A 277,757-nucleotide genomic window follows, 5' to 3' on the forward strand; every position below is an offset into this window, starting at 1 on the left:
ATTTCATGACACCCAGGGAAAAGTGATAGTGCTCTAATACAGTTCCTAAACTCTTGCAAAAAAAACTTTATGATTAATGCCAATATTAAATTAAAATGTTGAAACTTGCCAGTGAAAATTTTGCTTTTTTATTCCAGTACTTGCAGTTTTTACAAGATAAAAAAAAATATTATTCACATCCAGGCAGTGCATGCACCAGTGGGAAATCCTAGAGGGACTGGCTTAAGCAAGGTATGTTCGGGAATGGGCTCTATGCACAACGCCACCACTTCCTGAACTTAAGGCAGCTCGTTTGTTTCTTGTCTTTTTCTACTGGATGAACTGAGTAATCCAGGTATGCTTGACCTCAGAAATCATGACCAGACACAACTGGATAATTCAGTTGATCCAGTAATGAAATATTGTGGTGTGCAGTGTGCTTGCGTTCTGAGAAGGCTGCAAGTACACAGCTCAATCCCCACAGCCTCCACTCTGGGTTCCTGAGCAAAAACCCTTAAACCCACACTGCTCCCCGAGCGCCACACAATGGCAGCCCACTGCCCCCCAATAGGATGCGTCAAAATGCAGAAGGGATAAATGGATTTACATAAAAACAGACTCTTGTTTTCTGCAGATATATTGGAATGCTGCTGGTTGCATCAGAGATAAACAAGAGCTACAGGGAGTTTGTGAAGCGCTCTGTGGCATGGTTTGGAAACAATCACCTGATCCTGAGAAGAAACAAGAAGAAGTCAAATCCTTCTGTACTACTATAGAGTAGTATAAAAAATACCTTGGTGTTTATCTGGGCAACAACCTGGACTGAAGATACATTGTAAAGTCATCTATAAAAAGGGACTGAGCAGACTGCACTCCTTAAAGCAGCTAAGGTCCTTTAGTGTTAACTGCATGATTCTACATATATTCTTTATGTCTGATGTGGAGAGTGTGATCTATTCTGCTACCGTCTGCTTGGGTAACAACATAAGAGCAAATGACATAAAGAATCTCAACAACCTGATACAGAAGGTCAGCTCTGTTCTCTAAACTTATAGAGCCTCTGGAGATTATTTCCCAAAAAATAATTTATCCTAAAATGAAGAGCATTATGAACATCAATGAGCATACTGGTCAATAAAGTTTTTTTGAATTGAATTGAACAGTGTTCATTTTATTCTCTTGTTAAACTAATAGCATTTTTTTTTATTATTATACTGCATTATCCTTAACATTCAAATGTTAAAGTTTTTTGGGGATTTTTGGGGATTTTCTTCTCCTAATTACCTGTGTTGTTAGCTGAATTTGCAAAAAGGTTAGTTTATTTTCTACTATTTGTCATGACTCAACCATGTTTAGATAACAAAGATCCTTACGTATCTATATTTCTCTCAGTTTGGTTTTAAAATGCAAGGGCTAATTAGGAATTGCTTCATTATTTGTTAATAAAGCTGAGGACTGACTCAGGGGAACATTTCATAGGAAGTTAATTATACAGTCTGCTCTTCTGTATATTATTGCTGTAAAGCTCTTGTGCTTCACAATAATGTTCTGTTTGCTTTGACGCTCTCATCATATACATAGACTGAGCTACATTTTTTAATACGTTGTTTGTTTCTGTTGAATTTAGTTCCTGTGATTTAAGGCACAAGGTAGATATGCCTAATGCCTAACTTTCAAAACAAGAGTTTAATCATACTATGGCTAACATTGTGTAAACTGCCTAGACAAATATATCAGATGAGCTGAGGACTCATTTTTCAGCTTAGAAAATGTTACTCTAACATTTTATTTTTACAATCTGAACAAAAAGAATTAATCTTACTACAAGAGGAAATAGAATGCGAGTACATTTTCACCTTTCATCACTGAGCTGTGCTTTAAAGGTCTTTATTTTATGCAGTTCTGAGGTAAATGATGCTTGAACAGCAGGGAGATTGCTCACTGTTAACCATATGGTTTTGTGCAAAAGGTCAGAGTGTTTGTGAGGGTTAATACCAACCGCCAAGACAGAGACAAGAGGGACCCATGCATATTAATGACAGCATGCATTCCCATGTGCAATGATGATCTGATAAGATAATTTTTCTTCTTAGGACTACTGTGCATGTTCTGGGTTTTTCAGTTCCTTCACAAACAATGAGAAATAGCTTTGTCAAATCCAATAGTTTTACAGACATTATGACACTAAGACAAACCATTTTAAAATTTCTTATTCTTATTTTCAACTTTACAAAAGATTTCATTAAAATGTGCAATTTTCTTTGCTTTTAAAAAATATATATTCTTATATTGAGAGTGAGCAGCTTCAGCTTTTTCTTCAACCACCTTTATAAATGAACGCTTTAACAATAAAATCAGAACACAACTAAAAAAGCCTAAAGCTTTCCTGAGCAGTAGTTCTCCCGGAAAATGTGCGAAACGTAACCAAACCAACCAATGTTTTATGCAAGAATTAGCAAACAGTTATCCTTTCTATGACATAAAAGGCTCTGTGCCAACATGCAGTGAAATGATAAAATATTGAAATGTCTGTGAAACATAAATGTGAGCACTTGCTACATCTGTCTCTTGCTAATTGAGTTGCTACCAAGAATGTTAGTACTCTGGAGAATAATTTGTCAGTGCAAAACATCGAATGGACCAATTTATTGGTTGCTGCGGGCTGTGGAGTTCCAACAGTCTTTGATCAACCTTTTTTGGGTCAGAATCTCTCGAAATGCAGCGAGGAAAATTACACGGCAGAGAAAATGTTTCATGTTTTTTAAACAGACAAGGGAAAGTATTTTTATGGTTCCACTGTGTGGCTATAATTGCAAATGAATTCTTTATACGTTTTTGAAGCCAGTGACTTCTATGCATGGTATTTATTGTTTTGTGTCTACGGTAGCTTAAACATTTGTTGTAAAACAGAGCCGAAAAGAATCATTATAAGTTTTCTTATTTTCATCTCAGTCTGAATGTCAAACTCACTGACTATAGACCCGTCTGACACATTTGAAAACCTGCTTCAAAGGGTTGCTGTTGGGTGAGGGGTTGATCAATCTTTGATTTGAAAAGTTTCTTGACATCTTGACATTGCTTATTGTTTGATACCATAGCCAAGTGTCAAACTTCTGCTTTGCCTCAACAAAAAGTGTATTCCTTTTTGTTTATAAGTATAGAAAGTGAGCTTGTTTAAACCTCTGAGAATTTAGCTATATGACAAATAATTCCAATTATATCAGGAGTGATTAGTCTTCATCTATGCTTCTTAAACCACTGCATAACTCAATTTAACAGTATTAGTACCCTGAGCAGACTATTTAATATTGCATTGTCTGTCTATAAAATGTGAAGATTTAAATACATTTTTTTCCAGCTTTGCCTTGTCAGATACCTGATACAGCAGTATAAATCACATTATCTCCATGTAATCCAAACTGCCAAATTTCAAATAATTCTTCAGCAGTGCAATTTAAATTCAGCACATAGGTTACATTTGTCATAATCTATATGACTTTGGCTAAAAAGATCAATCATAACTAATCATTTTTGGATCTGTCTCTTTTTTGGGCTTATTTTGTACTTTCGTCATTCCCTGAATATATACATATATATTTGTCATATGTCAGGGTTTAAACTGTGTTCAGTTTTTTTGGTCTTTGGAGCTTTTGAATGGATTATCTCATTGCACACATGTTTTTTTTTTTGTTTACTTAGTTACTGTTTTTTCTTTTCCATTATATGCTCTTGTTTTTGGTTGCTCTGCAACTGCACATCTGTGTAATAGTTGCTGCTTCTTCCATGTCTTTGGTTTTTTTGGGTAGTTTTCAACATTCATCAGTTAGATCCCTCAGTCTGATCCTCCTAATGCCTTTGTCCCAAAACCACAAAACATGATAGAATTACACTAATGTATGTAATTTTGGTAAATGTTACTTAATATGTAGATGTTCTATCCTAATCAATAAAGATTCACTAACTTCCTCCTAATTTTGGCTAACATAGCAGCAGATTTGAACATTGTTTCTGAGTTTTCTAATTAGGAATTTTACTCTGAGAACCTAATAAGGCTAGACCCTTACAGTAGCATACTTTTTTCTCACAAAGCACCACAATGTCAATAATATGCTATCCATGCTAATTCATGGGCTGCACAGTGTAACAGTGGGTAGCATTGATACCTCGCAGCAAGAAGGTTCTGGGTTTGATTCCTGGCTCGGGGTCTTTCTGCATGGAGTTTGCATGTTCTCCCTGTGCATGTGTGGGTTCTCTCCAGGTACTCCATCTTCCTCCCACAGTAAAAAAAAACATGACTGTTAGGTTATTTGGCTTCTCTTCTCCTTAAGTGCGTGCGTGAATGGTTGTGCTGTTGTTCTCTGTGTTGCCCTGTAATAGACTGGCAACCTGTCCATGGTGTACCCCCGCCTCTAGACAACTGGAGATAGGCACCAGCACCCCTCGCGACCCCAGCAAGGATAAACGTGATGGATGGATGGATGGATGGATGGATGGATGGATGGATGGATGGATGCATGGATGGATACTAATTCACAAGCATCATTTGCGATGGTGGTGGCAAACCACAAATAAATGTAGAAAACACTTCTCCCTCATAAATAATGAGATTCATATTTTACTTTAAAACTTTAAGTAACAACCCAGCACACCAAGTTAGGCACAGCGATGTATGTATGTTTCACATTCAAGGTTGTTACCACTGAAACCAGACCACCAGACAGACCATTATCTTTTCTAAGAATAATTGAATAGTTAAAGTCAAATTAGCCTAGGATCCTCCATATTATTGTAACATTTATATAAAGGGTAGTGTGTTATTTTGCACTCAGGAGTGCAGATGGATGGACTCCTTTTCTGCTAAGCAGTTTTACCACTGAATAAGGCCAACAGTCTATATGCTGATCTCCATCTTATCTCATTCATTATACATATGAATGGTTCCCTAGTTACTTGGATGGAAATTCCAGTTATCCGGGTGGAGAAAGGAGATTTAAAGCAGTACAGTTTGAAAAATGCTGAATTAGTTTAATTAATGAGGAAATAGAATGTGTGGAGGTAAATTCTCCCGTGTTAGTTAAAAATGCTGTTTCAACACAATGCCATTACTAGACAGTGTGTACCCATTTGATTATTTTCAATTCGGAGACGCAGCAGTGTGTTTTTTTTTTCTTTGACTCCAGATTTCCAATAAACCCTAGATCCCTTATGTCAACAACAATGAGACTCGGCTTGCAAAGCAAATACTTGAGTAACAACAATAACAGACATCTGCTAAAGCCCTTCTGGGATAACTAACATTAACAAAAATAAGTCAGAAGCATAACCTTACTCATAGACTACAAGATGTTTGCTTGGATTGAGACCACACTTTCAACAGCAAGGTCATACATTTCACTGTTACTGAAAACATTTCATTGAGTCCCCTAAAGATAAGAAATCGAGTCTTCCAGCTCTTCAGATCATTAGCTCACACATCTAGCATCTCAGAGGACCTTTAATTTGAGTAAGAAAAGTCTGTTCCTTCGCTGTGAGGTTAAAGAGTGGGTGACAAGTGAAGAAAATCACAGCGGAATCCATTAATTAGGTAGACCTAAAAGCATATTTATCAAAGGCTAAGCCGTACGGGAATTATCGAAGAAAGGATCCAAAGAAGACAAGACAGGTTAATAGAATAAAAGGCCTTGAATGGAGCGTGTGCTTATACATAAAATATCAACCTGATCTCACATGTAAATGAAATATCAGGATATGGGGATTAAAAAATTACTGCAAGCTGAAACTTGTGACCTTTATGCGGTTTGACAGTTACAGCATCTTCTGACCACTCTGATTAAAATGTCAAAGCCTCTGACTTCATTCATCTATAATTCCACACAAAACGGCCCAATATTTGCTCAGTGAGAACAGACTGATTACACCCAACATGAATATGCTGATATCAAAGATAAATATTTAATAAACTCTTACGATCAGAAAAACAGCAGTCCACAGAGGAAACAAACAGCCCGGTGACTGGCGGAATCATCTAAATGGTGTCAATCACACAAAATCACTGCTTTGGTTCCCGGGCAGTGATAACTTATGGTCCCTTGGTGGTGATTGAGACAGACAGGGCTGATTGAGAGAGCTTATCTTTGTAAGAGGAGGGGAAGCCATGGAATTGTTAACAGGATGCGATGGCTTGCGTCCGCCAAGTTGAACGGGGAAATAAAGCTGCTGGGGAGCAGCTGCCTCGCCATCAGTCTCAGAGGTAATGATCTCTGTCTGGCTCAGGAGTAAGTAATAGTCTGCCCACCGGCTACGTGACACGTCGAGTTCAAAGCAAAGTTGAACTAGGACAAATGAGCACTGGTCAGAACAATGCTAAACTTGCAATAGATTGAATAAACAGATTCACAAGAATTGTATTTATTTTCCTTTTATTATTATTTCAGATTTAAATAAGAAATAAAAAAAAGTGTTTATTTTTCCCGTTCTCTCTAAACAATTATCCAGCAACTTACTAAAAAGAGTTGAAATGTTTATCAAGTATTTAAATTGAATTGACCTACATTAATGTATTTTTGGATAGTTTAACAAAACAATGTATAAACTAAATAAATGTAGGTGTATCAACTTAATTCAATTACTTGTTGCAATTTATGTAAGCATTTAATCTCTTTTCTGCAGAGAGAAGTAAAAAGATTTCAATACAGTTCTACCTGCTGTAGTTTTAAAAGGCACACAAATGTGGACTAGATTATGGTTTTTAAATTAGTTTTTAAATCTAATTAAACCTTAAAGAGAAGGAATAAAATGATTTTACTTTGTTCATTAGTCTGTTTTATACAAGAAAAAAAAATACCTGGAGAAAGAGATTATGCTATTTATATATATTTATTTCAATGTTTGTTTTATTCTATATTATTCCCAACAAAACACCTAATGAAAAGTCAGAATGTTGTTGTTTGCTATTCTGGATTTTTTTTCCTATATTTATTAGGAGATATTTAGAGGAATTAGTCAAAAAGATCTAGCCCCACTCAATTATCTTTACCAAGATAATTAATCAATTCACAATGCACATCCAGGTCTCAGAGGCATCTTCGAGATAATTGTTCTCATTGACTTGAATAATTATTTGTTTGCCTATTTAATTATTTTCACATTTGGAAAACAAATGAACCTGTGCTGGTAAATGGTACAGATGTTTTTTCCTTGTTTTGATTCAAGTAGCTGAAAGTGCAAAAAAATAAATACATTTTTAAACACTAATGTTAGGATAATCCCTGTTTTTGCAACATGTCTCCTGAGAAATTAATCAGTCTTTTTGTGTCATCATGTTTTCTCTTCAAAACCCCAATCTAACCTCCATGTGGAAAAAGGTCAATAAAACATGATTCCTTTGTCGCCTTGTGGCATATACTCAAAGTACACTGGATCAAAGCATAAATATTACTTCCGTAGAAGGTTAGCTCTGGGTTACAGACACAGTGTCCTCGTTTTTTCTTTGACTGGCACAGTGAAAACAATCTGAAAACATTCTTTGGAGTTCTCAGATCACAGTGCTCGAGCGAGACCTCCCGGCTACTGTCGTGAGCAGCACAAATTAGAAGAGCCAATTTAATGGCACTTTCAACTATTTATAATGCTGCTTTAAATGTTTTGCTCATTTGTTTCCATTAAATATTTCATCTTCCCTTAAATATTCATTTAACTTCCCCCTTAAATTTTTTACCAGTCTCTCTGCAGTTGCTATCTTCATGCCCCCCTTTTAGGCTTTGCAATCATAAATAATGATTCCTCTACACCCAAAAAAAGATTGTATGAAACATGCAGAAAAATCCTTTTTGTCTTTTCTCATTAGTGACAAACTTTGGGTAGCCTAAACACTTCCCGTAATCCCATTTATTAAAACTGTCTAATGCTTTTTTTTTGTAATTTGCAAATATGATAGCCTATGTTTTCTACCTAACACCTATCCCTCCTTTCACGCTAAAATGACATATCTGCTAATTAAGTGCACCTCTTGGGTTAGTTTTAAAATTAAGGATCAGTGTTTATGGTAAAAAGGGTTCTTCTGCATTTGTAACAATAGTTGCTTGTTGGCTCTTTGCCATATAACTGAGAACAGGTTTAAAATGAAAAAAAGCAACAGAACAAAACAATGTTTTTATGCCTTTCTTCTACCACACTTCCATTGCCTTCTGTTTGACAGCGACCATGTGGTTGGATATACTAATAGTTTTAACTTGGCTGAAATAGCTTCCCTAAAGAGGCATTTTTTTTATTTTTTTTTTGGTGGTGGTTTAGCCCATTACAAGATGATGCATTACAGACAGAATGTAAACGAGAGGCGCAAACTAATATCCTGGATTATCTTTCTGTGATTAGGCTTAATGATACAGCAGTGTAAATATCAGAGTGTTAATTTGAAATTATGCTGAATGATCCACAGCAAACATTGCAGCCAACAATTAGCATTTATCTGTAATATAAAATGAGTTTTCTTCCCTCTCTTTAAAATTAAAAATATAATTATATTAAATATTTTTTTTAAATGTTCCTCACGTCGCCAAACTCTACTGGATTTTGAAATGTATCTATTTATTCATGTATTATTATTATTATTATTATTATTATTATTATTATTATTATTATTATTATTATTATTATTATTAGTATTATTATTATTATTATTAGTAGTAGTATTATTATTATTATTATTATTACTTTTTTTTGTATATACCTAGTGTATGACGGTATCCATGCTATGAGTGCAAGCGGTTTTTAGAATCACGGGTATATATAGAAAAAATATATAGAAAAAAATATATATTTAGTATAACTGCATGATGAAAGGAGACGACAGAAAACCCATTATAAAAGCGATAAAATTAAAAACTGAAACCGTTTCTAATGCAACCTTAGAACTAACGATAACTTTCAGTTATGTTTTATTTTTCTTTACGCCGAATCAGTTAAGCAAGCTTTTGTCTCCACCTAGTGGCAAAAGATGAAACTGCAAGAGGTAAATCCGCACCACTAAGAACAGATCCGTGTGAAGTGAAAACATCTTTGTTTAAAATGAACATGAATAAATTTTAATCACACTAATCAGATATCAAATATAAATTAATTTAATCTTAGTATGCTTTCTTAATAACAGTATAGTATATTTTTCTTTTTTTCTCACTAACTTAAAAGTTTATTGTTTTTATATGTATGTATTTTTTGTATTACTCTATTCTGTGCTTTCACTCTCTATTTAAACTCACTGTTTGATTCAAATCGTATTTTTTACTATATTGTGCCACTCAAACTAATACTAATATCAGTAATTTCCCACTGGAATGAGTAAATACTGTTAATTGTCTACAATGTTGAATCCTTATTTTATTTTATTATTGTCCTATGTGGTTTTGTCCTTGTCCTTATCGTATTCTATTCTTATACCTTATTTGTACTTACAATCTTGTTTTTCTGTCTTCTGGAAATGGTTGCACTGCAAGAAAAGAATTTCCCACAAGGGATTAATAAAGTAATTCTAAATCTGCATTGTAACATTTACAGACTGCTGCACCCTAAGTGCACCAGGGCGCGTTATCACAGATCCTTCTTCAAAGTAGCTGTATGACTTTATGACCACCACTGTTCCCCAGAAGCATAGAACATTTTTATAAGGGTGGCCAGGCAATAACCAATGTACGTTGAGGGGTGAACGAAAGTGGATAGGCGCCAGAACCTTAATGTTAAGCTACATCGTTCCACCAGGAAAATTAATGAGCATATCATCCATGTTTTCTAAATTAATACCTACTATCCTTTCCTACAGCCTTTGCTAACAAATAGACGCATATATAGTGGATACAAGTCTTTCAGGTTTAAGTTCTGGAGTAAACGTAATTTCCATTGTCATTACTTATTTTTATAAATAATCATTCCGCAAAAAAAAAAAAGAAATTTACTAGTAAAAATATCTACATAAATTGATTATTTAATACTTTTTTATTAAAATAGTTATTTATCTTTGATTTCACTGAAGACTAGATGAATTGCAGAGACACATAATTTTCTCTTTACCCTATATAAAACAAAATCTAGTTCTGAAATGAGCATGAATTATGTACTTATCTTTAATTTCAGTATATTTATGTGCATAATTAACCAAAGTGTCTTTGTTGTCAAGTAAATGTTAATATGTGAAAAATTAAAATGGTTTGAATATTCCACTTGAGAGTATTACTGTTGCCACTGTCTGTATTAGAGGGAAAAAGTGGTAGGATTGGCCATCAGGGTGGCCAATGATTGGCTAAGGGTGGCCATGGCCATCCCTTGTCCCGCATCTAGCTCCGCCCCTGCTGTTCCCAACAACCTCAATAAGTTGCTACATTTATGCTGATTTTGCACAGTTTCTAATGTTATTCTAATACATTTTTCTAAGGTCCACATTTCTGTGATAATTTTCTCTATAATCTTTTTGCTGCTGTAAACACCAGAATTTCCCCATTGTGGGACAATAAAGGGATTTTCCATTCTATTCTATTCAGTTCCTTTCTATTCTATTCTATTCCATTCCATTCCATTCCATTCCATTCCATTCCATTCCATTCTATTCTATTCTATTCTATTCTATTCTATTCTATTCTACTTTATCCCGTTCCATTCCATTCTATTCTTTTCCACACCATTCCATTCTATTCTATTCCATTCTATTCCTTCTGTTCCATTCCATTCTATTCTTTTCCATTCAATTCAGTTCCGTTCCATTCCATTCTATTCTATTGTATTCTATTCTATTCCATTCTATTCTATTCCATTCCATTCTATTATATTCTATTCTATTCCATTCCATTCCATTCTATTCCATTCAATTCTATTCTATTGTATTCCATTCTACTTCATTCCGTTCCATTCCATTCTATTCTATTCCATTCCATTATATTATATTATATTCCATTCTATTCTATTCCATTCTTTTCCATTCCATTCCAGTCTATTCTGTTGTATTCCATTCTATTCTATTACATTCCATTCCATTCAATTCAATTCTATTCTATTGTATTCCATTCTACTTCATTCCGTTCCATTCCATTCTATTCTATTCCATTCCATTCCATTCCATTATATTATATTATATTCCATTCTATTCTATTCCATTCTTTTCTATTCTATTCCATTATATTCAATTCCATTATTTTCTTTTCTACTCCATTCCATTCTATTCTATTGTATTCCATTCTACTTCATTCCGTTCCATTCCATTCTATTATTTTCCATTCCATTCGATTCCATTCCGTTTCATTCTATTCTATTCTATTATATTGTATTCCATTCTACTTGATTCCATTCCATTCTATTTTTTTATTCTATTCTATTCTATTCTCTACATAACTACACAAACAGCACACATTGGACACTGAAAACCTAAGTTTCAAAACAATCACTAACAGATGAGAAAAATCCGCGTCCATTAGAAGTTATACTTAATGAGTTTTTCATTATAATAAGCAACAAACTGTGGTTGAGCGCCACTCATTGGATAAATATGCTTGCCCACGGGCAAGGCATTCATTGAACCGTCCATGGTTGAAACCATTCGCACGTTAAGGTGTCTGAAACTTTGTTAAGCTTAAAATGCCGCTATTCGCTCATGTTCTCTAAGCGAGATGACGTGTCTTATATACAGCAGAGAGCTGGGCAGATAAAGTAGACATCCGGTGAAAAACATTTAGTCATTAGCATTTTAGGTACATTAGCCGCGGCTAACCCTGTTAGCTTCAAGTAGCCGAGGCTAAAAGTTTGTAAACGTCCGCAGGAGAGGCAGAGCTTTGTGACTTGGAGGAAGGAAGGAAGGGAAGTTCATTAGCAGGAACACTGCTGCTTATGCAAAGCTAGCAGACTCTGGGACCGCTAGCTTCTTTACGCGTTCAAAGGTGATTAAAAAAACAAAGTTTAAGGAGGGGAATTTAGCACCGTTAAGGTTATTCTGTGTAGTGAGTAATAAGTACGTTTTAGCAACATATTGTTTGGCTACTTTGCGGCTTCCTGGAGCTAGTCCGTTAGCAACACACTTCTGAACAAGTTGAGTTTTGCCTCTTGGTTTTATTTGGGAACATTTTATTAAATTAATTCCGCCCAGACCGCTTCAGCATCAAGGCGAGCGGGGAAGAGGAGTCATGGCATCGGACGTGATAGAGAGTGAGGCGGCGTTGAAGGGTGGAAGTGATCCGAACAATAGCTCAGCCGAGTCAGTCACACCCAGCAGGACTCACTGGGATTTGGGAGACAGGCAGACATCTAGTCCCTCATCTTCCGGGGTGTCTGGAGAGGAAGGCGAAGAAGAGGAGGATTTGCAGGTCAGACTGGTCTCCGAAGTGGAAAATGACGAGAAGTCGCTTCAAGAAAGTTTGAGCAAATCTAGAAATACAATGCAGGGAAAAGTGCAGAAAGATCCCGGAGGAGGAAGCTCTACCCCGGGTAGCCTTCCCAAGACACACTCCCCACCTGGAACAGCTGGAAGGTGAGTATTTATCAGGCATTTATTTAGGCCATTCAGGTGTGTGGGTGTACAATTACCTAGAACATATAAACAACTATTTAGTGCAATTATTATCCTCTTTCTAAACGCTTTAGAACAAATTGAAGTTTTTTTTTTTTTATCCTTTTAACCCTTTATAAGTTACCTTTTTTAATCACTTGCATACCCCTCACAAATGGAGTCCCCCCTTCCCTCAGTAAAGTCTAGAAGCACAAGATCTATATCCAGCCATTCAGCTATTATATTGCTACATGGCTGTACATCTTATTTAGGCATCTGACCAATTAGATGAGCGATACATTACCTAATGTAAATTAAGTGGGGGAAAAAAGTTAAGTAAGGAAAAAAGGTAAAAACCTAATTGAAAAGTTAAAAAGTTAACAAGCCTAGTTCAATTCAGCTTATTTCTATAGCGCCAATTCACAGCACATGTCATCTCAAGGCACTTTACAGTTCACTAGATCATATTGTCAAATTGATTCAAAGTTTTCTATCTAAGGAAAACCAGTTGATTGCATCGACTCATTGACTCAAATGCAATCCCTCACACTAAGCGTGCTTGTAGCGACAGTGGAGAGGAAAAACTCCCTTTTAACAGGAAGAAATCTCCAGCAGATCCAGGCTCAGTGTGAGCGGCCATCCACTGAGGCTGACTGGGGTTCAAGTAGACAGCAACTGTACAAAAAGCAACTGTAAAAGGTGCAGGAAACACACATCCAGGCAGCAGAGCTCCAAGCCAGCTCCCATGTCAGAGGATGAAGAGAGCACATCCAGCCAGTCACAGTCAGAGAAACAGGACTACACTGGAAAACAGGCCCATCTCCAATATCTATATAAACGAAGGTGTTGATGGCAGCAGCTATTGTTAACAATTGTATTTAGCTTTGTAAACTAAAAAAAATTGTAAGTGCCAGTATCAGCATTAATGTCTATGAGGTTATGTTTTACCAAAAAAAATGTTTCTTTAACTCTGTGTTTTTCATGAATTTCTCATAGAAGCACTTTTGTTTTTATATATATTCAGGCAAGTTGGCATTTCTTGTTATTATATTGACATTCATTTTGCCATCAAAATATCTATATTTTTTATGTTACAAAGGTAATAAGGTCTTGTCCTGGATTCCAATAACACTATTGGCTTGAAATTTAGATTTTCAAAGTATTTCACTGAGTGCCCTATAAAGGGTTAAGATTCCTTATTGTCAGATGCCTTGAAATAAACCCTCTGAAGGTACAGATCCTTATAAATCATATCATCCATTTGTCTCAGCATGATCTTCTCTTTATTGAAGCTTTAAGAAATGTTTCACAAATATAGGTAAGAATTAGAAAGAAAAATTCTTTGTATTTTATTGAAATGAAAAGTGATTACATTCACTCTTAGAATCTCCTACGTTGATTTTTTTAAAGCATAAAAGTCATACGTAAAAAAAAATCATTAGATGTGTTAAAATCAAGTTGAATTTGATTTTTAAAAACATTTGAGTGTTTCTCATATATTTTACAGCAAAAAACAAAGGTTCTGACTTAAGAGTGAAGTCAACTGTATGCGGTTCTGTTTGTTAGGTTAGACAGCAGGTCTTTAAGTCTAAGAGCTGATAAAGCTTTAGAGTCATCTACACAATTACATTTTTCTTTCTAGGTTCAGGTGCTGCTGCTGTCATTATCCATTGCAGCAATCACTGGTATTATAAGTTGCCTCAGTGCTGTAAGAACATTTTATAAACTCAAACATTTCTTTGAGTACTTTTCCCACAATAAAAACCTTGTTGCCTTTTTTATATGATCCTTTTGAAGTGTGTTTTTAAAAACAATGGATGTTTCATTTTTGTTTAGTGTTGTCCTTTAATAAAACAGTTTTCATAGACACATTATTTTCAATGTAATTGATCATAGCTGTAATTGATCATAGGAATTTCATATTTAAATGGATGAAATAGACGAGGAACCAGTTAGATCTGTAACTTTTTGTTTGTTGTGAAAGGAGTCCTGTAGGTCAGTTCCAGATGAATCAACAGCAGATGCTATCAGATTCAGACAGGCTTATGTTGGTGTTTATTAGGCGTGTAAGGATACGCCCGTCTGATTAGTTTATGATGCCTGATCTTGGTTTCTAGTGAATAGACCAATTTTAGCTGAATTTCCATAGTAGTGAGGAATTTTGTTTTTCAAACATGCTATGAAAATAAACTCGAAAAGGGAATGTTATAAGGAAAAAAGTATAAATTTATTTTTTTTGTTTTTGTATTTTCAAAAAAGTAAACCGTTCTTACATCTGTCATAAATTCATACTAAATTTCTGCATTTTTCCATAAGATGGAGCTTTTTGGAAAATAATAAAACTTAAAAATAAAAACTTAAAATTGTTCACAAACAAATAGGGCTGAAACAATTAATCGTAATTAATCGATTATGGAAATAATCATCAACTAATTTAGCAATTGATTAAAATAATTACCTGGAGTATAGGGACTCTAAAATGTGTCTTTAGCTGACAGAGCAACACAGTTAGAGCAGTAATTATATCAAAATTGTAAAAGAAAATATATAAATATGTTGCATTTACGATTAAAAAAAAAAAACTTTTTAATATGTCAATATGCTCTATGCAGAACTCCTCAAGTGGAATCATTTTAGTTTCACCTGGTTTAATTTAGTAAAAATCTTCCTAAAGTAACCTTTGGCTATCGGATTAATAATCGATTAATAAAAAAAAGTTAGTTGCAGCCCTACAAAAAAAAATCAATGATAGTGTTTTTCAGCAAAGCGTAAAAAAGATCAGCTTGTTACACCTCACCTTTTCAGGTTAGCTTCATCATGACTGGTGGTTTATGCAGCTTCACATACTGTAAACTCGGCGTTATGATTTGTGTTTTTTTTGTAGTTTTTCCTTTCTGTCAGCTTCGTAATTCAGAAATATGTGGCCTGCTTTGACTTCTTTTTTTTTTTTTTTTTTCGCAGAATGTAATCTTTTGTTTTCAGCTCTCTTTTTTGAAAGATTAAACCAATGCATGAGCAGACGCCTTAGCAGGCGTGTTGTGAATTGCTGGATAAAATGTGTGGAATTTCTATATAAACATAAATACAGTGCCTTAGTGTGCTAAAGGAAACCCTGTGAAGCAGTAATACAGACGCCATATTTTGCATTAGCAAGGTTTGAGGCTTATAAATTAAGCTCTTAGCAGAAGCTGGTAAGCTTTCAAAAAGCAAGACCTGATTAGGAGACCAATTACAAGCTGTAACTTATGACTAAATATGCAAACATGGGACTAAAAGTGTATTGTATGATGATTAGCCTCACAAAGCATCTGTCGGCTCATTTACGGGGATTACGGTGCTTTCTCGTGTGAATGTCTTTATGTTTACTGCTTCCGTTACACTCCACATACTGCTTTGTGTCAATACATAAACAAAGCTTGGAGAGCTTCCTGATCATCAACTCAATCCTTTAATTAAGTCGCTTCTACACACCAGTCATTCTCAGTGTATAAATGTTACAGTTTTATGCTTTTTATTTACGATAAGGAATCAGTTCAACATATCAAATCCTTTTAATAGGAATGTTTCAAAAGCCGACCTTTAAACTTTCCTTTGAGGCCATCAGCAGAGACTGCTGTTGGTGGGCCTAAAGGAAGCTGTAATTTACCTTAGACTTTAGTAAAGGACAAATTAGTCCCGGTTTCCTTGAAGCGATTCCCCATCATTGAACTTTGCTGTAATCCTTACAGTTGCCCCAGTGTCTTTTAAAGAACAGGCTGCTTGTGTCTGACGCAGTAACCCTGAAACGAACGTAGCTGTGGTGTTTTGGCGGATCAGTTCAACTTTAAGACTTCCTGCCTAAGCCCTTTAGGACTCTATGCATCATCTTTGAAAAATAACCAATTACGTGTTTAGATTGTACAGATAATCTGTGTCGAACCAGTCTTGATCTTAGTCCATTTTATTCTACAAAAGCCACCTTATTTTTCAGCAATTCTATACTTTTAACTATGAAATGTTTGATTCTTGTTTGCTTTACAAACAGCTTCGAGCGGCAAGAGTCGGTTGCCACCACAGAAGCCCGTTTAAGATTGGAAGGAGTTGAACTGAAGGAAGAATGGCAAGATGAAGACTTTCCACGGTACTCACAGCCTCACATGCTTTAAAATTTGAAGATTAGGTTTTCTGGGAAAACCATGATGTGCTGAAGTCTAGATGCTGTTCATGTTTATTAGGCCCCTCCCAGAGGAAGAGGAGCTTGATGAGTTTTTTGCTGGAACCTGTGAAGAGACAGAGCCTGGTAATCACAACAACATGCTGCACATTTCTGCAGAAAACTTTATTCTCTGCAAAGAAATCTAATTGTAAAAACTTTTTTGCATTTATTCTTCTTTTCTAATAATAAGTCCCAAGTTTTCATTAAGGCTTTAAAAAAATTTTTTACCTGTGCTTAAAATAGTTTCACAAATAATAGAACTTTAATGATTTCCCTCTACTTATAGAATATGCAGAAAGTCAAGGTAAGAAGACCAAGAAAAAACTTCCTGCTCCAGACATCAGTTTAACTCTGGACCGCAGCGACGGTTCTGTTCTCTCTGACGAGCTGGAAGAAAGTACAGAGCTGGATCTCGATGAAATAGAGACCCCCTCAGACAACAGCAATGAGTTTGAATGGGAAGGTAAACTACTTCTTTGCTTTAGTGCTAACATTGCATCTTTAAATGCTGGTTGTTTTCATTTGTCTTATAAACAGAAAATGATTGAACATGAGGAGAAGCAGTCTGGTCTTGTTTAATCTTGATTTCTAAATATTTTTGCAGGAGTTTGCAGGTTTCTTTTTGGTAGCTTACTGCGTTAACTGTGTTTAAAATACTGTCTGTTGTGTTTGTGTTCCCACATTGCTGCATTCTTCTCTTTCACTTGGAAGAGTTGTTTCCTATGTGTGCCTGGAAACAGGCTACAGTCCAACAGCAGGTTTTTCTCTACCTGTGGTAAGGGCTCTTAGATGAACTTCATCATTTGTCTGCAAACCAAAAGTCAATCATACACCGTTATTCCAATCATGTGTTCAATTATTTCAATGTTTTCCACTTTTCTTTATTTGATTATTTATTTTCTTGGTTTATTTCAAATGTTCATTTTAAATGTTCAAATGATCACTTTCTTTCCACATTGTGCTATTCATTTTTTTTTTAAAGTGCAATACCTCTGCCACAGAGCATCATGCTGCTATCTCTATACCTATACACGGTATTCTCACACTTGCAAGCTTGCTCTGTTTTATATGCAAATATAAAGCAGTATTATTCAAAAACCTTCAGTTCTCTTTCATAGCATTCGTTTCGTGTCTCACATTGGGAACGCCTCCAGCGTGACCTCATCAGAAGCTCCTTTTACATTACGCCAGCCAGGATTGGCTGGAAAATAAGCCTGTCAGTGTCAGAGAGGGCAAGGTCCCTCCCCCTATAAATAGGGCTGACACTGTGCTGCTTGTTATTCAAAAACCTCTTCTCGCAACGAGCAGAAGTTCCCAATTAGCTTCCTCTTGGATACCGTCTCTCTTGGAGCCTAGCTTAACAGTCCAAAGACTCGCGCGCAAGCTCGGTCGCTGGGCGCTTTGCTCCGAACTGGTTCGGTATCAAGCGGAGACGTTTTCCTGGTAGAAATACCATAAAACGAGTAGTAATACTCGAGTCAACGCACCGCCTCACGGCTGTACGTTGGTCGACACTGAGTAGCAATACTCCGTAGCTACACCCCGGGTGGCCGAAACGCCGTCCCCAACCTAGCCACACCTGGTTAGCTTAGCTTTCACAAGCTAATTCCCGTGTAGCCCCAAAGCCAATCTCCAAAATAAAAATAAAATAATGGAGACTGCTAAATCCTCTGCGAAAGCGGAGGGGAGCCCCAAGGGACGAACCTGTCCGTGTGGCAATAAAATTTCAAGCTGGGACACCCACCCATCCTGTGTGGTATGTCTCGGTCTGAAACACACCCAGGCAGCCCTCCAATCTACGGAGGAGTGCTCACACTGTAGCCGGTTCTCCCTGAAGGTGCTTCGCCGCCGCCTGGCTCGTCAATCGACCATGTCCGGTAATGACCCGGTGATGGCCTCCACGGCACCGACACAAGAACCAGCCGACCAGGCTGTGTCTTTACCCACCGATGCAGAGGCCGGACCGAGCTGGGGAGAAATCCTCGATTCCGTGGACCCATTGCCACGGGAAATGCCCGAGCTAGGTATCGCTTCGAGCCAGCTCGATTTGCTGTTTGAGGGGGACGAGGAGCTCTCTGACTTGGAGTCGGAGCTACCCTTCTCAGACAACGATGAGGACTATGACCCGGCCCCGGCGCCCTCGGTACGGATTGCAAAACCCGCACCCCCGGGCTCGGAGCAATCCGGTCAGGAAGGTTCCCCGTCGGAGCTGGATTTTGACTTGCACGACGTGTGTAAACGCGCTGCTGCAAAGCTCGATATTCAGTGGCCAGAGGTCCAGGCAGAAGCTGCCCGCTCCCGCTTTGACGGAAAAAGGCTGCCTAAGACCCGCAAGACGTCCAGACAGCTCCTACCAATTTTCCCGGAGCTGCTGGAAGAATTGGCCGTCTCCTGGCGCCTGTCGAGCCGGCCGTTGCAACACACCTGCACCCGAAGACTTCCATGTCAGCGGGAGGTCCCGCCCTTCCATCGAGAGCGGACCGCTTTCAGTCAAGCCTGACTGATAAGTGCTACAGAGCAGCCGCGCTCTCAGTCCGCGCTCTAAATGCCTCCTCTATGCTGATGGCCTATCAAGCAGAGCTGGAAGAGCAAATGACTGCCGCACCAGATGCTGCGCTCTGGGAGGAGGTGTGCGTCATTACCGACCATTGCCTGCACCTCCATAAGGTGGCGATCCAAGCGATGGGCAGATCTATGGGACTAATGGTTTTGCAGGAGAGAGCCAGGTGGCTGAATCTCACTACCCTGGCAACTAAGGAGAAGGAGGACCTCCTGGACACACCCATATCAGCTCAAGGGCTGTTTGGGGAAGCAGTAACCTCCATGCAAAAGAGATGGGAGGAGAAGAAGAGGGATGATGAAGCCCTAAAGCTGTGCCTTCCCAGACGTACGTTTGCCGCTGCGTCTGCGACCCCCGCACCCCAGCGCCAAACCTTCGCCCAGGCAGCAGCCCGCTTCCCTCCTGCCTTCAGGATCCCAAAACTGCCGAAGACCCAAGCAGCACCGCAAGGTGCGCAGAAAACATCTGCCCCCAAAGCTAACTGGCAGAAAAAGCCTGAAGGCCCTCGCACGGACCAACCACCCCCCACCTCCACACCGGCGGTGAGGAGAAGGAAGCGGTTGGCCTAACACCGTTCCAGAGAGGAGGAAACGAGCTGGGATCGCCCTCCTCCGTGGCTCCGTTCCTGAGCCTGTTCAGAGAGTTCAGCCAAACACAGCGTGTGACCGACAGGATGTTCCGGCCTGCTCACCACGCCAGAAAGTCGAAAGACTCTGTTCAATGCGGGGATATCCAGAGCGAACCCCGAACATGTTTCACAAGCACGTCTTTGTGTTCAACTGTAATAAATGCTTCCAGACTGACGCATCCAGGTCGAGAACCAAGGGCGCAGTCAAAAATGTTGAAAAACATAAACATTTCACTCGGGGAGCCGGTACCTTCTTTTTCAAAAGAAGTGAGACCTCTCCCCAACATGAGCAGCTCTGTAGCGCACCAGACGCTACGCGCATGCGCAATGCAGCACGGAGCTGTTTACGTCCCTCCACCTATAGAGGGCGCTCGCAGCTCGCTGTCAGACTGGCCAGTCAGCCAGCTGACAGTGAACATCCACCTTTGGGAAAAATGCACAGACTCAGAGTGGGTGTTAAGAACGCTCAGGAGGGGATACAGACTGCAGTTCACTGCAGTTCCTCCAAGCTTCAGAGGAATAATCCAGTCACACGCGGAGGGACAAGCCGCTCTCTTCCTAAAGGAAGAGATTTCCTCTTTGCTGGAAAAGAAAGCGATACGGCTGATTCAACCAGAGCACAGCAGCGAGGGTTTTTATTCACGTTATTTCCTTGTGCCAAAGAAAGGCGGCCGAGGAATGCGTGCAATTCTAGACCTCAGAGCGCTGAACAGGCATCTAAGAAAATACAGATTCAAGATGCTGACAAACGCGTCCCTGCTGCGTTTCCTGCGTCCAGGCGATTGGTTTACATCAATCGACCTCAAGGATGCTTATTTTCACATCCCAATTTACCCCCCACACAGAAAATACCTGAGATTCTCTTTTCACAGGAACTGTTACGAATACCTTGTCCTCCCTTTCGGACTCTCTCTGAGCCCGAGGGTGTTTGTGAAATGCACAGAGGCAGCGGTGGGTCCGCTCAGGAGGCGGGGAATACGTGTGGCAACGTATATAGACGATTGGCTGATCGCCTCGTCCTCCCACCAGGAAGCCTCACTTCACACAGCTATGATAAAAGAGCACCTGATGGATCTGGGTTTCAAAATAAACCTGGAAAAGAGTTCCCTGTTTCCCTCTCAGAGAATAGCTTTCATAGGTCTCTCTCTGGACTCAATCCATGCCAGAGTAAGCCTAACGGAGGACAGAGTGAAAACAATGCTCAATTGTTTGTCCAGGTTTCAAAGAGGGAACCTGGTATCATTCAGCCTCTGCAGGAGGTTGCTGGGGCTGATGGCCGCAGCATTAGTGGTGATCCCTCTGGGACGTCTCCACATGAGAGGAATCCAACGATGGGTAGCCTCTCACAGGTTAAAGTCACATACCCCCCATCATATGCTAAGAGTCACGGCAGCCTGCATGGCTGCACTGCGCCCATGGCGGAGCAAAGAGACACTGGCACAGGGTGTCCCAATGGGAGTGGTGCAGAGCAGAAAGGTTGTCACAACAGATGCCTCTCTGTCAGGCTGGGGGGCTATATGCGAACGGAAAATGGTGAACGGAACCTGGGGTCCAGAAATGCAGTCCAAGCACATAAATTACTTGGAGCTGAAGGCTGTTCACCTAGCATTAAAGCATTTCCTTCCCATCCTGAGAGCTCACCATGTGCTGATCAGAACAGACAACACAACAGTGGTGGCTTATATCAACAGGCAGGGGGGGCTGAGATCACTGAGGCTCCACACGCTTGCTCACAAACTAATCATTTGGAGCAGCAGACACTTCCTGTCTTTGAGGGCCACCCATGTACAGGGAGTGTTGAACTGTGGAGCAGATCTTCTCTCCAGGGGGAATCCCATGTATGCAGAGTGGAAACTCCACCCAGATGTGGTGAGGATGGTCTGGCAGCGGTTCGGTCAACCATCCGTGGACCTTTTTGCTTCTCAAGAGAACAATCAGTGTCCCCTGTTCTTCTCCCTGCACGATCGGAACCCACCTCTGGGGGTAGATGCGCTAGCCCACCACTGGCCTCACACTCTGCTTTATGCGTTTCCCCCAATAGCTCTCATTTCACCTACACTAGCCAGGGTACGAGCAGAGGGTCATACAATGATCCTCATCGCACCCAATTGGCCAGCGAAGCATTGGTTAGCAGAGATAACACAGCTCCTCTGGCAGGAACCATGGTCACTCCCTGTACGCAGGGATCTGCTGTCTCAGGCACGAGGACAGATTTTTCACCCCCACCCAGAAAGACTGGCTCTATGGGCCTGGCCCGTGAGTGGTTTAACCTACAGTCGGTAGGGCTTCCACAAAATATTATTGAGACGATACAGGATGCTAGGGCTCCTGCAACACGATCTCTGTATGGGTATAAATGGTCCGTTTTTGAAAAATGGTGCTCAGAGATGAAAGATGTTCCTTTTCAGTGTTCTCTGGGGGTAATTTTAGCTTTCCTACAGAGCCTGATTGATAAAGGGAAAGCTTTTTCCACTATTAAGGTCTACTTGGCGGCAATTTCGGCCTGCCACATAGGCTTTGAGGGGAAAACTGTGGGCCAGCATCCCTTGGTGTGCCGCTTCATGCGGGGAGCTCGAAGGAAGCTCCCTGTTTCAAGACCAATTGCTCCATCCTGGGATCTACCCCTGGTGCTGGATGCTCTTACTACCACACCCTTTGAACCTCTGGATCAGGTGGAATTAAAGGTAGTAGCTCTAAAAACAGCGCTCCTATTGGCACTGGTTTCTGCAAAGCGCGTGGGTGAAATTCACGCTTTATCAGTGCATCCATCTTGCATGAAATTTTCTTTAGATGGGACCAGAGTGGTTTTGCTTCCCAACCCAGCTTTTGAGCCTAAAGTGTTGGGGTCATATTCTCCCATTGAGTTGATGGCCTTCCATCCTCCCCCTTTTTCATCACAGGAACAGGAAAGACTACACAATCTCTGTCCTGTGCGCGCTTTACGGATTTATGTGAGGAGGACAATTCAGGTCAGGAAGAGTGACCAGTTGTTTGTCTCCTGGGCTAAAAATCATAATGGAAAAGCTGTTTCCAAACAGCGGCTTGCACATTGGATAACTGATGCTATTTCTTTGGCTTATAGTTCAAAGGGACATCAGCCTCCGGAGGGCCTGCGGGCCCACTCTACTAGGGGCTTAAGCTCTTCATGGGCCCTACTCAGAGGAGTATCCCTGCAAGAGATATGTGCGGCAGCAAGCTGGGCATCATCTCACACGTTTACTCGGTTTTACAAACTGGATGTCACAGCTCCATCACTGGCGCATTCAGTTCTAAGTGTAACACCAAGCAGGGAGCAAAAATAATATATATATAAATATATATATATATATTTAAATTCATATAAATAAATGATGATGACAGCAGGCGCATAATGTGGGATCTGCTGAGCAATACGGGAGTCAGAATATCTTTCGTTCCCAATGTGAGACACGAAACGAATGCTATGAAAGAGAACTTTAGGTTACTTTCGTAACCCCGGTTCTCTGAGTAGCATGAGTGAGTGTCTCACCAAACCACCCTCCTTGCTCTAACATTGCGAGGAAGAGGTGGTCATTCTTTTGAATAACAAGCAGCACAGTGTCAGCCCTATTTATAGGGGGAGGGACCTTGCCCTCTCTGACACTGACAGGCTTATTTTCCAGCCAATCCTGGCTGGCGTAATGTAAAAGGAGCTTCTGATGAGGTCACGCTGGAGGCGTTCCCAATGTGAGACACTCACTCATGCTACTCAGAGAACCGGGGTTACGAAAGTAACCTAAAGTTTTGGTTACCTCAGGCTGTACCTCATACCTTTCCAAAAGCTGGCATCTTTCTTACTTATGTCAGTTGCAAACTCTTAACCTTGCTTTTTATGTCTAGGTCCCTAGCATAAAACACATTAATATCTGGGACACAGACGGTCTCCTTCCTGAACTGTGATAGCTGAACATTCCTGTGATGTTTAATTGTTTAAACAGATAAACTTGAGGCATCTGAAAGTTGTACTTTAGGGGGAACCAGACTTGTGAAGGTCCACAGCTTTCTTTTATCCATGTTTGCAGATTCAGTCTGAATTAAACTGTCAGAAGTCAATACATTATTCTCTCGTTTATGTCGTATAGTTTAGAGGCTTTTTCTGCGTAGTGAATATAAACTTCAAAATTTGACAAACGTGATGAAAAATGTCTGTCAAACAGATCTTATTCTGGCATTTAAGAATTAGATAATAGCTATGTTACATGGACGAATAATCTGACTAAAGGCCTTATCGGATTAAAAATGTGTCAGACAGAAGATTCTAATCTGATTCGGTCCGATCAGAAAGACATTTCATTCCGATTGAGATGGGTGTTTTTTTCTGACCATCATTCCCATTGGCATCGATGTACACACCCATTGGGATGTTTGGAGTAAAATCATCTTCTCTGTGCATGTGTGCAGCATCAGCAGGATGTTTTTCTTTTTACTAACCTTCATTCACTGGTTCCTGGTCCTCCTTGGTGGAGGAGGTAGCTCTAAATGTAACGTGTGGATAAACATGCTACCCTGCCCTCTATTCTGTAGCAAAGGAACGTTAGCATAAGCTACCATTAAGCCCTTAAATTAAATAGAATAACCACCAACAACAAATTGTATTATGTGACAAAGGTCCACAGTGGGGAAAAAAATAAAAAATAAAATAAACAGATACAAGTGAAGAACTGATAAAAAAAAAATAATAAAAAAAAATGTGAGGGGCGGGCACAAAGAGTAGCTGGAGTTGAGGATGAGCGGTGGGCTTGTTTACAAATAGGCAGCTTCTTCTTCTACTAATAAAATGTTCTGGAAAACTAGAGTTTTCTCTGCACGCTTAACTGATTTATTCTGTTTAAAAGATTGGTACATGTATACACACGTCAGGATCAGATCTTTTTATTTAGAGTACATATAAACAGAGATTTTGAGCTTCTGATCTACCAAGATTTAGATCGGATTGGAGAAATTTTATGTGAGTAAGCGTAGCTATAATTTACTTAAATAGCTCATCAAAATCAATATTTACTCCTGAATTTTAATGAAATGGTGAAAAATTATTTTCTAATGAATATCAAAATATTTAATTTCATCTGATGTTTTTTATTTGTATCTGTCGGGACATTTTTCAAGTGTGTTGTGGAACAAAGGGTGGTGTATTTTTTTTCTTTCTTTAAAAGGGAGATTATAGAATGAACTAAAGCTGTGATTATTGGTGGTTAATCTGAGAATAAAGCATGCTGTCAAGATACAGGTGATCAAACTGCATGTAATTGGAGCATGAGCAAAAAAAAATCAAAGATTTGAATGTATGTTGATGAAAACTGCTTGAAAGTTTTAATCACTCAAAACAGTTGTTTTTTGTTTATGCATTTATATGTAATCATACTTTCTTGTTCAGATGATCTCCCTAAACCAAAAACAACAGAACTACTCCAGAAAGGTGTAGAGACAGTCCAGGAATATTCAGCATCAGAAGAGCGGGAGGAAGGACGACGATGGAGGCTTTTCCATATTGGAGATCAAGATCACAGAGTGGATATGAAGGCTATTGAACCGTACAAAAGAGTTATCAGTCATGGGGGTCTGTGCATTTTTTTTTTAAACTCTCATACACCAATTGAAACGAATTTATTTGTTATACTCTAGATAATTTTCTTACATTTAGATTCCAAAACGGCATTAATTTACATGTTTTCTGCAGGTTATTATGGTGATGGTTTGAATGCTATAATTGTGTTTGCCGTTTGCTTCATGCCTGAGAGCAGTCAACCAAATTACAGATACATCATGGATAATTTATTCAAGTAAGAATCTCTGTAAATCACACCAAGCTCAATAAGCCAGTGTTTTAGACGAGTTGGTAATGTGTGGTTTCTGTTCCAGGTATGTCATTGGTACACTGGAACTGCTGGTTGCAGAAAATTATATGATTGTGTATTTAAATGGGGCGACGTCTAGGAAAAAGATGCCGACTGTCGGCTGGCTCAGGAAGTGCTACCAGCAGATCGATAGAAGGTAATTCAACAAGACCCTTAAAAAAAAAAGCAGTTTTCCTAAAGAGAGTAAAGATCTAAGCCTTTCCTTTTTAATCCTAATTAAGAGACTTTCTACCCTCTAAATGTTCTCTTCCTACAGGTTACGGAAAAACCTAAAGTCATTGATAATTGTCCATCCCTCCTGGTTTATTCGCACCCTGCTGGCACTCACAAAACCTTTCATAAGGTACATTTTGGGTTTATGTGTTTAGAATATTTAAATGATAACTTCAAATCCATAGTGTTGTCGTACCCTGTATGTTTTCCTTTGCAGCTCCAAGTTTACCCAGAAAGTCAAGTATGTTTACAGCTTGACAGACCTTGCTGAACTCGTTCCAATGGAGTATGTGTCGATACCAGATTGTATCAAACAGTGAGTATTTGACACAAAAATGCTGTTAAATGCATGACAGTTGTTGGATAAGATCTATATTGTGTTTGGTATTTGGTTTAGGTCATTTGCTTACATGTATGTATGCTAATATTGACTTTTATTTTGCAGTTCTTTGTAGAAGTATTCATCTCTTCAACTGTCTTTACATTTTGTCACCTTAATAACAAGATGGTAACATGATGGCTTTGATGTTCTTTTATCCAAAGCAACTTACTATTGAAGACTTAACAATTAATTATTCTCCAAGTAGTTTTTGAGAACTTTTTACTGTAGAAATAGAATATAGAGGGCATAAAGGGATGTGCAGAAAGATGCAGTTGAGGGAGTGGTGTCTGGAATTAATTTTGTTCCACTGTTAAAAGCAAAGATTCAATTTTGTAAATGAAAATTTGGATAAAAAAAAAAATCCAGAAACAAAACTTAAAAAAACTAAAGTTTTTGACACTAACTTTGCTGTTTACTTAGGTTTTATATTATCTCTTCATCCCTGGGGGCCCTCTCCTCTGGAGTGATTAGCTGGCAACAAGCACATTTTTATTGGTAAACGTGCGCATCATGAGCCAGCATTTGTGTTGGATGTGAAGTGTTTAGAAAAAAAAATAAAAAATTTTGTAAATTGCAATTTGAAAAGCATGCCATTAGCATGTAAAAAGCGATCTAAAATAGAAAAGTAGAAAATAGGAAAATTCAATTGTGTCAAAAAATAAAGTTTTTTTAAAAATAAAATTTGAAAACCACATAAAAAATATGATTTAGATTTTTTTGTTTTTTGTTTAAAATGGAACACTGTTTTTTTTTTTTGTTTTTTTTTTTACTTGGCCCCTTCATTTTACATTATTCCATCATGTTCTACTCACCCATATTAGTTTTGTGTCATTTGGAGCTGTTCCGAAGATATTCGGTTTTGTAATCCAAGTAACGTCTTCCTATTGGCAGCGAGTTGAAGCTAAACTGTTCATAATTTATTTTACAGCTTTCATAACATGTAGGCGAATCACTGTCCCCCAGACATCCGCGATTATATTTTTTATATTTATATTTTTTTTAAACAAAGCGGAGTGTGTATGACGTCATCTGCGCGCAGGACTGGAGTTGTGACAGGCAGCCTGGGCCACAGGCGGCTACGCTCTACCCCTTCTATTCATTCTGCTAGCTAATCTAAATCGTTCAATTCCATTTAGAGAGCGAGATGATCTGTGGTAGTAGCACTAGACATCTTCCAGGCATGTGATTAAAACTTGCAGCAGTTCAGCAGACAGGAAGAATGAGAGGTAGCCAGCGCGCGCGTATGATGTCATACACACCCCGCTTTGTTGAAAAAAAATATAAATATAAAAAATATAACCGCAGATGTCTGGCGGAGAATGATTCGCCTGCATGTTATGAATACTGGCGTACCATAAATAATAAATTATGAACAGTTTAGTTTGTGCCTTCAACTCATTGCCCATAGAAAGACAATACTTGGTTTACAAAACCAAATATCTTCGGAACAGCTCCAAATGACACAAAACTAATATGGGTGAGTAGAACATGATGTAATACCGTAAAATCAAGGGGCCGATGTAAAAAAAAAAACAATGGTGTTCCCTTCAATAAACTCACAGTAAACTCAAACATCTAAAGGTCTTGATGGCAGATTCTCCAACATGATTTATGGATCTCTGCAGCTCCTCCAGAGTCACCATGAGCCTCTTGGCTGCTTCTTCTCTGATCATTGCCTTTCTTCGTTACAGGGTTCTCCCTCAATTTTCTGCAGTGTTTCTTGGTCTTCATTATGTGGTTTGATCTATGCTAAAACATATGAATAGACATACGCAACCTTTTTATTTTAATTGAGATTGAGGGTATTTTCACACCTGCCGTGTTGGATCTGCCTTAAACATACCAGTTTTTTCCCCCTCTGGATTCTAAAACTAAAATGAAATGTCTCAAAACCTGTTAAATTAGCTGTTCTTGACTCCCCCAATGCATTTGTAGCCGTAATAACAGCAAAAGTAAGCAAAACCAAGGTGCTGCTTTGAGTACTCCCATAGTAATTTTCCTTCATTTTTGGGTGTGTTCTCCTGCTCTTAGTCATTTCTGTGCAATTTGAGCAACCAGCATCACACTCACTGCTTTGTTGCAAGTTGTCCACTTTTAAAACCTACAGTGTGACAGCAAACCATGTCGATGGAATAGAAACTTTGCTGTGTGGTTTTTCAGGACAGGGACAGCAGGGGGAGATGACAGAATACTCAATCCTGCCATGAACACACAGATGACCATCACACAGTCACTTAGAGCATGATTTAATGAGGTGGAATGTTACTTAGTGCTGCTTTAGGAAAGCAATTACCGGTAGTTTGATGGGATATTATTCAGAGGTTTTAAAAAAGGACTTTAAATTCACTGGCATAACGGTTAATTTGAAAACAGAATGAAAGTCTTTATTTGCTTTCTTCCACTTAGAAATTACTCTATTCTTTGTGTTGCTCTATCATATAAAACTCACTAATACCTTGGAGTTTGCTGCATGAAAGAAGTAATAAAGTTCAACAGAATGTAATACTTTTGCAGGGAGCTGTTTTTTCACAGCGAGTATAAAGTATAAGGATTGCATTTATGTTGATCAGTTGTTTATTTCCACAACCAGGTGCAATGTCACCATGTTCTGCTTCCAAAGTGTTAAATTTCAATTACTTTTTTGCTGTTCTGTCACATTCTTTGTGTCTCTTACTCGCATTTACACTACAGTGTGCCTCACACATTTGAATAAAACTATATATATATATATATATATATATATATATATATATATATATATATATATATATATATATATATATATATATATATAAATTTTTTTTTTTGAAGGTTAAGGGGACAAAATAAAAAAAATATGAAATAGACATGTTAATGTATATTATGCATAGATATGGTCTTAAATGGTTAAATATGCCTTCAAATTATTACTTAAGTATTTTTTTTAATCAATCCTTTTCAAATGCATTTCATTATTTTAATCTGTATTTATTTATTTTTTCCATAGTGTCTATAGCAAACTCATGAAATTCTTTAAACTGAGAAAGACGTTTTTCCATTTTTTTGTTTTTTTTCTTTTCCTTGTCTTTTTTCATTTTAAATAAAGTCATTCTTTTTTTGCTTAAATATGAAGCCACTCCAAAAACTTGTTGCAATTCATGTAAAGCATATTGGTATAAATCCAGCTTTTATATTCCTAGTTTGGTCTCATGAGAGAACGTGAGCCAGGCTATAGTTTATTTTGCTCAAATCAGTGAAAGCTCCAACCCACCAGCCACCTGGATGCTCTGTCATAAGCTTATTAGATGTAAATCACACCAAACTAGGGACTAAGCGGTTGGAAATGCTCATCCAATTTGCTGTAGATAGATTGTAATAAGCTTTTGAAGTTTTTCAGTGATGGACAATAACTGTAGACTAAAATAATCCCAAGAAGTAGTTGCCTTGTATTGCTTAGCAAGAAGCATCTGATCAGATGTCAGGGTCTTTATGGAAGCAGGTTGAAAGTTTAAATAATTTCATGAGTTTGAAATGATGAAACATATCAGTAAAATTTTTTTTTTTTTTTTATTTAATAATAACATGGTACATTTTATGGTGAAATTATGTTTACAATGAATAAATGAAAAATAATTATTTGATGATATATTCAATAGTACTTTTTTATTTCATTTAGCATTTCATGATTTAATTATGTATTTATGAATTTTATAATACATTTATTTATTTCATTTTATTTTGTACCCCTGAACACGCTATAACATAAATGTGGGTATAATAGATGTAAACTAATAAACAACTTGTGGTTAATTATTAATTAATGGTTTATTAGGTTAACATTTTTTTTTTTTTCAAATAATTGATAATGTCCTCTTAAAAGGAATTTCTCAGTGATGTAATGTTTCAGCCATCCACTAGAGGGCACAGCTGGTCATTCTCAAGCAGGTATTTTTATTGGAAGTAATGATGGAGCAGAGTTTGATCTGTAATTAACAGGTTGGTGGAGACAAGGATGCAGAATACACCATGTGGTTCTTTGAATATCAATACTTGATAAACTCCTTCAGTTATCACCTGAATAACTCCCGTTTAGCCATACTGCATGGTTGAGCAGCATTACGTATTTGCTGTGCTCAGAAAGGGAGGATGTGATTATAGAAAATCACATGCTGGATTACACTAAAAACAGAGCTATATAACAGCTTGCATCACTTCATTAAACAAAGTAGTGATTAGTCTGCCAAAGTAAAGCATAGGTCTGAGTTTCAACAAATAACTTTATGACTTAGGCTACGTTTACACCGCAGCCTGAAGTGACCCAAATCCGATTTTTTTTTGCCCATACGTGACCTGGATCTGATCTTTTCATGACAGTCTGAACAACACAGATCAGATTTTTTCCAATCTGCCCCAGGCCACTTGGTTATGTGGTCCTGAATCCGATACGAATCTGATCTTTCCAAATGTGACCTGTGTCTGAACAGCCAGCACTCTTCTGCTTCTTGCTACGAAGAAGTGACAGGAAAAACAACAATGGTGGACAATAATGCGGAGAGTAGTGTTTATGTTTAACCATCCATGTCCTCCAGTACTACCATCCATGTTTACTCCGTAAACACAGAGCACGCTTGCTTGTGACGTCATTGCATCCTCTACTGTGCATGCGGGACACTTAGGTTGTATGAATGCAGTTCACACAGGAGATCACATACAAGTCGCATATATTTGGAAATGAACAGCGACGGAAAAAAAATCGGATTTCACAAAAAAAATTGGAATGGAGCATCAAGGCCTGCAGTGTGAACGTAGCCTTAGAGATACTATACGTGATATTTTTCTGATTTTAATTTTTCAATTTGTTTTAATGTTTTCAATTTGATGTTTACTCCTGGTGGTCACATTGCTGGACATCATGTTGAGTTCTTATTTGGTGTGACTTGGCACATGAGAGGTCATTTGTAGTCATCCTTTAAGAAACAAACTGCTCCACAACTGCCCCCAGATTTGAGGGGACCGATACATTCTGACCTTTTTCATCTGTTTTTGCTGTTGGTTGTCTTCCTTTTCTCTGCTTAAACCATATTTCCTGCCCCTCTTAAGGTTTGACGCCGAAAAAAATAGGAAAAGCAATCAAAGGTATTTGCACTTTCACCAAGAGTCAGTCTCTGCATCCTTTTCAATAAAACTAACAGATGATCAGGTAGCTTGCTGAAACGCACCAAGACACCTATTTTTTGAGCTGAACTCCTGCAAATTTCACCTGACGTGGTTTAAATTCCAATTGAATGACTGTTCACTGAGTTAAATAGGTGGCTTGTTGATTGTTTAACCAGCTAAATTCTTGACTGATCTAGCGATGTTAAGTTAGAATAAATTAGTATTTAATGATTACATTTGCTGCAAAGCTTCGTCTTCTGTTTCATTCTGGAGATGCAAATCCTCACCTAGTTTAGACCTCAATGTTAAGTAGCTCATAGGAAGGTGAATGTGTGCAGATTGTCGTAACGTTACACTTATTGGCCTATTTCTTGTAAAACAAACAACAGGTTTAGAGTTTATGCAGTGTACATTTGGTAAGTTCTTTGTTCAAGTTAGTAACAGAAGGAACTAGTTTGTCCTCGTCATTGTGGTGTCTGTGGTTGCACTATTGCACATTAACCGTGTCCTCACATGGTTGTCAGTAAGTGGCCCTCACTGAACACCCTGCTTGTTCACTCTCACAGCTTTTCGCATGACTCACTCATTTTGCACTCCTGCTCTCCACCGATGTTTTGGTAAATAGCAGAGATCTTTTGTCAGCTTTGCTTATGCACTCGGAAATGCACCGTTCATCCCTGATAAATGGTGAATGATTAATGTGTATGGATGAAATGTATAACAATATCAACTCTAAAGGACTAACAGGACTGCAAGAGAAAATGTAGGTTTATTACATTTAAAAAAGTTAATGTAAAGATTTAATTATTATTTAACAATGACAGAAGCATCAATCAGTAATCTATTTCTTGACCTCATAAATGTTCTTGCATTTTCTATTGGATTAATAAAAAAATACAGAAATATTGTATGTTTTTATGCATAAATCAACACTATTGTTCAATTTCTTTTTTCAACTGTTCATGAAAAAATATATGGCAGCACTCTATTTTATTTTGAAATCCTATTTGGAAAGAGGTCCAAATCTATACATTATTTGTTGGTTAGACTTTAAAGAAAATGTGTCTGTAAAATTCTGATGGATTCATTTATTTGAAAAACATTTGAAGGCACAAAATGAATTGATTTAATCGTATACACTTATCAATTAGCAGGCTGCTGGAGTTTCATTACATCAGCCAATAGAAGCTTGATTGGTGCAGCTGTATTGCTTTAAAATTGACTAGAAATGCAAAGTTGATTTGATCACACATGGTAATAAGAAGCACGCCGTTGCCATTAAAAGGGCAATTTTTATTTTTTAAAGCAAAGGAAGAGCATTAATTATACACTTTAAGTGTTGATTTTATAGCTGAACATACATTTTAGCTTTTTGTAGCTTATTTTGTGGAGAAATTAGGAGTCTTACATTCATTCTAGCTGAAAACAATTTTTATGTTAGGTTCTATGGATAAAGATCATATTTCAGGATGTTTAATTTCATAACATCCAATGTTTAGTCAGTGTGCTAAGCTGATCCTGATCATATCATACAGGCTATCCTGGTCTTACTGCTATCGCATGACTTTTTAATGTTTCTTTAGAATCGACAAGGACATGTCCGGGAAGGTGGAGACCGCTGCTGCTGCTGTTCCCGAGTGATGGCACCACACTGCAACACCAGGAGGGGAACAACTCTTTTCCATGCGTGAATGTTCTGCTCGATGTGACAGGAATTTTATTTCCCTGGAAAGTGCCTTTTTGAAGCAATGCTGCCTGTTACATTGAGACATTTTGCTGCATTTTTCTTTCCATACAAACTAACCCATGTCACTTTTCCCACCTGTTGTCTAAAGTGTTATGTTTTTTTGTCTCCTATGTAACTTCTAGCATGGCTTCTGTATCTTAGTTGTATCCTCATCTATTTAATGCACTCTGTTACAGGTGGTTTCTGCATGTTCTGCTTTATTATATTGGAATATATATATTTATATTCAAAAGGTGTCAAAGGAAAAAAATTAATATATTTTTATGAACTGATTTTTAAACTACAATTTTAGGTCTCAGGCTCACTGGGCTAGCAATGGGAAATGTTGATGGCACCTTTTTCACTGTTCACTGCTGATGTTCTGTTGAAATCCTACCTTGGGAAAATAAAGCTTTATTTTGCTGCGCCTCACTGCGTATGTGCCTTTTAGATGTTGGAGAGCCTGAATCTATTTTAATTATATATACATTTTTCAGGGACACTGCAGGATTTTAAATTTAGGCCTTAAACTTACACATTTTGTTACTAGATATTTAATTTATTCAGTTATGTCTGAATAAATTAAACATCTGCTCCCTTAATTCTTAGTTTGTATTTGCAACCATAGTGGTATTACATTATCCAATACTAGCTCATAGTCTATGTAATAATTTGCTTTATAACAGATTTTCATATATCGCCAAAGCCTGTTCCAATTGGTATGAGTCTTACTGCTTACAGTAAGACGGTATTGCAGATATGTTACATTAGTGTAGATGGACCTGACTCCTACGAGAGTCATGCTCAATTAACTGTTTCATAAATTGGATTGATAATTTTCATAAGTCTTATATTTAAATGACTTTACAGTATTTTAATTGTATAACTTGCATAAACTACGTCGATGTCTTCTTATTTCCTCAGAGAAAACCATAATGCACACCTGTTTTGATTTTTTGCCTCAAATCTAACTTGTAACAGAGAAAACATCCACAAAAATGGTATCCATGCTGATATTTATTGCTGCAAAATGCAGCAATAATTTGATATGTAGTATTTTTTTTAAATATAATTTCTTGCACAGTAATAACACAAAATGTAGACTTCATGGAAGATGAACATTTCATAGGACAAAAATGTGACAGTAAAGCAGTAAGATATCTGCACAGCTGGTAAGCTAGCTGTTTATATGTATAAAGGGGGGGAAAAAGTTTATCCAGGAGATAGACGTGCAAAATAAATGATATGCCTCTCAAACTTATCCTGCTTCCTTTCAACAAAGGAAAAAGAAAAGCATTACATTCCTTTAAGGTTCTACAACAGGTTTGAATTTACCAGAGAGGCCAGTGGGTCATGACCCAAAGCTTTGAAATGCAGAACTGACTCCAAACATCTGATGGAAATATCGTCAACTTCTGGGTCAAACTTATTTGCAAAGAGGTGCTGCTGTCTCAGGAGCCACAGGAGGTCTCCAGCTCCATACACACAGACAGATCTCCTGTGGGCCCCTGTGCATGGGTAGTATGGAGCTCCTTTGCTCACGTCTCCTTCTAGGTAAGACCACTTGACTGCCCTGGAGAGAGCCTGCATGTCCGACACGTCGTATTTGCCATTAGCGGGGGCTGATCCAGGAACATGGGGCATCCTCTGCAGGGTAGCCCACATATGCTCATCCGGGCTGTACGTATCCTTCTCCCACTCTATGAAGTTCTGCACCTCTCTGTTCTGCATTATGTGTTTCACAAAGGCCCTTGAGACAATAAAGTAGGCGTTTCCTGAGAACATGGGGCTCCTGATCGGTGGTGGGCTCTTCCTCACGCCCGTCCTGACAACCGTGTTGGTGACATTGTGGTGGTACTGCCAGCGACCTTTCTTGTAGTCGTTGGTGGCTTCGGTTTCCATGCTGTTTCTCCCATTGAGGGCTTTCAGAGCTCTCACCATCTCCCTGTTGGTTTTGATTGGAAAATCTGTCCCACAAGTGTTCAGCAGGTACTTCCACTGGATATCGGAGCGTAGCAGATCTTTCATGCAATTCAGATCTGCCTGTACTCTGGACCAGGAAGCATACACAACTCTTTCTAATTTGCTGCTTATGAAAACATTGGGAAAGCAGGAAACTATTTCTCTCACAGGCCTGTGAAAATCCAGAGAAGATTTCTGATCAACATGAACACAGTAGAGGTTCTGAGGAGCATAGATAGACCGCAGGAGTCTTTCAAACATCTCAATCTTTTCATGGATCACCATGGAGTACGCAATAGGAAAATTTGCCTCCTCTTCACTAAGAGGTACATTAATGAAACCTCTTTTCTCAGTGAAAGCTACACAGTCCTTTGTCGCATTGATGTAGAAATCCTCAGATAGAGCCGTTTTCTTACTTCTGGTTGCTAGAAGCGCTTCTAGTTCAGCCATTCTGCCCTTTGTGTCTCCAGTGATGACACCTAAACAGGCAGGCAGGTCAGAGGAGAACTGCTCCAGTATAGGAAAATGAGAGGGCAGACTTCTATTAAAGTTTGTTCCCCAAAAAATTAAAGAAAGCCCCATACACACCACGAGGAAAAAGAAGGTCCTCATATAAGTCCACTTTCTCTGAAGTTTTGAGTAAGTCATCTCTTTGGTCATTAGGTGGCGGAGCAAATGAACTCTCATCAGTGAGGTTTAGGAGATAAAGGCTGTGGTACTGAATCCTCTACTTGGAGGTGTGGCAGAAATAGGTTTGACAGGAAGGTCTGGCCAACTGCATCCTTGTTGATGTTTAAATAATTGTATTGCATGAGTAAATCTCATGCTGGAAACTTCTGAGGAAGTTAAGGTGTATATTTCTAACTGTAAGGGTGTCAGAAGAGATGGTGACTTTTTCAGCTAAATCATACAAACTGTTTCACCACTGTCTAGTTTCACAAACTCCTTTTTATTGTTAATTTACAAAAAGAATATAGACATTTACACAAATATGCAGGTAGTTTTTCAGTCACTGCTCACATTTTTTTAAGAGTGTGCATTATACAGATACAGGCACTTTGTAGTGTAACTTACAACTAAAACAAATGATGTTTACACACATTCCAGTGATCACTTAAAAAAAAAGTTGGAGCCACACATTTGGATTTGTTGTTGACTTTTCCTCATCTGCTTAGTGCCGTTATCATAAACAAGCTCAAAAATCACAGGCTGCTAATGACAGTTCTATGGGAATATTTAACCAGTCTTTGAAAAAGAAATTAACCATTGTGTTGAAATTGCTTTGTAGCCTGCCATGCACCAGGCCTTATGGGCTTAAGGTCAAAAGAAGATCTAAAAATGTAATATAGCTCTAATTAATCAATTGCAAAGCTAGTTATGTGAACAGATATCACTCGTTTAGGAGGTAGGGTTTTGTCCTGTGACCAGTAGGTTGCCGGTTTGAGCCCCGACTCCATCCATCTCTGCTGTGTCACTGGGTATAACCCTTCACCCAGCTTGTCTGTTGTTAGTGTTTGATAGTATGGCAGCCTTCCTTTAGTTAGTCTGCAGCTGTCAATGCAGCTGTGGCTACAGTCTAGCTCACCGCTATCAGCAGTGATGGGTTAAGGTTCTCTAACTTTTCCACTTCTGACTGACAAAATGGTCCCAGACTCAACTGAGGACTCAAACCATTGGTTGGGTGAACAAACGTTTCTACACAATCTATTAACAACTGCAATTGTTCCAAACAACACCAACAACCAAAGTAGTTAGTTTTATCAATTTTGTTATTGATTCTTTGGGTTCTTTTAGAACTTTAACATAAATGTTTATCATTTAGTCAATTTCTGCAGTGGACCTCAAGACCCCATCCTGGTTGATTAAGGGCCCCTTCTTTGGGAATTGGTGGTGTAAAGCACTTTGGGGTTCTCGAACTTGAAGGAGAGCTGTATAGGTACAAACCATTTACCACCCAGCTGTGTACAAATTTTGGCCATCTTGGTCAGGATATTCACTTAAATTCTAAACCGGAATCGGAACCGGAAAATCATGAATTTGCGCAAAAAATATGAGCATTGAATATGAACAAAAAGCATAGTGAGATAAAGAAAGCTCTAGCCAAAATCATAATCCTTTAGATCTAATGTGAAACTGTTGTTGCCCCACAAACCGTCCAAATGCTTTCTGGAGGAAATGTTCTTTTTTTTTAACAAGATAGACTGAGTTCTTCGGACAGAAGCAGTCAGGATGAGGTTTCAAACTTAAAACTGGGGTAACAATCTTAAAGCATCGTAGTGGTAGCATCATGCTAATGGGCGTTTTATCGTCAACAATACTGGCACATTGCCAAAGGGGAGTAGGGGAATGTAAATGAGGAAAACTATCTAAACAAACAGCAGCTACAATCAGGTACCCCTGTCCAGGAATTCTGTTCTTTGCAAAATTGTTTTAACTTTACTGCTGTTTGAGAATTTAAAAGGTTTATAGGGCCCCTGTGAGGTCTTGTTACAGCGTATTCAACAGAGCTGCTATGCTTTGGATCAATGTCCAGCTGCAAAGCCCTTTAACTAACGGTCACTGATGGTCAGCCATTCTCTATCAGGTTCTTCTGCCAGAGAGTAAAACTTTTGACTCTATAGTATGGCAGGCTGTCAAAATCGCCCAGCAGCTGTCCCCAATATGTCTGACCATCAATATGGTGTTCTTTACTTGAAACACTGTTTTAGATTGAGGATAGAGCTAATTAGATGTATTCTAAATGTTTCCTCTTTTTTTTTTGTCACTCCACAGAATTTATTCGCTCTGACTCTTGGGGACCACCAAGATGTTTTGACAGTTGTGGATTGAAGTCAGCAGTTGTTTTAGATTTGGATGTCAGCCATGCCTGCAAATTCTCCTCAGTCTCTCAGAGTTGATTTATGAACGCCAACTTTAATTAAAGCAAGTAAGGCCTGCTGTGTTTGAGACATTGTTTTGGGTTCCCTTTGTTCCTTTTGAAAGTCAATTAGCGTTTGGTGCGGCGGCTACTCCTGAGAAGGTTCTTCACTGCTTCATGTGTGTTTTACAGATTATGGCTATTTTCACATTTTTACTAGTGATACCCATCATATTGGAATAACGTCAGTATTGGCAGACGTTAATTATTGTTCTGGTTCCATCAGTAAAACTGGTTCCACATCAATACCTGCTAATCATTTCCTGGATGGTGCAAAGTTTAACTGAAACTGATTAAAAGCTAAGTTGCTTATTGCCAAGGTGTCATAGAGATTAGGAAATAAATATACATGGAAAATTATAGAGCACCCTTGTTTTCATCAGTTGCTTGTTCTAAAGCGGTATTGTCTGAAGGATATATTGAACACTGAAAAATATAGTTCAAATCTTTATTTCTGTGTACTGTAAAATATGAAATATCAAAAACTGTTTGCCATAACATATATAATAAGGAATAGTGATGCATATGATCATAATATCAAACAATAAAAATAATGAAACCCCAAAGCAGTTTAAAGAGTAGTTTATAGATGGATGAAGGAGGCGAAGATTAACCCTCTCATGTTGCCCAGCAAGATTTTAACCCTGCTAAAAATTTACTAAATGCCCTAAAGCGTGAAAGTAGTTTAGTAACTGTATAATGAACTCTGCCATTTCTGAAGAGTAGACCACTCAAATAACAACCAAGAATCAGACCAGAAACTTGCTGATTCAAGGCAACGGTCTAAACGCCTCTTTCTGTCCAAACCTCACCAATTGAAAGAAGCATTAGAGCAAATTTCATCTTTAATGATTACCTTTGACCCTAAGAAGAAAAAGGTAAATTCCACTACAAATTCAAATGTGTGCATACAGATCTTATTTTTAAAAATCGTTATTTTAATTTAAAAAAGAACATTCAAAAAATCATTAAAAGCCCCAAAAATAATAGAATGATTGTATATAAACAATCTCCCATAAACGAAGTGACTTTTGAACCCAAATTTACACTGATAATCAGTCAGTAACAGTTCACCCTTAAATGGCTGCATCTAAGACTGACTAACAGGGACATCTTGGTCTGTATCTGTGTCCTGCTCCAGGATGAAGCTGTAGCGCCTGTAAACGGATCCTCCTCTGCTGGTGTAAACTACGTCTACCTCATCGCCGCTGTCAGGCTCGGGCACGCCGTGGGGCATGTTGATGCTGCCGCTGCCGCTCAGTCTCTCGTAGCTCTGGTTCCAGCAAAGCCTCCTCCTGGCGTGGGCCTTGATCAAGGCAAACACAGCCAGGGCCAGACCCGCCGCCAGCAGCAGGGTGACGGGCAAAGCAGCTGAGGTGTGCTTTAATGCTCGGGAGGACATGTTCGTGTCTGATTCCTTACCGTCTCCTGACCTAGGCTGTGGAGTCTCCACACACAGAGCTAATGAAGACAAAAATAATTAAACTAATACAATTTTTTTTTTATTAAATGTGTCCTGAAATGCTTTAGGAGGATGGCATGTTTACCTGAGCGAGTGTCACAAACACAGCAGCTGGTTTGATTCACTGCAGCCTGGCAGCAGCGGGAGCAGCGGTTCTCTACAGCATGGAGGGCAAAGTCTCTGTGACAGGTCAGACACTGGTCAGGTCTGGGGCCAACACAATGCCTGCAGGAGCTGTCACACGGCTCACAGGTTTCCTATCAAACAGCGGCACAGATCATCGTACTTGTAAGACATTTGACAGCACACTTAGAGGATATCAGTGTCTTCATAACTAAAATGTAATATAAATCCATTTATTGTACCACAATGGGGAAATTCACTCTCTGCCTTTGACCCATCTCATTGGGGAGCAGTTGGCTGCCATTGTGTGACCACCAGGGAGCAGTGTGGGGTTAAGGGTCTTGCTCAGAAACCCAGAGTGGAGGCTGTGGGGATCAAACCGGGTACTTGCAACCTTCTCAGAGCACAAGCGCACCACTCTAACTCCCTTTATAAATTAGACAATAGTGTATCAACCCCAAGGTAGTATAACCTTTGAGCTATTGCACACTTTTCACATTTCTCCCACTCTAGTTGTGCATTTCTGGTGCTCCTCTTAAGGGATCATGACCGTGATCTGCTTTATAGACCAATGCTCTGCTGACTCTGCATCTGACTCTAGGTCCACTGTAAAATGCACTTTCAGTTTTTAGATGAAAAGATTGAAAGGTGTTTTCTACGATTTTTCAGAGCTGCAATTTTGCCTCAGAGATTTGCTGGAGGCAGTCATTTCAATCTACAGGTAAAAGCCAGTAAATTAGAATATTTTGAAAAACTTGATTTATTTCAGTAATTGCATTCAAAAGGTGTAACTTCTACATTATATTTATTCATTGCACACAGACTGATGCATTCAAATGTTTATTTCATTTAATTTTGATGATTTGAAGTGGCAACAAATTAAAATCCAAAATTCCGTGTGTCACAAAATTAGAATATTGTGTAAGGGTTAAATTTTGAAGACACCTGGTGCCACAAACTAATCGGCTGATTAACTCAAAACACCTGCAAAAGGCTTTAAATGGTCTCTCAGTCCAGTTCTGAAGCCTACACAAACATGGGGCGACCATTGACACATTGCACAAGGAGGGAAAGACACAAAATTTTATTGCTGAAGAGGCTGGCTGTTCTCAGAGCTTTGTGTCCAAACACATTAATAGAGAGGCAAAGGGAAGGAAAAACTGTGGTCAGAAAAAGTGTACAAGCGATAGGGATCACCGCGCCCTAGTCAAGATTGTGAAAAAAAAACGTTTGAATGCATCAGTCTGTGTGCAATGAATAAATATAATGTACAAGTTACACCTTTTGAATGCAATTACTGAAATAAATCAAGTTTTTCAAAATATTCTAATTTACTGGCTTTTACCTGTAGGTTAAAAACATTTACTCAATTTAAGCATCTGTTTTTAAATAAATGTAACTTCACAGTTGCATCTTCAGGATGGAGTTTGTCCTTTTAAGACAATTCAACAATGTGTATGACTATCTTTTCTGTTCTTAAACAAATCTAAAATTGCCTTTGGGATATACAGATGTTTATACTATGCTTGCTTGGAGAGAGCAGTTTATTCAGTTCAGGTGGAAAATTTTTAATGACCTAAAAAGTTTCTTAAACATCACAGCCTTTTTAAAAAAAAAAAAAAGCCTTTTGGTGCATTTCTCACATCATTTTAGTTCAGTTAGTTCAGCCTTCATAACATTTAGTCAGTGGTACACATCATGGTTTCTCATTCCTTTTAAAAAAATCGCAAATTCTTGGTTCATACAGCTTATTCATATTATAACATTATCATTAGCTTATGTCGTGTCAATCAAAATTAACTATCCTTCTGAATGCTGAATAGTTATGTCATATAAAACTAACAGTTCTCCTTTAATTGCCTTATTCATTGGATACAAAAATGTTGGTTTGAATATTGTGAGTTTTCACCACTGAAATGCCTTCAGACAGCAGTTTGCAGCCCGGAATAGGACGCTGGTGGAATATCTTCCTTCCTAATCACTATTCCTTATTCCAGTAAAGGAGTTTTTCACCTCCTGGAAGTTGAAGGTATATGACCAGTTTGATGTAGATGGATCTATGTGACTAGACAGAGAGGAATATCTGGATGTGCATGAATGATTTACAGTTCTATGCATGTTTTATGTCCTTTCCAAAATGGACTGCAATACTGTTAGTCATTGTGCACAGCTCTACCCAAAAAAAGGGTCATTTATGTTGTAAAAAAGGTTGTATATCTTTTGCTTTGCAAATGCTGTAACAAATTAGAATTGCAAAGAGTAGGAGCAGTAAAAATCTAAAAATCTAAATATTCCATGTTTTGTACTCAGTTACACTTAAAAATGTTATTTGTACCTTTACTGTAGTTTTTTAATTGTTGTCTGTTTTTGGCTGATGGTTCACAGCTGTGGCTGTAGCTTAAAAGAGCTCTGCTGACAGCACTTCAGTGCCAGAGTGTTTACCAGTGTGGTATGCTTCTAACTGGTCTTAATCCGCCAGAGTTCTTCCTTCCAAAGAATTTTCTTACAGTGTTTTTGTGAGCTCCTTCTCATGTTGCCTCTTTGTTCCTGGATTCTGTCTCCAGAAGCTCCTCGGTTTCTGAAGACCATATTCAAGTTTTAAATCAACCACCATGCAGTCGTTGGCAGCCTCCTAATCATCACCTCCTCTGGGCCCCACCGCTAATCGAAACCGTGCTCACTCTCCAACAGTTATCTCTTTAGTCAACCTCCTGTTGAACCAACCCTAGATGTCACCTGGTTCAGACGCATTACTTCCAAGCAGTTCACCCTTGAAGACCGGTTCCAACCTCCAATCACATTCCACCCCCATTAGACTCAACCCATTCCTTCTTGGTGATTCCATCTCTAATCACCAGTAAGCAAAACCTCTTTTTCAAGATTCATTCAATCCATTTCATTCTTATCCTCCCTGTCTTCCTCTATTATACAGCCGGAGACTCGTTCCTGTTTCCTCAGTCCTGGACCTCCTTCCTGATCTCAATAAACATTTCTAACTTTTTCTTGACTCTTGGGTGTGCATGCATCAGAGATGGGAAGTAACGAAGTACAAATACTTCGTTACTGTACTCAAGTAGATTTTTCTGATAATTTTACTTTACTTTACTACTTATTTTTATGGCGACTTATTACTTCTACTCCTTACATTTTTACACAAATATCTGTACTTTCTACTCCTTACATTTAAAAAAATTGGCTCGTTACTTTGGTTTTGAATCATTTCAATGGAGTTACCATTATTATTTTTCACAGCATCAATACCAAATTCAATCTAATTGGATGGGAATCTACGTTGCATTTGACGCACCACTACAAGATGAATCGACAGATTCGGCGGTATTCATTCGCGGCAAATCATTGCAGCTTGGTGGCGGTGGCGTTAGCATAGTAGCATGGACGACGAGATGATTGAAAATGAACACAACGGAGATCTAGTCCTATTGGCAGACATCCATTTAAAATTTAGTCAACGGCATGAAAAAAGTGTTTTTTACTTTTATACTTTAAGTAAATTTACAAGCCTGTACTTTGTTACTTTTACTTGAGTAAAGAAGTTTAATCAGTACTTCCACTTTTACCAGAGTATTTTTTAACACAAGTATCTGTACTTTTACTCAAGTACAGAAAGTGAGTACTTTTGCCATCTCTGGCATGCATGTACTAATTCAAGTAATGGAATCAGATTGAATGTGAAAAAAATCTGGATTGTTAGTCCATAACAATTAAATAATATAAGTAGATTTTGGAAAAAATTTAAACGGTATATCCCTTCCTTTCACAGAAAAGTTATTCACTATTTGGTGCTGGTCTATTAAAAGCCAATGAAAAGGAGGATTCTGAATATTTTATATATATATATATATATTACAGATTAATGTTGGTGCTTTTATCTCTCTCATTTAAAATAACTGAAAAAAGAAAAAAAATGAAAAGTGTTTCATGTTTTGTGTCTTAATGTATTTAGTCTCCCTGATCACTTTGAACCACTACAGATAAATTATATTTTACCATTTCTGAGAAGTATCGGCCCTCCTCACAGCGTGGGTAGCAGACTTTGTCCCTCAGAGTGCTCCCCGAGTCGCATGTCAGGCAGCCTTGAGGCGAAGCATCTGAAATCACATGTAATCACACTATTCTTACACAAATGGGAAAATGTATCCTCAAACACTGACACATCAGAAAGACAGGTGGTTGATCCTGTAGATGGAAAATACAGCTTATCATTCACTTAATGAGGAATAATATATATAACACATCATGCCTGTACCTGTGCAAGTCTGACAACTGGTATGGCACTGTTTGCAGATTTCATCAACCTGATAGAAGCGGTGGGGGCAGCGTTCGACACACAGCCTGGTGCCTTGTAGCTCCAAGAGAGGAGGGAGACAAGCCCTGCAGGATTCAGGGCCTGGTCCTGAACACAGCTCGCAGGACGGGTCACATTTTTGGCAGTGAGAGCCCTGTTTGTAATACCTAAAGAAATACATAGATGATAATTTAGTACAAAAAAAAAAAAAATATATATATATATATATATTATATATATATACATACATATATATATACACATATATACATACATATATATATATACACATATATACACACATATATATATACACATATATACATACATATATATATACACATATATACACACATATATACATACATACATATACATATACATATATATATATATATATATACATACATATATATATACATATATATACATATATACATACATATATATATACATATATATACATATATATATATACATATATACATACATATATATACATATATACATACACATATATATATATATATATATATATACATATACATATATACATATATATACATATATATATATACATATATACATACATATATATACATATATACATACACATATATATATATATATATATATATATATATATATATATATATATATATATATATATATATATATATATATATATATATATATATATATATATATATATATATATATATCCATCCATCCCTCCCTCCATCCATCTTCTCCTGCCTATTCAATCAGGGTCATGGTGGGCAGTCTCCGGCAGTCTATGAGCAAGAAGCGGGGTATACTCTGGATTGGTCACCAGTCTGTTGCAGGGCAATACAGAGATGCACAAAGCCATACAATCATGCACGCACACATTCACACCTAATGACAATTGAGAGCTGCCAATCAACCCAACAATAATGTTTTTAGACTGTGGAAGGAAGACGAAGTACCCGGCGAGAAACCACACATGCACAGAGAGAACATGCAAACTCCATGCAGAAAGACCCTGAATTGAACCCAGCATGTGCCTGATTTGAAAAAAAGCTGATGACACATGCTGCCTTTCAACCTAATTACAACCTTTGATAAAATTTTGATTTCAGAAGTGAGGGGACACAAGTATTTTTTAATATAACTTCAGAGTGTTTGACCATCCAATTACAGACCCGATTCAGTGTTTGTAAAGTGAGGTTCTGAAGAGTGACAACGGTGACAGACAATCACACAAGAAAGGATAGAGGGCCATTCATGAGCTTGTAGGCGGTCTAAACTCAGGGAAGCGGGCTTCAGCTTGAGCTGCGGTTTCCCACTTGGTCCTAGTGCTTGATGAATATCTGTGTAGTGTAACATTGTTTTTGGACAGTAAAACGTGCAGGAGACCAAAACAGACTTTTGAAAAAGTGCAGGGGACATGTTCCCCCCTGTCCCTTTTAAAAAATGACATCAATGATCATAACCCTTCAGTGTGAACTAAATTTAATCAGATCAAGCTTCATTTTCTTACCCCGGGGGACAGTGGAGGACGCAGAGCTGTAAGAGCCTCAGGTATCCAACAGAGCATGTCAGGCAGTCTCGAGGTGAAGCCCCAGTGCAAGTGGAGCAGACATGGTCACAGGGCAAACAGAGTCCCAGCTCCTGTCCATCAGCTTCCTGCCTTGTGGAGTATGTACCAGCAGGACATTCATCCACACAGCTGCTGTCTAGAAAAGAAAATGAAAAAAAATTTATTTCATTATGGTTTTCTGGATTCTTCTTCATCTCTTATTCTTATTGTGTATCAAAAAACCTCAAAACAATTTTGTATGAGTTGTCTATCTTAACAGCCCTCTAAGGTGTGGTAGAAAATCTTTTTTTGTATATAAAAAAAAAAAACGGAAAACCATAAAAAAAATGATTAAAACTGCACAGTAGATGCTAATACTACGACTACATTGGAACGGAAATTTCAATGAGCTGCAAAGTCCCCTGTCCTGCCTTAGGAAAGATGCTTTACGCTAATGTCTGCTTTCAGGAGTGGAGGCCTAGTGGTTAGGGCATTGCGCTTGGAATCCTGAGTTCAAGGACCACTAACACAGACTTCCACTCTGGGTCTCTGAGCAAAGACCCTTAACCCCACACTTCTCCCCGGGCGCCGCACAATGGCAGCCCATTGCTCCCCAATGGGATGGGTTAAATGCAGAAGCGCTCTCTACCTGTGACAGTGTAATGACAATAAAATGCTGGAAAACAAAATATCATTATTAAGCCAATAGGAAAAGGGGGAGGTATGTGAAACCAAACAGAGCCTTGCAGCTTCTATAGAACTTGAAAAGGCAAATAAGCACATCCTTTAAAATAACATGGTTATCAAGCATGCACTTCAATGTTTTTAATTGGTAAGAAACTTGAACCTTATCTATACAGCAAAGAGCTGTATAAATAGGGTTTGGTTGGTTTGAGGTAAACCGAAGTCTGGATTGTCTGGCTCATTTGTAACGCAACAAAAAATCTAATATTTCTGTCATTCCTAGTTACAGTAAAGTGCTTGGATAAAGACAAAATAATGCTAGACTACTTGTAGACTTAGTTCAATAATCTCTCGTTAAAAAGATGTATCCTAAGTCCTAATTTTCTACAAAGATTGTAGTAAAGATTACAAAAGATGCACCTGAACAAGTTAGACTTCCAATGAAACTTAAATACAGGACATCCTGGTTGGAAGGCAGAAGATTTAAAGATAAAGCTCACCACCATCTGCTTTAAGAAAACATTAGCTCATTGTTTATTATATCAACAACATAAAGTGTGAGAAAGATAAACCCAACAGGAACAAGGAGTCTTTAACAAAATGGTTGGCACAGAATAAAGTTACTTGATCTAGGAGCCCAAGGGCTTTTTGGGCTTTTTAAAAACCTTGTAAAAGAGAAACCATACATGTATATAGAACATGGAAATTCAATGCAAAAGGAATTGAAAATGAGGCCTTCTTTGTGGAAAGCAACAGTGCAAATAAATGAGCCAAAATGAAGCTAAATGCTGTTTATACCTGTAAACTCCACAATTCAAAAAGAGAATTGTGGAGGTCCAAGAAGCAAAAACAGACCCAACTCATCAGTAACATCAGGAACTCCGATCTCAACGTATGTATGAGTAACAAAGAGTGCAGTTTGATTCAATGTCACACAGTGAGAGAAAATGTTTATTTGTATCCTTTCTGCACTGTATAGGATGGAAATATTTGATTTCATTTGAAAGAGTTTCAATCAGTTTCATTTTCTTTGAAGACTGTGAAGGATTACATCTATGATTATTTGCCAATATATCCTAAAAAAAGATTAACTTTTCTTCTGGAAGCTTGACTATTGTTTTTTTTGTTTTTTACTCCTTGTGTTCATATTTTAAAGATGGAAGCAGCAGAAACCAAGTAAGGAGCCACCTCTAATGTATCCATCATAAAATTGATCATCTGAAGTAATTAGTAGTGTGTTTATTATCTATGTTGTTTAATTCTTTTAGAATCTTAAAATGGGTAGAAAACACTCACTGTGAAGGTATCTGGGGGCGGCACAGGTCAGACACTCATCGTTGCCAGGGCCCTGACAGGAATAACAGTGCTGGTGGCAACCTATGCAGGTGAACTGATCATCGTGCAGGTAAGTTCTCGTTGGGCAGGTCCCGTCGCCTGTGACGCCACACAGTAAAGTGTTGGGATCCAGTACTAGTCCCCTCTCGCACTGGGTGCACTGGTTTGGGTCTGGGCCACTGCAGCTCATGCACGTCTGGTGGCATTCTGCAGAGTCAAAGAGGTCAGACAACAGTTTTTCCTTTGTTTTTGTTTTTTTGTTGCTTTTCCTTCTCCATAACTGCACAGGTATTAGGAAAGAAACTCCTATCTTACACACAGGAATAGTTAGTCCAGTGGTACAAACCTTGGGATTCTAAATCTCCTTTAGTAAAGGTTAAAGTTCTTGTTGTGCAACATGCAAATAAAGAAATATATTCTGTATGAATCGGTTTATTTGCTTTGGGTCAGGAAGCGGCTTCATCTTTAAAGAAATGCTACCGGGTTTTGAGGACCTCCCTCATCTTTGTGTTCTCCACTGTCACTAACATGCTAAACAGCTTTTGTCCACATGCAGTGTATCTTTGTTCATGCCTTTTAGGACAGGTCTGATAGATGCTATTTGGGGAATATTAAATGCTGCAATGTTCAGTAACCTGCTGTTGTTTGCGGTTACCATCATGTAACTATATAAGCTACAAGCACTTAATGATAAGTATCCAGAGTTGTTACCTCTCTGGAAAACCTTATACAAGTCTACCTTTATTTTTAATCACAGAATAGTCACCACTGTATTGTAAGCTTTTTAATAAAGGTTAATTCAATTATGCAGATATTTTAAATGATAAAAACCCTAAAGCCTTTTAATTTTTTTTATTTTAATCTTGAATCTAAAAAACATCAGAAACAGAAGTGTTTAATCTTTTTATAATATAAGCTAAAGAGAAATTAGCATGACAAAAAATGTTACTTTTTGAAACTCTTTAAAACTAAGGAAAGGGCATCATCTTTTTTTTTGGGAAGTGGTATGAATTTTAAGACATCAACGATTTCACTCTTTTTTAACAGAGCTGAAGTATCCACTTAATATACCCTGAATTCTGTCACCTTTCAAAATTGGATAAAGTGAGCAGTTAACTGCACCTCAAATGTTCAATATTACATTCTTACTTGGTTCTATACCAAGATGCTTAAGCTCTTTGTGTGCTGAATGAAAAGCAAACCTTATATATTTATAGGAAAAGTTATTATTATCAAAGTTCAACAAATCAATATTCATAGCACCTAAAATTTAATGGAGTTGCTGGATTCTGTGGTTCCTAACATCATTACATCATAGTTCTAATACTTAGTTGTTGAAACTGTGGTAATTTGTCAATATAATATAATATAATACAATACAATATATATTATATGTACTTAGTACAAATACATTTGTTTATTCTATTTTTCGCTGTTCTATTGGGTGTCTAAATCTCATTATTCCTATTTTGCAATAAGCTGGATAATGCTCTCTTCTGAGTATCCACCAAATCCATCCTTATTCAAACACTTTGCTTGTTTGCTAGGATGGACTCATTTAACAAGGAGGCAATGGACGTCACAGCCGCTAACAGCGCAGGAACTTCCAATGCAAAGTACATTCACAAAAATATGCCACAGGCTTATAGATGCATCGGTGGTGAACTACTAAGGTTTCAGTCTGATCATCGAACAATGTTTGAGTGATGAAGGTTTAAATAAATGTTTTTTTTTAAAGATATTTTTCAGTAAAAAACTTACAAAAAGTCTCTTTAAGTCCAATAAAGTTGCCATGAGCTGTTTTTGACCATTGGTGAAAAAATGCTAAGCAGTGCCAACCGCTTTATAAGGACATTTTTCCTTTAACTATGTAAACAAGTTACTAAAGACAAATAATCCGTTGTCCTTTTTTTTGTTGTGTCCCTTAATTTTAATGATGCTGTTTTTTCTTTAACATTTTCTAACTAGCAGCTGAGTTCTTTGCAGAACAGCTACAATATGTTTAACACTGCTAAGGGAAATGTATTGCATTTCTTTTTAATTAGAGGTAAAGAAAGGGGCTAATTATAGAATGCATATTAATATTCAAATTTTTAATTGTGAAAAACATTTTACTGTTAAGAGTACTAAAAAGTAAAATTTGAATAACATTTGTGAGAATATTATAAAAAAAAAAATTAAAAAAGTGCAAGAAATTGAATTTGTATGCTCACCTTGACACTCCATAGCTGCCACCTCATAGTATGTACCCATGGGACATTCTTTGAGACATGAACCTTTATAGAGTCTGGGACTGAAGGTCGAGCAGGTCTCACAGTCATCTGCCAGCGGCCCAGAGCAGCTGCCACAAGTAGGGTGGCACTGAGCACAGAGGCCCTCTTCCATGTCCTCATAATAACCCACAGGACAGCTGGCCTTGCACACACCGTTCAGCATCAAGTAGAGGAACGTACATTCTGTAGCATTAAGATAAGGTGGAAATCAGACCTTCGTGAGATCAAGTTTTGGCAATAATTCAGAACAGATCTGATAACTCACTGAAACAGGTTCTGTCATCAGAGCAAACGTCACAGTGAGGGGGGCAACGTCTGCAGGTCCCATCGTCTGCTGGGTATGTCCGCAGTGAACAGTTTAGTCTGCATGTTCCACTCTCCAGGTAATGGCCATCAGGACAGGACAGACACTGAAATTTGTTTTCATCACAGGTCAAACAGGAGCTATCACAGGCCTCACATAATCCGTCTGGAGTCTCAAAGGAGCCCCTGGAAATGAAACAAGGAAGACATTTGACATGAAACTAAGTGGAAACGGCAAAATTACTTATTTGATTCATTTTAAGATTCTCTCCTATAGCTCACTCTGGGCAATTTGACCAGCATCGGCCTTGGTGCAGAAAAAGTTTGTTATTGCCTTTGGGGCAGCTGATGCAATTATCACTGCTGTCCACACAATCCTCACAGTTTGGTGAGCACTCTTCGCATAGCCGGGTTGCAGGGTTTGCGTAAGAGCCTGATGGACACTGCACTACACAAGAACCCTCCAGATCCAGGAAATATCCTGGGAAACACACAAACATCCAAACATATAAGTGTGTAAAAATTGGAATCATGTCCCAACGTGCTGTACAACAGAACAGTCGACATTTGTACCTTGGAAACAGGAGGAACAATCCAGTGCCTGTGGGCCAAAGCAGGTCTTACAGGATGCATCGCATGAGTGGCATCCACCGAATGTCCCTGGAAATTAAACACAAGTTAAATAAATAGCAAGACTTATTTTACCCTTTTCCACCAGTAGAGGGTAGCATAATATCTTTAAACTATTGGTGTTTTCAGACCACAGTTAATGAGAGCACAAAGTGTATAGAACTTGCAACAAATAGCCTTATAGAAAAGGCCCTAAATGCTTAAGACTAAGAAATGTACCAAATAAAAGCATATTTGCAAAGAAACCTTTACCCTGAAAAAACTGACCCCAAGTAGTGGTATCCTTGACCCTCATGTATTTTCCTCTTATCTGAGTATATTTGCATTTTGTCAAATGTCATACATTCAGAAACATACATTACATGTAAAATTGTAAGTTTGTCTGTACTATTCCTACAGGTATTTTAAAAAGATGTAATGATAGATGAGCAAGTATTAGGCTGAATTAAATGTTAAGTTAAATCCTGTATTTTGCCTGCAAAAATACAGCCTAAATAAAAAATGTTTTTTACAAAATAATTGGAGACCAGCCTGGATTCACTGGAAATAATTGTGATGGCATAGACCCATCTGCGACCTTTTGAAAGGTCTTCCATTTGTGTTGAAGCGAAGATTTTGGGAACGACAAGAACCTTTCCCACAGTATTCGGGATAATGAAAAACAGTGGAAAGGTCTGGAGGAGACTTCCTGGAGGTGTCTAATTGGTGATGAAGGGCCTCGGCCAGACAAGTAACCAGCAGAGTCTCACAAGAACCTTTGCAGAAGAGCAATTATCACCGTAGCTTTGGACTAATCAGGCTTTTATGATGCTGGAAGAAGCCAGTCCTCATGAAAAGGTACATGATGTCCTGCTGGCAGTAAAAGGGCTCAGAAACCATAAGAGACAAAGTCATCAGAACTGATTGAAAAAAGTCCAAAGTAGCTATGCCAACAGATGAATCTAACAACATGTAAACAGCAGCAGCTCCTCTTGTTTTTTGTCACAAGATAACAACAAGCATCAAAGTGTTTTAAGGTATTTTATAGGACAAATAAACATAGAGTAGCACATAACTGTAGAGTTGATAGAAAAGGTAATAAACAAAACTCTGCTGCATTTGGAGGATAAATAGCCCTGAAATAGTCTAATTAGTACAAAGAGTCCAACTGTGTGTAGTTTCATTTGGGTTTAAATGCACATTTGAAGGCCTCTGAGATTTGTGAAAATGAACACTAAAGCAGAATGATTGATTTTTACAACATCTCAAATTTTAATGTTTCAGCTAGAAATAAAAGAAGCATGAACCAAAGAACATCATTATCAGAGAAGTATAATATAATATAATTTGAAAGGGTTTTAGTCTTGTTAATATTCTGCCCAGCATTAAAAATTCTCCATTTAAACGTAGTTAGTGATTTATCCTTCTTCTTGTATGATTAAAATAGCTTTCATTTGGGTAAAAATTATGTATTTATAAGTTTATTTTCTGCTGTTTAGAAACACACTAGGCTGTACAACCTGGAAGTAGTGCAAAGGTCAGATTATAAATATGCACAACCAAAGCAAAGCTCATGTGGATAACTCTGCATGACCAAAATAACGGAGCACTGTTTCCCTGTGCTGTTGACCCAGACACAGAGGGAAAGTATTCAAAGAGCCAGACACAGCCAATGATGGTGTGTTTGGTCTCACTGCCCCTACAGGGAGAAGCCACCTTACTAAGGTAGCTACCCTTGAGCAGGACACACAATCCCCCCTTTGCTCCTGGGACAGGAAACTAAACTCTAACATGCCTCTGAAGGTGGAAAGGAAATCATTTCTATCCTCAGATCAATGCCGTCTCTGCATAATTATTTTTGTGCGCAGTCTTAGGTATGATGCCAGTGTGCCAACAGTTTTTTTCACTTTGCTTTCTCTGCCTAACTTTATTACAAGGAATCACATATAAATCACCAGCACTTAAAATCATCCATCTCTAAAATGACAAACACTTGGCAATAGTCAAAATAAATAAAGACTGCACTTCCTCTTTTAATTAAACTGTAATTTATAGTGTTGGGTTCCGATCCAGCAAATAACAGATACAGATGACAAATGACTGGAAGGGGAAACCGAACAAATAATTAAAACATCTTCCAAAACAGTTTTAAACTGATGCAATGTTCTGACTATAACTCATACATATCTATTTTAATGGATGTGACTCATGATTCTTATTGTTGATGCTGCTATTGTGGGTTATTGTTTTGATCTCCAGGCAAGTGCAAAGCATCAGGTTAAGAAATGTTGACCCAAAGAGCAGAGAAGGTAATGTATAAAACATTATTAATGCTTTAACTTAGAGGATGGAACAGCTATCTAACATATTCCATAAGTACGGTTTCTGACTAAAAATGGTGTTTGGACACAACTTTGGATACTGCTGATTAAATGAATACTGAACAGAGTATAAGTGAATAGGTTTGGTTGTTTCAGTTACTTTTGGGCCTGATTTGAATGTCATTTTCACTGCATTCTACAACCTGGAGTTAGTAGCAGTTTGTCACATACTCAATTAACTACACAACGTGCAAATGCATGGTGTGAAGAATAACTCATGGCAGCCAGTGAGATGTTTTATTGTGGTGGAACTTTTACAGTTACATTTATTTGTGTCACCACTGAGCTCTGTGATGTTGTTATATTTATTTTTGTTTATTTCTCTTAAACTGCACAGGAAAATTATGAAATTATGCTCATAAGCCCTGATCTACTAAAATCCCAAATGAGTGGCACAAAATTGAATAAAATAGGCACTAAATTGAATAAATGAAAAAATAAATTGAATGAAACTAAAGTTCAAAATACGTATTCTATGTGCAATTAAGGGGCATGTTCTGAGTGATCTGTTTGGATTGCACAATCAGATGATAATGGGTAAAAAAAAGTGGTGCAGATCACTTATTTAAATGAGGATTTCTTATTTTACTTTTGTGTATTTACATACCTTTAGTAGATAAGGCCCCATACCTTAGTTATACATTAGAGAACAAATAGATAACTAAGAATAGCTACGCAAACATTTAAATAGGGAAAGAAATGTCTATAAAACAACATTCCAAACTTTGAAAATCTTACAGAGCAATGTTCTATCCACCATCTGACAAAAAAGGGAGCAGCACAGCTAGAGTCTAAATTGACATGGCTGTTAATTTCGTTTAATAACAAGCTATGAGGCTGATAGTACCTCTGAAGGAGCTGCTACAAATGTTACAAATGTAGACTTGATGAAAGTGTGGCAAAAAATGTGCCTTTTTTTGAAAGAAAAAATATATAAAATACTCTTTTTGAAAACAATGAGATAAATATGATGAAAATTCTGCTATTTTTCTTTTACACAATAAACTATATGGACAGACTAACTTTAGAGATAATGATTCTCCACAGTGGAAGATAGTGATCGCAGCATCTTATAGAAAAGCTTTTCTTTAGCAGAAACAAAGAAAATATGAAGAGTTGGTGGCTACATTTAATTGACCTAGATTGTGGGTATCCAGGAAGAGAACTTGTTAGGACTACTTGAAATTGGGGCAGAGGTTCACCTTCCAGGAAGCCAGCTTCTTCCTAGACGTTCTGTATCAGTCAAATAGGTTACTTCTCTGACCTCATGCTGATGAAGATTCCCAGTCATCCAGGTCATAGTCATTCCGTAAAAGTTCAAAAAAATCCACTGGACTTGGTTTCCAAGATTTAAAGACGTTTCGCCACCTCTCCAGGAAGCTTTCTCAATTCAAATGTGAGTTTGAATTGAGAAAGCATGTTTCCAACATGCATGTTTCCAACATGCATGTTTCCAAGCAATACAAGGCCTTGTCTATATAAGACTCAAACTCACTGCGGATCCAGACATTTGAATTGAGAAAGCTTCCTGGAGAGGTGGCGAAACGTCTTCAAATCTTGATGAATCAAGAAGAACATTTTTAATCTGAAAGACAACAGGTCTAATCAACTAGATCCCAGATTCACTGTAGAACAGACAGCTACAGGAGATTATGACTGTAGATATCAATTAACAGCTACAAAGACTCATTATAAAAAAAAAAAACAAATAGAGTTAAAACAACATTTAATTTCCCTTTTCATTAAATTAATTAAAATAATTGAATCTGAACTGAATTGCTCAGATTCATTTTCCAGAAAATGTGTGAATACTTGACACAGAGAGCCAATGGTTTGAGAAGCACATGCTACATTAATCAAATACAGCGCTCACCATCAATACATGGTAATGATTTTGTACTCAGGGATTGAAAACAGGGTCCTTGGTTTCTCTGATGCTCTGTTTGGTCTCTCCCTTGCCTGACTTCACTCAATTCTTGGACAGGTTTCTGGTCTGGATAAGATTACCTCAGCATGCCAGACATACATTCAACAATCAGATTAAACCAATTTATGTGAGCTTTGTTTCACATATTGTTAACCTCTTACACCCTCAGGGGGTATAAATAAATTTCTGCCTGACAAAAACACACAAAAGTAAACCACTTATAGCCTCACAGCTATTAGATTTAAGAAGAAAAGTTTGGTACGTCTGTAAAGGTAAGATGTCATAGAATGGTTTTCTGGTGTCAGCACCATTGTAGCTTTGACCCTGCCTGAAATATTAGGGGCAAAATACAAAATATTTTGCATTTTTTGAACCTCGCCAAAATTTTCTTTGAAATAAACATTGCAAAACACTACCAACATATTATTTATAGCACAAAAAAGTAGTACAGACTTTTAAATCTAAATGTTGTGTAAACATATACCAAATTTTGACTCAATCAGATGAATCATATTTATTTTAGAATGGTATTAGTGAGAAATTTCTTAGGCGGAGGGGCCATTTTGGCACATTTATCCAAAAATGTCACCAAACTGTGCCAAATGTGTTTTTTACATCAATACTGGGGGTTTGTTAAAATTATGAGGTCACGTAGCAGCTGGACCCACCGGTGGGTCCATAGGGTTCTAGGGGTTAAGAGTAACACGAAATCTCGCACATTCCTTTCGACAAATCTTTCCCACTTTCCTCATACCAACTTTTACCATTATTATCTTGCCATAAAAAAAGCTAGCAAACTGTGCAGTGATTTTGAATTGCAGGCTTAAATGCTTGATAAATGTGTCTGGTTAAGTATTATGAAATGTAGCAAAATTATTACTTTCTATATAATCATCCTCAACATTTTTTTAGTATGAGTTGAAATTCTGTGACCATTCTGTTTTATTGAAGACAAAAAGTGAAACAACACACTTAAGGGCAGATTATTTTGGTATTTAGAACATGGAATGAGGCTAAACATTACAGGCAAAATAAAACAGTCCCGGTTGGACATTAAAACAACTTGATTTAAAATGGTTAAAGACAAGGAACATTTTAACCCCTTAATAGTCAGCCAGGGCTAAAACCTGTTGGCTCCTTAAACCTCTAAGTTCTCACTAGAGGTTAATGAACAGCGAGAAAGGTTTTAACATTTTCAAAAAGAAAAAAGTACAATAAAAGTTGGTCTACATAATGTACACACACAGTCAGAAATACCCTGTTCTTGCTTTATGTAAGGATGCTCCACAGTTTTCCATTTCCACTCTAAAGAAAATCTCACATTGGGTTTTAAACAGAAATAAAATCTTTTAAGGAAAAAGATTGTCCTGGTCACAAATTAATCAGAATACCTAGGATTGGTGTCATAAACAAAATTCTATACTAAAGTCCTGAGCATGAATAAACCTCCCGATAGGACATACTGTAAAATGCAAGGTCACAACTGAAACCAATAAACGAATGACCTGGTAGTTTGTCTTTGTTTCACACAGTTTTAATTAGAAGGACTGATGGTCCAGATTTATTTTTAACAACAATGTGCAGAATGTGATGATGAAGCACCTTGATTGCTGCATCCTTGATTCTACTTATTAACCCTCATCATCAAATAGATTTAAGATTAATCTTTTCACCAAACGCAGTCGCCTTACTGGTAATGAGTGTGAAAAACAAAAAGAGTGGATTTTAAATCACTTCATCTTGGTGAGTCAAAACTATTTAACATTTATTTGGTTTTACCGTTGCCCTTTTCTTTCCAAAAAGAAACAAACTGTAAAATCCATTTAGTAATTGATCCGATATATTTCTACTCACCCAAGCACACGATTTGAAAGTTCAACCTTTTCATTTGCTTCAAACATTCAAGCTAGATTTCTCCTTTAAACTTTAATCATGAGCCAAAATTAAATGAGACTTTCACTCACCATCAAAATACTGGCCAAGCGGGCAGTTAACCTGGGGGCACTGTCCATGCAGAGGAAGATTACCGCTCAGACAGAGGTCACATTCTGTGGAATGAGGCCCATGACACATCTGGCACACGCTGTGGCAAGGCTGACAGCGCCGCCCACTGGAGTCACTGAAGGTCTGCGGTGGACACTGCTTTATACACTCCCATCCTGTTGCAGCAGAGACAAAGTGACTTCATTGCTGTGATACAGTTCTCAAAAACTGAACACAGACCTTAGTAAAGATACAACGCACTTTACACCTCACTGTTTAAATATAAATAATATCAGCTTACTGAGGGGTGAGCATGCATTCTGGTTTTTGGTTATTCCAATTATTTGTTCTTAAAATCATGTTTTAATGTGAATACGGTAAGTAAGTAAATAAATTAGTTTTAAATGTATTAGCTCATATATCTCTTATATTTAACACTATCCAAATCGACCTGGGATTTGTTTAAAACAACGGCAATGACAACTTAATGACAGCAGCTGTCATCAATTTCATCAACTATCATTTGTAAAACTGTCAGTGAGTCTTTCAAGAGAGAATTTCTGGATCAGTTTTCTTGGCGACATTGTTTTAAGTCAGTAATGTTGGGGGGATTGTAGGAGCTGCCTGTTTATGCTCACATTACAGTATCTCATTTATATTTAGTTTGGACTGCTTTTCGGCTAATCCAAAGCTATTTCTACGTTGTGCTGAACCTTTCACAGATTGATAAGTTGGTTTGCTTTGGGTATTTTTTTTACTCCATCATGGGACCAAAGGTGGTTTATGCTTCAGGTCACATAAATGTATCCTCTGACAGGGAGCGGGATTCATGGTTCCATACATTATGGGACATCCTTCTTTTTCTGTGCCAGCTGAGAAACCCCAGACCATCACACTACCACTATCGTGTTTGACTGTAGGGATGATTACCTTCTTCTGAAACACTGGTTTAGGTTTATGCCAAATTTAACAGGGACGCTTTGCCACCATAAAGTTTCAGTTTTGTCTTCTTGGTTCATAAAACATTTTTCACAAAATCTAAGGCTGGGTTAAAAAAAAATTATTTAATCGATTCCTTTACATTTTTGCAAAATTTATGTGTAGGGAATGAGATGGATTAGTTTTATAGTGACGCGCGTGACGTTCACATTCAAATGAGCAGGCGTGTGCAAATGCCGACCCAAGTAACGCACCGCTCAGCACTCGTCCCAACTGAAGTCTGATGTCTGGAACCATTTTTGATTTAAAACAGCTGAAAATAATGTGCCGGATATGTGACATTAAGGTGACTTCCCACCACATTGATAATGATTGGCACCTCGCATCTCGTGCAACAGACCACCAAGATTACTTTGAGCCAGACAGCTGCAAATATAGCCAATAGGTTGACTGAAGACATTGACAAATGAAAACAGAGAACACCCCGTAGTTGTTAAAGACGACGCTGCAAATATGGGTTGTGCAGTGAAGATAATGCAGCTCATGCAAGTCTGTTGTGTCATGTCTGCTTGCTTGTGTGAGGCTTCACTTTTTCTCTTTTCACAAACAAGTTGCCACTTTTGAGACAGTTTTGTTCACATCTCAAGTTTAAACTGATTTACATTAAGTTTGCACTTTGTGTTCAACTGTAAAAAATAAATTACATGAGTATTTTGAAACACAGTTGAACCACTTTCATTATTGTAAAAACAGATCGAATTGAAATTAATCGATTAAGAACTATATGAATCAAAATCGAATCAATTTGCGACTTTGGCCAAAATACCCAGCTCTAATCAAATCTCCAAGATGTTTTCAGTACATTTCAGACAGGCCTTTTGACTGCTGTTGGTCCACAGTGGTTTTCACTCTGAAACTCTAATAATGTCAGTTTTTAACAGTTCCTTTCATGTTAAACATGAAAGTGCTGGGATATGATTGGCCTGCAGAGCTTCAGCATGCCTTATTTATGTAGTTATAAAGTTATTTTGGTGGGTACGCCACCTCTGGGAAGTCTGACCACTCTTTACTCGTCTCCATTTGTAGATGATGGCTCTAATCGGGATAAGCTGGAGCTTCAAAGCCTTAGAGGTTGCATCACCATAAAATGTAGATTACTTTTTTTTTGTCTTTTCTCTGACATATTCGATATGGTGTGATGGTTATGAAGATATTTTAGCCAACTTCATGTTGGCAGAAAGGATTTTATTGAAGAGATTTCTTGATTCTGTAAATTAGGCACTGATTAGGACTGGGTGTGGCTGGTGAAAATGACCTGTTTTCTAAAAGATGCTAATATATATGAACAATTTAAGAAGGAAGTAAATTTGATTTTCAAATAGGGTCAGACTGGATTAGATAATAAAATAGTTATGAAAGAATTAATAAATGAGTTTATTGTTCTTTCATTATATTATTTAATGATCTAAAAAATTTAGCTGAGATTTAAAAGAATAATAGAAGAAATCTGTTAAGGTGCAACTGTGGTTTTCCTAAAGGAAGAACCACCATTGTAGTTTCTTATTTCCTTTTCCGAGATCACCTCTTCTCCAAATTCCATCCCTCATAATGCCTATCTTAAGACTGAACATTCTTATAAGAGATAACAATTCATAGGGACTCTTATTTAATCACAAAGTGGGTACATGTAAGCTTGATTTGAACAAAGAGATCGAACAGTGGCTCATCCTTTTTAATAAAATACCCTTTTTTTCTTGTTTTTAGCTGATAGCTTATTGCCTATACAGAACAAGACAATGCTAATTTATTCTTTGCATAAACCATACATTTGCATATCTTTTCTACCAGATTTGCTGACACTCACCTGATTTGCAAACCAAATGAAGACTCAAGGGGGCCATTATTTGTTTATAACCAGGATAAATGCTCGCAGACACACACTAAACAGGCAGTTCTAGTACAATATAGGAACTGTCATGATCTGTCACTTTCACTTCACTTTAATTTTGTCATTAAGTAGCGAAGAAAATATATACTCAGAATAGGAGGTTTTTACACTTGTACCATTAAGGAAGTAACCCGGCTGGCAGGCGAGGCAGCGGGTGTTGGTGCTGCAGTCCTCACATGGTGCTGGACATGGCAGACAGACTCCACCAACATGGTCCTCGAAGGTGCCCTGAGGGCAGTGTCTGCGGCACTTCTGTCTGAAACTGTAAAGAATGGTTCATGGAAATACCACCAAATACCATTCATCATATTAATTTAATTTAATTTAATAAAAAATCTATAATAATCAGAAAGTTAATTGTCTCTACGAGCATGTGTAATTGGTTAATGGCTGTTTGACTTTTAGCTGCCATGCTTTTTAAACAAGAGGAAGTTTCTCCTTTTTTTGTCCCACCCCTGAATGAGCAGAACAAAAACATGCTACAGAAAAATCAAACAGCTGCTGTTTTCAAAGCACCGAAGGTGACTGCTGCTGCAAGCAGCTTCACTGCACTTGAAATTGAGATGAGATGAATTGGGAGACCAGGGATCTCAACATGCCCTGTGTCAGTGCACAACACACCTGCAGCTGCATTGTTGACTTCAATGCCCTGCTCCTTTAAGAGGTTTATTCAGTGAAACAATAGCATGATGGCTAACATACTGTAGAGGAGAAATTCACATAGGGATGTTCTGTTCTCTTAAAAGTTTAAGCATTTCTCTATTCCTTTGTAATATTGAGATTAAGCATATCACAAGAATAATGATTCAATTCGAAGATATTTGCATATAGTTCAAAACTTTTAATTACTAGGAATGCATACAAATGTTTGCACACTTTAGAGGTTAAAACTTAATATCATTCCTATTTATTAAACTAATTTGAATAGACTATCAAGAACATGAAGGACCAGGTGCTTTCTTCAGCTTTATGAAGAGTAAGATCGCATCTTGCTCTTCCACCTGTCACTACACAGTTGCAGCCAGCTGGCTAAATGAAAGATTGTTACACTTTTGTCATGATTACAAAGAAAGACAAATTGCACAGCCTGGAAATAATATTGAGCACAAAAAGCTCTGGTGGTTGTGTTGTGGATGCTAGATAAAGGAGAACTACCCATAGCTTTTCTGAAGAAGAAGCCTTCTGCAGGATAGATATGTGAGCAGATGATGATGGCTTAGAGGTAATAAAATAAAAGTTAGGTTTCTAAGAAAAATCAAATCCTACAGTTCTTGTTTTATGTCCTTATAAATAATCTAATTTTAGACGCATTGTTTAATAGTTTGTCTCAGAATTATTGTTGATTTCTTATTCTAGTAAAAGCAACCATCTTCTAAGCAGCTCAAGCCTACCAATTACCCTCTAGCTTTCCTAATAATGTCCCTCTTGCTGCATGTTGTGACACCTCCCTCTATTGCAGAATATGACCACTGACAGTGCAAGCTGCACTTCCAACTGGGTTGCCGTGGATTTGGTGATAGGATGTGGTCGCTGTTTGAGGACAAACAGCTGGAGACGCCACACCACATCCATCAGCTCACTCACAATAGCTAGAGATGGAGACCCGGATGTGTCTGAAGCCGGGAGACGATGCTCTGCTTGAGAATCTGTGGGATATTTAAGAAGCCCTCTCTGCAAATATTAGACCATGCATTCCAGGAGAGCATATTTGCAATCCATCGAAACTTTCAAATAAGTCTTTTACCACATTATTTTGCAAGAAACTAGTGAAACTCCCTGTAATTTGTGTATAAAATCCTAAAATGAGCAGGTTTAAACTATATTCCAAATGCAGCTCAGCAGTTTTCTAGTTTAGCTGCACTTCTTTAGCACCATGGGGAGAAAGATAAATGTCAACAAATACCAAACATCCATCATGCTGAGATTTTTTTTCCAACAGTAAGCCATTTATTCAAGAGTGACAAAGGCCCAAGGGATTCATAGTTACACCAAAACTGTATATCTTTTAAACCTTTAACATTTTTCCTTTTTAGCTGAAGGCTGAGACTGAAATACCACAAACTCTTAAAACACTGGGAACTGTCACGATCTATCCCAGAGCGGTGGCTCTTTCGCTCTATGATTGACTCATAGTTTATTGGGTTTCTTTTATTGGTTTGTGTAACCCATGGTAGATGCAATAAGAACCGTGGCTACAGGAATTACTAAGATGGCCTGTCATTTCATATTTTTAAAACCATTACTCTGACTCACCTATATGCACTGAGGAAGACTGAGTATTTCTGTGAACCTCTACAAGGACGTACTGTAAGTGAATAGTTTTGCTTAAAACTGAAAATCTGAAGTTGTTAGCTATGCATTCATTTCTCAGTGTTCTTTCCCTGCATGACATGCTCTGTCAGGTCTCTTCTAAGCTCAAACTGAGTTTCAGGTAACAGATTGTGTCTAAAAAAGGAGGGTAACCTGACTCACACCATACCAGGAGGCCTAAACTCAGGGGAGGAGTATACAATTGGTGTTCTGTTCTAGCTTTTAAACTACTTTTTCTCACTGGTTCTAAGAGATAAGCTGCTATAAACAGGAATCCTGGCAAAAGGTTCTTGTAATACCAAAAAGGAAACCAAGCTGAAATGGTTGGGAAATGTTCCTGAATGAATAATTATATGGACAGATATATTTTTTTTCAGTAGATAAATCAAAATAAACTGTAACATGTGTGAAATTTGCACATTGTAGTCATACATTAGTTTTTTTCTGGTTACAACAGTTTTCTTTCAGCTGCCCAAAAATACAGACACATTAGAACAATTGCTGAAAGGTTAAATTTTGTACATGTGAGATTGATTTCCTGTTTATGTTGCTCTAAGAGAGACTGGCTACCTGTCTAAAGTGAAGCCCGCCTCTCACCCAGCAACCAGCTACCTGTGATCATGTAAGGTAGATGGACAGATATAGACCACCTACCATTCAGAATAACTACATAAAAAAATGTATAAATTAGAAATGATGTTTCACTTTAGTTAATGAAACTTTTTATAATACAAAAACAGTTTGATAAAATATCTGCCACGAATAAATCAATATATCTTCTAATAACCGCTTATCCTTCTATAGTTGTGGGGGCAGCTTAATTCCAGTGGTCACTGGTGGGTGAATCCCCGTCAGATTACTTGTTTACCATAGGATGAACAGTTATTGATGCGCAATTTCACTCACTACGAAGAGAAACTCAGAGAGACCAATAAACTAACTGTGCATTTTTCCAGCTGCTAAATGAAGAGTACCCAGAAAGCATCCATGCATGTGAAAAAAATGAAACCACGCAGAAACACCAAAGACCAGGATTTAAATTACAGACATTCTTGCTGCAAAGCAACAGTGTAACAAGGAGAAAATGCATTAGCAGGAAATCCTAAACTTCTCACAACAAAAAAAGGCACAGTGCAGGGCAAGAGTAAACATCCCTCCTCTACTTTTTTTTCTGTTAAATGTTTCCATTACAACCATAAACATGGTACTGTAGATTTTATAGAGATTTTGTCTAATGGGTGTTTTTTTTTCAAACCAATGAGAACGTTTTTTGTATTTGCTGTGTCAAAATAAATTTGATCAAAAAGAAAATATTTTAAAATATAATTGAAATTTGCTAATTAAAGGGTGATATTTCTTTCATTGTTTATAAGCTAATATTAGTATGTAAGACAATGGAAACCTTACCTAGTAGGAAAAACATTTTTATCTGATTAAATCTCTGATTTTTTTGTGTCTTTGTAATGAAAAAAAAATACAGTTTTTGTATACAATTTAATGGTTCCTGTCTGTTCCTACCTGGGAACCTGCTGTCTGCAGTCCCTTGACATCAATCCCTGCTCCTCTGTTGCTCTGGCAGTCAGGGCCGGGCAGTTACACCCGCGGCTACTTTACCAGGTTTACCTGCATGTCTTTTATGACAGTTACTTCTTTCGTTTAAGATCTGTTGATCTTGCCGATATTTATGGACTGTATGCGCAATTAAATGCTGTACATGCTGTCGGGGCAACATTCACGCAAAGATGAATCAGCAATCCTATTTTAGGCATATTACTGCCACCTTAAGGGTTGGAGTGAGATAGTTAGTATTTTTATGCTTGTTAAATGCAACAAGGACTAAAAAATAGCACATTTTGGAAATTGCATCTTTATTAGTCGTGAATATATTGAATATTTTATTATTTATCCAGCCCCAATGATCACCATGATACAGGTCTGATCTGCAAATATCCAGAGCTCACTTGGGAGAATATTTTAACAGAATGACTTGAACGTATGCGTGAAATAAATCTGACCTCAATGGAAGTGGAAAAAACTAAGTTGTTCATAAAATCATCAAGATTTTTTTTTCCTGTTGTTTGTTTATTAATTTTTTTCACTACATACAACATTGAGGAGATAAAACAAGAGACTAAAGACTCCTTGGTCAGATTATTAACTCAAAAACTGAATGTTTAGGTTCACTTTCATAACATTATGTAAGGTAAAAAAGAAGAAAAAAGCATTGCATGTAAAACATCCCAAAGAAAATCTCAAAATCTAGACCGGACAAGACTCGAAAAATCTGTCACTATATGTAATGCAACTGAGCTTGTGCTTTCTTGTATAGAAGAATATGAAAAAGTATTTGACATCTAAACGTACAAACCTACAAAGAATTCAGGCACCGAGTAGGACCAACAAAAAATCTTTATCACTGAAGTCTCTGGTTGCAAGAAAACATTCAAGGAGTGGGAGTACTTTTGCAAAGTGCTGTGCATATGACAACAGTTATAAAGAGCTGCAAAGATGAGTTCTTCACAAAGAAAAAAAAAATTTGGCTTTATTTGCTTTGCAGCATTTGTGTTTAAAGAAAAGAAAATGAGACCCTATTGTATGACTTTTCTACCAGCAAACATGTGAGCAGTGAAAATGTGTATTCACTGAATAAAAGGAAAGAAAAAGGAAATAAATACTCACAGAAAGTAACCTTGAGTGCAGCTGCTGCACATCTCAGGGTCTTCTCAGTATAAAGGAGAAATTGAGATTAGTAATTAGAACTCAAAGGAAAAAACAAACTGCACTTTGCACCAACATCATCAGAGTCTTGATGTAAATTGATGATACTTTTTTTACATTAGAGGTTAGAGAGGGGTGCTCCCATAGAAAGCCTATTTACCTGTAGAACATGTTTTGCATCCCATTTCACAGTCAATACACTCTTCTGTATCGGGGTCCAGCATCTGCCCTGAAGCACACAGAACCATAAACAATAAAGATATTGCTATCCAGTTAAATCCTACACATCGACTCAACTACGCCGTTTTACCTATGTCACAAAGCGCTGGTTGACAGACCCCGTTCTGAAGTTTGTAGCGTTCCCGGCATTTGGCACACAAATTGCCATCTGTGCAGAGTTCACAATTGGCTATGCAGGGCAGGCAGGCATAGTGACCCCTGTCAGGGTAGAATCCCCTGGGGCAGTGCGTCCGACAGCGACCTTGGTGCAGGAAACGCTCCTGTCCGTCTTCATCTGTGGAAGAAGAGGAAGACTCTGAACCTCCTGCCATGAAGCCAATTGTATTATCATTGCTTAAGAATGTGCATAAATCACTATGGTTCTCAAAATAAATGAAGGGATAAATGCAGTCCAAGGTATAAAAGAAAGATGACACAGCACAGTTACTGCAGGACTGCTCAGTACCTGTCACTAAAACAGATGGAGAGGCTCACCAAGAGAATCAGTACCAATGATTAAGAACCAGGACATTAAGGGAATTAATCAGATGATTAATAAAAGCGGACACCAGCAGCAGGAAATGAGTGCATCTCAAATATATTGACCACAACTAACACATCGCTGCATTAAGACAAATTGGTAATGTTTCAAATGAGATAAATCTGGCTAGAAACTTTATTCTGAGGCGTATTACTGCAAATACGGGAAAAGCATTTATCCCAGTAATATGTATTTTTTATTTTGATAAGGGTATTTTAATTGTCATGTTGGAATGCAATTCACCACGGTTGGAAGTATTACTCTAAATAACAACATAGAGAAGAAAAAAAAATATATATAAATATGGTTATGTGTGATAGAGATGAGAGAAACTGGAAACTGAATACATGACGAAAAGATAAAAATAAAATAAAAAAAACATCATCTGACATCTTTCAGTACTTGGAAAGAAATACTACCTGCTCTCAGTAAAAATCAATATTAGCGTGGCAAGTCATAACTAATGGCCTACGAAAAGAATTCCATGTTAATTTAACTCAGTTTGTTTGTTTTCATAGTGCCAAGTGCTTTACTATGGAGGACCAACTCTGCCATATTTAAAAATAAATACAGAAATAAATAAATGCTCAATAAATAAATAAGCATACAATTAATTTCCACCAAAAATACAATAAACAAATAAATGTAAGTAGAAATTTAATTATACATTGAGACATAAATGTATATAACTCTTTTAATTAGCTTCTTTATTTATTTCCCTTATTAATATTTACCTAATTTAATTTTTTGTCCTTTATAATCTTCAACTTTATTTTTTAATTACTTATATTTTTAAGTATTTATTTATGGGCATGTTATAATATTTTTGTCTGTTTTATTCTTCCTTTGTATTTTTTTACCCTAGTTATTTCTTCGCCGCTATTTATCGGTCATTATAGGCAATTCAGTAAACCCCAGTTCTCAAACAATTCTGTTAAATGTAGGGCTGCAAGTCCTGATTATTTTGCTAAATGGTTCATCTATCATTTAGTTTTTCAATTAATAATTGGATAACAAAAGGTTCTTTAAAGAAGATTTTTTTACAGAATTAAACTACGCGAAACTATATTTTTCCACTTGAGGAGTTCTGCATAAAGCATATTGGCAGACAAAAAAGTTTTTTATTTGTTATGCAGAATGTGAATATATATATTTTTGAACTTTAGTATAATTAATCTCTATCAGTTAAAGCTTGTTCAGAGTATCTATACTCTGAAACTTAACAATTAAATTATTATTTCAATAATCAAATTGATCACCATTAATTAAATTCAGTTATCATTTAAGCTGGTTAACTAATTATCACACAAGATAATTTTATGCTGGATAAACCAAAGAGCTCTCTATACTCTCCTTATTGTTGTGAAACATAGTGGTGGCATTGTTATAGACGGGGTCATGTTTCCAAACTTCTGGCTGCACTAGTGAGGACTGCTGGAGGGCCTAATCCATGAAGGGAAATACCACTATTTCTCTTTGAACTAGCTATGGCCAGGTGTTTTCTGCACACTTTCAGACATAACAGTTCTACACTACCTGAAATGAACAGCAATGTTTGATTAATAAAACAAGTAATGCGCCCAACTACCTGGACCAATATGCTCCCTCTCTTCATAAAACTGCTCAAAAGAAAAGTATTGAGTCCTGCTAAAATATGGAGCAAAATTATTAGGATCAATGTGGTAAATGTTAACCAAATCACTGCAGATAGTAAGTCTAAGTGATCAGATTTCACTGCACACTAGGAAAGATGGCATATTATCATGAAGTCACCAAACCAGGAGTGGAATTTTGAAATAAGGAGGTGGGTAGATACTGGCATACCGTACCGATACAGTGCTCTTTATAAGAATCTGAAGATGAAACAATGAAAAATGATTCCATAAACAGATTTACTTAATCTGAAAAGAAAATAGTGCTCAAAAAATTATCTTGTCATTCTATAAGTGTTTCATTTGTTTCTTTTTCTGTGAACAAGTCATAACTTGTTCACTGTTTATAAGCCAGAAATCATGTCACTTAAACACTGGAAATCTACTTTATTCAGTGCAAGAGGATATATGTCCCTTTGATTAACAAAGCCCCCATTATGAGATGATCAAATTACTCTGAGAAAAGTAGAAAGAAACATGATCACACCTTCATTTTATTTTCTTTTTTTTTTCTTTTTGCCCCTGTGGCAGAAAAACCAGCGAATTCTGAGGCTTTTCTTTGAATGTTTAACAAGAGGGAAGGATAGACCATGTCATGTCTTCAATGCAAAGGGCTTGGTTTGTTAACCATTAAATAGTGATCCTTTGAAAACAAAAAATTGATTGTTAACCTTGTTGGAATTTACAGGAGGGAAAAACACCTGAAAACAAAAAAAGGGATATGTAATCATTAAAAAGTTAATATTTCTGTACATATTAATGCATCAGATAAAAGGTTATCGCGTTATGAGATATTGGAAATGTCACACGTGACAAAGTGTCATAATCTGAGGGAAATTACAGATTGAATTCCTTCAGTTGTTCATTCGTTCAAAAAAGAAAACTATCTACTTGATTTATTTTGCCCTTATTGGGTAGTTTAGGTGAAATCAAACACTCACAAACTCCACAGGTAGTGCAGTCAAACAGCTCGTGTCCGTCGCACTCGGAGCAGGTGGGATGACACAAGACGCACTGGTTTTTCAGCAGAAACTGTCCGCTCGGACAAGACGACGAAGGTTTACATCCAATAAATCCCACGTATATAAAGAGAAGGTGGAGGATTGTGGAGATAGAGCTCATGGCTGTGCTGCAGCAGGCTACTGCGTGGAAAGCAGCGTGGAAGGTGGTCTGAGAAAGACGCAATGTCCGCTCTGCAGGTGCGCCCGTGGCTGTCTGATCGATGTGTGGGTGTGTGTGTGTGTGTGTGTGTGCGGTGTGGGTGCTCTTGTCTAGCTCTCAGAGTGAGGACCATTTTTCCAATTTATCATCAAATTAAGGACCAGTTGTTGCAAAGTGTGAACATTTATCTGGCCCCCACTTGCTATTTTGCTAATGGTTCGGTTTAGGGCTAAGGTATCAATTGGGTAAGGGTTCAATTCAGTTCAGTTTATTTATATGGCGCCAATTCACAGCAAATGTCATCTCAAGGCACTTTACAGTTCATCAAATTTTACAGTCAAACTGATTCAAAGTTTTCTATCTAATTGACTCAGATGCAATCCCTCACACTAAGCATGCTTGTAGCGACAGTGGAGAGGAAACACTCAATTTTAACAGTGCGAGCGGCCATTCCCTGGGAGCGAGGGTGAGGAATGCATTGGTAATGGTTAAGTTAGTTTTAGGGTTAAAGGAATAGTACACCCAAAACATGATTAGCCTTCATTTTCTACTCACCCGCATGCTCAACAACACTCTGGAGTAATTTTTTGATATCTCAAATGCATCTGGAGATCTGGGAGGCTTCTTTCTGTCTGCTGACATTCAAATAATGGAGGTCCCCAGCGCCCGAGGCAGAAAGGTCCATAAAAGTCCACAAAAAACGTGTCAATATTCCTCCATACTGCTCGTCCAATGTATTCCAAGTGTCCTGAGTGGGTAGCGTCCATAATTTACTCGAAACAAAGTCATTTAGAATGTTTTAGAGCCTAAACAGTAGTGTATAGGATTTCCTAAAAGCGCGCGCCTGCGAGTTCACGACTCTACGGAAACCGCGGCAGACCAAACCAGATGAAAGTGCGCATTCAGCGTCTGCTTTCTCGGCAAAGAACTCATGCTCTTCCTCAACACTGTAGTCCTCAGACATTTTTCTTTCGTTGTTTCTTTCTTTGCACAGGTAAACAGCACATTTCTTCTTCTACGCTTGCATTATCGGCAGAGCATACGCTGAATGCGCACTTTCATCTGGTTTGGTCTGCCGCGGTTTCTGTAGAGTCGTGAACTCGCAGGCGCGCGCTTTTAGGAAATCCTATACACTACTGTTTAGGCTCTAAAACATTCTAAATGACTTTGTTTCGAGTACATTATGGACGCTACCCACTCAGGACACTTGGAATACATTGGACGAGCAGTATGGAGGAATATTGACACGTTTTTTGTGGACTTTTATGGACCTTTCTGCCTCGGGCGCTGGGGACCTCCATTATTTGAATGTCAGCAGACAGCAAGAAGCCTCCCAGATCTCCAGATGCATTTGAGATATCAAAAAAGTACTCCAGAGTGTAGTTCATCATGGGGGTGAGTAGAAAATCAAGGCTAATCATGTTTTGGGTGTACTATTCCTTTAAGGCATAGAAAGGGATAAAAATGACTGATCCCTACGATGGCAGAATGAGTGAGTGTGTACCTGTCTAGCCTTCAGAGTGAGGACCATTTTTCCAGTTTCACCATCAAATTGAGGACCAGTTGTTGCAATATTAGGACATTTTTCTGGCCCCCAAAGCTATTTTGCTAATGGTTAGGTTTAGGGCTAAGATGTAAATTGGTTAGGGTTAGACTGTAGGGTGAGGCATGCATTGGTAATGGTAAGGTGCAGGGTTAGTTTTAGGGCTAGGGCATAGAGAGGGTTGAAAATGACTGACAATTATTGGAAGTGGGAGTCAACACATGGTCCTCACTACAATGGCAGAACAAGTATGTGTGTGTGTGTTGGGGGGGGAGGGGGGATAACCTGCTGGACCAGTTGGTTTAAGTGACGCACCAGGACAATAAGAGTGGGCTGCGGTGATAGTGTGGTAGGTGATCCCGTTGTAAACAAAAAATCTATTATTGAACTAAAACTATTCTAGGAACACAGTTCATGCATAACACACCTACAGTCACACACATCTTTTACCAGGCTCAGAACTCTATGTAATATTTTTTTTAAATGCTACTCTCTTAAATCTCATCTAGATCATACAAAAATACATAAACACATATGTTTAAATGTCTAAATCATGGAAATGTTAATATATGACAAAAGATAACTTAGTTAAAAGCTATCCAAAACAATTTCCAATAAAATGAAGCTTTAACTATGACCACGATTTCACCTTTCTTCCAGAAGCTTGATTACTGCAAGACCCTTAGAAACTGGAAGTCACCTAATAAGATTTGCTTGATAACACAAAGTAGGCTAAAGAACTACTAAATCAGCTATAGTGAAGTAGATAGGTTTGATGAATGTCTTTCTATTAAAGGTAGCACATGATGCATTGGTAGCAGCAAAATGTATTAAAAATCCCATCTAGAAATTACAATCTCATCTCTTAAAAAATATTATCTGCCTAATATTATTAGCAAGAATTAGCAAGAATAGAATAGAATAGAAAATCCCTTTATTGTCCCACAATGGGGAAATTCTGTTGTTACAGCAGCAAAAAGATTATAGAAAAAATGGTCACACAAATGTGGGCCTTAGAGGAGTGTATAAGAATAACATAATACTGAAGTGTTAAAAAATAAGCAGAGGAATCGTTTTCTTATTCAGAGAGGGAAAGTGTTTAAAATGAAGAATGAGAATATCTTGGCTGGAAGTAGAGATAGAGAATTCAGAGTGCTGGGAAATATTCTCACCAGCAAAAGAGACAACGTTAAATTAAGTTAAATGTAAAACCTATAGGCATCAATAGATTATTACTTTAAGTGAATTCAAATTTTACAAACTGTTTAAAGACATTTTTTTGCCCTTTCTTACTAATTTTGTATGACCTCGAAAGCAAACATTGTGAGAAAAACATTTTTAAAAACTTTAAAATCCAAAAAAGTTAAAAACAATTCAATGTACTTTGTTTCCAAGTTTGAAGACGTTTCCATTCCCATTCAGGAAGATTTTTCCAATTCAAAATGTCAAAATCAGCATTGAGTTCAAAGCTTTATAGAGTTTGCAATGCCCTATATCTATGCCCTATATCTATGCCTCTGAAATGGGAGTCATTAGGGGGAACTGTTGGCCTTGCCAATGTTTTGGTCCCTTGCATGGGGGTGGGGGTTGCGATAATAGTGGGAAGGAATCAACTCTATTGCTGCATTGTAGATTTTTGAAAAGCTGAAACCTGAGTCCACCCCCTCTGTTTAAGGTTGGGTTTTCTTTCTTAACATAAATGGCTTCCTTCACACCCCTTTAAAACCACCTGTCTTCTTTGTCCAACATGCCCAAAAGAACTTATTTTGGAATGACTATGACCTGGATGAGTGAGAATCCCATCATGAAAAGGGACAGATGGATCCAGTATTCAAGGTGAGACAGTCAGTAGGAAAGTTCAAAACATTAATTAACATAAAAACAGACAGCTCCTGAGGACCTGCGGACCTGTAGCGACTGCAGGAGGGATGTGGGGCACTGCCCAATCACTGACACTCTGGTTTAGGGAGAAACATAGGTAAGTGACCACGATCATCTGAACAGAAGATGATTATTAGAATGAGTCACTTACCTGGTTTAACAGTTCAGTCCATCCTCTCAATCTTAGGCAGGATAAGCCAATGCAATGCACATGACTCCGATCCAGGACAGGGATTCAGATCAGACTGGAGTAGTACTGGAATCCAGGAGTTTGCAGTCCGGTCAGGGGTTCGGATCCACTAAGGAACGGACAGATCCGGGTTCCAGGAATCCATCAGAGCGTGAACGCAGTTTCAGAGTCCCGTGCATCGAGCATCCAGCTCAGACAGAAACGCACCTTGGAGGACAGATTCAGAGTTCCGTGCATCGAGCATCCAGTTCATACAGTAACGCACCTTGGAGGACAGATTCAAAGTTCCATGCATCGAGCATCCAGCTCAGACAGAATCGCACCTGAGAAGCAGAATTCAGCAGGAGTCCAACCGTGGTTCAGGCGAACAGATCAGGCAGGGACAGACTGGGCCAGTTGGTGAGAGGGAACGGAATCAGGAAATCAGAACCCGTAGGGAAACGCTGAAACACTCTCACCACTGGTTATGGCACAACTTGCCTCAGGACACTGGCTTGAGAATAAACTCCTAACTGGAACACAAACCTTGGAAATAAATCTAACCAATGAAACTGACGGACAGGACACAAATAGAAATCAAACAATGATCTGACCAAGATAGCTGGGCTGCACCGAATACACGAGAAACCGGCAGGTGAATGCCATCAGAGATGATTAGGAACTGGACAGACTAGGCAGGTGAGTGAAGTGAGCAATTAAGGCCAGCTAACCGAGCAGAGTATAGTATTTTATTACCATACTCTCCATTTTACAATTAAACAAAGTTATTTGATAATTTTCAATAATTTCCTAATTTATTAAATATCAGTATAGATCTCTGTACAAATTAGTAGACCGAATTGCAAATCCAAACATATTAGCTTGATTGAATAATTGAAAATAAGTTTTCCACCAATTCCATTACCACTGGTGTATAAAATTAAGTGCCAAAGCCTACATGCTGTTTCTACAAACATTAATGAAAGAATGGGGTGATTATCAAGCTCAATGAACTGCAGCATAGTACTGTGATAGACACTACTCCTGCAACACAGACAGCTGTGAAATGTCCTCGCTTCTATGTATTCCACTGTAACTTGTCTTTGATGTTATAGCAAAGTAGAGGTGTTTTGGAATAACAGCCATGAGGTGGAAGGCCTCATAAACTGATAGGGGTCAGCATCATGGAATGAAGCGTGACGGAGCAGCTGTATCCAAATCCTGTATAACCAAGTACAGTGCACAGCATTAGATACCTTGGTGTAAAACACACCACTGGACTCGAGCAATGGGGGCGTGTTCTCTAGAGTGATGAGCCACACTTCTCCATCTATCTTTCAGATAATGAGTCATAGTTTGACTGTTGTCAGGGGAACGATACTTGTCCTAATGTATAATATCAGGTGTATAGTTTGGTAATGGGGGGATTATGTTGTGCGGTTGTTTTTTTCAGAAGCTGGCCTTTGCTTACCTTGCGATCAAGACGAATTGTTGCGAGATTTGTGAATTCACAAATACCAGAAAATAGATCTTGCCAGGAGCCAGAAGATGCCTTTGGCCTTGATACAAAAATGTTTAAGATCAATGAAATGCATGGTTATGTATGAGGTCACTCCATCAACCAGAGGCGGAAGCAAAACAAACATGGTTGCACCAGTTTTAGCTGAAATATCCTCTATTTCTTTTAAAAAAAAACTAAGATTTCATGCCCTCTATTTCTTTTTGAAAAATGTGTGCCTTTAGGGATGGGAAAATGTTTACGCGTTTCGATGGTATTTGGTAAGAGTTTGATTTATCAGTTAACTCTACTAGTTGTAAAACAAATCAAGCTACTAATGATGATGTGATTAGCTAAAAATTCATCATGGGAGGTAGATATCCAAAGAGCTCAAAGAATGGTATTGAATGTCCCTACAATTTGTGAACAATTTATACCGGAGCCTTCCTAGCTGGATACATGTAGCTCAATTTGAATTCTACATGGTATCAATTTGGCTTATGCCAAGTTAGGTCTTTGCCTGTTATTTCGAATGAAAGGAACTCTGAATGCTTCAGTGCACTAAGATATTTTAGACAATTCTTCACTTCGATTTTGTAGGAAGAGTTTGGAGATGACCTGTTTCCTTTCAACATGACTGTGCACAAGGTTAGGTACATAAAAAAATAGATGAGAGAGTTTTCTGGGGATATTTTAACAGGATATTTTAAAAGAATAGTCACAATGACAGTATTGTCATGATTTTGTCAAAAGCCCGGACCTACATGCAGATAAACCAATCCAGAGAGACAAGGGGAAAAGTTTAACAGGTTTATTGAGAAGTTTTGTGGAGATTCCAGTGTTGCTCTGAACACTGCTCAACTGAAACTGAAAGGTGAGGGGAAGACACTGCAGTTAGTTCAGGTTCAGTGGGAAAATTGATTCTTGAACTTGAAGAGGAGAAAAGATAGGCAGACTCACGTTTCACGTTGGTTGACTCTTAGACTCCAGTAGGTGAGGAATGTGTTCCGGTGTTTGTCTCATGCGGTGGAGGGCGGACATGGGTTACCCAGAATGCGGTTGCTTGTAGATGAACGGAGAAGACTGACTACCACTCGGTTTTCCTGCGGTACTTTAACGGACTGCGGTGCAGATAAATCCCTTGATCAGTGTGAAGCTCACACAATTCCTCGGGGGGGAAAGTGGATCCAAACCTCCAGTTTGTATCCCCAGCTCAGTTTGAAGCTCAGTTGATCCTTCCAGGGAGAGAAGGTCCACAAATCCAGTTTGCAGGATGTCTTCCTACCGAGAGGCAAAAATAACAACAACAAAAAACGTTAAGACTCGGTTTGACTCAGCAAAATTCAGCTTGGCTAGAGTACCCAAAACTGACAAACACTATGGCGTCGAGGTAGTGGCAATCAGCAGCTTAAGAGCACTCCGTTAACGAGGTAACCACTTGCAGGTGTGTGAGGAGGAGAATCAGAACCAGGCGCCGCCTGGTGGAGGAAGGAAGACAAACACACAAAAACACAGACCACAAAGACTGGAGTCCAACAAGTATACACTCTCTTTAATCTTCTGAAAAACCTTTTAAGAGGAGAAGAAGCTGCTATAGCTGAGAAGGATGGACCAACATCATATTAAATTCTATGGATTGAAAATAGGATGTCACGTAGGTTCATATGTGAGATGAGTGAGCAAAAACTTTTGCAATGTAGCTTGTGTGTGCATCTTCTTGGTGAGTTTTTAATTGCTAATGCTACACAGCACAATGTATCTTAATTCAATAACAGTTGAGAAACAATACAATTTTCACCTGTTATTGTGATAAATGCTGAAAATCCATTTGCACAACAAGGCCTAATAACCACAAATGTAGTGACACGGAAAGGCGTTAACCTTCCCAGGAGTGGCCAGTTTACCAAATGTACTCAATGAGTCACAACTTAAAGGCAACAAAGGAACCCAGGATAACATTGATACCACAACAGAGCTTGTGTGTCTCAGTTAGAGCTATCATTGGAACATCAAAAAGATGCTAGGCAGAAAAAGGAATGCAATGAAAAAGCCCCATGCTGAAAATATTAAGCTTATGAAAAAGCACACATCACAACTGATGCCACTAAAGTTTGCACAACCAGTTGTTACCAACTATATAGGTCAAAACTTGTTTTCATATGCCTTTTACCCTCTTTCTTTACAGTTGACAAAGTGCTCTCGGGTTTCTAAACATAATCATTGGAGCTCACTTACAGTATCAATCGTTTAGCCATAAAATCTGGTACTTGGGGCACATAAGGGTTATGCGTGGTGTTTGAAAGCGTGTTTCAGAACTGCATCTAGAGAAAAGAGCAGGAATTGTGTTTACAGTCAAGCAGAGCAGTTTCAAGCGCTGGTGCATAAGTTACATGTTATCGTCATTGTGCCTCAAGTAATTTCTGTGAGTAACCAATTAAGAAAAAAATAATCTTTTGCTTGGTTGCCACCATGTTGGGGTGATTGGTATGTCGCATTAGACACTGCCATCTGATGGGCAGTCATTGTGAGCTCACAAAAAAAAGGATTCTAATACAAATGTTGACTTTTGTTTTTCTTTTTAATCATGAAAACATTTTCTGCCTTAAGAAATAGGTTTTGCGATTTCACCCTAACTTATTGTGTAACAAAATATATTTTGGTCACTGGTGCAGTTTTATGAGTTAGATTGTAAGGGTTGTGTTTGTGGGAATTAAGGCCTATAAGTTATGAAGCTTATTCTGTTTCAAAACTATTTGTGCCTTGTAATTGTGAATTTGAAGTTGTAGAGAGAGTTACATTCTAAGTTTTGTATGTGTAAAATAAAAATAAAAATTCACCTGTTCAAATTTTAAGTACAAGTACACAAATTCTATTCTACAAGTTGGAGATCAAAAACCTCTTTCATTCTCAGTTTTGCTTCAAATGGTTCAGAACTATTGTTGCAAAATTATGTGTGCATTGTAACTTTGGTGTTTTGTAACTGTATATTTTTTTTATCTGTCACAATTAAAAAAAAAGTTACACCTCTTCACATTCTTGAGTACGAGTACACAAATTGTGTTCTGTGAGTTGCACATTAAGAATGTCTTAGTTTTGCTAGAGCTGATCTAAAACGAATGGGGCGAAACAAATTCAAACATGTGTATTAAAATCTTCAACACAGTCTACCTGGACTGGATCCTTTGAGGTCCTTGAAAATTAGGAGGCCGGAAGAGTTTTGGCTGTGAATTCAAACAGGTCCAGCCTTCGGCGGCTTTTACCGCCGTACGCTCTGTCGCTTAGAAACCGTGACAGTTGACACAGAAAGCAGGAACAAAATTAATACCGAACAAGAATACTACGGAAGAGGATAAGGGCCACTGAAAAAAAGAAAAAAAATTAACAGATTTTTAAATTTTATTTCAGTTTAAAATGAGAAAAAAGTCTGAATTATGAGGTTTTTCTCAGAATTCTGACTTTAACCTCTTAATTCTGACTTTTTCTCAGAATTCTGACTTTTTTTCACAGAATTCTGACTTTAAACTCAGAATATTGACTTTGTTCTCGGAATTCTGACTTTTTTCCCTCAGAATTCTGACCTTTATCTCAGAATTCTGACTTTTTCCTTGGAATTCTGACTTTTTTCCCTCAGAATTCTGACTTTTTCCTTGGAATTCTGACTTTTTTTTCTTGGAATTCTGACTTTAATCTCAGAATTCTGATTTTAATCCCAGAATTCTGTCTTTTTTCTTAGAATTCTGACTTTTTTTTCCTTAGAATTCTGACTTTAATCTCAGAATTCTGACTTTAATCTCAAAATTCTGACTTTTGTTCTCAGAATTCTGACTTTAATCTCAAAATTTTGACTTTTTTTTCTCAGAATTCTGACTTTAATCTCAGAATTCTGGCTTTAATCTGAGAATTCTGGCTTTAATCTCAGAATTCTGACTTCAATCTCAAAATTTTTACTTTTTTTCTCAGAATTCTGACTTTAATCCCAGAATTCTGTCTTTTTTCTTGGAATTCTGACTTTTTTTTTCTTAGAATTCTGACTTTAATCTCAGAATTCTGACTTTAATCTCAAAATTCTGACTTTTGTTCTCAGAATTCTGACTTTAATCTCAAAATTTTGACTTTTTTTTCTCAGAATTCTGACTTTAATCTCAGAATTCTGGCTTTAATCTGAGAATTCTGGCTTTAATCTCAGAATTCTGACTTTAATCTTTAAAATATTTGACTTTTTTTCTCAGAATTCTGACTTTAATCTCGGAATTCTGACTTTTTCCTTGGAATTCTGGCTTTAATATCAGAAATCTGATTTTAAGCCCAGAATTCTGTCTTTTTTCTTGGAATTCTGACTTTTTTTTCTTAGAATTCTGACTTTATTCTCAGAATTCTGACTTTAATCTCAAAATTCTGACTTTTGTTCTCAGAATTCTGACTTCAATCTCAGAATTCTGACTTTAATGTCAGAATTCTGGCTCTAATCTCAGAATTCTGACTTTAATCTCAAAATTTTGACTTTTTTTCTTAGAATTCCGACTTTAATCTCAGAATTCTGGCTTTAATCTGAGAATTCTGGCTTTAATCTCAGAATTCTGACTTCAATCTCAAAATTTTTACTTTTTTTCTCAGAATTCTGACTTTAATCCCAGAATTCTGTCTTTTTTCTTGGAATTCTGACTTTTTTTTTCTTAGAATTCTGACTTTAATCTCAGAATTCTGACTTTAATCTCAAAATTTTTACTTTTTTTCTCAGAATTCTGACTTTAATCCCAGAATTCTGTCTTTTTTCTTGGAATTCTGACTTTTTTTTTCTTAGAATTCTGACTTTAATCTCAGAATTCTGACTTTAATCTCAAAATTTTGACTTTTTTTCTCAGAATTCTGTCTTTAATCTGAGAATTCTGATCCCCCCCCCCATATTAAGCTGAAATAATAATAATAAAAAAAAATCTATTGACTTTTTTTTGTTTTTCAGTGGCCCTAATCCTCTTCTGTAGAATACAGAGTGGAATAAGGGTGAAAATATAATGATATAAACCTTAGTCAGTTAAATAACATGCTGCTGTCATTTTACACATCTCTGATGTTGCTGCTGTCTTCACATTTCCATTACTGTAAAAATGTCCAACTGTATAATGGTTATTTATTCTCCAGGTACACAGTTTTATATTGTTAGAACACTTTACAGGATTTTATTGTTTATCTTGTATATTGTGTTTTTGTTTAGTTTGCGCACAGCGACATCTGGTGGAGCCCCCTTGGAGGTGCCGCCGGGGTCACTCGCGGACGTCACGGCGCTTGCGGAGGAGGCGCGGCTTGGTTCTGCTGCAGCGGAGAAACATGACATGGGGATGAGCAAGACAGAGCGAATGGGAGAGAAAGAGAGTGAGAAAGAGAGAGAGAGACAGCCTGATTGGAATAAACGGCTCGCTAGAGGTCTGGGCCGAAAACCTAACGATGGGGAGCAATGACTGAAAAGGCAACGGTAAGAAGGCTCCAGCCGATTTCAATCGTTTTTATCACAATTTCTCTTTACGTTGTTCCCACTACTGGACAATCCGCTGCTTATTTGCTGCTGAACACAAAAGGCTGCAGACAGGTGCACCTGTCTTTATCCGAGTATACGTGCTTCGATGAAATCAACTTCAGGTTCAGTGCGCTTGGCTTTATTTTAGCTCCAAGGCAGAAACACTGAGGCCCCTAAAAACCTCATCTGCGCTTTAAAAGGAGACTGATGGAAGTAAAACGCTGTGCAAACATGCATCTGCATCCACAGACACAGAGCTTTGTCATGTAGGACCATGTAACAGCAACGAGAGCAATAGATAGATTATATGATAATAGCAGATCATTAAAGAAATAAAATAGAGATGGCAAGGCATACAGATTTGGTTTATTATTAATCAGTATTATTAGGGCCAAAAGGCTCAGTGTTGATGGTGAAGAGAAGCACAGAGTCCCAGATTTAAATGCATGTGATGAAATACAGGAATAATTATTTGCACCCTTCTCTGCTTTTATTTTAATATTGGCCTGGTTCACAATATCTACTGATGCCTGCCTGTAAAGATACTGAGGCCACTGATTCACTGCTGTGGTATTTTTAAACTCTACTCATGTTCCCTGACAAAGACCTACATAATAACACTGAGCTGCTTCACATTCCTTGTACCTCAATTACAGGATGATGATGATGATGATGATGATGATGATGATGATGATGATGATGATGATGATGATGATGGTGATTTTTTTATTGGGTCATCTCAACTTTACAACTCCTCTCAGTCTGTCTGTTTGCTTTCTTATTTGTTTTTCTGTGAGACAGGCAGCGGACAGCAGGTGTGTGATGTAGATGTAGCTCTGATAGTTGGAAAGTAGAGCTAGAAAAAGAGGCCTCATGGCTGCCGGGCCGAGCCGAGCCAGGCCAACTCCACCTCCGTGGAGGCTGTGGGTGCAGCAGGGCACAGGGGAGAGGGCGCCTGGCACCTGATCAGTTGCCACAGTGAGTGTTTTGAGTCTCTGGCATTCAGCAGAACCAGAGAACGTCTGTTGTTGTTGAACTTGGTTGGGCTTTCATGTTCTCCGAGGCAGTGCTGCTTTATCAAACCATCGCCGGACTGATACAAAATGACAGGCTTTTGTAACATCTGTGTCCACTACCCACATCAAATACCCGAATGGGAGAGCTGCCCACGTCAGGTATTATATATAAAAGCATTGGCTGGGATATTAACATAATGCTTTAAGTTTGAGCTGCCTTTTCCCCCTGGTCTCATTATTGGTTAACTGCTCTGATTCAGGCAACTCCTTTATTAACTGGATCAATTGCTACCAAATTTATTCCTTTGTTCCACCATTTTAAATCCTGAAACAAACTTTTTTTTCTCCAAACACATTCTGGTTAATTTAAAAACGTGAGCCATCTTTGTGGTATAATTAAAGAACAATTAAAATAAAGCAGCTCTTTTGATGATCTTTGTGTCGCTTCTGCTGGGCTTTTTGATGCAGTCTCTCTTTATCCTTCAGGTTTCTGGAAAAGAAGCCTTAGCATTTAATGTTATTTTAAACTGTTTGAAAAAACCTTTTCATTGGCTCAGTTCCAGCAATAGAAAAACAGCCCCAAAGCATGATGCTGCCACCCTCATGCTCCACTGTAGCATTCTTTGTTGAAATGCAGCGTTGTTGTTTTTTTTTTTTTACCAAAAATATACATTTATGTTGGCGTGATCTGCAAAGCTTGTTGGGCTTCTGTGTTGGGCTTCTTTTATCTTTAAAGGATAATGCATCAATGTTTTCACCTTACCCTGTAGCTCAGTAGGAGCTGTACTACTCAGGCAGTACTCAGCTAGATTTTCAAGCTTTTTCCTAACAGTCTGCTTTACCATTTTCTTCCCTAATCTTTACGAAACTGAGGCTAACAAGCATGTTAACCTCGTGTTGAGAAGGACCTGTTTTCCATGCGTTTCATTGTATACCAAATGGCTTTGAAATCTGTTGCAAATCTTCTCCTGATCAAAGCGTTTTGACATAGTAATCATCCTGACAGCCTGAAAACTCCCTTTGGACCATAGCTGTGGGATTGAAACTCAGGAAAAGTTACTTTTGGACCAGATGAGCTATAATCAGAGGCCCTTTAAATGAAAAATGCTTACTGATTTCTATTTAAAATGTGTCTGAATGAGCTGGTTAATACTGAACACAGCCTCTCCTCCAGTTATAACATAGTATATGCATCTACTTTACTTCAAATTGTATCAGATTGATTTTGAAATGAAAATTGAGGTTATAGGTAACACTATGAACATATTTCCTACATTTTTTTGTCTGTTTTTTACATTGTAGAAACTTAGCATCTTAACAAGCATAAATACACTTACTTTACACATTCACTAAATTGATATTATTATATTAAAACCCTTTATCACAGTCTGTTTCCATAAACCAAAAATACGTCGGATTAGGGCCCCTTGTTACGCTAAAATGGATTGAAGGTTGTCCTACTCGTAGATATTGCTTAGTGGAGTATAATAATAATAATAATAATAATAATAATAATAAAAAATAAGTATAATAGGTTATAAAATATTGGTTGAAAGTGTAAAAACGGTTACTTAACATTTCCATAGTTGGTGAAAATAACGTGTGATCAGAATGAAACATGCAAATAAGTGTCCCCACAATTATGGGGTCTGAAAGTACCAGAAATTAAATGATTAAGTGAAAACCTTTTTAATTTTTGTGATAAATATAAACTTTATCCTCTGTTTTCCTTCAAAACGAACTTCATGTCTCTGTGGTTCATTCCCTCAGACTTTAGTTTCTAGAGGACATGAACGAGTCAAGTGGTCATTGTAATCATGGCCCAATCAGTGAAGTGGAAGCTGTTCTTCAGACATATCTGCAGGTGAAGAAGGGATTGGTGAGTGTTGTGTCTGCAGGTGGAGAGAGGTCAGCTAGAGGTCGCAGAGGCTCACAGGAGGGGTCCTCTTAGTTAATCATAATAAGGAAAGGTGATAAGAATGTGGTAACCATCTTTAGGCTGCTGTTCTTTGCTCAGATCAGGCTTGACCACAGAGCTCTGCTGTATGCTAATAAAATATATCCAAACCAATCAGATGCATAAATATTTAACTACCGAAGGAACTCTAAGTAGGTCCATAGGTATTTGGAACCCTAGAAACTTTTTATTTATTTTCTCTAAAATTACAGTAATACTGTTTTAGAAGGACTTATACAGAATAATGCTTAGCTTTTTAATCATAGTATTAATGTTTAGTGAACTGGAAGGCTGGACAATATTATAAAAAACGGAATTTGCATGTTAAATTCAATGTATTGATTTATTTTACCCATAAATTTCCTTGTTATTCTTCCATAATATTACTATATCCTAATAAGTATTGAATGAGGTATTTTCTTGTTAATTGGAACGTTGAGATTAATATAATAATAACTTATATGTAATAAACTGGACAATACAAGCTAATGACATAATAACATTGTGTTTCTTTTTCTTGTCTGCTTTCATGCACTGCATGTGTGACTGATCTAATGAGATAAAGATATTTACATGTCTAAATACTTAGTTTTTTTTACTTTGGGTGTCACTAATGCTTTTATACAAGGCAACCATCTTAGATTTTGAGGTGGAAGTTGCTGAGAATCCTCTAATATTCCTACTTAGTGTTCAAATTAAAAGGGGCATACTTTGTCATTTTTCCAACCTCCAAGTTGAAGATTCCTACAAACAAATAAAAATTAAGTAGATTATTACAGACATAATCTTTCTACCACACATGTAATTTAAATGATTAAGAAAGGGTTTTTAACTTGTTAAAAAAATATCTCTCAGATCCTCCGTCCGTCCATCGCTTTTACCTGCATATTCACGTAACATTGCATAGGCTTTGGTGTCTCTTTCCCCTCTAATCGGAGTTATCTTTAAATTATTGGAGGCAGAATGGAAATAGTTTGTTATCATGACACCTGTTCTATGCTGCCATAAAAACAGTTCTCTATGAGCACTAATTTTCTATAAGAATAATTCAGTTTAATAACAGAAAACATGTGCAGCAGCCAGGAGAAGTTCTTGTCTGCTCTTTAAAGGAATTATTATTGGCATCCTTGGTTTGCATGTAGGTCAAAAAAACTACAAACCAACATGTCAAAAACAACTTATCTCTACAAATAATAAACATTTTATTCCAGCTGTGTTTTTTCCATTACATTTTTTTTTGTTTTCTATATAAATTTCAACAAAAGAGAGCAAGTGCTGTGTTTATCAGTATCATGTAGCATACATTTTTTGTTTATGTCGAAATGTGAAACATGCACCAAACTGATTCGGACGGTTATGTGTCATGTCTCTGCTCTTTTCCTACTTAATTGTATTTGTGTTGCTGCCTTACCTGATATTTTTGCAGGATACATCTGCAACAGTAACATTCCCATCCCAAAGCATAGAGGACACAGCCATCCTCTGCATTTTCTTCCAATCAGCGAGGAAGTGGTTTATAAAATCAAACAGAACACGGTTGCACCGGATACCCCCTGTGATTCACTTCTGATTCACAAGATTGGTCATTTTCATTCACTCAGAAAAATAGGTCATACTTCCTTCCACATAAAAAAATACTTTGTTCTATGTATTTATATAGAGATGCAGGATACATAAATATAACCGTGTATCAGAAAAAAAATGCTTGTATATATTAGATGAATGATTCCATCTTTCATTATCTACATCAAGTTAAAATAAAAAGCTCAATGGTCTGTTTTCATTTTTATTTTTACCTTGGAAATTATAATTTAAATATAATAAGAGTTTCATGGAGCTTCTCATAAAGCTGCACTCTGTTTCCAAATCCAAATGTATTTATACAGTAAATGGCAAACAAATGCATGCTGCTGTAAGTTGCTGCTTCAATGTGTTCTTTTTTTTTTTTTTTTTTTTTTTGCTGAGCCTCTATTATCGCAGAGAACTATAAAGAAAAACGTTGCATTTTTCACAGCATGCTTTGGGATGACATTCTCATTTTGTGCTACATCAGGATGCAGCTGTGGGAATGCATCTGCAGCAGAAAATCTGTTTGGAAACATGCTCAAAATTAGCTGGTTAAAGTGACAAAAAACGATTTAGACTTCAACAATCAAAACTGGAAAGATGCCACTATAAAATAGAAATAAAATAGAAATAATGAAAACAGCACCTTTAGCTTTGAATAGAAACTATTGTCAAACATAAACTGCGTTACCTTAAAATCTCACTGTTTAATTCTATGAGTATAAATTTAGTTTCTACAACTGGCAAGGCTAATTCAAACTATTGATATTTTATAAACAGGTCCTTATAAATCTTGGAAGGCATTTCCAAGGGTTTGAAATGAAATTTTCATGTTTAAATATTTTTTTCATGTACGTGTTCAATATTTAGGAACTGTAACTGTATATAACTTTTTTTTTTTTCCTCCAGCTTTTATTGTCTTTAATACTGTCCCAAGTGCAGAGCAACGAAACTCGCTTTCTGCATTTAACTCATCCCCTTGGGGAAAAGTGAGTTGCAATTGTGCGGCGCTCAGGGAGAAGTGTAGGGTTAAGGGTCTTTGCTCAGGGACTCAGGGTGTCGGTCCATGGCAGTGGGGCTTGAACTCAGAACCTCTAAATTCCAATTGCAATGCCCTAACCACTAGGCCACCACTCCCCAACCTTCCACTGTTCAAATTCATAAAAATTGTTTCTTAAAGCTGTAATGTTAATATGAAGTAATTGTGGTAGCGAGTGTCAAATAACAGTAAAAATAAATATTTCTAGTTAAGAATCCGGGATACTGTGATCAGAACTCCTTTGGTTTGGCCTTTTAGGTAAAGGATGATATCAGACAGAAGACATCAAGCAGAATCAACCAGTACTGTTTCATTTTCTTTCGAAATGCCACAATAAATGCAAAAATATTGTTAAGTTACCCAATAGACAAAAACAGAAATTCTTGTCATCTTTTATTTTCCTTTCCTAACAAGTACTTTAGATTAATTCAGATTTCTTGCTTTTCCCCCTTTTTCTTCTCCAACCCTTCAGCTAACAATGTAAAATATTTTCTTTCTCATAAAATCTACAAACACAAACAGCTCCTGTGGCATAACAGCCTCCATTTTAACATATATCCATGTCATAAATTAAGCTTTATTTTTGGGGCAAAGCACAAGTTAACTTGTCAAAATCTGTTCTGTTTTACGGCGTTAATAAATGGCAGGTTGGAAAACAAATGCATAATCATAAGGGAGGTATGTGTCTAGATGTTTCTCAAATAGACATCATGAGGAGGAGAAACAAATCCAACTTAACTGGTACTTTGAAACAAACTTTAAAGATGCATGAAAGAGTTTTCTAATAATACTGCTACCTGTGGCCAAAACACAGAACTGCAGCACTCCTCTACTTTTTCTCGCAGCTTACGCTCATCCTTGACAAGCTGGTTTATTTTTCTACTTTTTTCACCTTTCTTGGAGATGCTGTTGGAGTCTGAGTTAAGCTGGATGCCGATTGCTTCTGACTCACCCCTAATAACCATATGTAAGATGTAAGAACTAAAGAGTTACGTAAATGACAGAAAGATGGAAAAATGTATTATTATTTGGACAGAATTTAGCTCCAGAAACAGGAGTTTAGCTCCATATTAATAATTCAACTGACTTCTTAAATAAAGGCATAGAATTTGAAAATAAAACTCTCCTACCAAATTTAAATGTCAATCTCTTTATTGTCCAAAAATAGAGAAATTCACTCTCTGCATTTAACCCATCTCCTTGGGGAGCAGGGGGCTGCCATTGTGTGGCGCCCGGAGAGCAGTGTGGGGTTAAGGGTCTTGCTCAGTAACCCAGACTGTCAGTCTGTAGGGATCGTACACGGTACTTGCAAACTTCTCAGAGCTCAAGCGCACTGCTCTAACCACTGCTCTAACCACTAGGCCAAGGCTAAGGTGAAAAAAACATTTACGTTTTTTCAAAATAAGTTTAGTTTAGCTTTAAAGGGGTTATAGAATGATTCTATAGGGTATTTGGTGCTGGTCCTTAAGGTCTCTGAATAGGGTGTGTAACATTGTTTGGGCTGAAAATGACATATTTGCTGTTCTATGAGCCCTAATGCAAGCCTGGTTAAAAGCCCTAGAATGAAACTACAGGTTTTCTTCCTTTTATGGTATGCTCGTTTACAACGAGCGAAGCTGCTGAGCAAAGACACATCATAGCAACAAGCACTCACTCACTGAAACATCGAAATTGCTGATATGGTAGGGTGACCAGACGTCCTCCTTTTCCCAGACATGTCCTACTTTTCATACCTAAAAAAATGTCCGGTGGGAATTTCAAAATCATCCGGGACAGTGATTGTTGCACTGTAGTTGACCACGCTCTTACTCGCATTTAAAAAACACCACCTTGCATAGTCTAAAGTCCAGGATAATTTATCCGACTCCAGGGATTTCCAGGGAGACTTGGGATGTCTGTTACTGGCCCCCAGCCCCCCTCCTGCGGATTTTATGTGGAAGTTTAGAATTGTGAGATTTGCACAGAAAGGAGGAGTTGATGGGATTTGAACTTCTCCATTCGGTACCTCCATTTCACCCATTTAACTATTGTTATTCATCTATGACAATGTAAACTCGGTTTTGCATTCTATGACCCCCTTTAAGTTTGAATGAAATTGAAGAAAGTATGCAAAAAAAGAGTAAAATAAAATAAACCCATTTGCTGGGTTGAATCTTAATAATTCACAAGTAATATAAAATACAGATGATCAAATAAAATCAAGTGTAGCTTATTGTTATATTTATTTCAAAATATCCAGCAACAACTGTTTCTTTTATAATTTATTTTCATTCTTTTTTTTTTTATTTTAACAAAGTTTGCTCTATGCTTTTCAATACAGTAACATTGTATGGCCTGAAAGTAATTAAAGTTATGGTTGAATTTAGCTCTCATTAAATACAAGAGTACATTGATTTGGAGCAGAGCCTTAGAACCCTGCCTGGTACCACTCACTGACATGAACTGGGAGGATTTTCTGTGTGCTGGCACAAAACGACCGGCCTGTGATCAGACCGACCTGACATAGTTCACGGCTTTGTTCTGACATATCGAGTTGGCAGGAGATTATGAACAACTTCATTACCGAGCAGCTTATCTCACTGTGGATGTGGCTGTAGATGTTTCCTCTGCATCATTTCTCAAACATAAGCAGAAAATATGAAGCAGCAAACTAACCTAACATGATGTATTGATGATAGCATTAAAGATTACATTTCATTTGTGTCCCCTAGTCCTTAATTTCAAATAGGTAAAACTAAAGTCTACTAAATAATTACCTATATCCACCAATGTGGCGCATGCTGTGATGCATTTTTAAGCCGAATAGTTGACAAATAACATCACTACAGCTACCATGGTGTTTGGAGATATCACTACCCTGTTAGTACGACATTGTGTTGTAAAATAAGTTTAATCATAAGTGACATGAAAACTAATAGAAGGATCATATAGCTGGATTTAGATTGTTGACTTTAATATAAAAATCGCTTTAGAAGAGATAAACCATTTTTAGTCTTTCTGTTACTGTGTATGATGTCAAATCTTAGATATCCAGTAGTGTTTTTTTTATTTACTTAGCCTCTGTAAAAACTAAAACTAAATGAACTATGATATTTCAAAAGGTTATGATCTTATTTTTTCCCCCTCAGCAACCAGTTCTCTGTTTGGGCCACAAGCTACAGACACAGCTGAGCGGCTTCCCTGTCAGAACTGAAGAGCTGACCTAAGTTTAAGGACAGCGAGAGTATTTATTAGCTCCTTTCAAAATTACGTTTCTTTGATGTTCCGATTTCTTATAATGTAAAATACATATATTTAAATTGGTCCTTTATGTTTGCTTAAGGCCATTTTTTTTGTTCAGAATCACAAGGGCAGGGATTTATCTCAGCGTTTTTGATTAAAGGGGCAGTTCTACACCTTAAACAGGTTGTAGTGACATAACTATTCATGCAAACTCTTAGCATGACAAATCAAGGCTAAATCATTAGTTTTAATGAAAGGAAATTATTTTGCTGCCCAGAAATTCCCCAGTAAAGGTTGGAAAGGGTGAGCCTTTCTGTTCTACATGTAAATGTCACTTTGGTAACTTCAGCATCATTGATGTGATAATTAATTCTGAATGTGAGTCAGAAGTGCCGTAGAAGGTAAAAGCTAGGATTGTGCATAAAAATGGCATGGACAGCTGATTGGTGGGTTGTTACAGAGCTGTATCTCAGAATTGAATATGAATATGAAAATAAAATCTCACTTTGGTCAGGAGAAATTTCATAATTTTTTTAAGCCTATAACAAAATTCTTCCAAAATATATATTTTAGCTGTATATTATGAGACTCAAAATTCCAGTACCCCTTTTACTTCTACAACTACTGACGTCAATGAGCTAAATGCTATCAGCCTGAAAAGTTAGATGTGACTCAAATGCACAGAAGCACAGATCCATTTTAAAACAAATTGCATTTTACTTTTGCCTGCTCCAAGATAAGCTAAACTAATGAAACGGAGTCTGATTTTAGAAGAAAACTAAACTCTGAATCATTGTAATTCAAAAATTTTCAAAAAAAAGGTTTGCATGTCTTCCATATTAAAAGAAAAAGACCTACAAATTGGGATTGGTTTTTTTTTTAAAGTGCACTTCTTGTACTTGCGGCAAGACAGATTAATTTCTCTCTCATTGTTCCGAAATGGGCAAAGAATTTATTTAGCACTAAATTAGTATGAGCCTTTGGTCAACCGGCTGTTGGGAGGCGACTATGAAAGTAAATCCAGCTGTTTAGAGCATAAAATGCTATAAATCAGTCTGTGGCTTCTCTTCAGGGGAGAAGAGGTTACAGTGCATGGTGAAGGCTAAATAAACGAAGACAACTTTTCCATGTTTACATTTTTTTGACCTCATCTTTCTTTCCTTCCATTCTCACATTGTCAGTAGTACAAGGAGTAAGATTTTTTTCTAATAAGGGAGAACACACTGGTTTGTGCTTCTTATCATTTGCATGAGCAAATTTTGCAGATCACCTGCTACATGACCACTTATTGTACGTGAAAATACATTTTTGCACATAACATTTAGTAATCCTTATTTGGAATCTTTAGGCCCTTAGCATGCTAACCATAACACTTTCAATGCCTTTTATTATCCTTTACTCTCTCTTTTTTAAGATTACTTATATACGTACGTTTTAAGTGTATGTTATTGGTTTATTTATCATGTTATATATTTCTGCTTTTATTTGTAATTCTGTCAGTTGTCCTCTACAGAACTCAGCCCTCATTTAATTTAAGTGTCCTCTGTCTGTTTGGTAAAACAGTAGGCCATATAATGCGGTATACGCTTATATTACTGTATGTAGGGAACTATGTACAGTACCTTTGATTCAGTCATACAATTATTCTATCTTATTACATTTTCTTGTGTTCAATGCACCACATGAATTTGTTTGTCAATTTTCTAATGGAAAAATTAAGAATCCTTCTAAAGCAACATGGATATGCACATAACAACACATTTGTTGCAGTGTAAGTAAGGATCTGGCTAATGCCAAAGTTTGCATCAGCAACCTTTACAATCTCTTTATCTTTTTACCATTTTAATTGTTAGTTTCATTCTGGCTTCACCATAATCTTGACAAGCTGTTTTTTGTTTTAATGTTTTTATCAGCCACATTAGACTCTAATAGCTTAACTGAGGAGTTCAGGGCCATGCAATGGTTTGTTGTGTTGCCTACCTGTTTTTTATCCCACTGACCCATCAACAGATTTACGTGTTGCTATGTTTATTCTTGCTACAGCAGAATGGAGTAATGTGCGGTTCTGAACTGCACTCCTGAAAGGGGGAGTTTACTGAAAGAACCTGACTACATTAAGCTAATAAGAGCTTGTGGTTTTCTTATGATGTTTGAAGAGTTTACTGCTTTGCTGTGCTAGAAACCACAGATTTATTTTTCTGATCCTTTAATGCTCCTCCAAAAAAACGGCGATGTAGCAATAACTTGATGAATCATTGTCCTTGTCTTATCAATAGTAAAGTTTGTTAGTTGTGTCTGTTTTTACTCAATATTTTGGGTGCAAAAAAAAAAAATCTTCTAAATATCACAATAATTCATTTGGTAAAATTTGATTTGAATTCCAATCACAATACTTTATTTGAGGATGTTGGTACAGTATTTATTCAAAATACAGCTATCCATACATTAATGTTTGAAAGTTTTTACAGAAAAATATCTTTAAAATGGTTTCTTTTATTTGACCCTTAATAACTAACACATCATTTGATGAGCAGACTGACACCTCAGTAGTTCATCTAGAAGCCTGTAGCCTATTTTCCTTAATGTTAAATCGTTCCGACCTATCACACAATCGTAGCATTATATTCAAGATGATTTTCTGGATAACCAGAAGCGACCGGCATCCAGCTCAAATCAGACAACAATAGCAACTCCGGGTAAGGTGAAAAAAGTAAAACAAAACAAAAAATTACTGCAAAGTCTGAGCTACGATAATAACCAGAAGAATTCTCCAATATTGGGTTTTGGCCATAGATGGCAGTATTATTCGAAAATTTCATTATTCCTCTTTAAATATATATTTTATAGGCAAACATCTATTTAATTGTCTTACTTTTATTTAACTCCAAAACTCCCAGCCACGAGTTGCAGCACATTGCAAAAGAAGCTATTATTATGGTGCTGTGCACCAGTTGAAGCGGAGCAACAATAAGATCTCGTTGAGTTTTCAGAGCTATATTATTCTAAAAATCTTTGAATTCAATTTCAGGAAAAAAATGTGTCATGGCAAATTTATCATTATACTTATCCTATGGCCAAATTCATACCAAGTCACACCTTTAATCAATATGCCGTCTTTACAACTTCTTGCATTATTATGGTCTGGTGAAGCTGCAGAGAGCAGAGGGACTAAGCCTGTTATTGCTTTGCTACAGCTGTATATAGTGTGACAGTTTGAGGAAATGATTAGTCAGTTTATATTGATCTTTCATTAATTATTATTTTCAATATCAATTTTATCAAGGTGTGAATTCATTTTACAATCATAGCTTTCATGACAAATTTTAGACCTATCTTTTCATCAAGTTGACCCATGCTTTAACCACTTATCGGTTCATGTCTTCTCTGTGCCATGTTGCATAAATAAGCGTGGTGGATTTCATTTTATAACCTTCTCCTGACGAAGCCTTCAACAATAAAATTATTTTTCTTTTGATCATTTGTTATCTCTCTGCAAACTATGGCTTAAGATAAAGGATATGTCTTGGAAAATGTTCTCTAACAACTGAAACTAAGACCACAATCACATATTTCAGTATTTGTGAACTGGGCAAGTGGGTTATTGAAATATTCATTTTTTGTCTTTTCTTTCTCAATAATATTGTGTCAACTGTGCCTGAAATGTGTGTTGTGTTTCAGACATTTTTTGGCATTTTTAAAAAATTCAGCTAAAAATTTAATGGGATTATAGCTTAGGAACAAATTGCCAACACCATGTCCTGTCCATTAATGTGCTGATCAAGCATCTAGATGCAAAGAGACATTATTGTTTCCAGCAGCATCCTTTTTGATAAAAAAAAAAGAAAAGAACAATTATTTGCAAAATGCAGTTAAACTCAACACAACCCAATTTATATGCTTAGCTATGGTACACTATAAGCTCCTCCTCAGTTTCTAATTTTATTATTCTTCTCACAAAATAGAGTATAGTTCTGATGTTCACAAAATCCGATTTGAAAAGATTGACTCTGATATGGCATTTTTGAAGCGTCTTTTCATTACTTTTTTAAAGAAAAGACACTTCATAAATGGAAGTAAAATACTGTTTATCAGTGGTCTTTATTCCTGGTCTTTAAGAACATCCGTTGTGCATTTTTAGGTGTTTCTAAATACCTGACTTACAACAGGGCCCTCTATATATGAGAGTCAGGCTTGAAGATACCTGCTATCCCTCCTTAATGCCCAGAAAAAACACCCTGAAAGCTTTAGTTAACCAAATTATTATTGTCAAACTTTTCAGCAGAACTTTTAGAATTGAATATTTTCTGAATATAATGCAGCCCTTTTCAGAAGCACTTATCAGTGTGTTTGAATGCCTCGTCTACCTGTGGTTAGACGCATCCTGTGACACCACAAGTACAGTCTTTTCTATTTTAGGTGCACATGAAGAGACCACTTTTAAGGTCTACTGGTCGATTTAAAGACAGAACAAAAACTTTTCCGACTAAGATCTGCTCTCAGTAAAAAAAAGAATATGTCTCTTGTCTTGTATTTGTAACACATTATGCTACCGTCCCATTACACAAATTTCCTGGTAATGTGAGCTGTTTCAATGATGGTAATAGATTCTGATATATTGATGTGAAGTGGACATTATATTTTCCCTCAACTGTGTTCATTTATTTTCCAAGCATGTCTTTCCCTCTCTTGTACATTAGCAGTTTTGCTAATGCTTTACATGGTGTTCTAACTGTTGTCTGCTTTCACAGTCTAGTAGCATATCAGAAATATCTGAACAGTTTCCATTGTTGCAGAAATCAAAGGCATGTGTTTTGTTTTCTTCTTGGCTGACCATACTAGAGGGTGGCATGACATTTTTGCTGTGCACGAGCATGCAAACAAGTGCGGGGTAGGAATGAATGCCTTCTTTTATTAATCTTCAATGTTTTTTTAGTGCTTTGTGGAAACAAGCTTTGAGATTTGTTAACATATTGAGGGCACACTCAGTGGCGAACCAGTAAAAATCACAAAGACATGGATGTGTTCCTGTGCTCTCCAGATAGGGGGGATCATGGGCTGTTTATCTGAAAGTACACACAGCAGTTAGAGCTTGTTGCTTCTTGGCCCTTCAAGCTGCAGCTTAACTTGCTCCCTTGTGATGAAGCCACAGTTAGGTCCGCCAGCCAAGCAGTTGGACCAAGCAAAATCAGATTTTCCTCCCTGTTTGGCCTGAAGAATTAAAAAAATTCAGACTAGCATGGAAATGATCAGTTTCATTGAGTGTTATTAATCTACAGTGCATTGAAAAATACTATTTACAACCCTTGAATGTTTTCATATTTGTCACAACGTGCTCAAATAATTGCATGGACAATTCTATGAACATAGTGTTTTAATATGAGTTTGGCATGCATAATAAAGTCACCACAACAAATTCCCTCCAGAGCTTATCTTGAGAGCAAATAGTGTCCACTTGTGCCCGTACCACATGCCCACATTAATGCATACTATGATCTAAGAACAAACAATTTCTCAAAGACCCAAAAAAGACACAAAGCAGGCAGTTTGCAAAAAGTTTAAAGCAGGTTTAGGTTACATAACAATATCACATGCTTTGCATGATTCAGTCTAATGTCTGAAAAAGGAAAGGGCAGGGCAAAACAGCAATCCAAATGTGCATCCAGCTAAAATTGACATCCTGGGCTTGAAGAACAGAAATTGGTGAAGTAGCCAACAGGCCCAGTGAAGTTTGCTGGAACTGCAGGGATCCACAGATAAGGTGGACTCAACAAATTTGATCTTTATGGAAGAATGTAGGAAGAAAGTCATAAGATGTCAGTCTGGTTTGGAGGTTGATAGGAGGCGTAGAAAAGATGTGGAAGAAAGAGCTGTGGTCATTAGAGACTGAATCTAAACTTATTGAAGTGAGCCTCATGGGAAAAATGGAAATATATCCTCCAAATTTGTGTTATCACCCATTCCTGATGTGATCAAGCATTAAATGGCCATTATTAGCAATCATCAGTCCAATATAATGGCTTCATAGGGCACCAACTCTACCTTTTTGGAGGTTTTTTATGGCTGATAATATGCAGCTTATCATTGATAATAGCCACTTCAGCCAAATCTAAAATCTTGAGTTTTACTTTCTATTGAACTACTTTAGACTTTTTATCTACTTTATTTTCAACCTAAATCTTTAAAGCTTTACTTTGACTGAGTTCCACGTTTCAGTTACACACATTTAATTGGTTTAAAAAAAAAATTATTTGACAGGATATGAGATTTTTTGGGGAACAGGTTAAGAAGCACGACGTAAGCAGAGTATATAGATATATAACAAGCACCTTAAGAGACTAAATTAAATTTTTATGCCCTCCAAAAAACTACAGCTACAAACATGTATTTAAGGTCTAAAAAAGGGAATTTTGTCTGTTATCCCTTAAATGTATACTTCAGAACAAATGAGGTTCACCTTTTCATTAGGAAAAAACTGCCAGTAATTTACCTGTAAATATTTATATCTTATTTTCTCTTATTTCATCTGTGCCCATTGGCTCCTTGGTTTTTTGTTTACTTTTGTTTGACACTTAATTATAATTATAAAGGGATTTCCTGTGTCTGGACACCTCGTGCATGGCCTCCCACTTTCATTCAGCTTTGCTCATGTTTTTTCTCTGCTTTTTGTTGCCTTGTAATAAAAGTTTTAAAAAGTTGCAAATCTAGAGCTGATGTATTGTAAAAGTAGACAGGGCTCCTGCTTAAACAAGACTATTTCAATATACACAAATAAGTATAAAGATTTATTTTAAAGCCGACATTCTTCCCAAAACATTCTCTTCACTTATGAATGCATTAGCATCAATAAAAATTATAAATTAAACACATTTTTTTTTTTTTCCATTAGTCCCATGGAAAAAATGCATAAACTCTTGTTGACCCAGTAGCTAATGTTTTGCCGTTATGGAAAAGATGGACTACAAGGCTTCGAGTCTCGGAGCGTGTTTTCACCTCCCACCTACTGTGTACCAGCATCACATGTGGGCGATCACTGCTCACTATGGAGACAATTATCTCAGCTATAAATCATCCAGTTACTGGAAGATGGCTGCATTGATATTAAGATGTGTAGCTCTTTGCATGTTTCTGTTGTTGTTGTTTAAAAGAGTTGTGAATGACAGATAGTCTAGTGTTGAAATGTGTTTCCGATCTGCAGTGTTGTTCTGCGAAGCTGCAGTTTATTTATGAGCTTCCATCAGATCCACTCACAGATAAGTAAGTTCTTACTTTTTAATCTGCTGGCTTGTTGCTAGTTGGAAATTCAGAAGCTTTGCTGTTTTTTGAAAAATAACTTGTTTTAAAGTAGTTTTATTTTAGGTTGATTAAGGGGAATACATTTTCAGAATGGATGAAAGTATGGCTTATTACGCTACGCTGTATAGTAAATTGTAAATGAATCGTAATAAAACTGATTTAGTGCATCATACAACTTTCATAAGAGTGGACACAAGACTTTTTTATGGTGGTTTACTCATAATTGATCAGAGCATTGCTTCAGTTTATAGCTAATTTATGCAGAAAACTTTTTTGGCTTAAAGTTTAGAATCTGCTTTATTTATGTAATGCTGAAGCTGAGGTTACCAACTACCATTCAGATTTTTGTCTAATTTTAGATTTTCTTTTGGTCTTTTTTTCTCCCCCCTCATGCTTAAAAAAGACTAAAGTTGAAACAGTTTTTTTTTTTTTTTCTTCTGTGAATTTGGTCAAACACACTCTTCATTATTTTAGATTTAATCATGAATTATGTGGTCTTTGTATGTTGTTTTTTTCACCTCTTCCTATAGATTATTTTGTTTATTGTTTCAATTGTTATATGGATATGTTTTGTCAAGAAATAAAGAAACTTTGAGGCGATATATAGTTTATCTGTCAAGAATGAATAACACTGTATCATTAATTTAGAATAATTAAGTATGTATGTATGGTAGATAGATAGATAGATAGATAGATAGATAGATAGATAGATAGATAGATAGATAGATAGATAGATAGATAGATAGATAGATAGATAGATAGATAAAGTACTGTATATATATTATCCTATTCTAATGTGCAACAGACTATTGATCGGTCAAATAATCAAACTTTATATATGAATTGGTGTTTATATATTATATATTATTTTTTTGTTTAGTTTTTATATTTTATATAATATACAGTTGATACAATTACTACATATGTGTAATTTAATGGCAGCCTCCGCTTTTCAGAGGGGATGGATGGATGGATGGATGGATGGATGGATGGATGGATGGATGGATGGATGGATGGATGGATGGATGGATGGATGGATGGATGGATGGATGACAGGACGGATGTTTTACTTTAAAACTTCTAGTACTCCAGTAAGTGCAGTAGGTTGCTGTGCAGCACTGAAACTTAAAGGTAAACCAGAGCTGGGAAAGTGGTGACAAGGGTCGCTGTTTGTGTGAAACTTCACTCTCTACACAAGATCAAAGATAAAAGTGTTGTTGCTCATCTGGTGCAAACATAAATAGAACAAACCATCTTATATCTTAATGTAAAGAGCTGCAGCATCTGTGTGTAATGTTGTGTTGAAATAGCTTTTGTGGCACCACACAAATCTAGTCACCTACTTTTACTTGAAAAGTTTTTCGGTGGGAGAATATTTTCTGTAATATAAAATCTTTCTAATTAAGTTCAAAATTATTCTATGGAAGCATTGGTCGCCCCCAAAAGTTTTGGTGCTGCAGTTTTTATAAATTCATTTTTTTATAAAGACATTTGTCCATGTAGATCGTGGTATCTTAAATTTTCAGAGCAGCCATTTCCAGCAGCCTCTCCTATTGTTACCTAAATGTCACTACAGGTGCCTCTCAAGTATTGGTGTTTCTAATTTTTACAATTCATATTAAAATTATGGATGTGAATGACATTGACGCATCTCTTAATGTCTATGCTTGGGACCAAGATGTTACGGTTTCTGGTTTTCATATTACTTCCATTTTGACAGGATACTAATATCTAAAACAAACAAAGAAAACATTTCATTTTCTATCCAAACGATATTAGTTTACAGTAGTTAATAATAACAGCGTTCTTAGCTACTATTGTGTCCAGGGCCTAATGTAGCCCTGAATTACTGCATTTATCATTGCTTTTAGATAAATAAAAAATTGTCTGCTTAAATGTAAAGTTTACAGCAATGGAGCAAAACAATAGCAATTTAAACTTTGAACGACTTGCAATAAACTGTGGTCTTCAACATTAAAACATGCATTGCGTTGTAACTCTATCGCTTATAACTATTCTTCATAATTATTAACTTAAGCCCTAATGCTGTCACTCTGGAAAACGTTTTTTGTATAGAAATTGACTCTGTCATTTTTTGAATTTAGATACTGTACATTTCAAAACTGTTTTGCTTTCATTCAAAAAAGTCTCTCAGATATTAACATTTCCTTTATTTTGTGCTGCTTGTAGGATTCTCTGCTTCCCTAGAGTCTTCCTCTCCTCTGCTGCCATTGAGGCCATGGACTAGAGCAGCTTTTGGTCCTGTGGTCATCAGATGGCTTCTCACCAAATGTCACCGAAGACTCTGAATGTAAGTTTGACGATAAACTAAAGGATGTTTTCATTATACAATTAAATAAACACCTACATTAAAATTATTAAGATTGGTAAAATATAAGTTTCAGTTCTAAGGGCTAATTTTTGCTTGTTCCAGTTGAACCAGTCAGAGTTTGTTTCTTTCAAGCTGATTTATAACTATTTTCTGTTTTATAACTGACGCATCTTATATACGTCTCCAGCACTTTTATTGGTCATCTTTAGATGTTTTTAGTTTCTGCTCTGTTAGCGTAGGGTGACCAAACGTCCGTTTTTCCCGGGACATATCCGTATTTCACGTCCTGTCCCGGGCGTCCCGGGTTTTTTTTAGACAGTGAGGAAATGTCCTGATTTTTTAAATTACCTTAAATGGACCATTAAATTTACAGGCACTAGGGCACTGCCCACGACGCTGCGAGTGACGTAATCCCTGAGCCGCATCAGTGCGGGCAGCCCTGTTCTTAATCAGAATATAGATTGCGTGGCTCTCAGTACGCCAACAACATGCAAAAGCGCAAATGTATGTTTACCGACGATTTACAAAAGAGTTTCCGGGTCGAGACAAATGGGAGGCCTTGTGCACAGTGTGCAAAGCAGGCACACATGACTCGGTGTCCAATGGAGGTGCAAGGAATCTGAAAAGCCACCTGGACACAGAAAGTAAAGATAGTCTATTGATATGTTTGTTCGTTTTTGGTACATTTTGAATAATTTTTGCTACACAAGAGGTATTTTTGTTAATTAGCTCATTTGTTAATTTATTTTTCCAAATTCCAAATAATTTTTTCCAAAAGTGTGTGCATGCCACAGACATCTCTATGCATGGGAACAGAGATCCCAACAACCCCCCCGCTCCAAGGTGTCCTGGTTTTACGAAATGTAAATATGGTCACCCTATGTTAGCGGTAAGAGAACCATCGACTAGCATCTCAGTTTGAACCATCAAGCTTGTTACTCTTTATGAAAATTATTGGAATAAAGCCATTTTGTCCCTTTTAAAAGAAAATAAAGTTCATGAGCTGGAAAACTGGATTTTGGAAAAAGCATAATTTATTTTAATATTCTCTAAGTAGGAAGCACAGGAAGAACAAATATTCAATACACTGCGAATTTTGCTAGTTTTTCATATTTTATCATCAGTAATCTTAAACAGAATACGAGAAATAAATGGGAGCGTCTGCAACAGGCTTCACGAGTTTGAAGTCTGCACACTTAATCTAAATTTGTGAAATCTACAGTCCTACTGAGAATGGAGGTTGCGTTGGTGCTGTGAAGTGTACTCATGGTGGCCGCATTTAAATAGCAATCTGAATATCAAGTAGAAATCTATTCTCAAAAAAAAATGTACTTGAGTATCAAGACCTGCAATGCGAATGTAGCCTTAGTTCATTAGGAAGCCGTTCTCTTCTCAACTAATTACCTGTAATAAAATGCTCCCCTTCATGTCGTATCTGTATCAAACAAACGCCATCATCTTCAAAATGACCAAGACCAGTAAGTTATGTAAAAACATCAGGAGAGAAATAGTAGACCTGCACAAGGCTGGGATGGGCTTCAGGAAAACAGGCAGCAGCTTAGAGGGGAGCAACAACGGTTAACGCAATTAGAAGAAAATAGAGGAAATTCAAGATGACGGTCAATCTCCCTCTGCCTGAAACTCTGTGCAAGATGGAGACACGTCGTACGTGTGCATGTGTTGGCCAATTCATTAGTGCATTCAGCAGCCATGCCTTGAGATCACATGAGGCACATGCATCTTTTTTTTTGTCATGTCTGCCAATGTGGCAATAAGATGAGGTACATACATCGTTGTTTGTTCTGTTTACAATTCTTTGTTGATGTTTTATTTTACTTGTTTTTTATTTAAATTGATTGCCATGGACTGCCAACCTGTGTCGGGGGAACCCCACCTTCCGCCCATAGACTGCTGTAGATAGGCACCAGCCCCACCATGACCCTGGAGGATTAAGTGGGAACCAAAAGCCATATTGACTTGAATCAGGCCAAAAAGATCAGTATCAGGTATCAAGGATTTATTAGATTGGACATCAATCTAAATTTAACTACTTGCTGATCCCTCACCTTGTCAATGACCTGAAGACTCAAAGACCATTAGTTACACACTACACACCATGGATTATATCCTGCAGCTCATTGAATTCCCCCTGCTCATGCCAACACATGTCCAAGCCTGCCGGAGGTTTGCCAATAACCATCTAGATGATCCAGAGGACTAATGGGAGTGTTTCATGTGATCTCATGAGACAAAGCTGAGTTTTTTGTCTAAACTCCAATCACCATGTCTGGTGGAAGAAGAGAGATGAATACAACTCTATGAACACCATCCCAGCGGTGAAGCATGAAGGTATCATTCTTTTTGGATGCTTGTTTGGAAAGGGTACATGACAACTTCACTGTATTTATGAGAGGATTGGGTAGGGCTCTATATTAGGAGATCTTAGACAACAACTTTGTTCCATCTGTTAGGGAAACAAAGATTGGTCTGGGCTCGTTTAGCTCTTTTAGTCTTTTAGTGTGACCATGAATCAAAGCACACAGCCAGGGGAGCTAAAGCATGGCTTGGTAAGAAGCATCTCAAGGTCAAACCCCATTAAAATCTACAGGAAATGCTGGATAGCTGTGATTGAAAATAAAGGTTCCTTTGGATTTTATTATTTTTTTTCTGATTTACCAAAATACTTATGCCATGCAACGGAATGCAAAAAGAAAATCTAACACTTTTTTTGATTTTTTTTTTTGATTGTTTTTTTAGATTCCATCACTTACAATTAGTAAATTAAAATTAGACTTCTACATGCTTTGAAAGTGGGAAAAGCTGCAAAATCACTAGTGTATCAAATACTTGTTCTCACCACTGTAACTATATGAACATTTGTTTGACTGTTAATGCTTCATAATTGTAATTTATCACGATTATTTCTTTTAATTGAGAAAGAAATTACTTATTTATTACTAATTTTCTTTTTTAGGTTTAAAGAAATTGAGTCCTTCAAATATTTATGAAAAAATTAAGAAACCTAAATTGCCCACTAAAAAATAAAGCACATGGTTTTCAACAAAATAGCTTCATTTATTTATTTATTTATTTTTAAATAGTTACATGTTTTTTTTTCATATTCATATCAGATTTGGCAGCTATTAAGAGGCTGGATGGTGAGGCTATAGAGTCACAGGTTATATATTGTGTATACTATAAATAGGGTTAAAAATCTATTCAGTTCATAACTTATTCAGTTTCAATTTATTTTATCTTTCAGGGAAACAAACACCATTACCGGTATTATGTAATGTGGTTTTTGCAGTTTTACTGTCTTAAAGCCCAGATATGTTCATACAAACTAATTAAATAACTTCTGTGATCTTTTCACACAAAAGTAAGATGAAATTGTAGTAATATCTAGAAATATTTTAGGCTCTTTATTCTTCACTGACAAATGTACAAGTATTTGGTAAAAATGTTTTTATTTTCTTTAATATTGTGTTTAATAATGGATGTGCCACATATTTAATATCCTGCTACTAAAATCATCAGAACATAGTTTAAACAGTTGCAGTGTTTCTGTGGTCAGTTTAAAACGCTTTATCACTGAACATCATAATTCTTGTCGACTTCTTACATAACAGCAGCTGTTAGTCACGCTACTTCCTCTTTTAAATGTGGCAACATAAGGTAGTTTAAACCTCTTGCTTTGTTATTTTTTTTCACAGTAGTGGTGTTAAAAAGAATGCTGTCAGATTTTAGTTTTTGTTTGTGTTGTAATGCACCTCTTTCATCTTTAGCCTGTGAAATCAGCTGAAATGTGACTTTGATTAAAGGGAAGCTGGACAGCGTGACATTGTTTTACGTCAGGTGTGAGGTCACACTTTTTGGTATTTCTGAGTCATAATTAACTCCCCCATGGAAAAAGCAATTTTAACCACGGTACTTGTGGGGAAACTGAGCTTATGGTTTATGATAATCTACTACTTCTGTGTTTTACTCCAATCTAAAAGGTAAGAAGAATTTTAGTGCTTCAAAGTAATATTCTCTCTTAAAGGTTAGGTCCACTCGTTCTTTATGCAGATGTGAAATCTTTTAGTTCCTCAATGAATGAGAATACATCCTTACCTGTTTTAAGGCATGTTGGAGGTTCCTGTTTGGTTTGGTCTTTATGGACACTAGCAAAATCAATATTTTAGCTGTCTACTTTTATTAATTATTCATAGTGTTTAAAGCACAGATCCTTAACATTTGATAAGAAGGAAAAACATTCCAATCTAAGCTAGGCTTTGTTCATTATAACAAAGTTCCTTGCAGTGGGGTAAGAAGTTTTGTTATTATTTTATTTTATTTTATATTTTTCTTCATTATTTATGACTGAACAAAAAAAAAAAGAAAAAAACAGCAAGAAGAGAAAAAATTCATATATGGCAATAGTTTTGCAAAAAAAAAGTGTTGCATTATGTTAAGATTTCTTTAATCTGATTCTTTTATATCTAGATTATATCATTTTAATTCTGAATGTTTTCCTATTGCAACTACCATGAGACATTTATTCTTAGATTTTTCACATTTAGTTATCCTGTTGCTACCATCCCACAGACATGCTAGTACACTAATAACCTTCTCAGCCTTCAGGATTCTGGCTTGCACACAGAGCTCCGGTGTCACAGTCTCCAGCCTGTGGGCGTTTGTTTTTTTTCTGCTTGTGCTCTAAGCTTCGTTCTTGTGTCACCCACCCAGCCTCTGCTGGAATGAAAGTCATGCATGGACTCAATTATTCCACAAACCATGGGAGTGAATGCATCTGCATCTTAACTGTGTTATTTATGACCCACTAGGCCCTTGCTTGTTGGTCATTAGATCAAGAGTGCTATGTGGCATAAATGTGCTCACCAGCTAGCATTGGGTTTAATCACCCAGCTGCAGAACCGGGCAGCAGACATCCTGACTTTGAGTCAAAATAAAGTTTGTTTTTGGCTCAAACCCAAAGACCTCTGGTTAACATTCAGTTCCAGGAAGTGACTAAATGTCTTTAGTGCTGCAACACATTCTTTTAAGGTGTGATAATTTTTATGTTTCATTGTAAATAATGAAATGAGTTGGGAAAATACTTCTGATATGTATCTATAGGATAAAAAAAATCTATATTCTCTAAAAATAAAAGGGCATTTTTTTTGTTTCCCACATTATAACTTTTTTTTTAAACACATTTCTCATCTTGTATTGAAAATGTATTAATTAATCACTGTACCTCATTTTAATGACTGGTTTGCCAAACTTTGTGGCTGCAAATAGCATTGTTTTTTTTTAATGATAACTGACAGTGTTATGATTATGTAAGAGGAAATTGGTTCCACTCTTCTTTGCAGAGTTGTTTTTATTCAACCAGATGTGGTTGACACAGATTGCCTAAAGTTGGACTTTGACTTAGAAACTTCAAAACCTTCTTTTCTTTTCTTCATCCAGTCGGTAGTTAACTCCGGCTGCACAACCAATGTGTACTTGGGCTTAAGGTCACAAACTAATGGAGGAGCACTGTTCTTAAGGATTTTTAGGTAGAACGTAGTATTTATAGTTTAAACTTTAAGTCGCCAAGGTCCTGAAGCGCCAATAAAAGCCCAGACAAATGCTCTATCACTACAGTACATGTTTAATTCCAAATATATAACCCTGCTTTTATTTTTACCAGTCCCAAAGATATTTTTTCCAGGGTCTTATAAATGTAAAAATTAAAGTTTTTGTTATAAACCAATTCTGTTTTTTTTTATCAGCAGTTTTTTTTTTTTTGCCTCTAATGTAATTTTTCTTCTTATAATTAGATAATGAACACCTACCCCAACTCTGGCAAATAGGCGCTACAGTAATTTTGATATTATTCTGGGGTCTTTTGTTGCTTCCTGCATGTCTTAGATGCACTATTGTAGTGATTTGGTAGCCACTCTTTGGAAATTCAACCATTGTTTCAGGTTTTCTCCATTTGTTAATAGAGTCTACTGGACTCTCACAGCCTTAGAAGGAGTTTGTAGCCCTTTAACAACTGTTCTTATAAAGCGTTTGATCTGGGCATCCTGTGTCCGTTTTTCAGATCTGTAATCCTGCATGTTGGGAATCAGGTCCTGTTTAAATGATTTCTTGATTCTACCAGTCTTGCAGTGATAATCCCTGTGTGTGTTTGGAGACACTGAACCCAAAAAAATGTGATTTTGTGACTTATCTTTATTTACAAAGGGTCAAGTTTGGGTTCCATAGCTTCTTTCCTCAGTAAATATAATGATTATTAGAAAAGCTGCACCTTGTATTGACTCAGGTTATCTTTGTCTACCTCTGAACTGTGACATGTGAGAATGTGAGAAAAAAAAAGTAAAAGCGGAAGAAATATATAAGGGGGAAGTTTTTTCCGTCTTTAAAAAGTCTTAAAAGACAAATCTGGATCAGCCGATTCTCATAGTCTTAGAAAATCAAGCAGAGGAAATGTAGTCAGGTAATAATGGAAGTTTGAATGGGAAGTACAGTTGGAACACTGTGTTATGATCCTGGACTGAGGAGGAAAGCATTTGGAAGTAGGCAGGTATTTCCTGGAAAAATAAATGTTGGCTGTGGCTGATATCTCTGATGCTGGGTATATTATTATGACTGCTGGCAGGAGCACTCCATGAAGCATTATGGCTCGGTACAAACAGGCCCAAGCCAGGACTGAAATAAGAGACGAGGCAATCCCGCTCCTATTTTCTCACAGGGGCTCGTCAGGGATGAGATCTTCAAGGTGTGGCTAAGCAGTTTACTGTAAAACAAGGTGCTCGACTCTTCTTACGTTTCCTTCTCTGCTTTGTTTGCTCCCAGATGAGAACGTGAAGGCTGGCGTCCACCAAGGCCACCGCTGCACCTTGGGCAGCGCACACACATGATCACATGACTCTGGACATGGACGCGGTCCTGTCAGACTTTGTTCGGTCCACGGGGGCAGAACCGGGTCTGGCAAGAGACCTGCTGGAAGGTAAGGCTCTGTGTTTAGATAAATCAGAGATGGAAGGGAGGAAAAAAAAAGTGAGGGGAATGAGAAGGAAGTAAGATGACAAAAACGAAGGATGAGAGGAGAAGAACCTGTAATGCTGTTTGCTAATTTAGAGGCAGGAGTGACGGCTTTACGAGTGCAGCTACCAAAGAGGAGCTCTGTGTCCATTCACTGAGGAGCAGAGGGCTTCTGATAAAAGAAACAACAGAAAGCTGGATGAGGGTCAGTTAGGTCAGCTTCGATATCAAACGTTTACAATTTAATTTTAGTTCTCTGAGTTTTTTTTTTTTTTTCTAGATATGCATCCTGGACACTTTTTTCATCTGTGTTCATAAAATGCATCTGTGTTTTTTTTTAAAACCCTCCTTGTTAAACCTGCTCTAGAGCAAAGACTTAGCTGAATATGTGTGACCCTAGAAGACATTAAAACAAGATGGTGAACTCAGACAACACAGACACAAGCCCTGATTGTCCCGTCTCGGTTTATTTTTGCCCCTGATTTTTAGCTCAGCCTTTAGGATGTGCGTTGACAGAGACCTGTGTTGATTGACCAGCTGCTCTGATGCATTCTGGTCCCAGCTAGGAGAGGGATGAGGCCATTGTGCTACATGTGGCGCTCTCTGGAGGCCGTTTTAGGTATTGAACCCCCTTTGAATTTACACAGACCTTTTCTGGTCAAATTTGAGGCTTTTTTTGTCATTGGTTTTTACAACAGTTGACAGTAGATATTGATAAGTAAATTATCATATACTTTCCAAGCATTTATATGCTGTGATTTCAAGAAGCCGTGTCAAAACATCAGTTTAATAAGCTTTTTTTCCCCTGCTGATAAAATAATTAAACATATTGGTTATTATGGTCTTAATAATTAAATATCTAGTGCTGAAGCAATTGATCGGATGAATCGCTATTAATCGATTTTTGAAATAATCACCTAATTTAGTAATAGATTAATTGTTAACTGGAGTATAGAGACTCTAAAAGAAGCCTTTAGCTGACAGTGTGACCCACTTAGAGCAGTAATTATACCAAAATTGTAAAAAAAAAATATATGTAAACCTTTTGCATTAAGATAAAAATCTTTTTCATCTCTCAGTATGCTCCATCCAGAACTCCTCAAGTGCAAAAGTTTTAGTTTTGCCTGGTTTCATTTCACTAAAAGTCTTCTTTAAGGAACCTTTAGCTGTCTAATTATTAAGCAATTCATCGAAAAAAAATAATCAACAGAGAAATCGATTTGCAAAATACTCGTTAGTTGCATCCCTGGAAATATTTATTTATATTGCAAGTAAAAATATTTAGTAATAAATGTTAAATTAGAAAATTAATATATAAAGTGGAAAGCTAAATAGATCAGTTTACTGTTGTCTGCTTTAGTTTCAGACCCCTAACAGACCCCATGTTGGTTAACTGCAGCTTTAAGATGCTGTTGTTTCATTGATTGATTGAATATTTCAGTCTCCTCACTGCGACCGTTTGTATTTTTGACATTTGGAAATATTTTCCAAAACCTGATTTAGTCTGTGATTGTAAGTTTAGAGCTCTTCTTTTAGCTTATGGCATTGGCTTTGGGTTAACATTAAGCTAATATTAAGAAAAACTTTGATATGAAGGAAGGGTATTATAGAGTTTTTTTTATAAGTTTTTTAAAACCTTGGTATAACCTTGAAACCAGTCCATGCTTCATCTCTAGTATCAGAATCTAGAGTTGAGTGCATCTGAAGGGTTTCTAATGGATGGCGATGATGTATTTTAATGCTTCAGCAGAGCATGTCTGCACCAGATATCAATCAAAGTCCGGAAAGAAAGCTTTCCATTTAAGCATTTAAAGGTGATGCATTAAAGTGGTGAATGTCTGCCAGGCTGGACTGCTTGTTTTAGGCCTGTGTTTGTGTAGCTCATGCTGCTGGAATCCATTCTGTGAAATGGGTTTTGCATTGATGGCTGTGAGAGCTGCTGGTTAGCAGGACTTGTTTTCATATTCAGACTCTCAGAGAGAGACATCCTGTCTGGAAGGTCGACGTCTTCCTTCTCTCGGCTCTTTCACAGTGAGATCATTAGCAGATGCTGTTTCACAAACACACCCAGGTTGCTTATCAGCATTTTCTATGGTTATTTTCTATCTTTTGGTGAATAAAACCCAGAGGAGACGGCTGTGCGTGTCTCTTTGTGCATGTTGGGATATCGCTGTCACCATATTGAAGGTTCTGTCTCCCTCACTGACTTTAGATTTGTGCAAACACCTGGCCTCAAAATCTGGTTAGATAAAATGCTGCAAGGTTTTCTATTAGAGGAGCTTTGAATTTGTGAAGTAGCTGTGTGCTGATGTGTCTTATAAAAATACTAATTTAAAAATCAAAACTTGTCATTATTTTAATTATTCAAAGGATGGAAATGCAAAAAAAGCTGGTCAACAATGATGGGTTTATTTGTTTATTTTTACAGAAAACTAACTTATCTACATTATCTGAATGTTTACTGTAAACTTCAGTGGTGTTCCCTTGCACACTAAAATCTATGCATGTTTGAGATTTTAATAAAATCAAACTATATAGAGTATTTTGTTTTTGTTTGCTTGTTATAAGAGGCTGATTTTGGTTTTGTCCTGCAGGTAAAAACTGGGACCTGAGTGCTGCTCTGAACGACTATGAGGAGCTCAGGCAGGTCCATACTGCCAACCTGCCACAGGTCTTCAATGAGGGCCGCTACTATAAGCAGCCAGAGACACGTGAAACACCCACCCGAGTCAGCAAGATCGACAGGTCGTGTGTGCAGAAGCAGGAGGACAATGCACAAGGTATGAAGCCGCATCAACATTAGGTTGGTGTTTTTTTTCCCATGAAACTCAGCTTACGTCTTATCAGTACGATCCTGCTTGTGTTTGCCTTTAGAGAAGCGTCTGTCCCGTGGGATCTCCCACGCCAGCTCTGCTATCGTCTCCTTGGCGCGGCTGCAGGTGGCAAACGAGTGCACCAGCGAGCAGTTCCCTCTCGAGATGCCTATTTACACATTCCAGCTACCCGACCTCAGTGTCTACAGCGAGGACTTTAGGAGCTTCATAGAGAGGGATCTGATAGAGCAGTCCACCATGATGGCTCTGGAACAGGCGGGTAAGTCCATGGAGGCGTATAATGTGAGGGACTTCTTGTTGTGTTACAACCATTTATTCCATTGGGATTTTACAGCCATTTTATGCAAAAGAGCAACACAAAGTTGAGCCTTTTATTTCTAAATTAAATCCAGTAAATCAATCCAGTAAAAACATGCTTAGAGGTTTGTTAGAGAACATTAGCTAACAAAAATACACATAAAGCCCAAATAAAATCGCAAGAAGGTGTGGAGAAGTTTAAAGCAAAGATAGGTCATACTGTACAACTATAAAATAAGCCTTAAAAATCTCTAAGTACTATAACACCTATCATCTTAAAATGGAAGCATTTTAGCTTGTGCTAATCTGGATGTTTAATCCAACTGGACAGGGCGCGCAAAGAGAAGCAGCCAAGCTATTAAGGGAATTTTGTTCCACCTGTGTTGAAAGCATACACTGGAAAAAAACAATCTAAAAATAAGTTAAAAATTCTTAAATTAAGGGTAATTAACCTTAATATGAGTAGATAAATGAGATAATTTGCCAATGGAATAACTATTTTTACTCTTAAAATACCGTAAGATATTGTGTTTTTTTTTTTATTTTAAATGTACATTTTCTTGTTCCATTGGCAAAAATGTCTCTTTTACCTCCTCAATTCAAGAACAAATGCACTTATTTTGAGAAAAAATGACTTATCTAGATTTGGATTATTTTCCAGTGTAGAACATGTTTTTTAAATGAAAGTTAAATAAAATCAAATCAAAATGTTTTAACTTGAAAAGAAAAACAAAGAAGCAATTCAGGGGTGTAACTTTGAAAAATGTTTCCTTTTATTTTTAGAGATTTTATCTTCTTTTTTTCAAGTTTCTGTTTTCAAGATTGGGTTTTTAAAATTGAAATTTTTTTTTCAAATTGTTTTTTCACAGATCATGTTCTCTTTATCTAAAGTCCAGTACAAACGCTCAATCTTGATGCGCCATCAATCAACACAATGTTGTTGGTAAAGCCCATAAAAATGTCTTCATTCCTCACACCAGAGGACAGCCTGCCATTAGAAGTGATTTTATAAAAAGTATGCAGTTCATAAAAGTCAATAAAAACAATGTGAAAATATAAAATCTGTGAAAAAGTTTGAAAAAATACATTAGAAAAAGGAAAAATCGGAGCAAACAGCAAAGCTCCTCTCAAGACTTTTTTGTTTATTAAAACTTTAAAAAATGTATTTCCATATTGTATTTAACCGGTACTCAAATTAAAATTCTTGCAACAATGATGGAACGAAATTTACTCCATACCATGGTGACCTTGGAGGAGCTGCAGCTCAGGTGGGAAAATCTGTTAAAAGTTGCAGATGGGTAGAATTAAATTAATTGGCAATACCTGAAGATAATCCATTAGATGCTGAAAAACACTTGAAGCCAGAAGTTCACCTCCATCAAGACAACATGAACATACAGTCCGAGCTACTATAGAATGGTGCAGTTTAACATATGTGTTAAATGGTCCAAAATTTGCAATGACTTCTGTCTCTGAATATGCAAGCTAGTAGAGACCTACCCAAAATACTTTCAGTATATTACAAGAAAAGGTGTTTGCTATATACAAAAAGATGCCCAGCTTTGATTTTAAAACAGTGCATCATTTCCATTAATTTCACAATTTTATGTTTCTTTGTCGAACAGTAAAATTACAACAACAAAAAATGGCAATAAAGTTCATGGTTTCAATGTGAGAACTTTTATATTCTTTAAGGTATATAAATACTTTTGTATGAACCTTTCATACCACATATTCATTGTGCCTTTGCAGTATATATATATATATTTATTTTTATTTTATTTTTTTCATTGAAATGAAACTGAAACCAAACAGAGCTGAAGCAATAAAAAATTCCATTAAGACTCTTAGATGATGACAGATGCAGAGGATGAGAGTGACCCAGTGATACAGAACAGATCAGAGCAGTATCATCTGGAAGGGAGGATGACAACAGCTAATTCAAAGCATTCCACATCCCAAAGGGTTTATATCCCAGATGACACTTCCACAGCTGAAGGAGAGAAGAGTACCACAAAGTTTGAAATCTTGCAGATGAAATCCTCTTACTTTGATGGAAAAACAACCAAAGAAGCCACATTTCGGCCTATTTAACCAGTAAGGCATTAATAAAAGTGAATGCTAAATCTACAATATTAAAGATTTTGGCACAAAAATAGACCCTGTTTGTAAAACAATAAAAACATATCATATACCTTATGTAAAAGCATAATTTTATCATCCAGAAGTGATACAGTTAAGTGCCCCCGCTTTTGCTGTTCTCTACATCTGCTATTTGTCCGTATACATTGCATGTGGACTTTTCATTGATGCAAACACCATAAATAAACAGGAAGTGATTTTAGCTGAGAAATAAAGAGCTGCAAATGAAAAAATAAAATGGCTAGAGAACATGTGCAGTTTAATTGTGACCATACTAGGGGCTTAGGCATTCCTCCATGGTTATGGGTGTTAAATAAATGATGGATCCAGATTAGCCCTATCTAGAGTGGTGCGGTCCACCTGCAGGAAACCAGCATGCAGAGCTCAAGGCTCTGAAACTAACATTGCTCTCTCTGTTTTCTTAGAAAAGTGAGGGAACTAGGTAAAAAAATGTTTAAAGTGGTTTCTGAGAGACTGCTGTGGTTATACAGTACATACGCACATGCAGACTCCGTATGCAAATGTCCGTTAAATAGTCAATAAAAGAAATGTGACCTACAGATGCATCTGCAAACTGCAATGTGTGAAGCAGTTTTTTTTTCTCCTTTTGTTCTCCATTTGACTTGTATCAAGTGATGATGCACATCTAGGTGTCATGCCATCATTAAGATTTACAGTTATAAAGACCAAGCTCTTTATGAAGGGGGGTAGGGTTAGTTCTCTCCTAAATGTCTCGATGGTGGATCTTGATGATAAAAAAAAAAAAAAAAAAAAAAAAAACATTTTATTATATTTAAAAGAAACAAATGTATTAATTTCATTTAATTCTTTAAATAATGATAACTCATGCTAAATCTGTTTTAAGTTAAAGCTCTAAGAAGCAAATGAGTTCAGCTTATAGCACGTAAACATTGCATCAGCTAATAATAGATATAAACTTTATTTTAAAACTAAATTACATTTCAAACATAATTGTCAGCATTTGATTACAGCTTAATGTTAAAATGTATTTTTAGTCCTTCGTCAGGTTACAAAATCTGTCTTGCTATCGTTGTTGTAAGCTTAACAACATTATTCCCTAATATTCACTTATTAATATTTGTTTTTTTTTCTTCATAATTTTGATTATATAATAGAGCTTTTATGGTTCTGCAGAGTTTAGAACACTCTTGAATACCATAACCCATCGCTGTAATTTGCATTTTTGATTTGTGTTCAGGGCGCCTGAACTGGTGGTCCACCATGTGCACCAGTTGTAAGAAGCTTCTTCCTCTGGCCACTACGGGGGATGGAAACTGCCTCCTGCATGCTGCTTCTTTAGGTGAGACACTAATAAAAACCCTTTCATGGAGCTTTACTATTTAAGGAGGTGGATTCCCATCTGCAATAATACCTGACTCTAGAATAACTGTGGAATAGGTCTGACAAAGCATCAATCTTAGATCGTTTTCACAGTGGTTGTATTCTATAAGATTATAAACTAGGTAAACATGTCTAACTGTAGCTGATTTTAACTTAACACAATGCCTATATCAAAGATATAAGTTAAACTATGGATTATTTTTTACTTTTAAACTATAGATCTCCCACAGCATTTTTTTTTATTTGCTAATATTTTGTTACTTCAACCTTGTAAATGTAACTTTGCTGGTTCTGATGCCAGAGGGAGTGGTGGGGAGATTACAGAGGAAATCCAGTCATGTAAATAAAAGTCGTAATGTTTTAGCAATAAATCTATAATCTATTGCAGTAAATATACTGTATACATTATATGAAGTCACCACAAAATCCATGTCAGAATTGTAACACGTTTTTATTGTCAGACACTCCAATGCTCACATTGGAAACAAGAGAATACAGAAGCCATAACTGTTACTTCTAATTAAATCACAGTGGCTGAAGTTTGAAACTGGATTAAAGATCCTTTTAGAAGTTACCAGAAGCTGAAGCTGTGTCCATCCTTCTTTCAATCATAAACTCTGGCGATCTTGCTTGTTTCCAATTGTTTAAGATTTTTCTCAAACATATTTTGCTGTTTTTATTTTTTGAGACAGGATACTTGATCATTTTTTACCTAAATAAATAACTGCACTTATGTAAGAACCTGGTGATAAATGAATGTAAGCAGATTAAGCATTGCAAGACTTAAAATGGGTGACAATAGTTGAATCCTGTGTTTTTAAAACTGTGTATTGGTCATGTGAACGTATGAAGAGAAAATACATACTGTTGAGGGGCCTAACCGAAGATAGATATGTCAAAAAAAATTATTCTTAGAATATTTAATTAATTAAATTTAGGACTGGGGGACAAGCCTGGTTTCTTTTGAAAGGTTTTGCTGCACTAAAACAACTTTAGAAGCAAATATAGCAGCTAATGGTGTAAAAGTCTAGCGTTCAGCTTAAGGGATAAAAAGGAGGGTGAAGTAACTCACCTGTACATTTTGCTAAAGAGACGACAGCCTCCTCCAGCCTCCTCCAGAAGCTGAAGCTGTGTCCATCCTTCTTTCAATCATAAACTCTGGCGATCTTGCTTGTTTCCAATTGTTTAAGATTTTTCTCAAACATATTTTGCTGTTTTTATTTTTTGAGACAGGATACTTGATCATTTTTTACCTAAATAAATAACTGCACTTATGTAAGAACCTGGTGATAAATGAATGTAAGCAGATTAAGCATTGCAAGACTTAAAATGGGTGACAATAGTTGAATCCTGTGTTTTTAAAACTGTGTATTGGTCATGTGAACGTATGAAGAGAAAATACATACTGTTGAGGGGCCTAACCGAAGATAGATATGTCAAAAAAAATTATTCTTAGAATATTTAATTAATTAAATTTAGGACTGGGGGACAAGCCTGGTTTCTTTTGAAAGGTTTTGCTGCACTAAAACAACTTTAGAAGCAAATATAGCAGCTAATGGTGTAAAAGTCTAGCGTTCAGCTTAAGGGATAAAAAGGAGGGTGAAGTAACTCACCTGTACATTTTGCTAAAGAGACGACAGCCTCCTCAGATTCTTTACACCCCAGTGTGAGGACTCTAAGGGCAGCTGAGGTCTAGAAGCATGAAAGTTATTGTAATCTGGTTTGACAAGCTCTGTCTGAGGAGGACAGTCTTAGTTAAGAAGCAGAGGTCATCTCTAAAAGACATCTTAAGGACAACCTTTGCAGAGTTAAAGGAGTTGAACCTCTTTTCTCTGTCCAAGTTCACCTGAAATTTCAAATGAAGCCTTGTGTTTTTGTCTGTTTTTAGGGATGTGGGGCTTCCATGACAGAGACCTGATGCTGAGGAAATCTTTGTACGCCATGATGAAGAATGGAGCAGAGAGGGACGCTCTGAAGAGGAGGTGGAGGTGGCAACAAACGCAGCAGAACAAGGAGGTTCGGCAAGAGTCCACCCTAGAAAACCTTTAGCTCATTAATCACGATCAACTCATTGATCACCATTTCAGTGACGGGACTATTCAAAATCCTGTACATGAATACTTTATTGATTGATTGATTGACTTTATTGATCTCACAGTGGAGAAATTTACTCGTTACATCTGCTCAAATAGTCAAAAGAGACAAGAATACGCCAAATGAAGAAAAAGGTGCTTTGGACATATACAGTATATACAGTGCGTCCACATATGACAGCTTTTTTTTTTTTTTTTTATAAAAAAGGTTCTATAAAAAGTAGTTTTTCAAATAAGTTGCTTAAAGTATATGGGGTTCCTAATAAAAATCTAAATTATGAAAACTTTCAACCAATTTGATGGCTGAGTAACCTAAATAAACCATGGGTTAGAAACATATATGTGTTGCTATGGTGATATGTTTATTTTTTCTGTACGGATTTTAGATGAAACAGGTGATTTATTTTGTTGATATATATTTTTTTTAATTAAAATGAGATTAATTGCAATTAATGAACCACAGACCTTGTAACTGATTTGATCAAGAAATTTAATGGAGTCAAACCACTAGTGCTAAATAGTAAAACTGTCTCTATAAATGATGTTTTAATAAGAGCAAAGCAGCAGATGAGCTACGGAAAACCTCTGGTTTAAAAGGCTCCAATTACACTCAACTGATCCCCACTTCCTTAAAAAAAATGGTTTTCTGGGATTCTAAGTGGACATGATGCTCTAGCAGTTCAACTAATCCTGCCAAATCCACTGCACTTCCTCTGCCTTTTCCTGATGCTCTTATGTTGGATTGAAGTAATTTTTCCCTAATACACTTTGAACAGTGTGACACCAAAGATAATGTTGCTTTAGCAAAGAGGTCCAGATGTTTATATTTACAAATGTGTTCCAGGGGTGCCAGGTATGTAAGATGCATCCAAAGAAAGGAGGTGTTCTGGTTTAAGTTTAGGAAGGGACGTCTGAAACATTTTAGGATAAAATACCCGTATTTATGCAAGCATTTTAAGCTAAACTGTAGAAACTTATCTTAATGCCACACTTTAAAAAGGAAAATTATCATTACATAATTTTGCTGCCCCCGTTTTGCCGTAAAATGTATTTAATCTACTTTCTAGAATATAGTTGGTAAAATAGCTAGACTTTCTTTTAAGGTGAGCTTGATTGATTTGCTTTTTTAGATTTGTTGAAAATGTAGTTTTTCGTCATCATTTGTTCTAAACCTTACAATTTTATTATAATGTAATTTTTTTGCATGAAACATTGAAATTTTTTTTTTAAATCTTTTGCAATTTAAATGATTTTCACAAAATATGGCTTATGTATACACAATATAAATAAAAATTGGTAGTTTCCTGATTATTTCATTACAAAGGATCACATTAGCTTTGTATATAGTGGCATGGTGATTAATCATTGTTGAAATGTTGGTATCGTGTTTGTGTGCAGTCAGGACTGGTTTACACAGAGGAGGAATGGGAGAGAGAGTGGAACGAGCTTCTGAAGTTGGCCTCCAGCGAGCCTCGCACCCATCTCAGCAAAAACGGGAACACTAGTGGAGGGTGAGTCCATCAATCTTCATAAATGTAAGAATCTTAAAGAAAAAAGCAACAAAAAACAAAGCAGATGCAAATTAATTTCAACATGTTAGCTTCTTCTACTAATGTTTTATTTTTTTTAGCAGTATATTTAAAAACGCAGCCAAAGAAACATCCCAAATTCATACTCTAACTTCGTCTCCCTCCCCAAAATCAGAAATGTGAAACAATGCCGCCTGCTGGCTGCCACGTGAACTTTTCATTTCTTCTGAGAGAGCCTGACACCACCTCCCTCTCTTAGGTTTGATTTACTTATAGCTGCAGCCGGTTGCACAAATAAACGTAAGAGTGGCTTTTCTCATACTACAGAGGCGGATTGGAAACTCGCTCTGGTTTCCTCCTCCCACGCAGAGAAACCTTGTGGTTTGACTGTTTCCATATTCACTGAAATAAACACCCATATGTTGTCGCATTCTTCAGCTCTAAGATGTAAGCTGCTGAGCGGATGGAACAAGGGAAGATGTGAGCAACAGCAAGTTTCAGCCAAGTTTGAAATGTCATTTAAGTTCATACAAAAAGAGCAATCTTAGTAGAGGAAATATTATTTATGAAAAAGGCTTTTGAAGCAGAAATGGTAACTGATGTGGCCTAGCTCCATTCTGATGTTACTATAGACTTTAATGCTTCTACAAAAAGTCAGTTTTACTCCATGGTTGTTTAAGTAGACTTAAAGAGAAAACCCTTCATTGCTTATAATGTTCCTTTCAGGGGAGCAATTTGCTCATTTATTGTGAAGGTTTGAACCTCTCATTAACTTTGACTGTAACAGAGTAATAAGGTTAGGGATGTTTAATGGTCGTAGTGTGAGATGAGCCTTCCAATAGGCTGAGTGGGATTCCCATATTAAGAGGCTCTTTATTAGTGAGAATTTGGCCGTGTGGCTGACAGCTTAATTGTTGCATATCTTCCGTTTCCCTGGTGGATGCACACTCAAGAGCGCTGCCTGTGCTTTTTATCTGTCTCCCTATCAGCACCCCCCCCCCCACCCGTTTACTGCTATTGTGTTAAATTAACATGTCTATGAAAACATTAGAAGGGAAAATCAGGGGTTCATATCCTTTCTTGAAACCTCTTTATTTTTCGGGTCACAACAGGCTTTTAAAAATCTTTCTTTTGGCAAATTTTATTCTATTTCCTAGAGTACCTCTTTGGTGTAGGCTCTGACTTAGGCCCCGTCCACACGAAGTCAAACCCTGGCCTAAACGCACAAATCTTTCACCAAACGCGCCTCTCATCCATATGAAGCCAGCGTTTCGGGGGTCTGTAAACAATCTTTTTTTTATTAAGCCTTCAGAGTGGGAAGATTTTGAAACGCCGTTTTCGCGTTTCCATCTTTAAGCTCTTATCGCATTTTTTTCTTACGCGCATGCGTCACAGCGTCGCCTCTAAACACGCATGCGCGACACAGTATCACAACAACAATGGCGCCGTACTGTGTTGAATGGTTGCTGCTCATGCTACTCACCCTGCTGTCGGGCTTACAACAGAATCTTCTTCTTCTGGAATATCTCCAGGAAGAACAGAGCAATATACAGTAGACGACATAGTTCATCACCTCAATTTGACTGAACCACGAAAATGGACCAGCAGGGCCATTTTCCGGTTTTCCGGTTTGGTTGTTGTATAAATATTACTGCGCATGCCCAACATTTCGTTGCCTGTTTTCGCCTATTTTTGCTTTGGCACCACAGCGCCACTTACAGGCCAGGCATACATTTTGCAGCGTTTTCATGCATTCGTGTGGTCGATCACATTTATTTTACGTCTCCATCTTTACGACAAACGTTCTGGAAAATATTAGCGTTTCGTGTTCGTTTTGACTTCGTGTGGACGGGGCCTTAAATACCCAAGTTCCGACCCTGGCTGTGGAAGGAAGGGCACTTGGCACAGTCGGGTGTAGCATTTCTTTATGAAAATGCCGATATAAGGAATGAATAAAATAAAAGTTATAATCATAGGAACATCTCCCTCTGGCAGGAGGCTGCGGTCCATCAGGACCAGAACCTCTCGTCACAAAAACAGTTTTTTCCCATCTGCTATCGGCCTTATCAACAAGGCCAAGACCCGCCCGTGACACTGAACAATGTTTCTCTCCCCCATTCAGGATTTCTGCGTTACATTAACGCACAGTCTACTGTTTGTATATAGCTTCTGTGTATATATATATATATATATATATATATATATATATATATATATATTATATATATTCTATCTTATTTTGCTATTTTGTTTTGTTTTTTGTCTGCACCAACAACACCAAGTCAAATTCCTTGTAAGTGCAAACCTACTTGGCAATAAACTTGATTCTGATTCTGATTCTGATCAGAAGTCTAAGTTCAGCTCTCGGAGAATTTTGAAGATGTGCTCAATGAGACGCCACACAGAATTCAGGTGCAAAAAATTGTGTAATATATGAAAAGGAAAATATTTACAATATTTACAGTTGTACACAAAAAGTACAAACAAGCCAGTTCAATTTTTCTAAATGAACAAATAGAGAATTGGTAATTAAACTGTGGTCTGCAATTTCCACTTCATATAGTCCCACAAAACTGTATTATTGTCCAAAAAGGTTGATTGTGAACCAAGGATTGAATGATATTGAAAGCTAAGTATGTGGCTGCATGTGGGTTGAGGAAAACAAGCTGCAGTGCGTCCTACCACACTGATGGGAGTTGCAGTCGCTTCTTTCCAGGCTGAGGCACGAGGCCGGTCTCTAGCTCGCCACCCAATATATGGGAACAAGGGAACCTGGCCAGTTCTGGTTTTAGAGAGTCTCACAAGGCTCAAAAATACATCAACCCTCGGTGGTAGAAGTTTCTGCAGCAGCTCCATAGAGACACCAGCCCCATGCTACATACAACAGTGAGCGGCCATACTTGTTGAAATCTCAAAAATCTCGCGGCAAATCTCGCAAGATTACAGACTTAGTGCCTGATGGAGTAAGTTTAGAAATGGGAAATCAAGGATAAGTCTTAAAACAGCTTGGTTACACGGGCCTCTAGAAATGTTTCATAAGGGTGGAAAGATGGGGCCACTAAAAATCTTGGGGTGGCACACTGAAACTATAAGCCATAATTTCAGGCTTTGAATCTGTTATTGTGGTAAACCTGCCTGTAGAAATCATGAAGACTTAAAGGAATAGTACACCCAAAACATGATTAGCCTTCATTTTCTACTCACCCCCATGCTAAACAACACTCTGGAGTACTTTTTTGATATCTCAAATGCATCTGGAGATCTGGGAGGCTTCTTGCTGTCTGCTGACATTCAAATAATGGAGGTCTATGGTGCCCGAGACAGAAAGGTCCATAAAAGTCCACAAAAAACGTGTCAATATTCCTCCATACTGCTCGTCCAATGTATTCCAAGTGTCCTGAGTGGGTAGCATCCAGAATTTACTCGAAACGAAGTCATTTAGAATGTTTTTAGAGCATAAACAGTAGTGTATAGGATTTCCTGAAAGCGCGCGCCTGCGCGTTCACGACGCTACGGAAGCCGGCAGACCAAACCAGATGAAAGTGCGCATTCAGCGTCTGCTCTGCCGATAATGCAAGCGTAGAAGAAGAAATGTGCTGTTTACCTGTGCAAAGAAAGAAACAACGAAAGAAAAATGTCTGAGGACTTCAGTGTTGAGGAAGAGCATGAGTTCTTTGCCGAGCTGAATGCGCACTTTCGTCTGGTTTGGTCTGCCGCGGTTCCCGTAGCGTCGTGAACACCCTTTTAGGAAATCCTATACACTACTGTTTATGCTCTAAAAACATTCTAAACGACTTCTTTTCGAGTAAATTCTGGATGCTACCCACTCAGGACACTTGGAATACATTGGACGAGCAGTATGGAGCAATATTGACACGTTTTTTGTGGACTTTTATGGACCTTTCTGTCTCGGGCACCATGGACCTCCATTATTTGAATGTCAGCAGACAGCAAGAAGCCTCCCAGATCTCCAGATGCATTTGAGATATCAAAAAAGTACTCCAGAGTGTTGTTCAGCATGGGGGTGAGTAGAAAATGAAGGCTAATCATGTTTTGGGTGTACTATTCCTTTAAGTAAACACCCACTCATATATTGGTTTAATGTGTGATGTTTTTTTTTTATGTTAGGTCGCTGGCTGTGCACAATAGGATGAAGCGCTAAACTGATGCTACTACAATTTACACTGGCGAGTGGGGTGGCCAGGGCATTGCACAGTGTGGCCGTGGCCACCCTTGGCCACCCGCTGGTGGCGCCACTGACTTGCCATAAAAACTGCGAGTTTTAGTGGCTTGCTGCATGTATCCATGCAGCAAACAGCTAAAAGGAGTCACATTCTGTTTCCTATCAAGATTTTTTGAAGCAGATTCTGGATTCTAGTGTATAAATATCTGGATTTTCTAGTGTACAAGTATCAACCACAAATTCTACTAACTGGGTTTAAATATGATTGTGAACTTTGTAAATTAAGTGTGACATTCTGAAATTAAAACGTGGAAATGTATCCTCCTCACCAATCAAACATGAGCAGAAATTTTCCAGACTTCAACAGATCCCTTAATTTCTTTGTGTTTTTTCCTCAGGGTGGATAACTCTGAAGATCCGGTCTATGAGAGTTTGGAGGAGTTCCATGTGTTTGTGCTGGCCCACGTGTTACGCAGGCCAATTGTAGTGGTGGCAGACACCATGCTGAGAGACTCCGGAGGAGAAGGTAGGGTAACTGCTAATTGATTCAGACAGTTTTGGCTTAGGAGCACAACCCAAGGAATGACCCTGCTATGTCTTATCCTCTCTTGAAGCATTTGCTCCTATCCCATTTGGAGGGCTCTATCTGCCCCTGGAAGTGCCTCCGAGCCGCTGTCATTGCTCCCCTCTGGTCCTGGCCTATGATCAGGCTCACTTCTCAGCGCTGGTGTCCATGGAGCAGAGAGACCAGCAGCGAGAGCAAGGTAAGCCGCCATCTTCTGAATAAAAAGCTTATAGCAGCAGCATAAAAATCTCTTAGCACCCAAAGGAGTTGGTAAAGGCAAGAGGTTCTATCTTTCCTTTCTGAATGATGTATGGATGGCAGCCTAATACCCTGAGATCCTTTATGAAAAGAGGCCAGTTGGCAGCATTGAGTGGGGAGTAGTTGGTGTTAAACTGTGCATCTTATGCTGTTAAAGCACGTTCTTATATGAAGTTCCTTCTTCAGGTTCATTTCACCAAGGAGGGGTCTCATGTTTTTTTGCGTTAGCCTGTCACAGGGGGCGCAACGCTTTGGATTCTTCTCCCCCAACTGTTTGGAGAGACTCTTATTTTGGCCTGTTTAGATGCCAGCGCTCCCACTCACTGCAGATGCATTGCTTACCCTTGAGGTCAGAGAATTCCTGTAAGTAACAAACAGCGTAGATCTCAACATTTCTGTTATGATAGTCCAGCGCAGATACAGAGAGAGTGGCACTCTGTCCACTAAATGGTGAAACTCAGCTTAAGCCACTGACCAAATCTGTTTCTGTCTCCATTTCACCTCACCTCAAAGGCAGAAATAACCTTTGCACGCCGATTCCTTCCTCCTCCTCTGAATGTGCCTTAAAGTCCTGGAAGAACCTCCTCTTAACCCCACCATTCTACACTAAGCAGCACTTTAGTGGGTGCTTTAACCCAAATGATGAGGTTCTCCTGTTGTCCACCAGATGGTGCATGTATCCAGACAACCCGCCACTGCTTTATCACAACACCCATGCACGGATGGACGTGTTCTTTTTTTCATCCTGGTACACTGTGTCCTCGTGTGATAAAATCAGAAAGTCTGCACTCTCCTTGCGAGTTTTTGAAAAAAAACCTTGACATGGTGCATTTGTATGGCATGTGGCAAATCATGTTAAGCAGCAGCTATGCAGATCTGTACTGCTCTTATTCAAAGTCTGAGGCAAATGCAGGGTGTTTTGTGTAGTCATAAGATAAAAAAGGTCAATTTCCTTTTTTCTGAAAGCTCTAAATAAAAAGAAGTAAGGTCTAAATCTCCTGTCTCAACTAATGTGAGATAGACAGGATGATCCTACATTCTGTCCACAGAGACTCACCCTATATCTGTTGGGTCCCAACTGGCTGAACCCCGAACAGTCAGGCCACTGTGTCAATGTTTCAGGTGGATTGCTGCTCCTAGTTTCCCCTGACTCAGCAAAGAGCATCTAATGCTGCGTTCACACCGGGGGCAGCAAAAGCAGCAAAATCGCGTCTGCTGCTTCCTTTTTACTGCTTGTACCAGTTAGTTCTGACGCGCGGCTGAAGCAGCTTTGCTGCTCTGCCTGCGCGGTCCAAAAGTGGCTCTGACGCGTGTTGGGCGGAGCTTCACTATCCTTTCTCTGCCTTGCAGCTATATTTGCTGTGATCAGTGGGAATAAAGTAGTTTTAATATGTTTTTAAGTGAGAAAATACACCTGAAAACTTCATCAGTGCAGTCAGTTCATCCAGATTACGATCCTGCCTCCCAATATTATTTCTGTCGGAGCCGCTCAGACCCCCACATACCGGCGGTGCGCCGACAGAAGGAATCCATTCATCAGCAGCCTCTGGCGGGTCGCCTCCTCGCGGTTTACCGCGGCGGCTGGTAGGTGTTTTTCATCTAAATAATCCGATCTGCAGGCACCACAATAATAAAAGCGAACATATTCTGTCGGCAGATGTATATATTTTAAGTTAATTATGCGTTAATAAACTGTTTAAGAGGAGTAATCAGAGCGGTCTGTGTCATCAGCGCTGTGTCTCTCTCCCAGCCAGCTCCCAGATCAGCTTCTCTGATTGGTTGACGCGGCGCGTCGAGCAGCAAAAATTAAATTTTTCCATCTCGAGCAGCAACGCGTTTGCGGCGCGTCACGCGCGTCAGATGCCAAAACGCGCCCGACGCGCTGCTTCAGCTGCTCAGACGCGCTGCGCTTGCTGCTCGAAACGCGCCGCGGGACCTTTTGCTGCGCCTTGACGCGCGTCAACCATTGACTTTGCATGTAAACTCGCTGCTTCTGTCGCGCCAGCTGCCCCCGGTGTGAACGCAGCATATGCTGCGTTCACACCGGGGGCAGCAAAAGCAGCAAAATCGCGTCTGCTGCTTCATTTTTGCTGCTTGTACCAGTGAATTCTGACGCGCGGCTGAAGCAGCTTTGCTGCTCTCGCTGCGCGGTCCAAAAGTGGCTCTGACGCGCGTTGGGCGGAGCTTCACTATCCTTTCTCTGCCTTGCAGCTATATTTGCTGTGATCAGTGGGAATAAAGTAGTTTTAATATGTTTTTAAGTGAGAAAATACACCTGAAAACTTCATCAGTGGAGTCAGTTCATCCAGATTACAATCCTGCCTCCCACTGTTATTTCTGTCGGAGCCACTCAGACCCCCACATACCGGCGGTGCGCCGACAGAAGGAATCCATTAATCAGCAGCCTCTGGTCGGGTCGCCTCCTCGCGGTTTACCGCGGTGGCTGGTAGGTGTTTTTCATCTAAATAATCCGATCTGCAGGCACCAGAATAATAAAAGCGAACATATTCTGCCGGCAGATGTATATATTTTAAATTAATTATGCTTTAATAAACTGTTTAAGAGAAGTGATCAGAGCAGTCTGTGTCATCAGCGCTGTGTCTCTCTCCCAGCCAGCTCCCAGATCAGCTTCTCTGATTGGTTGACGCGGCGCGTCGAGCAGCAAAAATTCAATTTTTCCATCTCGAGCAGCAACGCGTTTGCGGCGCGTCACGCGCGTCAGATGCCAAAACGCGCCCGACGCGCTGCTTCAGCTGCTCAGACGCGCTGCGCTTGCTGCTCGAAACGCGCCGCGGGACCTTTTGCTGCGCCTTGACGCGCGTCAACCATTGACTTTGCATGTAAACTCGCTGCTTCTGTCGCGCCAGCTGCCCCCGGTGTGAACGCAGAGGGATTCTGGGCTGTTGTGTTTAGGCGACAGAGCAAAGGGCGTGAATACTTTAACGGTGAGGGGAACAGAAAGTGGATGTGTGTTTCTGGCCCAACCCACTGATGCTCACCTGCTGTGTTATGTTAAGTAGACCCTTAGTAAATGCGGTTGAAAGCCTTATCCGGTTGTTTGTGCTCCTGCGGTCAGGCAGCCTGTGAGGGGAAACCCTCCAGCTATTTCAAGCTCTTGTCCCAACATGAAAACACTCCAAAGTTTTTTTTGGCGTCTCATCGATATACTTCTAACACCCGACTGATTGAATCGAATGGCAAGAGGACCACCTACAGGAGAGCGCGGTGTAACCATTCACTTCTGGTCAGCGGGGCTCAGATCTAGATCTATCAATGAACACACTGTTTCACTCCGCTATGCAGTTTGTGACACCAACACAGGGCCCCTTATTAAAACAAGAGCTTCGCAAAAAAATATATCCTTGAACTATTAGATTAAAACCACAAACTTCGGTGTTTGGATTTTATTTGACACAAGGTCTTGCATAATCTTGAAGAGAAAGTGGATTATTTTTTTCTCTTTTGCTTTTTGAATACAGATCTTAAAAATGTGCCTTATTTTGGTATTGAATCCCAATATTTAAATAATGCTGAAGCAACAGTGGGATTACACCTGCAAGTATTTGGATCACCTGCTCTCCTAATCTTTCGTGGAGCGTTATTTTCCTTTAGATAAAATCACACAAGTTACGATGGAGAACCATTAGTTTGTCTCTTTCCACAAAAGCTCAGTTGGTTTTAGAACAATAAATTCAAAATGTTAAGGGTTGTTGTTCTCTGTCATAGTCAGATTCATTTTGTAGTCTTTAAAGCTTTTTTTATGCTTGATGCATCCATGAGATCCTAAACCGGCAGTGCAGCCAATTTACATAGTATTAGCATCTACGTCACACTGCAAGGCTTCTTTATTGGACGAATTTTCCTCTAAGCAGACAGTGTTGCATGCAAAAACATGGTGGATGAGCAAAAAACATCTAGAAAGACTATGATTTGGCCCTTAATGATCACCTTGATCAGCAGATAGCAGGAAAAAAGTTTAACTTTTTTGGATGACAGAAGACAACTGGGTTTCCTACTTCTACTTGTATTGTGGAGCTGTAAGCTGGCAGTCAGTACCTATAGGGCTCCTTTGAGTCTATCAAAATTTAAGGTACATTATTAGCCATTCAAAATTTTCCTACTTTCATAGATGGGCCCTTGGCTGGTCCGTGGCTGTCCTTGGCTGTCCTTGGCTGGTCCTTGGCTGGTCCTTGGTTGGTCCTTGGCTGGTCTTTGGCTGCTCCTTGGTTGGTCCTTGGTTGGTCCATGGCTGGTCCTTGGCTAGTCCTTGGTTGGTCCTTGGCTAGTCCTTGGCTGGTCCTTGGCTGGTCTTTGGTTGGTCCTTGGCTGATCCTTGGTTGGTCCTTGGCTGATCCTTGGTTGGTCCTTGGCTGGTCCTTGGCTGGTCCTTGGCAGATCCTTGGTTGGTCCTTGGCTGCTCCTTGGTTGGTCCTTGGCTAGTCCTTGGCTGGTCCTTGGCTGATCCTTGGCTAGTCCTTGGCTGGTCCTTGGTTGGTCCTTGGCTGGTCCTTGGTTGGTCCTTGGTTGATCCTTGGTTGGTCCTTGGCTGATCCTTGGTTGGTCCTTGGCTGGTCCTTTGTTGGTCCTTTGTTGGTCCTTGGCTGATCCTTGGCTGGTCCTTGGTTGGTCCTTGGCTGGTCCTTGGTTGGTCCTTTGTAGAACCTTGGTTGGTCCTTGGCTGCTCCTTGGCTGGTCCTTGGCTGGTCCTTGGTTGGTCCTTGGTTGTTCCTTGGTTGGTCCTTGGCTGATCCTTGGTTGGTCCTTGGCTGATCCAGCTGATCCTTGGCTGCTCCTTGGTTGGTCCTTGGCTGGTCCTTGGCTAGTCCTTGGCTGGTCCTTGGCTAGTCCTTGGTTGGTCCTTGGCTAGTCCTTGGCTGGTGCATGGTTGGTGCTTGGCTGATGCTTTGTTGGTTCTTGGCTGGTTCCTTGGTTGGTCCTTACTTGGTTGGTCCTTGGTTGGTCCTTGGCTGATTCTTGGCAGATCCTTGCTTGGTCCTTGGCTGGTTCTTTGTTAGTCCTTGGCTGATCCTTGGCTAGTCCATCGCTGGTCCTTGGCTGGTCTTTGGTTGGTCCTTGGCTGGTCCTTGGCTGGTCCTTGGTTGGTGCTTGGCTGATCCTTGGGTGTTCCTTGGCTGATCCTTGGTTGGTCCTTGGCTAGTCCATGGCTGGTCCTTTGTTGGTCCTTGGCTGATCCTTGGCTGATCCTTGGCTGGTCCTTGGTTGGTCCTTGGTTGGTTCTTGGCTGATCCTTGGTTGGTCCTTGGTTGGTCCTTGGCTGGTCCTTGGTTGGTCCTTGGCTGGTCCTTGGCTGGTCCTTGGCTGGTCCTTGGTTGGTCCTTGGTTGTTCCTTGGTTGTTCCTTGGTTGTTCCTTGGCTGGTCCTTGGCTGGTCCTTGGTTGGTCCTTGGTTGGTCCTTGGTTGGTCCTTGGCTTGTCCTTGACTGGTCCTTGGCTGGTCCCCCTTCAATTCCTTTTTAAACATCCATCTTTGTACTAAAATATTCTTTCTGTCAATAAGATAAGATCGAAAGAGAAGCGTCATCTCCTGGTCAGACCCTGTAATTCAGAGAAAGGTTGATATCACAGTAAAAAAAAGAATAAGCAAGAGGGGGTTACTCCAGGGGCTGAAGTTGGTGGGAATTTTGCTGGGACTGGGAAGGGCCATTTTGAATGGCTGTTACTGTACAATGGGGTGAAACCACACTTAAGGTTTTTTTGACCTGATTCATTGAATTGTATTTCAGTATTTCTCCGCTCTATAGTAAAGAGGACTGAATATTTTTATCAATTCAGTTTAGATTTAAGATGTAAAACATTTCCAGTTCGGTACTTAATTTTGTTGGTCTGTCGTACAAAAAAGTTTTATAACTTTTACACATAGACATAGATTTTTGTGATTTTATAAATTGTGAGTCACTTTTTAAAACACTGATAAAATGTCATGTCCCTTATTCTGCAGTTGGAATCAGAGGGGGTTTATTCCCCACATTGCAGTTTATTTTGGTGATTTAGAGGTTCAAATCTGCAGCTGTGCAGAGCACTAACTCTGGAATTTGAATGTGTTATTCTTCCCATTTGTACAAACTGTTCTTGAATCTCAGTGTAGGAGATTCACATACTAAAAGTTGCAAGTCACATCATGTAATATAGGCACACTGTCTTTTAAAGGGAGTTTTAAATAATGCAGGAGGTTTGGTGTCTTAAAGATTCTCTCTTTACAAACCAGAAGAATACGTTTTATCTCCATGACGATTTGCCAAATGTCAGCTGAGGGAAGTTAATCTCCAGCAGTTATTTCTTTGCAGGTTACACCCATGTTTGCTTGTCCTCCCCTTGTCTCTGTCATTCCTGAATCAAGTTTGCAAAGCCAGGTCAGTAAGGTACCACCTACTGTATGATGGTGACTGCAATGTCAGAGAGGGCTATGATGTCATCCCCACGCACACACTTTGCAAAACTGTCATTGGAGGATAATAAAAACATTGCTGCCATAAGGGGGTAGTAAATTACAAAAAGCAAAAACATTACAGTACACTTCTGTCAACCTGAGTTCAGTTGGCAAAGGGCATATTCTGAATTTGGACCAGGATCAGGCTGTAGGAGATGAGTGTTCTCCTCACACACACACTTCACTCTGAAACAAAGAAAAGGGGAGGAAGGGAGCATTGTGGGAGTGGGGACACCACCTCACAGCCCTCAGCTTGGTGGCTGCAGAACCCGAGTGGGAACTAAGGGTGGAGCTAGTTCCCTGTTTTCTCCTTGGCTTCATTTTAATTCAGACAGAACTTTATGGGCAGAGCTGTTCTTGGAAGGACTCCTTTCAGAGGAATCCCCTTTCCTTCAGTGGCATGCCAGCATCCTATTACTGTTAGTAATGCATTGTTATTGGGAGTTACTGCAAAGTGCATTGCGTGCCACAGGGACAGCAGATTTAACACAACAGGAGAGATTTCTAAACAAACCTTATTAGTCATCCATTCACCTATTGTTGCTCTTGTAAGGGTTTGACTAGACTTAAGCTGTCATTTCAGCTTTAAATTCAGTGTCTTAATTTTTCCACATTGTATCACTTTACAACCACAAAGTTCAATGGTTAATACTGGGATTTAATGTGATTGACTGAGACAATGTTTTATGCCACTGTGAAACGGAAGGTAAATGAGGCATGGTTTCCAAAGAAAATGAGCAAATTTTTGGTCTGTACTTGTATAAAACCCCTTTGTTTCGGATACCACAAAATAAAACCCATACAACATGCAGCCATAACTCTAATGGAGTGTTGTATATGAGAGCATTTTAATGGTTTAGGACCCAAATGCTGGAAAGCAGATTTATTTCATTGAATCAGAATAATTCTGGGCTGTTTTGAAGAAGAAGAAGAAGAAGAAGAAAGAATAAAAAAAAAAGATATCTTTAGCTTTTAACTCGGGTGGACATACCTTAAAATACTTTAAGTTAAAGTTGCACTAAAATGTGTTATTGGATAGGTTTCAACAAATAATTGCCTTTACAACAGACTCACAAATTAGCAATAATTTAATGCTATTTAAATATATAAAATGCAACTTTCAAATCGCAGAGACATTCGATTTTGGTCACTTTACATTTAACAGGATTAATACACTAATACACTACATTTCCTATAAATCTATCTGTCTATCCATCTATCTGTATTTCACAGCATTGTTTTGAGAGAACACATGAAGCAACAGTACAGTAGCTCTGTAACTATGCAGAAAAATCTACTAAAAGCAGAGTTTGGCCTGAATTGTCCATTTGGGCACAGTAGAGATAACTGTTCCTGGTCCTATCACCCTCCATGAAGCCTGCAGAGCACAGCAGCCTGCTGGCAGCCGAAGAATTGATGAAGCCAGGAGGTGACTGTGTCTTCCATCTGGGTTTGACAGGGAAGGCTGGATTGTCCTCAGGCCCAACAGCCTGTCTTGCTTTACAGTCATGCAGACAACAGCCCCCACACTAGGTAGCCTGATGAGAGATGTCCTGTGGGCCAGCTAGTTCATCTTGCACTGTTTTTTCACCCACACATTCAGAGGGAAAATATGTATATAAAGATTGTAAAACCCTGCATTGCATAAAGACACATCCCCCCCCTAAGAGCAACTCTGGATCTGGGTCAGTTTTGTTTTCAGTACTGTGATTGGTGCTTATAACCCACATGCTGCAAGTCAGTAGTGTAGCGAATCAGATGAAGTTAGTATTTTTTATTTTTTTTTGAGCAATTTTGTCATTTTTTTTATATCCAGGATGAAAAAAAGCAACAAAATTCTACACATTTTAACCTTTATAACTGCTTCTGATCCTAATCTGTCACTAAACAAATTAAAGGCAAGCTTTACTGTAAATCTATGAAGCGGAAGTTAAACAACAACAGAAAGTACAAAACTGAAGAAATATCATAAACCCACCGGAACATAAAACACTCTCTATAGTTCACAGGTTTAGGCAGGAATAAACTCCAAATCAACAAGTGTAACTCGGTTAATAAAAAAAAATCTCTAATTGTTTGAGCTCTATTGTCCTGCTTCTCCGTTAAAATGTGCACCTGTGGGTTTCCGTAGTGTTCAGCTGGTCTATTTTTGTCAACTTTGCTCTAAAGCTTCACAGAAGTATTGCATAACCTGGTCATTATTTCATTTAGGTTTATGGGATTTCTGTTTAGTCTATAAAAATCTTAAAAACAATGGAATTAGATTTATGTACTATGTTTTAATGTGTTTTTAGTCTTCTGGAATTTAAGGATGTATCTTTTTTTGTTCATAGGTTAAATAGATATATTTCCATCCGTCCATCTGGCCAGTCTAAATATCTGCTTCACATTTATAGTGAACTTTTGCATTAAATTTTCAAAACTGGGTTAAAATCCAATTGAGTTGAAGTTGAAATTAGTATCTAAAGAATGAGGAAATGGGAAATACTACAGAATTCGACGTGAAAAAAGAGCAGAAACTCTGGATTTAGCTGTTCATAAATGGCTTGAATTCATCAAGGCTTGAATTCCAGCCAGTAGATTTTCTATATACTTGAGGTGTTTTTCAGATTTAGGCCTAAAAATGTAAAAATACTGTACTTTTGTGCCGCATTTCCATGTGAGAAACAGCATCATGCAGCCTTGCCTCTGTAGATTAAGGTAGATCCGACTAATGAGGCTTTTATGTCCCTTTTCCAGCTGTTATCCCTCTGACAGACTCCGAGCACAAGCTGCTGGCGCTTCATTTTGCCGTAGATCCTGGCACGGACTGGGAGTGGGGAAGAGATGACAACGATAACACCAAACTAGCCAAGTAGGTCCTAAACATGTGATATTTCTCAGTAGTGCACACAGACACTCTCACTGTTAATGCAGTCCCAGTTATGATCAGTCTGTCAGTGCAGCCATCAACTCTGCACATGCTGGGTGGTGGAATTTAACAGGGATTATGGACTCTTGCTTTAGGTTGTTTAAAATATATATCGATAAGAGCAAAGGATCTGAGCCAAGAACCCCATTTAAGAGGTGTCCTCAGAAAGCATAAAAAAGATGCTAAATTAACCTTTTATCCTCGTCTCCATGGATTTTCACCAGTGCAATGCAGATTTTATTCATATAGCTCAACATATTTGTTCTTTTAGTTCCTCACGATTTACGATAATAGAGTTATATGGAGTTTTGTCACATGTGAATGTGTTTTCTTCTTTTAAAACATGTTTATGTATATTCCTCTGCAGTCTGATCTTGTCTCTGGAGGCCAAACTCAACCTGCTGCACAACTACATGAATGTAACATGGATCCGAATCCCCTCTGAAACAAGGGTAAGGGTTTGGGCTTTTTTGTTGTCCATTTCTCACATGTGTGCCATGTTTGTCATGGTTAAATTAGCTTTTGAGAGACACCCTTCTTCCAGATGTTTCTTAAACCCCTAGAGTCCTATTGATCATTTTTAGTTGGTGTCAGACTGTGGTGATCTCTCACATTTGAGGGTATGAGAAATAAAAAACAGAAAATTAGTTCAATTGCAAACTATGTTTTAGATGTCTGCATTAGGTCTTTACTGTTCTTTTTGCACGGCCTTGCAATGATTTAAAAACTTGAAGGCTTTTATTAGGGTCCTATTTAAAAGTCCTTTGTAAAGTTGAATCAAGCTTGATATTATTGTAGCCTGTAAAAAAAAAAAGCTAATTATGTGCCGTAAACAATATTTTATAGTTGAGCCAGTTTCACAGTTTTATTGAAACTGTGACAAATCGGAAGTGCCTAGGATCATTTTGGCACAGTCAGGTTTTATTTGCTGAGATACTTTCCTTTTTTAAAACTGAGTAGCCTTTGGGTCAAAGGTCAAACTTTAGATCGTGCACAAAGAAAAGGTTTAGAATATTTTTACTTTTAATCTGTCTGCATAATATGGTCCCATGGGCTGTACACTAAAAGAACTAACTTCTGAAAATACATTTAATGGCAAATTAAACAGTGGGGAAACCAATAAAAGCTTTGTCTCTCCATTTTACCCAAAAAAGAAGACAGCAAGTACTATTTTAGCAGATGGTTGCAATAACCATTCTTAACCAAATGAAATGATTAGATTAGAGAAGTACCAATCTAATACCAGGATCAGATATCTGCACTGATATGGACTAATTTGCTTGATTGAATATTGTATGACTGAAGCCAATCCAGCATTCTGAGCCATTCATTTCTTTAGTCATTAATATTAAACACATTATTACAGTTGCAGCGATCTAGTTACTTCAATTCTACGTTTGGATTAGTATCGCCAGTAGGCACAGCCCAAATATTGGTATCAGACTGAAAGAGAAAAACTATCAATGCATCTGCAATGCAATGTTTTTTTTCTCTTTTTAGTTGTGTCTACAAATTGTTGACATTATAGATTAAGAATGTATTTCTTTCCATATGTGGAGAGCCAGATATTTTGACCTTATCTAAAATATATCCTCAACTATGCATTGTCAATATACAATTCATTCTGTATGTTTTAATTGTATGAAGAGTATTTTCTCTGATACTCCCTAAATAAAATCCAGTGTGAACAGACACTTTTAAATCACTTAATTGATCAAATAAACCTGTGCGTAAGCTTAGCATGAATCCAGCTGACCCGTAAAGGTTTGTTGGCACAGTAGAAAACAAAAAGCATTAGGGAGAACATGAAACAGGACAAACAAGTTTTCAGTAAGGTTGTGGAAATATTTGAAGCACATATCACTCCCGTAGACTGCCCCAGGTCCCTGAGCAAGACCCTTAACCCCATACTGCTCCCCGGGCGCAGCACAATGGAAGCCCACCGCTCTCCAAGGGGGTGGGTTAAAATGCAGAGGTGGATTTCTCTAGTGTGAGATCAATAAAGTTCAATTATAATGTTAAATACAGGGGAGTCGTAAAATAAAGCTTGGTATAGTGAATACAGTGGCACCACAAAACCTTTATTACAACAATTGTAAAAAAAAAAAAATAAAAAAAAAAAAAGAAAACGTTATATCCTTTTCTTTCCATTTGAATGTGTTTGGCTGCATTACATAAAATAGGGTGATATGAGTATCCCTTATTGAGAATCTGTAGTTTCCTTTTCTAAAAGTTTTTTTTTTACGTCTTTTTTGCAGGCTCCCCTGGCTCAGCCAGAGTCTCCAACAGCCTCTGCAGGTGAGGATGTCCAGTCTCTGGCTGAGTCCATGGAATCAGACCGCGAGTCTGTCGGCAGCAATTCCAACATAAACACGGGCAAGTCCAGCAAAGAAAAGGACAAAGACAAGCAGCGCAAGGACAAGGATAAAAGTCGAACTGATTCTGTTGCTAACAGATTAGGAAGCTTTAGCAAAACACTCGGTATCAAACTGAAGAAGAACATGGGAGGTTTGGGAGGACTTGTGCATGGAAAAATGAACAAGTCAAACTCTGGCTCAGGTCGTACTGGAGAAAATGGAGGAGAAAAGTCAAAGAAGAAGGAGTCAAAGACAACCAAAGGAGGCAAGGAAGATTCAGGCCATTCAACCAGCTCCACTTCCTCCGAAAAAGCCACAAGTCCATCGCCTACAGAGGGAGACAGGCCATCCAGCTCCTCCCCAACAGAAAGACAGGACAGCACTGGGCGAAGCTCAGGGGACAAATCCTTGGAAAACTGGAAATACAGCACAGATGTCAAGCTCAGCCTTAACATCCTGCGGGCTGCCATGCAGGGGGAGCGCAAATTCATATTTGCGGGGCTACTGCTGACCAGCCATAGACACCAGTTCCATGAGGAGATGATCAGTTACTATCTGACAAATGCAGAGGAGCGCTTTAGCCAGGAGCAGGAGCAGAAGAGGAAGGAGGCCGAGAAGAAGCCTCCCGTCACCACTGAGGTATCAATAAAGAAGATGGAGCATGAGAGCGTCTTCCAGAGGGAGAGGTCCGATAGCTCTCCTCCGGAGAGCTGCTCTCCCATCCTGCCCCACCACACCTACAACAACCCACCGCCCCTGTTGAGTCTCAAGATGCAGGGCAGAAACAGTCCCGTACCTTCAGCAAACCTCTCTTCTGTCCAGGTCCCTCCTCTAACCCCTCCCCCAAGCTCACATCACGTCTCCCATCCAACCCCTGTCCCAGCCCCTGCGCCTTACTCCTCGCCCAGCATCGGTGCTAAAAGAACCGGACCCATCCCTGTGTCCGCCCACTACAGCCATACGCCACCCATCCACAGGCACAGCGTGATTCATTTACAAGATGTCAACATGCAATCCTCCATCTTCCAAAACGAGCCCTTCAAGCCAGTGGTGGGCACCTTAAAGACATGCGCCACCTACCCCCAGCAGAACCGCACGCTCTCCTCCCAGAGCTACAGCCCTGCACGCCTGTCAGGGGTCCGCACAGTCAACACCATGGAGACCCTTTCCTACAATATGCCCGGCGAACACAAGTCCCACACATACACCAATGGATTCAACGCGGGAGACATTCAGGACTGCCTCGAGTTCGCCGACGAGGACAGTATGCCTCACAGCTGGCTCGGCCCAGAAAAAAACAAAGGGCGAAGCTCCGGGAGCCCTTTGTACTGCTTTCAGCAGCGCCGCTGCAAGAGAGAGAACTGCTCTTTCTACGGGAGGCCAGAGACGGACAACTACTGTTCCTACTGCTACAGGGAGGAGCTGAAGCGCAGGGAGAGGGAGGTCAAAGGCCATAGGCCTGCATAGCCATCACTGCTAAGTTCACCATTAATGCGGCCGCAGGAGACCTGAGGGAACAACACCATCTGCACTCTGCATTTAAAAAAGAAACACGATCGTGAACGTTCTCTGAGTAAATTGAGTGATGCTCGCGCTTTCCTGTCCCCGCTTCCTTGTTACCCCACAACGAGGGAAGCAGAACTTGATACAGTGAGCAGCTTTGGCCAGATTTTAGGTTCTTTTTTCTTTCTTTTTTTTTTTTTTTTAGTTCTTTTTACTTCTGTCCCATCAAATTAGTCTTTTACTTGTTTTAGAGTAAAAGTTTATCTCTGTGATGTAAATTTATGTGCAGGAAAGCTCTTTATTTTTCAAAGTGCAAAAGGATTTGCATCTCATCAGGAAGGGACATTTTAGCTCTTTTAATCAGTTGAATGCAATACCTCTGCCTGGTTCTCCGTGGGATATTTGTAGTTGTTTTGCAATCAAAAGAAGTTTAACGGGGGGGTTAATATTAGACTTTAAAGCAATAAATTGGTAATTCTTTGCTACACTCTCCCGGTTTTGTCTATGCACCAATAATATGGATACTGTAGGTTAACTGTGTCTTGTGTGACCCGTAAAAGAACGTCACAGTGTACTTTTTGTAAACGAATTTGAAATACAGAAATTAAACATGTGTACGAGTTTTAGACTGTACTGTTGGATTAGGATGACATGTTAGTCTCTCATTTGTTGTGTGTACTTTTGCTTTTTTCATGTTGAAGGGGTTTCTGTGTCAGAATTGGAATCATAATATTTTGTAATACCATATTTCACATTTATGCACGTATCCTAAAATCTACAAGCACTGCCAAGCTGGCTTCTTTACAAAGGAAAACCCAACTAATATTTACAGTCCAAATTTTCAACTTGTTCTGTGCCAAACACTTTACAACTGCTTCTCAAATATGCAGTGACTGTGGTGTTTCTCTTAGTTGCCTGTTGACAGATCTGCTCTATAAATGTGTTTAGATGAGACAAACTCTGAGTCGTGACAGTCGGCGGATGTTTTTTTTGCTTTTTCTTTTTTGTCTGAAGCGTTATTGCCCCCACACGCCCGTTCCCACACAACACGATGTGCAATCATGCTAACAGCACTGCGGTACATGGTGACCTGCAGGTGAAACATTAAAGAACAAAAGAAAGAAGAAAAAAAAAGTCACCAGGTTAGTGTGAGGTTGTTCTTCTTCCGCATCCAGAGGCCGTTTAAAAAAAAGCACCTGCTGCTATGAGCACCTCAAGCCTTTGTGATCTTCAGTGCTTTAACCAATCAGTGGGATTTTTAAGAGAGATTAGAAAAAAATAATAATACTAAAGATAACCTGCAGCCTCTAAGTGCTTTCTGCTCATTTGACATGACTACTGTAAAGATGCAGTGTTTGTGTTGCTGTTTGTCCTGGTGATGCTTGGATAATGTGCCATGCTGTCCTTAACAAAGTGTGTCCTGGCCAAGGATGTCCACTGCTCCCTGGGTTTGCTTCTGTCTCTCTCCTGTACACACTGCAGTGTTGCTCCCCTGTTTTCTGTGACCAGTTCATGGACTCCCACCTTATTAGGACTGTAAGACATGATTTTGTATTCCTTTGAGAGTTTTACACTACTTTAAATTATTGATTTGCACATTAGGTACAAATGTAAATATGAAAAAAAAAATAGTTTATTGTTACAAACCTGCCGTGTCTGTGTATTATTTGGTTTCAAAATGGGGTGGAACTAGTTTAACACGTATTGCGAAATGTTTGGTGTTCTCCTCTTTCTTATTCAGGTAGAACATTGTGTTACTCGGTAACTCAAGTAATTATACCTGTTAAATGTTTCCACATTTCATTATGTTACAACAAAATATATATATATTTTTTTGTTGAGGTTGTATTTGATAAACCAACACAGGCTAATGTGAACTAAAAAAAAAAAACACTTTATAGATCAACCTTTAACTGGAATCACAGCTGCATTTTTTTATGACATTTTTTCAGTAACTTTCCACAACTTTAACTTTTTTGCCTGTTTTTCTTAGAAAATCGCTCCATGTTAGTTAGAAAAAAAGCATCTGCGAACATCTGTTTTTTAAATCTTCTCAAATACATTTATGTCTGAACTAAGATTAGGCAGTTCAGAAACATAAATATGCTTTGGATTTTTATCCCTCCATAAAACAAACCAGGCTTAAGCCGTTTGCATCCATCAACAGATGTCTTTCCCACATCATGGTGCATCCACCACCATATGTGACTATAGGACTTATATACAGATTGATGGAAAGAAGTTTTCCACCACACATTGGTTTTTTGCATTCAGTTAAAAAACATTTCATCCACATACCAGTGCTGCATCCTGCAGTTTTGAAAAATTGAATTCTCCCTCCTGAGCTGTGGACGTCTGCAGCTCCCCAACAGTCACAAGCTGCGATGAATGCTTCTCTAGCCTGCCCTGTCATTTTATCATTTCAGCTCATTTTAGCTTTTGTGATGTTTTATGGCTGTTGATAAGAAAAATGCAGGTGTTAACCTGATAAAAGAAGGTTCCTGCAAGAATTTCTACAAAGTGACTGAGATGGAGATCCTCTGGGTGCTTCTGGGAGGAGAGCATTCAGGCCTCAGAGGGGTAACTTTGCCTCCCTATTCCAGAGACACTTTATTGCCAAAAGGATCAACATCAAGAAAAAAAACCCACAAAACTAAACAGTTTTGTCCTCCTTTTGGTAAGATGTTTCCTCTCTCGTGTGTGATGATTAAAAATTTGTTTTTGTTTTCTGTAAATGGGCATGTTGGAACAAAATGGCTTGAAAAAAACCACAAACTGAGTCAAGGGGTATTCAGAGGAATTTGTTTATCATTGCAGCAGTATGGGGCTGAAGTTGATTACAGCTTCATTTAACCTTTTAATACAAGAAGCTGAGGCTTTAGTTTATAAACTGCTCCGTGAGACAAGCTTCATTGGTAAGTCCTTCAAAAAACATCAGTCACAATTTAAAGTTGCAAAACATTTAGAATACATATTTAATCGAATAGAGTGGTAAATATCAATATGTTGTTGCTGGTTGTTATAGTTCCTTGAGGACATGAGAAACTTTCATAAGGCAGTTAAATGGTTTAAGAACTTTTAAAAGATCAGTCCTTTATTCTACATTAACATTCTACAGAAAAAAATGCAATTAATTTAACAAAAAACATATTGATCATAATAAGTAATCCTTTTTTAAGCCCAGAGGGTTTTAGGAAGTTGAAGCATGTTTATTCCACAAAGGTTTTAGTGGGTAGAGTGCTAGGCAGAAATGTGATTTTGGTGACCAAATTGTGCCAAATGGATTTTTTCCCACTCATAAAAGTGAATCTGGTCAGACAAATATACTGATGTACAGAGATGGGAAGTAACGAAGTACAAATACTTCGTTACTGTACTCAAGTAGATTTTTCTGATATTTTTACTTTACTTTACTACTTATTTTTATGGCGACTTTTTACTTCTACTCCTTACATTTTTACACAAATATCTGTACTTTCTACTCCTTACATTTAAAAAAATTGGCTCGTTACTTTAGTTTTGAATCATTTCAGTGGAGTTACCGTTATTATTTTTCACGTCATCAATACCAAATTCAATCTAATTGGATGGGAATCTACGTTGCATTTGACGCACCACTACAAGATGAATCGACAGATTCGGCGGTATTCACTGGCGGCAAATCATTGCAGCTTGGTGGCGGTGGCGTTAGCATAGTAGCATGGACGACGAGATGATTGAAAATGAACACAACGGAGATCTAGTCCTATTGGCAGACATCCATTTAAAATGTAGGCAACGGCATGAAAAAAGTGGTTTCCACTTTTACTTTTATACTTTAAGTAAATTCACAAGCCTGTACTTTGTTACTTTTACTTGAGTAAAGAAGTTTAATCAGTACTTCCACTTTTACCAGAGTATTTTTTAACACAAGTATCTGTACTTTTACTCAAGTACGGAAAGTGAGTACTTTTGCCATCTCTGATTTTAAGGAAATACTTACCAAAGGTTCCCCTCATGCCAAGAAACAATTCATTAAAATTAGGTGATGATCCAGATCATGTTCGTTTCAGCTATAGGTGTCAGTCACAACATGGGGCAAAATAGCAATGTGACCAGATAAATGAACTTTAAAATCATGCAAAGTCAGAACAGATGAGCATATTAAAAAGGATAGAAAAGCTAAGTTGATTTATTGATTGATTGGTTTTATCAATCAATGACTTTAAGTTTTGGAGGTGGCTAGTTTCAGAGATACTAGGACACAAGAAACAAACAAAAAAATCCCATATCTCTGAATTAGTGAAGTAGCTCAGCTGAAAATTCTTTTAGTTGAGCTGTTAATGTTGACCATGAGTTGGATGATCACTGTTAGTGCTTACTGACCTGCTGCTTTGGACTCTGCATGCTAATAGCAATTGCTTATTTGTATTGCATCATTCAGACACATAAGAATTCAAAGTGACTAAATTCAAGCAAAGAGAAAAAATGTTTTGTCCTTTTTCTGCTTTTAAAGACTAAGGAGCAAATGGCATGTGTGCTTTAATCATATACAACCATCAAAAGTACAAATGAATAGTTTAAACTGCCTAATTTCACAACATCCCACGTGCCTTAGCTGCCACTTTTCATACTAAAGTCTGAGCTGCTCAGGAAGCTTTGATTTTCCTGGTGGGAATTCCAACTTTAGAGGGTGTTGCTGTAATTATAAGTGGGAGTTCGAAAATCTAACATCAAGGAAAAAGGGACCATCAATCTAGGATTAGGCAGTTCTTTAGACTCCATCTAACAGCTTGTCTTAGAGGGGCCATTCCCAAAGTACACGTATTTCTTCCTAAGATGTTCTCCAATTACTTTTTACTTTAAAAGGATAGGAAGTGGTGCACCTCTCATGATCCTCCTATTAGAAACTAAGAAAAGAACATGAAAAGCTTTCACAGTCAGACACAGTAAACACTAACTCATCAACTTAAAACTGCTAAATATTTGAGACACCTACTGACGTTTATGGTGTTTACTCTGCCTAATCATTCCTGTTGTGGTGTTTTCACAGAGGAAGATCATCAGCAGCTCCATTTTATATGTAATAATGTGGCATTACTCTAAAGTATGGTCCAATAAAAAATTCAGTTGATAAAACTGAATACATACAAACCACTATGGTCCTTTTTAATTTGGATTTTGGAGTTTTCGAAATCCCCTCATCTTTGTCAGTTTCGAACCAGCTGTTTGCCAGAATAGTCCAGACTACTTGATCGGGATTTGTACCTGATGAAATCAAGAATGTTATCCACAGCAGGTAAAAACATTAAGTGCTTATATTTCAAATCATCAAAAGTTATGAACTATCCATTTAAATCTTAACAGCTGCTTGTTATATTAACTGTTAATCCCACAAAGCTGCCTCAGGGCCCCTATATTAGGGCTGAAATAATTAATCAGATTAATTGATTATTGAGCTAATAGTCAACTAATTTAGCAATCAATTATTCTTTATTATACCAAAAAAAAAAAAAACAAACATTTTATGTAAAAAAATGAATTCTGTCAATATGCTCTACCCAAATCCTCAAACTGAAAAGTTATAGTTTCACCTGGTTTAATTCTGAAAAAAAATATTCTTTGAGAAACCCTTTCCTAATTCTTCTCTTTTTTTGACAAATTTTTGACAGATTAATCGATAATCAAAATAATCGTTAGTTGCAGCCCTATATTCTCAGCAATGGATCCTCTGCTCTTTTTTATGCAGCTGAATCCGACTTACTTTTCTCCTTCATGGATTCTTAATCCTCTGAATTTAAACGAGGAACCTTTGGTTACACTTTTAAGGAGCAAATCCTTGCTGCAGCTTTTTGCAGAGGCCTCTATGTCGTGCATTGCCAGTTTAAATCAATCTGTTTCTAACTAGAAATAAAACACTGTATTCGTTGCATCTATTTCCTCCCTCGTCTCATTAGAATTCCTTTGAAGCTTACACCTGAGCACAATTACTCATAAATGTCAATTCGTATGCTGATCACACCTCTCAATGATACCAAATAAATGAATGTTTGGAATTAATATCCTACCAATTTAATTATAAATTTTGTTTTTCATAACAATCTGTTTTCAGTAGTCCTTTTCACCATCAACAGGAGCTGCTCTACCTGGCAGCATTAACAGTTTGGTTTTCATCAGGGTTTCTCTGTTTGATGCCTCCGCTGCTGTGCATGGTATGCCAACCCCCTTCCCACCCACCCACCAACCTCCCATAGCTAAGCCTCCTTCTCAGCCTGTGCCAGCCTCCAATATCTGCACTCATCCTAACCACAATGCGAGATCTTAGCGCCTACCTGGCCGTGCGCTACTATGCAGAGTGGGTGGCATCACATGACCCTTCATCCTACCTTCTGAGTGTTGGCCTGGAAGATCGTGCAAATACAGAGGGCCCAGTGTGATTAAGACCACCGCTCTCTGTGGCTTCTGACCAGCTCTTTTCCTTCCCCCCCCCCCCTTCTAGTGGAGTAATTCCACTGATTCTCAAATCACAGTTGCCCACACACCTCAGTGGAGCAAAGACCCTTCCCAGCGAGCAGAGCCTCCCACGCTTTAGATGATTTGAGGACAACCAGCACCACCCAGCACTCTCTCATTTGTGTTTTGTTTTTCTAACTCGCTGTCCTGTAAATGAGACGAGAGATATAGTGTCTGGTTTTGAGAGCAAGTTTCAACTGCATGCAAAATCTCACGAGGGAACCATATGCTGATAATCCAAAGAAAAACCGTAACTATCGAGATAAATCAATCAAAGTGAAACCACACCTCCTCCACCCCCACATCCTGTCTGCAGGGTGATACTACAGAGTTGAGTTCCCACTGCTTGTATAAATGTCTATATCTTGTCCTGCATGTGCTGCATTATACGTCAGTTAAAAGAAGCAGCCTGATGTCTTGTGACATCAAAAGGGTTCAGATTGAGCAAAAATACCAGTAAAGCTCTGCTCCTTTGTTTGCCTGACCAGAACATAGAAAGATGCAGAATTCAAACTTTTTGGTGCAATCAATTTACCTTTCCTGAATATGTGGTCAAAATCAAAATGCAATGAACAGCTGTGAGGTTTTAGAATAATATAGTGCCTTGAAAGATTTAAAATACTCAATTGCCTTTCAACATTTTGTCACGTTACACCCACAGACCTAATTGTTGTTCTGACTGCACAAAACAGAGTAACAAATAATCATAAGGTGAAAGAAAAAAAAAAAAAAAAAATATATATATATATATATATATATATATATATATATATATATATATATATATATTTTTTTTTTTTTTTTTTACAAAAAAGCAAAAAAAAAAAAAAGTTGTTTCAGTAAAAGAAGGTTTTATTCCAATTCCAACGACAAATCTTTTGGATTGTCTCGACCACATATTGCATATTCAATAACTTTTTTTCAAATCTTAGTCAATCTCCATCTGCCTTTCAGTCAAGTCAATTCACATGTTTCATGGTGTGCATTGTATTTCCAAAGTGTGTGTAGTATTCTTTTTTAATGTAGGCAAACATTTTCATTTTTAGATCTTATTGGCCTGCTTGCTGTCCCCTACATGGCTTGTGGCAAACTGCAGACTTCTTTGGTGCTATCCTTAAACCATTTTCTTCTTGTCAAAGTTCTATAAAGATCGGATTTGTGAACTACACTGATTCCTACTCATATTTGGCTCTCTAAAACTTCTTCTGACACAGTTAAGAATAAGACTCTGATAGAAGGAACAAAGGTAAACGTTCAGAAAATGATTTCCTCCTAATTGTAAAGCTTTTGAGATGCTGCCCCAGGATGGCACTGGAGAGGTACGTGGTGAAATATAGTTCTAGAGGTGATGATTATGGGTCCTATGTTAAGTGAGCAGTACTCAATGATGCTGATATAGTGTTTCTGGTAAGAGTGAGTTTACCCACAGAGCTGAGGTTAAAGGAGTTTGATGCATGATGGCCAAGTGGTGTTTTGTCATTTCCCTCTAGGTGGGAGCAGGGAGTGATGGTGTCAGAGGGTGGACAGGCAGGTGAGTGGTGCAGAGGCAGAGTTAAGGAGTCTGCTAGCAAATATAATGAAGGTTGACAGTGGAGTGGCAGAGAAAAAAGATGGATCCATCTTGATTTTCTCCACAAGGACTCCAGGAACCAGGAAGCAGATCAGAATTCAGACATAAACTGAGTAATCTAGTTTCAGGGGAGAAAAGGAAGGTTAGTTTAAGAGGTTTGAGATAGAAGGTATGAAAAACGATCTGCCGTCTGTGTCAGGGAACCAGCTCCTTTCCAAGCACCTCCTAGTGAGCTTTAATGAGCCTCCACCTTCTGGTTACACCTAGAAAGGAAAGTGGGAGGAGAAAACACACAAAAACTGCACACAGCTCTGTGGAAATCCTCGCGCTATTGACTTCCTCTCTGATATATGCTTTCTGTGACTCTTGAATCTTTTTTTTTTAGTTCTGGCATAGCTTTATTTGTTGTTTTGTTTTTTCAGATGATGTATTGAACAGTGGCCTTGGAGATATCCTGCACTGTACAGCCTAACACTGCTTTAAATTTCTCCAAAACATTATCTTTGACATAACTGTTTCCTGGTGATTCTGATGCTGTTTGTTCTATTGTGTGCTTGTATTTGATGGCCCCTTGTTGTGCAGTGGCGGTGCCAGAGGCGCCATCTTGTCTATTTCTGCAACTCTGACTTCCCTGGAAACAGGGGGAAACACCAGACTCTTCATTGGAAATATGCACCCACAGCAGGAATTCTTTCTCTGTCACTGTATTCCCTGTTAGCAGGAAAGGCCATGTTTTATTAGCCTCAGAGGTCAAGCTCACCAGAATACAGGAAGGGGCAAAATTAACTGATTTTGCTCTAAAATTGATTGTAGATGGACTAGGGTACTCTCTTGTTGTCTAGTTCTTGTTTTCTACAAAGGAAGGCTGGAGCACCTCTGTGAATCATTCATTTCTCTGCAGTGGCAACTCTCTGAACTGCGCCCAGATTAATAGTCGCTTTGACCTGAAATGCAATAAGGAAGGAGGGAGTCCCCTGCAATCATTACTCCACCCTCTTTTGACACCCCAGCAGTTACTGTAAATATTTGCATGGGTGAAATGCGGGAACAAAGTGAACTTCCTGTTACAAGAATAATATAGGCTTGTGAAAACTGTAGCTGAGGACTTCTGCACCACAACTGTTTAGAGTTGTGTGCTTTAATTGGCAAGGCCCCCATTACAGTTGTAAATAAAAATCTGACTTTGAGGGGGGGAGAGAGGGAGCAAGATAGTCCCTGAAAACACTGTTGAAGGTGCATAAGAGGAATTAGGACACATTACTGAGTTTAGCAGTGTAAGAGCTGCTGCTAATTGCATTTAGAAAGCAAGAAGAAAACCAACTTCTAACACCTGCTTTGGGCGTGGACAAAAGCATTTACCTTTCTCCTATTAACACTTGAAAATTTGTAAGGCCCTCTATTGTTCAGAGTCTAACTACACACTGAAATCTCTGGGGGAGGGGGGGGGTACATTAAGTTTTGCCAATTATTTATCGGACCCCAGATAATTTTAATTATTTCATTTTCATAATTATTTCATAATTATTCATCGTTTTACCAGGGATCTTTCATCAGTTCTCTATAGTAGACACAAAGTAGTACATATGTAAGAAGAGAAAGAAAAAGGTTATGTGGTTTGTGTAAATGTTTTCCACATTAAAGTGGGACATCTAGGTGTATTTTTCTAATTTTACTTGAAATCAAAATAGAAAATGTCTTTAAAATAATTATTTGCTAAATAGTTGATGCTGAGTCCAACTTGATAAATCAAAGGAAAATCTTAATTAAATGTATGTTTGAGCTTTGACTAGGCCATAATAACAAAAATAGAAAATTGAACCAGGTGTGTCCATGTGCAATCCTCGAGAGCTACTGTTCTGCAACTTTTAGATGCATCCCTTCTGCAACACACCTGTAGTGGGTTGATACTGAACAAGGCCTTTGCTGAGCTGAAAAACCGACAGAGGTTAATTCAGCCCTTGAGGACTGGATTTTGGAATCCCTGTCTTGAACCATTTTGCTGTAACTTTATACTTGTGAGCCCACTGGATTTCTTGTTCAGGCTCTCAAAGATCTTCCCCAAAGTTACCCTACCATAACTCTTATTTGACTGTGTGTGCGAGTGAGTGCTCTTTCTCTCAGAGGATCTGTGGTGGTTTTGACAGCCGGTAGCACACAAGCTGCCAAGGACACCATTCTTTCTCTCATAATAATCTTTACTGGTTTTCACTTCTCTGTTGGGTTCCGTACAGAGTTCAATAAAGCTTGCTAGAATCCTTAAAGTCCAAAGCTTCCAGAAGTCCTGCCATTGTGTTTCCTCACAGCTCCAGCGGCTCCAGCAGTCATCCCATCGGCCTGTCTGCTCTCCAGCAATACCAAGCCAAAGGCCACTAATGTCTCAGAAGTTTGATTGTGATCGCTCACCTTTCTGGACTCTCCACTGCAAACCCAAAATTTCTCCCAGTTTACCTTGTTCTGAATTCCCTCTTGGATTATGACATACCTCCAAAGAGCTCCCTTCAGAACCATTCTTTAAGCTCCCTGCCTCTGATATTCAGTAATTTGCCTATAAGGATCTCCTCCTCGAGTTAACCAGTTCACTTTCTGTCCATCTGCTACAGAGGCTGAATTACATGACCCTCTGGAATTTCTACTGCTATTTTGTTTTTGCTGCAAAAATAAAATATTTCCTCCAAGATCTTAGTCTGACTCTGAAAGTTGGTCAAAGCCTGCTACAGCCATGACGTACACTGTATTGGGTTCCATCTATCTTTCCATTTAAATCTGACCAGCTTTCCTCTCACAGCTAAGGAAAAGCATAAAACATAACTTCCTTAAATCTCTTTTCATAATCCCTCACCTGTCTGCTGTGTTCCTTGATGTGTAAACATATTTTCAGAGTTTACTAACGACATTACATTTTCATTAAAAACATTGTTAAATTGTACAAACATTTTCTATGAACTCACCTAATTAAATGGCCAAATGACTCCTTAAGCATCAAATCTGACCTGATGGTGACCTAGTCAGTCAGATTTGATGAAGCAATAAAAGCTAAATATATTTTGCTTCAAAATATTTGATTATAGTTATTTTTAAGCCATTTCTCTTTTCTCTCTCTCTTATGAAACATGTTGGTCATTTTGGTGCCAAATAAGGAGTATGAATATTCAAATTTCCTCACTATTTTATAGAGTTTAAATTGCTTACATTGAGCCTGACTTAAGTCTTTTCAAACACACTTTACATTGGTCAATATTTTATTTCTGCTCCAATCTAAGTTTTATGTTGTTGTGTTGTCTTTTATAGTTTTCGTTTTTTTTTTTTTGCAGAAATGATGTAACTGGTTGTAAACATTTATCTCTGAAAACAGGCGACCTGTCTCAATTTTTAACATATGCAAGGTTTAAGCTAAGATAAGTTGGAAACATAGTTTAAATTGTCTTAAAGAAAAAGGAATTAAAATATCAAAAAATATTTTTATGGCCTGAAACAAATGGATTGATATTTTAACCATTAAATGAAAACTTACTGAAGAGAAATTATACCAAACTCAATCTTACATTGTTTCCATTCCATATTTAAAAAGCAGAGGGATTAGCAATACCAGCTAATAACATTTTGTTTTTCTGCATTTTGTTCTTTAAAACTCTTTAGAGAATGCTTACTATATAAATTATTGTTATTTACAGAACAATTATTGTCTTTAAAACTCTTTAGAGAATGCTTACTATATAAATTATTATTTATGCAAAGTTATTTATTTATTTTTTTAGTAGAAACAATTCATTTGTCATTAGATGTTAAATAAAACCTGACATGTTTGATTTTAAGGTATTGACTTTCCAGCTAAGAATTCTGACTCCTTTTCATTTAACTTTTTCAGCTTTAATCATGGAAAATAACATCTGAATTAACCAGGATAACATGTTGCCATAAGGCAGTGAGAAAGGTAAGGATGTTCTTTCTCTTATAACCTTACTCATGTTTGCGTAACTAAACACTCTAATGTACTTCCTTATTTAAAACATCTGTCCAAATATTGCTGGTAGGAAAATCACCCCAAATTCCTGGAATCCACTGAAAAAAAGTTATAGAGCACTTAAGGACTGTTTATTAGGGTAAAATTAAAATATAACAAACTCAGTAATTGTGGCTTATTTTATGAATTTATTTCCAAATGTAAACCTCACTATTTCATGCATACAAGTTATGACAACATACATTATTCAACAATCTGTTATTTCTCATATTTGCATAGGACATGGTCACAATATATTGTCTAACATGTAAAAAATAATGCCATAAAAAGATAAACAGAGCAGCTAAGACCAGCACATTATGTGTGTTGAATTCATTGAACTGTACAGCTGTAATACTTAAATGTAGTGATTTTGGTTTGCTGAAGAAAAAATAAAAACAACAAAAATAAAATAACAGATTCACCTGAAGGTTTTGTGAGGTCGTAGAGAGGAATGTACTGGCCATAGCTGAGCTGAGAGTTATTTACAGAACAGATTATAAGGGTGCTTTAAGAGGAGGAAGCAGCACCACGGAGTCACTACAACAGGCAACTGATGGTGAGGGTGCAGAGGAAAAAACACAGAGGTATCAAGAGAGCAACATTACACTGAGGAGGTGCACTACAGACGTAGAGGTACGGGAAACAAAATGGAAAAGGCCGGTGAGAGGCTCTCTAATGGTCACAGAGGTTAATGACACCACTGTATGCTGCAGAACCTGAAAGCAAATCCCTACAGGAAAAACTTTATTCAAACAGACTTTCTCTGCATTGAGGAATGAGTGCCGCACAGCGTCTCTCAGACAAGTTTAGAATCAAATGACCAACAGGTTGGATCTGCTTGTTTTCTTACTGCCTTGATTATTTTTAGACTCAATCTGAGTACGGATTCTTTTATAAGTCAACGACTTAAGTTCATTCAGTCTACTTTCTAAAAAAATAAAATAAAGAGGTGCCTACTTAAGATATATATAAAAAAAAAAGGTCAGTGTCTAGCACATCCATCTATCAACTAGTACAGCACATTGAAACTGAACCCCATCGGTTCAAACAGAGCTGGATTCAAATGAAACATTCATTCTTTTCCCTTCAAAACCTTTGGTAACAAAGAACTAAAACCCTTCTATATGGCTGCCTCTAAAAATGCGGGGGGAAAAATCCCTACTTTACAAAAGTAAAAGCTTTAGGTCTTTGTCCTGTGTGACGACGTGCTTTGTAGCTTTTACGTGTAGGTATTCATTTGAATTTGCTAAACCCAAGCGTAGTCTAAAGCATGTGGGACATTGGAAAACGTACCTTGTGCACAGACACACCTACATAAAAACACATTAGGTTGAGGGAAGCAGCACATTTAGAGCAATTGCAATCTTAAATCCTTTGGAATGGTTAAGCATCTATTATCATTAAACTGTTAAGATGTCAAAAATAGCTGCAGTAAGCAATTATACACTGCTTCAGCACTGAGCAGAAGCAACACTAAAGGACCAAAATGAAGAACAAAGAAAACAAAGCTACATGAAGCTAAACGCTTACATTAAGGACACAGAACAAAAAGATTTAACTTAAAGGAAAAACTGCTTGATCAAATCCTGTACATAACATTTCAACATGTCAAACTTTATATAAAACTGTACAAGATTTTTTTTTTTAAACATCTTACAGAAGCTAGATTATTTATGCTCAACATTTGTATCCTCTTTAAGAAGTTACCACTGTAGTTTTGGCACACAATTGCGTTAATCATGCTTGTACTTTAGCTGACTATGTCTGATCAGTATTTTACTGATGTCCTTAATATGAACTTAAATATATAATGTAACATTAAATTGTTAGTTTGATGCTTTAATTCATATATGTACTGTCAGTATTTTAGAATCTTTGCCTTTAGAGATCTGCGATAATATGTAGGAATTCAGATTTGAAACCAAAGAAGTTGATAGTTTGGGATCACCTGGATGCTTAAATATGTTTTTAGCATGAAGTAAGAAAAAAAATATACAAATGTTTTCCTGAAAAGATGTTTTTTCCTTATATTTTGAGGGACATGCAGGATCTGGCACTATGGAATGGTTATACCAAATGCAGCCCAGTGTTCCATTTTTAGTTTTGTACAAATAAAACTTTCGTTGTCTACTTCTTCATTCAAGTAGGAAAAAAATAAAAACCAACATTATTTTGCTACTCATTAAGCAAACACAAGCTACATGATGGATTCTCTGAAAAGATATGAAGGTAAAACAAACTTCAAATATCTCAAGAGGTATAAATCAGCAGAAAAAAACAATAATAATAATAATAATTCACCCTTAAACAACAGCAATAATAATAATAATAATACAAATAATGACTACATTGCTAACTCACAATTACGTGGTCTCTGATAATATGGAAAAAGTTTCAAACAATCAAAAGCAATAAGAAGAAATTATCAGTGAATGTGAAACTGACATAGACAGAGGTAAAAACAAAATAACCCACCCACCCCAGAGTTTTTTTTTTTTTTTTCATTTAATTAATTAAAGGAATATTTTTGGGATTACAGGATTTACCCGAAATCCCTGACATCAACAGATTACTCAGGGGGAATAAAAGTCCCTGTTAAAAGCACACAAATTTCAAATTTACACATAAACAATCTCAACCTTTGAGATGTGATGTACTCTTAACAGCTGAAAATGACTGACAGGAATCTGAACTTAACAAGGAATTAGGAGCCAAAGAATCAGGCTTTTTTCATGTTCCTTTCAAAGGCTTGGACAAAAAAAAAATGAAAGAACATTAAAACTAAACATGTACAAAATTGTGTTCAATGGCCTTGCGTGTTGGAATTATTCAAGTACATTAGTTACAGTGAGAGTAAAGGTTTTTGAGACGCCGTCTGTGGATGCCAACATGCCACTTCTTTCAGTCTGGCTGGAAGCATAGACTTTTCTGTTCAAATGGTTATCATAAAAACAGCTTCATAGTCTTAGCAAGACTGTAAGATGGTATCGAGACATGAAATTAGCTGAAATGGCTGCACCGAGGTGGTCCTGTTTTTTCACCGTGGTTACACACCGTCCAGCAGTGAACACTGGGCATGCATGACCACCTGCGTGTGGCAACTGATTTTACAACAAAACCCCACAAACTGTCCCATATCTGCTAGGCAGATGTTGACCCTGAGGAAAATGTGCAGATTATAGATTAAAAACTGATTAATGCGTCATTTTTTTCTCGTTTTTTTTTTTGCATGTGAGTACTTAAAACCAGGTTAAAAAAAATTATAACCAAAACAAGAATATAAAGAAAGCATGCTGATCAACAGCATATCTTTTTTTAAGGAAAATGCTAAGCTCTCACGTCGTTTTTTTAAAGAGCTGCAAATCAGTGGCATTCAAAGTGTCATTTTGCAGCCTGCAAACAATTTTAACAACATACAAATGATTTTGTTTTAAATCGGTTGAATTTTAAGCTAAATATGTGAGAATGAGAGTGGATTCATTTAGACTTAAAAGAGAAGATGGCTGCAGTTGAGGAAGAAGGACAAGGCCTGACATTCATGAATTTACACCTGCCAGACTGACAAAAAAAAAAAAAAAGATCCTCGCTTTCAGAGCAAAGTTAACATGCATGTAGCGTTGAGCGCGGGATAACAGACCAACAGTTGGTCAAATTAGCCCTGGTGGCAGTTAATTCTGCAGGAGTCTGAACTGTATGGACAGTACATCCAACTGCAGCAAGGAAGCATTAAAGGTGCGGACATAACGCAGACTATCAGGGATGCAACAGTTTTAATAGTCCTGCTTTTTTCCCCTTTAGCCTGACTTATAGAGGCATGTCTCTCGGTTTTTTCATGGGGTCATCTGAGCTCCGAATGCTGAGTTGACAAAAGCCTGGCGAATGCTGCACTTTGCTGATATGTTGATTTTAGTTCCAATGTTTTTGCAACACTTTGAAAGCTCCCATCCCCCGAACTTGTGAGGAGAAAGGAAGTTTGAAAGCAGCTGTTTAGAAGTTTGGGTTTATCAATGCGAGCTCGGAGCAACGGTTTCCTCTGCATTGTGAAATCTGATTCTGCAGCTTACATGAAAAGGAATCCTGTTTGTGCTTTGGATGAAGTCGGGCACCTCCCACCCACGCTGCTGATGCTGTCTACCATCAGCTCTTGTTCATACACATTTGCTCTTATCCTGCAGTGCAGATCAAGCTACCAATTACAGCTATTTTTGATATTTTGTTGGCTGTTGCTACAGTTGGGGGTGGGGTTGGGGGGGAGGCGGGATGTCTGCTTCCGTGTGTCTCCTCCTTTATGCTGTTCGGCTTGTGATATAACCCTCTCCTCTTTTATCAGGACCTGCCCTCTCTTGCCTGTTTGTTGCAGATATCTGCTTTGTTCCCTCAGCTCAGATAGGCCTAACGCCTTAGCTGACAATTGACCTCATACTTGGGCAACATTCATGTTATTCAGCGGGCTCATTGACAGGACAGGTAGAGCCAGATAACGGAATAGTCTCACCAGACAAATGACATGCCAACACTCCCTCCACTGGGAATGTCTAATTTTGGGTGCAGCTGTTTCCTTCAGGGAAGTCAAGCCAGGAGGAAAGGATATAGGCAGTGGCTTTACCTTCCAGTCTCCTTAGGACTGAATTAAAAAGCTTGTCTTTGGTAAAATTTCTTATGTGCTTGATGTGTGATTAAATTGTTGCTCCCAAAGTTTTTTTAATGTCCATTTTTAGTTGAAATCTGTGCGTGTGCGTGTGTGTTTAAAGAGTAATCCATGTTTCTGCAAGTTCTATGTGGCTGTAAAATAGTTTTTAGGTTCTCTAACTTGAATGAGCTCAAATTAATGGTTTTTACCCTTAGATTAATAAGTGGTTTGCTGACCTTTCTTTTTATTTAAATGACAAAAAAGTTACCTCTAGTTGATTTATAAAAGGCTGGATTCATTGCAAGTGGTTTATTTTGTACTTATTTTCTGTAACCTTTAGTTAGCTTCTTTTTTTAGATGTATTATTTTTTGCTAAAGAAGAAGTTTAAAAAATCCTCCTTCAAATTTTTTTTCATGGATTTTGATCTAGAAAATGACACCGATTTATCAAAATACTTAATGTGGACTATCAACCCCACAAAGGCTTAGAAGTTAGTTACATAAGCATGAAAGTACGCAGCTCACATGCCAGAACTGAAAGACACCACTTTGAGCGGACAAAACGTAAAATTAAATATCTTAAGCTAGTAATTAAGTTAAACACAAGCCATTGATTAAATGGTTTTTAGGTTAGTCCTTATCCATCATGTAGGTTTCTAATGTAAATCATAATATGCTTAAAATGGAATTTGATTTATTTGTAGAAACTTGCAGGAAACTTGGTATTTGCACCTATGCATAAACAGTTGCTTTTAAACTTCATCCCCACTATGTAAAGGTTCAGTAGGTTCTTAAAAAAACATATTGTATAATTTCATGAAAACAATAACCCATTATAGTCTTTTTCCACCTGACAGTGCAGATTCACATCTGTTTCTCTATATGGTAGTTTTTATGCAGTGCACTTCTTATGCCTATTGTAATGTCAATAAATATTAGCACTTATGCATCTGTTTCTGCTGCAGGGGTATTGTTTTCTCAAAACACAAAGAGCATGGTACATTTGACCTCACCCCCAAACGTGGGGCAGATGAACTGAAATTTTGCAAAAAAAAACGACCCTAGTTTCCTAAAACGTGAAAGCCAACAAACAAAGCAAAGAGTGCAAAGTGTGTTGAGTGTAAGGCTGCAGTATAGTATGTACTGTATGTTTCTCTTCACCATGTTCATTCTTTCAAGATAACAAGGCCATCCCTGAGCAGGGCGTAAAATTCAACTCCCTGTTGAATTTTTGAATAAAGTGATGAGTTTATTGTGCAGTCAATGTGAGTACTCTCGAGTACTGTGGTATTACAGAAAGAGCAACTGTCTTAAATCCTGAGGTGTGTGTGTTTGTGTGTACCCCTTCTCCTGACCCGTTCAATAAAAAAAAAGAAATCAGTTAAAATTTAAACATATTGATAAGACTTATGAGGAAGTCTGTCTGTTTTTTTCGTTTCCTTCTTCGAAACTGAGTATACAACTAACAACTAGCCATAGTCAGAAGCTCAGAAAATACAGACATGTGGTACAGAATGGAAATACCGCCATCTGGGAAAGGCATTATCTTCTTTTAGGATCACACAAGTAATTGCACTACAATAAGCACTTATGTACAGTATGGTACACCACAGCAAGCGCAGGAATAGCAAAGGAGGGGGTGGCGGGTTGCTCACAACTGTGCAACAAAAGTGTTATGATGAAATTGCAGGCCTCACAGTCTGGGGGCCAGAAAAGTGCGACCAAGTTTCAGTTTAAGGCGAGTTGGCTGCACTGAGGGTGGGGCTGATGGTGGGACTGGATGCATCTGAGCGGCTGTAGTCGCTGAGAGAGCCGGGGCGTGTATTGGTCCCGCCGTGAGGCTTCTTTAACATGCTGGGCTGGAAATCGGAGTGGCGCCTGGCATGCTTCATCAGGTGGTCGCTGCGCATAAAGCGTTTGTCGCAGAGCGGGCAGCCAAACTTCTTCTCCCCCGTGTGGGTACGGTAGTGGCGGGCCAGCTCATCAGAACGGGCAAATTTCTTAATGCAGTCAGGCCAGGTGCATGGGAAAGGCCGTTCCCCTGCAGAACACAAGAAAAATATGCAATCAGGATTACACCTTTTATATATCCAGGTAAATTGAGATATAATCCTCAAAATTTTAGAGCACAGCAAACATTTCTGCTGTCCAATGCAAATTAAAGAGGAAACAGCAGAGGAACAAAATGTCCAAAATATTAACTGAAATATTAGAAAAGCTATGGCTTAGAAAGAAAACTGCTAAAAGAAACCTAAAACCAAACGCTAAACTGTAAGGAAAAGCAGAAGACTTATAGGTTAAAATTTGTTAAAACTAAAGTTAACATCAACTAATATCCTGGAATGAGCTTTTCTGCCCTGCTGTATCATCTCTATTACATTGTACATGTAGCACATATGCTAAAGATAATAATAGATATTATGGTAGGATTAGCTGCTATAAAAATGCTAGAATTTATGCAAAAATTAGATGTCATATAAAAACAGTGCAACATATTTGAATGTTGATGTATTTGAAAATCTGTCACTTGATCTTTCTTACACTTAAGTTGTGTTTCTAGCAAAAGTAAGAGGAAGCTGTTTAGCATGATGCCTTTAAATGACTAAAAAGGTTAAATAGTGCAAATCATTTCACCCAGACAATAAAATATGTGAGCATATTTAATACCAAATGAATATAACTGATATGGAGCAAAAGTATGTGAAGACTAAGATAGTGAGCAAAAACAAAACAAGAGGAAATGATTCACTGAGAGCCTGTTAACATTATGACCATCCATGGACAGCTGTACTCCTTTCTGCTCCTATTTGGCAACGTTTTAAATTATATGTCAAAGCATTAAAAACAGATGAGCATACCTAATATGCCACAAGTTTACAACTTGTGCATTATGCAAAATCTCCACAACTAAAAAGGCGCCACCACTAAGTGATACTCTGCCAGAGCTTCCCCTTATAAGCAAATTTTTGATTGAGTTTGAATTTTTTATCCTCCAGATAATGTTTTCTGTAGACCAAGCTAGAATTGAGCCACTTTTTTTAGAAGAAATATACCATTGTGGTCTAGACAAACACCAAAAAGGCATCCAAACATTTTTCAATAAAAAAAAGCTCTAATGTAGAGCGGTTTGATTTTCCTATGCTAAAACAGCTTTTATTACATCTTTAAGATGTTGAATATAACATTGATTATAATAATATTTGGCATTAACAGGGTAGTTTTGTTCACTTCCCATAGGTCTTATTCTGTTGTTAACTTCATTATCATCCATTCATTGTTTATATCCACTTATCCCTGCAATGTCACCAAGGCGCTAGCAGCTATCTCCAACGGTTATTCAGCAAGATGCAACGTACACTCTAGACAGGTCAGAAATTCAACACAGAGCTTTATTATTATACCCAATACTTTCATTCAAATAAAAAGTATTTTTTTAATTGCTCTTTTAATTGAAGAACCTATCTGATCAGGGCTTACATGGTCAATAGCCATTTGCTTGAGAGCCACAGTGTATGTCTCCGATAGGAGACAGCCCCCCCCTTCAATCTCTGCAGTTTTCCATCTATGCTATCAGGAGGAGATAGCAGGTCAGATTCAGGGTCCTTAGAGATGGAGGAAGACACCTCATGGCCACACGGGAGAGATAAGACATGATAATGTCCATTTAAGGGGCTGATAAGCTCCAAAGTAGGCTGGGTACCGTTGATTGCAATGTTATGTCAAGATTAAAGTATGTATAGTTCCTTTGAGTCCGAACCGTATTAAAGCACCTTGACATTAAGCCATGTTTGGGTAAAAAAGAAAAGTAGATAAAAAAAAATCTAACAACATAAATTATCCAGTGGCTTTTATTTAAAAGAGAAAAGTCTCAATTATTTCAACTGTAGCCAAAATAATATAGCACATTTATAATCAACTTCTCTTTAACTTTAAATAATTTTGTTTAAAAATGTGTGTTTGGATTTAGTTTTAGATGTTGAAATGCATATTTTAACCATGATGTCACTTCTTTTGTAATGTTGTTTGTGTTTCAATCTTTTCATCCAATACCTTAAATTCCAAAATCAATTCTAACTTTTTTCTAGGTGGACTACCCAACATGGTTCTTGCATCATACCAAACACTTGATTTGTAATTGTTTAATGTTCACTAAGCATGTTTAAACGATGAATGGGATTCATTCATTGGGGCTTAAGTTTATGAAATTTCTAAAGAAATGAATCTATATTCTGAAATGACATTAGTGAAGCCATACTTTTGTGTTAAAGGTAAATATTCTTCCTACATAAGTGGAAACTTTTAATGCTTCAGTAAAAGAATTTGGAGCTAATTGCAAGTTTGGATGTTTAAACAGTACAAGAAAAGCAGGATGTAAATTCTGAAGTTAAATAATCTTTTGGAGAATAGCCTGACGGAATTGAAGCCATATGTGATTAAGGTGAAATGGGCCACAAATGGGGTTTATAACCAACCAACTGGCCTCTGCTTTCATGTGAGATTTGATATACAAGCCTGCTTAGCAGCACTAATAGTTAGAGGGTATGTGCATAAACCATATGGAACCTGATGATAACAGTGGTTATCCTAATCTGACAAATACCTCATCACTGTGAGTGATGATTCATTTGATCCTAATAAATAAACAATGTTATTTCTACACTTTAATAACCGTCTGAGAGGATGGATAATAAAATCATCAAGTTATCTGCTACAGTAGGAGATGTGAGACTAACAAGCTTTAACTGTGTTCATTTTGATAAATTATCTACAAACTTGCGTGACACTGAGCTAGCAGGCACAGCTTAATTATACAGTCCTAGATGCTAATCCCACCTACAACCCAACCCATATTTAAAAAAGCTGCTATTCATGTTTTGGCACAAATCAAAATTTCTCCCTGACCTTATTCAGTTAAAAGGTAACATTTAACTAAATGTATACATAGCAACTACACATTATCTCATGTATTGTGTATGATTATTCTACACTGTAAACAAGCAGTTTATCTACATTATGTTTTTGAGTACATATTCATCAAACTCTGATTAGCTAAACAAAACATAAAGCATAGACGGGACTTCATCTTGGAAAGATTTTGTTTAGCTGCTTTAACCCTTTAAAGCCTGATCCAAGAATAAAAAAAAAACAGAAAATAATTTTTTTGGGTTTCCTTATTTGCCCTTTTAACAAAATATGTAAAAAGAAAGAAACAGAAATACATATTTGATATTAATAATTTATTACTATGCGATAAGTCAAGATTATTTTTTGTGTAGTCTTCTACTGGCTGTTATCAGGTATATCTGATTGTGTACAATAGCATTTTGAGCAAGGTTTTTACCATTAAATTATGCAAAAGTTGTCAGATGCAAAACATTTCAGAAACCGTATGTATCAAATATGATACATTTGGCATTATAGGGTTAACTCAAAATAACCCAGGGCATTGGTTTGAAGTGAGATACATACATGTTAATAGGGGCCAAAAACACAGAGACCAAAAAAAAAAAAAATGGCTGCCAAAGACTTTGCATGTTAGTTTCGTTATGGGCAAACAATTGAAACAAGCACTGTTCTCGTCACACATCATACCTGATGCCAGAGAGCCCCCCCCCCCCCCCCCCCCCCCCCCGCCCCACACACACATATAGATACACAGTCACACACCACCCCGCACCCATTCTGCACGCTTACAAAACATGCAGACAGACAGAGCAAGTCTAGACAGTATGGTTTGTGCATCTACCTCTGACGCCTTAACATCAGCTGCAGACAAACAAAGTCAGCCCTGCCCACTGCAGTTCCTGTAGGTTCATGCATCATTTCGTGTATATAAACTCACCAGCTGATGCATATTTCTTTGCATATAGACTATGACTTCTTTTTTTTTCTAGAACTAAATAAAAACGACACTTTGACTTTCCATTTAAACGTTTAAGTAAAAATATAAAGCTTGTGGAAGGAAATGTGGTGTGAATGATTGACCCCCGCTGATTGTGTTTAATGTTTTAGTGATATAATACCATTTTAGCAGCAGAGGATAACTTAGGGGGCCTCCTGTTACAGAAAAATATGTTACTGGCCTAAAAGTATTGCCATGTTCTGCTGGCTGCTTAAGGGTCAATAACAAGAGTAACAGATCCAACCAACATTAATATTTGAATAGATGAAAGAGAGCTAAGACTGAGATACTGTGTCTGACCTGCCTGATACAGATACGCATAGTAACGCATTAGATATCAAACTTTCTTTCATTGAGACAAATATTAGGAGCTCTTTGCAGGTCAAATAGCTTTGGATTTAAGGGTAACAGTGTGAAAATAAAGATTTTTGAACTGAAAAAAGAAAAAATATGTTGTTCCACACAACTCTACAGCATGTACAGTGGTTCTCAAAATTTTGCATTCTCTATTTAATATGATGGGGGAAAACTATATTAAAACTGTTTAACCTTTCAGCTTCTACAGATATTTTGAGCATTTATTTTTTTCACTTTTTCATTATGCAAAAATAAACTCTGTAGTATCCTGGTTATGTGAAGGACCATAACCTTGGACTAATTATTTGTTATCTACTTTTCTGCCTTTAAGAATGACAGTAGAAATGATTGACATAAAATTAAATAAGCTGACCTAGTTTGATTTTACTGAAACTTCCAAATTTGGTTTGTTGTACTTTATTTAGATTTGTAACACAAGATTTACTAATGTTGTACAATGATGTCAGTCGTAGTAAGACAGAGGAAATGTGAGACTACAGTGACATTATTAAAAGCAGATGTCTCATAATCATTACAATTAACATATATAATGTGGTCATGAAGGCCAGATGGTTAACAGTGACAAAACTGAAGGAAACTGCAGGAATATAAAAATGGACTCTCTGTGTTGAGATAACTATTTTCTGTAAGGAGCAGGGTCACAAGACCATTTTTTTTTTTTTATTATTGACAAGAAAACATCCAGAGCTTTGTTTCGGTTTTACACTGCATGAAAAGTGGGATTTTCGTCAATATACGGCACTGTAGATTGTCGTGGAACTTCAGGTTAGCGGCAGTTTACGGCAATTTGCAGGCTTCGTCGAAAACTCCCGTAAATTGTCAGAAATTGACGTGGAATTTCTTAGGCAGTGTTCCCCCCATGCCTCCCCCCCATGGAATTCTAGGGGAGGCTTTAACATGTAAATGAACATGCTGTGAGCTATACAAATGCAAACTAGGGTTGCAGGGGGGGTTTTACCCCAAGTGACATCTTTCTGAGGAAGAAAATCTCTGATACAAAGAGATCAGGCTTAGTATAGCCTCTTACATTTTAGCTTGAATTGATTTATTTAATTAAAGTATAGAGACCAAAACAGATCTTTAAGCTGACAGAGCAATACATTTAGAGCAGTAATTATTTTTTTTAAAATTTGCATTTAAGATAAAAAATAAAATATTGTCTGTCAATATGCTCAATTCACAATTACTTAAGTGGAAAAGTTTCAAGAAATGAGTCTGAGATGATTCACTTTATAACATGGCGCATTATCCTGTTGGAAGTAGCCATCAGAAGATTGGTACACTGTGGTCATACGGTCTGGCCAGGTCAAGATCCGCAATTGCAATTGCACCAAACAGGAAAAAGAACATCGACAAATTCCGGTTCGTCAAATTAAAATATAGCAGCAACAGATTGGTGACTAGAAATTATAGCACAATTCTTATAAATATCTAAAAAAAAAAAAAAAAACTAACACCGTTTATTTAAATGATTGGATCCAAACTATTGGTTATTCACCAACCAGGAAGCAGATTTCTCATCTCCATTAAAATATTTATTTTATACCGAGGGACTTAAAGTTTAATCAAATCTAGTTAAAAGAAACTTCTTATTACAGGAATGAAAAGAGATGCTAAGTTGTAGAGAACAAGTTCATAAAAAAAAAAAAGCAGTTTTGAATTATCCTTATCTCTGTTACAAAAATCTACAAAAATATATATATATATATTTGGGCAGAAACTGAACATATGCTGGATGATGGTGGGATTTTTTTAATATGTCATATTAAATTAAGCGCTCACAGGGTTCATACAGGAATGAGTGACTCTAATTTAATGCTATTTTAATGCTATTAGAAATGATTTTAATGCCATCAACAAGAACCATGTACACAAGTTATTAGTGTACATGAAATATGAAGGAGCTGCAAGCAGAGTTCCATGACTCCTGTATGTATGTAAACACACACACACACACACACACATATATACGTATATATATTCTCTAGCTTTTTCTCCGCCTCGAGCTTCCTTTCCGAACATACGGCTTTATAAACAGTTCCACGCAAATTAATAGCGATATAATATCTGACGAAATTGTTTTTAGAAGCATTTTTATTAAAGAATCATAAATGCAACGATAAACATATTTAATTAATTTTAGTGCCAATTAAGGCCTTGATTAAAAAAAGAATTATGAATTGTAATTATTTTTAATGATCCGCAGAAACCCTGGTTCATCTGGCGCATGCCCTCTACGATCTCCAAGGAACTCAGAGAGGAGGGGACGGAGCCACAGCGGCGGCTGTAGGCTTTGCTTTGTGCAGGCGGTCTGGAGCGCAGCGGGGCGGAGCGGAGCGCAGACGGAGTATGTGGGATTTCGGGGTAAAACTCTTCTTGGACGCGATGGCGACTCTGCATCGAACAAGACGAACTCAAAGAAGAGATGCTAGCGGTAAATATATGTTCGATTACTGCCTGCTTAGCTAAAAGCGGCCTAGCCTGAGCTATGGCTAATAGCAGCCTAGCTATTAGCCTATCTAGCCTAGCCTTGCAAGAACAAGCTTTATTAAAGTGCATTTTTTGTGATTTACAGGAAGCAGTACGCCGTCTTAACAACTCGGAGACTAATTGCAGGCGCTATGAACCGGAGCAAGGGTAAGATTTAAAGAATATGCTTTCATTCAGCGGTAAAAGGTAATGGATACCGATCATAGCTTTACATTTTGTTTTCACAGACCTCCTTTTTGCTCGGAGCCATAATCAGCAAGTCCAGATTTGCACGATGATGATAAAGACGACATTGTGTGTAAGTGACTTGTTTTAATGTTTTCTCCTTCCTTGTTACTGTGACTTGCGTTTGATTTTTTATTTATACCGCTCTCATTTAATTGTTTTCCAGCTGCCTGTAAGACGTATTTTCAGACGGTATGCAGGAGCTTCAGATATACGCTGCCAGCCAACACGCTGCGTGCGGAGGCTATCTGCTCGGAGTCGGGCCAGAAGAAATAGGGTAAGACTTTATTTGGTGACTATTTTTCAGGTGCATTAATAGATGTGTTGTGTCCATACGCAGTGCGCTGATTCATTGTTTTTTTTTTTCAGCTGCTGAAAGCGAGGCAGAGTGTGCTAGCAGATGAGGAAGTGGAACTCTGGAAGTCCGCCGTCGTCAGCGGTGTCTCTGGATGGATTGTACGGTCGCCACCATTTCGTAGGCCGGATCCCTCTGAACTCTGTGTTAAGCTGCAGTCCCGGTTAGAAGCGATGCCTTAGTACAGGGCCACGCACAGTAGGCGTCTGCACATCGGACCTGCCTCGGAGGGAATGCTGCCCGTTACCTCCAACCCCGAGGAAGCAAACGGACCGTTCACGGACTTTTAATTTTTAGAAACGCATGTGTTTGGATACGCGTTGTATATAGTTGTGTTTCAATAAAGCTCTTTCTTTGCATAAACAGCTTCCTGGCAAATGTTCATTTCCTGTATAAATTCATTCATGTCCTTGATGGTAGCATAATAATTGTGTAGTAGTGTAGGATAACATAAATACACACCATATGAATGAATAAATATATATATATATATATGAATAAATATATATATGTAAATATATATATATGCCAACCAATCACGAGCGACTTTACTTGTTTAAAAAGAAGCGGTTCCGTCCAATACTCAGTAAGAAAATTAAAGCCTGGCGTGGCCACGTGTGGTTTTGCTGCCAATCACGAGCGATTTCATTTGTTTGAGAATAGTGGTTTCAGCCAATACTGAGTAGGTTATTCAAGCCAGACCTGGCCAGCCGCGCGGGTTTGCTGCATTCATATGCTAATTAGGGCCATTAGTACAGCTGATCGCTCTCCACATACGTCACGGTACGTTTCCGACAATTTGTGGCACGACAAACGCGGACAAGCACGGGTTGCAAATTGTCAGAAAATGACGAAAATCAGGCAGATCTGCGGGAGTTTACGGGGGTTTACGGGGACGAAAATCTCACTTTTCATGCAGTGTTAGTCAGAGCGGAATTATGGTCTAATGATTTAAGGTCTAAATGAAACTAATGTAGAGTAATATGTGATAGTGGTAGCATCAAGATATAGGTTTAGTTTTTTTTAAGATTGGACTATGGTTTTGTTTGGGGGCATGAAGTTATACATTCTAAATACTGTTCAGTAGACACCTTAAAGTATCTGCTAAAAAGCTGACAAGGTAAACAAATTTATTTTAAGGGTACTGTGAGGCAGTGCAGATATACATTAAAATAATTCAATCTGGAGTTATGAAATGGTCTAGTCAAACTCAGCATCAAAATTCAAAATGAAATCTGCAGACTCAGCTGAAGAGGACTGTGGACAGGAAATGTCATCACCATCTGATAGAGCCCTGGAGTTTTTTTTAAGGTAGAGATGTAGATAAATTAAGATGTAGGATCCAAATAAAAACCTACCAAAGAAAACCAACTGCAAAAAGTTAACTAAGATGCCTTTTTCCCAAAGAAAAAACACTTTTTTTTTATTTTTTAGTTTAACTTTACAGGAAAAAAAACAGAGATTATTTATCATGTTTCATCTATTACAAAAAAAAACCTCATCAGTTCTAGATTCCTTGACCCTAAATGTAAATGATAATACTCTGTGTGCTGTTGGGATGTCACTGCCCAGGCTATTTTTGTAGACTGCAGCGATTACTCAGCATCTCAGCTGAAAAAAGAATGTGACCAGAGCTTGCTTTTCTTACCACCCAGTAACAGTTCTGCCACAGCGAGGCAGCGTGGCGACTGTGATGTCAGGCCCCACCGATTGGTTATCCCATCCCTGGCAGTTTGCCACATGCATGGCTTGCCTTTCTCAGAACGTGTCAGTTGGAAAGGGTGAGGGTGAAGAGAGGAGGGGTGGAGAAAGGAGGGAAATTTCTCCCAATCGAACACAGTGACCCAGTTACCCATAAAGTGGGTTACATCATGCTCACAAAAAGTACCTCTGCTGAGCACTAGTGTCCCCCACCAACCCCCCCACACAAAGGTGGTGTGATTATGTCACAGGTGCTGCAGTTATATAACTGTGCTCTCTGAGTCCAGTGGGTCAATAAGCAGCTCATCTCCCTGTCCTCATCCCATTCATATCTCAGTGGTTTCTGCAGAAAACACTTGAGAGCAATGGAATCTATCCCTTAGGTGTAACGGACTCTGTCTGCAAAGGCAAGATCAAATCTCTTTTTTGACGTATGTAGAGGAGCAAGAACTCGATCACCTGCTCTAACGATGACTACCAGCACTTCAGCTAAACATAGATAAAATTCCTGTTGCGTCCTCAGGCATACACACAGTGTACACCTGAAATACTCCATGCAAGCACTAGCCAGAAGGAAGAAAGTGTAAACTTTTGGTTGCAACGATGTGGAAAAACACAGCTCTTACACGTATTTTGAAGATGATGTTGAGATAAATTTTCCATTTTCTGTATATTTTTAACCAGTATGGATCTTTTACAGAACTTAAAAATAAAAACAAATTTTTTCTAAGGAATTAGCTTGGGGATAGTTTGTACAACTTGCATACAGACTTGGTTTTTATGCCAGGTGCTCATCCTGAAGATGGGATTCAAATCAAAGTTCCCCCTATCAAAAAACAGGGATTTATTCCCCTACAGCACAAAGGGATTACAGAATAAAAGACAATCTTAAAAAAAAAAAAAGAGTTCAAGCATTTTTAACTTTGCTGCTTTTAATTCTTATATATATATGTTCTAGATTATTGTGGTATCACTCTGAGAATGAAGAATGTAAAAAGCAGTTCCAATCTGAAAAGCCAAATTATTAAAGAAGTTTTGGCCAACAGGTCTTTTTTTTACTTTTACAATGACTGACTTCTCCATCACGCAGTGTCAGGGAACAGGCATGTCTTAGACATTATGCTGTTGCTAAGCGTTTCACACTGGGAGATTATTTTTGGTGCACTGCCTCCGGTACCCATATTAAAAATAAAGGAATTGTGATTGACTTCTCTGTGAAAAGAACCTCTCATTAAACTTCACATAAACCTTGACTTCACACACTGCTGGTGGTTAGCTTCAACAAAGCCACAGCTGTCCTGCATGGGGCACATTTGACAGAAGCAAAGCTGCCATACATCAGTCCCATCAGGCCCTCTGACCACCAGCATAAGTCAAGGCAGGTGAAGAGTCTTCTCCAAGGACACAACAACAGAGATGGATGGAGCAGTGGCTCAAACCTGCAACTCAACAGTTGCATGACAAATTCTTACCTTGCCACTGTCACCCCAAAGTCATCCAATATATAATTCACAGCCAATAAGCATTACAAAAACATGTTTGATTCTTAAAAAAACAGAAGCACTTTAAATAAAGCCCCAGTTAATTCCACATGCAGGGGGGTTTGATTTTAAGCCAGCTAAATATAACAACCTATTATATTAAAGAAAGATTGTAGCATTTTATTATGTTTTTATATGCTGAATGATCTGAGAAGGCTAAATACGATGATTTCTTATATTAGCGTTAAGGGTAATGACTTGAATTAATACCCCCCGGCAATTTTGTGTTTAAGGCAGAGATATGGCATGTATTCAATGACAGATTGGGTATTTCCTCATTTAATGACAAGAGGGTTATCTACACCAGGTAAGATATTAACTGTTTTTGAACCTTTAAACAATACCTTTGATGGAAAGTTCTTACCTATCCCTTCAAACTTGCAAGTTTTTGTTTTGTTTTGTTTTTTTTTCAAAGAAATGTCTCAAGAAGTGAACATAGTTCAGCCACAGCATAGTTCAGAACAAGTAGCCACAATGCAGCCAATAGCTCTTTGGAGTTGGGTTTCCTCCACTTTTGTGCCAGTTAAGTGGAACAGCCAGCTTGGCAAGATGAAATGAGAGGGACAGTGGTAGAGCTGAGCGCAACCCAATAATTTTGTGTCATGTTTACAACACAATGACCTGTAACCAGCCAGGAGCCAGCAGACAGACAAGTCCCTCATCATCACAAACTGTTGGACCAGACAGGGTTAACCCCACCCCACTTTTCTTCTTTCCCTCTACACGCACCATCATGTGCCAAGACGACATAAACACTAACATGTGTGGCCAAGAAAAAAATATATACATGAAGGTTTATGCAGCTCCTTCCATTCTTCAAAAAGCAGCATCTACAGGCTCTGCTTGTGCAAAAACAACAACAAAGGCATGCAAAAGGTTTGTGGTCTGCAAAAACGCAGCTTGAGTCGAAACACATCTGTGATCAGAGCAACTGTTTATCTGTCTGCTTGGCTTTGAGAGAAAAACTCTTTGAGAGAGAAGGCAAATTAGCAAGAAACAAGAAAACACTGTAAAACAGTAGAAAAAAAGGCATTCTTGGCAGATTAAGTTTCAAACTAACAACAGAAGTAGCAAAGGCTTTGTCAGGTGTTTCAGGAACATTGTTATGTAATGCATCTTTTTCCTGTATTGAGAGGGACCTCGATCGCCTGCATCTGTTCATTGGACTGTAGCTGTTAGCTGAGAAGAATAGCAGCAGGCTTTCTCTCAGCAGGAGTGGCCTTCTTGTAAATGCGTCTCAAGGCGGCTACGTGCTCTACAAAAAAAAGAGAAATTTGTTTTTGCTCCCGCAGATGAGAGAACAGAGTTGTGTCATTATGTTCTTAAAGCCCTTGTTCTCGACACATTGCCAAAGCACAACTTTTTCCACACAGCATGTCAGAGAATAAGTTTGTGATGGTTCAGGGTTTGGATGGATGGTGTTAAGTGTGAAAAGCAAAGATGATTTTCCCTTTTTGTTGTGAAGTCATGAATGTCAGGTGCAAAAATCTGTAGTTATCTGTAACTTAATGGATAGTTTAGAAATTCTGCTGGATGAGGCACTAATGAAATATAAAAATTATATTATACATTTTCTACACATGGGCTGCTCAGTGGAGCAGTGGGTAGCATTGCTGCCTTGCAGCAAGAAGGTTGCAGGTTTTAGTCCTGGGCCAGGGTCTTTCTGCATTGAGTTTGCATGTTCTCCCTGAGCAAAAGTGGGTTCTCTCCGGGTACTCCGGCTTCCTCCCACAGTCTCAAAACATGACTCTTAGGTTAATTGGCTTCTCTAAATTCTCCTTAGGTGTGTGTGAATGTTTTTTTGTCTCTGTGTTGCCCTGCGATAGACTGGCAACCTGTCCAGGGTTTACCTCGCCTCTTGCTCATAGACAGCTGGAGATAGGCACCAACACCCCTTGCGACCCCACTTGGGATTAAGCGTGTCAGAAAATGGATGGCTTTGCTACACACATGGAGAACATAGTTGATACCCCTGCTTTAAAGAAAGAAAAATCCGCAATGGTCATATAAATAGCTTAAATCTGACAAAAGAAAAAAAAATATATACACACACATATATATATATATATATATATATATATATATATATATATATATATATATATATATATATATATATATATATAAAGAAAGAAAATATATAAAATATAATATATAAATGCTATGAAAATGAAAAGACTGAAGATAATGTGACCAAAAGGGAAAGGTTAAATCAAGGTGTGTCCATTAATTAGCATCACAGGTGTCTACAGTCTTGTCAGTCAGTGGGGCAATATATAGGGCTACAAGTAGTCACTGTAGTGCTTGGTGACATGGTGGAAACCACACTCAACATGGACCAGAGGAAACGCAGGAAATTTTATTCATTATTACTTTTGTCACATTCTAATTATTTCTGTGACCATTTTCAGTTTGTTAACGAGTGTCGTTTTTCAAGCTGTACCAACTTTTTTGTGGCTCGTGTGCCCATGAGAGCAAGGAAGAAATTCTGGATTCATGTGGAGTATACAACAAGATTCTTCTTGCACTTACCCTAGCTCTCTCCTCCATGTAAATGCAACTGAGTTCTGCACACAGTTTGCCACAAATTAGTTAATCAACTGGCCTTCATTTACCACCGCATCACATTTTGCCACGCTCAGTCTGAACCAAAGCATTTCTCCTTGAGTGCACACAGTCAGATGTGTTGCAGGCATATTATCCTTCAAAGCCAAGTTAACTGACAGCAGACAAATAGTTGCGGTCATTAAGGAGTGCTAACAATGACTGTGCAGTAATGTCTGACCAGTATCCACGTTTCTCACACAGCATGATGCCAGTTCATAGTAGTGACATTTATGACTGTCACTCCGTTAATGACATCCTCCATATTTCTAATGGACATTGTTAGAGAAGTGGTTCACATTGAACAAGCAATCTAGAGACCTTAATTAACGTAACTGTCACGTTTTTTTTAGACTGTGGCAGAAAGCCAGAGTTTCCACACATGCAATTCAATTCAGTTTTCAATTCAATTTATTTATACAGCACCAATTCACAACACATGTCATCTCAAGGAACTTTACAGAGACAATTCAAATAGATCATACAGTCAAATTGAATCAAAGTTAAGATAACCAGTTAATTGCATCGATTCATTGACTTGAAGGCAATCCATCAAAGCCAGCATGGTTGTAGCAACAGTGGAGAGGAAAAACTCCCCTTTAACAGGAAGAAACCTCCAGCAGAACCAGGCTCAGTGTGAGCGGCCATCTGCTGAGGCCGACTGGGGTTCAAGGAGACAGAAGCCAATTGAAAAATAGCCCATTCAATAAACAGGATTATGTTATTAAACAATATCCCAAGTTTTGAACATTTTATAAAGGAATTTTCATTCTGTTATGTAATATGTAATAATGTATGCAATATGATAAGCCTGTAGAATAACTCTGTAGGGGTATCAACAAATAAGGTTCTGGGATGAGAAATGGAGCTAAATACACAATAAAATATGGAAAGAAAATCTGCTCAGACTTCTTTTAATAGTTAAGGATAAAGACCATGAACTTTCTGTCAGCTTTAAAATAAGATAGATTAGAAAAAAATACATCCAGGAGGGGCCTAAAACTAAAGGTAATTAATAATTGCTTCAAAGCCTCAGTTACTTTCCAATCTGGCTGAGTTTTAGTTTTCTAAAAAAAAGAATGGGGAGGTATAGACCTCTTAGTGTGCCTCATGATGTGTTAATTTTTTTTGACAAGGTCCAGTAGAGGAGTAACAAAAACAAAGACTGAACATAAAATACTTCCTCTGTCTCTAAACCCTAACTCCCATTCAACCTGCTATGATCACCATGGAAATAGTAAGTTAAACTTACAGATCAGGCTCTCCGTGCCCTAACCAAAGGGAGTTTTTGCTCTGAAGGTCACAAACCCTTGAACCTTATTCAGATTGGCTGCAAAATGCAGCTGAACAAATGACCTAAATCAATAAATGGCACTGACAGTGAATACCCTGCTAACCAACCCCACCCCCTTCCTGCTCCACTCTACTGTACAATCTGTCTCTGTGCTGCAGATCCCTTCATCACATGTGACATGTAGCAGTTAATATATTGTGGAGAAAAATTCAGTCTTCCATGGGTTAGTGTCCCTTTCTTTCTGCCGTTTAAAATTAACCCAACACCACAAGATGTGGCCAGAACTTGGCAACACAAAATGCTTCAGCAGCTACTCAGGCAAGGTGGTGGGAGAGGCTAGTAGGGGGGCGGACAAAGCTTTTTCTATAGAGCTACTGTAGAGCTTACCAAAGAATACATAAGCCTAGGGCTATTGAAAACAACACAGCCAGGTCATTCAGCATTATGATTGTCTGCAGTGTACATTTGACTACTTAATCACACTCAAATCAGGCATACACTGTAACATCATCAAGAAACGTTTCTGCCATCAGCACATTTAGGATGACATATGGTTAGCATGTGCATCGGAACAGGTCTTGAATATATCTTTAATGTGAGAGTAGCCCTGCACCACAGGATTAACAGGCAAGATGGTGGCTCCACTCTGGCTTTATCATCACCACAAGGATGAAGTAGACTCAACTAATACCTTGTTTCTCTGTTGGACACATACCTTCCTTCTCTACTTGACTTTCTGGAACCAAACACTTATAATGGTTCTGTTACTTTACAACTAAAAAATACATCTTGATGTTCAGATATACATCTATAACAAGAGTTTTCCAGCATTAAAATCTAATTTTGCCTGAACTAATCTGAGCTGACAATCTATTAAGGCATTACACTATAATGCATATCGTTGTGAAGCAAACTCTTAATAGCAACACCAGCCAAAAAGATTTCTTTTTTAATCTACTCACAAACAGAGATTGAAGTGTGTGCCTCTGCTTTAGAATTATGCAAAAGTTCAGTTACAAAAACTAAGCTTGTTTCAACTATGATCATAGTCATAGTTTGCAGACGTACTGGATAAAGGGATTAGGCTGGCCCATGGTACTGCACCCTTCTTTTTGTAATCTTGACTTTCCCAGGTTTTCCTGTTATCTTCAGATTCATGAATTTGGAATTCTGACAACTGGATACAAAAAGAGTGGGTCATTATTATCTTTATTCATAATTTTGCTAATTATTATGATTTAAACCTCACTTCAGACACAAAGTAGTGAAAATGACCAATCATTGGTTATTTCAAATTATAAAATTAATATCAAATAAAACTTGGGTAACTTCAATTTGGAGTCAATATCTAACCAATAAACAATAATATCTGCTGGTCATTTTAAGTGCAGTTTCTGCTTTTATGGGTCAAATATGTAGATATTGTGGCTGCAATATGAATTTCAAACTCATGTCTAAAACCCTTAAACCATATGGACCAAGCATTGTATACAAAATGTACTTCTGGGCTCCGGAGTAATTTTGGTTATGCTAAATGGGTACAAGCTAGGCCTGGTCTACAATGGATTTCTTGTATTGGAACAAATTATGTAGGCAAAATGCAATTCATAAAGGCAAAACCATTTGGGCAATATGTATAGATAATAGCCAGGGTCGGGTGTGGCGAAGGGAGAGTGGCAGCCCACTGCTCTCCAAGGGGATGGGTTAAATGCAGAGGTAAATGTCTCCAATGTGAGGTTTAGGAAAGAAAAATAGCACAGTGTGCCTTGGTCAATATAAAACCCCACTTTTTCCCTTGATTTGTCTTTCAACACAGGACATCATCATAGTGCCATTAAGTAACCCATGAATAATTGCATCTGGGGCCTTTTTAGTCAATTCCCCATATTCATGGACACCATTTAAATATTGACTAAATAACTTCTATCGCTGCAGAAAAATGAGAAATAACTTAAAAAAAAATACTGAAAAGGACCAACTACTGAAAAATTACAAATTCTAACACTATGCTGCTCTACCCTGTATGTATATTTTGGTCCTATAGATAAACTCAATACACATACGTGTGCATGATGACTGAGGCTGAAGGGGTTTAAAGTGGCTCTGGGCTCACAATGGGCTTTTTGTATATGACTTGCATAGGTTGGCTAAATACAATCCATAGAGGCAAAACCCAGTGGACATCACCTGTGCGCCTCAGTGGGCTTCAAATGAGCATTATAGATATCAGCTGAAAATGCATAATACATTTTGACAGAATATAGGTTTTGCTTTTCATCAAGACCTATCCTGCAGCAAGTATATAAACGTAACTCTCAGCTATTTTTAAGCCATACTTGATTTGTTTGGGTTTGTATGTTAATGCTGGCTGGGTCATAAATATGGGGACAACAAAATTCAACCTTGTTTTCTATATACGGTATCTAAATCTACATTGGTCATTTAACAGTTAGGCAAAAAAAAGAGGAATATTCTCTCTTTGAGTGCCATTATTTCATATGCTGAATGTAGTGGTGGATGTCAGGTAGGTGGTATGAACTCTACAGCCTCTGAATTTTCTTTTTGCTATGGTAAAAAGAATATTAGTGTCCCAAGATTGGATTCAGGAAAACCCCATCTCCGCCCTGCAACCTCATCACTGGCATCAACCATACAGAAAACACTAAGCACTCTGTGTTGCAGTGCAGCCAAATATAAAACCACTGGCAGGAATGAAGCATATATAATGAGGAACTCCTGCTGCCTTTTTCCACTTGGAATTTGGGATAATTTCCCATGTAAAAATGTCATTAACCACAGTTATTTAAGTGAAAATAGGTAGCACATTGGAAGAAACAGGTTTTCCATGGCTGTAACAGTGCCTCGCCAGGTGGTACCACTTTTTGTTTAGGACAGTAAAGGATTTTATAGCCATCTCTCAGTATTAGAGGTACCACAATAGAACACAAAAGAGCTCTGAAAAATACATTAACCCGACTGTAAAATATGTCATTAGGCTCTTTGTGGTTTTAGAAATATTGACCCTGGCCCCCTTAAGTGTGACTTGCAGGTCCAATCGTGTATTGTATGCTGACAAGATGGGCTTTGTAAAATCTGGCAGTGGGGGGTGCTTAGTCTGAAGAGGAGCGAGGGGCCATCAATTTTCTGGAGATGTCAGTTTGCATGTGACCATGGGACAGTAATGAGACTTCACCCCATGGATATACTTGTGTAGTTCTAGTGCATGAAGACAAAGAGTTAAAACTTATTAAAAGAAATTTTGAGGCACGGATTATCTGGAGAGCAGTTTTAAGTCATCAGATTTTATTTTCTTTTTTCAGGTTTTAATGAATGCTTGCAGTGAAAAAAAACGGCCCCACCTCCAACATAAGTATACCAAACAAAAGCTGTCTGGTAACCTTAGACCTCTAAACTGCTCTGGATTCCTAAACATCAAACTCAATGCTGTATAATGAGTGATTTAAATTCAGAGTGTACTACTGGGTGTGCTACACCCAGGATGTCCCCGTTGAACCCAGGTTAAACAAAAAGAAACGTAAAATGAAACCTACTTATCTCCATTGACGGCTCCCCTAAAAAAGTAACTGTTCCCACATTCAAAAGTGAAGTTCCAACATTGAAATTTACAAATCTGAAAGACATTTATATTTAGTAGAAAAGACATTTTAAAAGCCTATCTTTAAAACCAAGAATCAAGGTAGCAACTAACACTTTTAAAAGCTATTTAACACCTAGCAACATGCCTATACCCACTAATAGCGATAATGAATTAAATGTTGTTGTAGGTATTTGCAATTACATGCATAAAATTTAAATGTAAATAAATAGTTGGTAAAAGATAGTGAACATATTTTATGAAAGAAAAAAATATCTTAAATTGCTGCTTATTTTAGAGACTGCTACACAAAACTGCAAAACCTGGAAGTCATGGCCAGAGGGAACATCTTGTCCCTGGCTCTTTGTTTGATGTCTATGGTGTTTCTCCTTCAGTTGGAAAGCAGCACTTGGCTGGACCTGACAGGGCTGGGATCTATTCTCTCATGATTCTGCTAGTAGGGGCTGAAAGGAAGCAGGTTGCACGAGTCTGACTCTGTGAAAACATGCTAAGATTGGCTGAGGCAGCCCAGCTGAACTCAGATGACCCACATTTTGGACCTACCCAGTAAAACGGGAGGAGAGGGTCATTATTATCAGAATTTATAGGACACTACCCAGTGGTGCAAGCCAGGCACTGGAGCATATCTAAACAGAGAGGCGGGCGAAAGGAAACGCTTATTAGGTATGGAGACTAGGGCAGGGCTAGCACGGAGCCATAAAACTACACTAAACTCACATGGTCTGGACTGATGTGAGGGGGTGGGCTGACTGCTTGAAGTGACTGTGGCTGCAGCTTTTTTCTAGACAAGTTGGCAGAACTGTGATTTTTTTTCTTTCTGGAACTTACCAATTAAACCAACATACACCATCCTTATTAAAAGAAATTAGAGGATGCAAGCCGAGCATCAAGGCAAACAAAAGAAGGGGTTTGAAAGGCAGCAAGAATAACGAGCTGAGTTAAAGCTACACTACAACAAGAGACAAAAGAAACAGTAATTACAATAGAAGCAAGCCTTCTTGTGGTAATTATAAACCACATTTGTCTCCTTCAGCCTGTTCTTAACAAATGGGTGATTTAACAGCCAGCTCTAACTGGAGTTAAAGTTGACTCCAATCAATAGCAAAGACGCTCTACCAGCCACAAAATAAAATATCCTCCAGCTTTTGTTGTCTTCATGTGGTTTGTCCGTTTCACTGAATATACAATCTATATCCAACTGTTATAAATAATAATAAATCAACAAATAAAGTAAAAGAAATCAGACAGGAGAGTTCCTCTGTGTTTAGGGTGAAAAAAAGCTGAAACCCACTATTGAGGAGAATTTTAATAGTGTATTTTTAAGGGATAAGATGTCCAAACTTTTCTTCTTTGTTAGTTATTGCTAATCTGCATATTTTTAGAAAGTTTTCACGCATTTAATAAATAGAGCCCTCCAGAACTATTTAATATATTTAATTTATACCAAACCTTTTTGGAGACTAATGTAATAAAGTAAACTGTTCTGAAACGTCTCTAAACATGATGGTTAGTATATTAGCATGCATCATTGAAAAGCTAATACAGTTTAATCAAAGTCCTTTTGAATTGTTTTTTGTGTCTTCTTGCTTGTCTTGTGGTAGTAGTATTAAAGTTGCTGAGGTACAAGGTTGTCTGACTTTAAACAAATTTGGTTACTCCGCAGCACAAAAAAACACAACTATGGAGTCTGCAGAAGAACCATTAGGATGGCCAATATAGCAGGATTGTAAAAAAAATTTGATTTTTTTTTTCGTTTTATCGTTTATATTGAGATGTCTATGTTGCACTCAAAATATACTGTAAGGAATGCCTGTACCCTAAAACAATAGACTTTTATGTCTTTAAATATTACCTTTTTTATGTCATATTTACTGCAAATTTTCCATTTACATGTTTCCATTAACTTTTATTTAATGTGTTACGTAGAATTAATTTGTAAATCAAGCAATCAAAAGACAAGTATGGTACATTTAATTAATCTTACCAAATAGCATTAACAAAACTATTTAGATAAGTTAACAACTTAACAGGTGCAAGTAGTATGAGCTTGCATATTAGGAGGAAACCTGCTGCTTTTTTTTCCCTTCCCTCATTAGGTCAGAAATAAAAAAATACTATCATGTGTCTGCTGCTTGCAGGAAGAAGGTTCTGGGTCGTTGCAGGGACTTTCTACATGGAGTTTGCATGTTCTCTCCAGGTACTCCGGCTTCCTCCCAAAACATGACTTTTAGGATAATTTAGCTTCTCTAGATTCTCCTTCTGTGCCTCTCTGTGTAAAATTAACTAGCAAAACAAAAGTACATCTTTTGTTGATAAGAGAAACAAAATAGTTTGTTTGTTAAATCAACTCTTCTTAGTAAGTAAAACAAATTTAGAGTTAATTGAGTAAAATGTGGAAAGAATGTCTATGCGGAAAAAGTTACCTAGTAAATGGTACTCCAAATCTTTTTCATTGTATATTGCCATACAGTTAATCGCCATACTCCAAATTGTCTACATCAAAATAAACACATGCAAAATGTTAATCTCTTTATGACTTTTAATTTCCATCATTTGTTAATTAACATTATAACTACAACATAATGAGTATTAAACAATCCGTTTTGAGAAAAGGATTATTAAAATATGCCTGTTGACTGTCATGTTTTTAGCATAAATCAGTATAAAGAACTGATGTGGGGTCAGGTTTAAATGTGTGACAGAACAGTGTAGGCTTGAAGATGAAGGTGTCCTATGCTGGATCTCGTGGAGCTGCTTTTTCATGCCTGCACGTTTCTGCAGCAAATGACTCAAATGTGGGTCACGCTCACGCAAGATGTTTGATCCTGTGATCCACGGAGCTCTGTTTTCTTCTCAGCCCTGCCAAGATGATGTATGCGCGCATATGTGCAGAAAAGGAGAGAAAAGGATGAGGTGTGAGCTTGCTACGCTCACATCACGAGGAAACGGCAGCGAGGCTGGAGTCGAGGCTCAGCTAGCTGAGTCTGTTGCTGGCCAGATCAGCTGGCAAGTCTGTCTAGCGGGGGTGTGGCACATCATAACAAAGGGCTGTGGGCAGACAGGCGACTGACTGCACAGCTCTTATCAACCCCCTCAATTTTAGCCGATCTATATCTCCCCTCCCTTCTTCAGTAGCCTATCCTGCGGAATGCAAAGCGCTAAAAAAGAAAAACAAAACAACAAAAACAAACAGTGGTGATGTTTTGGGCGGAAGGTCACACGCATCCAGTGGACTTTTTGAACTGATTCTGCAAACTTCCTGCATGTCCACGCGCACTTGCTTGAATCTGCGCACCTTATAGGTCAGGTTTTATCTTCTTTATTGTTTATTTTATGCTGATTTGAAGCAAATAAACCAGTTTTTAAATTATTTATTTGTTTGCAGCAATCTGCTTCAGGAAACGGAGATTAATACATCATCTAGTTCTACATGTTGGCTGCACCGCAGTTTCAGTTTGAACATACTGTCCAATGCGGTGGTGGATGTGCGTGTGTTCAGTGGGGAGGAGGAGGAGGAGTGGGGACAAAGCTCAAAGACTTGAGTGGGAGTGGCACTGTTTTCTAGCCTTTCTTACCAGAAATTAAAAGGACATTATAAAGTTTACATAACTCAACAAAATGCTTTTATAATTATGAAGCAAGGTGCAATTAAGATGCGATCATCTTATTTATTTAAGGTGGACTGTTGAAATTGGCCAATTATACAGCAATTATAATTAATACCCTATATCTGACAGTATTCTGAGCTTTATGTGAGATAGGGACACAATAGGCACCATGAAACACTTGCATCCGATCAAACTGACCTGTGTGTGTCCTTAGGTGGGCTTTGAGGTGGGAGGATTTGCCATAAACTTTTTCACAGCCAGAATAGTTGCATTTGTGCTTTTTCTGAGGTGGCTCCTGCTCAGTCCGACCTCTCGATCTCTTGCCTCTTTGTCTGAGCGCAGGATCGGAGGTGGCGGTAGGTGTGGCAGGGTTTCCATCCTCTCTCAGGTTCGGCGTGATCTCCTCCTTTATCTTTGCCTGCTCGGCCACCCCGTTGGGTGTCTGCTGATTAAAATCCGCCAGGATCCTCGCCACCACGAAAAGCGAGGAGTTCTCCTTCACCAGGGGCTCCTTTATTTCCTCCCCAGTCCTGGAGGAGGTCGGGATCTCCGGTTTAATCTCCCTGTTGCCCTTAGGGGGGTGAACAACTGCACGACTGGACATTGAAACAAGGCACTCTGCAGCAAAGTGATCCATTCTGTCTTTGAGAAAAGCCCCTCTGCTTCTTAATGACATTCAGAAAAATAACTATGAAATAAATCCTTGTGTTGGACGTAATGAAAAAGTACTTCCACCGTGCTTCCTTTTTTTGTGTGTGTTTATGTAGCGGTGAGGTGGAGGTGTCTCTCATCAGAGAGAACTGACTTTATGATCTTACCCGGGTTTCCAAAATCATCAACATCCTGTGCTAGAAACGCCTCATACCAAAAAAAAAAAGGCGCATAGAAGACCTCTCTCTCTCTCTCTCATAAACGAAAGGAGAGGGAGGAAGAGAGAGAAATAGAGAGAGAGAGGGAGGGAGAAAACAGAAACCGGAGTCTTTGTTTAGTGCAGCGACGCCGGTAGCAGGAACTCTTGAAACTTGGATGCGTAAACTCCCATTGCGGCTTCAGACCGTCTCCAAGCGCGTCTCCTGCGCGCCTGCTGCTGCGCGCTGTATCCATGCTGGGGGCGTGTCCAGCCGGGCAGCATCGTCAGAGGAGCGGCTCATTCATTGGGTACAACATGTCCCCAAGTGCTCCGAGCTCCACGAGTTACTAGAAAGTTTCTTCTTGCTGTTCAGAGGATGCAGCTCTCTCTCTCTACCTGCAGCGGGGAGCGGAGAAGACATCCACACCGTCACCAGACATCTGTTTTTTAGGGTTAGGTTAGGGTTAGGACATCATGGAGATTTTCTAGATTATTCTGCTGCAACACGAGCTTCAAATGGTTCAGACTTCCTAATATGCCATTAATAATACCTTTACTTTCCAACTTTTCCCTTCAGTTTAAATTTTTTAATGCACTTATTTTCATTAATCTAATTTATATTTATTACTTTGTTGCCACTTATGTGTTAAATGCAATTACTAAACAGCCAACTTGCACCACTGCAGACTGCACATGGAGCAACACTGCACCTTTGCAGCAAGTACTGAGAACTTTCTGCATCAACTTGTAATGCTCTATGTGTGCATGTATTCCACCACAGGTGAAAAAAATAGCCATTTATTTAACTGGTATCTTTTAGTCAGTTATATGACTTTTTGATGATACTGCACCACAAAGCCATATTAGAATGTAATTAGAGGTCAAATTCTCCATTAAATGCAATAATCATAATAATCATCTGTTTTTTGTTTTGTTTTTGTTTTTTTACCAGAGGTGTCAAGTAACAAAATACAAATACTTTGTTACTGTACTTAAGTACACTTTTTAGGTATCTATTCTTTACTCCATTACTTATTTTCTTCCTACTTCTGACTTCTACTCATTACATTTTTACACAACTATCTGTACTTTCTATTCCTTACATTTTTAAAACGATTTAATGTTTATAAATATTTTATTTTGCGTCATGTGCACCATCCAATGCAGATCATTGGCTTCTTCCACATCTAGTGAAAACTAGTGTAATTGGATGAGTCATATAACGCAAACACTCATTGGTTAGCTAAAAGGAATCATCAGAAGCAACCAGGATTTCTTCAAACTGCAAACCTGAATTGTTTACGCCATGCTTCAATGGCGGATTCAGAAAAAGAAGTTGAAATGTCTAAAAGGTCAGACACAGACGAGAGCGTGTCGGGAGATGGAGACTGAGACCAACAAGACCTCCCTCATCGTTGGCTCAAAGAATTTTTCCAAGTAGTCAAAAATGTTGCTTTCAATTCATATAGTGGCATCTGGCTGTTTTTAAAATGTTACTTTATACCTACAGGTGCTGGTCATAAAATTAGAATATCATGAAAAAGTAGATTGATTTCAGTAATTCCATTTAAAAAGTGAAACTTGTATATTATATTCATACATTACATACAAACTCATATATTTCAGATGTTTATTTTGTTTAATTTTGATGATTACAAATGACAACAAATGAAAATCTCAAATTCATCATATCAGAAAATTAGAATATTGTGAAAAGGTTCAAAATTGATGGCCCCTGGTGCCACACTCTAATCAGCTAATTAACTCAAACCACCTGCAAAAGCCTTTAAATGGTCTTTCAGTCTAGTTCTATAGGCTACACAATCATGGGGAAGACTGCTGACTTGACAGTTGTCCAAAAGACGACCATCGACACCTTGCACAAGGAGGGCAAGACACAAAAGGTCATCGCTAAAGAGGCTGGCTGTTCACAGAGCTCAGTGTCCAAGCACATTAATAGAGAGGCGAAGGGAAGGAAAAGATGTGGTCGAAAAAAGTGTACAAGCAAGAGAGATAACCGCACCCTGGAGAGGATTGTGAAACAAAACCCATTAAAAAATGTGGGGGAGACTCACAAAGAGTGGACTGCAGCTGGAGTGAGTGCTTCATGAACCACCACACACAGACGTATGAAAGACATGGGTTTCTGCTGTCGCATTCCTTGTGTCAAGCCACTCTTGAACCACAGACAGCGTCAGAAGCGTCTTGCCTGGGCTAAAGAGAAACAGGACTGGACTGCTGGTGAGTGGTCCAAAGTCATGTTCTCTGATGAAAGTAAATTTTGCATTTCCTTTGGAAATCAAGGTCCCAGAGTCTGGAGGAAAAGAAGAGAGGCACTTCATCCACGTTGCTTGAAGTCCAGTGTAAAGTTTCCACAGTCAGTGATGGTTTGGGGTGCCATGTCATCTGCTGGTGTTGGTCCATTGTGTTTTCTGAGGTCCAGGGTCAACGCAGCCACATACCAGGAAGTTTTAGAGCACTTCATGCTTCCTGCAGCTGACCAACTTTTTGGAGATGCAGATTTCATTTTCCAACAGGACTTGGCACCTGCACACAGTGCCAAAGCTACCAGTACCTGGTTGAAGGACCATGGTATCCCTGTTCTTAATTGGCCAGCAAACTCTCCTGACCTTAACCCCATAGAAAATCTATGGGGTATTGTGAAGAAGAAGATGCAATACACCAGACCCAACAATTCAGAAGAGCTAAAAGCCACTATTAGAGCAACCTGGGCTATCATAACACCTGAGCAGTGCCACAGACTGATCGACTCCATGCCACGCCACATTGCTGCAGTAATACAGGCCAAAGGAGGCCCAACTAAATACTGAGTGCTGTACATGCTCATACTTTTCATGTTCATACTTTTCAGTTGGCCAACATTTCTATAAATCCTTTGTTTTTATTGGTCTTCAGTAATATTCTAATTTTCTGATATGATGAATTTGAGATTTTCATTTGTTGTCATTTGTAATCATCAAAATTAAACAAAATAAACATCTGAAATACATGAGTTTGTATGTAATGTATGAATATAATATACAAGTTTCACTTTTTAAATGGAATTACTGAAATCAATCTATTTTTTCATGATATTCTAATTTTATGACCAGCACCTGTATATACTTTAAGTAGTTTTTGGAGCACATACTTTTTCACTTTTATTTGAGTAAAGAGGTCAAACTGATACTTTAACTTTTACCAGAGTGTTTTTAAACTACAATATCTATACTTCTACTTAAGTAACAAATGTGTGTACTTTTGACACCACTGGTTATACATGCTTGTCTGAGTGAGCTTGGTGATATCTTCAGGTGTCTAAAAGACAACAGAGAAACACACAAGAAAGACAACCACACACCTCAGACTAAACGAGGTCAGTTAAATAAATAGATTTTTTTTTACCTCTGGTGGAATACATGCACACATAAAGCATTACAAGTCTATGCAGAAAGATCTCAGTACTTGCAGCAAAGGTGCAGCGTTGCTCCATGTGCAGTATGCAGTGGTGCAAGTTGGCTGTTTAGTAATAGTATTTAACACCTAAGTCCCCACTACAAACAAAGTAATACATATAAATTGCATAAATGAATATGAATACATTTATAAATTGAAACTGAAGGGAAAAGTTGTAAAATAAAGGTATTATTGATGGCATATCAGGAAATCTGGACCATTTGAAGCTTATAGTCGGGTCAAGGAAACCAAAAGAAGATAATTAAAGAAGTCAGAAGGGCAAGTAAAAAAAAAAAATTACAATTAAAAATCTGAAAGATTTGGATTTTATCTATATTAAAGGTGTTCTGTTCTCAGGTCGATATTCTTTTTATCTCTTCATCATCACACCCAGGACACACTAGAAGGTAATGGTAAGTCTGTGGTTGATTTATTCAGTCATTTGATTTAAGACTTAAGTGGCATCCAAAAGTTACAGGACATCAACTCTCCAGAATTGGCATTTTACATTTTAATTAAATGATTTATGATTTAAATTTAAACCCACCAGATAAAAAGAAAGAAAAGCTAAGTGCAGAATGATACTGCCACCAACATGTATTATCATTGCGATTATGCGTTCAGACCTTATGTTATGGTCCTAAGATATTCTGAAAGAACAGAGACTTGTTTGCCCAACTAACGCTGCTAGAACAAAACAAATCTGTTTTTAGGCTGGTCTTTATTAAATATCCTGCTCTGATAGAACTTCCACATGTTTTTCATGTTCTCATTATATCTTATGGAGACCGCTAAAAGGAGATTTTAAAGCTCACTGTTTAAAGTTCCTCTTGTTAAGTAGGATCTTGCTCAGTTAAGGTGGGTGAAGATGTTTTGATAGGAATGCAGCTCCTTTCATATTCAGAGTATATTCTTTTCTGACAACACTTATGTCATTCTTTCTGTGCACCCACAAACTGTTTTAATTTATTTTGAACCCAGAATTTGAAATGTCGGTTTTTTAGTTAACCCATTTTGATATCACAAACTAATCAAGGATATTCCAAATAAAAAGATGTTGCTGCAACATATCATAGGTTTATTCAATCTAGGAAAGATTGGGAGACATGTTTTTTTGGTTCATGTAAATGATTATGAATAGAAGAATAGAAGCGATTTGAAAAGTCTATTATAATTTTCACTTTGGGATGAAGAAAGTACTTTTTGTAATTTAGTTTCTAATAGATAAATATCTTATAGTAGTAAATTGTTCAAGGAACTTGAATACTTATAAGATTTAAAAGGTTTAAATGTACTTGCCGAAAGTTTATTGTGTTGGATATTAAAACGTTATTTTTGAGAGATTGATAAATATAAATTAAAAAATTTGGCAAAAATGGCGGACAGACAGACAGATATTTGCTGCTTCTAACACTTATGCCACTTATGCCTAGCCTACTACACTAGCCCCACCCGCCAGCGGCCAAAATCATTTTTGCCTGCAAGTTTTGTCTAGCCTCGATCAATGCCCCAGGCCCTTGAACTGGCGGGCCAATCACAACGCAGAGATGTGTTTTGAATTTCTGGATGCAAAGCATTTGGGGTTTTGAGGGCGTGCCGACAAAGCTGTGCAACACTGGAGAAAGCACACAAAGGAGGATGGCAATAACTATTGAACAGTAGCATGCACTGCAGCAGAAGCAGCTTTCAATGGAGCGCTCCATTGAAAGTTAAAAGTTCTCTTTTCTGTTGCTATTGTTCAATAAATGTAAATTTTAAGATAATTTGAGGCGAGAATATTATACTTTAAAGCATCACTATATGGTCCATTTACAATTTCCGAAGTTGAGAGAACCGCGGCAAGCAGCGGACCTCCGAGGCTAACAGCAGCCAGGGCGAACCTCAGCCCGTCTGCAGCGGACCTCTCTCGGCATGCTCATTAGGGCTCATCAACAATCTTCTGATGTCTCATTCATCGGGGCCAGACTAAATTTACATTTAATCTCACATTTAGTCTGTTTTATCAGGCTAGCTTATGCCCACAGTTTCCCATAGTTTCTTTAAATCTATATTCTGCAAGGAAGACCTGATCCACATAAGTTTCTTGTGTCCGTTTATCAGGTGCAGTAGGTCATAGGATAACTGCTCTACTCTTATCAATTCATTGCTCTTCCCATAAAGTGGTTTAAAATTATTAAGTACTTTTTCTTCAAATTGCCTGTTATCACAATAAAATATGAACAAGGCGTATTCACAGTTTTTCTTATAAAAGTCTGAGAGCCGTGGCTCTGCTGAGCTAATACATGACATGAATTACAAACATTTATGCCACATCATTCTTTACACATGTTTATGTGAATAGAATCAAAGGGAGATTCATCCACAGCCTTCTAGCTTTAAGAACGTCAAACTAAATCTGCAGATTTCTAAATATTATTAAAACCATCTGTAGGTGATCGGCTGTTAGTGGGATGGGATCCCTTCCTTTATAAAATGCTATCATATGATCATCCTTTGTAAATTAAAACAAAATTTAGAGATTTATAGCAACAATAGTTGCTATAAATAAATAAATAAATAAATTAAATCATACATAAAGCAGAAGAGCAGTGGAGCTTTGAGAGAAGTGAGTTGCATTAGTTGAAGAAAGGACAAGATGTCCTCGATTCATTAAATGCATTTCGTCACCTTGCAGAAAAAAGTCTGTTCCATGCTTGCTCTGGCCCATGCACTGATGCAGCAGCAGCAACTATCTGAAATATTTTATGCTGCCAAACTATTGGCTTTACTCTGCTGAGATCCCTCAGAGAGAGAATCATTCTCAACCACAGGATCTCAAAGGAGTTTAATTATGTTCTACACAGAACAGATATGCAGGCCGATGGGTGTGGTCCAAAGTTTTAAACGCACTCATCATGGGAATTGAGATTAGATTAATCTGGAGTTTTTTTTTTTTAACAGTTTAACTGCTGTGCCCCCCTTTTCCAGGGTGGAGTAATCGTGCAATAAACTATTTATGTGATTTTGGAAATAATAAATCATTCGAGTGTCACGTCTTGGTTGTGGTTTAGAGGACCCAAATGCAGAGGCAGATAGGCTGAGGTGATTTCTTGTAGTTTTAATGATGAAAAGTGGTTAACAAAGGCAGGAATCCAACTAAAAATGTAACACAGACCTGAACTATGGAGACATCAGGAGAAAACAAGCACAAGGAGCCAGGGAGAGACGAGGTGAGCAGAGAACAGCGATGACAGGACCAGCAACAACAAGCAGAGATGGCAAAAGTACTCACTTTACGTACTTGAGTAAAAGTACAGATACTTGTGTTAAAAAATACTCTGGTAAAAGTGGAAGTACTGATTAAACTTCTTTACTCAAGTAAAAGTAACAAAGTACAGGCTTGTAAATTTACTTAAAGTATAAAAGTAAAAGTAGAAACCACTTTTTTCATGCCGTTGCCTACATTTTAAATGGATGTCTGCCAACAGGACTAGATCTCTGTTGTGTTCATTTTCAATCATCTCGTCGTCCATACTACTATGCTAACGCCACCGCCTCCAAGCTGCAATGATTTGCCGCCAATGAATACCGCCAATCTGTCGATTCATCTTGTAGTGGTGCGTCAAATGCAACGTAGATTCCCATCCAATTAGATTGAATTTGGTATTGATGACGTGAAAAATAACAATGGTAACTCCATTGAAATGATTCAAAACTAAAGTAACGAGCCAATTTTTTTAAATGTAAGGAGTAGAAAGTACAGATATTTGTGTAAAAATGTAAGGAGTAGAAGTAAAAAGTCGCCATAAAAATAAGTAGTAAAGTAAAGTAAAAATATCAGAAAAATCTACTTGAGTACAGTAACGAAGTATTTGTACTTTGTTACTTCCCATCTCTGATCACAAGGAACCAACGAGGAGTGACTGCAGAGGGAGAGTATATGTAGCTGACTGAGACAATGATAGGGCTAACGAGCTGACAAGAAGCAGGTGTGAGGAGACAATGAGGGAGCCAAGGTGAAAGGAACACACACAAGAGGGCAACAGAGGAAAATAACAGAAAAACCTGAGAACTAACATGTATCAAGAAACTACAACAAAGTAAGAATTAAACCAATAAAACTAGGAAACATGGAGCAAAGTAAAGCACAACATAACCAAAACTATGACATGAAGAAGTTAAAATGTACTATTGATTTCAATGGAAAATAGCCAGACTATACCTTCAGGCTCAAATTAATAGATGTTTTTGCCTGAATACTTTATTAAGTGACTCTGAATGTTTAAGAAAGCAGTCTAGCTTTAAAAGGTCAATCTATAAATCATTACTGAATATGCTTTGTTGGAATTTGAAGGATTGGTTTGACTGCATCCATTTGATTGACCACTGCTCGGAAAATAATGGCTATCAGTAAGGATTTAAAAGGGAGTAGGGCTGGGCGATAATTCAATAACGATATATATCGATCGATAGACGTGTAACGTGGTGGTATTGATGTATTTGTTATATTTATTTTTGTCACTTTTCTGGTCACTTTAGTTTATTCTTTGTCAGTATTTAATGACATAACTCAGGTCTCTTAAGTTATTTTTCTTTAAAACAATTCTGTTATGGTTAAAAAAGTTGGTTAAATAAAGATTTAATTCGAAGTCTGTGTTTGTGTTCTTTATTAAAATTAAATCATTTAGCAATATCATAAAATGTCCAGGTAGAGCTGCACATAAAATATGGATTCAAATCTTTTCAATAATTATCGATATCGATCAATATGCATTTTTTTTTTATCGATAAGCTTTTTTTCTATATCGCCCAGCCCTAAAAGGGAGAATTGTAGATTTCCACCAGTTGAGAAAATCTTTTGAGCCTAAAAACTCCAGATTCGTTGAGCTTCAGTTCAGCTGTACATTGATGATGGGAAATTTGGCTCTTTTTTTCTCTCGGTTCATTTAAAAAGTATTTTCTTTAGGTTTTTATGTCACTTAAAGCAGTTTATTGCCAACAACAATGTAAATGTATGCACATTATAAAATAAATGCATAGAAATGTAATAAGACAAAAAATATTTTTTTTCTGAAAGTGTAAATCGAACACTCAAAACCACAGAATCGCTGAGTCACATTACACTAACACCACTTAAACTATAATGTTGAACAGAGCTTATTAATCATAACAGCAGATATGTTCATGGTCTTGCACTTCTGACTAAATCTATTGCTTAATAGTCAGTCTATGTGCACAACTACCACCCTTCCTCCCCTCTGCTAAGCAGGAAAATGACAAAACCATGTCCAGATTTCACTTGATGTGATTCACTATTTAGAAGTTGGTTTGGATGTTTAATCATAAAACAGTGGTCCCTGAAGCTCATCATCAAGGTGGAATTTTTTGGTTTTTGTGTTAGATGGGTTTTAAGGAGCTGTTCTTTTAAATTAGCCATTTAAAAGACTGGCTGATCATTACAGTCGTTCATTTGTTGGGTCACCCAGAGGTGCTTTCCTCTTATCGAGTGTTTGGAAATACAACACACACAATATGGTTAAGAAAAACTGATATATACTAACCTTACCAGAATACTATTGGCAGGACTAGTTGTTAAGCCTTTTTGTTGATTTTGTTTTTGTTTTTTTTAGATTACACTTAGTTTTAAAGCGGTCTCAATGAACAACTGGTTTATGAAAGACAAAAATCTAGCTCATGCTCTGTTTTTGAAATGGAAACTGTTCTAAGCTTCAACGTTCACTGATGCCCATGAGCTCAGAGAAGCGGCTGCCATAAAACAAACTTTAGTCAAAGTTGCTGCTGCCTCCATGATTAAGTCAAAAATATTTTTGAGATAAGACGGAGCTCCTGCTCTTTGCCCTCAGAGGTTGGCATAGACAAGTCAAGCACAGATCCAGCTGAGAAGCTTGGTTAACATGCTGGGGGTCTGTTTGTCTGCCAGTGGTATTGGTACAATCCACAGATTATTAGGATAAATCAAACAAACATTATCAACCTGGAATGGTCTTCTAAAAGGTGTGTTTTCTAAAACCCCAGTCAATTACAATAAACTCAAAAAAAGACCAGCCTTATGGCAGGAACTTTTTGAGGGCTGCAAAAGAGCATGTGGTTAAAATACAGCTTATTAAGCAACATCTGGATAAATATGAAGTGGGTACAAGTGTATATGTAGAGTATGTAGAGAATGTATATGAATTATTCTGTCTGGATTAGAGTGTATCAAAGATAAATTCAAAACTTTCCATCTTTTTGTTTTGTTTTTCTATGATAATTTCACCCTGAATAAAATAAAGATTTAAATCAGTAATAAAAAGGAAATCAAAATTTATTCCCATGTTAACTCTGTAAAATGCGATCCTCAGACAAGACCCTTCGTGCTAAAGCCGAGTATACACTGTACGATTTTTTGCCCTTTTTGGGCTAATTCTCGAGTCATGCGAGAATTTTTCGATCAGGCCCGACATTCAGCCTGATCGTGCCTCGTACGTTGTGTAGTGTACGTCTAAATACCCATCTAGGGTAGCGATGGGTGTTCAACCTCTCATGACCACCTCCCGATCAGGAATCGTGAGGTAGGGAGAAAATCAAACGTGTGAATTTAGTTGGTCATCTTGGGTAAATCGCTCAGCGGGCATGCGCAAAAAAGGATTCTTCTTATTCTTCTTCCTCTTGGATAAAAATACAGAAGAATGCGAGGGAAATGGAGTTCTTTCTGTAAAATTGACAGACCATAGTTGCCACGTTTGCTCAGCCATATCTTTGTCCAAATACGTCGTCGCCATTTCTTATTTCGTTTTAGGTCTTTCAGCACACAAAATTGCACAATTTGCCAAGGCAGCGCGTTTCACTCTAGCGAGCCTCATATTCCTCTTCTCCTGATTTGGCTTCCAAATACACGAGTCTGAGTAGCGCCATCTCACTGCCGAGTTGAGTCTGACGTGGTTCTTAAATCTACAGTGTGAGCAGGTAGATTACATTAGAGCGTTGGGCCGCACAGTATGAGAACATGCATCATGGGCTGTGAACTCACTGTGAGCTCTATCTCAATGATAGAAAAAATTGCACAGTGTATGCCCGGCTTTATGCCTACTTTGGGGAGTGGCGGCCTAGGGGTTATGGCATTACGCTTGGAATCTTTAGGTTCCGAGTTCAAGCCCCACTCCCATGGACTGCCACTCTGGGTCCCTTAGCAAGACCCTTAACCCCCACACTGCTCCCCGGGTGCTGCACAGTGGCAGCCCACTGCTCACCAAGGGGATGGGTTAAATCTAGAGAGTTCATTTCGTTGCTCTGAACTTGTGACATTATAATGACAATAAAATGCTGGAAAAAAGGATTTGCTCCAGCCATTAAATATAACTGTTTTAGTGTACCCAATTTTCTAATAGGCTAACATCATTTTATTCTCTAACTGGTAACTGTTTACATCATAAAACCACCAGTGACTTTATTATGTATGCAAGTTTGGACCCTTCTGCCTTCAGAGCTGCATTTATTCTTTATGGAATAAATTTAAGAAGAAACGTTATTCAGACATTTTGTTCCATATTGACATTATGCAGTTGCAACAGACTGGAGAAACATTCAAGATATAAATCTTGTGTTTCAGCACATCATAAATGTGCTCTTTCAGTCTGAGGTCTGGTGAGCGTAAAGGCCATTGGAATACACTGAACCCATTGTCAGGTTTCAGAGATTAGTTTCCTTCAGAATATGTACACTGTGATCACAAGAGGATGGACGTACTCAGCAACAATACTCAGGTCCGTCAGGTAAACTTCCAAAGAAACATCCAGCCATAACATCAGCCATCAGCAGCAGCCTTATCTGTTGATACAAGGCAGAATGGCTCTGATCCATGCTTTCATGCTGTTTAAGCCTAACCCTGACCTTGGCACCTGGTTGTTACAGTGGAAGTTGAGACTTACCTGATCACGTTACATTTGTGAAATGAGCTAGTATATGATTTGGTTGTCTCTGTGTGAATTGCTGCCCGGTTTCCTGTCGCTCTTTGACACGAGAGGCACCATGTGTGGTCCTCTGCCGCTGCAGCCATTGGGTTTCAAGGTTCAGCTTGTTCCACATGCAGAAATATTTATCCACCTATCTTATTTGTAACAAGAGGTTATTTGATCTACTGTTGCCTTTCTATGATCTAAACTGCTCTGCCATTTCTACACTGAGACGACCAGGACATTTTTTGTCCTCAAAGCAGTCACTCAGCAGATATGTTCTTTTTTTTTTAAGATCAGCCACTATAAACACTGAGAGATAACTGTGGGTGAAAGTCCCAGTAGAGCTCAAAGTTTTACACAATATTCAGTCACTTAAACCCTTTTTTCTTCCATCATATGCTGCTATTCATCTAAAACAATTAAAAAGACGCACCTAGTAAAATAGCAGTTGATTGTAGGTATAATACGATACAACTTTCGTTATATTTTGGTGTTCTTATGTCCTTCTAAATGAACATTTGTGCATTTTTGAAAAAGTGTGTCTGCCATTCAGCAAACCAGCAATTTGACTCAAAGGCCTGCTCCAAGCAGCTCAATGATCTCAGCCAAATGAAATCCAGCCAGCAACCACAAACACAGTCTTTCTTAGTTTATCCTCCAGGAAGAGACAAGTGAAACCATTATTGAAGGAAAAAAGCTACAAAAAACTACGACATCACGGCTTTCTAATTACTATTACTTGAGTGATGAAGCTATTGGTTTTAATGAAATCCATTCAATTATTAGTTAAAATGTCTTTCTGCATGTTTTCTATTAAGTACAAGAACAATTTGTTAGTCGATGAAATATGTGGCACTCAATACAAAACAAAGTACATTTCTATTTAGTAAGATTCCTATTTAAAAAATATAGGTATCTCTCCAAATAATATAGGATTTCACATTTCTTTCCCTTTTTATACATCTTAAAAAAGACAAAGACGGACTGAAAAAAATATATATTTTCAATTGGAAACTAGTCATGCTTTTACCAAAACAATGAAAAATAAAACCTGCTTTCTTGCAGCTGCTGCTATCCTCATGTGAGGATGAATGCATAGTTTCAGTATTTTGCACAAAGCCCACATACTGAAGTTCCCAGTGTTCACTGTGAGCAAGGCAATGTGGCATTCAGAGGGCCATCTGGCTGTATTATTTTACATATTCTTTCGCCACAAAAAAAGCAAGAAGAAAACGTGGCGTTCTTGTGTTTCATCTGGTGCTCTAGCAATCTTTGCAAACGAGGGCACAGCAAGAGGGTATAGTTCCTCTTTCACAGGGCTGTTTCCCAGAGCTGTGCAGAAACTGTGTGTTTATCAAATCTCAATGGGTGTCAAGTGCAAGAAAGCCAAGCATGACTGAGAGAAGATCATGCTATGCAACTGACTCTCAGTGTAGTCATGAGCAGCTGCAAAAAATGATCTTAAAACTCAAATGCTAAGACTTTATCTGTCTATCTAGAGCATTGTGATGACTCAAGAGAGCTTTTGTATGTTCCCAAATCCTAGCACCAACCCCCAGTGCCAAGTGTCAAAACAACACACTGTCTGCCACTGACATAATGTTCTCAGGCAGGAACAGCGATTTGATTGGCCTCTTCACTTCTGTTTGCAGTTGAAAAGATCCTCCTAGTGAGCACAGGGCAGCCTGACCACTGTAATAATCAGGCAGCTTTGAGGAGGGAAAAAAAGAACAAAAAGAAGATCCTCTGCAACAAAAGAAAGCTAATAAAAGCCACAAACAAAATGGGTTTAAATTAGAGTTTCTTTACTTGGCAGGAGGTGGTGGTGATCTCTGAAAAACACTGACAACAAAGGTGACAAAAAAAGGTATTTCTCACCAAACTTTTAAGTGTACTATATGTAACTGTTAGTGCAACTGTTTGCAGTGGCCAAATAAACTCAGATAAGAACACACTTAAAAAACATGTTTAATGAAGAAGCAGAGTTCTGTTAGATTATTACATTTTTACATTATAATGTCTATAACAATTGTCTTATTGAAGGATTAAAAAAAAGATTATTCGGATTATTCAAAATGTAACTTTATACTTTTATAAGAAGTATAACCCAAAAATAAGGCTAAAAAACCCCAACTTATGTCTAAACCAAAAAGAGTGAAATACTGCAGTTTCAGAGGAAAAATACGCCATCACACACTTTTAGAGGTGTATATAACAATGATAATAGACAAAGCTTTTTATGAAAAAACTTTTTTTTATATTTTGCTTAGAATATTTGCAATTATGTATTTGTCATGTAGGATTTTATTCTTATTTTTCACATTTTTCAACTAAAAATAAGTAAGATGCACTATTAGATGCACTATTGAAGTGGAATGTAGATATCGCAGGAATAAAAGTAGCTGTTAGATACATCTACCACCTTTTTGTTTTATAAAACTTACATTTCAACCCTATAATATGTGGCTGTGCTGAATAAGAAAACTCTTGGAACACCAAGTAATAACTGCAGAGCAGGCTTACAAGTGACATCTAAAACCGTAAGAGAAAGAAAGACTAGAAAATTTGACATGAAGTATAAAAATTACTCCCAAATTTTCATTTTATGATCTTGAACATTTATGGTTGTTGAGTTTATTGGCCTGTATTGTCGGGTCCAACTTTCTGGGGAAGGTCAAACCTTGGCTCACAGAATGACATCATACAACTGAACGGTGTTCCAGATACAAGCCAGAAACCAGCCGAGCTCTGAGCAATGAATTTAAAAAATATCACTGGATAACATGCTGTATTTTATGGCTTCAAACAGGATCATGTATACATAAAGTATAAAGTATTTATTTATGCACAAGCAGATGTTGGGCAGTACTGTGTCCTTGACTGATAATTGAAGCAGAAAATGACAGATGAGCAAAGAAATAAAACTAGAACAATCTCCTTTGCAACATTCACCACTTTACTATTATAAAACATCAATAAATAATCCATCCAATAATCAATCATAGTCGTATGTATTACACTCAGCCTTAGCAGGTGTTTCTTAAACCATTAACATAAATTTACAGTTTAGAGCGTTGGCTTCAAAGCCCTCTGGATTATTTACAGTCATTTGCTATTTGCATCTAAAACTTTTAAGTCACTGTCAAGGTCTTATATACCCCAAACCTGAAATTAGTTCAAACACAAAGGGCTTCACTCTGCAAAGATATTTTGGGTGTTGCACTGTCTCACTATGGAGGAAGTTTACTGTAGACCTCTTTGTTGTTTAATACATTCACATAAATATGAGATTCTGTCAGCTTTGTGTTGAATTTATTCAGTAAATCAAATCAATTTCTACTACTTATGCTCACAACCCAATTAAATGGGGTTTATGATAGAAATTCTGCAACGGAGACATATTTCGTTAATAAGATAAATCATAATTTGATAACTTAGGCTTTCAGTGTCAGATAATTTAATTGTTTGATTATATAAAACCAATATTTTTTCGAATGATCTGAAGAAAAAAGAAAAAACTAGAGATCTTTGGGGGGACAACAGGTATATATTGCTTCATAAATTAGTGCTAAAGCACCCTTTTCTTCCTTTGGCACATTCTTCTTCTTTGACTATTCGAGCTGATGAAACAACTACATCTCTTCACTGTGAGATCAATAAAGTCAATCGTTCAATCAATAAAACTACTTGAAGTTAATTTTATATCATTAGCAAATACAAAGAAACAGCCAGGTTTCAAATGTTCATCCTCATACAAATAATATATATCAAAACCCCTAAAGCTACATGGATGATTTGACTCTAATAGCAATTTGCATCAGCATGTCAGACAAAATACAACTTTGACCCAATGTTCTACAGTTAAGCATCTGCCAGCCACCTTTGGTATTTATAATTAAAATTTAACTGCTTATAAACCCAATAATTTATTAACTAAAACAATATTTCCACATTTCCTGCACTTAAGAGGTATGTAGGCTTCTTGCCAAAAAACTCTGAAACCAAAACTAACTTATCAGAGCAGAAGAAGTAATAAAGCACTTGTTTTAGTGCAATGCAGTTATAAAGTCAGTACTTCTGGTAATGTCACGTTGTCTTATCTGATGTCAGTACCTTTGGAGAGTGAGTGAGGGACTCGCTGACTGAAATAAATTCTTTGATGACTGCAGAGTAAAACTCAAGATATCAGAGTGAGTGTACAGAAATACACTGTTTCTATTTTGTGTCGTGCCTCTTGAAGCTTACTCATAGTTAATGACACTCCACAGTGTGGAGTTAACACTCCACAGAACACCAGTTGGGCCTCATGACTAATGAGGACTAAACAAGATCTCATTTTTACCTGCATAGAGAATATGATTAGTCATACAAAAGACACGCAGGTGCTGCAGTTTAAACATGTAGGTTTGATACATGCAAGGCTTATACACGCCCACCCCACAGCCTCACACATGTTTGTGTTTCACTGGATAATAAGTGAAACATTTTTCCTTGTTCCTTTGCATGAGAAGTGAAAGGAACACCAGATTGTGCATAGTGTGAGCGTAATAAGGTCCGATGAGTCAGTTAGGTGCAGCTGAAACAAGCAAACAAGTCCAAACTACATGTTATTGTAACAAAGTGAGGCCTGCCAGTCTGCTGCACATCAGGATTTACTGGTTGGAGTGTAACTGGGTCTTTATCAAAACTCAACTGTCATAAGATCCCCATCAGATGGCAAAAAAAAAATCAAAGAATGGGAATGAGAGCTGATCCAGTCATTTCGGCATGAACAAAAAGACTTTGTCCAACATTTTTTACCTGTTCTCAAATGTCTTTATTTTCATCCAAACGGTTTATTTATTTCTTTATTTTCTGGTTATATTATCTTCATTACCTATAGGGTTTGGTGGGTATCATTTAGGACCTTTGGACATTTTAAGGTTGGTCATATTCAGTTTGCTTTACTTGATACCTAAACTTGACCAGAATGTTGAAAAACTTTAAGGTCAAATTAACTACCTGGGCTCCACCAGATGATTTCAGTGGATAGATAATGAATTAAATGCATGAAATGAAAGGAGAGAGCTATTGAGAGTACAGTGCAGTTAAAAAGTTAAAAAGCTTTCATATACTGTAGATATTTTTACTTCCCTTTTAATCTGACAATACATATACACATGTGGACTTTGTTACTTACAGTTCAAATCAGATAATTAAATACACTTAAATCTGAAAACTTAGATTTAGACAACTTTAATTATAACTTTGTATACACAGTGTGTAAACAAAAAGAAATGTCTTTTTGTACGGCTCTCAGAGCTTTCAGAACCTTTCCATTCTAAAAACAAAAAATTATCTTTGCTCAGAGTTACATTAAAAACGTTCCTCTTTTTGGTCAGATGGGATTTAAGGTTATTTTTCTTGGATTCCACCAAATGCCTGAATTCGTCAGGTGATTATTTTGAGACTCTTTAACTTTATTCTTTTCATAAAAATGTTTAGTATTTTTCAGAATTACTTTGTATTTATATAATCTTAATCATTCTTCTTATTTTAATAAGAATCAATTTAAAGCTTTTTGATGGCTGCTCAAAAATCTATTTGTTTCTCAGCCTTTTACATCTAAACGGTGATGCTTTTAGGGACTTTCAGTATTTGCAAGAACTCTTTTACTTTCCAAATGTTCTTTTATCATTCTCCTGCTTTCATGTTTCTGTTTACATGCGGGTCTCATCTTTTATTTTACAATGATGACATATCTTAATCTCCCTCTTGGTAACCCGCATGTGAATAATTCTCACACAATATGACAAACATTCAGTTTCAAATTCAGTTTCAGTTTTATCTATATAGCACCAATTAAAAGCATGTCATCTCAAGGCACTTTCCAGAGATAATACAGTCAAATCATCCTGACAGATTGGTGAAAGGTTGACTGTCTAAGGAAACCCAGCTAATTGCACTGGGCCTTTTTTTTCCCCTCCTTGATGAGCATGTGGCGACAGTAGATATTCGCCTTCATTATGTTGTCTCTGCAGCATTCCCCCACACTGAGTATGCATGTGGAGATACCGTAGTAGAAAGGAATCCTTTTGTCAGGGAAAAACCTCCAGCAGAATCAAGCTCTTGAACTGGGATTCAAGAAGACAGAAGCAGACACCCAAAGGGACATAGAAACAATAAACCCTAAATACAATCTATGTTAGAAAACATAATTGTAAACTAGCTTCATATGTCGCTATTTCTAGTAAAGAAACAGTAAAGCAGATGAGCATTGATTCAGTTTTTATGTCAAAAAGGATAAAAGAGCAGTTAGTCACAGCAAAAGGTAAGTCTATATCAACATCTACAGTAAAAACACGACCAAACACTGAAAAAGAGGCCCAAATATAAGCCCTAATTGAAGTTGTTCACAGCAGCAGACCAGCAGGTACCTGCCTTAAAAATTGTCAGTTAAAAAAAAAAGCACCGATGCAAATTAAACTACTACTAAAACATAAAGTTGGGGGTCGACCTAAAAAAACTACAAGATTGGATAGTAAAAGCAGAACAGAGCAGAATGATGAAAAGAAATTCTTATGCCCTCCAGCAGTCTAAGCCTATAGCAGCATAACTACAGGGAGATTTCAGGACAACCTGAACATCTGTAACTATAAGCTTTCTCAAAAATGAAAGTTTTAAGCCTTGCAAATTAGTTTTGGGATTTGTCCTTGTTTTGAGAATGACATCTCAATTTCAAGAAATGAGCCAAACCAAGGGAGAAAAAACTGTAACACACTGGGAAGAAGCTGTCTGTCCCTGTTTGTCTTGGCTGTTACCACTGTAAGGTGTGACCCCCTCACCCCTCACCCCACACATGGCCCATAACAGCCTCATTACCATGACAAAATGAGTGATTAGTGTATTCGGGAAAAGCCGCCGGGTCAATTGACCCCTCTCTGGTAGTTCTAGGTAGGCAGAAAAATCCTGGTAGTTCTAGTGTTAACAATAGAAAGGGTGTCTGCCTCACAGACTAAAACTGGTACCGTAGTTGGTTCCATAGAAGCCTGATAACTAAAAGATCTACCTACCTTTCTACCTTTAGAGATTTTAGGACTTCAATCATGAGGAGTTTTTAAATTATATATATATACTATTTACAGGTCAGTGAAGATAAGCTAAAATGGGAGAAATTGGACCTCTGTTTTTATTTCTCATCAGAACTCTGGCTGCAGCATTTTGGATCAAGTGAAGCTTTTCAACTATATTTTGTGAACATCCTGATATCATAGAACTACAACAGTTCAACCTTGAAGTAAAAAATTTATGTACTATTTTTTCCAACATCACCCCTATATAAGATAGTTGTAATTCCAGAGTTGAAAGAAATAAACTCTATAAACCAGCTTAATATGAGATGTAAATGACAATTTATGATCAAAAGTAACACCAAGGTTTTTCACATTATCATCTGATATCAATTTAATGACATGCAGATAGAGTGCCTGAGTAAACAGCTTCTTTTTCAAAAACTCTGGTTTAATGGACAATCTTTAGACACTAGACAATATTTTCTGTCTTTTATAAATTCACAAGTAGGAAGTTTAAACATCTAGGAGGTTTTTATGTTTTCTAGACATTCCTGCATTCAATCTAATGGATAATCATCATAACAATTAAAATTTATCCCATTCTACAATTCTACCAATTGAAGCGTGTGTATAGTGAAAGGGGTTGGCTCCAGCACTGATCCCTGTGGTACTACGCAAGTAAACTTGGAGCTTAATGAAGATTTATCTTTAATATGAACAAATTGAAATCTGTCAGACAAACAAGTTTTAAAGCTGCCAAGTGCTGTTTCCTTAATTCTCGCAAACTTAGCATCATTTTAAACTATCCCACCTAACCCTGCAGAAATGCTTGTATTTGATCCTCCTCCATGTTGCTTTGTTTGTGCTAGAGCAGCACCAAAGGGCCCTTCTAGCACTGCTGCAGTGTTCTGAGACTTCCTCTCGTATGGACACGTTTCTTGCTTAATTGTTTATAAAAAGTTGACTGTGTTTTTATTCTTGTGGACTCTGCCTTAAGTTTCTACAGACCAGAGAAACATTCAGAAAAAAGTAACGTCTTTGTGAATATAGAATATTGAATCTTTATTTTTATTATCCTTTTAGAAAATTTGTCTTTTTCCTCTTTGATAGGCCTTTCACTCTGTATCGTCTTGTTTAATTGGGGATAATAGATATCTCGTTTACAGCTTCTCACAGCACCTACAAAAAGACCTAGCTTTTGTTTGTGGGTGGATCCCCCCATTTGGCATCAAAATTAATTCAAATCTGGGAAAGAAAACAACCTTCCTTTTCAAACAGCATTCTGTCAGGAGATTCTAATGGTGTTTATGTGAGGAGCTAGGTGCTGGACCCAGAATGCAGACAGCCTGGCTAGGAGACAGGAGCAAAGTTTAAATTTTGGTGCACTGTTAGACAATGAAGGAATGTGTCTCTGGAAGCAGGGGCAGTTAGCAAGCTCTCTGCAGCAGTTGGAGAAGAGGAACGTGGGTGGTGTGGCTTGGTAGCTGGAGACTGATTTGGAGCTGGGTCCTGGGTAGACAGAGCACAGGTAAGATTAATTCTTTCAATTTCAAAAGCTGAAGAAATAATTTCCACAAGGGAGAGAAGTTGGCACATCTACCGACAAACAGTGACCATCAGGCAGTGAGCACAAAGGAAGCCAAGCTTTAAATACTGCTCCAGATGAAGATTAGTCTCAGGTGTGTGCAGCCAGCTCCTCCCAAGCCACACCTATCAGAGAGAGAGAGAGGACAACCTCAACTGCACCTAAACAGGGTCAGACACCACAGTTTATATTTAAACCTAAAGGCATTTCCTCATTAATATTATATACCCACATTATGATGGTTATGGTAGTGTGATAAAAAAATGTACACATATAAGTTTATGATCATTTGGATATTGATTTATAGCGTCAATATATAATTTGGAGCATTTAAAACTTGTAAGTAAAAAGCAGTAATCAGGAAAACTAGTTAACTATTTTTATTCAAGCTTTTACTGAGAAGAACATTTAAAGGTATAATTGAGGATGTTCTTTTCACAGGTAGGTGAACAAAAAAAGTGGTCCTCGTGTTTGTCAATCATTCTGGTGATATTTTTACGTAAGGCCGTCCTATGTGCTCATTCCCATTTTCACTTACTGGTGGTGATGAGTCTGACATAGTTGAAAAATTGCAAATCTTCTTTTGGAAAGTAAGCTTGTATGAACCATGCAAACAGCAACTTTTAAACAGAGCGTGCATGAGGAAAAATGGGCTTGTGCATACTCTTGCACGCGTTTAATAGGCGTTCCCTCTCTGGAGTGGGTACAGGGTTGTCTGTGTGCATTTTCTTTAAGTGGAGAGGGCGGGTCTTTTTTAAAAAATTTGCAAGTCCTCCACTACACCTTTAAAACTGCCTTTTTTTTTTAGACCCTTTACATCTAAAGCTTGGTTTTATAATCAGAGTGACATATCAGACGTTCAGTGCTGATGCATGTATAATCCTGTAGCCTATTTTCTTTAATTCCCTTTGGGTTGGAAGTTTTTGCATTGTTCGGTAGATTTTGACGTCAAGCGGGTCCATATTGAATATGTCCAGCCTAGGAAACAAAAGAAAAATTATATTCAAGATGGATTTTGTTGATAATCAGAGGCGACCGGCATCCAGCTCAACTCAGACACCAATGACAACTCAACGTAAGGTGAAAAAAAAAACATAAAAAAACTTCACTGTGAGCATTGAGAACAAGTTGAAAAGTGCTGCTGTTCTGTATTTTAGCCACAGGTGACAGTACCATAGAAAACTCAGTAATGACTCTTCAAGCAAGAAGGGATAAGACTATGTTACTTTTTACGTTTCATGCCACTTTTCAGATATAATTACCTAATATACTCTATATACATGATAATGTGTTTGTATATAAAACGAGGTGTATCTGTTTGTGTCTAATTTAAGTTTTTGATGGAACGGCCTGGTTATGATCGTGTCTCCATCATGTTTTTATTTATTTTTTAGTTCATATTGCTTTTCTTTTTTATATTCATTTAGTGTGAAAGAAAAAAAAAGCCCTATCCAATGCATACAGAAAGACTATCTGAAAAAAGTAAACAGCAAATATGGAGCTTTAAACTGGACAATTGTCTAAAGGAGAGGTCACGGATTAGCGGACCTGGGTCCAGATCTGGACCCACCTGCTGGCTAATCCGGACCCAACCTGATTTGAAACATTTATAAATTACTGCATGTTATCTGACGACATTGTCTAAATTCACTTGCACCGCTTCTCCTGTTAATATGGTAAAGCCCTCCTGAGCATCAGGCTACACGTGATACAAATAAATCAATGAGCTGTGTCAGTCAGGTTGCTGCATCAGTGCTAAATTCTGTTTAAAGTAACAGATTATAATTAAAAATGTCTCCGGACCTTTACTGGTTATTGATTTTCTTTATTTGGACCACGCTGATTAATTGGTTACCCCTAGTATAAAGTGTCAAAATATTCAGAGTTTGACAGCTTTAGATTTAAAGAAATACTTTATCTACCAGAGGGAGCAACATGTTAGGCAAGAATGCTTTCAAACCTTAGAGACCTGGAGCACAAATCAAAAAGATAAATGTTCAAAATCAATTAAATGAATGGTTGTAAGCTTATCCTAAGCTGACTGAATTGAAAAGAGTTATAATCTACTTTGTAAAACACCCCACAAAAGAAAAGAAACATAAAAGATATTTTGTTTTCATCCTAATCTAACTAATAAAGCTGTAAACTGATGAAGTTCCTGTGCAGGAGAGTGGGATATTTTCTACAGATTCTTACAGATTATTTCTGTGGACTTCCTTGTTATTAATCTAATGTCGTTATTTGCACACAATGCTTAAAAATGGGTAGGGCATGGTTCCTTTCAAACCTACTGATTTCCTATCACAAGTGTGTGCGTAGTCTGTGCAATAAACTGTACAAAGTCTTCTGCCAGTTGTATTAGTCAGGCCTACGTGTTTTTTCCCCCTCAGTCTAGGAAAAGGCTCATTTGAGCTGGCTGATGATGTTTATACTGAAAGCTAAATTTCGTTGTTTTTGCCTCTAGCCTTAAGACTCTGGGCACTTAGCCACACAACAGAAGCACCCTTTCACTATGTTAATCCTGCCTGCCTCCCCCGCCATGCTGCTGCCGCCACAAAGAACAGAGAGCTGCCCATCATTACTGACAGTCCCTTTTGAATTTCCTTGCATAATTTTGAAAATTAGGCATTTATTTTCCCATATGACGCAGAAAGAACAAGCCACATATATGTAATGGAGCTGAGTTCACAATAACCGCGTCAGTCACTTGACCCCAGGCTGAGGCTGAGCCACAATGACTTACTACTTCTATCATTGTTGATCCTCACCACAGTATGGAAGCTTTGTCTCTTCCACACAATGCAACTCAAAAGAGCAAAATGAAGGAGGCACAGTTTTGCTTTTGCTCCCATTTGCTGGTTGGTGGCAGCTCTATTCAAACTTCAATGACAGTGCAGTGGTTGGATGTCAGGGCAGGGTGGGGGTGTTCTCAGCAACCGATGAGGGAACCTGACCCTAAAACATACCATTCAGCCTGCGTGGAGAGTCAGCAGGCACTGCATTAGCTTATTTTGCTGATGTAGGGATGACTTTCCTTTTTACTGTTGCCGTTCAGTGAATACATGTCATGAAAAGGACATTAAACCCAATGGGAATAAATATGGACGCAATATAGACAAGCAGCAAAGCCATTACATTATGGAAGGAGGCGGATTACAACTTCTGTGTAAAGGTGAAACAAACAAGACGTCTGTAATGACTATATTATATTATATCGACTAAATACTATATTGACTTTTATCACTAACATTGATGGATACTTTCATAAATATGTGTTTGGATAGAAGATATGAAATGTTTAAAATACTTGTATTTGTATTTGTACAACAATATCAAAAATATAAACAAATGTCATTAATTAATAAAATATCTAATAATTACCTTTTGAATATGTAATGGTAATGCTGAAATTCAAATATATACACCTTAAATTAATAAAAAATAAAAAAACAAGTCTTCCTAACTATTTAAATCTTTTTAATAATAATTAAATAAATTGTATTAAAACAGAAAATGTCATGTTCAGCCCTGATAGCTGGCTTTAATTGTTCATGTCATTCACCTGCTTAATTCTGCCCAGTTCCTAATCATTACTACTAATCATATCCAACTGCTTTTCTGCTTTGTTATTCGGCTCAGTCCAGCTATTGGGGCCAGATCATTGTTTGTTTGTTAGCTTTCTGTTTGTTCCCTGGTTGATGTCTTTAGGTTCTGTTTGTTAGTTTGCTTTATTGTAAGATTCAAATCCCTGTTCCAGCAAGGAGATTATTCTAGAGCCTTTGTCTTTAGGCGAATCTATTCCCTAACCAGCGGTGAGAGCGTTTTAGCATTTCCTAGTGATTCTGATTTCCTGATTCAGTTCCCTGTCAACCAATGGTCCTGTCTTTCCCGGTATGGTCTGTTCACCTGAACCACCTTTGGACCCCTGCCTGTCTACATCTGTGCATTTCGGTCTAAGCAATTTGCTCGATGCATGGAAATCTGAACCTGTCTTGATCGGTGCGTTTCTGTCTGAGATTGTTGCTCGACATATGGAACTCTGAACCTTCCTTCACGCTCTGTGGTTTCCTGGAACCTGGATCTGTCCGTTCCTGTGTGGATCGGAACCCCTAGCTGCACTGCAGACTCCTTGTTTCCAGAACTACTCCAGTCTGATCTGCATCCCTGTCCTGGATGGGAGTCCTGCCTGTTCACTGAGGTTGCTGAGTCGGGGACGCTCTGGATGGCTCAGAGCCGCATCTCGTTGGCAGTGCGTCGGCCTATGACTGAGAGGATGGACTGAACTCTTAAACCAGGTAAGTGACTCATTTGAATAGACATCTCCTGTTAGATGATCGTGATCACTTACCTGTGTTTCTCCCTCCAGAGTGTCAGTGATTGGGTGGTGACCCATACTGGGTTTATCTATCCCGTTTTATGACAAAAAGATGTAGTCAGTTACTTAAAATTGTAATATATAATGCATTCCATTTATTTTGTATTATATCCAAACCTAATTATTTGTTATAATATTTTTGTGAGAGAGGCATACTTTTTTGTGAGGAGGTGCATTGTAAAATAATTAGACTGTAAGTGTTGTAAGTGTCAAATAGACCTTGCACATCCTTGCACATTAATTTAGTTTCAGACTAAAAAAGCCTTTTTCAACTAAACCCACCTGGCCTGGCTCTACTTCACCCCACCAATTTTCAATTATTGCAATCTCAGTACCAGTAGTGGCTTTTTTCAGCCCTGCTCAGGAGAAAGTGTATCAGCAATGGGTGAGGGTGAAAGAAAGCCCACACAGGTACTGAAAAAGCAGTAATGGAATCATCTGAAATTTGGAGGGGTGGAATAGAGCCGTGCATGCCAAGTTGAACCAGTGGAAAAATGGCATTACTATAAAAATGAAGACATCAGTGCTGAGAGATCCATGGTGGTCTGGCCACACTACAGTTATTTGATAGATTTGCCTGCTGTCTGTAAATTAAAATAACATTTTCATTAATGTTTTCTTTATTCATAAAATATTTAACAAAATATCTATGTACCTGTATTTTGTTTTTTTGTTAATTCCACTCTAATTATTTCATTCTTTATTTAATTTTGTCATGATTGTGGCCTGACTAATCACCATTGTTTACATTCGGCCTCACTTCTCACTATAAAGCTGTGCTCATTCTTTCAGCCAGCACTAACCACACTCTCTTCCAATCAGCATTACTCAGCTCACCTTGTCTTCTGGCTTTATAAACCTCTGCTGGTGATACAGTCAGTGCCGGATTTTTTTCCTTTTTTTTTTAATGCCACGTGTGAATACATTTTAAACATTAATGTTTGTCTCTGCTTGAATAATCTGGTACTCGGTCTATCTGGTCATCACAGAAAATAACGTGCCAAACATAGACCCATCACCAGTGAAACAGTGGTGTTCTAATGTCAATAACTCTATTGTCAGATTATGCATTGCCATTAAATAATTTCCTTGTTGCATAGTATGTCTGCTCCTAGCTCTGCTCATGCCTGGTCTCAGTCTGCTCCATTGGCTATGCCCATCATGCCTGTTCCTAACTTCCGTGAATTGTGTCTGACTACACCACAGCTGTTTAAAGATGCATTTTGAGCAACAACCTTCATCTTTTTTGACTGAAAGATAAAATGTAGCTTTCCATCCTTTCTGGCAATGGAAGGCAGTGAGACACAACAGGTAAGTGACAAAACAACGTAGCCTCATGCCTATCATACCCTTCTTCTCCAAGGAACTTATTAACATTTTTGAGCCTGTTTTACCCAACAGAGAAGCTGCCAGGGGATTACTCTAACTGAAAAGAGGCAATAAATCTGTTACAGCATTTTAATTTGTTAGGAGGCAGCGAGAACCAGGAAGCACATTTGAATGTGTTCATGCAAGGTTTAAAATGATACATAGAGGAGAGAGGCCACCCAAGACTATCCAGGTTGGCTCAAAAAACACAAGGATTTAGCGACTCAGCTAGATCTTCAATTAACTATCACAGAAGAGAGAACAGACTAAAAGAGAATCACCATCCCAAACATTGACGTTCCGCACCATTTCAGGAAGCCAGCAATCCTCTGTCCCCAGCTCAAAGTTGATTGCCTGCAACTAGGCAGAACAAAGACCTCATTTTAGGAACATTCTAGGAGAAGAAAACACAACCTGGGATTTTACTGTGGTGGAGATGGTGACATGGTTTTATAGTGTCTCCTAAAAGGTCAGAGGAGGACTCTATTCAGTATGGGCCAAGTTTCCTAACCTTCTTTCTCTTTATTGGCAAAAATATCTGTTTGTATTTTTTCTCACCAAGCTAATATCTTCATAGATTCTGAAGCAGACACTGATTTTATGGATGAAACGTTTGCAAGTCCAGATATCAAGCTGCTTCCTACAGTCTCAGTGTTCTGGTGGTATATTGACATTCCCTCAACCGGACACTTCAGGTCACTGAACGGGTATCATTGATTCTTCTCAAAACCCCTAAGAATCATAGCAGAAGTATCCTGCTTTGTCTCCTCCAAAGTTACTCTTTTGTTAAAGCCAAGAAATTTGAATTTCACAAGCCCACTACTTAATTTCTTGCTTTCATCATTGCCCCTGATCAAATCACCATGGATCCATCTTATACCACAGCAGTTACAGAATTGCCAATCCATCTGATCTCAAACAGCTGCGGATATTTCTGGGTTTCCCAATGTCCTCCAATGTGTTACTCAAATTAATAAAATGCTTCTCCGCTCGATGGTCTTACCTTATCCAAATAGAATTCAGTTGGAATGATAAGGCTGTCTAAGCTTTCTACAAACTCTGCACCTGTTCTCAAATCCCCAAACCTACACAGTTCATTGTTAAAGTTGAAAGCATAGGGGTAAGAGCCATTCTGAGCCGAATATATTCTGATTTTAAAAAATCCCCCCCTTGTCTTATTTCTAATGTTAAATGAAACTATGTTACTGGAGATCAGAAAGTTTTAGCAGTCAAGCTTCCCCTGGAAGAGTGGAGACATCGGCTGGATGGGACTAAACCTGGAGAGATCACAGAAACCTGTAATATTTGAAGGCCGCAAAGGCAGGCTCTTTTTCTCTTTTTGGATTTAATTTTACATACAGACCCAGAACCAACACAGTCATTGAACATGCTGGGCCTTAAGAATGAGGTAAAAGAGACAAACTGTTCCCGACTCTTGTCCCAAGGATTGTTTTTGTGTGCTCTATGAGCTGGTATCTATGGTACTCCCCTTTTGTCATGGATCATATTTTTTCTTTCATCCTGGAGTTAATAAGTCCTTGCCAGGTGTTTCAATCCTAGCTCTGGTGGCGTTCCTTCCTCAAGGATGTCAGAGAGTTTGTCAGCTTGTCAACGATGCAACCAAGCCAAGTCCTCTCATCATCCCCTCTGGGGGTTTCTGCGACAATCTCCCTATCCCATCAAGTCCTTAGTCTTGCCTCTCCACAGACTTCATCACGTTTGCCCTCCTCCAATGGTTACACAGTCATACTCTCAATTGTTGACCGATTCTCCAAAATGGTTAATCGGGTTCCAGTCTGAAAGCTACCTTTAGCCAAGTAAATTGGGGAGAATCTGTCTCTGAGGTTTTCCACCTTGATGGTCTCCCTTCTGACACTGTATCTGACAGAGGTCCACAGTTCATTTCATTGTCCAGACAAACATTTTCTCTGCTCCTGTGGAATCACCTTAAATCCATCCCCTGGATTTCACCCACAAAAAGATGGAACTACTGATAGGTCAGACAGAGAGGTTCAGATCAAGCTAGCATCTTACGTGAATCTAGTCCTTAAAAACAGTTGACACATTCCTGTATCCGACCACTAAGGGAGCTAGAAAGTCTGATTATCTTCCAAGGATCTCACATTACGCTTGGACAATCGTAAGCTGCCACCTTATTTCATCAGCCCATTTCCTATTTTCAAGGTGATGAACCTGGTTACTGTCTTTTTTTCACATGCCCTGGTTAATATCCATCCATCCCACGTTCCATGGGTCAAGCCCTATGTTATGCTTCCGGTCCAGAAGACAGGGCAGTGGTTTCTACTAAGTGGTAGACTGGGAGGATTTTGGATTTGCAAAGCGCAACTGCCCCCTTAAGCCTCAGCACTTCAGATTTATTTGTTTGAATCTGCCTCCATGGTTCTGACCCTGCTTTTGTACTGATTCAGTCCTCACACCCGGATCTATTTGCCAGGGAGAATGACTTAGCTGTTGAACCTGTTTGGTGAATCTGAGGGCGGAGACCTGCCTAGTGCCAAGGTTAATGTAGTCACCTCAAAATATTTTCAGTGGCCGTCAGTTTTAAGATAGCTGGTCTGTCTTGCCTCTTCAGCTGCAGTGACATCATCACCCTGCCCTCAGATCCCGCTAAGGAACTTAAGCATTGGATTTGTGTCTCCATCCGAATCCTGAGAAGAGTCTTTCTCTGAGTTTCCTTGAAAGTATTAAAATCATCCCAGCAACTAACCTGTCTGTCACTCCACAATGCTTTACATTCCTGTCACCGATGGTGTGCTGCTATCCATAACAATTAATCTTTAAAAAATGTTAGAAGTCCACCATTGTGTCTGGTTAAATTCTCTGGTCCTGGACATGATAGAATTTAGGCACCATATAAGCACCATTTATACTACCCTTTTGAAACCGTGCCAAGATCAGACCAACAACGGTAACCGAGATAACTGTTGAGTGTAAATGGCACGCAAAACTGAACCGGACTGTGCCAGACACAAACAAACCGCGATAAACTGGTAGTAGTTCATCAGTAGGGCTCGGAGTGGTTCAGTTCTGGCTCAGTATTCAGATAACAAAGAGCGCATGAGCAGCGTCATCCCCTTACAGTCAGCCTCCATAATTATGAAATTTCATAAAAATATAAGCTTCCCTACCGTGACACACGATTTCCAGTGATGATTCTGCTTAGCAGTTTGAAGAACCTCCATGTCTGTTAATGTTTCCTGCGTCGGTAAGGCCTGATTAGACTAACATTTGTCGTATCCACTTCCTAAAAGCCGACTTTGTCAAGTAAATTCACCAAAGGCTGCCTTCTTCGCCTGACTCTCTGCAAACTTCTGGAATGTTCAGGGCGCTGCCATGTATATTTGCTTGTTTACCTCTAGAGAGCAGTAGTACCGCGTAGATCGTCACTAGGAGGTGAGGAACCGTCCTAGCTTGGTACGTTAATAGTGGCAAGGAACCAAGCTTGGCACTGTTAACTAAGCTTGGTATGGATCGGTTTTCAGAGGGTAGTGTAAATGGAGCTATAGTGTACTGAATATAGAGGGGAAAAAATTGGCTTGTATATGTATTGATATATAGTATGCAAATATGTTTATAAATTATATATATATGATATAATAATGTATATGGTGCAGGTTGGTGTTAGTTAGTTACTATAACATTATCTCTCTCTCTCTCTCTCTCTCTATATATATATATATATATATATATATATATATATATATAAATATAGCACACAAGCGCATATATGAAATATATTTGAAAGGGTTAAAAGTCTGCTCTGCTTTGTTTTGTTTAGATGTTGAGGTTGTTCCTAAGGAAGTTGTTTGATTTTTTGCTGCTGCTTTGTTAGAGAATGCAAAAACATACCCACCGCACTACGTGCAGCTGAAGCTGTTGTTGGCAAAAAAAAAAAGAACTCAACTATGACACATACACTTGGGTATACACTAAAAATTTGTTTTTTTTAGAAAAAGAAATCTATCTCTTTCATTTTTTAAAGACCAGACATTACATCTACATATTAAATAAAATAACAATGTAAACATTTTTTTCCAGTGGCAAAATTCAAGTATCAGCAGGAAAAAATGCTAGCATGTAAAGTCATGCAAATAAAGTATAGAAACAAACAAATATGAAATACAAAGTACATAGATTACAAATTTACAACAAAATAAAAAAATACATTACAGTTATTGAGTAGGAAAAATGGTGTAAGGAGGTGTATATTCAAAGATTAGCAAAAACATCTGTATTTTAGTGTTTTCATTCACGGTCATTATCATGTTTAAACTGGCATATAATATCATGCTCTTTTTTGTTTTCTGCTGTCTCATAGCCTTATCTTCTGAGATCCTTAGAATTTGTGTTCCACTCCAGAGGTGTTTCCAAATGCTATCATCTGGTTAAAAAAATTTTGAATCTATCAGAAAAGACTAAGGTAGAGATAATACAAATCCATCCACCTTGTTCGGCTTATCCGTCAGGGTCGTGGTGGGGTTGGTACCTATCTCCGGCAGTCTATGGGCCAAAGAGGAGGTACACCCTGGACAGGTCACAAATATATCGCAGGGCAACACAGAGACATACAAACATGTATACACACATTCACACTTAAGGACAATTTAGAGATGTCAATCAACTAACCGTCATGTTTATCGGAGTGTGGGAGGAAGCTGGAGAACCCAGGTATGCATGGGGAGAACATCTAAACTCCATGCAGAAAAACTTGGGGGACGGGAATGAAACCCAAGCTCTGGTTGCTGCAAGGCAACAGTGCTATGAAGTGGCCCACAATGCAGCTGATATTACGAATAAGAAATATTTCCAAGTTTTGCAATTCTGTAATAATAAATAATTTTACTGATTGTGCTGTTCTTTTCTCTTGTGTTACATACATCGTCCTCAATCAATGACATCAGGCAAAAGCAGCATTAATGAATTCAAAACCATTTTTTAAATAATGGTTTAATTTATCGAGTATAGAATGTAATTCGACCAAAATCTGACCAAGAAACTGGCCTCTAAACCTGATATCTGGCAAAAAGTCTTTTTAACCTGTGTAGAGAAATTTGATCCCTCTTATCTTTTCAGATATATATATCCATTTATCCATTTTCTAAAACGCTTATCCCAAATGGGGTCACGAGGGGTGCTGGTGCCTCCAGCTGTCTATGGGCGAGAGGTGGGGTACACCCTGGACAGGTCGCCAGTCCATCGCAGGGCAACACAGAGACAAACAGGACAAACAACCTTTTACACACACACTCACACCTAAAGCCATTTACCCTAACAATCATGTTTTTGGACTGTGGGAGGAAGCCGGAGTCCCTGAAGACAACCAACACATGCTCAGGGAGAACATGCAAACTCCATGCAGAAAGACAACGGGCCAGGATTTGAACCCATAACCTTCTTGCTGCAAGGCAGCAGTATATATATATATATATATATATATATATATATATATATATATATATATATATATATATATATATATATATATATATATACATATTTGAATAAAAAATATTTTTTTCTTCCAGCGTTTTATTGTCATTTCCCTGTCACAAGTATAGAGTAATGAAATGCTCTATACTTGGCAGTCGGCTGCCATTGTGCGGCATGTATATGTATTAATACTATATATTAATACATATACATGCCCATATATATATATATATTTATATTTTTTTTTTTCTTCCAGCGTTGTATTGTCATTTCACTGTCACACGTATAGAGCAATGAAGTGGTCTATACTTGGCAGTGGGCTGCCATTGTGTGGCATGTATATGTATTATTACTATGTGTTAATACATATACATGCCCATGTAAATACATATATATTTATTATTGGGAAATGTTCTCTTTATTCCTAACCATAAACAGCTTCTTAATGTTCAAAACAAAAGCATTCCAGATTGTTTTGGTTGCTCAGACTTGAGTGAACCTGTTGAGATGCCTTGAATAATTGTTCTGATATTAGTGCATTAAGCTTTAGGAAGCAAACTGACAATGGATCCTCTTTTGGGTTTTTTTAATCCTTAAATCAAAAAATCTTGGACCTATCACTTCTGCAGCAAAATGCTTGTGTTGCATTTTACAACTTGTAGTTGTGCACTGCAATAAGGAGAGCTAGGGAGCTAGAGAGAGAGAATGGGCTATCCTCTCTGCGCCCCCCTTACATTCTTTATGCGCAAGGGAAGTTCAAACGAAAAACAGTCAGGCTGAATTTCAAAACAAACCATTTCCACAGAGGTGCTCTTACATCACATAGCTGTTTTCATGGCTCCGATCGGCGTGTACGCTCTGGTGTCACCGAGTTCACAAGTGGGCGAGGCTCCCCACACGCAACCCCCGCAGCTCTGCGCATGAACCCGCCTGACCGTGGAGATGCGTTCGGTGCGTGAGTGTGGGGGGGAGGTTGCTTCAGCTTTAAGAAACGAAAGAAAGAAAACCAATCAATCTGTCGCTCTTCCCTCGCCACAGTGACACCGATTATAGGAGACTGTTTATCCTCAAATGACCCCGGCGCTGCAACGAGAACATCCCGTTCCTTAGATATTAATAGTTCCCCTTGCGTCACCAAACTGGCGGCCCGCTCTGCTAGGCACGCAACGGAGCCGCAAACTGTGCCAACAACACGCTCCACTCCAAAACAAACAGGTAGTCATCATTCTCCACCAGCTGTCTGCGGCGTGATTACCGCCTTTAAACTGTTACACACGGTGTTATTAAGGAGTCTTTGGGTTAAAACAAGTCAATCAAGGAGCGCAGAAAGTTCCAGGTTGGAACTGCTGCTTGGATTTACGCATAGAAATTGCATGAAATGCGTCCTGCGCCTTAACCATTTATAGGGCATTCAGTGAAAGACTATCTAAATTTCAATCAAAAAAGTACACTGCAAAAAACTGAAATCTCAGTCAGTTTTTCTTAAAATAAGTTCATTTTTCTTGAACTGAGCAAGTAAGTGAGATACTTTGGAAATGAAATAAGAAAATGTACATTTAAAATAATGGGGAAAAAATGCAGTCTCCTATTTGAAGTGCATATTACCAACTAATCTGATTTTAAGGATAAAAATGCTCCATCAACTGGGAGATTTTCTTATTTACCTACTCAATTAAGGGTAAATACACTTATTTTAAGACATTTTCACAAATTTATAGATCTTTTTGTAGTGTGTTATTGGAATTCAGGACAAGGCGTTATTACCTTTGTAACGTTAAAAAGATATGCATATTTTGGTGGCATAAATGAATGTCAATGTAATAACAAGAAATTATAATAAGTAAAATAACAAAAGTGCTTCAATAAGAAATTCATGAAAAACACTCTGAGAGTAAAATAAATGGCACTCCATTTGTAAGGAGTATGCAAGTAATAAAAAATGGTAACTTGCCCTATAAAGGGTTAAGGCTGTAGAGACAGTTTGCATAGTGTTGGAGGTCTGAAAAGCCATACCCCACAATACACAATAAGCCATATGTTAAGCCCGGCCCTCCCCCCCTTAAAAGCTGAAGAGTGAGCTGAGCACATAAAGCCCGCTGCCTGCTTGGCCCGCATCGCTCAGACCGGGAGGGGGGAGTGGTGGGAGGAGAGTTACTGTTGCTATGTGGAGTCTCCCATTTTCAGGCTCCATGCCAAGCCTGACTTTCTGGGCTGACATGGCAAGTTGAATGTAGGTCACCTACAGTGTGAAGCCACTGCATAAAATGGCTTTTTTGTTTCAGTACGGGAAAACCGTAGTTATGTTATTGGTATGCAGACTCAACCTCACAGACTTAAATTGTGCCTTAGTCACATGATCCATCTGTGCTATTGTGAGGGTTGACTTGTGTTTCATAACTTCCAGCCCTTATGTTGCTGAGTGGCTGGTTCACGCTGCTCAAAGAGCAACTGTTTACTTTGTTTTTGTATGATACATCAGTTTTGTGCCAAATAAAAGATCACAAAGAAACACATATTGAGCATGAAATGTTGGTGGTAACAAAGCAGAGGTTTCAAAAGTGCAGATCAGAGGCCAAATTAAGTGGATCCACACCATAGTTAAAGAATGATATATGCTGATGAAAGAATGATAGAATGATACCAATTTATCTTGCTTGCAGCAGTAACTGATTGATGGAGAAAACCACAAAATTTATGAAAATTATTTTTACAGTCAGTTAAGTATCTTCTCATAATGAACAATTTTGGTTAGAGGCCTTTCTTTATTTGAAGAACCATGCTTATTATTTCATAGTAGAAATGACCATAAACATTGAGTACATTTTAGTTAAAAGCAAACTAGGGCACGCCTATTCATTAGGTTTGGCTGAATACAGCGAGCATTTTTTTTTAAAAACTCATATATCTGGTTTTAGTTTCTTGCCCTTGAGAATTTATTTATTTTTTTAAACAGTATGAAACAATCAACTTGAAAAATGTAGGAAACTTTATTAATTTCTTTTACACAAGGATGTTTTAAAAATATGTTTTAAATGATAGATCCACATGATTTAGCAATCCAATTTCTAAAGAGTTGCTGTAAATTTATTTTAGCCTTTTCTAATTAAAAAAAAAATCTAATTTTTGGGGCTAACAACTACTTTCAAATTGACAGTTTATGTCCAAGATGACAGCAAATTTGGATGACATTAAATTAAAGCAACAATTTAATCACAAATAAGGATCTGATATTTAAATCTACAACATTGACCCAATTGTTGAAACATTTTATCCTTTATTTTTGATCCTTTTAAATAATTATCCTATATTTTCTAATTTAATAAAGTTAACTATCAAAAAGGGTGACTATTTAAAAATCCCATCTTAGTGTAGCATGAATGCCCTGAAACTATCTAATTTTTGTAGTTTCTTGTTACTTGAATTACCGTTTTGAATTTAGCCTTCTCTTTAGTAGGAGTGGGCATAACTTTTAAGCACAACTGTAGATATTCATCTTGTTAAATACAATCTATTTCATGATAGTCAGTCCACAGAGGGAGAGGTGTGCAAGGGGAAAGAGAGGAGCAAGACGTGTGCAAAGTGCAAGACACGGAAAAAACAGGTGAGAAAGCAAACAGCAGGAAAAACAGCAGTTTGGAAAACATTCCATTCAGTAGATAATTTTACATTTATCATGGAAGTTACATGATCGCCCCGTATTACATGGTTTCCAGAAGCCCCCATACACTTAACGTATGATTGGACCTCTGTCTACACAAGAAATCTTTATTATATTTTCCCAATGACCTATATACTCTACTACTTGCTTGATTTAACTTTGCAAGTAGGAGAAGAATGGGATGATCAGATAGAGCAGAGCAAGGAGGGAGAAAAAGAAGAGAGAGAGAGAAGCGGACCAGCCACCCAGCTAAAGGATCTCGATATCTGCCTTTTGATTTAGGGGATAAGACTGCTTGTCCTAAACAGTTAAGAACTGTTTCAGGTCCAATTCACTCACTTTGGCACACCAAAAAGAGTCTTTTAATGAAAACTGCTTAAAAAGCTGTGAATGGTTGGAATATACAGTACTCAAAAAAAGAACAATCACTTTCTGCTTTGCTTGCTGGGTATTTGGCAAAAGTCTCAGATGCGATCTCTTAGTGAATGTTGGAGTCAGTATCCTGATGAAGATTCTCAATCATCCAGGTCAGATCATTCCATAAAAGTTCAAAACAATCCAATGGACTTTTTTTCCAAGTTTGAAGATGTTTTGCTTCCAATCCAGGACCCTTTTTCAATTCAAAATGTCAGAAATAGTGTTGAGTTCCAGGCTTTATAGAGTGGACCACCATCCACCATTTCTTTAACAACCCCCCTTTGAAAAACATAGACAGGAACCGGGTATTACAGGCTAACAAAGACCCCAAACAGCCCCCAATCCTATGGGGCAGACAGGTTCCTCCGGTTCAATTTGCATGTTTTCTAAGCCCAAACTTTGCTTTTTTTGGTCCACTCTATAAAGCCTCGAACTCAACACTATTTCTCTTTCTTTCCATCCATCCATCCATCCATCCATCCATCCATCCATCCATCCATCCATCCATCCATCCATCCATTTTCTTCCACTTATCCAGGCCTGGGTTGCGGAGGCAGCATTCTAAGCAAAGATGCCCAGACTTCCCAATCCATGCACACTACCTCCAACTGCTCTTAGGGGACCCCAAGGCGACACTCAGAGACATAGCCCCTCCAGCGTGTCCTGGGCCTTCCACAAGGCCTCCTCCGAATGGGACATGCCTGGAACACCTCCCAATGGAGTTGATCAGGAGGCATCTGAAACAGATGGCCGAGCCACTTCAGCTGGTTCCTTTCGACATGGAGGAGCAATGACTCAACTCTGAGCTCCTCCCAGGTAACTGAGCTCCTCAACCAATCTCAAAGGATGCGCCAAGCCATCCTGCAAAGGAAACTCATTTCGCTTGTATTTGCGATCTTGTCCTTTCGGTCACTACCCAGATCTCATGACCATAGGTGGGGGTTGGAACGAAGGTGAATCGGTAAATCGAGAGCTTTGCCCCAAGACTCAGCTCCCTTTTCACCACGACAGTCTGATACAGCGACCGCATGACTGCCGACGCTGCACCGATCCATCTATCAATCTCACACCCCATCTGTCTCTCACTTGTGAACAAGACCCCAAGATATTTCAACTCGTCAACTTATAACAAGGACTCTCCACCGACCTGAAGAGGGGAGTCCACCTTTCTTCGGCCATGGCCTTGGATTTGGAGGTGATTTTTCTGACATTTTTTATTGAAAAGCTTCCTTGATGGATAGCGAAACATCTTCAAACTTGGAAACAAAGTCCAGTGTATTGTTTTTTTTTTCGAAAAGTTGGAGTCAGTAATTGACCAAAAGGCACTGAGTATCAGAAAAGTAGCAAATGTATGTAGAAAATGGTTAAATATGTCACCCCTGGCCAGACAGCTTTCTGGGTGCTCAGCCCATTTCTGATCCCAGAATCACCCCTCTCTTTAGCTGCGACATTGGGCGTTGAAATTGGAGCTGTTCAAAGAGCTTTGACTTTCCAAGTCAAGATGTTGTGGTTGTTACAAGTAGTGTTGCGCCGATGCCATTTTTTGGCCCCGATACCGATACCCGATACCTGGCTGTGCAGTATCGGCCGATACCGATACCATAATAAAGTAAAATAATTGCCATCATGGCTTTGTCGAGCTGCAAACTACCTTTGTGAAGCAGGAAAAAATCTAATACAAAGTGACTTCAGTAGAACTTTTTATTGCCTACCAGGAGTGGGTGACAATAGTTGAATAAACTTATGGCTTTCAAAATGGTATCGGTGCCCTATTTGTTGGTACTCGCCGATTCCGATACCACCATTTTAGGGTAGTATCGGGGCCTCGTCCGATACTGGTATCGGTGTCTGTGCAACACTAGTTACAAGTTGGGAGTTCTCACTCTGAATCCACATCCCAGAGAGCACAGCTTTATAATATTCTTTTCATGTAATATGATATGATTTTCCTCTTGATTTAACAAACCTTAAAAAAATGAGGAAGATCTTTACAGTAAATGTACAGTAGATATAACCTAGATTGATTTGGTTTGGCTCCTTGCACCAGGCGATTAGCCTCAACTCAAGTCCCTACTGATTGGTTTGCTCCCACTGCCTTAACAGATATACGCCTATGGTATTTGCCGAGGCTCACCACCACCATCTGTGATTCAGATCATGCAAGGCAGTTCTAATTACAGTCACTGGCAGTAGCCCACAGATAATGACAATGCTGCTATGATCAGCAGGATTAGACAGGTGCCCATGGACTCGCTTTGACTCAGGCTTGTGTGGTCTGTAACAGAACCAGGAAAATCTAGAAAATAGCCTCATTTGGAAGCTACTTTCTTCAGTGGGTGTTTGTTTTCCAAATCCACCAAATGGAACCATTAAAAAAACACTAATATGGGTTAATGCAGCAATTTAAGTACAGTGCTTATTTCCAATTCATTTGTTGTTGGCAGGATTGGTGTATACATGTAAGCCTTTGCATAAACCTTTACTATTTAATTCCTAGAGTGGAAATTAAATTATGCATGGATGGATGGATGGATGGTTATTCATTATTTTCTCAGTAATCATATGTATATGGGTTAATATCTTGTTGCAGATTCTTCACAGGATTTAGATGAAAGTGTTTTGATATAAACCATCCAATTGTTTCTCTGGTTGTTTGGGGTAATCGTTTTGTATTAAGGTTAATTGGTCTCAAGTATTTACTGCCAACAGTTCAGCAGGTTTGCCCTAACTCACCTTTTCTTTTAATTCTGCCCAGCTTCCTTGTCTCAGCTGGAAAAACTGAATCCCATAATAAAATGGTGGTAGCAACATCCTAGTGTGGGAATGATCTTTATCAGTTTAATCTGCTGTTGGAGTTTTCTACCTTACAACAACATTACAATGCAACACCAATTTATTTGTTGGCCTGACAGATGTATTTTTGAAATTATTTTCTCTAAATCAACAAGCTTGTTTCCAAATGGAGATGTAACTGATACATTTCAGAAGACGAGAGGTCTATACGTTTTGCAAAAAAGAATATGTATTTATTACAATTTTAAATAAAAAAAATACTATTTCAAAGCAAATAAAGTTAACGAATAAATTAAATCATGTAAATATAAACATGCATATACAGTGGTGCGTGAAAGTTTACATAACCTCCCATTAAAGTGATACATTCAAACTAATAATTTACCACAAAAAAGTGCTAATAAATAAAAATGTACTGAATGATGATTTAATGAAATAAAATATTTCATTTGAATTTTTGATTGCCTGAAAATTTTGCTAAATAAGCACAGAGGTTCCGGGTTTGATTCTGGAGTTTGCATGTTCTCCCTGTGCAGGCGTGGGTTCTCTCCAGTTGCCAAAACATGACTGTTAGGTTAATTGGCTTCTCTAAATTCTTCTTAGGGGTGAGTGTGTCTGTGAATGGTTGTTTGTCCTGTTTGTCTCTGTGTTGCAGCCCAACAGACTGGGAAACTGTCTGGGGTGTACCCCGCCTCTCGCCCATTAACAGCTGAAGATAGGCACCAGCATCTCTCGTGACCCCAGCAGGGATAAGCGTGACGGAAATATATATATATATATATATATATATATATATATATATATATATATATAATGAGTATTCATATGTATGGTATGTATGAATATGTATTCATCCACCTATAGTGACTAAGATTACCCACTGATGTTCAACGTCCTTCTTCCATCTCATATCTTTTTCAGAAAACTAGTTTGAGCCTTTTCCTAAACAGTCTCCTGTATGGACATTACTTTTATTCAGCCTCAGTTTTCCAGACTCTCACGCCATTTATTGAAATGTGTATCCTTTTCAAGTTTGTTTGAGCATGTGAGATTTAGAAATTTGAATAATCCCTTTAATTATACCCTCCCTCTCTCTTGACAAAAGCTTTTTATTTGCTGTCTGCTACCTGTTTGTTTTTAGTTTTATACACTATTGTGAGGGTTGAGAATCTACTAGATCAGAGAATTCAAGCAAGCAGGAATGATTGAATGACTGAATGAATGAATAACAGATTAGTGTGATCGTGATAGTCGGCCTTATGAATGGCTCTTTTCTGCACTGTGCATACCGGTTTGAGTGATGTCCTTTGTTATCCCAGACTTCCACACAGTAGCTCAGGTGTGGTAAAATCAACTAGAGTTTAAGATAATTCCAGAAACTAAATGTTAACCTCCTATTTCAATCCAAAAAGATAGCGGTAATGCAAAAGGAAAAGGGCCAGTACCTACATTTAGTCATTTACCCAATCATATATACATTCACACACTGAATCTTCATATTAAGCGTAAGTTGAAGCTGGAACATAACAGTTTAAGCTCACGGCTGGGTAACAGAAACATTGGGGGGATTATAAAGAGCCACCAAAGCATCAAATGCAGATGGAACACTGAAAAAGAATTGGTGGTAATAATGCTCAGGGATCATGCAGTAACTGATGAAAAGAACTTAACAAACATTTATTGATTTTACTTGTTTTTCATGAAGTTCTCCCTTTCATTTGCATCTGCTATACTGTGGTCACGCTCTGACGCAAAAACGATTTTATCATGTGGCTTCAGTTCCTGATGCAGAACTGTTGATCAGCAGTTTTGGTCTTTTTGTTAGTCTAGCTGTCTGTTCCCAGCGTAAATCTCCAGGGTGTTGCTCTAGGCAAGATCACATTGTTTTGCTTTTATTTTTCCTCTTTGCAAATCTGAGTTTTTCCCCCCCAAGAAGGTCAGGCAAAGTGCTTCGTACATTAAAATCCCACTTTGGGGTGTTTGGACGTTGGCCCGTGAGCAGATGCTGGAAGTTTACGCAGCTGAGCGCAGGACTCAGGCAAATGCTCTTCTGCTTCCCTGGGAAAGTACAGACTCAGTTCTCATAAACATGTAGACTAATGCAACTTGTAATCAAAGGAAGGAGCCACTTTGCAGTCCTGTTAGGCACAGATATTGAAAAGAAGGCAACAGTTGGGATACCTTCCTGAAGGTTGAGAAAAGTGTTGTTTTACAGTCCAAGCCGCAAATATAGATTCCATCTTTAACCTTTTTGGGCGCCTCCGTTCGGTCGGTGCTGGCAATTCCTTACGCCAACTGACAAAAAAACCCTGATAAGAGTTAAATTTGTTGGATACATGATAAAGTATGGGATTCACTGAAGCCATTTCTCCAGGGAGAAATGCTTTCCAGGAATAGCCCTGCTATAGAGCTGTGTAAAGAGCCAGACTGTCAACACAGGCAAACACAGTAGTCTCCAGAAGCCTTTGTTTTCATATAGGAAAGTGGCAGCAGCACGCAGGACTAAAGGCTGCTACACCTCCTCTTTACCTCTTCTGTAGAACTTATATTTTTGTTGACATGAGAGCCCTGATGGAACAGCGACAACAAATTAAATTATTATATTCGATTTTACTCTCCCTGCACACTTCAGCTCTGCACTGTCCAGCAGATTAAATCATGTGTTTACTACTCTTAATTAGTTGCTTTACACCACAGAACCTGCTATTAAATAAATATAAATAAACCTGATATAAATAAACTTTACTACTTGTTAAATCACATATCAGAGTTACAAGTTAATTTAATAAAAGTTGTTTTATTTTTAAGTTTACGTCATGGCACACACACATATGCTGCCACACATTTTTTGTTATTTTTTTAAGAAAATAAAAATGCAACTTCTCTCTTCAGTCATCCTGTGTCTGTTTCAGACTACGGCAAACAAACTACTGAGCAGATGTCATGCAAATGTGTCGTGTCATGAAGTCATTGAAACACAACCGAACAAAATATTTACATAAACTTTGTAAAGTTGTACATAACAATGGTTTGTAAGCTTTCCATTTAAACGTTTGAGTTGAATAAAAAAACATAATCATGCATGTGTTTTAAAAGAAACCTTTAAAAGATACTGCTTTCTTGTGTGACATAATTGAAAATACTAACAAATCAGTCAAGGTTTAAAGTGTTTGTTCTTCGGTAGGATTTCCATAATCTGAAAGTCCCATCTTTATTATTAATGTATCTAGCTTTAGGAATTAAATACAAGCAGAATGAACATATGAAATGTCCAGTTATCACACTGTTATGGAAGGAGAGGTTCTAAGTCAGAGAAATGACAGAATGAGGGAGAAGTCATTCCTGTCTTTCCTTTATTGGAGTACAGCTTGAAAGCAGATTAACCCCTTCCCCAACTGTGAAACACGGGGGTGGCAGCATCATGCTGTTCAGGTGTTTTTGTTCAGAAGGACTACTGCGCTTCCCAAAATATATTGCATCATGAGTAAAGAGCATAATGTTGAAATATTAGAGCAACATCTAAAGACATCTGTCAACAACTTGATGTTTAGGTATAAATTAGTTTTTTAAATAGACAATGAACCGAAGTCTGCAGACAGCATAGTTAAGGCTTAGAATAGACCAACACTTCTAAATATATTAAAAGTTTTAAATGAGTTCTGTGTCATTCTCATTGGTTATCTTTGGATATCATGAGAAGGCTTTTGGGCATTTTCATAAAAGTTATATTTAAAAAATAAATAAATATAATTTGTTTTTATTTGTTTCAGGCTGTTCTGTTTTTTTTATCTTATTATGCTATCTAGGTTGTAATTATATGGGGAGATCAGAATGCTTTCTTGGAGCGCATAAAGAGCACATGTAGGAAACATGTTGGTACATGACCCAAATCTCTGAACATCACTTCCTTCCCTGAATTTCTGTTTTATAAAAACAGAAAAAAGGCAAATAGAAAAGGATCCGATCCATTTGATAGATTATTTTCTCAAATCCCCTTGTGTAATTTATTGATTTATCCAGCTGTGTGCATTGTATCATCACCCTTGCATGTTTGCCCATCTTGGCAGCACTGAACACACCTGAACCACCAAGGTCTCAGATGAGGGTGTTGTCTGTTTCCTTAGCAACCAGGACAAACATTGGCTGATCACCAGGTCAGAAACTAACACATTTTGCTGTCTTGTTCCTGCAGGTCACCCCTGATCACCTTGATAAAAACCAGAGCACAAACAAACAGAACAAGAACCACATGCCTTTGTTTGCTTTGGTGAACTCTCCACCTCCCCAAAACAGGTTTCTGTTGTACTTCTGTTCTGTACACTTCAATGTTTCGGTTTCCTTGCCAGAGGCTGTACCAGTAAGCACTTCACAGAAACAAAGAACGACTTTCAAAACAAGTATCTTCTCCCCCTCCTTAGAGGAGTTACAGTCCGTCTTGGAATTGCATGTGGAAATAGTCTCTAAAAAAAGCTTTTCAGCTGCTGGCCTTATGCCATCTGGTTTAAATGATGAGATGAATCAAGCAAGTATTTACAAAGCATCGAGTAAAACACAAGAAGGTAAACTGAGCTTGACATTAGAAGCTGAGAGTGGGAAACATGCAGTAAACATCAGATGTAGGAATCCAGACCAGATTTTCCTGCTTGCTAATTTCTTCCTTTGCATCTAACCTTTGAAACAGTTCAGTTTCTGAGACAGCTGATCATAACAAGCAGGAGACATCACACTAAATGTGTGGGTTTAACTCACAGTTTCTCTGTGAACAAGGTGCCCTCTAGTGGTTAAAGTTTGGAACTGTCTGTGTTATTGCCATACTGCCTTAAAAAGATAAAGACTGCACTTTGGTTAGAAATGTTGTCAATTTTTCACAGCTAATCATAAAACAGATTATCTGATGAAAAGCAAAACAAATTGCAGAAGAATTAAAAGACATAGAGAGATTAGAAGAGGGCAAAAAAATTTAATCTATTAAATAGAAAATGTACAGAATTTTCGAAGGTTAGAATCTGAACTGGTGTTGCTTAGTGATCAAACGAGATAAAAGTTTGAAATTCTTTTCAAAGATAGATTTTGTCATTTTAAATGTCACCGATCAACATTCGTGATCCTCCTCTGTTCACTGAAGGATCATGCATGACTAGTGCCATGTTTTTGTTTTTAAGAATAGGATTTTCATAAGAGTCTGTTTTTAATAAAGTATTTTTTAAGCAAACAACCAGTTCATGCATCACAATTTTCATTATCTTAAATTAAATAGGCAAGTTTATTTATGTTATGTACATAATAAAAGGTTTCCTTTGTTTTAAACTCTGTTCTGTCTAGAATGATTCAGTTGAGCTTTATTTACCTAAAATGTTTTAGATTTTGAGCAAGAGCTGATCGATCCTCCCCCATGTGTCCCACTCTTCTCTGTGGCAAACTAATCTCCTATGACCAACACAAAGCCACTGACAGATAATAAAAGCTCATATGTGCCTGCTTACAAGGAGAAATGACGCATTATCCATTCTGCGACGCAATCAACCAGATTCATAGATGCATCTGAAACAAGGAAGTCATCCACCAATGGTTTGCTTACGCTGTTTGTGGTCATTACCAGAAGGGATCATCTGCACTGACTACAGGTATAGTTGTCTCTCACGGCTTGTAGTGGTTGAGACTGCAGTCAGGAGATTAGCCATCCCTTGGTGAGTTTTAAATAGTTCAAGTTTCACATGTTGCAGAGAGTGGCTGTACCATTTATTTTAGAACAGGAGGCTTGTTGATAGCCACAATCTGACTGTAACGTTGTCATTTTATTCTATGGGGATTTTATGTTGCAGTTCCACACAAAGGAGTTAAAATTGTGAAGTTAAATTAAACTCATAGATGGGTTTAGATTATTTGTACAATTGAAAAAAAAGTGGGCTGCTCATTGGCCCAGTGGATAGCACTGCCGACCTGCTGCAAGAAGGTTCCGAGTTTGATTCCCGGCACGGAGTCTTTTCTGCATGTAGTTTGCATCTTCTCCCTCTGCATGTGTGGGTTCTCTCTGGGTACTCCGGCTTCCTCTCACTGTGCTCAAACAATGACTGTTAGGTTAATTGGCTTCTCTAAATTCTCCTTAGGTGTGAGTGTGTGCATGAATGTTTGTTTGTCTTGTTTGTGTTGCCCTACGATGGACTGGTGACCTGTCCAGGGTGTACCCTGCCTCTCGCCCGTAGACAGCTGGTGATAGGCACCACCACCCCTCGCACCCCAGCAAAGATAATGCATGACAGGAAAATGATGGATGGATGGATGGATGGATGAAAATAAAGGGGTGTGTGCATTGGTGTTTACTCCCTCTCATCTGCACCTTTGTAGCGTAGAGCTTTCCCAGCAATTATAGGTTGAACTATTTTCAAATTTGTTTCTACCAGCTTCATGGTTCAATACACTGAAATGTAGGCAAGAATTGTGTACTGCAATAGTCCAGGCTCCTTCTGCAATAGTCCAGCAAAATCTCAGATTCAGGACTTGACTTTGACTTGACTGTTGTAACACATGACTGTGATTTAAAGCGTAGTAGCTCTGGTTGTATGTCGGTGTTATTTTGGGGGTCAACTTCCACTCTTACATGTAACTTTTTGGTATCGCCTTGACTTTAGCTTCATCTATCATCCTATTAACTCTGGTCAGTGTTTCTGTTCCCTCTGAGAAAAAATTGGTATTCTACTATGTTCCAATGTCGGAAAGAAACATGTAGTTTTGATTTTTTTTCCACATGCAGCATTTTGTATGTAAGCAAAAAGAGCACCCTTTTCTTCTTGAGCACCTTTGCATTTTCTGCTATACAGCAACCCAGTCTCAATGTGCATACAGCTTGTGGTATCAGTAAAGGGAATTTCTTATGACTTCCTTTAGCAATGACAAAACTATTTTTTGTACTCCTGAAAGAATCTCTCACCTAAGCAATGGATCTTTGCAGTTCCTCCAGAGTTACCATTGGTCTCTTGGCTGCTTCTGATTACTGCTCTTCTTGTCTGACCTATAGGTTTAGCTTTACAGCCTAACTTGGTTAGCTTGAAATTATCCAATAATCCTTTAATCCTTCAGGTAATGATCGAACAGTGCTTAGTGAAAAAAAAAAAAAAATCATTATTTTAGAGATAAAAGATTTTAAACCGAAGCCTCAGAAATGTAAAAAGTATATTTAAATAGTCCTATTGATGATCTTGGTTCACCAACTTTCAAGCAAACATCTGTACTGATATGAGCCACACTTTCCTAAATGTTTAATTTAATGAAAGACTCATTGTGCTTTGCAATTAAATACACTGAAGCTATAGCATCAAAAAACATGAAAAACTGAAGGAGTGTAAATATTTTAGGATCAAACACAGCAGAATGATTTTCAATCATAAGACCATTGCAGTATATATCCAGCAGAGGGAGTAGTTGAATATAAACTATTTATTAAACCTGAGCACCACTTCAGAGTTTTTGAATGAGACCTGCAAACAGAGACTCAATGAAGTGATGGGTTCTCAAAGTAAAAATTGTATTCTTCATTAAATCAGTGATGCTTTAACTCTTGTTTTTAACATTCAGATGGCTCTTAGTTAGAGTTAGTGGAAAACAAGCATGTTGTTCACTAGGACGAGTCAAACTATGGATAATACGGTACTAAAGAATGAGTTGCTTTCCGTCCATTTTAGTAGCTTTTAGAGCAAAAGATGCCTAAAAACCATGCAAGTATGATGTAGTACATGAAATATACTTTTAGTTTAGAACAAGTTAGTTTTGTGTGTCTAAATGTAAGGAAGTGGGCATGTCACCCTGCTGGGCCCCGACCCTTTCTGCTTTCAGACACATGGAGCTGAGAGGTTCATCTGGTGCAGCAGCCGTCTGCTCTTTGCCACTTAACTTTGCCTTCATAGCTTGTACGGCCCCTCTCAGCCTTTTTGTCTGTCTGTGTGTGTGTCTGTGTGTGTGATGTGGTGTAACCAAAGCAGATTTACCTTCAATAACCATTTATTAAATCTCTATCCATTAGACTCTAAGGCTTCAAGAGCTGGCTGCATTAAGCCTGATTATGGGATGCCAGGCAGAGGAAAAGGGTCTATGTGTCAAATGTGTCATCTAGTGATTTATATCCCGGCTGGGAAACCTGTATTGTCAGTTTAGTGAAAGCTACATAGAGGAGGAAGAAGCACTGCACTGATGAGGAATCACAGGACTAATTATTTCAAAGTTGGAATTGAAAGGTTCCAAGCTTAGCTCTGTGGTGTTTTTTCTAACATTGTAGTTTTTTACTAAGTTTTTAAAAAATGGACGCTAAGGGCCAGACTGGCACCTTTAAAAGATCCTCCCTCAAACGCAATCTATCTGGCTCGCAGAAGGTAAGAGGAGGCCTGCAGAAAACAGGCTACTTTCACAATTCTTCGCATCTTCAACTAGAAGTTATGTTGTCCATTATTTGCTAACTTTCACGTTACAGTCACATGGTTCAGTCTATTCATTAGGATTTTCATGCAACAGAAAAAAAAATCCATGAATAATTGTAAAATGGCCATTGAACTCTGACCCTCTTTCCTGTCTCTGCTATAAAGAGATGTATCATCACAGCATGATTCTTCCACCATCACGTTTGGCTGGTGTGATCAGGGTGTAGGTTTTCTTTAAAAACATGGATGGTGCATGTAGCTTAAAGTTCAGATTATTTTCTTTTAATATTTTAGATAATTAATTAAACTCTTGGGATTTTGTTTTCTGACCAACCATACTTGATGGTTTGCACAACTTTCTCCCCGACTTGTCTGCTGATTTTCTTGGTATTTAAAATGCTGTCGGTTCCCTAATGTTGTCTAATTACCCTCTGCAGAAGAAATGTGTTCATGCTAAACATATTGACTCTATTTACTAATTAAGTGATATCTGAGTGGAAGTTGTTTGCACTTTTTAAGGGTTATTTGAGTTAAGAGGGCTGAACTAAACACACAGACCACATCACAAAACACTGAAATCATTTTATTCCCACTTGTTAGCCTAGCTGAAAGAAAAGGGCCTGTTTGTTCAAAATAACTTATTTATGGTCATAGCTAATTTTTTCAACCAAAACCCTCTACAGTCACAGTTAAAGCTGAGCATTTACTTTCCACTTAACACAGTTTAATCCACTAAAATGGTCCCTCTAAGAATGTCTAGAGTCCTAATAGATACACGGCTCTTTCAAACTCTGCTTTGATGTTGTTAATATCTTTCAGTTCACATGTCATTTGAATTATAAAAATAAAATTTGTATGTATTGTTCATAGACGAGCAATAAATAAATCAAGTTTGTGACAATTTCTTGAAATAATGCAGCAGTGCCAAAATGATAGAAGGATCCTTTATCTGGTTTATGCAAAAAATCCATTTAAAATATTTTGGATCATGCAGTAGATGTTAAAAAGTATATTTTGTTGTTTTACAAAAAATGAGTAAAATGCCATTTAGTTATTTAGTTAGTAGGAATATTTTTTATAAAATTCACAGGATTTTTTTGTAACAACCTCAAAATAAGCTGGTGTTAGAAACTTGAATTTCATTTTTTTCACTTCTTTAAACTTTTTATTTAGCGTTGCAACATTAAAACAATTTAGCAGCGATCTTAAGCGAGCAGTCCTGTGATTATAATGGTTTCAAAAATAAAGTCAACATCATGGTCCCCTTTATGTTCTTGTCATGCACAACTGCTCAGTTTCTTTGCCAGTGGATTTAGTTTTCTCTTTTGCATTATAACCGTAATTTATTGTGTTTTGTCTTAGACGGGGATCTATTTTTTTCTCGCTGGTTATTTATTTTCCAGTCATTTACAAATTAAATCTTGAAAAAAATCTAAAATTAAAACAATGAGGGCAAAAGTTGTGCTCGTTGGGAGCATTATCCAAAAGTTCCGCATCACAGAGCACATTCAGTTAAGCATGTTCAGATTATATTACCCTGCTGCTATTAATGAAATTAGGAAAGTGCTCATTTCCATCTGTCCTTTTCCGAGAAAAGTTCCTGTAACAAGAAAAGAATTGGGTCTGAAAAACCTCTGGCCTGAAAGTTGTTTAAAATCACTGATGAATTTTGGGAACATTTACACCTTTTACTGTTTTAAAAAAAAACCCAAAGAGAGCACAGAAATGTGATGAACAGACCTACTGATCTTCAGCCTCATATGACCGTGCATGATGTAAGAGTCAGGCTCAGGTCAGGTGAGGACCAAAGAGCATTAAAAAGCTTAAAGGCTCATAAATTAAAAGCGAGGTTTCATTGTTTCGCCCTGAAGCACATCAGGTTTCCTTTTTTAAAGAACACTCAGAAGAAGTTTAAACAACCTTTAAATACGAAAAACATTATTATAGAATGCTTCAATATGGACTAACTAATGGCACTCGTTGTTCCAAATGTTTAAAATAAAATAAATACAACAACAAACACAGAACATGTTAAAATGATTACATAGAAAAAAGTATATTTAGGTTATTAATGTATTTTATACCAGTATGATTTTTGTTTACATAGAAATAAAAGGAATATTATTAGAAATAGATCAAACCTAGATGTATTTACAGTATTCACACTAAAATGACCCTTTTATTGTGGGAGCTGAATGAGGTTATAATAGTAAGTTAAACTGATGGCCCATCATAAACTCTGCAGCTGAAATAATCTAGATGGGAGATGTGATGTTAGTGCACACTCAAAGATGCACGACTTAAACCAGATATTTACAGCATCCTTTTCCCCTCTGTCTCACATTAAATCAGCGAATGGAGAACTGCAATTCCCAAATGTCAAAGCAATGGGATTTTTTTTTATTTTGAACATTACCTACTTGAAGTTTAAATGACATTAAAACTTCAAGTAGTTTATAAGGTTGACTCTCAACACTTAATGAAAGCATACTGTACCTCTGGATGGATGGATGTATTTTAAGGATTAAAACAAAATTACTATCTTGTGCGACATCATGGAAAAGACCTGTTACCCTCCATTATCGGGTATAAATATCAGGTAAATGAAAGTACCACATTAGCCTGTTAAAATAAATACATAAATGTATCATGAGAATTTTGAGACATTAAGGGAAAAGAATTGTTCTGTGTTTTAGAGTTGAAAGTGTGTTGATCACAAGTAAATGACCTAATGAAGTTTCTGGATGAATTTTGTAAATAAAAAAATAGATAAATAGTCCACCTAAGCTGAAAGTCCACTCGGGTATCAAGAAGGTTAATATATACTTTACAAACAGAATTAGGGACACACATCTTAATTGTTGGAGACATTTTTTTCAGTCTCCTTAATCTAAAAGCAATATTCCTGATCAAAATGACTGCATTTAGTGTAGGACAACTCATAATGCTGAGGAAATGAATCAGGTATACAGGTAGCAGCATCAGGTTGTGAGGGTGTTCAGTGTAGGAGGGAATGATGCACATCACAGATTAGGTTTCATCATTAGGAAAAAAAAAAACATTATGTGGAAAAAATATAGGTGGCCTAAAGGTAGCAGTGGCCATAACTATACAATTAGTTATAAAGGGGCTTAAAGACAATAGAGGGAAACTTTTCTCCATCATACAGTCCTGCTTAAAGCCACAGCAGATGTGTGGGTGTGAAAAGGAGTGTGTGAGAAGGCTGACCCAGTTCTATCAGAAAGAATAGACCAAAGGGGAAACCAAGACCCTTTGACCTTAACATGTTTCATAAAATATTGGAATTGCAGGAGAGGGAAAACAATATAAGCATGACTTTAAATATCCTGTTTTATCTGTACCTATACTCCACACCTATATGCTAAATCCTTAAAATAGAAATTTATTTAAGTCAAAATGTTTTTTAAAAATGTAATCTAATATAATTGAATCTAATCTAATCTAATAATTGTCTATAATTTAATTTAATATAATTATTATAGTAAAGAAAAGATAAAATAGCACTAATTAGTTATTCAGAACATCCAATTTCACTCGCATTTTCATTTCAATTCATTTCATTTATGTAGTGCCAATTAACAACACGTGTCCTCTCAAGGACCTTTACTGAGTCAAATTAATCAAATCATAAAGGCCATCCTACATGCAAATAAAGTTTAAGTGATAATTAAATGTGGAAGACTCTTATCAGCTTCACCTGAACCACCTGCAATGTCCCTAGTTCAGCTCCAGCCAATGAACTCAGGTCCGCACCTTCTCTGAAGCCAATCATCTTTCAAGATCCAGTTCATTTAGCTCCTAGCCTAGCTTCTCTCTTTGGCCCGCAGGCCAACTTTCACCCACCTCCAACCAGACATGGGCAATGTGGAGTCAACAAGTCATCTCCATGTCATGTATTTGTTCTACCCAGCCACTGAAGCAGGTGAGTCCCATCTTCACCGTGAATTAACCTGTGCAGATTGGACTTAGATTAAATACATGACATGGAGATGACTTGTTGACTCCACATTGCCCATGTCTGTCTCCAACCCATCTCCTCCCTCACTCTCAGACTATTCTCAGTCCCACTCATCCTCTGGCTTATTCCTCCACCAATCGGTTTCTAGGTTCTCATCCCCATCCGAATGTTTCATTCACAGCATCAAAGTTTTCTATCGGGCCCCAGGCGCCAAATAACTTATTTCATTTATGTCTATATCCACTTCTATCTTGTTGAACCCCAGTTGGGCAGCAGGCCGCTCACCAGAGGTGTCAAGTAACAATCAAATATGTTGTTACCTTGGAGGGATTATTTTTTAGACAACTTTTTACTTCTACTCCTTCAAAAAAAAAAAAAAAAAAAATGCAATTATCTGTGATTTCTACTCCTTACATTTCATAAAAATACTTATTTTTGTTTCATTTGAGCTCATTTTCTTTATGACCTGTTGGTATATTAAAAAAAATAAATCACCAAAATGATTTGTTTCATCCAGACAATGAATTTCTTTGTGGTTGGACTCGGGGCTGAACCAACTTGTTGTTCGTTAGATACCAAAAAAAAAAAAAATTCTTTCAACTTGATGCAAAGTTAAATTTGCCGCTATTACCATTTGTTATGAAACTAAGGAAATCAAGTATAAGGAAATTATGATCCAGAATTGTACAAAAATATTCCTTTAATAGGGTAGTGCAGTAACCATTATATAATTATTTCCTGCATTACCTATATTTACTTGAGTAAAAAGCTTAAGTTGATACTCTAACTTCTATAAAAGTATTTTTACTGAAGGATTTGTACTTCTACTTGAGTAAAAAACATTATTATTTTTGACACCTCTGAATCACACTGAGCCTGGTTCTGCTGGAGGTTTCTTCCTGTTAAAAGGGAGTTTTCCTCTCCACTGTCGCTACAAGCATGCTTAGTGTAAGGGATTTCAGAGTCAATGAGTCCTTGCAATCAGCTGGTTTTCCTTATATAGAAACATTTTGAAGAATAGGATTGTGTTACATAAATAAATAAATTGAAAATACTTTTCTAATTGCAACTTTTCTCTGCATGAGTCTCTCCCGGTTGAAATACACTTTATCTTGACCTTTTCTCAAAATTAGAAAATAAAAAGAGAACATGCAATTGAAGTTATGCAGATCTATTTTCCCAGGGACTACAAATGGAAGCTAGCAATAGCTAACTCTATTACAAGAGTGTATTTTGTACACCGTCCCCATTAAATAATCTTATAAACTAAACAGCTTGGAAAGTGCCTTAAGATGACAGGCATTGTGACCCAGTGCTACATTAATAGACTGAACTGAATTGATGTTTTCGGGTACATAAGGTGGGAAAAGGAGAGGACTGTGAGGATAGGAAAGGAGGTAAAAAAAAAAAAAAAAAAATCTTTTTTTTAATTTACAGTTTTAGGCAACAGCAAAATTTTCAGGGAGAGATCATTCTTCTACAATAAAAGATATATGTACTTAAAAGCTTTTTTAATATTTAGCGGTTGTGTCAGTAGATCTATCTAGCTATATTTATTAAATATTATCAAATATCTACTAACTGTAGTTTACTGGACTAAAACAGAAGCAGTTTAAATGTATATGACTTTAATATGACTAAGGCTAATGCATGTTGTGTGTTTCAGGATTGTTTCTGGAATGCAATAGGGAGTCATTAAAAACTACATTTCATTTAGTATCTTATGAATAAGGTTAAATAGCAGTTTATTACAGCAGATCTAAAAATCCTCTAATGAAATTTGATATGAGAAACAGCAATGTGGCCTGATAGAAAGATATTTTTTTGCTCTTCTTTACCCAAAAAACTAAAATAGTTTATTTCATATAGGCTCCTCGTTCTCTTACATTTTTATATAAATGCAGTTTTCAAGGTGATAAATACAACTTTACAGATGGTACAAAAAGAAATGTTAAATTAGATTTGTTCATTTTTGGTTTTTATTATTTCATTTATTTCTGCTTGTCTGTCTTTGGTGGAAAAAAAAACAGCAGCTCTAAAACATGTCTTATGACTCCTCTGACTCTTGGGGATAATCAATGACATGTTGGACTCGTGACGCATAACTGGATTTTCAGACTCTGGAGAACAAAGAGTGCATTTACAAGCAGGGATGTCTTAAACAGCCAGCCTCGCAGTGGCTTCAGATTTACCTAACCGATGCTGCAAAACCAAAGAAATTTAAAAATCATTATAAAAACTTTTAGCCTCAAATGAATACTTGTAACAATTTAACTTCTTATGTATTTAATAAAGACAGTTTTCTACGTGTCACAGCGCATTAGGCTCTAACCCCATTTCCAAACAAAGCTGAGCAATTAGTTGCTTTTATCCTCAACCTCAGTGGCATCCCACTCCTTTCAGGACACCCCTCCAATCCACCTTTCTTTCATGCTAATGAGGCTTTTGTTGGACACATTCCACCACCACTGCTATTTTTAGAGCATTTTCTTTTTCCTTCTAACAGCACAGAATGTAAGCCAATATCAGCTGGAAATGAAACGCAGTTACTCCTTGTTTAAAAGGCTTTTAAGGGTTCAATGTTGTAATTGTAGCTTCACTGGAACAAATTAGCTGTGATCTATGTGCTACTAGGCTGTGGGTCAGCAGACCGGGACCATGTGATTTCAATAGGATAAGAAGAGAATAGATAGCATACTGCCCATGTGGCCTGTATGTGCTTTTTTAGATTTATATATAACATCTGATTTTTTTTTATGTGCAAAAGTGAAAAAGTTATGGAGAGACAAACGAGAAATGTTAATAGTGCCAGGGGCCAGATTTTCCAAATAAAACATCTTTTCATCAGTCTCGGCACTAGGACATAGTTTTTAGTATTTTTCTCTTTCAACAAACCCGCATTTATGTTCAACTTGAAAAACTTGCAATGTGATTTTCAGTGATTATTTTCTCATAAAAGTGTGCATTCCAGAATGAATGCTGGGTTTTGTTTCCACGCTGGCTTATGTCTCGATCATTTGCTTGGTGTAACACTCTGTTCTAGCGACGTCTTAATTCTTGATGGTCTTTGTTGGTTAAGAGCTCAAAGGAAAGGCGAGCTCCTAACGAGGCCAGCTGCTTTGCTGGCTGGCTAGATTTTGGCTTTAATTGCTGTGGTTAATGAGTTTAAGTAAGCTGAAATAAATGCGTCATTACTGGCCAAAAAAATCCCCTTCTGGAAATCCTCTTTGTTTTTGCTCTCCTGTAATGACCAGTGGCTAAAATCCTGAGGAGGACAAAAACGGGTGAAATTTGTGGACGTCCGTATTATTCTGCCGTCAGCCCAGTCAGGCTCAAACTGCTCCCTTTTACCTTAAAAGGTTCTCATTTGAAAACATAAAACAATTCTTTTAAATTTTAATTCTCTGTCCTTAGATTTTTAAACTCCCTTTTTATTCCATATGGAGAATCCTTTGTAAAGGATTTTGCTACAAACCAACAAAATGTGTGATATTTGACATCTCAACTCTTAAAGTGGCAAAAAAAACCCTGAAATCTCTTAAACATGATGTTAGTTTTTCATTGATTTCTATGTCTTGAAAAAAAAAAAACATATCCCTATTTTTTCTAATAGCTTGTGGCATTTCAACTACAATCTTTTATGTGGTTAAGGACTTTGATACTATATACCACCAAATGGTACTGTATGATTATAAAACTAAAAAAAGAAAGCATGAGAAAAATAATTCCTATAAGGAGTGTGATGTGGATTTTTTTCAGTTTCCTGTTATATGCCATCTTTTATCACTTTAATTCAGGCTAAAAGGGTTGTAAGTTAAGTCATATTTTACAAAAGAGCTCAAGCTCATTCAGATTTTAAGGTGAGCAGTCATGAAAAACTATTTTAAGTCTTACCAAAAAGTCCAGACTTGGACTTCTTCAGTTTAACATTTTCCTATTTTAGCTAAACAACCATGGTGTGTTAGGTTGGCGTTTGCACTTTATTATTTGTTTTTATTTTTTGACATTAATCTAAACCTGGTTTAAAGACACTTACATCTTTATTCTCATTTGTCTGCTGTTTCATCGGCTTTCATAACGCCGTTCTCTAACAAACCTTTGAGGCCACCATAGAAAAGCAACTAAAATTTTAAATTAAATTAGCCAGAACAGGCTCTATTTATTATCATTGCACTGAATTCAATTGAGGGTTTCAAAATAAAAGAGGTTCAATAAAAAAAAAATTGTTTTAATGTTTTTTGTTGAGCTTTTTTACCTTTTTTAAACCATGTATTTTATCTCTACTTTGTCTCATTCAGTGACATAAATTGTGGTTTTAAATTGAGAAATGTTTGCCCAATTCAATGTGTGTAACTAGCAATGCAAAGCAGAGGATGGCTGTATTTTCCTTCCCCCTATAAAAATGTGTGTGGAACCAGAGATTAACTGACCTTGCCCCTGACTGGACACCAGTCATTCTTTAACAAGGCGCCTTACAAAAGTATGCTTGCATCCAATTCTCCCAATTATTCAAATGTAGTTGAAATCAAAGGAGTACGAGGGTTAGGGGGTAAGGTGGGTGAGGCTCGGGGTTTCAGATGAAAACCACGGGAGTCTCTTAACTGGCTAGGTTAGAGACTCTGAGCCATCTTCCCACAGAAACAGGCACTGGATCATATACAGAGGTGCAAGGGCAAAACACAAAGAAAGAGGTTTCAACAAGTTGGGAGATTAGGGGCAGGTTATCAAAGTAGATTTGTTGTGCCTTGTATCAAGCCAAGGATGAAAATACCCCGTGGGCATGCAGAAGGGGGTCATGGGACTCCCAAAAGGATTACCTTGAACTGGAGTCATGGGACTTGGGCGAACAAAGACTTTGCTCACATGCTCATCATATTAGCCTGCCCTCATAAAGTGAAGAAGTTTCTTGTCCTTTGGGATTCAATGGGAGAGCAGCAGAAGAGGAAGGCTCAGCCAGAGGAGCAGCAGACTTCTCCTCGCTCCTAAAACACCAATGTGTTGCAGTTTCAGGCAGTAGGACTGTAAGGCTCCAGCAGAGGCAGAGGACTGGGTGTAAGTGGACTTTACAACTCAAGGTATTTTTGAACCTAATTTCTAGCAATATTTTAACGATATCTCATAGTTTGGGGTCTAGTTTAAATTGTTGTCCCAGGAGAGTGAATTCAGATGAGGTAAATATGAGCAGGCAGCACTGCAGGAGCCCTGGATGCTCAATGATGCGTAATAATACTCTGAGCCAGGATGAGAAAAAAAAAGAAAAGAGGGAAAAATGATTTTCAAAATCTAATGAGTAGCGAGTAAATTGGCTAAATACTTGTTGAAATACAAATTTACTCAAAAAAAGTTCACTTTTAAAGGTTTAATAAAAACGCTAAGACATGCAAGAGGAAACCAAGGAAAAAGGCTCACCCTTTAAATGTTTAAAGCATGTTTTGGCGACTCAGCAGTGGGAGAGAGCTCTTTGGGTCTCTATAACTTGTGACAAGTCATAAGACACCAGCAGAGTTTGTGGACAGTCTCTAATTCATCCATGTATGACCCACCTCAAGATCCCTTAACATAATTCAATAACTTTAATTCTTTGTCTATTGTATTTCATAGGGATTTCTTAATAAACTGTTGCTGCAGATAATTCATCAGCTTTGAATGGACTGCTAATGTTGTCAGGGAAGAAAAAAACAAAAACTGTACTTTGTATTCTGGGCAGATTTGCTCCATCCTGGAAGACGATCAAACAGCAATCAGAGCGAAAAATATGTGGGACACTGCTTTTAAACTTCAACCAAGTTTTCATCCTGCAAAATTTCGGCACAGCAATAAGAAAACAGACTTTTTTCGTTTTTTTCATCAGCTTCTACTGGAGCATAATCCACCACTGAGTGTATTCTATTTATTCCTGACTATAATACTTCCCCGTCTGTTATTTATGCTTTCTTTGCAGATTTCAAACTCTCGCCATCTTTTAGCCGGGGGATTACGGCTAAGAGGATTTTGAAAGTGCAACTTAAATTCAGATATATATCGTTGAGGCTGATCTCCTGGGGGAAGCTATGATAGCTGGTAATGCTCACTTAGGTTCTCTCTGGTTTTGTTTTCGCAGGCGCAGAAAGCTTGGATTGAGAGGACATTTCTAAAGCGGGAATGTGTTCACATATTTCCCAGCAAGGACCCAACCAGGTAATAAAAAAAAAAGACCTATGAAACTTTTAACATGGATTAAAATGAAGTATGTCAAATTAATCGCAAAGGTTGTTAAGATCGGTTTGGTTTAGAGGCTGTAAAGTTAAAAAATATATATACTTTTTTAAATGACGGTAATAGATAAATTTGATCTTTACTTTTATCTTTAATAAATAGTTTCTTTCGTTTGCTAAACTTTTTACCGCCTAAAGTGCTATTTTTTGGTGGTTTTCCAAAGTTCCTCCTTCCTCTGTGAGCTGCTGACTGCAGACAAGCAGTTAACATTTCTAGAAACATAAATAGGCAGAGATATGGAATAAAAAGGCCTATTGATATACGTCTTGAAAGGACAAAGTCATAATAAGTTTTAATTCACATGAATTGCCTGTGTGGCAGATGTGCCTGTGGCCAGCTGGTGACGCAGCATGTGGCTATCCCTCCTGGTGCCAGTTCCATAGCAGAGGCGACGCCGTTGGTACAGATTGAGACCCCCAATGAAAAATGGAGTGTGGTGAAACACACCAGGACCTATCCTACAGACTCCTATGGGCTCATCGAGTTTCAGGGAGGAGGATTCATTAACAAGGCCATGGTAAGAATCTGGACATTTTCTGTTCCTGTCATAGAGTTGAGAGCAAACGGAACTGACTGAATGGTTTTCTTCCACAGTACATCCGGGTTTCTTATGACACCAAGCCTGACAACCTCTTGCATCTGATGGTGAAGGACTGGCAGCTGGAGTTGCCAACGTTGCTCATCTCAGTGCATGGTGGTCTCCAGAACTTTGACCTCCAACCCAAACTCAAGCAAGTGTTTGGCAAAGGCCTGATAAAAGCAGCTGTCACCACAGGAGCTTGGATCTTCACGGGCGGAGTGAACACAGGTTATTCTAATGCTTTTGCTTTTCACCAAATAGCTCGAGATTTTCATTGCATAATACCTGACCTGTAATTTCCTAAAGGGATGAGGTTTAGCAAGCCATTGTTGCAGATTTAGGCTCTATAATTAGATATTTTTCTTGGAAATTCAGGAAAAGTTCCGGTTTGTGTGGATTTGACCGAATTATATCTTATGACGAGGCACCATGAGGCTTCGGAAACAACAATTTCTTTCACGCTAATCTGTTTTGCTGTTCTTATTTAAGGGGTGATCCGTCATGTGGGCGATGCCTTAAAGGACCATTCATCCAAGTCACGAGGGAAGGTGTGCGCAATAGGGATTGCCCCGTGGGGTATCTTGGAGAACAAAGAGGACCTCATTGGAAAAGATGTAAGAGCTGATTTTCTTACATTTTCCCATTTTTGTTTCAATAATCACTGTTGTTTGACACTTTTCTCTCCATTCTTTATCTAGGTAACCAGACCCTATCAATCCATGGCTAACCTACTTAGCAAGCTTGCAGTGCTCAACAGTAGCCACTCTCATTTTATCCTCACTGACAACGGAACCTGTGGGAAGTATGGCTCTGAGGTCAAACTCCGGCGGCTGGTGGAGAAGCACATTTCCTTGCAGAAGATCAACACTCGTAAGCATTGCTGGATTATGGGCAGCTGGGTCAGAGGTTGTGTTGGTACCTTAGTCACTGATGAATTCAAATGAAGACTGATAATAAACACACTCTCTCAATTTCTGTCAAAAGTTTATCTAATAAAGCTGTCTTTGCATCTGACCTTTTAAAACATAATGTGATAATACAAAGCCTGAATTTTAAAAGAAAACACCAATATAAAAGTAGAGGCCGTAGAGTATATAAAACGAAACTCCTTAGATAGATATGGGTTTTTAAGTTCTCTTTGAAAAAATACACTTGTTCCAAAGCATGGAAAAAACTCTGAATTCCAGAGACATACATTGAGACAAACTCTTCCAGGTGCCTACGGGACGCGTGAGCCAGGATCTTAGAGGAGGAGTCGGTGGAGACTCCCTTTCCCTGTGACAAGTGGGCTTCCCTTTGTCATCCTATGCCTGGGACTTTAAATAAGGCAGGGACAGCAAAGGGATGCCCAGCTGTCACCACTGACGTCGCTCACCTGCCTCCATCACATTGAATTCTGTCACTTTTTTTATTGAATTCTGAAATTCATTATCCACCTAGTCGTAGAAACACCTTGTCTTTTTCTACATTCCAGGTTTGGGTCAGGGCGTTCCTCTTGTGTGCCTGATAGTGGAGGGAGGTCCCAATGTCATCTCTATCACTTTAGAGAGCCTGAGGGATGAGCCTCCCATCCCTGTGGTGGTGTGTGATGGCAGCGGCCGTGCTTCTGACATCATATCCTTCGCACACAAGTTCTCAGAGGACGGAGGGTGAGGCCTTAGCCGATTCCTCTGCTGTAACACCTCAGTGGTATGCTCGGGTTAAAAAAAGTTTGAAATTTGATTTCCCAATCCTCTCCTGAAGCCTGGTTAATGATGACGTCAGAGACCAGCTCCTGGTCACGATCCAGAAGACGTTCAATTATAGCAAAAGTCAGTCTCAGCAGATCCTGCTCATGGTAATGGAGTGCATGAAAAAAAGGGAGCTGGTGAGTAACAGTGGAGGTTTTATATGCATTTAAAATCATCTTTCATTTCAGTATCATTTGTTTTGTCACTCAATAAACATTTCTAATTTCATCAAGTGTCCATTGTCGTTTATATAGCCATTCCATTCGTCTGTGTTAATCTCCATTAACAGAGTGAATAAACATGATCTTAAGAAATGTTTGTGATTTGGGCTTTTTGGTTCATCGTGTGGAAGATTCTGCTTGTGGTCCGATGAGATCAAAACTGAACTTTTTGGTTAACATATATTAACACATCATCCCCATAGTGGCACATGGTAGTAGTAGCATCATGCTGTATGATGCTTTTCTTTAACAGGGATGTAAAAGCTGGCTGGACAGGCCGAGATTCTGGATGAAGCTCCTGGAATCAAATTTGTAAGCTGCCAAATACTTAATGGGCTAAAATGACTAAATAATAAAAGTCAAGGCCTAAAGCTATTGAGAAATGAGAGTAAAACTCAAAAGCTTCTGCTTGCAGACTATTCCAATCCCTTCAGCTGAGGCTACTTTGCATAAAAGCATATGCAAAGATTTTTTAGTAGATGAGCAAAACTGCTAGAGAATACTTGGAGAGGGCTGCAGCTGCCAAACGCATGCCTCCAAACCCACAAGAAAAGGCATAAAGTGACAAAATGTGAAAAAGTTCAAGGAGTATGAATACCTTGGAAACACCATGTATGTGAAAAGTCAGCTTCTTCTCCGTCACCACTGAATCGACACTAAAGCAGATTAACCATATATATATAAAATGTGTTTTCAGAATGTGTTTTTATTTTCTTTTTTTTTAGAAATAGCATCTGGAGCAGAATCCTCAAAAGTGAAGAGGATAATAAATTGCATATATAACCCTGATAAACCATATAGGCTACATCTGGATTCATCTTGTTTGGTGAAAGTACTAAGTTTATAAGTTCACAGAAAGCATGCTGTATGCAGATGGAGTAGATGCTCTATGTCTCTAATCCTCCCCCTGGCTTTTAGAGTGCTATCACTCCACCAACATAATAATGTTTCAGACTGCGTAATGCTCCAACAGACCAGGATAAGCAACTTAAACAGCTTTTTCAAGGATCATGTCACTTCAGCATATCCGCAATCCGACGCTGCAGTCCTGTAGCAGCAGGTGCGTGTGCGTTGACCTGACATGATGATCTTATCCTATAGCAAATGAACCACTTGAAACAGCTGGAATAAATGGTGAAACTGAACAATTCAAAAACCAGAACCAAAAAATAAAAAACATGTTTTCAATATTAAATTGTTGTGTGATGCTTATTATTTACAGCCTTTGGCCAGTTGTTAAGTCTAAGTATTCATGCAGCTTTAATTTAATCTGCCGTGAATGCATGTGACAGAACCAGCTGCATACAAACTACTGGGTTCAGCTAAATACATCACAAAGCAAGTGCTATTCGTTCCTGCTGAGAAAAGTGACTGATTGTTTCCATAAGGATGGCCAGAGAATGAAGAAGCCTAGGTTCCTATTTTCTCTTCTGGCATTAAACTATAATTCAGCCACAGTTTTTTTAAATTCCCTTCTTTCCTGCATGCAGATCACTGTGTTTCGAATGGGCTCTGAAGGGCAGCAAGATATTGAAATGGCCATTCTGACCGCCTTGTTAAAAGGTATTGTGTCATAAAGATAAAATACTCAAATTTGGTATATTTCCTCAGTACTAGTCAGAATGATTAGTAGGGGGAAAAACATTTACATGGACACTTGTAAATGTTAAACTTCTGAGTCCTACTTCATGTTGATCATTGCCATATTTATAGATCTTTTCACAGCAACAATCTTGTTTTTCTGTCAGGGAGCATAGACATGTTTTTTACATGTTCTCTCTTTGTTTGCATCAGGCACAAATGCTTCAGCAGCAGACCAGCTCAGTTTAGCTCTGGCCTGGAACCGAGTGGATATTGCCCGCAATCACATTTTCGTTTACGGGCACAACTTACCAGTGAGTGGTCTGTGAAAATTAGCCAATCGATACAAGCTGTTCCACAGCAGCTACACTCCTTATCATATCTGCTATTTATAGACATGGGTGTGTAATGGACAAAAGAGGAAACGGTTTTAAACAGGGGCGGATGAAAGCTATGGGTCAGCAGAGTTTCTTTTATTTTTTTTCCAAAGATAAATAATTGTGATGTAAACATAAGCAGACACAATCATGTTCTCTCCTAGGGGGGTGGAGGGGATCAAACAAATTAAATAAGGTTTTAATTCTCCAATATACTAAAAAAGCATAATTCCCAAGTCAAATACAAAGAAAGACAACAAAAACATGATTGATTGTTTTTTTTATCACTTAAAAAAACTGAAAACATTTTTTGTCTCTTATAAATCTACTTCCTACTAGCCTGCTGGAGCCATTGCCAATTCTACGAGTGTAGCTTCAACCCAGGAAAAAACAAAGAGTCCAGCCAGCGCTCCACGCAGCAAGGTTCGGGCCAAAAAGGGGAAGGGGAAAGGAAAGGCCAAACCGGAACCTCCTGAGGAGACAGATCCTAGAAAGCTGGAGCTCATTCGCTGGGTGAGTAAGGAGTTGATGGAGAACACTCCATGGAAAATAACAAACATAACTTACTGGCTCTGTGTGATGCTGTATTGTCTGCTAGGTGAACTCTTTGGAGCAGGCTATGATGGATGCTCTGGTGCTGGACAGAGTGGATTTTGTTAAATTGCTGCTTGAGAACGGGGTCAACATCCATCATTTCCTCACCATTCCCAGACTGGAGGAGTTGTACAACACAGTGGGTCCAAAATAAAGACACAGAAAAAAAAAGAGAGTTCCTATAGAGTTCTGAAGACTGAAATAGCATTGCTAAAATTTGCAGAAATAGTATTACTGACCATTTTCTAATCATCACTTTTCTTTAGAAACTGGGACCTGCAAATACCCTTCACGCTGTAGTTAGAGATGTTAAAAAGGTAAATAATTATTGACAAATTCAACAATGTAGAAACAAATTCTGATTCATTCTTTGCTTTACTAAATATTTCAAAGTACTTTTTCAAAGTGTTTTATAACTGTTAATTTTCCAGGGAAACCTTCCTCCAGATTACCAGATTACTTTGATTGATATCGGCCTGGTACTAGAATACCTCATGGGTGGAGCTTACAGGAGCAACTACACAAGGAAGGCTTTCCGCAACCTCTACAATAATCTATATGGACTAAAAAGGGTATGGATAGATGGAAGTGAACATATGACCAGCTGGTCAGATGAAATATCATGTAGTATTAACAATATATGTTTTATTTTTCTCATGCAGCCAAAGGCTTTGAAGCTCCTGGGAATGGAGGTGAGGTTTTTATGAAAAACTGTTTTATTTTAAACATTTACCAGGTACAGCAAAATGTTTGATTTTTAAGTTGAAACCTTTTGTTTTTTTCAGGATGATGAACCGAGAACAAAAGGCAAGAAAAAAAACAAAAAGAAGAAGGAAGAAGAGGTGGAGATAGATGAGGATGACCCAGAGGTCTGTCGGTTCAAGTACCCCTTCCATGAGCTGATGCTGTGGGCTGTGCTGCTGAAGCGCCAGAAGATGGCGCTGTTTCTTTGGCAGCGTGGTGAGGAGGCGATGGCCAAGGCCTTGGTGGCTTGTAAACTGTATAAGGCTATGGCCCACGAGTGCTCTGAAAGTGAACTGGTGGACGACATATCCCAAGACTTGGAAAACAACTCCAAGTGAGTTCTTTGCAGTAATTTATTCAAGCTTTAAGAAACTGTAAAACATAATAAAAAAAAAAACCAAACTCTGTTTGAGTTGTACTCAAACTTTTTAAAACGATTTTCTTCATGTTTGAAGAAAGGAACACTTAAAAAAGTGCTAAGGAAAATAAATCTGGCAAAAACTTTTTGAGCTGAATTTAAAAGCTGCAGTTTGAGGTTATAAAGTCCAACCTTATATTGATCCAGTGTGAAGGCAGAAGACTGGAAGCAATAGGTCAGAGCAGGGGTCACCAATGCAGTGCTTGCGGCATCAAGGCCTGGAGCTCTTCTTTTTTAATCATTTATAGAGTATTTCATCATATTAATCATATAGAGCAGGGGTCACCAACATGGTGCCCACAGGCACCAGGTAGCCCCCAAGGACTACATGTGGTGCCCTCAATCCTGTTCTAAAACTAGCACAATCTTCCAGTGAGCTGCCTCTAAAAGGTTATTTCAGTCTGTTGCTCTACTTTTGTAATCACACTGACACTTCTAAAGATTTGAAAATGAGAATATTTAAATTAAATAAAGCATTGCAAATATGTTTATTGGTAAGCACTGACCCTTGTAGTTCAAAGGTCAGTATTGGTAGCCCCTTCACGTGACACGGTACCGATGAAGTAGCTCTCAGTTTAAAAGAGGTTGGGGACCCTTAATATAGAGAAATAAAGCATTTATAGAGATTTCAAAATTACAGCATCTAATAGAAAATTAGAAATAACAAAATAAAAATGTGTTATTTTGGATGAAATGTAGGTTAATGCTGACTCCTCTGGCTCATAGGCCAGTATTGGTAGTCCTTAATATGACACAGTACCCATGAAGTAGCTCTCAGTATTAAAAAGGTTGGTGACCCCTGGCTTAGAGGCTAAGCAGACTAGCACCCCACCCAGGAAATTAAAAGCACCCTTTGGCTACAGGTACTTCACCGTATGAGGGAAATAATGGCTATTAGTAAAACTGTGAACAGAAAACCTGAAATTCTGTCAATGTTCATTTTTGTTATGTGGATTTACCCGTACCATATTAATGTGTCTGATTACAGGGAATTAAAGCATTTGATTGCTGATAAACTTTATGTTTACTAACAACATAAAGTCTGGCTGTTAAATTCTTGCTAGTTCTCTATGTCTTATTCATAGCATGAATAAAGTTGTTCTCCCATCCAGGACTTTAAATTGCTCCTACAAGGGCATGAGATTAGCACCCACCAACCCACCAAATGGGGGTGAACTCCATCTGTGGCGGCTAGCACAGCCACTACTAGCCAATTTGACGGTTTGGATTATATTAACTTTTTAACTGTAGTGTTCAAAAACCTGTTTTTTATTTCAGCAGAAAACTATCCATGCTTCCTGCATAAGTGATTTTGCTGCTTAGTTTTTCTTTATTGAAAATCTGCAAGCCTAACATTTATCAAAAAATGTTTTGCTCCTAGTAGGATAATGTGTAATCATAGATATGCATTGTAAAGAGGTGCTTTAATAGAAAAAAAATAACTTCTTAGTGTTAGTGGGTGTTTATTTTTTCTTGTGTTGTTTGGGGTCTTTCATACAAATTTGTATTAATATGATCACTCTTTTTTTCAGAGAGTTTGGCCAACTGGCCTATGAGCTGTTGGACCAGTCCTACAAGCATGATGAGCAGGTGGCCATGAAACTCCTAACATACGAGCTAGTGAACTGGAGTAACTCCACCTGTCTGAAGCTGGCTGTGGCCGCAAAACAACGGGACTTCATCGCTCACACTTGCAGCCAGATGTTGCTTACTGACATGTGGATGGGCTGTTTAAGGATAGGCAAAAATCCTGGCCTCAAGGTGGATCTTTAAAGTGATTTTGTTATTAAGCAGTTCTAACAAATAGTTGTTTCAAAACTTGGTGTTTTAATCAGATAAACAATATCACACCTAGGTTATTCTTGGCATCATCTTACCTCCTCTGATTCTGCTCCTGGATTTCCGAATTGGAGAGGACACTTCTTATCAAAGACCTGGAGACAAACAGGAAGGAAAGGACAAAGATGATGACACAAAATCCAGCAAGGTCCATGCGCAATGATATGTTTCACATACTGTCATATCAGAATAAAGGATGACAACTTTATGACTGTGTTGATGCTGTAGGACCCTAACAATGACGGGGTTTCCCGCAAAGGAGATGAGGAGGAGGGCAGCGCTAATGTCCGCAAAATTCCAATCGGGAGAAGGTTTTTTGAGTTTTATGACGCCCCTTTTACCAAATTCTGGTTCAATACTGTAAGTTCGAGACTTGAAGAAGATTATATATTTTGAAATAACTTTAAGCACATCCTTAACGTTTTGCCTTTTTTCTTATGTCGCTTCTCTTATAGATTTGCTATCTGGGTTATTTGATGATGTATAATTACATCATCCTGGTTAAAATGGAGCGGTGGCCATCTGTACAAGAGTGGACAGTCATTGCATACATCCTCACACTTGGCACAGAAAAAGTTAGACAGGTAAAAGATGAAAATATGTTCCTTGTAAATTTTCTCAATAATACTGAATGTTTTAATAGGTTGATTTTAAATTCTGGTGCATAGATTCTGATGTCAGAGCCAGGGAAGCTGAAACAGAAGATAAGTGTTTGGATGGAGGACTACTGGAACATCACAGACCTTGCTGCCATCTCTACCTTCCTTCTGGCGCTAATGCTGCGCTTGCAGCCCGAACCATACATGGGCTACGGAAGAGTCATCTACTGCATAGACATAATCTTCTGGTACATACGTGTGCTGGACATCTTTGGAGTCAACAAGTACCTGGGACCCTACGTGATGATGATAGGGAAAATGGTAGACACAGTAAAGTTTGAAGAAATATATGCAGGCATAAAATGTGCAACTAAACTCAAATATGTTTGCTTCTGTTTCCTTTAGATGATTGATATGATGTATTTTGTGGTGATCATGCTGGTGGTACTGATGAGCTTTGGGGTAGCTCGGCAAGCCATCCTTCACCCGGATGAAGAACCGACTTGGCGTCTGGCCAGGAACATCTTCTACATGCCCTACTGGATGATCTATGGGGAGGTTTTTGCGGACTCGATAGACCGTAAGACTAGAATTCATAGTAAGATTCTGTTTCCTGATTCTGGGCAGATGATCAGTGTTTTCTTTTTAAATTTCACTAAAGTTAATTTTTTGATGTGTACAAAATGGTACACGCCATACTTTGGCTCCCTCTGCTGGCAGATTTGTGGAAATTCTTTAAGGCTTTCATTGCAATAATGCTGCATAGAACAGGAACAGAACAGACATTGCATGTCTTCTCACTTATTCACCTACTTGTTAAGATGTGTTTTTCTGTGAAAGTTTCTTGTGTCAGGGTGAAGTCATAAACACAAAGTCAAAATCAGCAATAAGCAAACAACATGTAATGTTTTTAAATGGTTTAAACAAGAATAAAACAAACCAAGAATTAGTTAAAACACAAAATGGAACAGTAAAATTATTCACTAGTTTTTTGTTTGTTTTTTTACTTCTTTTGCCTATTTTTTATTCATATTACAGGCTATGTGGTTGTATTTGAACATCTGGAATGTCCGATATAAAAAAGCAGAAAAACCTCAGTGCATGTGTGGGAATGACACATTCATCCAATTTTGAAAATTATATTTAAAGGTTTTTTTCGTTGTTTCCATAGGCAAACATATCTATACCTTTATATGTTTGTAGTTATTTTAACTCGAGCCTTATGATCTCTGGTCATAATTTTAAAATTATTAAAATCTAAATTAATTTTTGTTAAAGCATTAAAAGTTTCCAATGACAATTTGCGTTGTTATATTGTACTCTGTTTATTTACTTTAAGTCTTCAGAAGACAAAATTCAAGGGAATATAAATATAAATTATGACATCAACAGTAGCTTATCTATCTTAGAAGCAGATGGAAAATGTTCAATTTTGGAATGGAATTTACTCTCCATAGTTCCCAAACAATTACAAAGTGCTGTAAAATATCTAATACGAAAAAAAATAATTAAATACGCAAACTCACCAAACTGCTTCAGGTTTAATATTCCTGCTTAGAATTTCAGTTGCAAAATATTTTATATTAATCAGGAGTTTAGTTTATAACATTTAAAAGTTATTGCATTGTTGTTGCATATTGCTAATATAAACTGTAAGCTGGTTATATTACGATTATCCTCCAAATTTTAGTCAAATACAGTAAACGAAAAATTTGTTTGAAGGACTACAAAATTCAACTTCACCTTGGCATAATTCTGTTATATTGATATAACCTTTTATATTTATATTAACTTTTTCTTTGTGCTCTTGTGTATGTCTTGTATTTTCCTAAGTCTATGCAATGGAAATCAATCGTAAGTCGTTTTCAATTCATCTGCTTTTAACTCTAATAATCAGGCTGAACTTTATATACCAAAACTAATTCTCTAATCTATTTCCCCTCAGCTCCATGTGGAGAACATTTATACGATGAAGATGGGAAAAAACTTCCTCCATGTATCCCTGGTGCATGGCTCACACCTGCAATAATGGCTTGTTATCTTCTCGTGGCAAACATCCTTCTGGTTAACTTGCTCATTGCTGTCTTCAAGTAAACAGATCAGTCTGCGTTTTCTAATATTATATAATATATATATATTATATATATAATATATAATATTTGTCTTTTCCGTCACACAGCAACACTTTCTTTGAAGTCAAATCCATCTCCAACCAGGTGTGGAAGTTTCAAAGATACCAGCTGATCATGACTTTCCATGATCGCCCCATCCTGCCTCCGCCTCTCATCATCCTGAGCCACCTCTACATCCTCTTCAACAGACTTTTCCGGCGCTGCGTCAAGAAGAAACAGGAAGGAGAGCTTGATGAGAAAGACCGGGGCCTTAGTTAGTGTCCTCCATTAAACAATATTAATTACAGAAAACGTGCTACTGATCGAGTCAAAGGGAAGTTTACGTTTGGTTTTATTTTTTCCTGCAGAGCTTAGGCTGAATCCAGAGGAGCTTAAGAATCTGTACGAGTTTGAGGAACAGTGCGTGGAGGAGCATTTCCGTGAAAAGGAGGATGAGCAACAGTCCTCAAGTGATGAACGAATTAAGGTTACTTCCGAGAGGTAAAATTCTCCCTCTGTCTTACTTTCCTAAGCCATTGCAATTACAGGTATTTTACAGTATTTTTCATCTTCTTGGTAGAGTTGAGAACATGGCAATGCGTCTGGAAGAGGTCAATGAGAGAGAAAACACTATGAAAGCATCTCTCCAGACGGTAGACCTACGTCTGGCCCAGCTGGAAGAGCTTCATGGGCGTATGGCTTCAGCGTTGGAAAAGCTTGCAGGGTTGGACAAAATGGAGCTAACCAGAACCTTCTCCAAATCCTCGTCCATGTGCGACCATTCCTCTCTCCTCCGGCAAGGCAGCATCAACAGCGCAGATGGCTACAGCCTCTACCGCTTCCACATGGACATGGAAGAGTTTGCATCCAGACAGAAGGACACGGACGAGAAAGGAGGCTTAGAGAGAGAGCGGAGTGTACGCCAAGCTTCAAGCACTTGTGCTCTCAACACAGCACAGACCCTAGAGGTTGGTGGTTTGGATAGATCTCAATCCAGTTCATGTGTGGACATTTTCATATCTCCCTGTGAACAGAAGGTTCCTTCTGGGGCATCAAGCCAAGAGACTATCACAGACATAAAGCAAGGCGGCGCAATGCTTCTGGACAAAAACAGGCTAAAACCTTTCTCGCCAGCCAAAAGGGCTAAATCTCTGAGATACTATCCTGCTGAAGACCAACTCATGTCTCCTTTAACAAAGAGATCCATCAGCACCATTGCTGTCCACCCCCCTGATACAGTAGAGGGGGCTGCTGAGCCTACAGCTGAGGCCAAACCTCTGGTAGGAGCTTCTCCTTCTCCAAGGAGGGCAATATCTCTAAGAGATCTTCCAGCCGAAAACCAAAGTCAGACATCCCCTAAGATTAGGAAAAGGGCTATCAGCAGTATAATCTATGACCCAGCTGAAGCAGGTGATAAAACTCAGGCACATGTAGAGCACCAGGTCCATCCTGGTGGAAAAGCATCCTCAGTCCAAACCGCCACTTCACATGAAGAGCTAAAACGACTGAACAACACAGAAAGTGAGGCCAGACAAACGGGAGTAGAGCAAGACGACGACCAAAGGACGACAAAGCCCAAGAGAAATGCCTCAGACGGTACAGACTACCTGACTGTAGCTGATGAAAGGTACATGCGGTCTCACAGGTCAAAGAGCTGCAACGCCAGCGACAGAAAAGCAAAGCCCCTGATGGTCTCAAAGGAGCCAAGAGCCTCCAGCAGTGAGAGGAACCTCCCTGAAGCAAGCGGGGCGTCAGCTTGGGAGGAAGAGAAAAGGAGGTTGGAGGACGAGAAATAAAAGAAATCAAGAAAAGAAACTTAAAAAAGCAAGACTGAGCAGCTAAACATGTTTGGAAAATGATGGGAAAATTATTTGAAAAATATAAAAGGTGTTAAGAAAAAGAAAACACCTAAAGTAAGATTTTTTTTTCTTTACTGCTGCTGCTTTCAGTGAGTGTAAGATAGAAGTTACAGTCTACCAGTCACATTACAGTTTTTCCCAGTTGTGTTTTCATTTAGAGGAACTTTAAGGGAAACCTACCACACATCTTCTCTTTAGTATAAAATAAAAAAAGGCATGCATACACAATGTGAATAGCAAAAAAAAAAAACAACATTCTACATATACGCTCGTCATTTTCGAATACTACCTGTAAACTTTTTTTTTTCTTCAGATGCTCTGTGCTTAGTATTGAGCCTCCATAGGGATCTCCCTACCGCTTTCATGCAATAAACATCACACTTGTAAAAAGTATAAATTCAGTCCTGGTTCTAAGAAATAAACACCTTTCACAGTTTCATTTAAACACCAAAAACCTGTGTACATGTAGGTTCTATAAGAAAAAAAAAAGAATAAAAACTATCAAAATACAACATTTTGCACTTGTTTGCTTTTTTTTTTAGCTATTTTATCACAACATTCCTCAGCAGCAGAACTAATGTCAGTGCAACAGAAGGCCAGAAGCTTAATACATACATGAACGTCAAACAGACAGGCACAATCAACGCTGGAACATGATCTCTCACAGCATCGGCATAGGAATTCTTATACTAGGTAGTACATATGATATAAAAATGGTGCTACAATATGTTAAATAATAATACAATAGTGTGCAACTGATACATTTTCATATTATAAACTCCAGCAGAGTGTTTGCCTTCTGCAGGGAAAGCTACAAACGCCTGCAAAAGTCTTTTGCATGAGCAGATATAAAGTCTAGGGGCCCCTGTCGAAAGTCTTCTGATCAGCAGAACAGGCCAGGAGCGTCACAACCGCCATGAACAGGTGACCTCAGATGGCAGTAAGACCCTGTGTGTGCAAGAGCAGCACTGGTGCAGCTGCAGCGACGGAGCCTGAGAGGAAGTCCTCGACGACAAGCAAGGTCACGAAAGAGGTGTGACGCCCATCCGTCTGTAGCTTAGAGGAGAGAGCACTTGAAGAATTTAATTCTCTTAGACTTCTTATCTGTGATCTTCACCGGTTTCCCTGTTCCTCCGCCGCTGCTGTCAGTCTAACAATCCAAGAAACCACAGATAGAGCCGTTAGTATGAAAAACTGCAGCAGACTGGATAAACATGTCAGCATTGCTTACCGTTTTTGAGCACAGATTGTTTAAAATGTCCCTTGCAATCGTATAAAAGGCCTTCAAAAAAAAGAGAACCACATGTTAATGTAGCGATTGCGTAAATCAATCATTTACAATGACAGAGCCGCTTTCTATCAATACAACCTGCTGCAAAATTTAAACATTCTCGATTGGATTTTAAGCAATGGTCAATTACAAAGCAGAGCAAAAAAATATATCTTTTTTTTAGTGATAAGAGTCTGAAAAGTGCGGCATGTATTTAAATTCAGTCTCCATTCGTCTGAAACTGGCTTTCAAAAAATGGATAAACACACACACAAAATATGTGAAAGGAGACTTTCCAAAGTTTTGGCTAGGTGTTAAACCCAAACTAATTCAACTTATGGCTAATTTTGACATCAAGTATTATTTTGAGTTTATTCTGTTTCACTTAAAAGAAAAATTCAGATTATACAGCGACCAATCTAGAATTTTAACTTGAATATAATAACATCTGTGAAGTCAGAAAAAGATTAGGGTGATGAAAACGAGGTATTCCAGCCTTAAAGACTTGGAGCTCATCGCAAAGAACTTACTACCACTACGTATTGGGGGAGTGTTGGCCTATTGGGTTAGAGCAGTACACTTGTGCTCTGAGAAGGTAGCAAGTACCCAGATGATCCCCACAGCCTGCACTCTGGGTTCCTGAGCAAACCCTTAACCCCACCCTGCTCCCTGTGCGCCACACAATGGCAGCCCACTCCTCCCAAAGGGAACAGATCCAATACAGAGAGTGAAATTCCCCTATTGTTGGACAATAAAAGGATTTATATTTACATTTCCAAACATAAAGCTGGTCAGCATTTTAGGTATCAGTTTAATTGTTATAAAGCCATTTTTTGACATGATTTATTTGAATTAATACATTTTTTTGTTTTCAATACTCCTCTAAAACCGTTTTCTTACTTTTTGTTAGAAGTTCTTTATATTTTCTAACAGAAACAATCCACTTAATTGGACTTAAAGCTACAGTGTGTAACTTTTAGCGACATCTAGCGGTCACACCGCAGACTGCAGCAACATGAACATCTTTCCCCCCACCGCTTCTCCCCCCCAACAGTACGGCGAGCGTTACGGGACAAAATGTCTTCCACGACGTCCGCATCACCTACCTTCTCAAGTGATGAGGTTTGTTTACATAGATAATTTTACAGATAGTATTTCATTAGTCTGTGTAGGGTATAGATTTCATGTAAACTTAAGATAATAAATATACCCGTTATTTTTTCTACATCGTTGTGACGTTTTGGCGATCTCGCAATCGCTAGTTTGTTGGCTCTGCGCTGCCGTAGCGCAAAGATGTCTGCCTCCATAGCTGCGAGACCCGCTCCTATGTAATTATAAATAACGAATTCTAAGGCAACGCAAATATTAAGGTTAAGAGGCTGAGCTCGTAGATGATGTTAAATAACATAGTTATGTATAATATATTACATTTCTGACTGTATATCCCTGTAATTATTACACACTGTAGCTTTAAATAATTTTATATCTGAATCTATTGGGAGCAAAAATAATTTTGGGAGCTGATTCAGCTTCTAATTAACTTAAACATAGAGCCAGAGCTATAATAAAACGGTTTTAAACAAAGCATACGTATGTGTTGGAATGGCCTAGTCAAAGTCTGACTCAAAGATGCATCCAACATTTTTCAGATTTGTATGTATAAAATATAACACAGCTTATACAAGTCTTCATAGTTTATGTCCTTCTTTGTGTTTTTATATCACATGAATTCCCCTCCACTGAGGTGCGTAGTTTTATTCCCACAGAGTCTGTAAATACAAGTTTTATTCCTTTCCAGCTTTATGTTTAGAATAAAAGCGCTCCACTTACCTCTTCTACATTAAAGCCAGACTTGGCGCTAGTTTCTAAGAACTTCACTCCATAATCGATGGCCAGCTGAGGGAGATTTAAGTTAACAGTTTTAGTTTATTTCCAAACTGCATTTGCTTTCTGGAAGGTTTTACTGTGAGTGCAGGCTGCAGAGACTCACTTTTTCACCACGGTCCTTCGACACCTGTCTCCTGTCAGTCATGTCGCATTTGTTACCCAGGATCATTTTCTCCACGTCAGATGAGGCGTGCTGGAAATATTAGAAAGGCTCATTTAAAGGAAAAGAATGCTAAAAGCACAAAGCAGACGTAAAGCAGAACATCTTAAACCATTTTTATTTTGAGGTTTGAAATCACCTCTTCAATGTTTCTGATCCAGTTTTTGATGTTGTCGAAGGACTTCTCGTTGCTGATGTCATAGACCAACATAATTCCCTGAGGAGGAGAAAAAAGAAAGAAAAAGACTACATCAGTAAGCCATGAGGTGAAAAAGATGGGGGTAGATTTAGAGTGAGCAGCTTGAGAAGAGCAGGGCCTTACCATGGCGCCTCTGTAGTATGCTGTGGTAATGGTGCGAAACCTTTCCTGTCCTGCAGTGTCCCTGACATCAGAAGGAAGAAAATAAATGTTAGAGCTGCTGCTCTGATTGTAACAGTTTGTCTTTTATTTTAGAAATGACCAAACGATCAAAAAGAGACTTTACCAAATCTGGAGTTTGACTCTTTTTCCTTCCAGCTCTATGGTTCTGATCTTGAAGTCAATACCTGCATTTGAACAACAAAATGGGGTCAGAGAAGAATTCAAAGTTCCTCTATATTTTCAGAACTAAATGTCCTAGTTTTCTAAATACAAACTGCAGATCAGTTTGATATAAAGTTTTACAGTAAATTTCTATGGATGGATTGATGGTACAGTTGATACAGGGGGTGGGGGGTTGACTCTACTAATTAAAGCTTAATTAGAAGATAAATCAATTTTACCTTAAGAACATCAAAATAAAAGGTTTGGGGAATTAAGGCTAACTTTGATTTTGTGTTGGAGAGATTAGTGAACTTATGGTAAAAGAGTGAGAACCCCTGCAGGGTTTAGAACAAGTTAATAATTGTTTACTAAACTCTCTAAATGGTTATTTACTGCCGATTATATTCCGTCTTGATGACGAAACAACCAAAAGATATGTTTTTCATTCAAACAGTTAATTCATGTAAACTTGTTAAGCCTGAAAACAGTGACTCCAGTTTAGTTTTTCTTTCAATGAGTGTTCATTTCTTGCATTTGCACCAAGGTCTACACAATGGTTCTATAAACGATGTACACAAAATAAAAGCCCCAGAAAGATTAGCAAGAATCCCCACAACAAAATGGTGTGCAAACTTATAAAAATGATTTTGACATCTTTGTAAAACTTCTCCAATATAATATTTTATACGTATTTGCTTTAAAAAATATATATAGAAAGTCAGTCAGTGACTGCATAGATGTATATTAAAATATTAGAAAAATCAAATCAACATTAGTGAATAAAAATATATTCATATAAATTAGTGCATCCCCTTTTGTTCCTTTTATATAAGTCAGTAACTTAGATCCACCAAAAACTGTCAATATCGAGCACTTTGCTGTTATCTTATCTAATGTTATTAACCAAATACTGATTATTACTTTCTTACTGCAATTACAATAAAAATGTACTTACAATTAGCATTTAAAACATTGCTTTTTAATTTTCATAATATAAAAAACTAATTTGGCCAATGCTTTTTATTGCACGTAAGGAAAATAGCTGCTTTAATTGTTGTATGGTTTTAACATCCTTGTCACTGATTGTTTGACCTTTTTGGTTAATGCAAATTGTGTATTAACCAAAGTTCTGCCCCAAATCGGTGTGTTTGTGATGATCTAGCTTCAACAATGAATGTCAGGGTATATTTTTTACCCCAGAGGTCTTCAACAGGGGGTCCGTGAGCCCTAGGGGGTCCACAGAGGTACTGCATGGGGGTCGTGAAAGTTTTGGTTGATTTGACTTTTTTATTTTTTTATATCTCCCCCTGTAATTTTTTTCTAGTAATTGAAATGTCTTTAAATCCACATTAACATGAATTCAACACACTGAAGTAAACAGATAAATGGAGGCAGCAGATGTCTTTCAGTCATCAATGTGCACATTCAGCGACACACAGGAGCTTTTTCAAGCTGGGCACCGTTTCATTCACAACCAGAACTACTGTAATAATCCCAGGGAGAAATTACTTTTGTACATTACTCCATCTGTAATAGAGTGACTATAGGACCAGTTTGATATAACACAATTTCATACAATTTATACAAGTAGGGGATCCCCGCTCCATCTTGCCATCAGTTTGGGGGTCCTTGGCCTGGAAAAAGTTGAAGACCCCTGTTTTACACCATTTGGACTGCTAGATGGACAACAGAACAATAGACAATGCATGGAGAATAAATTTTATGAACCAGGGGCGGAGCTAGATGGGGGGCCAGGGGTGGCCATGGCCACTCTTAGCCAATCACTGGCCACCCCTACCAATTTTTCCCCTCTAATACAGACTGTGGCAGCAGTAATACTCTCAAGTGGAATATTTAAGACATTTTAATTTTTCACATAGTAACAATTACTTGACAACAAAAAGCACTGTGGTTAATTATGCACATCAATATACTAACATTAAAGATGATAAGTGCAGAATTCATGCTGTTTTCAGAGCTAGATTTTTAGTTTTTTATGGGGTAAAGAGAGAATTATGCGTCTCTGCAAGTCATTTAGGAGTCTTCGGTGAAATCATAGATAAATAAATATTTTAATAAAAACGTATTAAGCAAGCAACTTATGTAGATATTAGTACTTGAAAATATTAATTTTATGCAGAATGATTAATGATAATAGTAGGTAAGTAATGACAATGGAAAAGATTTACGCCCCAGAACTCAAACCTGAAAGGATTTTATCTATTATATCTTTCATCTGGAAAGCACAGATGTTTAAATATATGCGTTTATTTGTTAGCAAAGGCTGTAGGATAGTATAGTTTGTCTTCATTTAAAAAAATCTGGATGTTGTGCTTGTTAATTTTCCTTTTGGAACAGGGTAGATTGACCCTGAGGTTCTGACGCCTATCCTAGCCAATAAGAAAGTTGATTTTCCTTCAAAACATTTCCACCCAGATTATGTACCTTGCACACGAGATAAAGATTACTTTGTTGATCACTAACATATTATTTTAACACTTTTTCACACAGGAAACCAGAAAAATTCTCTGACAATAAGGATAGTTTTATAAAGGTTAAAAGACATTTAAATAAATATATATAACGGTACTCTTTTGTGACCAAATCCTTATTATAATGGATATGGAGACCACATCAGCAGCAGTGGTATTTGCCTATAATGAGAAGCACATTGCATTGGACATATTTGATGGAGCTGAGCTAACAGGAGGGAATTGTTACCATCACGCCCATTGTCTCACATTTATCCATGTAAATCTCATTAACATACAGCAAGTCTCTGTGATATGAATCACAGCAGCTTTCTTCCAGGCATTTCTGCTAAGGCAGTCTTGTCAAAGGTTCGGTAAATGGCTGTAGAGTTTAAAATGCGATATTTTATTTTCCATGGGGTACATATATACTCACCTATTGTGGATATGAAGGTGGTGTTGAAGGAGTCCTCGCTGAACCTGAACAGCAGACATGTCTTTCCGACGCCGCTGTCTCCTATGAGCAGCAGTTTGAAGAGGTAGTCATATGTTTTCGCCATCTTTTAAAAGTCAAATTTTCTGCGGAGAAGAAAATAAAAAAAAGCCGTCAAAGGGAGGAGGGGTCCACCCGTGTGGATATCTTCAGCTGTCGGCCAGACTGCAAACAGCGGACCGGTGCCGGAGGTGGTGACGTCAGTGTTTTCGCTTTGCCTTGTGGGATATGTAGTTCCAGAAAAAAGTACCCCTATCCAGATAAAGGCTAGATGTCTTACGGCGGAGTCTCAAACGTCATCACCGGGCGGCCATCTTACCACAGGCAGGCTTTCTGTTGTGCTCTGTGGTACTTAATGTAAGGTGAGTGATCAGCACGAACACAAATACTCTTATCTCATTGAATTCTTGCCGGATTTACAAACAGTTTGGTTTCTTACAAACGTTATGAACGTGGCTATAATTCTTGATGCTTGAACATGTCGAAATTGCAGATTTTCTTGTCGAAAAATGACTTGATCGTGCAGCATAGTTGTGCATCACGGTTACTTGCGCAAGTTATCAATAACGATTGTATGACAATTAATCTTTAGTGTAAATTACAATCTTTGTGGATGTGGTTGTAGCTATTAGTTGGCTAATAACAATAATCTGAGTGTTGTTGTATTTTCATTATTAGCCTAACGTTAGCTGGCTAATAACAAGAAGCTACGAAGTGAGACCTAAAGTTAGTAAGTTAGCAGCTAACGTTACAGTTTAGCTAGCTGCTAACGTTAACCAGCAACTTTGCATCAGTGGAAGAGGCAGAATTTATACATGATTAATGCATGATTTCCAATCGATTTGGTTTGTCAAAACATCTTACATTATGTTACAGGAATTTGCTGGGTCTTTTAATAGGAAGATGCCAGACTTTTGTGCAGCCTACGGATGCTCCAATCGCCGTAGTGTCAAAACGAGTGCCAGTGGGATCACCTTTCACATGTAAGATATGAAATTATGATTGGTTTTTGGGATAATCGTTAGTTAATTAGTGGATGTATGTACAATACAGGCTCTGGTACACAGGAACAGCGGGGCTATGACTTAATAGTATTACAAGATTGCCAATAGTCAAAACCTGAGGGAAATCAATATCCCAATGGCCCAAAAAGATAAATGTTCCCTTAATTTCCCCATGGTTATTATAAATTATTTTAATAATACAACTCTTATTTCAGGATTTGTTGTGCGACGGGCTCTGAAAAAGCTGTCCTGTGATGTCTGCCGTGCCAGCTTGGTAACAGATGCTGCATCTGCCATCAAGGACCAGAGCTACCACCTGCTGAAGTTAAAAAACAATGGAGGTCTGGTGATTCCATCAGAAGGCACAGTGATGGTAGTCAGGGCAGCAGAGTGGGTTCTTCGTCAGACCTCATGTACCAGACGATCACAGCCCATCAAAGTGCTAGAGGTCGTGTACATTGTACGGAAGAGGCTGCACCACATTGCCAAAATAACCAACCTTGGCTTACAGAGCAACAACATGCGACAGAAACACAATAAAACCGTCCTTTTCAAAGGGCATTAACCAAGCTATGTTTTTTGGGTCATTTTTTCATCTCTGTCTTCCATGTGTACAGGTGCTGGTCATAAAATTAGAATATCATGAAAAAGTAGATTGATTTCAGTAATTCCATTTAAAAAGTGAAACTTGTATATTATATTCATACATTACATACAAACTCATATATTTCAGATGTTTATTTTGTTTAATTTTGATGATTACAAATGACAACAAATGAAAATCTCAAATTCATCATATCAGAAAATTAGAATATTACTGAAGACCAATAAAAACAAAGGATTTATAGAAATGTTGGCCAACTGAAAAGTATGAACATGAAAAGTATGAGCATGTACAGCACTCAGTATTTAGTTGGGCCTCCTTTGGCCTGTATTACTGCAGCAATGCGGCGTGGCATGGAGTCGATCAGTCTGTGGCACTGCTCAGGTGTTATGATAGCCCAGGTTGCTCTAATAGTGGCTTTTAGCTCTTCTGAACTGTTGGGTCTGGTGTATTGCATCTTCTTCTTCACAATACCCCATAGATTTTCTATGGGGTTAAGGTCAGGAGAGTTTGCTGGCCAATTAAGAACAGGGATACCATGGTCCTTCAACCAGGTACTGGTAGCTTTGGCACTGTGTGCAGGTGCCAAGTCCTGTTGGAAAATGAAATCTGCATCTCCAAAAAGTTGGTCAGCTGCAGGAAGCATGAAGTGCTCTAAAACTTCCTGGTATGTGGCTGCGTTGACCCTGGACCTCAGAAAACACAATGGACCAACACCAGCAGATGACATGGCACCCCAAACCATCACTGACTGTGGAAACTTTACACTGGACTTCAAGCAACGTGGATGAAGTGCCTCTCTTCTTTTCCTCCAGACTCTGGGACCTTGATTTCCAAAGGAAATGCAAAATTTACTTTCATCAGAGAACATGACTTTGGACCACTCACCAGCAGTCCAGTCCTGTTTCTCTTTAGCCCAGGCAAGACGCTTCTGACGCTGTCTGTGGTTCAAGAGTGGCTTGACACAAGGAATGCGACAGCAGAAACCCATGTCTTTCATACGTCTGTGTGTGGTGGTTCTTGAAGCACTCACTCCAGCTGCAGTCCACTCTTTGTGAATCTCCCCCACATTTTTGAATGGGTTTTGTTTCACAATCCTCTCCAGGGTGCGGTTATCTCTCTTGCTTGTACACTTTTTTCGACCACATCTTTTCCTTCCCTTCGCCTCTCTATTAATGTGCTTGGACACTGAGCTCTGTGAACAGCCAGCCTCTTTAGCGATGACCTTTTGTGTCTTGCCCTCCTTGTGCAAGGTGTCGATGGTCGTCTTTTGGACAACTGTCAAGTCAGCAGTCTTCCCCATGATTGTGTAGCCTATAGAACTAGACTGAAAGACCATTTAAAGGCTTTTGCAGGTGGTTTGAGTTAATTAGCTGATTAGAGTGTGGCACCAGGGGCCATCAATTTTGAACCTTTTCACAATTTTCTAATTTTCTGATATGATGAATTTGAGATTTTCATTTGTTGTCATTTGTAATCATCAAAATTAAACAAAATAAACATCTGAAATATATGAGTTTGTATGTAATGTATGAATATAATATACAAGTTTCACTTTTTAAATGGAATTACTGAAATCAATCTACTTTTTCATGATATTCTAATTTTATGACCAGCACCTGTATACCATCACAGTAGTGTAGGTGGGGATTTCAACATGCTACATCTATATATACTTGTGAAGGGGACTATTGTACCAAATTTAATAGCAAATAAATTTCACTTTTATAATGGTTTAAAAATAGGAACTTTTGTGTAATTACTGATATATAATCCGAATAGTCTACATGAAACTTCACAGTGTAACCTTTAATTTGAAACCTGGATTATGATTCTACACCAAGAGGTTGCCACACAATAAGCCTTTTTTGTCAGTATTTCAAATTTATTATAACAGTAATATTTATATTATAAAAGTATTTATGTAAATATAAATAAATTAGGACTGTGAAATAATTAATCACACTCAAATAAAAGTGTTTATATATATATATATATATATATATATATATATATATATATATATATATATATATATATATATATATATATATATATATATGTATTATAATATATATATATATTATATATATATATATTTTATATACAATATATATATTATATATATTATATACATATATATATTGTATATATATATTATATATACAATATATATATATATTAAATATATATTATATATATACATTATATATAAAATATATATATATTATATATATATATATATTATATATACAATATATATATATATATATTATATATACAATTTATATATATATATTATATATACAATTTATATATATATATAAATATATATTTCTGGGACCATATATATATGGTTGCCATTCTGTACACTGAGTTTTAATAGCATATATTGATTTAACATAAATACCTTGTGCATGTGTATATTTATTGCACCTGTATGTTCTATTCAGTGTTCTTTTCATATGAAATTCCATGGTTATAATTATTCCTAAGTGCGCAGTATCACAACTACATGTCTGACTTTTGTTTAACAAACCAAACAGTTTGAGAATAGTTAGATAATTGAGGAAGTTATGGTTATTTCAGTACATGCGCCATTGAAAAACAATGCTACGAATGAGCGAGCTGCCTGTGATAAGATGGCCGCCACGTGCGGACGTCGACCCCCATTGGCCAGCAGCGCGGACGAGACATCTAGCCTTTATTATGGATATCTATGATCCAGACCCCTTGTCGCTACCCGATCCGTACCGGTAGCACGATCCGTACCATCAGCTCATTTGCGCCTGCGCGAACAGAATAACTTCCGGTGGCAATATTTCCTTTTTCTTACGTTTTTATTCTTTTGTATTTTTTAGAGGCATGGGTTTCTTTTTGTATATCTTTGTATTTTCGTCAATATTGCATTTTCTAAAAATAAAAAAACAGAAATACATAAAAAAAGTTTAATCGTCTTGTGATAGTTACTTTGACTGCTCTGAGCATGCGCAAATATACGTCACACAGCGTTTAAATTTAAATTTGTTTAAATATTTGATTTACTCTGTACTTAACGATGCACTCCAGCAGTACTGATCCCACAATGGATTTATTTGCTACCTTTCGATACCTGCAGTTTTTCATTGATAAGGGAACATTTCCCGAAAATTTTGATTTTTATTCCAGAAAAAAAAATAAAAAGGATGTCTCCACATTTTCAAGTTAAAGGTAAGAAAATTAAAAAGTAAAACCAGCCAGAAAAAATATTCATTTAATAATTATTTAGTTTATAAGTCCATTTAATGTTTAAATAAGAATGATACATTTTTTTGTCCCTGGGAAAGCAGTCTTTTCAATTTTAAATCCAATATAGAATATATTTCACAAGATTATGTTCTTATTTCCTTCACTTTTTATTCTAGCAAGCATGTTACGGTCAAAGTAAAAATATATATTTAAAATGTTAAATGCGATCATATTTTTTACAATTTTAAATTATTTATTTATATATTTTATCTTGTATGCTGTTTGGGTTACTGCATTTCTCTGGGATGCACAAAAATATCTGTATGCTTTAAATTTTATGTCTTTGCATAAAAAAAAAAACATAAAATATGTTTTATTTATACTGTTTTCATATCATTCCATCCAACCATTCTTCTAACAGACAGCAGACTCTTCTACGTTGGTCCCAGACGGCAGTTCATGCGGCTTGTGGTACTTTCTGAGAAAGAAAGAACATCTGTCTTGATGGAGTGCCACAATAATCCTGGTACTGGCAACCACAATGGCAGGAGGGCCACTCGAGACAGGGTTATTGCTGGGTATTATTGGCTCACCATCACAAAGGATGTTGATGAATGGGTAATGTAAAACAAATTAATTATGACTCATACCTTCCATCACCTTTAATTTTGAAGACTTTTAGCATAAAGAATGTAATACACAATTAGTAGAAGCTATAGGTTGTCTTTAGCTGATTTTGTTGTTTATCAGCCTGAATCAACTACACAAACAAATTTTCCTTTCAGGTCAAGCGTTGAAAACTGTAGCACCGGTTCTACATTCAATCAAGGTTCTAATTTTTTTAATTTATAGATTGAAACACAAGCACTGTTTTTATAAGTAAATATAACCCCTTTCCATTATATCTTTCTATTATTTGTTCTTTTATTGTGTGGTAGGTAAAAGAACCCTGGGAGGTTCTTGGATTGGACCTGATTTGGCCATTGCCAGAGACCTCTCTGGGACACAACTATGTCCTCACTATGACCGATCTGTACACAAAGTGGGTGGTTGCTGAACCTCTACGAACAAAGACCGCTGTAGAAGTTTGTTCAGCAATCATCTCTAAGCTGTACACGTTTGGCCTAGTTTGGCCTAGTGTGTGTTACAGTTATTTGATGTTTTACAGTATGCCCTCTGCATCAGCACATCAACCCCATTTACCTTTTCCCAGGTATGTTTATTTTAGTTTTTGGGGGGTTGATTACATGGAAATTCTTCTAGCCACTTGTAATTTTTATTATACTTGCTTTTGCCTGTTTTTTCAAGTGGGAGATGCCAACCATTCGCCGTTGGTGGTGCCTCCAGATAATGGAGAGGTTTTGCATTGAAGGGTACCTTCACACAGGAAACTTCAATGTCTTCTGTATTTTAGTTTACTATGTGCTAATGATCCTGTTGTTCCATTCAAAGGCATGGACAACGATTTGCTCACTGGACAGAAGAATCCTCCCATCTTCTTGAAGGAATCCTGGAACCGGTCTTTAGGGTTCCAAAGTCCACCAGTGCAGAGACTTCCCCCAGAAATGGTGATGGTGGAGAGGGCAATGCGAAGGTGTGTGTTTAATGTTTAGTGCTAGTGTAGCGAGGGTGAAAAGCATCAAGCTCCTGGTTCTGCTCTTTTCCTGATCACCTCTTTTGAAACTACAGAATTGAGTCACGTGTGTATATATATACTATATGGTATTTTACGTTTTTTTTATGTACGTTTTTCATACTTTAGGGACAGACACAGACCCTGAGGGACTTGCATAAAGCATGGGACTGGATTCAACAGCACAAAGCCTTATTCCGTGGGGAAATAGGAGAACCTGAAGTCTTACAGATGAGCAAGCCCAGGCAGAAAATGGCCCTTGAAGGATACAGTTCTGCAAAGGATCCCTTCTTAATTTCCTTCCAGTATCAGGAAGACATGGAAATGTTTTACATCAACTGTGTTGATGTAATGGGACTAAAGGTCAATACCATGTTTTGCGAGCATAGTTCTTAGAATGTTTGTATAGTCAGTTCTTAATAAGTTTTAAAGGTTTTCTTTCTCTCTCTGAATTATTTTATTCTCTGCCCAACTTTTCTAACTACCATTTTTTAATAATTTATGCTTTGGCTTTGTTATGTGTTCTTTGTTCTATTCCCTGTTTGGTTTTTGTAAAAAATAAACAATGTGGGCATTAATGACGAGGTCTTCTCCTGTTTTTGATGTGTACACCAGAGGGCGCCAAAATATCAACTGATAACTTTAACGTTCTTAAAAAATCTATTTTATACAAGAGTATTTGTGTTCAAGTTTATTATACAACTTTATGTAATGTAAAACATTACAATATGGATTATATATATATCTATATAGATATATATGTGTGTGTAAACAAAATTAATGTTATTAAGGAATAAAATACATTTTTTTTCTCAAATAAAAAAATAATAGAGTGCATTCACTCTATTATCATAGAGTGCATCAGATAAACGTTACGAAATAATATATTCCCAGACTGCTCTTAGCATGTCTGATGATGACGTCAAGCAATACAATGTGTTAAAGAAAAATGATTATTTTTTAGACTTTAATACAGTTAATCTTATGGCATGTGTAAACACTCTCACTTGAACATATTTCTTAATTTTGAACAAGGCTGTGTTAATGATTTAAAACTACTAATGGGTAAGTATTTAGAGCACAGGCCATGAAATGAGTATCTCCTGGGGGGTGAATAACAGTTAAGCCTGCAGGAGAGATTTCTGCTTGGTTTACAGAAGGTCAAAAGTGAGGCCCCCCGCATTCCACAAGCTGTCTGTGAGAGCTTATCTTGTGTTTTATGACCCTGAGAGTTCTAGATGACAGGACAAGCTTTCCGCCTTTTCTTGTTAAAACAAAGAAGCAAATGACCCCAGATGTTTGCAGTAAATTAGGTGAAGCTCAGTGTCAGAGATGGCTCTGGTTGGAGGACCGAGGGCCAGCCCTTTTTGAATGGATTAGATACAAGAGGATAAAGCTTTCTAAATAGAAGTTACAGATCAGATTTTGCTCTTGCAAACTCTCCAAAGATGTCTTGTACGTCTTTGCTTTATTTCCTTCTCTCCATTCATGTCAGGTAATGGAATGTATGTGTTGCAGGGTATAATACTCACTTGATCCTGTTGATATCGATTCTAATTGTTTTGATCATCTGCATTAATTTAGTTTGGTTTGGGGTGTGGAAGAGTTGATTTGGGTCGTTTGTCTGGAAGAGGGGTGTGTTGGCGCCATTATCAAAAGAGTCCACTAGGGGGACTAGTGCGCTCTTCTGCATATTCAATACAAGAGTAAGTGAAAGCGCACTGGTTTCATCCCTGCTGTTTCTTTTCTTACATTTTGTCCTTTTATAAGGTAAGAAATTATATGTAACTCTCAGGAGAATAACACATGGATGAATATTAGCCCTGTATGCATGAATTTGTTTGTATTTAGTTCAGTGTTTTAAACTTATGTGTGAATACTGTTTGGCTAATTAACCTAGCTCTGTTGCTAATGGCAGTAGGCCTCGTCTTTCGATTGGCAGTTTGATTTGTTTGAATTGTAATTATTACTTGTGATTCTTATAGACTACAAGCAGTGTAATTTGTATGTATTTAGTTCATAGTGTTTTAAATTGATGTGTGAATACTGTTTGGCTAATTAACTTAGCTCTGTTGCTAACGGCAGTTGGACTTGTTTAAATTTTATTATTGCTTGTGACTTTTATATAGTACAAACAGTGTATTCTTGTTTTTCATCATTAAGGATGCGTATTGTAAGAAAGGAGATTTATGTGTTCTGCTCTTCTGCATATTCAATACAAGAGTAAGTGAAAGCGCACTGGTTTCATCCCTGCTGTTTCTTTTCTTACATTTTGTCCTTTTATAAGAGCTAACATTTGGAGGCACCGCTGGGATCATTTGGCTAGAGGATCATTCCCAAACTCCTGTGGAACCCTCCTGCTGATCATCCCAAAACAACCCAAACCACCAGAAATCAGCGTGGAGGCCTTCAGCCAGCAGTTGGCAGGTTGTATCCTGAAGTGTGCACTGACCACTAGAGATCAACACAAATCAATTGAAGGCTGTTGGGCCCCATTCTGTTGCTTCTGAAATCCCAGGATAAAATGGAGTCAGAATTGGAAAATCTTCAGTTGGAAATAAAAGGAGCATTGTATAACTTAACAGTGGAACAGCTGATTGAAGTATGCATCACACTGCAGCTCTCAGCACCTGGAAGAGAACCTTTGACTAGTAAAACACGCAGTCGTCTAATTTCAAATGTCGTCAAATACCTTGAACGGGAGGAACTGGCTAGCCTTGAAGATGAAGGCATGTCAGAATATCTCAGCATCTGGGACACAATAAATAAAGTAAAGTCTGTTGAAGAGTCACCTAGAGTAGAAACTCAATCTGATGACCAGGAAAGGCTTCAAAAAGAAATAGAGGCGCTCAGATTGTCACTACAACAGAAAGAAAAAGAGGCCCAGGGTGTAATGGACAGAAAATATCTGTCATGCCCACGGGTTTCACAGATAAATGTGACTCCAACATTTTCAGAAAACCCAATGTGGCGCAAAGATTTCAAGATTCTTGGACAGATAGGAGAGCCAGGTCAGAAGGATCGGCTGACATTCTCTAGCCTGGCAAGACAAATTGAAAGTGGGCTTACCAAAGGCTATTCAGAGACAGATATCATTGATGCTGTTATCCGTGCTATAACACCTGGCCTGCAATTACGGAGCTATTTGGAGGGAAAAGAGACCCTTACCTTACCTGCTCTGCGCAGAATCTTAAGGTCCCATTACCAGGAGAGGGGCGCCACAGATTTGTACAAGCAGCTAACTTCTGAGGTTCAGTGCAACAAAGAGTCTCCTCAGAATTTCTTAATCAGGGCGATGGACCTGAGGCAGAAAATTCTGTTTGCCTCTCAGGAAGCAGAGTCAGCTTTAAAATATGATCCTGCTCTTGTCCAAAATCTATTTATGCATACCATCTTGACCGGTTTACAGAATGACAACATCAAGAGTGATCTTCAGCCTTACCTCACAAAGCCTGACACACCTGATGAACTGCTGCTGGAGAAAGTGAATATTGCTTGTACAAATGAAAAGGAGAGGCAGGACAAAAAGAGGCATGCTGCGCCACAAAGGGCAACCAGTGTAAGTACTGTCCAGACTGGTGAGCTACCCAGAGAAACAAAAACTTCAACCCAGCAAAGCCGATCTCAAATGTCCCCAGATGTGTTATCTGAGATCAAAGAAATGCGCTCTGACATGGTGTTATTAAAGGACCTCAGAGCTGAAGTGTCCCAAATCAGGGAAACAATTCAAAAAAACGCTAACGCACAGTCAAGGGAACCTCCACCAAGTTCAGAGCAAGTGTCTACCGCAAGTCCAGTGTTCTCACCCACAGAACAGTCCTTCAGGTCCATGTCCCCAATGATGCCAGTTTACCCTCAACAGCACCCAGAATTGCTGCGGGAGTACAGGCCTCTGTATGATCCAGGATGGATGAGAGGTACTGCACAATTTCAACAAAGGTTTGCCCCACAACGATATTACCAAAGGCAATGCCAGCAACCTAGATGCTTCGCTTGTACCCAGGCCAATGAGGAATATTGTCAGCATTGTTTCAGATGTGGAAGTACTGAGCACTTCAGGGCAGGTTGTAGAGCAGACAAAGCCGCTCATTCAACATATAGGGGATCTTTAAACTAAGTTGGGTTGCCTCAGTGGGGCGCGGGGCAACCAAAGCTAACCATAAGTCCCACGTTTGTGTAAATTGTAAAAAAAAAAAAGAAAGTGAAGAAGGAATTAAAACGATGCTCAACTTGTAAAACTGCACTTTATTGCTCAAAAACATGTCAGGAAATGCATTGGCCTGTTCACAAAATTGACTGCAAATCACACACATGTTCCAGTGCTAAACAAGTCAGGCAGCCATGTGAGCATTCTGAACCCAAAACTATCAGAGCTGCTGCTAAAGACCAAACTGTAAGAGAGTTAGTAGGAAAAAAATGTATTATCAAGTGCTTCCTGAATGGACTGATTACTCAAGCACTCTGGGACACAGGTTCACAAATATGTGCTATAGATGAGGTCTGGAAAGAGAATTACCTACCTGACATGCAGATAAGAGATGTTGTTGAGCTACAGGACCCCTTAGACCCATTACATATTGAAGCTGCTAATGGCACTGACATGCCATACTCTGGCTGGCTTGAAGTCCCTTTCAAGCTGACTACAATGGATGATGAGCTGCTAATACCTGTACTTGTGTTGAAAGGCAACAAACAGCAATGCCCAATCATTGGGTTCAATGTAATTGAACATCTTGTGCAGAACAACCAGAAAGGCCAATCAATAGATGGCAACATGGACAAACTTGTAAATGCAGTAAAAATCGCATTCCCTCATCTAAAACATAGTAAGGTAAAAGCCTTTATTTCTGCTGTCAGCCTTGGTCAAACATGTGAACACAGTGTGAGAACAGTAAATGAAAGAGTCAATGTGCCGAAACACACCACCATCCAAATTGTTTGTCGTATCCAGGCCTCAAAGTTCAAGGAGGCTAAAACTCTGCTTTTTGAGCCTCTTGTGAACCCACGGTGGCCTGAAGGATTGGAAATCTGCAATACCCTTGTATCAGTTAAGGCAGAAACAGCCCCAAAGGTTGTTTTAAGTGTTCAAAACCCCACAAACCATGACATTACACTTCCCGGCCGGACAGTAGTTGGAGCTGTACAGTCTGTAAAGTCTGTATACCCAGCTGACTTATTCAGCACAACCCAACCACCAGTAAGTAAATCTATCAATCACATCCAGGCCCAGAGCACCAGTGAAGGTGCACCCACAGATGGATGGTGGGACCCTCCCGTTGATTTAACCCACCTGGATGGGGGCCAGAGACAAATAGTAAGTCAGATGTTAAGAGAAGAATCTGAGTCTTTCTCCAAAACTGATGACGATATTGGCTGCATACACAACTTGCAAATGAATATTTCATTGAAGGATAATGAACCAGTGTCAAAAACATACCGGTCTGTGCCAAAACCTTTGTACAGGGAAATGAAAGACTACCTGCAGGACCTCATAGCGCAAGGGTGGGTTGAAAGATCCACATCTTCTTACTCCTCGCCAATTGTCTGCGTAAGAAAAAAAGATGGCACCCTGCGTTTATGTATAGACTACAGAGAGCTCAACAAAAAAACACATCCTGATCGTCATCCGATCCCCAGGGTTCAAGATATAATGGATAACTTGGGGGGAAACACCTACTTTTCATTGCTGGACCAAGGAAAAGCATATCATCAGGGATTCATGGACAGAGACAGCAGGCATTTAACAGCCTTTGTGACTCCCTGGGGTCTATATGAGTGGATAAGAATTCCATTCGGCCTTATGAATGCACCCGCAGCTTTCCAGCGCTGCATGGAGCAATGTTTAGCAGATTTGAGAGATGAAGTGTGTGTACCATATCTTGATGATGTTCTTGTGTTTAGCAGAACATTTGAAGATCACGTAAGCCATGTCCGAGCAGTGTTGCAGCGTCTGAGGCAGCATGGAATCAAGCTAAAGCCTAAAAAGTGCGAGCTGTTTAAAGCTGAGGTGCGGTACCTGGGCAGGATTGTGTCTGCTGAGGGCAACAGAATGGATCCAGCTGATACTGATGCTGTGAGAGCCCTAAAGCATAAACATCCTGTGAATGTTGGTGAGTTGAGAGCAATTCTAGGACTCTTGAGCTATTACAGGCAATATATAAAGGACTTTTCACGTATTTCTAGTCCCTTATATGACCTGTTAAAAGCACCCACAAGGCATGAGCCATTAATGAACAAAAAGGAAAAGTGGCCAACAAAAAGTGGCAACAGAGCTGTCTCATCCAGCACAATCATTCAGTGGACTGAAAAACACCAGTTGGTTTTGGAACAACTCATTGACTGCCTTGTCAACCCCCCTATTCTTGGCTTCCCAGATTTCTCACAGCCATTTGTTCTCCACACGGATGCGTCCAATCTTGGTCTAGGTGCCGTTCTGTACCAAAAGCAGAATGGAAAGCTCCGTGTAATTGCCTATGGGTCACGCACCTTAACAGTTGCAGAGAAAAATTATCACTTGCATTCGGGGAAGTTGGAGTTTCTCGCCCTTAAATGGGCTGTAACAGAGAAATTCAGAGACTATCTATACTATGCTCCATTCTTCACCGTCTATAGCGACAACAATCCACTCACATATGTGTTGTCCACTGCCAAACTAAATGCAACAGGATGTAGATGGGTTGCAGAGCTGGCAGATTTTAATTTCTCAGTGAAATACAGGCCAGGAAAAGAAAATGTGGACGCAGATAGTTTATCCCGAATGCCTCTAGATGTGGAGTCTTTTATGAAAGAGTGTTCAGAAGAAATGCCCTCTGATGTCATTGGGGCAACTACAGAAGCTGTGAAAAATCAAGATGAATCCAGTGTGTCGTGGTCCATGTGTGTCTCGGTACCTAATGCAGTTTTGACCCCTGACACGCCCATCATCCCGCTAACACCAGAACAGATCCAGGATGACCAAAGAAATGATCCAGTTCTGGGACCAGTAATCCAGTTCAAACTAACCGCAATCAAACCGTTACGTGCACATCTGAAACAACTTAGTCCACAAGTAAGGTGTTTGCTAAGAGAGTGGGACAAATTGGAAATTGATGAAAGTGGGGTGTTGCACAGAAAGACAACAAGCAAAAAACAACTCGTACTTCCAGAAAAACATAAAAGTACAGTGTTGAGGGAACTTCATGTTGAAATGGGCCACCAAGGGGTCGACAGGACATCATCTCTGATACGGGACAGATTTTATTGGCCATATATGCAGAGTGAGATAGAAAACTATGTCATGAGCAAATGTGAATGCCTCAAACATAAGAAACCCAGTCAGGAATCAAGGGCTCCACTCACCAACATCATAACAACTCAACCATTTGAACTTGTATCTGTTGATTTCCTGCATCTTGAGAAATGCCTCGGGGGCTATGAGTACATTCTGGTGATCGTTGATCATTTTACTCGCTTTGCCCAGGCCTATGCCACCACTTCCAAATCAGCTAAAACAGCAGCAGACAAGATCTTTAATGATTACGCCATGAGATTTGGTTTTCCCACCCGTATTCACCACGACCAGGGTGGTGAGTTTGAGAATCAACTGTTCACACAACTGAAAAAATACTGTGGAGTTGCTGGGTCCAGAACCACTCCCTACCACCCCCAAGGGAATGGACAAGTTGAAAGATTCAACCGAACATTACTCCAGATGCTCAGGACACTCACCGACAAACAAAAACACAACTGGAAGGATTCGTTAAACAAAATGATCTATGCATACAACTGTACTCGGAGTGAGGTGACAGGTTTCTCCCCCTTTCAGCTGTTGTATGGGCGTTCTCCCCGACTGCCAGTCGACATGCTGTTTAACTTGACACCAGAACAGACCGGCCATAATCATCATAGCTACATGGAAAAGTGGAAGCAGGGCATGGAGGAAGCATATGGAATCGCCAGGGAAAATGCCCAGAAGGCCGGTCTGAGGAGTAAGAAATTCTACAACAGCAAAGTAAAAAGCTCAGTATTACAACCAGGTGATCGTGTTTTGGTACGCAACATGACGCCTCGTGGGGGCCCAGGGAAATTGAGGAATCACTGGGAGGACATTGTTCATGTTGTTGTACGCCAGGTAAATGAAAATGTCCCAGTTTATGAACTGAAACCAGAAAAAGGTCAAAGAAGGTCAAGGGTCCTTCACCGCAATCTGCTCCTCCCATGTGACTCCTTACCCCTTGAGATCCCAGTCCGGGCCGGACAGAAGAGGAGAAAAGTGTTAAATAACAAAGGAGTGGAGCAGTCGGAAGAGGAAGAGGATGATGCTGACGAATACTATCCTGTGCTATTTCACCAGTCAGCCCAGCCTGAGAAAGAAAATCTTATGCCTGCAGGCACAACCCAAGAGCCAGGGGATGTCTGGTTCGGGGAGAGCACAGTTCCTGAAATGGATCACAAACAAGGAGAAACAACTTCAATGAAGTATGGAGAGTCTGGCGCTTGTAATGAGGAACAAACGACGGAGGATACCACTGAACAACCTGTTTCACCTGGGATCATCAGAGAGGGAGTTCAGGCTCCCGAGGAAGCCCAACGACCTCAACGGCTTCACAGGAAGCCCAAAGTTTTTACATATGAGAGACTTGGATCTCCAGTCTGCTACAACCTAAGGACTCCACCACAGCCCACACACTTCACAATGCCATGGATGAACATTGTTTACCCGTACTACATCTCATATGACTATCAGCGATGAGAGCACAGGAAATGGTGCACCAGTGAGCTGAAAGAATGGACACACAATTGGTTCATAATATAATGGACGGTTTATTGTGACACTCACAATGAGGGACTATTCCCTATGTGAACTGACACATTGGTATCCAAGCCACACCATACTTTTCAACGAACTCTTGTTATGAACTCACAGGATGACCACTAAGATGATGGAGAAGTAGTGACTTTCAGGTTTAGAACATGGACAATGGGTGTTTACCCTCAAAAGGAAAATGTATGAAAAGAGTTCCAGTCTGTAAGTAGATTGAATGGCTTAAGGAATATTTTTATCATTGACGTTTTGCTTCACATGTTGTTTACTACTTTCCCAACACTGCAAGAGTTGAGATGTTGGGGACAACATCTATTTTGTGAGGGAGTATGTTGCAGGGTATAATACTCACTTGATCCTGTTGATATCGATTCTAATTGTTTTGATCATCTGCATTAATTTAGTTTGGTTTGGGGTGTGGAAGAGTTGATTTGGGTCGTTTGTCTGGAAGAGGGGTGTGTTGGCGCCATTATCAAAAGAGTCCACTAGGGGGACTAGTGCGCTCTTCTGCATATTCAATACAAGAGTAAGTGAAAGCGCACTGGTTTCATCCCTGCTGTTTCTTTTCTTACATTTTGTCCTTTTATAAGGTAAGAAATTATATGTAACTCTCAGGAGAATAACACATGGATGAATATTAGCCCTGTATGCATGAATTTGTTTGTATTTAGTTCAGTGTTTTAAACTTATGTGTGAATACTGTTTGGCTAATTAACCTAGCTCTGTTGCTAATGGCAGTAGGCCTCGTCTTTCGATTGGCAGTTTGATTTGTTTGAATTGTAATTATTACTTGTGATTCTTATAGACTACAAGCAGTGTAATTTGTATGTATTTAGTTCATAGTGTTTTAAATTGATGTGTGAATACTGTTTGGCTAATTAACTTAGCTCTGTTGCTAACGGCAGTTGGACTTGTTTAAATTTTATTATTGCTTGTGACTTTTATATAGTACAAACAGTGTATTCTTGTTTTTCATCATTAAGGATGCGTATTGTAAGAAAGGAGATTTATGTGTTCTGCTCTTCTGCATATTCAATACAAGAGTAAGTGAAAGCGCACTGGTTTCATCCCTGCTGTTTCTTTTCTTACATTTTGTCCTTTTATAAGGGCTAACATATGTCTCTGTTGTTCTGCAGTTTCTGGTGTAGGTTTGTGCATTGTCTTATTTCTAAGTGTATGCATTGTCTTATATTGGATTAAACTCTGTAATTCTGTGATGTCAACATGCCTTGCTGATTTTCATAGTGACCACACGCAGCTCGCCGAGTGGACCTGGGGAAGGGAAGAAAATGAAAAGCCAACCTTTTTCCAAAGTTAACTATGTTAGAATATTTTCTTCCTTTACAATTGGGGGCTCGTGCCGGTTTTGGAGTCTCGGCGGACGGCTGTTTGGTCCTGATTGATCCGTTTCGGCCCGACGCTTCGGTGTGGTAAGACAGTATCTGATTATTTTTCAGTTGTCTGAAGCGCCGTGTGGTCGGACCGGGGCTGATTTGCTGTGTGCGGCCTCACAGAATTCAGATGCTGCAGAGGTAGATAAAATCCCTTCTAAAAGAGTCGGTTGTTTAAAGATTTGAATAAATACACATTACAGGGAACTGTGGCTAGTTCAAACAGAGCCTTTACGTTAACTCTGGCTTAAGCTGGGTTTTTTAAAAGAAGGTTTTATTGATTGATTAATTAATTAATTGATTAATTAATAAAGATTAATTAATAAAGATTAATTTGTTCTTTTTACCCTGAGGAGCAATGCCTGGGCCTCTAAAAAAAGTATTTTGGAAATTTGTGTATTGGTTAGTTTTGGCTTGTATCAGCCGGAGATTTCGACTCATCTCCAGTGGACTTATAATTATTTGGGTTAATTGGATCGAGTTGTATCACTCATGGAAAAGGACTAATAGCGGGTTAATTGGACCGAGTTGTATCACTCGTGGAAAATAAAGGACTAAAATAAATTATTTGATTTAATACGGGTTCAATCGCTCTCCCCAGCTGAAAAAGAAAAGAAAAAAAACCTTTTGTCACTGGGCGGATTGAGTGATCGAATAAACTAAATTGAGGCTTATTTTCGCCTCGAGCTTGACCCAGCTCTGAAGTGTAGGACTGAGAAGTTGAAATGAGAATAAAAGGGATTTGTAAAATTGAAATTGGACAATTAAAAGATGCGTCATACATTCTTTTAGCCGGCTCCTGACGTTTTCTTTTCTTTTTTTCTGTCTTTTCTTGACTGAACTACAACGTTGTCTGTGTTTCTGTGTTTTGTATGTTTCTTTGTGTTTGTGGCTGTGTGTCTGTCTTCCCCCGTTATACTGTAGCCTATGTCCCACCACGCGCTGCTGTCTATTCGTCTGTCTGTGTCTGAATTGTGCTGAGATTGTGCGGAAGTGATTTGTGTTTCAAGATTGTGTTCTGAAATATTGTTAAATATTTTTGCTGGATGTTGTATTACTAACTTTCTGTTAAAATGTGCTTCTGTGGGACAGAGGTGTCTCCGTTTTGGATGCAAGTTTTGTTTCACAGCAGGGGGACTGATTGACCCCCCTTATTTGCATTTTGGGAGTGCTTCAGTTCTGTGCTATTTCCAGCTCACGCTTTCAGGGTTCTTGGATTTTGATGTGAATTGCTTTAGGACTGTGTTTTGTGTTGAAATGAAAAGTACAAAATAACAGATTTACAGATGTTTTTACTTTCTCAGCGGGTGAAATGTGTTGCATCAGTTCCAGGGTTGAGCACTGGAATGATCCAATTGTTTATTACAATACTGTAACATTGACAATCACTTAAATTTCTAGGTTTCCTGACACAGGAGGGAACACCCTCACTGATTGGAACAGGAGAACATATGGATGTTTTTCTGCTTAACAGTGTTTTCTACACTGTTAATGTGGGACATGTTGAAACACTAATGAATGACTTTGTTTCTTGTAGGACGATCTTCGTGTGCAGCCCATTTCGCATATTACATGACCACATGAACGGTTTTTGGGTTTTCCTACAGGGGGTCTAGGTAGCCATTTAATAACAGTGGGCTATCATGAAATACGGTTGTGTGTATAATTTGGAGTTTTTTAAAAGGTTCACTCAAAACTGAACAATATTAGAACTATTGGATAATAATGTCTTTTTATTATTTTTTTCAACCATGGTGTTATAATATTTGTGTTTAAGACTTTTACAGGATGAATTTTGGTTTGAAATCTGGGGTAACATCCTGCATCTTTCTTACAATGTGTTGATGAGTCTGCTTGAGTGTGAATGAGAGTGAATGTGTAGGCAGATGGCTTTTAATGGGTTTTAGGATGCTCTATGTAAACATGACCTCAGTTTAGTGTGTAGCTGTGTGATATTTTTCTTATTTTAAACTATTTAGGTACACTGAAGGTTTTGTTTCATAAATATGTTTTTATTACTGCTTTAAGGGACAATTTTAAGGTAATGACGACTTCATATTTTGCTGTCACGATCTGGTTAAAGCTGAATCATCTGCTTGTGCAGTGAAATTAATATGAAACGAGAATTCAGCCTTGGTTTAAAGCAGATAAATGTAGTTATTAGGAAACTGTGTTATCCACTTTGACTAATAACACTAACAGACTAACCTAAATTCTAACTAACTAAACTTGGTTTATATTTCTAATGGGTAACTGATTGGACATGTTGAAATTTTAGCATAATGGGGGAAAGTTCTTCCATTTTTGTTTTTCCACCTCTAAATTGTTTTTCTTTGGGAAATAAGAAAACACAGGGGGATGTTATAAAGATAAGACATTACAGATGGAACTTTGAAATTTACATAATCTCAGTCTAGTTTGAATACTAAATGGAAGATTTGGAGAAATGGTGGAACATCTTATAAAATTTTGTTTTTTCAGCAAATTATTATATAACAGTGACATAGATTCCAAATTGTTTTCAAAATGATAATTTTATTATATCAACAGGGGGAGAAGGAGAAGTAGACCCTAATTCCTGGTAATTTTTTGGATATGGTTAATGGTAAATTAGTTAATCAATAATTTTGATTTTTTCGATTCAACAATAGTGAATTATGGATTTCTTTAATGTAGAGTCATATGGCCTTCCTGCTTTGCTAAAATATGATGTATGTGATATAGAAGCTTCTACTAAATTAGATTTGATCATCTAAAATTGAACGGTTTCAAATAACATCTATGCCATGTATATTTACATTTAAAATTGTTGATAGATTTCTGCATCACTGCTGACTTTGATTATATACAGTTGGGTGTAAATTGTTAATTTTGAGGGAAATTTTGGTTAAAACTGCTATGAAATTCAAATAAAATGTAAATAATTTCTGACATTTTGAAATAGGACTTTGTCTTGAAGCGTGGGACAATGATAAGGATGTTTGGTATTTAGTAGAACAATATGAAATTCATAACTATTTGACAAAGTGCAATTCAATCACAACTTTTATTGGTATCAGTACTAGGACATTTTATAGTTTATTCTAATTCTTTAATGAGTTTGTGAGGTTGTGATTTTAGAATTTGTAGTTGATATTTGGCACAAGCAGAGTGAATGTCATCGAGGTATTGACGTTTATTGATGTTGAACAGTAAGTGTCATTATTTTCTTAATTCTGGCACATCCGATCGTGGACTATTTTAACAAATTTCTGTTTATTCTTTTTGCAGTTCAGGATTTGGGGCAGTTGGCCGTTTGTGCTATAACAACAACAAATCTAGAGCCACACGGGAGGATGCATCACAAGATACATTTTATTTATAATAGTGAAAGTAACAAAATGTGGCAAATATAAGTTTTGCTTTTTAATTACTTTGTATTATTTTTTCTCTGGCAGTTCTCCTTCCTTCTGACTTGATGGCAATCTTGGGGGAAGGGTCTTTGAGCTCAGAGATCATGGGAAGATGTATTTGAAGGGATCTTCTTGATTACCGCATCAGACCACTGTTGTTGCTGAACAAAGAACTGTGCCCATCTTCTGCTGGACTGTTGTATGAAAGCCAAACGCTGTTGAGCGATTACGAAGGTCAGTGAAAGCGGACTGTTCTCCTGCTGTACATGATGATGCTGCACGTGATTGCAAAGTGCTGCTCATAGGACCTGGCAACAGATGTCTCCTTTGACTGTTGCTTTTCATGCCTGGCTGAAAACAAAAGGGACTCAGGCGTTATCTGTGGGAGTCTTCTATGGCTGGGAATCAGCAGTGAGTCGGGACCACAAAGATCATAGCCTTTTGTCCAAACCTGGACGGGGGTTTCAGTAGATGACTGGTCTGCTGGTTTCTATGTCCTGCTCTGTCGACCACGAAAGGCTGACCAAAGTTCATTAAAGCGGGACTGTATCCAGATGTTTCTGCACTGCTGGAATGACTGCTATTCTGGACACCTTCTGATTCAGCAGATAAAGAATTGGGGCATGGCAAGTCGCTCAGCGGTGGTCCTGTTGTGTGTTCTCATGTTTGATCCTGGATTCTCACCTCTGATCATGTGACCTGGGCGCCAAAGCCCACTCCTGGGGTTCCCTTCAGTCTGCAGGTTGGAGACGAAATGGGTGCCAACACAACTTGGTAGTGGTGAATAAGTTCTTTTCTTTAAATTTTTGTAGTGTGTGATGCCATTGTTCTCTTCTTATTTTAGATATAGCACTGCGGCGCCCTGTTTTCTTCACGTCCTGCAGCCCTGCAGTGTAATTCTAAGTGTTGAGGACACCCCATCTCCTGGGGTCAGAGGTTTTACAATGCAGTTGGGGGTTGGTGTGCACCAACTGTTACGACACTGCATTCCTCCATGATTCACTCTGTTTGTCTCAAAAAAATGCTAATGTGTTTTTTTTCCCTTCATGCCTCAAAGAATGGGCAGGGACTAATTATTGCAATTACATATTTTTTTTTAACTATAGCTGAATTGCATTGTGTGTTACGCTTCATCTACTAAGGAAGATGATCTAAATTTTATTTACATAGTACAGAGGCTATCATTCAGTAAAACTAAATTTAAAATTTAAATGGAATTTGAAATTAAGGTGTTAAAGTGGATTGATGGGTGTCTATAGACTGACTTACTGAGCAAATGACACCAAGTTCTGTGTTGATTTCATAAATTTAATCAAACATTAAATTCTTTGATTGAGGTGTGCAGATTGTAACAGTAACTGGGACACCGTGTTTGAATTGCATCCAACTGTGTTACATGAGGCTAAAGTTAGTGGTGATACCGGATTTCATCTCAATGAGTTGTGTAGGATTTTTATTGTATTCTATGACAGAACATTTGTTCTGTTATAGAAACAGGGGGACATGAATGGAATTGATCTGATAGGCAAATTTTTAGTTTGGATCTCTGCATTTACTTTTCGGAAAAAGAGGTTATTGAAGTTAAATCAAAATACATTAAATGTTTTACGGTGTATTACCAGCATTAAAGATGAGCTAACTATTTGGATATGAAATAAGTAAAATGTATAAATTGAATATACTAAACAAAATATTGACTATCAAATAATTTACATAAAATAGTGTTCTTAAACTAAGGAAGGTGATCATTGGATTGTTGTATCTCTATTCATATGTTTTAAAATAAGTTGTTTAACTAAGACATCCAGGAAGGTCTAAACTAAAGATTTACATCATTTAATAAATTTAGCTGTATTGAATCTCTCTCCAAAACTGAAAAGGCATTGATAATTGATAAACAATATAAAAAGGGTAATACATTATTCAATTAAATATTTTATAAATAGGTTTTCAAATGAATAAATGGATCAAAGGTAAAAATGGTTGAAATTTTTGGGATTTAAAATATGATTGGAATAAAGTAGGTCATTTTTTATATTTAGTGACTCATGTAAAGCAGGCTGATCATTCTTTAAGGTTTTAAAAAATAGAAAATATGATGATTGAAATTAAATTGGTCTAAATTGGAGATTTTCAAATTAACAGTTATGGAACTGCTTCTAAAATACAGTTAAGTTTTGGGTTTAACATGATAGGAAACTTTCATTTCTCATGTAGGCCTTATATAAAAAGAGGGTCAAAGGATTGATAAAATACAACTCCAAAGTAGCAGATTTATAATACAAAAGGAAGACAGTGAAGCTGTCATAAAGTGTAGGATCAATCATTAACCAATCAACAGGGTTCTCTCCATATGAGCTCCAGACAGGACGGATGTTTCCAGGACCTGCTACCCGCATTCCAGGATGGAAAGGTAAGCTTGCACATTTATCTCATAAAGATTTCTTCAATGAGTTACAGGTCCTGGCAGCAGAATTTACAAAATATCAGACGTCACAGGAACGTCCAGGCTCGGGATCAGTTCGGGGAATCGACTGGGTGCGCCTGATGGTCATCAAAAGAAAGTGGTCTGAACCTCGCTTCGCCAGACCATACCGAGTCGTGGAGAGTACATCTCATGCTGTCCGTCTACAAGAGAGAAGGAGACACGTGGTTCCATTGGAGTCAGTGCACATCAGCTGAGGAGCCACGGCGCACGCTGCAGGGCATACAGGAGAATCTACAGTCTCAACCTGCGGTCGAGGAGTGTCTGAGGGCCATCACAGCGCGGAGGAGGATCTGCATTTCCGGGCAGAAGTCTGCCAAAACCACTTCATTTTCCTGAATTACAAGGCTTAAAAGGCCCAGACAGGCACAATAATCCTGTTCCGGTGTCCTTCCATTGAGAAAAGGAGATTGCACCCTCTCCTTAAACTCACTGTTAAATTGGCATAATACTCCAATTTTCAGTGAGCAACGGACACTCAGGTGAAAACCTGAGGTTTACAACCGAGGAGGAACACGTGAAGGATCCAGCTACAAGATCATCATTAACTTATCTTCTTTTTATTGCGTGTTTTCGTTTTTTGCGAACTCTTCAAGAACATTCGTTTCTTTTTGCGCGTATTTTTGGATCGTTTCCTGACGAAGAATTCATATTCATTTTTGAAAGACTATCGAAGGAGCATAGAGACGAACTCTAACTTCTTATTGTTGAATTGTGAAAAAAAAAAAGAAAAAAAGGTCTTTTGTAATTTTTATGTGTTTATGATGTATTTTTTATGTTGTTATTGTTTTGTATTGACAAATTGTAATTTTTGTGGCGAGTATTGTCTTTTGAGTCTGCTGAGCATTTTTTGGTAATTTCGAGATATCTTGCTTTGGTTTTCTAATTTTATACTTGGGCTAATATTTTTATTGTGTGTTTTCTTCTATTGACATAACTGAGTTTTATGATTTTTCAGGTTTGATAAGTGAAATGTATTTTTAGTTAGTTTTTACTGGTTAAAATTTTGTGGTTCATCAGGTGAGTATTAAATTGTTGGACAGATACTGGAGTTTAGCTTCAGACACATGACCTGGCAGTGGACCTAGGAGGTGCTGTTTAAAAAGGGGACTGTTATAAAAATTGGGCTAATGTTTTAGTTTTTTAGTATACTAGATAGTTTTTGGTTCCTCTATTAGAAGGCTTAATCATTTTATTTGTGAGGTCTGTATGTCTCAGACCTCAAAACGGGGACTGTTAAAGAAAAATGATTATTTTTTAGACTTTAATACAGTTAATCTTATGGCATGTGTAAACACTCTCACTTGAACATATTTCTTAATTTTGAACAAGGCTGTGTTAATGATTTAAAACTACTAATGGGTAAGTATTTAGAGCACAGGCCATGAAATGAGTATCTCCTGGGGGGTGAATAACAGTTAAGCCTGCAGGAGAGATTTCTGCTTGGTTTACAGAAGGTCAAAAGTGAGGCCCCCCGCATTCCACAAGCTGTCTGTGAGAGCTTATCTTGTGTTTTATGACCCTGAGAGTTCTAGATGACAGGACAAGCTTTCCGCCTTTTCTTGTTAAAACAAAGAAGCAAATGACCCCAGATGTTTGCAGTAAATTAGGTGAAGCTCAGTGTCAGAGATGGCTCTGGTTGGAGGACCGAGGGCCAGCCCTTTTTGAATGGATTAGATACAAGAGGATAAAGCTTTCTAAATAGAAGTTACAGATCAGATTTTGCTCTTGCAAACTCTCCAAAGATGTCTTGTACGTCTTTGCTTTATTTCCTTCTCTCCATTCATGTCAGGTAATGGAATGTATGTCTCTGTTGTTCTGCAGTTTCTGGTGTAGGTTTGTGCATTGTCTTATTTCTAAGTGTATGCATTGTCTTATATTGGATTAAACTCTGTAATTCTGTGATGTCAACATGCCTTGCTGATTTTCATAGTGACCACACGCAGCTCGCCGAGTGGACCTGGGGAAGGGAAGAAAATGAAAAGCCAACCTTTTTCCAAAGTTAACTATGTTAGAATATTTTCTTCCTTTACAAATGGATTGAATTTAAAAAGCATCCATTTCTTCCAGAAAAGTCTTCAATATTGTCTTTACGATGTAGTTTAGTGTTCTTTAATTATTTAAGGATATAAATAAAGTTTTTTCAGTACCGTAATTACATTATTTTTTGGCGACCCGGAAGTTATTCTGTTCGCGCAGGCGCAAATGAGCTGATGGTACGGATCGTGCTACCGGTACGGATCGGGTAGCGACACCCCTGTCTTTAAAGATAGGGGTATGGAGCCTGTCAGTACGGAAGAGGATTAGGGCCACTAAAAATAAAATTAAAATAACAGATTTTTAAAATATTAATTCAGTTTAATATGGGGGAAAATTCATCATTCTGAATTTAATCTCATAATTCTGACTTTGATCTCTGAATTCTAACTTTAATATCAGAATTCTGACTTTAATCTCAGAATTCGTGGCCAGATAAACCAGACTAAATAGAACAAATGTGTAATTTAATGCGCAGACAAAAATGGTTTTGGCCACTGACACATAGGGTTAGTTTTCTAGGCTAGAGAATTCTGACTTTAATTTTTAGCCTGATAAACCTAGCCTGACTAAATATGAGATTAATTGTGAGGCAGAAATGGTTTTGGCCGCTGGCAGGTGGGGCTAGTTTACTAGACTACAGAATTCTGGCTTTAATCTCACAATTCTGACTTTCTTTCTAAGAATTCTGACTTTCTTCTGAGAATTCTGATTTTAATAATAGAATTCTGACTTTAATCTCGGAATTCTGACTTTAATCTCAGAATACTTAGCCTGATAAACCAGACTAAATGTGAGATTAAATGTGTAATTTAATTTACAGGCAAAAATGGTTTTGGACACTGGTGGGTGGGGCTAGTTTACTAGGCTACAGAATTCTGGCTTTAATCTCTGAATTCTGACTTTCTTTCTAAGAATTCTGACTTTCTTCTGAGAATTCTGATTTTTCAGACTTTAATCTCGGAATTCTGACTTTAATCTCAAAATACTTAGCCTGATAAACCAGACTAAATGTGAGATTAAATGTGTAATTTAATTTACAGGCAAAAATGGTTTTGGACACTGGTGGCTGGGGCTAGTTTACTAGGCTACAGAAATCTGACTTTTTTCTGAGAATTCAGACTTTTTTCTCAGAATTCTGACTTTAATCTCAGATTTTTGACTTTTTTTCTCAGGATATTTTAATCTCAGAATTTTGGATCTTAATATAGATTATCAAAATGAAGGAAGAGATGTGGGAGCACTCAACTTCACTGAGAAAGATGTGAGTTGTTTGGGAGGGCCAGTAATACATTGGTGGAAAATGACAGAATTATTTTAACGTGCCCGAGGGGTCCCCGGTAATGCTATTAAACAAGAGAGTTAGTTTCGTCTCTAAAACAGACTACAGCTTGATGCTAACATGTTTGTTAGCTGTCAGAATTCAGTTCAATTCTAAGATTTAAGTCAGAATTCTGAGATTAAAGTAAGAATTCTGACTTTTTTTTTCTCATATACTCGAATAAAATTTTAAAATCTGTCAAATCTTTTAATTTTTTCAGTGGCCCTAATCCTCTTCTGTATGTCAGTCTTTTTGGAAAGTTCCAATTGAGAGAACCACAATGTTTTGTTTTTTTGTTTTTCTATAATTTTTACTATTAGCTGTACAGACTGTTAATATATATCTATCTCTTTATTATGCGTTCAAAAACAATATAAATATGTTCACAATAAGATAATCTACATCATGTGTGCCACTTATAGAACAAGTTACAATCACCTGTGTTTACTTCTCCAGTATAAATAAAAAAGCCCAAAAGTTAAAGTTTTTAAAACAACTTTTAATCCTAATATTTTAGTTCAGTATAGATTCAGGTTTGAAATGAATGTTTATCATCTCCCAGACATCATTAATCAAATTCTGAATGAGCCTTGGACTACATCACGTTTGTGTTGGACAGTTATTTTAGAGTCAGAATAATCTCAATTTAAAAAGATTAATTCATAGACAATGAATCATATCAACATTGGTTGAAGCTATAAAACTTTGGGAAACAAAAATTTCTCGTGGCTCTTCTTAGCACTGACCTGATGGAAACAGTGTGAATGGGTGGCAGAGACCTCATCTGCCCTGACCATAACTTGTATGGATTAGACTTCTTTATTAGCAGGTCGACTAAAACTTATTTTATGATCTTTGAGATATCGAAGTATGCCTATTGACATACATGGTTGGGTGTCAACCTCAGAATCTCCCATTTATCATTAAATTACTGTATTCTGAGGTTTGCATCTAATTTAAAGGTATGGTTGATAATTAGATGCTCTGCATTAAAATGACAGCTTTTTATGAAAAGCATAATTTTAAACACTGTCGTCTAAGTATAATCAAACTGACATATTTTAAAATAGATGGACTTTTTTTCATAAATGGCAGTACAACAAAATTTAAAAAACACAAAAAAATCAGATTATTCTTTAATGATTATTAAATTTGCTTTTGTTACAATTTTTTGTTTACTAAGAAGTTGAAATTCATTAGTTGTTTTATTTTCCACAAAATGTACATTTATATTTTGAGATAAAAAAGGCAGCTTTCACATTATTTGATAAAAAAAAAAAAAAAAACAGGATGCCTTTAAGATCTCAGAGAAGGAAGCTTTTAAAAATGCTGGCAATCTCTGAATGGTTTGGCAAATCTT

At 37.9% G+C, this 277,757-nt stretch overlaps 8 protein-coding genes and 1 long non-coding RNA gene across 12 annotated transcripts; 5 read left to right on the forward strand and 4 right to left on the reverse strand.

Moving 5' to 3' along the window:
- Window positions 1-11,530: 11,530 nt before the first annotated feature.
- On the forward strand, window positions 11,531-33,640 carry bnip2 (BCL2 interacting protein 2). Of its 3 annotated transcripts, XM_038268870.1 has the most exons (12): window positions 11,531-12,317; window positions 12,396-12,481; window positions 16,524-16,619; window positions 16,714-16,778; window positions 16,981-17,157; window positions 25,275-25,457; window positions 25,578-25,680; window positions 25,760-25,891; window positions 26,012-26,098; window positions 26,186-26,284; window positions 31,430-31,465; window positions 33,070-33,640. In XM_038268870.1, exons 1-12 carry the CDS (start codon window positions 12,138-12,140, stop codon window positions 33,125-33,127), a joined length of 1,302 nt encoding a protein of 433 aa, XP_038124798.1. In that variant the 5' UTR covers window positions 11,531-12,137; the 3' UTR covers window positions 33,128-33,640. The 3 variants fall into 3 exon arrangements, with proteins under 3 accessions (XP_038124798.1, XP_038124796.1, XP_038124797.1); XM_038268868.1 differs by having other exon boundaries at window positions 11,531-12,481; XM_038268869.1 differs by lacking the exon at window positions 31,430-31,465 and having other exon boundaries at window positions 11,532-12,481.
- An 869-nt stretch (window positions 33,641-34,509) lies between these two features.
- On the reverse strand, window positions 34,510-35,858 carry gcnt3 (glucosaminyl (N-acetyl) transferase 3, mucin type). Its single transcript, XM_038268871.1, has one exon. The coding sequence runs from the start codon at window positions 35,832-35,834 to the stop codon at window positions 34,527-34,529; it is 1,308 nt and encodes a 435-aa protein (XP_038124799.1). The 5' UTR covers window positions 35,835-35,858; the 3' UTR covers window positions 34,510-34,526.
- A 1,497-nt stretch (window positions 35,859-37,355) lies between these two features.
- On the reverse strand, window positions 37,356-68,589 carry LOC119772451 (proprotein convertase subtilisin/kexin type 5). Its single transcript, XM_038268881.1, has 16 exons — window positions 68,307-68,589; window positions 65,264-65,467; window positions 65,114-65,182; window positions 64,915-64,954; window positions 60,042-60,187; window positions 57,020-57,214; window positions 50,712-50,798; window positions 50,421-50,619; window positions 50,101-50,324; window positions 49,776-50,018; window positions 47,524-47,769; window positions 45,505-45,700; window positions 43,944-44,149; window positions 43,685-43,785; window positions 39,639-39,810; window positions 37,356-39,552 (listed from the first exon to the last, which is right to left on the reverse strand). Exons 1-16 carry the CDS (start codon window positions 68,485-68,487, stop codon window positions 39,182-39,184), a joined length of 2,880 nt encoding a protein of 959 aa, XP_038124809.1. The 5' UTR covers window positions 68,488-68,589; the 3' UTR covers window positions 37,356-39,181.
- Window positions 68,590-78,975: 10,386 nt separating this feature from the next.
- On the forward strand, window positions 78,976-134,698 carry otud7a (OTU deubiquitinase 7A). 2 transcript variants are annotated; one of them, XM_038268932.1, is made up of 13 exons: window positions 78,976-79,087; window positions 97,413-97,533; window positions 104,383-104,536; window positions 107,166-107,351; window positions 107,446-107,664; window positions 111,064-111,165; window positions 113,095-113,222; window positions 114,698-114,810; window positions 119,410-119,537; window positions 119,626-119,775; window positions 129,021-129,135; window positions 129,560-129,644; window positions 131,451-134,698. In XM_038268932.1, exons 3-13 carry the CDS (start codon window positions 104,452-104,454, stop codon window positions 133,014-133,016), a joined length of 2,877 nt encoding a protein of 958 aa, XP_038124860.1. In that variant the 5' UTR covers window positions 78,976-79,087; window positions 97,413-97,533; window positions 104,383-104,451; the 3' UTR covers window positions 133,017-134,698. The 2 variants fall into 2 exon arrangements, with proteins under 2 accessions (XP_038124860.1, XP_038124861.1); XM_038268933.1 differs by lacking the exon at window positions 78,976-79,087 and adding an exon at window positions 95,081-95,183.
- Window positions 134,699-150,980: 16,282 nt separating this feature from the next.
- klf13 (Kruppel-like factor 13) lies at window positions 150,981-174,551 on the reverse strand. The gene is made up of 2 exons (XM_038268695.1): window positions 173,660-174,551; window positions 150,981-151,788 (listed from the first exon to the last, which is right to left on the reverse strand). Exons 1-2 carry the CDS (start codon window positions 174,135-174,137, stop codon window positions 151,481-151,483), a joined length of 786 nt encoding a protein of 261 aa, XP_038124623.1. The 5' UTR covers window positions 174,138-174,551; the 3' UTR covers window positions 150,981-151,480.
- LOC119772339 lies at window positions 172,803-174,189 on the forward strand. The gene is made up of 2 exons (XR_005279248.1): window positions 172,803-173,155; window positions 173,239-174,189. It is a non-coding gene; the product is annotated as an uncharacterized LOC119772339 (long non-coding RNA).
- Window positions 174,552-220,538: 45,987 nt separating the features above from the next.
- Window positions 220,539-244,202, forward strand: LOC119772398 (transient receptor potential cation channel subfamily M member 1). The gene is made up of 27 exons (XM_038268800.1): window positions 220,539-220,763; window positions 230,888-230,964; window positions 231,364-231,559; window positions 231,637-231,850; window positions 232,112-232,236; window positions 232,321-232,492; window positions 233,097-233,271; window positions 233,366-233,489; window positions 235,064-235,136; window positions 235,368-235,468; window positions 235,871-236,044; window positions 236,130-236,264; window positions 236,392-236,442; window positions 236,557-236,697; window positions 236,788-236,817; window positions 236,911-237,203; window positions 238,820-239,048; window positions 239,143-239,274; window positions 239,355-239,486; window positions 239,582-239,710; window positions 239,795-240,046; window positions 240,131-240,305; window positions 241,559-241,579; window positions 241,671-241,815; window positions 241,905-242,110; window positions 242,205-242,337; window positions 242,417-244,202. Exons 1-27 carry the CDS (start codon window positions 220,692-220,694, stop codon window positions 243,630-243,632), a joined length of 4,923 nt encoding a protein of 1,640 aa, XP_038124728.1. The 5' UTR covers window positions 220,539-220,691; the 3' UTR covers window positions 243,633-244,202.
- LOC119772399 (ras-related protein Rab-8B-like) lies at window positions 243,751-250,566 on the reverse strand. The gene is made up of 8 exons (XM_038268802.1): window positions 250,443-250,566; window positions 247,498-247,558; window positions 247,335-247,395; window positions 247,152-247,229; window positions 246,956-247,045; window positions 246,796-246,861; window positions 244,927-244,977; window positions 243,751-244,845 (listed from the first exon to the last, which is right to left on the reverse strand). Exons 1-8 carry the CDS (start codon window positions 250,564-250,566, stop codon window positions 244,753-244,755), a joined length of 624 nt encoding a protein of 207 aa, XP_038124730.1. The 3' UTR covers window positions 243,751-244,752.
- A 5,925-nt stretch (window positions 250,567-256,491) lies between these two features.
- On the forward strand, window positions 256,492-257,448 carry LOC119772351 (structural maintenance of chromosomes protein 5-like). The gene is made up of 4 exons (XM_038268710.1): window positions 256,492-256,548; window positions 256,644-256,708; window positions 256,788-256,929; window positions 257,098-257,448. The coding sequence occupies exons 2-4, from the start codon at window positions 256,650-256,652 to the stop codon at window positions 257,362-257,364; spliced, it is 468 nt and encodes a 155-aa protein (XP_038124638.1). The 5' UTR covers window positions 256,492-256,548; window positions 256,644-256,649; the 3' UTR covers window positions 257,365-257,448.
- Window positions 257,449-277,757: the final 20,309 nt, after the last annotated feature.

Source organism: Cyprinodon tularosa, unplaced genomic scaffold, assembly GCF_016077235.1.
Source record: "Cyprinodon tularosa strain WSP-4 unplaced genomic scaffold, ASM1607723v1 ctg71, whole genome shotgun sequence".
In the NCBI taxonomy this organism is placed as follows: domain Eukaryota; kingdom Metazoa; phylum Chordata; class Actinopteri; order Cyprinodontiformes; family Cyprinodontidae; genus Cyprinodon; species Cyprinodon tularosa.

Coding starts and splice junctions, on each gene's coding strand:
- LOC119772451 (XM_038268881.1), bottom strand. CDS start 68,487: ATGAGCTCTATCTCCACAATCCTCCACCTTCTCTTTATATACGTGGGA. Junction 64,955..65,113: donor ATGCAAAACATGTTCTACAG/GTAAATAGGCTT, acceptor TATACTGAGAAG/ACCCTGAGATGTGCAGCAGC. Junction 50,799..57,019: donor GCTTGGCCAGTATTTTGATG/GTGAGTGAAAGT, acceptor TTTAATTTCCAG/GGACATTCGGTGGATGCCAC.
- LOC119772399 (XM_038268802.1), bottom strand. CDS start 250,566: ATGGCGAAAACATATGACTACCTCTTCAAACTGCTGCTCATAGGAGAC. Junction 247,396..247,497: donor AGAGTCAAACTCCAGATTTG/GTAAAGTCTCTT, acceptor TTCTGATGTCAG/GGACACTGCAGGACAGGAAA. Junction 247,230..247,334: donor CATACTACAGAGGCGCCATG/GTAAGGCCCTGC, acceptor TCTCCTCCTCAG/GGAATTATGTTGGTCTATGA.
- klf13 (XM_038268695.1), bottom strand. CDS start 174,137: ATGTCATTAAGAAGCAGAGGGGCTTTTCTCAAAGACAGAATGGATCAC. Junction 151,789..173,659: donor CCACCTAAGGACACACACAG/GTCAGTTTGATC, acceptor TGTGTTCTGCAG/GGGAACGGCCTTTCCCATGC.
- LOC119772351 (XM_038268710.1), top strand. CDS start 256,650: ATGCCAACCATTCGCCGTTGGTGGTGCCTCCAGATAATGGAGAGGTTT. Junction 256,709..256,787: donor GAGAGGTTTTGCATTGAAGG/GTACCTTCACAC, acceptor TTCCATTCAAAG/GCATGGACAACGATTTGCTC. Junction 256,930..257,097: donor GTGGAGAGGGCAATGCGAAG/GTGTGTGTTTAA, acceptor TTCATACTTTAG/GGACAGACACAGACCCTGAG.
- gcnt3 (XM_038268871.1), bottom strand. CDS start 35,834: ATGACCAAAGAGATGACTTACTCAAAACTTCAGAGAAAGTGGACTTAT.
- LOC119772398 (XM_038268800.1), top strand. CDS start 220,692: ATGGACGCTAAGGGCCAGACTGGCACCTTTAAAAGATCCTCCCTCAAA. Junction 235,137..235,367: donor TCTGACCGCCTTGTTAAAAG/GTATTGTGTCAT, acceptor TGTTTGCATCAG/GCACAAATGCTTCAGCAGCA. Junction 239,711..239,794: donor GCACAGAAAAAGTTAGACAG/GTAAAAGATGAA, acceptor TCTGGTGCATAG/ATTCTGATGTCAGAGCCAGG.
- bnip2 (XM_038268868.1), top strand. CDS start 12,138: ATGGCATCGGACGTGATAGAGAGTGAGGCGGCGTTGAAGGGTGGAAGT. Junction 16,779..16,980: donor CTGTGAAGAGACAGAGCCTG/GTAATCACAACA, acceptor CTCTACTTATAG/AATATGCAGAAAGTCAAGGT. Junction 26,285..31,429: donor ATACCAGATTGTATCAAACA/GTGAGTATTTGA, acceptor GCCCCTCTTAAG/GTTTGACGCCGAAAAAAATA.
- otud7a (XM_038268932.1), top strand. CDS start 104,452: ATGACTCTGGACATGGACGCGGTCCTGTCAGACTTTGTTCGGTCCACG. Junction 107,352..107,445: donor GCAGGAGGACAATGCACAAG/GTATGAAGCCGC, acceptor GTTTGCCTTTAG/AGAAGCGTCTGTCCCGTGGG. Junction 111,166..113,094: donor CCTGCATGCTGCTTCTTTAG/GTGAGACACTAA, acceptor GTCTGTTTTTAG/GGATGTGGGGCTTCCATGAC.